We start from the raw sequence: 288,358 nt of genomic DNA on the forward strand, positions 1-288,358 counted from the left end.
TGCAATGCTCAGCATCGCACTTGACCAACTCCTATCTCTAAGTTACTACTTGAGTTCTACTATTCAAACACAGTGAGATTTTTTAAATCTGATATATCCAACAGAAACCAAAGCATAAATATGGCCATAAGTTTGTGTTCAAAATGTTGATGTTTTACTCTTATTTAAGATAACCAGTTTTTGTTTGTTAGTTTGAGTTAATGCAAAGAATGGAAGAAAGATTTGCAACTGTGTAATGCCTTTTACAAACTCAAAGCAGCTCAAATCCAGGGAAGTACATTTGAAGTGTTACTGTTCTAAGGTAGCAAGGTCCCTTGACCATATCATCTGTTCATCATTATTATTTTTGTGATAGTGAGAGATAAATATTGGACCCCAGAATAATTCCTTTGATGGGAAAAGGTATTATTGGAATTTGTGAATCCTCTTGAGAGGTCTGTCTCAGCCTCGTTTTAACAGCTCCTATGTGAAGTGGTGACATCAAAAATGTTGCATTCTCTCAGTACTGTGCTGGAGTGTCAACTTAATTTTTTTTTAGTTCTCCATGGGGTTTGGACATACTATTCTGATCCAGGCAAGCAGCTTCCACCCAATCACTTTTTTCCCCTGGCATTAATTTACAGGTAACAACTTTTTTCACTTTTGGAGAGCAAAAGTCATATAAAGCTGACTAACCTCAGCAAAGAACGATGCTTCACATTGAAGATGCTAATATTGTTTTTCTAATTCACTCATGCCATGGGAATGTCAGCAGTTATTGCTTGTCCTTAGCTGTGCTTGAAGATGGTGGTCAGCAGCCACTTTGATCCACTGCAGTCTGTGTTGCAGGTAGACCCACAATGCTATGGGGATAATATTCCAGGACTCAATCGAAAGATATTGAGAAAATGTTGATGTATTTCCAAGTCAGGATGGTGAGTGGTTTGGAGGGGAGCTTGCAGATGATGTCACAATGTTACGATTGTCCTTCTGGATGGAAGCAGCCATGGTTTGGAAGGTGGTCTCGAAGGAACTTTTGGTGAATTTCTGCCGTTCATCTTGTAGACAGTATACGCTGCTGCTACATTGCATCAATGGTGGAGGGTGTGGATGTGGTGCCAATCAGTTGGGTTGTTTTGCCTTAAATAAGGTCATATTTTTTTAATGTTGTGGGAGCTGCACTTATGGCTACACTTTTATGCACTGCACAAGTAGGGTGTATTCTAACTCGTGCCTTGTGGATGAGGAGTCAGGTAGTGAATTACTCAGCGATATTCGTAGCCTCTGACCTGTTCTTGTAGCTACTGTACTTATGGCTAGTCTAGTTCTGTTTCTGGTCAATGTTAAATCCCTTTGTTGATAATGGGCGGGGATTCAGTGACAGATCATTGAATGCCAAGGGGCAATGGTTCAATTTCTCTCGTTGGAGGTGGTCCATGTTTGCCATTGGTGCAGCACAAATGTTTGCCATTTTTCAGCTCAGGCCTCAATTGCAGTTGAAGATGGACAGCTTCAGTATCTGAAGAATTGAGTGATGCTGGACGTTACATGATCACTGACAAATATCTCCACCTCCTGACCTTTAATGATGGCGAGGAGCTCAATAAAGCACCTGGATGTTTGGACTTAGCCTGAGGAACTCCTCCAGAGATGTTGCTGGAGATGGAGCTGAGATAACTGACCTCCAACAACCAGAACCATCTTCCTTTGTGCCAGGTACAAGCCCTACCCATGGAGAGTCTTTCTCACATTCCTGTTGCCTCCAGTTTTGCTAGGGCTCCTCAATAACACAGTCAGTCAAATGCAACCTTTATGTCATGGGCAGTCACTCTCAGTTCACCTCTGGAGTTCATTAGGCCAGCATTTATTGTCCAGAGGGCAGTTATGACTCAACCACATGTAGGTCAGACCAGTCGGGGATGGCGGTTTCCTTTCCTAAATGGCATTGATGAATCGGATGGGTGAATCATTTGCAAAAATATTCAATAACTTTAGGGCTTGAACTCACCTCCGTGCTAGTCCTGACCCCACCGATCAGGCCTTGTAATCACAGTCTGCTATTACACACTACCCAATGTTGGCCACTAACACACTCCAGTAACAGCTATTCACCCTCTTAGCCAGATCATTATCTGCTCCTTTGTCTCTCCAACTGTTGTCTCTTTTTGTCTGGGCTCTATCCCTACCTATGGTTTATTCCTTATCTCCTCCCACCCCCACCAATCTTCTCCAAAAAACTGGCATTTTCCTAGCTACCATCAGTTTTGAGGAAGGGTCACCAGAACCAAAACATTAACTCTGCACGGATTTTGCCAGAGCCGCTGAGCTTTTCCAACAATTTGTTTCGTTTCCCCCAATGAGTCGTTTAATTGTCTTCCACTGTTCACGACTGCAGAGCTAAGATCTGATCCAGTGAACGATTGTGCACTTGCTTAAGATGTTTAGCACGCAGGTCGAGCTTTTTTTTTGCTTCCTTTTTTAATTTTTCAATCAATCCAGTGCTGCTCCTAGCTTTCCACCGCGCGCTCTTTAGTGATCCAGTGTTGAGTGGAAGATAGGCCATGCCATGAGCCTACACCGATGTGTGGAGTGTAGATTGCGGCAGAACAGCAACGCAGCGTGCGGTCTCCTGCCTGGAGTTCATCTGCTCCGTCCGCATTTACTGTTTTTTTTGCATCTCCTCTTTCATTTTTCTCTTCCTATTCTAATCTACTTGCCTTTTGTGGAGGGCGGGTTTGGGCGGCGCAGTGGAGTCAAGTCATCGCAGTGCAAGTGAACATCTGCAGCGGAGGTGAGAGCAGGCAGCCCCAAGTTTGAAGATAATAAAATATGAGGCTGGATGAACACAGCAGGCCAAGCAGCATCTCAAGAGCACAAAAGCTGACGTTTCGGGCCTAGACCCTTCTTCAGAGAGGGGGATGGGGAGAGGGTTCTGGAATAAATAGGGAGAGAGGGGAGGCGGACCGAAGATGGAGAGTAAAGAAGATAGGTGGAGAGAGTATAGGTGGGGAGGTAGGGAGGGGATAGGTCAGTCCAGGGAAGACGGACAGGTCAAGGAGGTGGGATGAGGTTAGTAGGTAGCTGGGGGTGCGGCTTGGGGTGGGAGGATGGGATGGGTGAGAGGAAGAACCGGTTAGGGAGGTTGGACTGGTTTTGGGATGCAGTGGGTGGGGGGGAAGAGCTGGGCTGGTTGTGTGGTGCAGTGGGGGGAGGGGACGAGCTAGGCTGGTTTAGGGATGCAGTAGGGGAGGGGGAGATTTTGAAACTGGTGAAGTCCACATTGATACCATGTGGCTGCAGGGTTCCCAGGCGGAATATGAGTTGCTGTTCCTGCAACCTTCGGGTGGCATCATTGTGGCAGTGCAGGAGGCCCATGATGGACATGTCATCAAGAGAATGGGAGGGGGAGTGGAAATGGTTTGCGACTGGGAGGTGCAGTTGTTTGTTGCGAACTGAGCGGAGGTGTTCTACAAAGCGGTCCCCAAGCCTCCGCTTGGTATCCCCAATGTAGAGGAAGCTGCACCGGGTACAGTGGATGCAGTCCATCATGGGCCTCCTGCACTGCCACAATGATGCCACCCGAAGGTTGCAGGAACAGCAACTCATATTCCGCCTGGGAACCCTGCAGCCATATGGTATCAATGTGGACTTCACCAGTTTCAAAATCTCCCCTTCCCCCACTGCATCCCTAAACCAGCCTAGCTCGTCCCCTCCCCCCACTGCACCACACAACCAGCCCAGCTCTTCCCCCCCCCCCCCCCCCCACCCACTGCATCCCAAAACCAGTCCAACCTGTCTCTGCCTCCCTAACCGGTTCTTCCTCTCACCCATCCCTTCCTCCCACCCCAAGCCACACCCCCAGCTACCTACTAACCTCATCCCACCTCCTTGACCTGTCCGTCTTCCCTGGACTGACCTATCCCCTCCCTACCTCCCCACCTATACTCTCTCCACCTATCTTCTTTTCTCTCCATCTTCGGTCCGCCTCCCCCTCTCTCCCTATTTATTCCAGTAACCTCTCCCCATCCCCCTCTCTGATGAAGGGTCTAGGCCCGAAACGTCAGCTTTTGTGCTCCTGAGATGCTGCTTGGCCTGTTGTGTTCATCCAGCTTCACACTTTATTGGAATTCTCCAGCATCTGCAGTTCCCATTATCTCTGATACTATTTTAGCCCCAAGTTTGAGTTCGGTCCGCATTGGAGGCAAGCTCCCTGCGTGGTCTGCTTCAACCACTGCAATGTCAGAACGTTTTGTTTTATTTGTTTTTAAATTTATTTTTATTTTGAAAATTTTCAACCTAAGAGGGCATAAGTAGTGACTTTGCAAACTTTTCACTGCACCCGTGTAAGTACGTGTGACGATAAACGTAATTCAAATCTTGAGTTTCTCGATAGCGCCACATAGTAAATAATAAGGTATTCTCGATGTGAGGGCGGGACTTTGTCTCCACAAGATTGGTAAGGTGTCAGCGGAGTAGCACTCCCCAGCCGGAGCTCCTCCACTCTGACTGTTCTTTTCCTTTTTCTTTTCTCCGTATTCCCCTCCCTTCCCTCAGCCTGGGAACATGACCAGCGGCCCAGAGTGGGGACGCCGGTGACCAGTGACCCGAAGGGGAGCTGCCAGCCGGTAGCCCGCTGCAGTGTGTGAATTCCCTCCCTCGCAGCGTTGAAGCTGTATCCATAGTAAATGCACTGCAGCAGTTCAAGAAGGCACCTCACCGTCACTGTCACCTCATGGGGATTCAGGAAAAGACAATAAATAAAAACAAGAAATAGGAGTAGGAATGGTCTGTTTGGCCCCCCCAAGGTTGCCATGCCATCCAATAAATCATGGCTATATCTCAGCCTCAATGTCAGCCATGATTTATTGGATGGTGTGGCAGTCTTGAGGTGCTAAATGGCCTCTTCCACTGCTCTTTCATGCTGACTCCTTGATATTTCAAAACTTCATCTCCTTTTTAAGTACCTTCATGCTGTCCATAACTCTGAAGTTAGGAACTTCGGACGTTCCCTATCCTCAGGAAGGAAAAACTTCACATCTCAGTTTAAAACGAATGTTCTAATTTCCCATACCTGTCCACTAGTTTGAGATTCCTACACTGGTGGAAACATTTTCACATCGACCCTGTGAAGCTCCCTCAGAATCTTACATGCATCAATAAGGTCACCCCTTTATTCTTATAAACCCCCCATGATTAAAGACTTAATCTGCTTAATTTTTCCTAGTGCATTACATCAGGAATCAGCCTGTAGTGTATCTCTTTTGAACAGCCACCAATGGCAGTATTTTTTTTAATACATGATCAAAACTGTGCACAAAATTCCAGGTGCAGCCCCTCAACACAATGTAAAGATGTAACAAGACTTCCTGTAATTTTGAGCTCCAATACCCGAGCAATAAAGGCACAGTTCCATTTGTTGCCCTAATTAGTTGTTGTGCCTGCGTACCCAGATCTGTCTGTGCTGGATGTTTTAGATTATCTTTCTATTTAAAGCATCACTACCCATTGATTCTTTCTGCCTCTGACTTCCCCACATTAAAATCCATTTGCCTGATCCTTTACCCATTCACTCAACTATCTATATCTCTTTGCTGATTCCTTATGTCCTCATCACAATATGCCCTCCCACCTGTTTTTATACCATCAAATTTGGGTACATTACGCTCTGCCCCCTCCTCCAAGTTATGAAAATAGATGGTAAATAATTGAGGCCCTGGGACTGATCTTTGTGACATTCTTTCTAACGTGGAAAATATCCATTAATCTTGGCACTCTTTACTGTGTGTTAACCCATTCTCAGTCCAAGCTAATAAAATACTTTAATACCGTGAGTTCAAATCTTGTGCAATAATTTTGTATGTACACTTTATTGAATGTCTTCTGGAAATCCAAATGTCATCATCTAGTTTGTCTTTTATCAATCCTGCTTGTTATACCCTCAAAGAACTCTAGCAAATTTGTCAACCACAATTTTCCTTACCCAAAACCTGGTTGACCTCAGTTTGTTTGGCCCAAGCTTTTCTAAATGCCTGACTCTTTCCTCCCTAGCATTTTCCCAGAAACAGATGTTAAGTGAAGCAGCCTAGAGTTTTTGCTTTCTGTCTTCCTCTCTTCTTGAAGCGGGGGCGGCGGGGGGGGTCACATTGGATTCTGTGAGTGTTCCAGGGGATCTAAGGAGTTCTGGAATAATTTGATCAATGCCTCCTTATTTCTGCAACCAATAGCTTTAAAACTCTTGCATGTGGCCTATCAGATTCTGGTGACTTGTTCCACATGATAGAGACTGTGATAAGGTATTCCTTCATATTAGTACCTTTTCTTCTCCGTTATCCTTGGGATGTTTGTAGCATGTTACATTATTAAGATACATGCATGAGTTAAATTTCCTGCCGCGTCCCAGTTCCTCCTTATCAATTCTCCGGTTGCAATCTCCAAGGATTCCACACTTTAGCTACTGTATTTCTCTACCCTTAGTAGCTCATTCTGTTTGTATATTTCTTGCCAATTTTCTGTCTCTAAATTAGCTTTTTCATCCTCCAGTGCTGTTTCCTAAGATGTTCCCAAATCTGTGGATTGCCATTGTTTTTTTTCCCCCCCATTATGTATGCTTTTTCTTTGTGTTGCCTTTATCTTTATTACATACTCTCCTTGATCATGATTTGTCAACTATGGGTGGTTCATCCTTTTCACTGGGATAGGTTTTTTTAAGGAAAATAAAATATTTGCTTCAACATTACCTCCACTTATCAGTTGAATTTTTTCCTTCTCACTCCATTTTTCCCAGCCTACTTTCAACAACACTTTTGTCATATCTCTGTAATTGTCCTTATTTAAGTTCAGGAAGTTAGTTCAAGACCTCAGTTCCTCTGATTGCTGGCACAACTCGTTGCCATCTTTCCCCAGCCCAAGGATCCTTAACTGAGATCTGTTATTAATCCTACTAATTATACATTACCAAGATAAGCTACAATCTACGGCTTTAAGAAGCACTTGCTGATGTTGTCTACAAATTTGTCTTCCATGTTATGCTTTGTCTGTGATTTGCACAGTCACAATAATTTTAGTGTCCTCCCTACATAGCTCCATTATTTCCTGATTTATATGTTGTCCTATAGTGAGGCAATTCTTCAGCGACCTTAAAGCAGTAGATTGTAGCTTATCTTGGTAATGTATAATTAGTAGGATTAATAACAGATCTCAGTTAAGGATCCTTGGGCTGGGGAAAGATGGCAACGAGTTGTGCCAGCAATCAGAGGAACTGAGGTCTTGAACTAACTTCCTGAACTTAAATAAGGGCAATTACAGAGATATGGCAAAAGTGTTGTTGAAAGTAGGCTGGGAAAAATGGAGTGAGGAGGAAAAAATTCAACTGATAAGTGGAGGTAATGTTGAAGCATTGTGGAGGCAATTCTTCAGCGACCTAAAGATGACTGCCACAATGATTTCTTTCCTTTATCATTTCTTATTTTTGCCCAACCAAATTCCTCATCATGATCTATTGTATCTATATCGCTACTCACCACTACACCCAGTACTTTATTAACAAAGCTACCTCACCTTTTTCTTTGTCCTTTTCTGTGGGAATGATGAATACCCTTGAATATTGACTCCACTGTCTTTGTAATAGATATCAAATCATATCCATTTATTTCTTGTTAGGGCTATGAACTCATCTATCTTGTGACAAATGCAGCATACAATCAAATAGGGCCTTTTTACCATTATTACTGACATAGTTCCAATTTCTGTTGCATTCTTCTTATATTGTCTGCCCTTTGACACCTTTGATCATTTTTGTTTTAGAAAACATTTCCCTTCAACCGGTTGGGTTAAAGGGGAAGGCTGTTGAGTCCTGATGGCTGAGAGGGCGGCCTGTTAAGGCATGAGGAACAGTCTTGGTACAGTCAGGACCAGTGGAACCATCTGCTTGTTTTAGCTCTGCTCTTGCCCTGCTCAGACCCCAAAACTTTCAGTTCTGTCTGGATGCCTTCACACCCCTCTATGGACCTCTTCCCCAGATCCCTAACCTGAGCTGCCATGCTCTGGGCTGGAGCATTCCCTACCCCAAGTTGGTCCTGAATGTTGCCTCTGTTCCAGAACTGTAATGTTATTAAAGTTCACTCCAGACACCAACTCAAAATCTAATTTGCATATAACACACACTGACAAACGACTGTGTGGTAATGACTGACCAGCTATCTGCTGTTGCAATGTTGGTTAAAGGTGTGAATATTGGCCAGGACGTCAAATATAACTGCTCTACTTTCCTTTAAAATAGTGCCAAAAGATAATGGAAGTTGTCAGGGAATTGGGAGGGTAGTAACATGCCCCATGGGAACAATAAATAGCTGAGAGTATTACTGAGAGTCATAATTCTGCCCCATGAATCATTTGTGTAAGAACTTGTTTGATTGTAGAAGGAAAGCATTTGTCATTTATCTCAGAGGAGCGTAGTTCAAACTGTTAAACGGCCCCCATGGCTTCCTGCCAGTGGTGTAAAAGTGAAAGCTGTGGTTACTTTCTGTGCTGTACTATGTTTTGAGAATCTCGACTGCAGCTCTGGCTGAGTGAGGAACAGTGTTCCTGAGCTTCATGAAACTACCGCAACATCCTGAAGCAGGATTCCTTGGAATAATCTCAACAAGTTCACCTGGGTCTATCTGTCTGCTGGATAGCTCCAGCTGTCACTCAGTAATGGCCCATTCTTTCTGCAGATCCCCTCCAATAATATGATGTAAAATGGAGCAATTTTCTAATGAGAACCCCCATTGTGCAATCTCAATCCTGGCCAGGTTTTTTCTTAAATATATTTATTCATGGGACGTGGGCATTGTTGGCTAGCCCAGCATTTATTGCCTATATAAAAACCAAAAGAACTGCGGATGCTGGAAATCAGGAACAAAAACAAAGTTGCTGAAAAAGCTCAGCAGGTCTAGCAGCATTGGTGGAGGAGAAAACAGAGTTAACATTTCGGGTCTGGTAACCCTTCCTCAGAACGGTGTTGTTTATTGCCTATATACCCGTAACTGTCTAGAAAGCAATTAGGAACCAATCACATTGCTATGGATTTTGAGTCACACATCCACCAGACCATTTAAGAGTAGAACTTCCCTGTGCTGAAAGAGAATAATTTCCAAGAAAATTACAGAAGGGAAGAGCTGCTTGTTTATGTCAGTAAAATCGATTTCAGCAATGCTTGCACCGAGCTCTTAGATTTAACCAAAAGTCTTCTCAAACAATCTTACTCGAGCAGTGTTAGCAAAACATTTTTATTTGATAATAGAATGACAAATAACAGTTTACGTGGTACACTTTCTCAAAAGTTGATAGCAGTAAGGTAGTCAGAGAACTTCCAGTGGGCAACATGATCTTGTCCTGTCTTTGTTTGTGACTGTTACCTGAAGGCTGGTGTTTTTTCAGGATGTCCTACAGTTGGATTTCTCCAGCAAAAACCTAATGTAAGTGAGCCCCATCATCCTAGCCCCAGAAATTTTGGTGTCCAAAGCTTTCCTTCAAACTATGCAAGATGAAAGCAAAGGCCACAAATATATTTTTCAACACTGAATAATGAAAAAACATTCTCATACCGTAATCTCCCAACTTTTCTTACCTATTCCCTTGAAGGGTCTGGCTACTACCTGCATCAATAGGCATCGACATTCCACCATTACTTTCATTCCAATGGGAAAACTTCATCTGTAAGTTCAGAGAATTAGATTTTGAAAGCTCCTCCACATTGAAATACAAAGCATTCCAAATGACCAACTCTAATCTGACCCAAAGCCTCTCATTGCCCACTAGTGAATATCTCATTCTCCCCATTCAACACACAACTGGAGAATGAGACTAATTGCAGACTGAACCTTGATTAAATGGGTTCCTATAGACACACTGTTAAATCATACATAAACTGAGAGGGGAAGTTGATCATTACTGAGGGCAGTACCTGGGAATTGGTTCCAGGAAGTCTGGAAGAGATCCTACATTCGTGCAGGTAGCAGGTGTTGAATGGTATTTGAGGCCAAATGGAAGACGGTCAGTTTATCAGGGTGGGACCAGAGTTGAAATTGTTTTCTTAATCTGTTTTCTGGGAAGAACAGTCTTGCTGCTGATTACACAGCATAAAGGCTTTAAAGATTCCTATCCAACCTCCCTTGGAATGTTTGAAAGCCCAGACAGCTGAAGGCCAGGTTAGATATACTATTGTTTTTACCTGAGTGATCTGGAAAGGTGACCCTGATGAGCATCTCCAGAAAAGCTGCCAAGGAGTCCCCACTTGTGCCTGTGAAACAATGCATTGTGAAAACATTTGAGTAATCTGGCCAGTTTTTATTTTACATCCTTTAACTGTGTTTGTTTATCTGTTTGTCTTTTCTGAATTGGGGGCTGAAAACAACAGTTCTGTTTTAAAGCACTGACATTAATTAAATTACCTTTTATTTTTCTCTGCCAATGTTAAATGATATTCAATAAATTGTTAAGTCTTTTGTTAAAAATATAAAACTGGTGTCTATAATTAATTATTTGCAAAGTCTCAGATTTTATTATTCCTAAATCTAGTTAGGAACCATTAGGGTATCTGTTGATGGTCTGTTAAAGTTTTAATTTACTGTGTTGTGAACACCGAGATAAAGGCTGATTTGGTTCAGCCATCTCCATGTCATAGCAACCTGGATTACTCCCAATGCCATAGGCTAGAGAGGGTGGGATTAGAAGGATAGAGCAGGTGAATGTGTGGCTGAGGAGCTAGTGCAGGGTAGAAAAACAGAAGAACATAAGAACCAGGAGCAGGAGTAGGCCATCTGGCCCCTTGAGCCTGCCCTGCCCTTTAATAAGATCATGGCTGATCTTGTTGAGACTGAGCTCCACTAACCTGCCCACTCACCCTAACCCTTAATTCCTTTACTGTTCAAAAATTTATCTAGCCTTGCCTTAAAAACATTCAGCGAGGCAGTTTCAACCACTTCACCTGGGCAGGAAATTCCACAGATTCACAACCTTTTGGGTGAAGAAGTTCCTCCTGACCTCAGTCCTACATCTGCTTCCTTTTATTTTGAGGTGATGCCCTCTAGTCCTTGTTTCACCTGCTAGCGGAAACAACCTCCCTGCCTCCACCTTATCTATTCCCTTCGTAATCTTATATGTTTCTATAAGATCTCCCCATATTCTTCTGAATTCCAATGAGTATAATCCCAGTCTCTCCTCATAATCCAACCCTCTCAATTTTGGAATCAGCTGAGTGAATCTCCTCTGCACCCGCTTCAGTGCAGGTATATCCCTTCTCAAGTAAGGAGACCAAAACTGCACACACTACTCCAGGTGTGCTCTCACCGGGACCCTGTACAGCTGCAGCATAACCTCCCTGTTTTTAAACTCCATCCCTCTAGCAATGGTAGACAAAATTCCATTTGCCTTTTTAATTACCTGCTGCACCTCCAATCCTACTTTTAGCGATTCATGCACAAGGACACTCAAGGGCCTCTGCACAGCAACATGCTGCAATTTCTTTGCCATTTTAAAGCATAGTCCATTTTCCTGTTCACGTTTTTGAATCATTGGAATCTCTTCTGTGGTAGAAGTGGCCTGTTTAAGAAGGACAGATTACACCTGAATTGGGAGGGGACTAATAGACTAATGGGGAGATTTGCTGTTTGGGAGGATTTACACGTGTGTGTGTGTGTGTGTGTGTGTGTGTGTGTTGTGGCGGTGATGGTTGGAACCACAGGAGATAGTAAGGAATGAGATCAGTCTGAGACTGGGAAAGGGGAAAGTCAAGCGGTTAGAGCAGGCAGGAACAAAGCAGAGAATGAAGTAGGACTGATAAATTCAACTGCTTAAGACCATAAGACATAGGAGTGGAAGTAAGGTCAATTGGCCCATCAAGTCCGCTCCGCCATTTAAATCATGGCTGCTGGGCATTTCAACTCGACTTCCCTGCACTCTCCCCATAGCCCTTGATTCCTTCTGAGATCAAGAATTTGTTGATCTCTGCCTTGAAGGCATCCAACGTCCCGGCCTCCACTGCGCTCTGCGGCAATGAATTCCACAAGCCCACCACTCTCTGGCTGAAGAAATGTCATCTCATTTCAGTTTTAAATTTACCCTCTCTAATTCTAAGGCTGTGCCCATGGGTCCTAGTACAATGCTAGAGGCCTGACAGGCAAGGCAGATGAATTCTGGACATAGTTGGGAACATAGGACTGGGGATATTGTGGCAATTACAATATGATGTGGCTCAGGGATGGACAGGACTGGCAGCTTCATGTTCCAGAGTATAGATGCAATAGGAAGGATAAAAAGGAGGGCAAGAGAAGAGGGTGAGTGGCGTTTTTGATTAGGCATAACATTATGGCTGTACTTAGGGAGGATATTCCTTGGAATACATCCAGGGAAGTTATTTAGGTGAGACCGAGAAATATTAAAGGGATGGTCACCTTATTAGGATTGTACTATAGCGCCACCCCGCAGTAGTCAATGGGAAATTGAGAAACAAATTTGTAAGGAGAACTCAGTTACCTGTAAGAATAATAGGGTGGTTATCATAGGGGATTTTAACTTTACAAACATAGACTGGGACTACCATGATGTTAAGAGCTTAGATGGAGAGGAATTTCTTTTCTGATTCAATATGTGCATGTGCCTACCAGAGAAGGTGAAACACATGACCTGTCCTTGGGGGAAATAAGGCAAGGCAGGGCAGGTGCCTGAGCTATCAGCAAGGGAGCACTTTGGGGATGGTTACCATAATTCAGTTAGTTTTAAAATAGTGATGGAAAAGAATAGACCAGATCTGAAAGTTAAAGTGCTAAACTGGATGAAGGCCAATTTTGGTGGTATGTGACAAGAGGTTTCAAAAGTTAACTTGGGGCAGATGTTTATAGGTAAAGGGATGACTAATATGGGAAGCCTTCAAAAATGAGAAAATGAGAGTCAAGAGACAGTATGTTCCTGTAAGGCTGAAGGGCAAGGATGGTAGGTGTAGGGAATGCAGGATGACTAGCAAGATTGAAGTTTTTGTCAAATAAAACAAGGAAGGATATGTCTGGTATAGACAACAGAAATTTAGTTAGTCCCTAGAAGGCAGTAGGAGTATACTTAAGGAGGAGGTCAGGAGGGCAAAACGGGATATGAGATAGTTGTGGCAAATAGGGTTAAGGAGAATCCAAACAAATTGTACAAATACATGAGGGACAAAAAGGTAACAAGGGAGAGAATAGGGCCCTTGAAAGATCAGCATTGGCTGCCTATGTGTAGAACTGCAGGAGATGAGGGACATACTAAATGAGTATTTTGCATCTGTGTTGACTGTGGAGAAGTATATGGAAGATATAGAATATGGGGAAATAAATAGTGATATCTTGAAAAAAGTCCATATTGCAGAGGAGGAGGTCTGGATTTTAAACACATAAAGGTGGATAAATCCCCAGGACCTGATCAGGTGTACCCTAGAACTCTGTGGGAAGCCAGGGAAGTGTTTGCTGGGCCCTTTGCTGAGATATTCGTGTCATTGACAGCCACAGGTGAAGTGTCACAAGACAGCAGGTTGGCTAATGAGATGCCACTATTTAAGAAATGTGTTAAGGAAAAGTCAGGGAACTACAGACTGATGCATCTGACATTGGTGGTGGGCAAGTTGTTGGAGGGAATCCTGAAGGACACGACTTGTATTTGGAATGGCAAAAACTGATTAGGGATAGTCAACATGGCTTTGATCGTGGGGAATCTTGTCTCACTAACTTGTTCGAGTTTTTGAGAAGTAACGAAAAGGATTGATGAGGGCAGAGTGGTTGACATGATCAATACGGACTTCAGTAAAGCATTCAACAAGGTTTCTCATGGTAGACTGGTTAGCAATGTTAGGTCACGTGAAATACAGGGAGAACTAAGCATTTGGATACAGAACTGGCTCAAAGTTAGAAGCCAAAGGATAGTGTTGGAGGGTTGCTTTTCAGACTGGAGACCTGTGACGAGAGGTGTGCCACGAGAATTGGTACTGGGATCACTGCTCTTCATCATTTACGTAAATGATTTGGATATGAACATAGAAGGTATGGTTAGTAAGTTTGCAGATGACACCAAAATTGGAGGTGTAGTGCACAGTGAAGAAGGTTACCTCAGATTATAATGCGATCTTGGTCAGATGGACCAATGGGCCGAAGAATGGCAGGTGGAGTTTAATTTAGATAGATGAGAGATGCTGCATTTTGGAAACGCAAATCAGGGCAGGATTTATCCACACTTAATGGTAAGGCCCTGGGGAGTGTTGCTGAAGAAAGAAACCTTGGAGTGCAAGTTCATAGTTACTTGAAAGTGGAGTTACAAGTAGATAGCATAGTAAAGAAGACATTTGGTACACTAGCCTTTATGAGTCAGTACATTGAGTATAGGAGTTGGAAGGTCATGTTGTGGCCGTACAAGACATTGATTAGGCGACTTCTGGAATACTGCACGCAATTCTGGTCTCCCTGATATAGGAAAGATATTGTGAAACTTGAAAGGGTTCAAAAAAAGGTTTGCAAGGATGTTGCCAGGGTTTGAAGGATTGAGCTACAGGGAGAGGCTGAATAGGTTGGGGCTATTTTCCCTGAAGAGTTGGAGGCTGAGGGTTGACCTTTTCGAAGCTTATAAAATGATGAGGGACATGGATAGGGTAAATAGACAGGGCCTTTTCCCAGGGGTGGGGGAATTCAAAACTACAGCTTTAAGGTGAGAGGAGAATGATTTACAAGGGACCTAAGGAGTAACTTTTTCAAGCAGAGGGTGGTATGTGTATGGAATGAGGTGCAGGAGGAAGTGGTGGAGGCTGATACAATTACATCATTTAAAAGGCACCTGAATGGGTAAATGAATAGGAAGCGTTTAGGGAGACATGGGTCAAATGCTGGCAAATGGGACTAGAATTATTTAGGATATCAGTTCAGCATGGTCAGGTTGGACCGAAGGATCTATTTCCATGCGGTATATCTCTGCGACTCTAATTGTCTCTACTGATCTCTAAAGGTTTCTTATCCCCTAGCACGTTAACTTAAAAATCCACTTCCTTCTTTTGAGGTCTGACTAGTGCAGCTCTCTTTCTGGCTGCTTCTTGAGCTCTCTAAGTCTGGACTAACATGCAGTTCTTCCCCACTATTGCTTCTCAGCATCCATTCTCATGCATTTGGCTCTTCCTTTTTTAAAACTCTGCAAAACTTTGAAATCAACTTTTGGTCACCTTGTGAAAGTTCTCAGTCGTTAGATGCTTACCCTTCCTCCATATCTTCTGTAAAATACATAATAAATCTTATATAAACGTGAGCTGCTCACTTCAAATTCCTGCTGCTGCACTAATGACCTCTCCTCCCCAAAATAAAAGACTCTCGTTGCAATGACAAATATAGGATCATGTTCTAATGCAAACACCCACAAGTTGCATATAAATAAACATGTGAATGTTTTCCTTCTTGGTGGTGAGAAAAATCATGATTGACGCAGGATGCACAAATTATAGACACACTCCATTTATCCTTATGAGTATTTATTAGAAATGGATTCTCCCTCTCAACTGAAACCACCTTTCTTCTGCTTGAAGCCATTGCATCATTTTTCAATTGTTTATGGTGTGGGTGAAAAATGCTGATTTGCTGCACACTTTCCCTAACATGATGGAAACCATTATTAAATACAATTGAGACAGCAAGCAGAGTAACACTTTACATATCATTCTATGTGCCAGACTAGTCATTTATCGAGGTGTAGAGCGGGATGAACACAGCAAGCCAAGCAGTATCAGAGGAGCAAGAAAGCTGACGTTTCCTGCGTCGACCCTTCTTCAGAAATGGGGGAGGGGAAGGGGGTTCTGAAATAAATTGGGAGAGGGGGGAGGCGGATCGAAGATGGATAGGGGAGAAGATAGGTGGAGAGGAGACAGGTGGGTGTAAGAGGATGGGATGGAGCCAGTAAAGGTGAGTGTAAGGAGGAGATAGGTCACTCCAGGGAGGATGGACAAGTCAAGGGGGCGGGATGAGGTTAGTAGGTAGGACTTGGGGGTGGGGCTTCAGGTGGGAGTAAGGGATAGGTGGGAGGATGGACAGATTAGGGAGGTGGGGACGAGCTGGGCTGGTTTTGGGATGGGGTGGGGGGAGGGGAGATTTTGAAGCTTGTGAAGCCCACATTGATACCCTTAAGCTGCAGGGTTCCCAAGTGAAATATGAGAAGCTGTTCCTGCAGCTTTTGGGTGGCAGCATTGTGGCACTGCAGAAAGCCCAGGACGGACATGTCATCCAAGGAGTGGGAGGGGGAGTTGAAATGATTCACAGCTGGGAGGTGCAGTTGTTTATTGCGGACTGAGCGTAGGTGTTCTGCAAAGCGGTCTCCAAGCCTCCGCTTGGTTTCCCCGATGTAGAGGAGGCCAAAATGGAAACAGCGGATACAGTATACCACATTGGCATTGACATCTGTTTGATGTGGAAGGTCTTCTTATGGCCTGGGATGGGGTGAGTTGAGGTGTGTAGGGGCAGGTGTAGCACTTGCTGCGTTTGCAGGAAAAATTGCTGGGGTGGTGGGGCTGGAGGGGAGTGTGGAGCGCACAAGGGAGTCACGGAGAGAGTGGTCCCTCCAGAAAGCAGATCAGGGTGGGGAGGGAAAACTGTCTTTGGTAGTGGTGTCAGATCACTGAAGATTACTGAATTCCCAGCCTTTATCTCATTATGAATTAATTTAAAAGTAGCTTTGGTCAGTTAAGGCAAGTCTTAAGATTAATTTTACTCGGGAAGTAGTTAGCCAGTAAGTTGTTAATAACAGAAAATAAAAAATCTATTTTCCTTTTGACATTATTTCCAAATCAATTGTTATTTCCAGGTCACCACGTTCTGAGATGGAGAATGAAATAGAAATCAGATGAAAATCAGAAGTACGACATGCAGAGCTGAATCAGTTTCCCAATGGTAGTGCTACCAAAACTGATCTGTGGCCATACCAATTCTGAAAAAAAGTTCCAAGCCAGTGAAGATAATTGGTGTAGAAGAGGGAGAACTTACTATATAGAATGGCAGTGCAAGTTACTAACATATTGAAGGAGGTAGCATCCGGCTTTGTTCAGAGGGAATCACTACTCCTTACTGAATATAATAATTTACTAGTATGACTCTATTTCATGAAATGGATTTATTCCAGTTACTGAGCCTTACATGCCATGCATATTGTTTTTGGAATAATGCCCCATATCTGGAGATCTAAAGTGAGAAAGCACTAATTAAATTGACAGCCAAACACATTTTATATTTGTTCTTGGCTGTGCTTTACATTTTCAGTCTTTTTACCTCCATTTGTTTCACCAATTCTTGTTTTTTTTCTTGTTTTAGGATGCTTTTCAGGATAAGTCTTATTCTCCGATGCTAGGTTAAAGCTGAAAAATGAACATTAACGTAACCCCTAATTTCATTTTTCCCGATATCAGGCTAGCACTTGAAAGTTGAACAATAAATTTTATGTAACATCACAGATATTAAATTCATAATGGCATTTTGGAGGTGTCATCAACTTTCTGCCATCGGCCTCATTGGTTATTGTGTGTGGTTGCTCAGCATTGTGTTTAGCCTGATCAATTGCTTGGTCCAATGCACTGCACACGCTTGTGAATTATTTGGGTTTAATTGCACAGACTTAACAGTCCCACAGTCTGAGGAGTTAAGCAACCACTTTAGGTAGATTTTTTAAAAAAAATCTGTTCTTGGATTGTGGGCATTGCTGACAAGATCAGCCTTCATTGTCTACCCATTATTGTCATTCAGAAGATTGGCATCTCATGTGATGTTAAACTGAATCCATTCAGGTAAATATAAAAGATTCCAGGGTACTATTTAAATAACAATATATAACTTTTGTGCGCAAATCCCTTTATCCCTTTCTGTAAACCTCTCTAACACAACAACACTCCAAGAAATCTATGTTTCTTCCAACTCTGGCACCTTAAGCAATCTTTGCCCAATTCCATCAACTGATTTGGCCCGAAGATTTGGAATTATCTCCCTAAACTCTTACCTTAACTTCCTTTCCCTTCTCCTTTAAGGCCTTCCTTAAAACATACCATTCAAGATAGGAAAGCATGGCAAAAGCCATCCAAATTTCAGGTCGGTCTCATTGTTGATGCCAGTTGAGGAAATATTCCCAAAAAATTAACATTCCCATAGTGATGTAATCTAGGCTCACTGTTCATTTTGTGGATGCTCAGTCCAAGAAAACTCCATTTTATCAATCATTAAATCATCAAAGAACCCACTATACAAGATAAAATGATGTTTTGTCCAGGCATATAAACAAAAATCTATCTCCTTGAGCAAAAATGTGGTCAGTTTTCCCACTATATGCTTTGGCCCACAATCAAAAATTTGCTTTTTTATGCTATTGCAGATTGCCTTGGGATATTTATCTATGTTAAAAGGGCCTTTACTGTGTAAACACAAGTTATTGTTATTTTAGGAGAGAATGTGGCCAATATTCTTTTCCCGACCAATGCCATTGATATTAAACAATACCTTTGTGGCATTTTCTTGCACAATAATAGTAACTACAGTTCACTTTTGGACATCTGAAGGAGACAAATTTCTCAATTCTGTTTGTAGCTGTTAATCAGTGTGCTTAGTATATCTCATTATTTTGGATTTCAAATATTCAATCATTTTAAAACATCCCATACACACAGCACAAATGCCAGTACATAGCATTTATTTATATATAAATATATTCTAAGATGGACTAAGATGGTGCCTCTGGATAGCTGGAATATATTCTTGTAACACTACAATTCTCCATTCCAGGTTTTAGCATTGCAAGGATGGAAAGTAGAAATAAAGAATCAATTTAAATTAAACTAATTTAAATTATTATGCTTAACATCCGAGGCATTGCAAATTATTTTGATACTTAGTGAAAGTATTAGGCTCTGTTTTTGAAACATTGCGGGAAAACTGAAAGGAAAGAAATTGTAAGATCTGATTGATGCTGTGAAGCAACATGTACAGCAAAGCATTGTTTTACATTCATTGGACAATCCTTTACAAAAAGAACCTGTATGATCTTCATTTCAAATACAGAGCCCAGATTTGATCCTCTAGACGGATGAAATTGAAGCTTTGACGAAAGCTCAAAGGAAGCGAGAAGCCAACATTAACATAGACTCCTTGGAGGATGAGGCTAGGGATATAATGGTGGGGATCCAGGAAATGGTAGAGGAGTTGACTAAATATTTTGCATGGTCTTCATGGTAGAAAACACCGGTCACATTCTGAAATCAATAAATAATCAAAAGGGGGAAAGGAAATAGATACAATAACCCTTAAGTGTAAAAGTACTGGGGAGACTGCTGGAGCTAAAGACTGATAAAATCCCTGGACAGGATAGGATGCATACTAAGATTATAAAAGAAGTACCTTTAGAAATAATGAATACACTCGTAGCAATCTTCCAAAAATCCTTAGATTCTGGAAAAGTCTCCGTGGATTGGAGAATTGCCAAAGGAACACTTTTATTTGAAAAGAGAAGGAAACAACTTTTGAGGAAGGGTCACCGGACCCGAAACATTAACTCTGTTCTCTTCTTCACAGATACTACCAGACCTGCTGAGCTTTTTCGGCAACCTCTGTTATGGTTCCAGGAAACAACTAAATACCAGTTTGCTTAACTTCTGTTATTGGAAAAACGTTGGAAGGATGTAATAGCAGTGAATTTAGAAATATGTAATGTAATTAAGGAGAGTAAGCCTGGCTTCTTGAAGGGGATATCATCGCTGACCAATGAATTAAAATTCTTTGAAGAAGTAACAAGCAGGATTGATAAAGGGGAAGCAGTAGTTGTGATCAGAGATAATGGGAACTGCAGATGCTGGAGAATCCAAGATAACAAAGTGTGAAGCTGGATGAACACAGCAGGCCGAGAAGCATCTCAGGAGCACAGAAGCTGACATTTCGGGCTTTTGTGCTCCTAAGATGCTGTTCGGCCTGCTGTGTTCATCCAGCTCCACACTTTGTTAGCAGTAGTTGTAATAACTGAATTTTTAGAAGAATCTGAGAAGTTTTCACACACTACTTAATAATAACCTATGGTGTTGCAGGTATTATACCAGCATGGAAGAGAAGTAGTTAACTATATAGAAGACAGAGAGTTGGGATGGGGGCGTGGTAGCATGTATTTTCAGAATGACAACATGTAACTTGTGGAGGGCCATAGAAGTCAGAGCTGGCATGACTACTATTTGCCAATTATAATAATAGTTTTAATGAGCAAAGTGAACATACAATAGCCAAGTTTGCAGATGATACATAAAAGAAGGAAAGGTTCGTGGTGAGGATGACACAAACAGGGATCCAGATAGGTTAAGGAAATAGGCAAAAATTTGATAGTTGGAATATAATTTAGGAAAGTGCAAACCTTTGCACTTTTGCAGGAATTTAAATAGAGAAAGACTACGGAGAGCTACAGCACACAGAGATTTGGCAGTTCTCCTGCATAAGTTACAGAAAGCTTGGATGCAAGTTCAGTGGGTAATAGTGAAGACAAATTAAATATTGGCTTTTATTTCAGAGGGAATGGAGTATAAACACAAATGGAGGCCTTAATAAAACTATAGAGGGCACTAGACAGACAATGACTGGAATACTGTGAACAAGTTTTGGGTTTCTTATCTGATGAAAGGTATGTTAGCATTAATGTCAGTCCAGAGAAGCTTCTTTAGTTTGACCCTGGGAATGGAGACATTGACTTATGAGAAAAGGTTGAGCAGGTTGCATGTGTCCTCATTGGAGTTTAGAAGAATGAGAGGAGACATTATTGAAACATGTAAGATTCTTTGAGTCCTTGATAGGGTAGTTAAGGTAAGGTTTCCCCTTGTGGGTGAATCAAGGAGGGGCATAATCTCAGAATAAGGAGTGATCCATTTAGACAGTGATGAGGATGATTTTTTTCTCTGACGTAGTGAATTTGTGGAATTCTTTACTGACCTCCATAATCATGAAGTGCTTCGAAAAGCTGGTTATGGGCCATATCAGCTCGAGCCTCCCAGCCTACCTCAATCCCCCTGCAAATTGCCTACAGGTGAAATAGATCCACAATGGATGCCACTTCCCTAGCCCTACACTCATCCCTAGAATTGCAGATAACTAGGACACCTATGTCAGACTCCTACTCATTGTCTGAAGTTCCACCCTCAACACCATAATCCCTTTTGGACTAATCTCAAAACACTGAGACTTAGGACTCGGCTCCATCCTCTGCAGCTATATTCTTAGCTTTCTGACAAACAGACCACAATCAATGAAGATAGACAACAGCACCTCCCCCAAGGTGGCCATCAACACTGGCGTCCTGCAAGGATGTGTTCTCAACCCACTACTGTACTCCCTTTAAACCCGTGACTGTGTAACAAAATTCAGAATGAACACACTGACAACAGAGTTTGCTGACCACACTGCCATGATAGCACAGATAACAAACAAGAATAAGTCAGAATTGAGGAAGATAATAGAGTGCTTGTTGTCAAGGTGCAATGATAACAACCTCTCTCAATGTCAGCAAAACAAAAGAACTGATCATTGACTTCAGGAACGAAGGAGAAGGACACACACTATTTATGTTAACAAAGCTGAGGTGGAGAGGCTCAAGTGTGGCACGTTTCTAGGAGTGACAATAACTGGCAATCTGTTCTGGACCTCCCACGTAGATGCAACAATCAAGAAAGTACAACAAGGCCTCCTCTTCCTCAGTAAAATCCAAAAGAACTGCGGATGCGGTAAATCAGGAACAACATCAAAGTTGCTGGAAAAGCTCGGCAGGTCTGGCAGCATCCGTAAAGGTAAAAAACTGAGTTAACGTTTCAGGTCCGGTGACTTTTCCTCAGGTGGCTTAGGAAATTAGTATGTCCATTAGGAGCCTCACCAACTTTTACAGATTGGCCACAGAAAGCATTCTATCTGGGTGCACTATGGCCTGGTACTGAAACTGCTCTGGCCAGGACTGATAAGAAACTACAGAAAGCTGTGTGCACGAACTAGACCATCATCAAAGCCAACCTCCCACCCACGGACTCCATTTACACTTCTTATTGTTGTGGAAAGGCTGCTGACATCATCAAAGATCCCTCCCATACCAGTAATGCTCTCTTCCAACCTCTTCCATCAGGCAGAAGATACAGAAGCTTGAAAACACTCACCAATTGGTTCATGAGCACCTTCTTCCCTGCCATTATTAGACTGCTGAATGGACTTCTCTAACTTCAAATAATGTTGATCTTGCTAATGTTGATCTTGCTTTATGCACCCCCTGTATAGTTGTAACTTTGTATGGCTCACTGTGTCTAAGCACCCGTTGATCTTCATCTCCTTGTTTGCTATGATCTACTGCTCACAAAACAAACCTTTTCATTGTATTTAGGTTCATGTGACTACAATAAATCAAATCAAATCAAATCAGATTGGTTTGTTAAGTATATTCCTGGCTGAAGTAGATGTTTAATCAGTAAGTGAATGAAAAGTTAGAGGAAAAAGACATTAAAGGTGAGTTGAAGATCTCATTTGAATGGTGAAGGACACTCAATGAGTCTACATCTGTTCTTACTTCTCATGGTCTTATCAGTGAATGATTCTCAGTTCACTGCCTTAACTGTCCAGATTGCTCAAAATAACTTATGCCGTTATTTTAGAGAAGCATAAACTGAGGCAACTTTTTTATTCAAGACTACAAAATAATGATTAATTTGTGTCTTACTAGAAATGATTTAAATTGGACAGATTGCAGAGGAGGCCAAGCAGCATCTTAGGAGCACAAAAGCTGATGTTTCGGCACCGTAAATGTCAGCTTTTGTGCTCCTAAAGATGTTGCTTGGCCTGCTGTGTTCATCCAGCTCTACACTTTGTTATCTCAGATTCTCCAGCATCAGCAGTTCCCAGTATCTCAGATTGCAGAGGATCCAGGTTCACCAATACAATGTGAAGAAACAAATATTTTAGACAACTGGCAATTCTTATTTCTGCGAGATGGGACATAATGCCATTTCTTTTTATGTGTGTTGATTCATCTAAAGAGTAGGAAGAGCAATATGTCTTTGTGAAATCTGTTTCTGTAAACAGCCTGCTTCGTTAGGCTCACCTCCCTAGTTTAATGTGAATTATTAGCTAATGAAGACCCACCTTTTGACTGAGCTGAGCACTCCCTGGTATAACAGAATTAAACTGGCTGGTCCCACAGGGAAATGTTGGTGGATGAGACCTCCATTGCGTGATCTTCTTACTCTTAAAGATCGTCTATACTTGGTTGGGATGAAGGCGACCACATTAAAACAAAAATACGCAAGTTCGCTTTCTGATAGTATTAGAGATAATGGGAACTGCAGATGCTGGAGAATTCCAAGATAATAAAATGTGAGGCTGGATGAACACAGCAGGCCAAGCAGCATCTCAGGAGCACAAAAGCTGACGTTTCGGGCCTAGGTCTGCTTTTGTGCTCCTGAGATTCTGCTTGGCCTGCTGTGTTCATCCAGCCTCACATTTTATTATCTCGCTTTCTGATAGTGTTTAGATTGTGCATTTATAATAAAGTGTAAGATATTTCATTGAGATTGAAGCATTAGGAGTAGAGGAACTCGACTATCCCTGCAATTCTGTGAAAAGGAAATGCATTAAAAAACTGAAAAAAGCGACACACGAGAATTGTACATTCACAAAATACAGGATAGTTCATTAAGATTGGGAGTTAAGGAAATCGACCGTCCCTAAAATTCTACGGAAACAAAATGCAGAAAAAAATACAACTTAAAAAAGCAGACACACAGATGTCATTGTTTTTGAAAAATCCTTGAGATTTGCTAACTCAGTGTAACTTCCGAGGCGGTTAAACAAGGACTAAGGACGTAACCATACAATTCTGTACGACCTTTTCCCGAAGTGAGACCCAGTTCACCGCGGCGGAGGTCCCGCCCCGATCCGCCGCTTATTGGTGGCCGCAGCCCGGCGGGGAGACGCCCTTGTGCCCAGGCAGTGCGGAGCCTCTGGGCCGCTCATATGAGCAGCTGCTCATTTATTAGCCAGTCGAAGAGCGGCTGCATTAGCTGCTGGAAGAGGAGAGGGAGGTAGGTTGAAAGGCAGCGACAAAAACACACTAATGTTCCCGGAAACACGGAGCTGGGCAAGGAAGAGCAATGTGTCTTTGTGAAATCTGTTTCTGTAAACAGCCTGCTTCGTTAGGCTCACCTCCCTAGATTAATGTGAATTATTAGCTAATGTAGATCCACCTTTTGTTTTAAAGGACTACAGGTTTCGTTTTGCAAGCCGCAGGCTGTGAAAGCTGGAGGTTTTCGGTTTTGGTGGTAGGACTGTTTGGGGCTCGGTCAGGTTGTACAGTTTGAGATTATTGACATTCTAGTTAGTGTTTATTTAATACCATGGCAGGTGAAGAGCCTGCCTTGCCTCTCTGTACCCGCTTGTCGTACGCGGTGGGGCACTTTCTCAATGACCTGTGCGCGTCCATGTGGTTCACTTATCTCTTGGTCTATTACCACACGGTCCTGGGCATTAACAACTACAACGCGGGTATCCTGCTGCTGGTTGGGCAGATCGCAGATGGAATCTGCACCCCGCTCATCGGCTACGAGTCTGACCGCACTGCCGGCTGCGGCAAATACGGCAAGAGGAAAACGTGGCACCTTATTGGTGAGTGGCATCCGTTTGAAATGCAGACGGCGAGTAAACTAACACTTCTTATTCGGTGTTTTTCACAGTAATTACACGTGGTGTATGTTTTTATATAACAATTCCCTCTCATGCGGCTAGGGAACCAGAGATTTAACAAGTGTCTGTGGTGACACATCTCCTGTAAACCTGAGTTTACTGTTGGGCTTTAACTAAGTATAAAGTGCCGAGTTGAAAATAGTTCTGTGTCGGAAATTCCCTTCGTACAGTTTTATCCCCCGGGTTATATGGAACCCAAAAATACTGAATTAGAACATAAGTACAAGAGAAGGTGAGCCAGTTAACGATAAGGTAGTAGCTGGCATATAGTAGTGGCCTTGTGGAGAAATTACACAGGCCAGCATTGACAGTCGGTGATGTAGAGCATTCGTTACTAACGGTTTGGGTGAGTAGAGCTCAGCAGGTCTGGCAGCATCTGTGGAGGAGGAAACAGAGTTAACGTTTCGGGTCCGGTGACCCTTCCTCGGACCCGGACCCGAAACGTTAACTCTGTTTTGTCCTCCGCAGATGCTGCTGAGCTTTTCCAGCAACTTTGTTTTTGTTCCTGATTTACAGCATCCGCAGTTCACTTGGTTTTTATTGGGTAAGTAGAAGTTCAGGAGGTGATGGAAGGTGTTTGAGGGAAAGTGTAACCTAAATCTAGAGCCTAGCCATCTAAAGGACCACCCTCTCAACTCGAGGATGGGTGTGTTGGGAATAATGAGCGCCCAAGACCAGGACTGACGATGGGGAGTGCATGTAGGAATTTGAACCCAACAAATACTTTAGTTGAGCTCCACTTTATAAAGGATGGGAGGCTAGGGGTGAGTATTTATGTGGTGGAAGGTGGTAATGCTGTGCAGTTGTAATCCGGTGTCCCTGACGTTCTGGGTGCAGATGTTTGAAATTTGAGTTCTATAAAGATCTGGAATTAAAAAGCTAGTGAAACACAACCATGTGGCTATTGTCAGAAAATCTCATCTAGCTAGCTAATGTTCTTAAATGAAGGAAGTCTACCATCTTTTTATCTTAACTAGCTTGTAAGTGACTCCAGACTCTCAATGTGGTTGTCATTGCTGTCTAAAATGGCCTGTAGAGCCACACAGTTCAGGGGCAGTTAGTATTGGCCATTCTAGTGTATACAATTCAGGAATGAATGGAGACGAAACACGTTCAGTGTCTTAGTCAAACAATAACAAAGATTGATTAATGGTTCAGCAACTTCCTAATGCTTGCCAATTCTCTTCAATAGAGCTTTTCAAAGTTGCAGTTAGGACATCAAGTGTGAACTCAGTCTAAGATTCTGAAGTGGTGAGCTCCTAGATGTTGAATGCTGTGGACTTGTCTCTCCCCATCTTCTCTCCACTTGCCCATCTCCCATTGGTCTCTATGTAAAGACCCTTGCTGTTTGCTTTTTGCTGAAGGGTAATAACAATTTCAAGCCTCCAAAGCAGGGGAGAAAGCATTTGTCTACATGGTGCAAGTCAGGAAACACTTGACACACTGTCCATTTATCTACATGGATGCAGCTCCAACAACTCTCAAAGCTCCACACTATCCAGGACAAAACAACCCATTGACTGTCACACTAACTAATGCTTTTTACATTCACTCCCTTCATCACTGGTGCACAGTGGCAGCTGTGCACCACTGAAAAGATGCTCTACCGTAACTCGACAAGGGCAGCAGGTGCATAGGAGCACCACTTTGAGAGTTCTCATCCAAGATGCACACCATCCTGACTTGGAAATGCATTGCTGTTCCTTCATTTTGTTGGATCAGCATCCTGGGACTCCCTAAACACACAAACCCCCCCTTTTAAAAAAAACTGCAGATGGTGGAAATAAAACAAAAACATATTAGTGAGGATCAAACAAGTCTGGCAGCATTTGGGTGGATCCATGTGGGGCTCAAAGTAATGTCAGGGTAGATGATAATGGAATTAAACTAGTCTATTCTACACAGTGGCGTTGGGAAGACTGAAGTGTTGATGTATGGTGTGGTCTATGGTCTCCTGTTAAATATTGAAGAAGGAATAACAGATTGGGCAGCAACGTTACTAATGGTTTTTTGTCCCTTTTAAGGAAGTTTCAGCATTTTGCTTCAAACAAAATGGAATTCCAATTTATATTTCTAAAGGAAGTTTTACTTCTGTTCTAGCTTCTGTTGCTTGAGCAGCATGAAAGAACTGCATCTTGGATTATCCACTTTTCTCTCTTGCAGTATGATGAGCATCAGACCTCCCTAGTGTTCTACAGTGTTTCTTATCTCTCTTTAATCTTCATGGGACGTAGACATTGCTGATCCCTAATTGCTCTAGAACTGACTGAAAGTGGCAAATCCAGTCAAAGAGCAGTTAAGACTCTACCACTGCACTATGGGTCTGGAGTCAGTTAGGCCAGATCATTGGTGAATTGGGTTTTTAAGACAAATAGTCTGGCTAATGGTGACCATTAATCAACTTTTGAAATGCTGATTTTTACAACAACTCTTATTTGGAATTCCTCCAGCTAAACTGGGTTCCCCAAATACTAGCTATGCCCTGTCTTGCTAGTCCAGAGGCATGGACATTGTGCCTCTAACATGAAATTATCCTCGAGCAGTTGAATATATTATTGCAACTTGTTTCACTACGTATTGTTGTGCTGATATGCCTGGTTGGACCTATTGACCCACGTTATTTTCTCGATTATTTTCAATACACACATAGGTGGCTGACTTTATCTCTGTTATACACTTTCTCTGGGACAGAGATAAGTAGGAAACAAAGTTGTGAAGAGGGCGTGATGCAGACTGCAGAGGAATAAGACAGTTTAAGCAAGTAGGCAAAACAAATGGCAGAAGGAGTATCAAGTACAGAAATGTGAACTTGCCCACTTTAACAGGCCACATAGAAAAGACTAACTGTTTTAAGGGATTACAGGACTCTAGAAGTATAAATGTTTCTGGGTCTTGTAGTAAATGAATTTCCAAATGAGAATGCAAGTATATACTAGGTGATTAGGAAGGCAGTTAGAATGTTTATTGCAAGAGAAATGGGATTTCTGAGTAGAGCTATTGCTGTACGTTTTAGTGCATCAAGAGTTGGTGAGGCCGCGTCTAGAGTTCTGAGCATAGTTTTTGTTCTTTTTCAAAGTTGTTTAAAAATGTTGGAAGCATTTTTTCTTTTTGTAAAATTCTCATGATGTACATGGAATTTGTGTTAGGGTAGTGTCTGACTTTTTCTTGTGGAGAAAGGCTGAACAGGCTGTGCCTGCATCCACTGGAGTTTGGAAGAATGTGACGTGATCTCATTGAGGCTGAGGGAGCTCAACAAGTGAGAAGCTATTTCTTTTGTGAGATCAAGAACTAGGGGTCATTTATTTTTAAAATATGGGGCCTCCAGTTTAAGACAGGAATGAGGAATTTTGCCTTTAAGAGTTGTGTGTCCTTGGAGCACTGAGTGGTGTAAAGACAGGGTTCTTGAATATAATAAGGCAGGGGAATAGATGCTTATTTTGAATACATTGAATAAGTTTTGCATCATCTCTGATCCACTATGAACAGTGGGAAGGATGGCAATGACCTCCAGGAAGAGTCGATGAGTTGGTTAAATTTAACTCTAGGTAAATTCTCCTTTTGGTAGGAAGAGAATGGCCAGATCACACAAACTAAAGGGTTCATTATAAAGCTTTTTTAAACATTAATTTTTTTTATAATTGCATAGTGAATCTATTCTGATATGGAAAGTCCGAGGGTACTTGTTCTTTCATGTAAATCAGATGTGGTATTAGGGTATGGAGACAAGTTAGATCATCAAATTTTAAAAAAAAATTAACACTGACAGAAGGTTTGATGGTGACTGTGGGATTGGAAGCCCCAAGACAGATTTTGGAAATCAGACCACATCCTCAATGCCCAAAATATCGTGTGCTGATTCTGCCAAAATGTTGCTTTTTTAAGTCTGTCAAATATTTACTAAGTCAAAGTGCCACCCTCCAACTTTGGCACAGTCTCCCCTTGGTTAGTTTGGACATGGTTGAGCAGTATATTTTAAGTTGCATTGTATCTTGTTTTCTGTTGTACTTCCTTCAACGGTGCACAAGGCAAGTTCAGTTAACATGAAGAAACTTCGAAAGTGCTTTTTTTCTTTCATCTATCAGTAGATTAGAGCTTCAAGGCCATGTTGCCAAGTAGGATGGCACTTCGTACCATCTTATTAGTTTTGGAAAGTTCAGATGGAAGTATGACAAAGGGAAATTTTGGAATATTGGGACGCCAGTTATTGCTGTCTTCAGAAACACAGGTAGAAAATCTCAGCCAAAGAATAGTTAAGTTGTGAAGAGAAATGGAAGTACAAGATGAGGATTTCCAACTTGATGGCATATTTATTGAGCTGCTCTTTGAGAGAAATAAAGTCACATTTAGTCCTGTCACTCTTTAATGACATCATTCACAAGCAGACCTGAAACAAGTCTGTTGAAAAAGATCTACTACTTGTTTCCTGTTCCACATTTCAGACCTTTCTTGGAATATTCTCTTGGGTATTGCATTTCAAGTTACTTTTTTTAATGTCATGTTTCATGTCAGAATAACTAGTTTTTTTTAAAATGTTCCAGCAGGATCTGATCACCACCTTTTTTTTTCTTGAGCCTCCAGGTTTGTTTAAAGCTCTGTCTGTCTGTCTGTCTGTGTCTCTCTCTCCCCCACCCCCATAAGTAGCTGATAGACTCACTAACAGCTTTCTCAGGGACTTGCCTGTAAGTACAGCTGATTGGTGTCCAGATTGTACAAACTGATGTTAGTTGTGATTTAATTTGCACTTTTTAATGTCCTTGTTAATGGACCATTGGATGTGATTAGACCCTGTTGTGATAATTTGAATTAGAAAATATGTCTAAGCACTCGTTTTGTTTTGTGCTACTTTTGTAAAGTGGGTTGTCTAGCTTGGGTGCAGGCTGTAGAAGCATGCCATGGTATACACTCAAACTGTCTGCTGTAAGGCTAGACAGGAAGCTTTCCTGTCCTTACTGGCTGCTGTTGGAGCATGTTAGAAGCACATGATACTGGGGTCAAACTCCGCCCCTTCGTCACACTTTAATGCGCTTTGCTTGACCATCAAGTTTGTGAGTGGGACTCACTAACCTGAAGCTCCTGGCTTAGATCGGGACAACACCCACTGTACCCTCATACCTCCTTTGCAGCCTCTCTAAACCTTTACAAATTTGCTACACAATCCTATTTTTTTAAAAACCGTTCTTTTCAAGAAAATGTCAAATTAGAAATGTGATATTGAATAATAAACTTTTGCATCTTATACCTATTTTAAAACAACTTCTTTTCAGTTGAAAGTTCTGCATGGTGAGATTACACAGTTGACAGTTCTACCAAAATTCTTGTTTGAAGATTTTAAAAGTTACCTCATGACTGTGTTCTAAGGGTGTGTGCCTGGTGTGTGTTACACTTTTATGGAAAGACATGCTAGAAAGTTGGGCAAAACCTTTTTGACTATTCTTGATCACTTTCTACAAGTTGCTTTTGAGGATAAGGTAGGAAGATAAACATGCCTCTTGAGCAATCCAAGGCATTTATTGAGAAGGGTTCAACAAATTGATGTCAAAAGAGAAGCTTGATGGCTGTTAAATAGTTCATTGATTATTCAGTAAAAGCAGGGAAAAGGCAGTTTCAGTTTAGTGATGGTGTTGTTACCTCTAGACCAGGGGCCTGGGTTCAAACCCAATTGTTCTGGTGATAGTCATGATATGTCCAAATATTTTGATTTTTAAACCAAAGTTATGTATAGTGAGAGATCAGATAGAACTGAGGCAGAGAATTTTTGGATTGCTATATGTGGTGCCATGATAGTACCCACCACTGGACCAGGAGGACTGGATTTAGGTGCTGTGTGTTCTGGAGGTGTGTGATAACATCTCTGAACAGATTGATTAGAAAAATTTTTTTATAGTCAATAAAAGCTGCAAATAGATTATGTCACCTTGAGAGTTTGTTTGACTTGCCTGTTTAGAATCTATATTAACAAAGACCCTCTCCCAGTGATTCAGTGAACAACCATAGATCTTGGTGTGAAAATCAAACATGGAATAGGAGGATCCCAGCTGATAAACAAATTGCTGTCTCTGGCTGGAATGTACAGACCTACCAAGGTCAGCTGTAATTTTCTCCATTCCTTTTCAACATTACTCCCTCCCTGAGCTCGGTTTCTTGCCAGTGTATATTGTCTATTTCTCACCATGAGTAATACCCTTTTGTAGACTGCTTTTGAGGTATGTAATGTACTGAAATTTACTGAGTAACATCAGAAGCAATATGGAGTGTTTCTTTAACTGAAACATGCTCCTTGTCCTAAATTGTGATACTCACCCTCCTCTTTTTAGTTGCCTATTTTTGACATCAGACTTAAACTCTCTGGAAAATTGAGTACTAATTCCAAATAACAAAACTAAATGAACAATCCCAGGAAGTGAATTGTGGAAACAAAGGATTGTTTTAGAACAAAGCAAATAGAGTACTCTCCTGTTTATTCTGTTTTTTAGTTCTTTTCTGTAACATAATGTAATCTATAACTTACAAACCTGACAGTGCGCTTATCAACACAGATGTTTTGCTGTTGTACGCTTTTTTGAAATGTAAAGTCAAATACTATCCGCGATGTTCACTTTGACACAATCTCCACTCAATGACCATGGAAGTGTGCGGTTTTAATTGTGTTTTTAACTGCAATGCCCTTTTGTAAATGAATCGCACAATTCAGTGGCAGCTGCAAAATCTTTACCAGGTCTTCAGACAAATCGCATTAAGTCTAAGGCATATTACTTTGAAAGGAATGTTCACATTTTTGAATAAATGATTGAAAAGGATCTATTCAGTAATGTTTTAAAACCTTCCTATAATCCAATGCTGAAAGGCACCTTTTTTGATACTCTTATTCATGTGACAGTGTACCTACAGGCCTTGTTTTGATTTCTACAGCATTGTGGTTTAGTCCTTAAACGTTCTGCTTTATAATTTTTGCTCTTGATTTCTGTTTCTTTTTGTAAACCCTTCTACTTCACTGTCCTGAATGTTCTGAGTGACTAAAGTCCCAGATGACCACTTATGCTCAAACCTTTTTGTTTTTCCCACTAGGCGCTGACTCCTACTGTTAAGAACTGGAGTCAGTCTGCTCAGCTTTGCCATTCAATAGACTTGTGGCTGATCCGACATTCCTCATGTCTGCCTTCCTGCATTTTCCCTGTAGCCCTTGGAATCTTGATTGGGGGAATTGTCTATCTCAGCATTAAATAAACACTAGAACTCTGTCTCCACTGCTGTCTGTGGCAAGGAGTTCCAAAGGCACTCAACCCCGTGAGACAAATAATTCTCCCTGATCTCAGTCTTGTTTCAACTCCCCTTTGTTCTGAGACTCTGCATTGCCCTCTGGTCCTAGATTTTTCCCATGACGAGAAATATCCTTACAGATAGAATCCCTGCAGTGTGGAAACAGGTGCATGCTGACATTTGGAGCATCCCACCCAGACCCATTCCTCAGACACCACCCCCCCCCCCCCCCCCCCCCCACACACACACACACACACACACACACACACACACACACACAGACACAGACACAGACACAGACACCCCACACACACAGACACAGACACCCCACACACAGACACACACCCCACACACACACACACAGACACACACCCCACACACACACACACACAGACCCCCCCCCCCCCACACACACACACAGACCCCCCCCCCCCCACACACACACACAGACCCCCCCCCCCCCCACACACACACACAGACCCCCCCCCCCACACACACACACATACACAGACACACACACACAGCCATCTGAGGATGGAATCGAACCCGAGTCCCTGGTGCTGTGAGGTAGCAGTGCTCACCACTGAGCCAACATGCTCCTCAAACGTTTATGTCTCTGGCGGGGCATAGAACCCTGGTCCCAAAATAGTGTCCGCTTAGTAAAATAATACAGAGCAAATCACTTGAGGATGAAAAGTGACCAGCCACTCCTCCTCCAATGAGGAGGGTGTGATGTAATTCAGCTCAGCTACCATTTTGCTCCCTGTTTGAAATAATTTCATACAATAATAAACTGTAAACTCTTCTGAAAGTCTTGAAGGTTTAGTTGTAACATCAAGCAGCCTGATTTCTTTTTTAAAAAAAAAGACAAAGCTGATGAACCTGGTGTTCAATATTGTTGCAGATAGTGGCTTTTTTTTGAGATTTGCGCCCTAATATGGGATAATTGAAGAAAGTTAACAATCTGTCCTGTGATTTCAGTATTTCTGGGGTCCAAGTCCCTGCTACTTGGATGGGATGTACTGAGTTTTGATCATGGCCCGATGTAGACCAACCAATCTGAGTGCTTGTCAGCAAGATCCAGTATAAGGTGGGTGTCCAATAATGGGCTGAGCCTCTCAGGTGCCTGCTGTGCTTGGGCTTAAGGCCATTCTGCGTGGGCCTGTGGTTTCTGTCCGTGACGATAAGGCTGGTATTTGTTGCTCATCCTTAATTGCCCTGGTGAAAGTGGCGATGAGCTGACTTGTGGAATTGCTGGGGTGAATGATTTTTTGGAATGAAGTTTCCAATAGTGAAGGAATGGTGATTACACTTCCAAGTCAAGATGGTGTACCTCTTGGAGGGAACTTGCAATTGGTGATAGGCTCGTGCATCTGCTGCCCTTGTACCAGGATTTGGAAGTTGCTGGTGGAGTCTGAAAGACTGCAGTGAGGTTTTATAGGTGGTACACATCACTGCCACTATGCAGCATTTGTGAAGAAAACAACTGATTTTATCTTCTGCCCAAAAAAAGTACACCAGGGTATCTTGTTCTTCTCTTACCCCACCCCGGATACTTTTTGTATTTGCAGATGACCGCCTGAGGTCTGTTTTGCAATTCTACTTCTGTAATTTAACTCTTTTTTTTTTAATATGACTGGAAAGAGGTAATCTCTGGCCATTTTAATATCTGATAATGGTCTGGTGACTGATTTTAAACCTCAGGCTATCTGCTGTATTCTTTTAGCACCTTGAATATAACCTAGGAAACAGTAAGCAGGCAGTCTTAATATTGGCAATGCTTGAGGGTTGGGGATGGACATTGGTAGAGTTTTAAAATTTGGCTGAGGCGTTAGAGAACGTGACCATGTTTTCTCAGTGCGGATAGATTTAAGGTTTCACGCATCCAGCTAGCAATACAAATAGAAACGTTGCTTTTGTAACTTGCTTGCACACTCATTCTCACAACTCTGTTCATACCTATCCTTTTTTGTTTGAAGATGCCTATTTCTTGAAACAGATTAAATTCACACTTTCCATTTATGGTTGCCTGTTGACATCCAAGTTGGTTCTTCAAAGCAATGCCCATTTGTGTTAAGGACCTCACAAAGTGTGCTAACAATAGTAGCTGTTCTGGTAAATGGGAATATTAATAAGCTTTAAGTGGAATTAATAGGCAGCACTATTGAGTGTGGGGGAACTCCAACCTTCTGCCACTCCTTGCATATATTGAAGCTGCCTCAACAGAAGAAAGCATTGCAGAAGTTTAAAGTAAGAATTACATGCTGTCTGTTCTTTAAAATGTGGGTAATGGTGTAGAGTTCTTGAGTGGTTTACTTGAAGCTAGGTGAGCTGTAATGTGACTGGAAATTGTGGAATCACTGAGGGCCTGACCTAACATTATTTCTATTGAGTCTGAAAATTCAACTGTTTGTCTTTCTTTTTTTTTTTCTAAAACCGTTTGTTTTTATTGCCCAGGACTCTAACCACCAACAACAGCCTGTATTAATGTAGCCTTTTTTCTGTTTGAACGTGTATCGTGGCATTTGAAGATCGTGTTTTTTATATTAAATTATGTGACACCAGGCTAGAGAAGGAGATATTACAAAAGGTGTTCAAATGTTTTCTCAAAGCAGGCTTTCAAGGACTGAGCTGGAGGCTGGGGCAGAGAGGGTTTGGGGAGAGAATTTGAGCTGGGAGCCTAGGCAATGGAAGGCATGCCTGCAAATGAGGTTGGGGGATCTGCAATAGGCCAGAGTAGGAGCTGCACAGTAGGAAGGATTGAACTGGAGACTAGAGATGAGTGGTGTGGTGGACTTGAAGACAGATTATGACAGAGGATGAACGTAGGAATAAGAAATTTTAAAATGATATCAAATACTGAAAGAACTCTGCAGATGTGGCAGTAGTTATGGAGAGGGAAACATCATAAGCACTTCAAGCCTGATATGACTCCTCTGAGATTGGCTGCCTTGTACTTGACGCAGACAGAACTGAAGTCATTATTGGACTTCACGTCAGTTATCATTCCTGCTCCTCATGTGCTGTCAGACCTACTGAGTTTATCTGACACTTAATTTCAGTTTTCCAGTATCTGCATTATCTTGCTTTTTTAAAAGATGTTTCTGGGAAACTACAGGCATTTATCTGACATTGTGAGCTGAATGTGGTTTTCCTGGGGCTTTCCAACTGCAAGAGGCGGTATGCTACTTACAAGTTGAACTTACCTTTTTATTCTTTTGAGTTCCTTCAGAATTTCTTGGCTGATTACTTTAAAAAGATGAACTAAAAATTCATGGATTCTGTTCTTGGCAACAACAATATCTTCCACATTGTACCACTTGGTGTAATTTTGCTTATGCAATAGGCATGGCATGGGAGTTTCTACAATGAGGACTTTTTTCCACTGTTTTTGCTTCTGAGATTACTCAGCCCTTCATTGGGGCCCCCTTTACCATTTCCTTGACAATGTTGTTTTCTGCAAAAATTTAGTTGTAAATTTAAATGCCTTTTTGAAATTTGTTTCTGGTGCTGAGTAACAATTCTGCCACAAAACTGGCATCTTTGACCACCGTGTGTGCATCTGCACAGGTCGTGTACAAGATGAGAACAAAATATTCAGAATTGTGAAGTAAGTAGTGACATATTTATCAGAGCATTGAATGCTTTGATTTTTTTAATTGCAGATAGCATTAATAGATTCAAATTAACTGTCTTGTGCCGTCCCAGTACAGAGAGAAATGTTGTGAGACTGGTTGTGGATTGGTTAAATCTAAAGCAGTGAAATGCGTATTTTAAAATGTGTTCAGAGGCAATGGGAACAGCAGATGTTGCAGAATCCAATATAACCAAGTGTGAAGCTGGATGAACACAGGCCAAGCAGCATCTCAGGAGCATGAGGGTCCAGGCCCGAAACGTCAGCTTTTCTGCTCCTGAGATGGCCTGCTGTATTCATCCAGCTTCACACTTTGTTATTTTAAAATATTGTCCCCTGTTTAGTTTTGTCATTGAACTTTATAAATTATTTGCTATCTTTGTAAGAGGAAAGGAGTCAACAAGCTAGTCAAGTACCTGGCAACTAGTCAGAAGCTAGTAAGAGCTGACCCAATTGGGGGTGGGTTTGAAGGTGTTAGAAACTGCAGAATTTTGGTAGATATTTTGTAACTTTCTCAGGAGCCCCTTTTTCTTTTTGGAGTTGGCTGTCTGAGCAATGGCTTTGGATTGAGAGTCTCTGACAAATACTGCAGAAGAAGTTAGTGTTTGTGTATGTTGCTAAGTATGTTTCCTGATTTGAGTTTTAAGTTTTTCTTAATGACAGTTTTAAACCAGAAAAGTAATTTTGTAACTTTTTTTGCCAAATCAAACTGGACAGTGTGAACTGGATTATGGCTTTTGCTTGGACTTGTCTTGTATACAGTAGAAACACTTCTTCAGATTATAGATTTTCAAAAAAAAAAGGGTCCTGACCCTAATGTGAGCAAATGTGAGGTCTTGCACTTTTTGGGGGGTGGGGGGGAGAATAGAAGCGTGGACTATTTTCTAAACAGTGAGAAAATTCATAAAGCAGAAGTACAAAGGGATCTCTGAGTGCTAGTCCAAGATTCTTTAAAGGTTAACTTGCAGATTGAGTCCGTGATTAAGAAAGCGAGTCTAATGTTGTCACTTATCTCAAGAGGGCTGGAATGTAAAAGCAGTGGTGCACTTCTGATACTTTATAAAGCTCTAGTTAGGCCCCATTTAGAATTTTTTCAATTTTTGGGCCCCGTACCTTGAAGGACATACTGGCACTGGAGCGTGTCCAGCGGAGATTCTCACGGATGATCCCTGGAATGGTAGATTTAACATATGATGAACGGCTGAGGATCCTGGGATTGTACTCAATAGCGTTTAGAAGGTTGAGGGGAGACCTAATAGAAACTTTACAAGATAATGCATGGCTTAGAAAGGGTGGATGCTTTGAAGTTGTTTCTGTTAGGCGGGGAGACTAGGACCCATGGGCACAGCCTTAAAATTAGAGGAGGTCAGTTTAGAACAGAAATGAGATGTTTCTTCAGCCAGAGAGTGGTGGGCCTGTGGAATTCATTGCCACGGAGCACAGTGGATGCCAGGACGTTAAATGCCTTCAAGGCAGAGATTGATAATGTCTTGAAAAATCAAGAATTTGAGGGCTATGGGGAGAGTGTGGGTAAATGGAGTTGAAATGCCCATCAGCCATGATTAAATGGCGGTTTGGACTCTGGGCCAAGTGGCCTTACTTCCACTCCTATGTCTTATGGCATTAAGGATCCGAAAACATCATCATTCCAACTCCTCTGCTGTGTTCCTCCAGCTCCACACTTCTATCAAGAAATAAATGTTGGTTTTATATGCTGTTCTTTACATACTGGTAATATCTCCTGAAGGTTCCATATTGTGAGACTTTTCACTTATGATGAGCTATTATTCCTCAGTCAGGAAGAAATTATGTTCCTGGTTATTCTGTCTGGATATCTTAAGCAGATACTTCAGGAAGTACCACACTTTTAATATTGCTGAAGAAGCCCATACAACAGTCAGATCATTGGAACAAACACACATGATACATTTACAGGTGTTTCCTGGAAGTTAGAAGCTAGCTGTTCTTGACTGCAAGCAGAGAATGTATACAGAGGTTAGGGTTTTTCACTGAGCTTGCGATGTTCAGAATATCTAGCTGTTGTTGCTTGTTTTGTTTCTGCTTCCTTTTTATATTGGTACATAACTTCCTGTGTGGTTTTTTTTCTTCAAAGGCCTTGGAAGGTTGCATTTCCCAATTTTTGTATTGTGCACTGTTTTGCAGCACCCTTATCATTGGTCTTCCATTGGCTCCCTGCTAGTAACATGCAAAGTTGAAATTTGCCTGCAGATCCCTTTCCCACCTGATCTTTGTAACCTCCTGCCTTGATGCCTGCCCAAATTCTTTGCTTCTCCTTTTTTTTTCCTGTTTATGTCCAGAAGTTCTGTTATTACTGAACATTCTTCTGTTCCATCTCCAAATCAGCCATGGATTTTTTCATCCAATAACTGTCACCAGCAAATCACGTGTTTGGATGGATTAACTTGCATAGAAAGCCCAATTAAGTGCAGACTGTCAAAGGTGAGGGACACGTAGGGAGACTAGGAAGGAGCTAAACCAAAGCGGCGTTAGAATCATTGAATCCCTACAGGGCATTCAGCCCATCCAGTCTGTGTACCAACCCTCCAAAGAGCATCCCACCCAAACACCCCTTGTGTGGACACAATGTAGCAATTCAGCAAGGCCAATCTGCCTTAGCTGTGGTTGGGCAGGGTGGGGTGGGGACAGGTGGTTGAAGTATCCCTGCAGTCACAGGGAGAATGTGCAAACTCAACACAAGTAGTTATCCAAAGCTGGAATTGAGCCTGGGCCCCTGGCACCTTGAGGCAGCGGTGTGGACCATTGTGCTACCCCTCTGCTGAAAAGGGCGAGAAAGCCTTCTCCCCCCTCTCTTCTCTTCCCCACCCCTCTCCCCCCCCTCTTGTGGACTTCTTGAAAGAGCTCTGTTGTCCCTGCTTTAAAGCCTCCTAGAACAATCCTATTGACTCTTCTTCCTGCACTGGCCTGTGTTAAGACTGTACAATTGCTGTTATCTCAGCAATAACATTGACCTGTGTTGTGCAATCGGGGATTAGTTAACTTAGCACATGCTTTGACCCTGGAGCTTTTCTGATCTGTATAGCTTGGTATTGTGATACCAACACCTCAGTTGGTAAATACTGAGTGATTAAAATAAATTTTAAAGCACTTGCTGTCAGTCAGCCACATAATGCTTTCACTAAAAAGTGTTTTCTGTATGTCTTAACAAGTTGTGTGATAACCACACCTACAACTACTGACATTGGGGAGGATTTAATGGCTTCCATACACTCATCTGTTTTTGCCTGTTATCAGTTGACTTTTGGTTAAAACCAGTTGGAAAACAAATAACACATCTACGGAATAGAAGGTCACAAATGCTTTTGAACTGTGAGCAGCAGGACAAGACCATCCAAGCCCCTTCGGTCTATTCTGCCACTCAACAAAGTTGTGGGTGATCTGATGTGGCCTAAACTCTACGTTCCAGCCTACCTGCAGTAACCTTTGACTTCCTTGTTCATCAAGAATCCATTTTGCCTCTGCCTGAAAAACATTTAACAATTACCTTTGCTGCCCTCTCAAATGGATGACGCTTTTTTAAAGTGACCTCTACTTCTGTCCTGTCCCATAAGCAAATATTTTCCTAAGCATCTCCCCTGTCAAGTCCTCAAATTGCATTTCAGGAAGACCACTCAAGACTTTTCTAAACTCCAGTTGATGTAGGCCCAGCTTGTACAGTTATTCTCTGATAATAGAGGTAATAATCATGGGTCAATAACCCAGAACCCTTGGCTAATGTTGTAGGGCTGTGGGTTCAAATCCCACCATGGTAGATGGTGAAATTTTGAATTCAATCAGTCTGGGACAGCTGGTCTAATAGAAACCACACATTTTTTAAAAAAAAAACTGGTTCACTAACATCCTCGGAGGGAAGTCTGCTCCCTTTTATCTAGTTTGGCCTACCCATAGATTAGGTTGATTCCTAGCAGCCTTCTCAATTAGCCTAACAAATTGCATAGTAATGAGACACTTAATGATGGGCAATAAATGCTGGCCTAAGCAGTGATGGCCAGAGCCTTTGAACACTATTTAATTAAAGCATCCCTACCCCCATTCCAGATATCATCAGCTAAGTAAGCAATCTCTGTTTAGAGAAGGCATTCATATGTGCCTGTCTGTGTACTTTTTCCTTTGCAGACTACTTTGTTCTGTTCACATTTGGCTTTCCACCCTGTCTTGGTTTCATGTGAAAATGTAATACCATGCTTTTGGGTTACTTCATCGAAGCCATTGTTCTTCCTTTAAGAAAGGTATGATTTGAGGCTCAATACTAATCCCCTGTGAAACACTTAGCATCACATCCTGCCAGTTTAAATTTACCCATTTCATGGATGTCCCTCTTCACCCTATTATCCAGCGAATGCTCTGTAATATGTTAATGTGTGTCTCCCTCTTTGCTGTCCACATTTTGCATAGTAATCTTTTGTACTCACTGGTATGTGCTTGCTGGAAAACTGAAGTCATTGGGAATTGTTAATTATGGAAAGCAGTTGTTGCATATTGAATTTGCTACAGATGTTCAGTTCAGAATATCATCTCTCTTCCCTTAAAGTGCCTGAATGCTGTCCAGTTGTCTTGGTAGTCTACTCCTGCCTTGATTGTTGAAACAGATTGTACTCTTCAGGAGAAAAAGATTAGCTGGGGCTTCATGTTGGTTTATTGTCTAAACCACCTCAGACTAACTGAAATAACATTTGCTTTTATATTTTGTGTAGTGCTTTCTAACCTAGTGTGAAGTATCTTTTCTTGCTTTAAAACAAAAAAATAGGATTGAGCCACCAGTCAAAGGTTTAGTTGAACAAGTAAACTTTTGGGGAGCCTTGTAGAAGGACAAGTGAGATGAAGTTTAGGAAGTGACTTTTTGTTTGAGCTGAGCGTATGACCTTTAATGATGAAGGAAAGATTCTCTCCGATCTGCATTTTGAGCACTGGGGAGGTGCAGATATTTTGGAGGGTTATGGAGCTGGTAAAAATATTAAAATGAGAAATGGAGTTGAAAACAAGGATGTGAATTTTGGATCTGGGCTGCTTGGGAGCCGTTGTAAGTTGATAAGCAGAGAGCACGGATAACTGGGGACTCCATGTGGACTGGGACACCACCAGCAGAGCTTTGGGTAGTAACAAGATTGTGGAGAGTAGAATGAGACACTGACCAGGAGTGTGCTTGATGGTCTGATGTAGAGTTGGCTAAAGTGTTGAGGGCTTTGACAATAGATGAGCTGAAGTAGAAGCAGAATCGGGCAATGCTATGGTGCAAATGGGAAACATAGGCTTGCAACTAGGTATTTGCATTATTACTATTTCAGCAATAAACATGGATTTAACAGCAAGCAGACCAAGTTCAAGTGCTGCCAACTTACAGCCGGTAAAGATGCAGATCTGGTAGCACCTGTGGGGGGGAGAGTTAACCAATCCGGTCCAGTGACACTTCAGAATGCTGGACCCACAATGTTAATTCCGCTTTCTCCATAGATGCTGCCAGACTTGCTGCTTGTTTTCTCCCCCACCGCCCCCCCCCCCCGCCCACAACTTCTGTTTGTTTTTTATTTCCAGCATCTGCAGTTTTTCTTCTCAGTGTAATATGTTTAATTCATGCCAGAATTTCAAACTTGGGCAGGAGAATTTTGCACTGAATGAGTTTCTTGTTGAGTAATTCTGTATCTTGCGTGAGTACAATGTGCTTCATCTAATGAGCTTCCTGTTAAAATAACACGTTGTCATACAGCACAGAAACCGACCCTTTGATCCAACCAAACCATGTCGAACACCATCTCAAACTAGTCCCACCTGCCTGCTCCTGGCCCATATTCCTCCAAACCTTTCCTATTCCTGTATCTATCGAAGTGTTTTCAATGTAATTGTGTACCACTTTCTCAGGAAGTTCATTCCACATGTGAACCACTTTTTTAAAAAAGGCAATTTTTTTGAAACATCAGTCTTACCTTTAAAAATGTGCCCCCGTGTCTTCCAATTCCCTCATCCTAGGGAGAAGACAATTACCATTAACTCCATCTATACTCATTATCTTAGAAATTCTCAGGTCACCCACCAGCCTCCGAGGCTCCATTAGGAAAAAGGGTGAAGAGTGGGGTGGGGAAGTCCCAGCCAAACCTTATAACTCAACAACATTTTAGCAAATTTCTTCTGAACCCTCCTTGATAATTTCCTTCCTATAACTGAGTGACTAGAATTCCAGAAGACGCCTCACCGTCCTTCACAACTTCAACATGACCTTCTAACTGCTATGCAAAGGGCTGAGCAGTGAAGGCAAGCCTGCCAAACATTTTTAATCACCCAACTTAAAGAATTATACATCTGCACCCCTAGATCCTTGTGTTCTATAACACCACCCAAGGCCATATTATTAATTGTATAAGCCCTATCTTTGTTTGTTGTACCAAAATGCAATACCTTGCACTTATCCACATTGAACCCCATCTGCCACTTTTCAGCTCATTGAGCCATTTGATCAGGATCCCTTTGTAGTCTTAGAAAACCTTCTTCGCTGTCTAATATCACCCACTTTGTCATCTGCAAGCTTACTAATTTTATTCCTTCTATGTTCTCCTCATCCAAACACTTATATGAAATAACAGACAAAAATGAGGACCCAAACCTGATCCCAGTGGAACACTGGTCACAGGCCTCCGGTCTGAAAAGCGACACCCCCTAACATTGCTCTGCCTCATGCCATTAAGCAAATTGTGTATCCATTTGGCAATCTCACCCTGAATACCATGTGACCCAACTTTACTAAATAGGCTACCACACAGATCCTTGTCAAATAATTTAAAATCCAAATAAACAACATCAACTGCTCTGCCACCATCCTTTTTTTGGTGACTTCCTTGAGTTTTCTTTCAATCAAGTTTGTGAGACATGATTTTCCTTGCACAAAACCATGCTAATTAACCCTAATCAATTTTTGCCCCTCTAAATATCTATAAATCCTATCTTTTGCAATCACCACCTCCAACAATTTCGACAACTGAAGTCGATCTGCCTCCCCTTATTTCAGAACCCTCTCCCCGCCCTCATTTCTGATGGGCCTAGGCCCAAAACGTCAGCTTTTGTGCTCCGAAGATGCAGCTTGGCCTGCTGTGTTCATCCAGCTCCACACTGTTATCCCAGGTCTATATTTCCCTGGTTTCCCTTACAACCTTTCTTAAAGGTACAACATTAGCCACTCTCCAGTAATCGGGCACCTTGCCTGCAGTTATAGATGATTGCAATATTTCTGCAAGGAGTCTCGTAACTTCCTGTTTTGATCCCAGAATGTTTTGGGATACGTTAGATTAGGTTTCCATATTTAGTCACTTTCTTATTCTCTAAGACCTCCTGAACATTCTCTTCTGTAATGTGAACTGTTTATTTTCAAACAGATTATTTCTCTGTATTCTCTAGACTGTCTTTCTACACAAACTGACATGAAATATTCATTTTAATATCTCTTCCATCTCCTCTCTGGGTTTCAACACACAGATGTTGCTCTTTAAGAGGCCATACTCTCTCTTGTTACCCTCCTGTTCTTTATGTATTTGTAGCATGTCTGGATTATTCTCGACCTTATCTGACATCACTATCTCATCGCCCTTTTGCTTTCCTGATTTTTTTTTTTTTGTTTTTTTTCCTCCAGAATATCACTATACTAATTTTAATTTAAGAAATTCAATTGAATCAAGTTTTCTATATCTAAAATAAGATTTTCTCTTCTCTTGACTAGAACATCTGCTGATCAATTCCTTAGTCCTTCCAGTCTCGCCCTTCACTCTAACAGGAACGAAATGCCTCTAATGCAGCCACTGTTTCTGTTGGGCAGTTCAATTGCATATTTTGATGTCTCTTAATCTTCCAGCTCAGTGTTTTTAGAATAGTATGGAATTTTATCCATGTTGCTGCTTTCTCTACTTTTACACCGGCTAGTTTCAAAAATTGGCTGTAAAGAACATTAACATATCTGGAGACTTTGTTTTTCTCCGGTGTTTTTTTAAAGCAAATACAGACACTATTTTTCTTTCAACCCTCCACCCATACATGTCTGTGTGTGCGCACTCTTAAAACAAAGCATCACACCTTGCTGAAGCCATAGTGCATGTCTTTTACTAATGTCCCAGCACATGATATGCAGACGAAATATGCAACTCTTGGCTTGTTTTGCCAACTTGTTCCTTCAAAAGTATGTTACAGATTTTAAAATACTTATCTCTATCAACAATAGTCATCATTTCTTCAAAAGTAGCTCTCAATTCTTACATTCTTGTCTCAGTGCAAATTGGGACATCCAAACTAGTTGACAGCATAAAAATAGTAGCTTTGGCTACCTAGTGAGAAGAGGAATGGGCAAATGGATTTTAGATGTATGTTTATTTTATAAGGTTTTTAGTATACACACTAAAATGTATTAGCTGTACTTTTGTTTCTTAAATTGTGTTCCCATGACTTTGGATCTGACGTTTCTCTCAATTGCTATTCTCTAACTGTGTAAAATTAAATCTACAATTGAAAGCACCAAGGTCGTTTTTATTGTCCAATTGGTTTTGACTTGAACGTGGTAATGGAGTCTTTGAATTGATACAAGTCACATGCTGACTCTACCACAATGGTACATTGTGAACTTCCAGGGTGTCGGTCCAAAAAACCATGAAGACATGGTGACGCATGATCAAATCAGGATGGTGCGTGACTTGTATGTATTTTGTTGACATCCATCTAGAATTGTATTAAATAAATGAACAATGTCACCAGCAATCTTGTCTAATGTAAAAGTTACGCTTGCATTAAACCAAGAAAGTTGCATAAGATCTCTAATTGCTTACATTGTCTTTTGTTTCTCCTGTGTGGACTGTTGAACAGATCTGCTCTGCATTTTTTAGCCAGAAGAAAATAATTGCTCACCAGATTCTCAGTGAGGCTGAGCTGTGCAGAAGCAATAGCTCATCTTTGAGGATTATTGAGCAAGTGCTTTGGAATGAGTCTTGCATTGTCTATCACTCAGTGAGTGCATCTATCCAGGAAATTCTTGTCATTGATCATGGTTTCTCTGGATCCTTGGATGACTTGAGCCCAATTTAAAATTGACGTATCTTGTAATTATTGGAGCACAAGGCACCAAAATGGTAGAACACAACTGGCATTGCATTGTCAACTAGATAACATGAAAAGCACTGAAGAAAATGTTAGTGGTGAGCACCATTATTCTTTAAACCCTGCTTCCTCCCCCAAAAGGAAGCATTTAAAAATATGATTAGCTGCTAGTCTTTCAGATGTTTTCTCCCACCCAGACACATCCCCCTCTTTTGAAGTTGAAACTGGGTATTGGCTCTTGCTGATCTATGTGCACCCTGTTTTTCCCATAATAGAAATAAACCCAAGCACTTTCAGAAGCAGAGTCCAAGCTGTTCACTTCCATCCTCCCAAGCGATTGTAGAAGCCATGCAAAAATTTAGATTTCAGTTCTGTACCCATCTCTGCAGAGAGCTGAACATGGTATAGATTTTCAGTGTGTTCCTACACTTTATTTGTGAAACCTACATTTAATATTCATGTTTTCAGCTAAACTGCCTTTTTTTAAGATGTTGTGTTGTAAAGGACTATCTAACCTCCCTTTTTATTTTAACAGGAAGCATCAGCGTCCTTCTATCCTTCCCCTTTATTTTTAACCCTCCAGTGGGCAGCAGTGAAAACATTCCACAATGGGCTGAGCTCATTTACTTTGTTCCGTTTATTGTTGTACTCCAGTTTGGGTGGGCTGCGACACAGATCTCCCACCTCTCGTTGATACCAGAGCTTGCTTTGAACAACCATGAGAGGGTTGAGCTCACTGCTTTTAGGTAAAACAAACATTTTCTTGTGTCTGTTTTTTAACCACTATCTACATCATTGATAGGTTTCCCACCTGAATAAGTGTTTAAAATTTTGACTTTTGCTATCAGTTTAAGTTGCCGGTCACCACCACTGTTAGTTAAAACCAGGTTAAGCTGTTCTGATTCCCCAGACAGTAGCTGTGGAAGTGAGACCGCATAGGGAGGCTGCTCTCAGTTTTTTTTAAACTGAGGAATTAACAAGAATCTGAGCAGTGAGGCCTGTATGTCATTGGGAAATATTCCATTGTTATCTTGGGAACAAAGAAGGATACTAATCAATCATTAGCTTTGCCATAATGGCTGAGAGGATGCTTGAGAATGATAGTTGTCAGGGGAGTATTCTGACTAAGACTTTGAACAGTTAACCAGTGTACTAGGGGTGTTTTCTAAAATAAGCTATTAATTTAGAAACGTGAAAATGAGTTTCCCTAGACCCTCTGTCACAGAGGTACCACTTTGATGTGACGTATTGGTGGACAGCAGAGAAAAAGACTCTGGATTATTTGTTTATCCCCCGTGTCTTTTTCCCTTAAAAAGAAAATCCTATTTGAGGTTACTTGTATCAAGAAGTCTGAAATAATCTGGCATCCATGATGCATACTTTACAAAAAGGATACTTTTTTAGTTTGACTACCAATGCTAACCAGTTTAGCATGAAACCCAGTTGGAAGCAGGACTGCTTTCTCTGGGCTGCAATAACATCTGCAAGAAACTTGCCCAGCAGCATACACCAGGAGCCAGCCTGCAGTTCAGGTTCACTGATGCAGGGATCAGGAGTATGCTCAGCAAATATATTTGCAGGAGGACAAGTTTTGAATCTTTACTCCTACAGAATTCTAACCTGTAAAAACCAATATTTGTATCCACAGGAATGCTTTTACTGTTGTAGCCAATATAGCAGTTTTTGGGATTGCGTGGTTGCTGTTTCACTTTCAAGCTGCACACTCTGATCCAGATGTTGATAACAGTTTGGGCAAACAGGATATTCCCGTATTCAGGGTAAGCAACAGCTAAACTGTCCTCTTTCTGAATGACTTCTTGACCAACTGCCGTCTCCACCATAGGCACCCTACCTTTCTCTCTTCCCCAGCTTGAGTGGGATCTAGGACCAGACAGGATAATCTCAGAATGAAGGACCAGCCAGTTAAGACTGAGATGAGGCAAGTTTGTTTTTTTTAAAACTGGAGCAGGATGAAATTTTGGAACTTTCCACCCCAGGGGTCTGTGAAAGAAATTGTCAGTATATTCAAGAAATCAAGAGATACTAAACAGATCAAGGTGTGGGGATAACATGGGGCTATGTTGTAAGTAATGATTAGCTGTGATCTAGAGTGGTGAAGGAGGCTGAAGGGCCTATTCCTGTTCCTTCTCCAAACTGCTCCCAGTGAGGCAAAGGTTCACTAGGATGATCCCTGATACGGAAGAATTGTTTTTCTGGGCAAAGACTAAACAGGTTGGGATTTTACTCATCAGAGTTTTAGAATGAAGTAACCCTGTTTGAAACATGGGATTCTTAAGTGGCTTTACAGGATAAATGCTGAGAGAATGCATCCTCCGCATGAAGTGTGTAAGCACAGAGAGCATAATCTCAGTATTAAGGGGTGACGATTTGAGGTTGAGTTGAGGGGGAATTCCATCTGAAGCTTAAGTCTTTGGAGCGCCTTGCTGCAGTTGTTGGGGCAGAGACCTTGTGTAAATTTTAATGCTGTGGTAGGATTTTGATCAATAGGGGAATCGTGTTAGGAGCAAAGGGCAGGGAAGTGCGCTTGAGGAATGTCAGATCAGCCATGGGTCTGTTGAATGGTGGAGCAGGCTTGAGGGTTAAATGGCCCTTGTGATTCTTCTGTAACAGAATGGGAATGGGAAAACATTGACAGATATAGGAGACAGTCACATACTTTCAGCAACTGTTTTTTGACTCTGTAGAAAGCAGTAATATCAGAACTAATGGGCAAACTGTTTGTGTCTGGGTTTCATCTGTGATTAATCTTTTCTAATTTAGCAACTGACACTGGATAAGATGGTCTTTAGTCTGTGCTAAATCACTCAATCACTTGAATTAGGAATTGTCCAAGTGAACATTTTGTTCAAATTGCTTCTGATATTGTTATAATTTGCTTTTGCTTTGCCTTTTTAGTTCTTTAATGGGGGTAAATTTGTTAACTTTTTTTAACTTGCTTATTTGAGCCTCACTGTCAAAATCCAAGCTAGTTCAGTTTAGTTTCTTCATTCCTGTTTGTGTGTTTTTTCTTTTACAACTCACAGCAATTTTTTCTTTTTTCCTTTCTGATTTTTAGTCTGTTTCTCTTCTCCCCCTCCCTCGTACCCCTTTTCCCCATCTCCCGTCACCCTCACCACCACCCCCCCCCCCCCCCCCCCCAAAAAAAAAATTGCTGTTCTCGCCTGCTTTTCAATCCACCACTCCACCCTCCTGGCTCTTCCCTTGCTTCAGTTTTGCTATAGCTCCTTTGATTCTGCACTCTTTGCCCCTTTTGACATGATACATACGCCAGTCACTGTCCACTCTTCTAATGTTCCTCGGGCTGACAAATGAGCTGATTTATTTTAGTGCTATTCTGTCAGAACAAACCTTCATCGGATGAAAAGCAAAAGAACTACGGATTCTTGAAATCCGGAACAAAACCAGAAGTTGCTCAGCAGGTCTGGCAGCATCTGTGACGAAAAGACCCAGTCAACTTCTCGGGTCCCATCCTGAGGAAGGGTCACCAGATCCAAAACGTTGATTTTCTTTTTCCTTCACAGATGCTGCCAGACCTGCTGAGCTTTTCCAATAACTTCTGTTTTTAAACCTCTTATTGGAGATTTTGTTGGTGCTTGTGGTATGAGGCCAACACTGAGTTGAAAACGTACCCTCGTCCTGTCATAAGATCTTTCTAATGGGCCGTTGCAGACTTGCTACCATCTGATAACACACGAGACAGTTGTGTGTGTCTCTCTCTGCATCACCAACATACTTGATTTAAACTTCAGAAGAATTGTTGCATCAGTGTGGTATTTTCTACTCAACAGCTCTTGCCCTGTGGCTTTTCTGTGACTACCAATTAGTTCTGTACTGGGGAGTTTTTGCACGGCCAAACCAACAGGCTAGGAACTACAGAGACTGCCAAACTCCCTTAACACACAAGCCGCAAATAAGAACTTTAATTTCAACTAGGTCTTGTGATGTAGTGGTAGTGTCTGCCCCCACTTCTCTGGTCCAGAAAGTCTGGACTAGAATCCCTCCTGCCTTGGAGTTGAAAATAATTAAAAATTTTTTTGCTCAACAAAGCCAGGCCTTCGCACAGCTGTGGCCTCTACCTTCCTATCTCAACAGGGAAGTGAATTCTTTGGTTGCTGTTAGTTTTCCTATTTAAAAAGGAACTAGTTCGTGATGGTCTGTGATTTCAGAATAGATTAATTCCCCTTAGACTGTAATTGAGGAAGTTTGCCTTTTTGGTTTTCTTAATGTTTTCCACATGATTTAATTGCGATTTCGGAAGCTGTTCTTACGCACATAATTTCTTTTAAAATCCTGTTGAGTTGCAAAATTGATGTCCACCTCTCTCCTCCTACACTGTTGTAGTGAATACTGAGGATCTCTGTAGTGGAAATGGTTAGAGGAATCCAGTGCTGTAAAGGGAGCTTCACTATTTCTCTTTTTAAATGGCGGTGCTCAGTTTGGTCCAAAACTGCACTAAGGAGATGGATATCCATTCGATTTACTTTTGAACTTAAATACTGACTGGATACAACTGTCACAACCACGTTTTCTTTTCATCCTTCTGTCTTTTTTAATGGAATTTGGTTTGTTTCATTGTGAACTTTTGAGGGCAGGAAGGTCACGTTGGTAGAGGGATTTTTTTACTGATGGCTACTCAAACCTCTTATTTGCAGACATTGGCTCTGATTGTTATTGGCATTGGGTTTGTATCATCTCTGATGTTCCATATTGGAACACGTGAGGAGGTGAAAAATGAAGAGGAACGTGTCATCACTGAACAGACACCGCTCATCGATGGTTCCAAGAATAGCCCCAGCCGGCCATTGCTGCAGTGGAAACACTGGTTGAAGGAACTGTCTTTCTATCATGTAAGTGATGTGCTATCCAATGAAGTAAGGGAAAATCAGAAGGTTGGTCAGTAGGCACAAAACTGTGATGACTACATGCTCCCTTCAATGGGAGAATGCTGAAAGTACAGGTTGTAATTGCTAGAATTAAAATAAAACTGTTTTATTTGCTGCCAGAGGATGACATTCTACATACTTCAGTTAAAGGGTCTGCAGGCCAGAAACAGACTGTTCAACCTAACCAATCTGCAGCATTGTTTACGCACTGCACTGTTGTAGAAGGATGTAAGGATCTGAAAGGATTAATGCTTCATGCATTGCCCTTGCATGATTATCACATGGACTTGTGAAAGAACAACTTTAGATCTTGAAGTGATGTGGTTTCAGCAACTTCCTTTTTGCCAGCATAACTCCTCTTATCTAGCTGCTATTAAACATCTGTTTTAGGATAAGTGCTTGTTCTCATTAGACTATAGGAGAGAGTTTCCCTCTACTCCATTAGACCAACTAGGCCCTGCAGGGATCTCACCAGTGAGGGAGGATGTGATAACCAATCTGACCTTAAATTATGTTGAGCTATGGTGAGATTCATCTTAGAACGTGCAGGAGCCTCCCATTTTGGTTACCCTCTCCACTGACCCAACAGCTCCTTCTGTTTTTTTCTTCCCTCACTTATGCATCATGTAAGCTCTTAATGTTGTGGCAGTAATCTTTTCCCATTCTTCCCATTGATTGCAATTTTATTTAGAGGTAATTTGCATCTTGCTCTTCAAATATTTCTTCAAAGAAAAGGGTTGTGATCTTAGTGCTACAAGTGCCATTGGTCCTGTCTTCTGTAAATTGTGCATGATGGTTATGGAGTTCTGCTTCAGTCGCTCCACAGGAACTTTGAGAAAACACAGTTGTAGTATAATGTAAAGCTGTGACCAAAGGATATGATCATTTTGGATATTGGAAATTTCAACACCATCAAAAGCATAAATTGATTTTAGAGGGGATTTTAGAATTTAAATTTCAAAAGCTAATCTTGAAAAAATGATTTTGTAATAGCCATTTAAGTGGACTAGGCAGAATAATTCCCATCCATGTTAAAATGTTGTGAACAATAGGCACTTGAGTTTATAAAGCTGGTTAATCAGCTGTGGAGTATGTTTTAGAAACTGTACAGAGCATGTCAAATTCTCTTTCAATGTCCAACTCCCAACAATGCAGAAAGGGCACATTTCCTCTGATTCATTGAGTTCCTCATCAAAGCATCTCCCTTTCTGCTTTTTCTACTAGAAAGTGTAGAGATCAGGAAGATTAAGTGGTGAGCTGCATTGACTTACTGCATTCTGCAGAAGATCCTGCTTCTCCTCCTGAAAAAGGAGAAAACTAAAGCCCCCCCACCCCGCATCACAAAACCAGCCCAGTTTGTCCCTGCCTCCCTAACTGTTCTTCCTCCCACCTCAAGCTGCACCTCCATTTCCCACCTATCAACCTCATCCACGTCCTTGACCTGTCCATCCTCCCCACCTATACTCTCCTCTCCACCTATCTTCTCCTCTATCCATCTTCAGTCTGCCTCCCCCTCTCTCCCTATTTGTTTCAGATCCCTCTCCCCATCCCCCCCCCTCAGAAGGGTCTAGGCCCGAAATGTCAGCTTTTGTGCTCCTGAGGTGTTGCTTGGCCTGCTGTGTTCATCCATCGACACACACTTTGTTATCTTAAACTAAAGGGATTCAGCTTTTATTTTTCTGATGCTTTCTCTGTAATGGTGTCTCCAAAGTATCACTGTACATGACCTCCCTTCAAGCAGCTTACCATTTTATACAGAACAAGGCAAAGTCTTTAAATTCCATCATAGGACGGTCAATAGGATGTTAGTGGGGATTCAGTGATGGTAACACTATTGAATGTCAAGGGACAACAGTGGTGGTATTCTCTTGGAGATTGTTGCTGCCTGCTACTAGTGCCATCCACCTGTTACTAGCTGCTTATCAGCCCAAGTATGGATACTGTCCCCATTTTGCAATGTTTGATTCTGGTCTGTTTCACTATTTTGAGTCATGAATGGTGATGTTCACTGATAACAGCACAAGATTGTCCCTACTCCTGACCACCTGGATGGAGAGAAGGTCCTTGTAGTTGAAGATGGTTTTTCCTGAAGAACCCTAACTAAAATGCTAACAAATGCCATTAATCCAAACTGAAGCATCTTGTGTAAACGACATTTGAGGCAGCCTTTATGTTCCTCCAAGGCCGTAATGTTCAGCCACTACCCAACAATTGGATCATGTCAGCTCTTTCTGTCCCCCAGTTACTGAATTTTGTCCCATATACTTTATCCTATTGCAGTCTTAGATTTGTATCTTAACAGTGCGCAGACATCTCAATTTTAAGAGTATGAATTGTATTTGTAGTGGCAGGATGAAACTTTGGAGCTGACTCATCATTGAACGCCTGCCATTTTTCAGTCCAGTTTTTTGGATCTGTTGCAAAGGGAAGAATGGCAGTTTAACTTGCCTGTAATTCTACATAGAACATTACAGCACCATACAGGCCCTTCAGCCCTCGCCGTTGTGCCGATCTGAAGCCCATCTAACCTACGCTATCCCATGTACGTCCATCTGCTTGTCCAATGACGACTTAAATGTACTTAAAGTTGGCGAATCTACTACCAATGCAGGCAAAGCGTTCCATTCCCTTACTTCTGAGTAAAGAAACTACCTCTGACATCTGTCCTATATCTTTCACCCCTCAATTTAAAGCTATGCCCCCTTGTGCTCACTGTCACTATCCTAGGAAAAAGGCTCCTCCCTATCCACCCTATCTAACCCTTTGATTATCTTATGTCTCAATTAAGTCACCTCTCAACCACCTTCTCTCTGATGAAAACAGCCTCAAGTCCCTCAGCCTTTCCTCGTAAGACCTTCCCTCCATACCAGGCAACATCCTAGTAAATCTCCTCTGCACCCTTTCCAAAGCTTCCACATCCTCATGTGGTGACCAGAACTGTACACAATACTCCAAGTGCGGACGCACCAGAGTTTTGTACAGCTGCAGCATAACCTCATGGTTCTGGAACTCAATCCCTCTATTAATAAAAGCTAAAACACTGTATGCCTTCCTACACTACATGCCTTCCTAACAGCCCTATCAACCTGGGTAGCAACTTTCAAGGATCTGTGTACATGGACACAGATCTCTCTGCTCATCTGCACTACCAAGAATCTTACCATTAGCCCTGTAGTTTGCATCCTGGTTACTCCTACCAAAGTGCATCACCTCACACTTATCTGCATTAAACTCCCTTTGCCACCTCTCAGCCCAGCTCTGCAGCTGATCTGTCTCTCTGCAACCTACAACATCCTTCGTCACGATCCACAACTCCACCGACCTTAGTGTCGTCTGCAAATTTACTAATCCATCCTTCTATGCCCTCATCCAGGTCATTTATAAAAATGACAAAACAGCAGTGGACCCAACACCGACTTGGATTTGAACATTTTCTCATGTATGCCTTTTAGCATAGTACAGGTCGTTCAATTTGATGCCAGTCCTTGAACCAGTATCTTTGGATACCACTGGAATTGGTCATTGCTTCTTTCAAAACTCCATTGAAACCTAAAACATTAAAATTGAAGGCAGGCATGTCAATTCAGTGAGTGAAAATGGGCCCTTACATGCACTCATCGTGGGTTCAATCATTTTAAATCCTTGCTTATTATTTAGTAACTATTGACTCTATTGTATGAGTGGAACCCTCAGTTGAAATCAAAGATCACCGAGGGCCCTGTTAGCGTTGTCCTAACAAGTTGTGTACTTTGTTAAACAAGAAGAAATTGGCTCTGGCATTACTGATTATACCAGAATTAGTCCAGCCTTTAAGTGAACGCGTGATGTATGCTTAGACTTGTGTAGTTTTTCATTTTTTTTGTAGATTTCCCCTTTAAATGGTGAAAGGACTTGTTGCTCTTGGCTGTACTGTATATATATTACCCCTTTCTATCCCCTCCATCTCTTTTTCCCACTCTTGGAATTGCTGTAAGTTGTTTCTTCTGAAGTGTATTTGGTCTCATGTTCTTCATTGCATCAGAATTGTCATTTTGAAACAAAAAGAAACTGGAAAATCTCAAAGTCCGGCGATACCTGTGCAGAGATACTCAGTTAATGAGTCCAATGATTCTTTCTACCAAGCTGGGTAGGATAATTATGAAGTAAAAAGCAAAATGTGATCCTTTTTTCAGCGATAATGTATTTTTAAGCTTAGAGTTAAATAAGAGGTCTGTGAGCCGGTGGGGAATTGTACAGACAGTTCTAAAATGCAAACATGTAACAATTGGCTTTGTTAATGCATACTTTCAGCTTGTTTTGACAAGTTTTTGGATTGGTCAATTAACTTAAACCAAATACCTAGAAACAGAAAACCAATTGAATTGGTATTGACAACCTGAAAACAGTCGTCATTTGAAGTACATGTCACCATGGTTATATAAAGGTACCATTGTATTTTAGCTCAGTCCTCATTGAATAAATTAGAAAACATTCCTGACAGCAGAATTAGCAAAAGCAAGGCATTTGAAGAGTGGAGGAGACTATATTCCTGAAGACAGTCGGTGTGAAATTGGAGAGATTAAGTTTTACAATTCATTCTCTCTTCTTATCAATTGGGTATGTTAAGTGGGGCATGTTTTATTTGAGCTGTATTCCAGTAGAATTTCCAACAGTTAGGAAGTAGTTGGAAGTAGGGGGAATTGTTGGATTTAGTAATTCTATTAATTTGTTCATTGGAGTTAAATTGTTTGTTACTTGAGGTGGAGATTTAGGGAATCTTCCTTTTTTAAAAACCATTCTTTTAATTGATTACAAGGGGAAAAATAAGCTTCTTTGGGTGTTTCGGGGGTAAATTTTTAGAGGGCATCCCTACTCCCATTAACGGAGGCTGTGTTTTGGTTTAACAATTAGAGGGCATTGGCCATTTCCTCTCAGTATCACTGTTTTAGAATTGAATAGGAGTGCGAGGTGATTTTTAAGCTGTTGACAAAAGGGAAGCAATGGAACAAAGGATGCTTAGAGCAAACAAAACTGAGTGATGATAAAGATGGATGTTTTAATAGTGATGTAAATATTAGAATATCAGTTGGCATTGCTGATGGCAAACCCATCCAAACAGTACAGGGGAAAGAAGGTGTAATCAAAATGCAGTTCTGTTCTGAAGTTGAACTCTGTTCCTGAATTTTCAGGATTCAGTACCTCCTTATTTGCTTTGGGTTTTTGCCGGAGGGCTGTAGCAGACCAAGGACAAAATGTTAGTATGAGAGCGATAATTATTTTGTACTACTTTTTTGTGTTACTTTTTTAAGCAGTTACCTGAGTGTGCTTACAGGTGAGCTAACAACTTTCGTTTTGTCAAATCTTTGTTTGTTTGAAAGGTGGCATTTGTGTATATGTGCACTCGACTGATCATCAACCTCTCTCAGACCTACATTGCCATGTATGTAAGCTACACTCTGAAGCTTCCAAAGGTATGTGCTGGTGAACGTTTGACTGCTACTGGAGATATTTCCTGAACAGATGTCACACTCCGCCGCACCCCCCCCCCCCCCCCCCCCCCCCCCCCCACGACATGTGATGTGAAGTAACGCTTGTTTGGCACCTCAAAGTTGCAGGAATGTGATGTCAGTCAGTCATTAACATTACCTCAATACCTCCTGGAGGACTAGTTATTTCCAGTGCTGCAACAAATCTCTTTTCTGAAGAAGGATCCTGACCTGAAACGTCAACTTTCCTGCTCTGCCTGGCCTGCGGTGCTCCTCCAGCTCCATACTGACTCCAGCATGGGCAGTTCTTATAATCTCCTAAATGTCTGGCTTTTTCCATGCCAAACTACTTGGCTAGTGATTTAGAGATAATGGGAACTTTAGATGCTGGAGAATGAGATAACAAGGTGCAGAGCTGGATGAGCACAGCAGGCCAGGAAAGCTGATGTTTCAGGCCTAGACCCTGCTCCTCTGCTTGGCCTGCTGTGTCCATCCAGCTCTACACCTTGTTATCTTGGCTGGTGATTTACTCTTGATTTGTGGGATTTCTCCTTTTTAAGTGTTAATTCTAGTCTGTGAACCCTCTCTCTATTTGGCTGGTTTACAAACTAGCACTGGTAGTTTGTGAAAACAACTGATATTTGGTGCCATCTATAGTTAGAGAAGGTGCTGTGCTGCTTTGAACCTTACCATTTCTTTCCAGTGGGAATTTCCATTGCCGCCGCCACCCCCCCAGCTCTTTGTCTCCCTGTCAAGGCGCCATCGTGTGGTCGTACTTACTGTAAGTGAGCTTTAGGCGAAAAACAAATGCACACGAAAGCTTGAGGCTTCAGAAACATGCTGAACATCTTAGGGGAGAAAAAGAAATACTGAGTATTGGTTATTGTCAATTCATTAGGGACTTCTTTCAGTGGTAGAGAAATAGAAATAAGAAATCAGATGGATTTTGACACCTACATTGTTTCCAGTAAACATTTTCGTATTTTTGAAGTGGTAGTTGTGCTGAATGCACAATTTTGTTTTTATTTTGAGCTTTTTCTTTTTGCAGAACTATATTGCCATGATCCCTCTTGTGATGTACATCAGTGGGTTCCTGTCCTCCTTTCTCATGAAACCTGTGAATAAATGGTTCGGCAGAAATGTAAGTGCTGTTGGCCTCTGTGAACATCCTGCTTCAAAGGCTGGAGTTATTTGAAGCGCTCCCCTGTATGTTAATTTTTTTTCTTCCGAGAGAAACTGGTACTTGAAATAGACGTGTACAAATAAAATGTCTTGTCTTTTAAATCTGTAGTTATTCAGATGCCATCCTATTTACAATAAGGACACTTATATATCTTTTTAAAAAAGTTTTGGAAGTTACTTGGTTTGCAAACTTTGAAATGACTGAATGTAAACATAATACAATTTATGTAATTAACAATTTGAAGAGCATCAACAGAATTCTTCCAACACATCATTTTGCCAACTGAACCTATGTCCAGCACTAACCACACAATATTGCTGCATTTTGTTTCACCACCTCCCAACCCTGTCTTTATTTCTAATGTAAATATAGTGGCTTCACTGTTTGGTTATTTGATGTCTTAATGAGCCTCTGTAGGAAGTTATAAAAGGCAAATTTCAGGGAAAAAAAACGTTTTCCCTTTTTTAATTAGTGTCCAATCCTAGGGTGTGAAGAATGTAAAACTTTAAAAGCTGTGTTGAAACTTTCAATTTTGATACTTGATTACTGTTGAATTTAACATTGTGTTCGTTAGATGCTCTATTTAACTTACAATAGTGACCAGCAACAGCGAGAGGGTTCAGTACAGACCCTAGTCAGTATTTCATCTTTTGAGGGGTCCAGGAGGCTCAAACTATTATGTATGGGCTCCACTGCATGCTTTTATTTTGCTTGTACATTGATCTGGTTCATATTTCATGCCTGCTGCAGAGAAGTCTTCACTTTTTCTTTAAAGGGCATCCTTTGCCTTGCAGTGGTCAAGAACTGTACAGACAATCACTTGGGGGAGAGCAAAAAACAAGCTGGATTAACTTTTTTTTTTCTGGATGTTTTGTAGAGTCCTAGTCATGCAGTGTGGAAATGGACCCCCTTTGGTCCAACCAGGCCATGCTGGCCATAATCTCAAACTGAAGTGTCCCCACCTGCCCATGCCTGACCTGTACCCCTCCAAACATTTCCTGTTTGTGTACTTATCCAAATGTCTCTCAAATGTAACTGTACCTGCATCTGCCACTTCCTGTAGAAGTACATTCCAAATACAAACTAGTGTTTATAGTTTTCATAAAAATGCCCCTCTGGTCCTTTACAAAACTGTCTTTTCCTCACTTTAAAAATATGCTGTCAGTCTTAAACTCCCCCACCCTCTGGAAAAGACTCCCTATCATTCACCTATAGAACCCCTCATGATTTTATAAACCTCCCCAGTTCACCCTCAACCTGCTACACTCCAGTGATAAAAGTCCCAGCCTTTCCTATAACTTAAACCCCCTCGATCCTGGTAAAGACCTTCTGAACCCTCTCCAGTTTAATAATGGCATTGCTATAACAGGATGACCAGAACTGTGCACAGGCCTCAGAGACCTCATCAACATCCTGTACAACCTCAACATGATGTCCCAACTCCCATACTTGGTAGCCTGAGCAATGAAGGCAAGCATGCTGAGTGCTGCCTGAACTTCTGCAAACTTCACTGAATTATGTAACTGAACCCTGAGGTCTCTGTTTGGTAACACTACCCTAAATTGGATAAGACCTGCCCTTGTTTGTTTTACCAAAATGCACTTCTCCAAATTAAACCCCTTAGCCCTTTGGCCCAATTGATCAAGATCTCTGGTAACCTTCAATAACCACCTTCACTGTCTTCTACCAATTTTGGTGTCATCTGCAAACTTGGTAACTGTGCCTGCTATATTCTCATAAAAATCACTACGTAAATGACAAAAGTGAACCCAGCACCAATCCCTGTGGAACACCTTTGGTAAAAGTCTCCAGTCTTTTTTTCTTTTAAAAAAAACCCTCCATCACTGTCTGTGTGCCGTAAAGCCAATTCTCTATCGGGTTGGCAAACTCACCCTGAATCCCGTGTAATCTAACTTGACTGATTAGTCCAACATGCAGAACCTTCTGAAACACTTTACTTGGACTTTGGTCCTTTTAAAAAAAAAAGTCTACTTTCTCTCCTCATCCATCTCCTTGGTTACTTCCTCTCGGAAAACATGGCTTTGTAGCTTCAATGAGATTTGTCTGGTTTGTTTTAGCAGAAATGAATGATTAAATCTTTGCCACATTTCAGTTATTTGTTGAATTTTTAAAAAGAGGAGACAGGAGCTCAGCCCTGTGTTGCATCTGCTGTGCCGAACCATATAACACAGCAGCGCATCTAAGTTGTACGAGGGACAGCGTCTGTTTTGGACCAGTATCTTCCAGATGAGCTGTTAAATAGGAACAACATTAGAATTAGGAACAGGAGTGGGCACTTCACCCCTTCGAGCCTGCTGTGCTGTTTAATGTGATCGTGGCTAGTCCTATCCTGGTCTCAGCTCCATCTTGCTGTCTGCTCCCGATAGCCCTTTATTGCACATTTCATCAGGAACTCGTATGCTGCTGTTCTGTCACTTTTTTTTTTCCTCCAGCAACTGGTAATGATTTTTTTCTTTTTTATATATAGATGACCTACTTTTTTGGACTTGCATTTATCCTGGCATTCGCTTATTGGGTCTGGTTTTTTCAGTTAGAGAAGGGCATCTTTGGTGCAGCAGTCCTTCTCGGCACAGGCTCTACCACAATCCTAGTTACCTCCCTCGCCATGACTGCCGATCTCATCGGAGAAAACACTGTAAGAAATGAGTGAGATCAGTGTCAGATTTTGTGAACTGTATGGCCATTGTTTATGGCAAGATATCAGCATGTTGTTTTTTCAAAAAAAAATCCAATCTCTTTAGAAAATGGCTTATCTAGATACTTTATCTCCCCTGAAAACAGATTTATTTCTGCACCTCCTCCTCCTCCTCCTCTTCCCTCACCCCCCCCCCCCCCCAAAATTCTGTAGGTACCAGTGGCTTCCTCAGTCTTTCTGTTTGATTGTTCTGAAGACACCGACCAAAACTGGTCTAGGTGGACTGACAAGGTTGTCTGAGTACAACAGGACCTTGCTCTGATGGGCTATGGAGTTTAGTTTAGATAAATGAGGCGTTGCATTTTAGCAAGACACATCAGGGCAGGAGTTATACACTTGATGGTAAGGTCCTGATGAGTGTTTCTGAACAGAGACCCTGGGGTACAGGTTCATAGATCCTTGAAATTAGTTGCAGGTAGCTAGGATAGTGAAGGTGTTGTTTGGTATGCTTGCCTTTATTGGTCAGAGCATTGAGTGTAAGAGTTGGGAGGTCAAGTTGCAGCTGTACAGGACATTGGTTTGCCCACTATTGGAATACTGTGTGCAGTTCTGGTTTGCCTACTATGGAAGGATGTTTTCAAACTTGAAAGGGTTCAGAAAAATTTTAAGGATGTTGCCAAGATTGGAGGGTTTGAGATGTGGAGAGGCTGAATAAGCTGGGGCTATATTCCCCTGAAGCGTTGGTGGCCTAAGAGGTCTTGTAGCTTTTGTGAGGGGCATGGATAGCATAAATAGCCAAGGTTCTCCCCACCCCCAATGTCAGGGAATCTAAAACTAGAGGGCATGGGTTTAAGGGGAGAAGGGAAAAATAAAAGGAACCCAAGGGGGAATATGTTCATGCACGTATGGAGTAAGCTGCCAGAGGTAGCAGAGGCTAGTACAGTTACCCATCCAGAAACCTTTTAAATGGGTGTATGTGAGTAAGAAGGGTTTAGAGGGCTAAAAGCTGGCAGATGAGACTAGATTTATTAAGATATATCTGGTCGGCATGGATAAGTTGGACTGATGGGTCTGTTTCCATGCTGTACATCTCTATGACTAAGCCATAGAAGATGAAACTTATAAACACAAATTATTATTGGATAAATTCAGGTCATGCAGCATCTGTGGAGAGAGAAACAGTTGATACTTCAAATCTAACTTTATTTCCGAACCACTCTGAAGGCTGGCAAGTGAGACGAGGCGAGCTGTTCTTGTTTTCTGCAGTTTCTGGTACTTTATTCCCATCTCATCCACTTCATAATATGATGGCCTGTTTCCAAATGTGAAAGCAAGGAACATGTTCTTGTTGTTTGTATTGGTTCTTGATCACATGCAGATGAGAATGAAAGAGTGCGAGAAGTCTTGGAACTAGAAGATGCCAATATGTCCATCATTCTTGCGTATGTTAGCTACAACTTGGTCAGTCATGCAGCATGGAACTGACCTTGTCTGATTACTAGTCAGACAAGCATCTGAGAGCCATCAACTCTTTTCATCTTTCCATCGTCCCCTTTCATGAATAATATAAAATTTTCAATGTCAACACATCCTGAATTAACCACTTTTAATCTGTTGCCACAGAGATTTCATTTCAGCACTGCAAGAATTTTATTGTGAAATAGTGTCATAGCTGTCCAGTATAAATAACTTTTGTATGTACTTTGAGCCCAATTCCTTGATCCTTGTTTAACCGTCTTGGTAACCAACAGATCAGAAATCCTGGTTTGTAATCTTGCTAATATTGTTCCCATCGAGCTCACTGGAGAGTGAAATTGGCTTTGGTGTAAAACCAGCTGTTAAAGTCACCCTACTTATGAGCAAGTTGCAAAGTATTTGGTAGCTGCCTTTGTTTCCTGTTTATCACTTGATGGGTAATATCATGGGGTTAGTAATCCAGTATTCCATGCTCCTCTTTCTGGGGACGTGGATTTGAATCTTGTTATGGAAGATGGTTAAATTCAAACTCCGCTTGCCTGATGACAACCTGTGTTACCACTGTCAAATCTAGACATTCCTGCTGGGCTTTTTCACTAAGTTTATTACTACACTGTATGATATTGTTTGAGGTTTGTAATTTATTCAGCTCATTTTAGAGATGTAAAAACTTACAATTTGGCTTTTTGTTCTCTTTCTCTTCCACCTCCCCCACCCCCACCCCCAACCTCCAGCAAAGTGGAGCCTTTGTCTATGGTTCCATGAGTTTCACAGATAAAGTAGCCAATGGTCTTGGAGTGATCATTATTCAGGGTCTTCACCCCTGCAAGTAAGTCCATTTGAACTTCAGGTTTTTCCAAGTCTCATAAGTAGTGCAATTGCCTAAATGTTCCACTGTAATTCCTTTGGTATGAAATACTTGGACTAGACATAATTGGGATAACAATGGAATGCTTAATCACAAGTATACAGACTGCATAGAAGTGTGTACCTGAGGTATAAAATAGTGGCAAAATGTTGTACTGCACAATTTTTTAAAAAAATTGTCTAAATACTGCACCTTTTCTTTTTAAAAAGAAAACAAATTTATCCTGAATGCTTTTTTAAAGCAGTGTAAATGCAGAGTGCAGAGAATACGTGGTAGGCGACCAGCAACTGAAGCATTGGAAAATCCAGTGCTCATGCTGGGCAGAGCATTACCATAGGCCCAAACTGGGAAATGTTCAAACATATGCAACACAGAACAGAACAGGTTTTTTGTCCATGCTGGCCAGATGTCCTAAAGTAATATGGTCCCATTTGCCAGCATTTGACCCATATCCTTCTAACCTTTTCTAATCCTAGACATCCAGATACCTTTTATTCAAATGTCATTGTACTAGCCCCCTCCACTGCTGGCAGCTCACTGCACATACATACACAGTCCTACCTTTTTTTTTTGTGTTGTACCATTCCCTTCTCACCTTAAACCTACACCCTCTGGTTTGGAATCACAGCTATTCGGCCTCTCCCTATACCCAAACCCTCCAGCCACGGCAAAACTCTTGTTAATGTTTTTCTGAACCCCTTCAAGTTTCACAACTTGCAGCCGGGAGACCATACTTGTGCACACTATCCCCAAAGTGGCCTAACCGATATCAGGTACAATCACAACATGGAGGGGTATGATTATTTAGAAAATAGTCTATAGTATTTAAAACTGGCAATCTTCCCAGAAAAGCACATTTTTTATCAGTGTACTATGAGTGTGAAAGGCTGGGATGTATAACATTTTGATTCCAGTCTAACTTGCTGACTTTTCTATCTCCATTCATGACATCTCCATCACCTGCTGTCATTTTACTGAAGCAGCTAAAGACTGCGACACTTAAACAAAAACATCAATTTGCTTGCTAAACTTAGCAGATCTGGCAGCATCTGTGGGAAGAAAACAGTTAACATATCGAGTCTGGACTTAAAATGTCAACTTTTTTCCTTCCCACCAATGCTACTAGACCTGTCGAGCTTTGCCACCAATTTGTTTTGTTTGATTGCCAGCATCTGCAGTTCTTTGTTTTACTGAACTGTTACTCTTGACTTCAGTAGAAACAGGGCTAACCAACAGAGACTGCATTCACTGTTTCATGATTTGCTGCAGTGCCCTGGCTGGTGAACCTGATCTCTTGTTTTTCTTAGATAGTAAAATGAGGCTGGATGAACACAGCAGGCCAAGCAGCATCTCAGGAGCACAAAAGCTGACGTTTCGGGGGTCTAGGCCCGAAACGTCAGCTTTTGTGCTCCTGAGATGCTGCTTGGCCTGCTGTGTTCATCCAGCCTCACATTTTATTATCTTGGAATTCTCCAGCATCTGCAGTTCCCATTATCTCTTGTTTTTCTCCTTCCTTTTCTTAAAAAAAAGGACAACTTTTTGTTTTTTTTTTTCCCCCCCACTTTCTGTCTAGGACTGAAAGCTGCTGTGCACAATGTGGTCCATTCTACCACTTGGTGATGGCATTAGTGACTGGTGGCATTGCCTGTGCAGCACTGGTTTCTTTAGCAGCAACCAGAATTTGGCCAATCAAGATTAGGAGATGTAAGTAATAAGTAGATATTCTTTTCTCTGTTTTGTGGTGTTTTTAGCAGCTTGTTGCATTCCTTGAGTCCCTCCATTTGAACTGCTCACTATTTATCTCAAGCAAGAGAAGCCCTTGCATCCCTGTTCTGTGTTCCCACGCCCTGCATTGGTATGTCTAAACCTTCACTGGGGAAAATTGTACAGGTCACTGTAGCATAGGGCTAGGCAACAGGCTAGACCTGAAACAGGAATGGAATGGACCGTTTTCTGGTAAGTAGGAGTATATAACTTGGCTTTGCTAGCAGCAAAGCCTGGGACAGTGGTGTGGGTGCAGCTCCTAATGAGTAATGGCCTCTGACTGAACATAATACAGTTTAGATCAGTTGATCACGTCATGTCTTTTAGACAACTTTACCATGTTGCAACAACTTTATTAATAGTTTGTAGATTGATGTTATCTCATTTCAAAATTCTTACAGTTTAAGCAAAAACAAATTGCTTCTTCAAAGTACTGCTTCAAGGACTGTAGTGTTTAGAACATGAGATCAAAAGCATATGAGAAATGTCAGATGATTCAGTGTCTTGAACCTCCTCTGCAGTCTGATAAGATCATGGCTGATCTGATTATGGTCTTGCTCCATATTCCTGTCTGCCCCTCAACCAGCTTCTTGTGGGTGGGGTGGTGGTGGGCGCAGGGAGCAACCAAACTCTGCCTAACTCAACCTGAATATTCTCAATGAGCCAGCCTTCCTGAGGAAAAGAATTCCAGATGCAAACTGCTTTTGGAGAAATTTCTTCTCACTTGCCTTCAATAGGAGAGCTCTTAGTTTGAATCTCTGCCCCTAACTTTACTCCTTGAGAGGAAACATTGTCTCAGCATCTACCCAGGCAAGCCCCCTCAGTCTTTTTTTCAATCTATCTTGTTTTTCTAAATTGCAATGAATTTGGCTCAGCCTTTTCTCAAGGAGAGCCCCTCACCTCAAGGGGCCCTTTGGTCATGTTGGAGGATTGTGCAAGCAGAAAATTTGAGTTGATCTTTGGGTATTTTTAATCTTTGTTTTCAATTTAACCCTTTTTTTCAAAAAACATTGGAGCAAGTTACGAGTTGCTATTTGTAAGTGATAACCAACAGACATTTGGAGAGAGAAGCCTCCCAGGCGGGCTCTAAATGGTGTATTGATTGGAATGCAGCAAAAGTAGGATCTCCAAACTGGAGGGCAGACCCCTGTGTGCAAAAGCTTCTCTACTGGATAGGTTTAACTTTTTTGGCTTGTGTATTTTAATTATTTGGCCTTTGGAATTTTTTCCTAATGGATGTGAGCAGTTAAGGTGGCCATTAGGCATTAGAATTTAAAATGCCATGCCTTTTGGGATGTTTTGGCTGTTTGTCAGCTGCACTCTGTATTCATCTGGCACGTCTAAAGTTGTCGTTTGTTTTTTCTTGTGCCGTTTTTGCTTAGAAGCAATATTTTTAATAACTAGGAATGGTGATTTCTGCTTGGATTTTTTTTTCATTAAAAGCTGCTGTGGATCCAGCTATTCTGACTAGTGTCACTGTTTGCTGCATTTTGTTGCTATTTTCATAATGCAGTGCTGTGGCTGACAGGAAACTGTGACAGTTGCTTTCCCATGTGATTAGTACTGCATTAAAATTTAAACTGGAGTTCAGAATTTCAGCTTCCATGCAATCATTATGGTACAGAAGGCAGCTATTCAAGTTATCAGTTCCACGTTGGATTTATTTCTTCGTGTATACAACAATTCAATCCCATCCCTCACTTTATTTTGTGCAAGTTTCTTTCTTTCCAACCTACTTTTCCAATGAACTTTTTCAGATGTTATTACACCTCTGAAACAGGTGGGATTTGAACTCCGCCTCTTCGTCCGGGGTTAGAGGCACTGACACTGCTATCAGTGCCCCTAGTCCTCCTTTAACTGTGTTCATCCAATTTTGTTAAAGTCATTTGTTTCCCCCCTCAAACTGTAGCCTAACTATAAATTCCCTCATCCTTGTTCCCTCCTAGCAACATCCCAGTGTGTCTCACATTGTATTCCCTTGTTCTAAAGTGCGGTGACTGAAACTAAATGCAATATGATGTATGTGGCTTGACTGTTTTTATAAAAACTCTGGTTATGTCTAGCATCTAGAAGTGCTAAACCAACATGACCTATTAATTCTGCAATTTTGCACGTTTCTTAACCAGTGAAATTTGGTTTTAAGTGTAGCCTAACGAATGTTACTAATGTAGTGAATTGTCTCTCTGCCCTCCCACCCTTTTCACACATGCAATTGCTTTTAAACCAAAAATTAAGCTACTTTTCAGCATCAGGCAGCAGGAATGCATTGAAATGCTATTTTTAGTGGGTTTTTTGAAATTGAAAATAACTACATGTTTGGCAGTGACTCCTTTGTCAAAACTTTTGTGCATAGTCTGCAATCTGTTGGGTGAAGGTATTGTGTTGGCCTCACTTGTCTGTTCTGTGATAGTGCTTAGAGACGATCACTGGTTAAGTAATGGGGAATATTCTGCACGAGTCATGTCAACACATCTTAAAAAGACAGTCCCCCAAAGTGGCCACTGATTGCAGAGTTGACTGTTTAAGAATGACCTGGCTGAGCATGCTCTGTACTATTTGATTTCATTGTGTACTTAGCAAGCCAAATTTAACCTGTACCAGTCCTTGAATCTGGCTACCCAAAAATGGACGTTTTATATATAATCTTCCTCAATTAAGATTTTTTAAAACAATACCTGAGCAATTAGTTACTGACTATAGACTGGTTACCCACTTCATGCACCCAGACTTCACAACTCTCTGGACACACTTGAGCTGCCAACTACCTAATCCAAGATTCAGAAATATCTGAAACAGTAACAGCTGCTGCTCTAGGGGTGCTGAATTTTGAGGTACTGTACCTGTAATTGGTGTGGACTATTTACAATTTCTGGTCACCAAAATGGTTTCCATTGTCTGTATTTCAGGGCGAGATGAAGATGGTAGTAATGTTGAACACCAGAATCAGATTGACTGCACGTACACTTGTTAACTTACTACCTGAAACAACTCGCAAAATTCACTAAACGGGGGGAAAACAAACTACAAACAGGAGAAGCTCAGCGACTTTAAATTTAACAACCACATTTGCTCTAAAGTTGCAAGTCAGCTTTTTAAAACAAACTAAATTTTAATTCTGTTTTAAGTTGATAAACATTAATGTTTGTATTTAATACAGTCTCAAAATAATTTGTATTTAAGCTCTCAGAATTTTCTGATTTTGTTTGAGCTGGTGTCAATCTTGTAACACCAATCTCTGCACAGCAATAAGATAAATGACCAGACTCTGTCTCTCATATTGGTCACAGGGCAAGTATGGTTATAACAGCTTCCCTAGCTCTTCAGATAAGACATCCGTTATGGGGCTTTTAATGCCTTGGTGAAAACATGTTGATTTTTAATGTACTTCTAGAAGATTTCCCCTCCCATTATGTGCTGAGGCTGATTCCATGACTTTGACTTTGCCACTGAGCCTGGACCAATCCTACCTCTGCATGTAGAGTATGCAACTTAGCTGTCAACTGCATGTAAGTGTCTTGGCTAATTCTTTCGATGAGAATTACTGAAGATTAATTGTTTTCTAGTGATGACCCATGCAATGTAAAATTCTATTGACTTATTCCTATGGAGAGATTTGCTGCTTTTTTTTTTGGCAAGCTGTCCAAATTGTCGCCTGGTTTATAAAGGAGTGGCCACGTGTGCAGTTGAACCTCAAGATGCACAATCACCATTTTCATCTTCTCTGTGAAAGTGCTGTCGAAGGGCTAGAGGACTTCCAATGGTACACCCCTGTTCAAAAGTCAGGAAGGGCAAATACAGGAGCCAGCTTAATGGTGGGGAAATTTTGAAACAGTAATCTGAGGCACAAGTTTAATTCTGAGAATGAGCTGTTAAATGACAACTGTCAGGAATTTATGAAAGCCAAATTATGTTTTAACTTGATCTTTCCAGAACTAATGGTTGATATTTGGTGCATGGGATTTCATTAAGTGGCTCTTTATTAAAATCTATTGAATTTAAAGTGTGAATTCCTTTTGAATTTAAAGATAGCAGAGCTACAAACTTGAAGAGGAAGAAAACAGTTGTGGAGTTTTGTTTTGAAAGGCAGGAAATAAATATTCACTAGTGCTACTGAGGAATCAATATTAACACCACTACTCTTTGACAATTTGTGGTATCAAACTTAAGTATGTTAAACGCAATTTCAAAGTTTGCCATGAGCGGGATAGTAGCAGACTTGAGGGGGAAATTCAGTGGGGAAAATGGTCAGGTTACATGTAGTTTAACACGTGAAAGGATACAGTTTTTTGGGACTTTTGACTCTAGTACCATTTTTGAAGGGGATTTAGCAACACTGTTCCCAAATCTGTCTTTTTTTGTTTTGAAGAAAATTCTGGGCCCTTTTTTAAACTGATTTAGTATTCATATCTTTGTATACCACATCATTGCTTACATAGTAAACTTTTTTTTATTGAGTTAGTGAATAGGTCCCAGCTAAATTTTTGTCCAGTTGCAGAGATTGAGCTTCAGGAAGGATGTTGAGGCCTTCAAAAGGGTGCAGAGAATTTCACATGGTGTTGCATTGTATAAGACACTGGTGAGAACACATCTGAAGAACTGTGTATGGTTCTGGCTCCTTACTAGAGTATAAACTGATTTTGGAGATAGTTGAGAGGAATTTTACTAGATTCTTTCCAGAGAAGAAAGGCTTATCTTAGAGCAGTTTAGGCCTATCATCACTAGAGTTTAGAAGGATGAGAAGAAATCTAATGGTGTCCAAGATGTTAAAGGGGTTGACAGAGCCAGTGTTTCCCCTTGTCTGGAAATCTAGAATGAGAGGCTTCAGTTTTAGGCTGAGATAGCAAAATTGAATTGAGAAATTGCTTCCCTCAGAGGCTCACTAATCCTATGGAATTAGAGTGCAGTGGATGTCAGGACACTGAATAAATTGAGCAGATGGATGCGCTTTTAATTAGGAATGGTGTTAATGGTTCTGAGGAGCAAACAAGGTGGATTTCAGGCTGAGATGAGGTCAGCTATGGATGTAATAAATGGTGGAGCAAGCTTGAGAGTTGGAATTATTTGCTCATGTTCTTAATTTAGAATATTAAAATATAAATAACTATGGCGCCAGAAATGAGAGGTTTCAGTTAAGTGGAGAGATTGTTGAAGCTGGGATTATTCTCCAAGTTAAGTGCAAATGTCATGGCGATGCTTAAAAAGCATTAGGTTAGGATAATTTCTCCTCTTACTGTTTGTGACATGAATGTCATAACCAGAAGGTAGAAATTTAATAAAAAGAAAAAGAACTAGAGGTGGCTAAATTTTTTTAACATAACCAATTTTGAGCCAACAGCCTATGAAGATGGTGGAACAAAATTTCAAGGGGAACTGGATAAATACTTAAATGTTAGTGTAGGAATGGAACTGATTTTTGGATACCACTTCAGGGTGCTGGCATGAGTACAGTGGGCTGAATAGTTCTCTTATCGCACAAAACATGGCTAAATGTTAGGAACACTGAGTCTAGGAGTTTAGCAAATGCTGGCTAACACCAGTGGAAGTTCACAACAGCTGAGCTTAATTTCCTTGCTTGATAGGCATTCATCCCAAAATAACATTTAAATTTAACCTTTTCCAGCAGAAGAATGTGTTGCACTGTCTGAGGTACTCTTTCAGGTGAGATTTTACATCTAGGCCCCTTAGTTCCCCTCGAAGAGCTGGAGATCCTGGTCAATCATCACCCAAGCTGGTGCTTTTGAGATCTTGCTGTGCATAAATTGGCTGCGGAGTTTCTGTACAAAAGTGACTATGCTTCAGAATTAACAGTTTGAGATGCTCTGGCACATATGGAGAAGTGTGTATCTTTCCCTGTCACTTCACTTCTTGTTCCAGGAGAATAAGAATCTTACGTTCAGCAATGTCACTTGTCATTTTTGTTTATCTTTTAAAATGTGCCTGCATTTGGTCAGGGCAGCAAGCCGTTGCACATCTCGTGGTAAGGTGTGAAGGTTAAAAATTTGTTTTTAGTCATTTTAAATGTTTGTTTATAAATGGTATCTACCTACTTTTTTTGTTAAATGGCATCTTCTAGTGTCTTTGGCTCAGTTGGCTGTTGAGCCTGCTTGTACTGCAGAATATTGCCAACAGCATGGATTCCATTCCTCCACTAACTGAGGACGCCAGGAAAGCCCCGCCTTCTCAACCTTGTGCACCCCCTTTTGCGGGAGTTATGGTGACCCTTGAGGTAAACTCACTGCCGGCTGTCTCTCTTTAAATGAGGGCAACGCTCTGGTCCTCTGGGCCTATGCCAACTACCTTTTTTTCAGTCCAAACAACACAACACTCCTTTTTTGACAATAACTGAAGTTTAATTGTAAATTTTTATTCCCATTGCATTGTTCCCAAGTTTTCAGGCTTATGACTATTATCCGTTACAAAACTTGCCAAATATTTAATGTGGAAAATGGTAACTTGTAATAGCGCAGATGTTTCAATGTAGCAAAATGATTGTTTGTGACATTCTTCAATACTGTGGTGAAACAAACTAAAATATCTAGCAATATCCTTTACTGAATTTTAAAGCAATAATTTCTTGCATTATGTTTTGAATGTCAAATTTCAAAATATTATGTATTACAATCTGGTCTCAAATTCCAGATGAGTTCACTTCACTTTATTTCATGACAGTTTGTTCTTGTGTTAAACTCTATACCAATAATGGAAAGTGTTGCAGTAAGAATCTAGAAATGCATTATTAAATCACGTGTTAAAGTTCACTTGAAACTTAAATGCTGCAATAAATTTTTAAATGCAAGTTTACTGCAAGCATGTGCAAATTTTGAATATTTAAGACAGTATAACATTACTGTTCTATTTTAATAAAGGTTGACAGTTGCTATTTAACCAGCAGTTTTACAATATAAAATTGAGTTGTAAAACATCTATGATCATTACAGTAAGTTAAGTCATGACAAACTTGTCACTTTTTGAAAATCATTAAAAGGCTTCAAATGAAGCAACAATAGATGGAGTGAGTGAATTGCTTCTAATCTCGCACCTAATATTAAATCTGCTTGGGAACATGGCCCCTGTACCGAGAGCACAGGTTTTTAAAAATGTTCACTTTTTGAAATATTAGAGTCTCATTAATGGTAGTTGCTAGATGTTGTGAGTAATGTTAATCTGTGGCTTGAAATTTATGTTTAGCCTGTCTGAAGGTTCAGGGAATTACACTTCCAAGAGCTGGTTTTTGATTGTGCACAGAATTTCTGTAATGGATTAGTTAGTGTTTCCAATATCTGAAATGTCTTGTGATAGAAACAAGAAAAAGCACTTAATTTGTGACGCCACTGTACCTGTAGATGTACATTTTAACTTGTTCATAGGTTATGGGCTTTGTTGTCTAGGTGAGAATTTATTAACCGTCCTGAGTTCCCCTTTTGAAGATGCACCTAAATTCTCATGTGGTTTAGAGGCAACTTGTTTGAAACAAGGTCCTCTGAGACTTTGAAAGACTGCATATGGAAAAGTGGGTTTTTCTTGTGGGGAAGCATCTAGAACTAAGGTCACTCCTGGAAAATAAGGAGCACTCACTTAGAGTGAGGCAAATTCTTCAGAGGGTCACCTTTTAAACTTGGCTTCTGCCATATTTTAAGGGAGTGTGTCCTGAAATATTTGTTAACGCAGAGGCTGATAGATTAGTAAGTGTGGGGGTTATGGAGATGTGGAATGTGGAGTTGAGTGTCCTATCTGATCAGCCCTAATTATATTGAATAGTGGAGTAGCTCAAAGAAGTAGATGACCTACTCCTGCTAGTTTGTATGATGCCTCAAAATACATTCCTTTCTTAAAAGCTTCACCTCCCTGGGCCCATCAGTTTTAATGGCAAAAATCATTTAAAATCTTTTTACAACTTTGAGGTTCTAATATTTTCAATAATTTTTGTGCTCCCATTGAGTGAAGGCAAACCTCATTTTAAGGGAATAATTTCAAATGTACTGCTCTAACAGTAATTACAGTTCTTCAGTATTGTACTCAATTAGAAATTCTGTGGCATATGCATTGTTTTGCCCTAGAAAGAAGAATTTAAGTTCTGCCTTATCAAGTCACTTAAGTATACTCCTTAATGGCCACCAGGTGCTGAGGTATTGATCAAAGGAAGTGAACAAATTTTTTCTTAAGTATAGTTAAATGATATTACTGTCTAATGTTTAAATATTTTGAACTTCAACTTTTTTTCAGGTCCATTTTTATGTTTCAGTTGAAAACTGAGAATGGTGGGTGGTATGGTGGCACAATGGTTACTACTGGTGCCTCATAGAACCAGGGACCCAGGTTTGATTCCAGCCTTGTATGACGCTGCAAACTCCACGCGTTCTCCCAGTGTCTGTCAGGTATTCTGGTTTCCTCCCACGGCCCAAAGAGGCTAGGTGGATTGGCCAGGGGGAATATAGGATTTAAGGGGACAGGATAGGATGCTTTTTGGATGGTCTGTGTGGACGCTGGGGTCAAACGGCCTCTTCCTGCACTGGGGATTCTGATTTCTCTGAAATGACTTGATGCAACTGTTGCTTTTTTTTGTGGTTCAAATATTTTAGAGCGGATTCCCACATGAGAAACCTGTTTTGGGGCCGTGTTTACTTTGTTCACTGTTCAAGCTATCTGTGTAGCTGAGGCTTACTGTAATCTACCTCCTCTGTTGGAGAAAGCTACTGCAGAGTAACTGATCACTTCATCTGTGTGCCTTCAATAGTTCATTGGTGTCTCCTTTCATTTTCTCAGTTTAAACTAAAGTCGTTCTTGTATATTAATGCATCATTTTAGTGTGCAGAGCTAACAGCACTTTTTAGATATTTAAAGTTTTTGGGTTTATAGTATGTATTTATGAAGCTTATTATATATTCTGTTTGAAGGAGGGTCAGTTTGTTTACATTGGAATTAATTGTTTGAAATTATTTGTCATAAGTGATGGGTGGTCAGTTGGTTGTGTGGTTTGGGTTGAGGTAGGCATCAAGTTTGTGCTTACTGCCTGATCAGTCATTCCAAAATTTTTAGATTTTTTTTATTCCTTTGTTAAATCTAAGGATTTGTTTTTGGTTTGAATTACTTTTTTGAATTGGTTTGTGGCTTAGACTAAAAGGTTTTTTAACTGTATCATTTCATTTTGAGACCATGGTGTAAAGAGTTGGACATTTCCTAAAATGTTTTCAGTAGATTCTATAAGAAACAGGAGATTGTGTGAAAACCACACATTCTGGAAATCCACATTATCATGTAAAAAATTTTTATTTCAAGAATTAGAAACAAATGTCCTTTTTTGAGGTTACTCAGTCCAAATGATTTGCACACACTACTTTTTGCTGTCTTGGAATGAAGTTTGCTTCTTACATTCATTCTTGTGTAGTTTATGCATTCTCTTCTTTTACGAGGCAAGAGACTCTTGACTGCAGATATTTCATTTTTAAATGAAATTCCAGTTTTTTTTTTCACAGATGGACATTTTCCTACCAGGAACGAGTTGCCAGCTTTAATGGAACATGTTGGCATCTTTGTGCCTGCACTGTACCTTTTTAGCTTTCAGTGTGATGGCAGAGTTACCAGAAGATTTGGTCTCTTAATGGACTTTCTCTTTAATTAGGGGGTGACTTATTTTCCTGTGGCTTTAAGCAAATGATTTGTCCACTTGCTGTCTGAATTCTCACTAATTTCTCAATTAATGTATTGCATCCAGTTCTTGGCACCGTACTTTAGGATGGATGTGAAAACCCTTTAAAAGGGTGCAGTGGAAATTGAGCAGAATTATTCAAGGAATGCAGGATTTTAGCTGCAGTGCTGTTCTGGAAAGTTACCTATGGCTCAGTTGGGAGTGCTTGTCTCCGAGACTGAGCCCAGGGTTGAGTCTCACTCCAGGCTTGGGTGTTTTAAAAAATAAAACAACCAAGGATGTCCTTGGTGAACTACTGAAGGACCTCTGCATTGGGTAAGATATTAAACAGAGTCCTAGTCTGCCTTTTCAAATGAATACAACAGATCACATGGTACTGTAGGAAAGCAGAGACACAGCTACCTCCATTGTCCTGGCCAATATCTCTCCTCCAGCAATTTCTCGATTTAGACTGTCTGGTCATTATAGAAGTAAAGAAAGTTAGCGTATTTAGTCTGAAAGAGCCAAAGCAGAAGTGGCAAAGCCAGGATGGATCTCTTTGGAGTAAAGTAGGTGGAGGGAATTACTTCTCTCTTTTTCCATAGGAAGTGAGTTTTTGCTTTTGGGCATTGTGCAAGTTTACGACCATTTTTATCTAATATAATTGGACTGATGTGTTGCTCTTCAAAAAACTGACAGTGTCTCTGGGTGAAATGGTGGCTTCCTGTGCCTTGTATTATCTCTGTTTGGCTCCTCTTTACAGTTGAGGATAGAAGCTCAAATGGACCTTGGAGCATATTCCAATTTGTAAACTATAGGCTACTAAACTCCAATGAAACTTTCAAACACCTCTTTGTAAACTTAAAGCCACATTGACTGAACTAGTTGTTATGAATTAGATTCAGATTTCTTAACTTTCAATCAAGGGGGAAAATGGGTTGCAGTTTATTTCCTAGTTTGTGATGCATGCTTCAGTTGTACTTGACCCTTGTACAGACATTAAAGTGCTAAATTCATGAGTAAAATCAGCTAAAGTTTCTGGTCCAGTGACCCTTTCCTCAGAGCACCTTAGGATCACTGGACCTGAAATGTTAATTCTGATTTCCTTTCAGAGCTGAGCTTTTCCTCCAACTTCTGCTTTTGTTCTTGATTTACAGCATCTGCAGTTCTTTCAGTTTTTAGTTAAGTTCATGACATCGCTTTGTTTCCACCTTAATGTCACGGCTTGAAGTTTTTTTCCACCTTTGCTAATGGTGTGTTTCTATTTTGTTGAATGTAGGTCATGATCCTGGGCTAATAGAATCTTCTGCAACTGAGAAGAGCATAGATTCCGGTGACTATGGAGCCATTAATTAATGGACTCAATTTGCCAGACAGTGAGATAAACCCTTGTACAACGCACCGTAACTCCTAAACCTGATTGCTTTAGGACAGTCATACTTTGTGCTCTGGGGCTGGTCTGAAATCTGCCCCTTTTCAGCTAGCATTTGTCAGTACAGGGACCATTTAACTGCTCTAATGAATTTGAATGTTTAAAAAAAACTTTGTTCAGGAAGTTGGTCACATTTGTTATTGCTTTGTTTCTTAAATCACCTGATTTATAGAATTGAGGACAGTGACAAAAAGAATGCTGTCAACTTCCTTTCTGGTCACCAATTGTTAATGCCTTTGCACTTTCTAATCAGTGGTTTGCACTTTTTTAAATTGGGAATTTCATTCTTTAGATCACTTTTTGACTTGTGTAAAGCAGCATTTTCAGAAAATCTGCTTTAAGATGGAGTAAACTTGCAAGCGTTAACTGAGCTCACTTTGTGCAACAGAGGCTATACCTCGTAATTGCAGACTGAGCTCTAGCAGCCAATGAAGCAGGATCTGGGATCTTGATTGTTTGAATAACCAAATATTCAAATGAACCTTTCACATCACCATGTAGGTGTACAAGATTATGAATGGAACTGACTGGATACAGCTAGTCTCTAAGTTAAATGTTACACTCTTCACACAATTAAAATACTAACTTTTTTCTATAACTGACTACAAGATGATTTTTTTCTTGAATGTTACACTTTTAAAAAGTATTCTTTCAAATAAATATGCCCTATAAGACAATTGACTATTAATCTTCAATCAAAGTAAGAACCTGAGTAATGTTCTGTTAAGCCTCTTGTGTAAAGATTGATCAATTTTTAATGTTTGTACATGGGCAAGTAATGTCTGTCAGTGAGAATATACTCTATACATCTTGACCTGAACTAACTCTAACTTTTTATACTTGCAATAATTGTTTCCAGTATTTAAAATGTTTGTATTGGATGAATTATAATAAATGAGCAGATTTGTATTAATAAAATTTCTATTAATTAGCTAAAATATAGCTTGACACTTGCATCGTGTTTGATATGATTGAGGACATGATCTGAAAAATAGGAGTTTGTGCTGGTTGCTTCAGCATTGGCAGTGTTGCAGAAGGGACAATAACTGTGGCATCACTCAGCTTTGAGCCTTTGCAGTGGCTGCCTTATGATTTCAGTGCATCACATAGCACTCTCACTTAGTTGAGGGAAAATGCAGTTGTGAAAGACCAAGTGAACCTGTAAGGTCAGCAAGTTTCAAATGAACCAGAGTTTCTTTCATAGAGTTGATGGACAAGCAGCAGCAGCAGCTGGCTGTTCCTTTTTTCCTGTGTCCAGGCATTCTTTTTCAGATGTTTTCCAGAATGAGATGGGTGTTGGTCTGTTACTATAATACCTATATTTCCTCTGAGCAGAGTAGCATAATCTTATGACCATAATCCAAAGAAGTCCTCTTTTGTTCTGGCCACACTGATATCCTATCCTTCAGCTAATATTTTTCACAATTAATATGCTTGATATGTGACTATAAATAAAGTAATTTCTTCAGTAATTTAAAATATATGCAAGTGAGTGGCTGCCAGGATGTAATGGCATGATACCAGCAATAGGTAATTTCTGATTTTTTTTCACAATGAACTTTTTCAAGCATTCACCTTTTATGACCTTGTCAAATAATAACTGTTGCATGTAATCTCTTCAGAAATCTTATGACCCCTGTAATTATGCTCATCAGCGAGTCCCAGGTGTGTGTGGACATTTCATTATTAAACCCTCAAATGCTAAAGAAACTCAGTAGGTCTGGCTGCATCTGTGGACAATGTTAAGGTTTTAATTTCAATATGACTCATCTTCTGAATAAGGTCCAAAGGATAATCTCACTCATTCAGTTGTAATAAATGTTACCATCATCCTTTTTATCTCTCAAATGCAGCCAGACCTGAGCTTCTCCAGAATTTGCTGTTTTGGATTTACCGCATCCTCAGTGGTTTTGCTTTCATTTGTTTGCTCTTTTTTTTTAACTACTTTTCGTGGGCAGGAAACTTCTGACTTCTGATAATGTACCAGACTTTTATGTTTGTCAGGAAAGCCTTGTAAATTTGGTCAAAGTGCAGAGGGATAAGTAAAAACTTTACTCTCTCAGACTGAACACTGGGTGCGGTAGTATTTTCCAGAATGGGCTGTTTTAGTGCTTGGGAGGGTCTTTTTCTAAATCTGGCAATATTGTCTATCTGTGGCTTCGTCGGAGGCTCACTGATGATGTTACCTAGAATGGTGACGAAACGTCTGAAAACGAACCTTCCAGCTCAGCAAGCAAACTCACATCCAGAACCTTAACCTGAGCTACAAATCTTCTCAAAACTTGCTATTCAAAGTCCTGTTGGATGTTTTGCACAAGAGTGCTTTGTAGGTCATTTCTGTTTATTTTTGTTTTTTTGTTCAGCTTTATTTTTTTAATTTGACTCTCACTCACTCATGCTCGCTCATCAATTGTCCAATTTGGATTTCAAACATTTGCAGAATTTTGCTTTTTTGTTGTGCTTTGGTGAATCTGTTAATGTGCTCATTCATAAAGTACTAAATTATAGTGCAGCTGTACTGTTGATGCAAGTTACTCACTTAACGTATTTGGTGGTTTCCCATAGCATTGAACACTGATCTGGACTGCTGCTGTGGCATTGAGTTAGTGCTGTGCACATCCTTGTGCAAATACTCTCTGACCCAAGTGGCGGTGCTTATATACTTTAAAGGCTGTGATCAGAACCAAACTCCATTACATGTTTCGGCATTTTTAAGTGAAAAGTTCACTTTTTTATTGTTTGGTTTTTTTATTAACAATTAATGAAGTCTAATTACTGTAGAAAGCAATGATTGTAACCTTGGCTGTTTGTTTCAATGTGTTGTACGATGGTCACTGTGTTTTCAGGCTCCTGTGTTAAATAAATCTTTCTCCATTGTGCAAGAAACTGGGAGGGGAATTTTAACCCCCAAAGTGGGTGTTGGGTTGATACAGGCAAAAAAAAATTGATTTTTGAATATCAAACAAGCCTTCAACTCACCTACCCTCCAGTTTTAATGTCGCTAACTTTTTTTAGCCACATGGAGGCCAGAATTCCTGGGCCTCTGGTTAAAAGGAACTGGGAAGAGTTGGATCCAGTCGGCACTTGACTTTTTTTTTGTAGCCCACAAACAGTATAAACAAGAGTTCCTTCAGGCTTGACAAACGTGTCTTTAATTAATAAACCAAAAACTTCCACCTTTTTTAGCATGTGATGGCAGATGTGCCATTACTCACCAGCTCCCTGCCTGAAATAATTAGCCTAGGCTGGTGCATGAAAACAACATATATTGGGAGAGGATTTTTAATAATGCGCAGATGTTACCCCCCCCCCCGCCCCTCAACCCCAGCAATGTTTGGTTCAGAGATAGGGGCAGTACCACTCCACCTCAAGCCCCACAGTCTGAAGTTATCCCCTCATACATTAATTGGGTTCAGGACATCACGCCATCCACTCACTAACACATTCAGGGCAGTAGGAATGAGTGTGCCTGCCAGATTAAAGATGCTCTCTGCTGAACAGTTCTGCCATTAACTTTTTTTGTCCTTCTTTCCTCTCAACAGATGCTACCAGACCTGATGAGTAGCTCCAACAATCTTGTTTTTTCAGCATCGGCCGTGCTTGTTTTTTGATTGAATCTTGAGATACCTCTTTGCTTTTACAGGAACCCATTTCAATCTTATCATCAATGACCACTACTCTGACCACTGAGGGTATAGCATGATAGATAATATCAATGACTAACATTGAAATGGCAGTATAGCTGAAAGTATGTATCAGTCATTCAAGCTGTTCTTGAGCACTAATGGCCCACAGTTTGTAAGTGAAGAATTTGAACACTTCAAAAGGAACACTTTTTTTTTCTTTGTACATGTTAATATCTTTGAACTGCTCAGTGTTACAAATGATTATACCCTGAAGTCCTGAGATGCTGCTTGGCCTGCTGTGTTCATCCAGCCTCACATTTTATTATCTTGGAATTCTCCAGCATCTGCAGTTCCCATTATCTCTGATACAGCTACTTGTGGCATTGCTGGCAAGAATATTACCTGCACTATAACTCTGAGGTGCATTTGTAGCGAAATTTGCCTTAATTAAAATAGCTTCTGCTATTACTTTTTGCAAGAAACACCCCTGAGAGACACTGTCTGAAACCTCGATCCATGGAGCTATTGGGCTACTTCTTTACCCAAATTAAACCTTGGAATAATGAGCAGAATCCTCCTACAGCATGTTCAAATTTTGCATTTTTAATATTTGGAGAACATAATGACAATGGAACCACAAGAGGTACTCCACTAGTGTAATGGTAATATCCCTCTGCCTGAGCTAAGGGTCCTGCGTTCAAGTTCCACTGGATTCCAACATCTCTGAACAAGTTGCTTTAGAAAATGTCTTAACGTCATGGAAATCTCACAGCTTATTGAAAATTTTTGCTTTTTGTTTGGAAAGACCTCAACACCTGAAGATTTGAGTTCAGGTATTGGGAGGTCATAGTACAGCTGTTCAGGACATTGGTTTAGCTACTTTTTGGAATATTGTGTGCAATTCTGGTTTTCCTTCCTCCTATGGAAAGGTTGAAATTTTGCCAGGGTTAGAAAAAGACTTAATGTTGCCAGGGTCGGAGTTTATAGGGAGACGCTGCAAAGGTTTGGGATTACTTTCCCTCGAGTGTCAGAAGCTGAGGGCTAACCTTTTGTAGAGGTTTATACAATATTGAGGGGCATGGGTAGGACAAACAAGGTCTTTTCTCTGGGGTTGGGCATTCAAAATTGAGGGATATAGGTTTAAAGTGAGGTGTTTGGGGTAAGATTTAAAATGGACCTTTTAGGGTCAACGTCTTCATGTAGAGGATGATGCCTGTATGGAATGAGTTACTGGAGGCTGGCATGATTACAACATTTAAAGGCATCTCTAGATGGGTATACAAATATGTAGTGTTTACAGGGATCATTCCCAAATGCGGGCAAATGGGAGTAGATTTATTTAGGATAACTAGTTGGCAGAGATGAGTTGGACTAAAGAGTCTTTCTGTTCTGTATATCTATGGCTCTACATAAGAGCAGAATTAGGCCACTTGGCCCATCAAGACTGCTCTGCCCTTTAATCATGATCAGAGGTTTCTCAACTGTTTTCCTGCTTTCTCTCCATAAACTATTTATCTCTGTTAAACATGTTTCATGACCTGGCCTTCTGCAACAGATTAATCACCCTCTGGCTGGAGAAATTTCTCCTCGCTCAGTTCTCAAGGGTTGTCCTTTTGGGGTGTGGCCTTGCATACTAGTCTCTTACTAGTGAGAACATCCATTCCCAAGTCTGTACCTTGCAGGCTTTGTAGTATTTTACAAGTTTCAATCCGGTCTACCTCATTCTTCTAAACTCAATTGCATACAGACCCCACTTCCTCAACTGCTCCGCAGGTGACAAGCCCTTCCTCCTCAGGATCATTTTCCAAGCAACTGAATCAATCCAACTCCCTATCTAGTTTAGAGCCCTATGAACAACCCTAGTTATGCATTTCACCAGGTCTGTGGTCCCAGTAGGATTCAGATGATTTATCCCAAAGCAACAGCTGCCTCTTTCCCCATTTTTGTGCCAATCTCCCATGAATTTGCGCCCAGGTCTCTGACACCAATCTTTGAACCATGTGTTTACCCTGTTGACTCTGTGCCAGTTTTCTCATGGCTAAGGGAATAATTCAGAGGTTCTGCTTTTCACGTATACTCCTTAGCTGCTCATATTCCCCTAGCAGAACTTCTTTCCTCTAGCTACCTATATCGTTGGTACCTATGTGAACCACTGAAACCTGGATCTTTCCCCTTCCCCTGCACATTTCTCTGCTGCCCTGATGAGACACCCCGAACCCTGCACCGGGCAAGTAATGTTGCCTTTTGAGACTTCTGCTTCTGTCGACCAGAACAGTAACTATTCCCCTGACAATGCTATCCTTGATTTTTAAACTACATTTCTCATTTAATTATCCCCTCTCGAATGGCTCCCTGTACCACGGTCAATTTGTTCACCCTCCCTACAGCACTGCGCTCAGTGACACAGGGAGAAAGAATCTCAAACCTGTTAAGCTGAAGGAACCTCGGCCCTCTCTTATGGATGCCTCTGTCTACCTCCCTGGTAGTCATGCCTTCCTCTCCTTGACCATTGGCTGAATGTGTGTGTTAATCTGAGGGGCATGACTGCCTCCTGTAATACAGCATCAAGGTAACTGGACCATCTGTGTTGCTGCATGCAAAGCTCAGACTCCAGCTCATCAACTCACAGCTGGACTTCCTCAAACATCCTACAGGTATGGTCAGTATGAACCACACTGAGGTACACCAGCTCCACCATCATGCAGGTACAATGCACAATGCCTGGCTCAACATCTCTTATTTTAATTACTTAGGTCTTAATTTGCTTCTTTTAAAGTGTAACTGGTCTTTTTAGTTTGTGGTCTATAAATATTTCCTCTGTTTATAGGTTAGTTTCAGATTGAATATACAGGTAGCTACTCATTTGACTATCACCAGTGAATTTGCAGTTTACCTGTAATGTCAATCTTTTGTGCTGTGCACTTAATCCTGGGCTTTAACTTATCCTTTTTTTAAAAAAAAAATAAATTTTACAAGCTGAGCCAAGCAAGCAAAACTACCTCTCCCCCACCCCCCCACCCCGCCCCCCTGCCCTGAGTTTTCACGCTGGCTTGAAGTTCCCTGAACTGTATACACACTCAGTTGTGACTCACTTTGGATGTGATCTCTTCTCCCTGACCATGCACAACATCGAAGACATCCAGTATGGATGTATTAAAGAAAATTGTCAGAATTCACATGACACCAGGTTCTAGTCCAACTGCTTTATTTAAAACCACCAACTATTTGGAGCATGCCTATTTGTCATATCAATTATGTGCCACAAGAGATAAAGTTTCAAATGGTTATTAATGAGGCATGTTATTGATCCTGGGCCAATGGAAAACATTTATTTCTAACAAACTTGAGTATTGATGCTTTATGGGACCAAGTTCAAGAAAGAACAGAGGAAAATCTTTCGGCAGATTGAAAGGCAAATGCATTCTGAGGGCTCATATATAGTATGGTTGAGTGCAAGAGTAAAGAAGCTTCAATAAAATGTTACTAATTCCATAATTTGTGCATTTGTATTCAGTGGTGCAAGTCCTCTTTTAGAATGGGAATAAAATCCATAGGGATAGCCATGTGGAGATTCTTCAGAAAGATGCAAAGGAGGGAATTATGAATTACAGTTAAATTACTTTGCAGCCTTACTTTCCTTCCCAATTCTCAAACCTCATCCAATCTTCTAATCCCACCACTCTTCCATCCGTTGAACTATCTTTTTGTGAAATTTGTCCCCACATTGGCTGCCAATCAAGCAGTTCTCAGCCTTTGGCTATCCCTCCCAACATCTCTTTCAATTTGGCACCCATTGTTTTGAATGCCTCTGAAGCCACCCCCACTGCCCCGCGGGATGTTTTGCTCTGTTTAAAAAGTATTGTATCAGTGCAAGCTATCATTTGTGGGAAAGACTTCAATATTTTCGAATCAACCTGTTCAGAGGTGTTATTACATATCTCTGAAGATGGTGGGACTTGATCTGGGGAGCCTTCTGGCTCAAAGATAAGGACATTACCACTGCACCATAAGAAGCCTATCGGGAAAGATTTAAAGTACAACCCGAAATCATGCTATTGCATGGTGAGTGGGAATTGATTATTCTACCCTTTTAAGGGCAACTTGCATGAATAAGTCGAGTTGATAAGATGCAAGACAGCAATGTGAGGAACAGAACTGTCCGATTTGCTCTTGCAAAGAACTGGTGCAGATGCAATATTATGTCTGGTTGTATTTTCTGTTCTGTCGGAGGGTCACCGGACCCGAAACATTAACTGACTCTCTTTCTTCACAGATGCTGCTAGACCTACTGAGCCTTTCCAGCAACTTCTGTTTTTGTTCCAGATGCAATATTATGTTCGGTTGTATTTTCTTCAGGCCTAAGATGAGAGTGAGCCAGGATTTATCCAGCAATTTCTGTTCTGGTTTCACATCTTTAGCATCCGTAGTTCTTCGTTTTATTTCAAATCCTCAGTATCTGCAACACTATACTTTTGTGTGTGTGTGTGTGTGTGTGTGTGTGCGCGCTCTTGCTCACGCTTTAAAGAAAGTAATCGGATTGCAAATTAGTTGGAGCGCGATGGTGCTTTATTTATTTTTAAAAAAATCAACTTGCCCAGGAATGTTATAGCGCAGTTGGGACAGGAACCCAGAGCTGTCAGCAAGGTGGGTGCAGAGGCTGGGTCATTAACCACTGCCCTTATTCAGCCACAGAGACATTCCCCACTCGGCAAACAGTTGAAGCTGTGCAGAACCAGGTGAGTTCGCGTTGACTGCCTGAAATGAATAGAGTTGGGATTGAGAATCTTGATTCTCTCATTGGTTAAACTGGCTAAAATGTTCCCTCCCACAGATAAGCGTGATACCTACCGGAAACATAAGCGATTAGAGCCAGGCAACTGGGTCAAAGCGAAATGTATGAGATTTTAGAGAACACCAAACACTCAGTTAAAACAGGATTCTGGAAGCGCCACCAAAGCAGAAGGTAAAATAAATTTATACACGGAGGTTAAGATTCGAAAGGCATGGATCGTAATTAGTTTCAATAAGGGCATTTTGGTATTGAGTAACTTTGATTTTTTTAAAGGAAGCTCCTAGTGATGAGCTTGTCAAGAGTAAGATGCGTTAATACATCTTTAACATCCTTACTTGATAAAAACGAGTATACAGTGTCCCCATAAATTGTTGGAAAGGGGGTGTAGAGAAGCTTCGAATTTTAACACGGGATTGCAACTGTGTCTAAATTCACATGTACACTGTGTACTTGTTTTATTTCAATGTCTAAAACGTGCAGCTCCATGTATCCATTTTCATAAGGGAGGGAAGGCGGCATATTTTCAGTACAGTTTTCCCATCCTTTCATTGCTGGTCATTCACCACAATAGACTTAATCACATTTCCTTCCCTTAATGAGCTTACTTTTGTCTGCTAAAATATTCGTTCATTGATGCCTAGCCTCAAAACCCTTCCTCCACTGGAACTCTCTTTTTTTGAAAACTTTCTCTCCCCTTCATGTAAACTGCTGTAGCTAATCTCCTCAAGGCACTTTTCCTGTTTGCAAGCTGTTTCAGGCTTTTCCTTCTTACCTAGTTAGGAAACTAGCATCTCTACGAAAATTATCCTTTGCCTAGTCTTCAGAATCTCGTTTGCTTTTCTCATCATTCATTGTGTTGGCCTTTAACATCTAGGCTTAGTTGTGCATGCCTTTCTGTCTTGATTCTTCTCCTTCTCAGTTCTGTCTTGGCCTTCCATCAGTGTTTTGAAATTTGTTTATTTTTGAAAAACTTATCAACAAAATACTCAGTTTTATACATTTGGACAGGTACACGTGCAGGAAATGTTTAGAGGGATATGGGCTAAACACAGGCAAATGCCAGTTTCGGAAATGTGGTCAGCATGGATGAGTTGGGCTGAAGGGTCTGTTTCTGTGCTGTATGACTCTGGCTCTTCTTAATAATCAATGCCGCTGTGGTTAAGGAGCAGTGACAATGATCTTAGTATTATAGAATTTTGTGTTCCATTTGAAAGTGTGGGTCTAGAGTGAGTGTTTTAAATCTAAAGCAAAATAACTATACAAATGAGGACAAAGCTGGCAAAGTTACTTGGGGAAACCGTTAAATGGTAGGACAGGTAGTGGTGCAGTGACCACCCTTTTAAGGAAGATAATTATTAATTCTCAGTAATTTATTTATGCCAGTGAGAAAGAAAGATCCTTTGAGAAGGCAACATAGCCAGATAAAGAGCTTAGGGATAGTTTCAAATTGAAAGAACACTGTACAATTAAACAAAGACGACTGGATAGTCTGAAGGTTGGGCAGGTTTAAGAACCAGTAAGGAATTACTTGATAAGGGCGAAAGTAGACTGTGATAAAGCTAGGTAGTAATGTACAAATAGGAGTTTCTGCAAGTATTTAAATTGGAAACATGTATCTGAAGCTAGTGTTGGTCCTGTAGAGCTTAAGTCTGGAGAATCGATAATGGTAATGGAAGCGGTGTTGAACAAGTATTTTGTCTGTGTCCTCTCTTTAAAGACTTAGAAAATTTCCTAAAAATACTTAAAATGAGAGGTGAAAGTGAGAGAGAAATCTTAAAGCAATCAATAATACTACTGGGTAAAGTATTAGACCTAAAGGTTCAAAGGTCAGCTAGACCACATGACCTGCATGCTAAGGTCTTAAAAGAAGTGGCCGCATAAATGTGTATCGATTTATAACCTTCCAAAATTCCTTAGATTCTGAATAAGTCCCAGTGGATTAGAAAGTGATGAATGAAAGATGTTTATTCAAGAAAACAGAAAAGTATGCCCTAGCATCTAGCATCTGTCACAGTGACGTTGTTAGAATCCATTTTTAGGAATGTTTTAATAGGATGCTTTAAAAAAAAATGTAATGTGTTGATGCAGAGTTTACATCGCTTGGTAAAAGACATTTCATTCAAGTGATTTATTCACGATTTTTTTTTGCAAGTAACAAGCCAGGTGAGTTAAGAGGCCTTTTTTGGATGTTACTGTATATGAATTTTCAAAAGGCACTTAAGAGAGTGCCACATCAAAACTTAGATTTGGCCTTATTTGAAGAAAAGGATATTCTTGCATTAAAACCAGTTCAGAGGAGATTTGTTTGAGTCCATTCTGATTTATTTTTAAAGAAAGGTTGAAGAGGCTGTGCCTGTACCCACTGAAGTTTAGAAGAGTGAAAGGTGAGCTTATTGAAACATAGTAGATTCTAAGATGCCTTCAGAGTGGATTTCAGTGAAATTTCCTCCCGTGGAGAAAACCTGAAAAGGAAACCTGGTTAAAGAATGAGGTTGCGCAGTGTGGAGCAGGAGGAACACAGCAGGCCAGGCAACATCAGAGGAGTAGGAAAGTTGACGTTTTGGGTCAGGACCCTTCTTCAGAAATGGGGGAGGGGGAAGGGAGCTGGGAAATAAATAGAGAGGAGGGATGGGGCTGGGGAAGGTAGGGTGGGATAGTGATAAGTGAGTGCAGGTAGGCAGTGGGTGGGGATTTTCAGCCAGGTGGGAGAGAACATGGCACGTTGCCTCAAGTCAAGAAGGCGGCGATGAGAGGGAGGGATGGTCATGGGATGAGGCTGGGGGGTGGGGAGGTTTTGAAACTAGTGAAGTCCACATTGAGACCACTGATTGTAGGCTTCCAAGGCAGAATATGACATGCAGCTCCTCCAGTTTCCAGGTGGCGTCGTTGTGACACTGGAGGAGGCCCAGGATGGACATGTCACCCAGGGAGTGGAAGGGGGAGTTGAAGTGGTTTGCGACTGTAAGGTGTTGTCATTTGTCGCGAATAGAGCGTAGGTGCTCCGCAAAACAGTCTCCAAGCCTCCGCTTGGCCACACCAATGTAGAGGATGCCTCATCAGAAGCAGTGGATGCAATAGATCACATGAGCGGATATGCAGGTGAACATCTGTCCGATGTGGAAGGTTTTTTTGGTTACTTGGATGGGGTTGAGGGGTGAGGTGTAGGGGCAGGTGTAGCACCTCCTGCGGTTGCAGGGTAAGGTGCCGGGGGTGGTGTGGCTAGTGGGAAGTGTGGAGCGGATGAGGGAGATGCAGAGAGAGCGGTCCCTCCATAAAGCAGATAGGGGTGGGGAGGGAAATATATCTTTAGTTGTGGGGTCAGATTGCAGGTGGCGGAAGTGGCGGAGAATGATTGAATCCGGAGTTTAGTGGGGTGATAAGTGAGGACAAGAGGAATTCTGTCTTTGTCTTTGTTTTTGTTGCAGGGAGGGGAGGTGAAGGCAGATGTGCAGGAAATGCAAGAGATGCGGTCAAGTGCATTTCTGAGCACTGAAGTTGGGGGCGAGGGTGGAGGTTGTGATCCTGGGATGTTCAGGAGTGGAATGCCCCATCTTGGGAGCAGATGCGGCAGAGGTGGAGAAATTGGGAATAGGGGATCACTTTCTTGCAGGAAGGTGATGTGGGAGTTGGTGGGCTTGAAATAGATATCAGTTTTGAGATGATCACCAGAGATGTGGAGGGAGAGATATCAAAGGTGAGCAGGTCAGGCAGCATCAGAGGAGCAGGAAAGCTAATGTTTCTGGTTGAGACCAGGTCAGGCAGCATCCTTCATCCAGCAGGATACCTCCAGTTCCAAATTGTGTTATCGCTGACTCCAGCATCAGCAGTTCTTACTATCGCTTAAGAATGAGGTTTCCTTTTTCAAGTCAGAGATGAATACTTTTTCCTCCTGAGGGTCATTAGTATCTGGAGTCTTTGCAGAAAGCAGTGGAAGCTGTGTTCTTGAATTTATTGCACCCTGAGTAAGATGGGTTTTTTTAAATACAAGACAGTAGAATTAAAACTAGAGAGATCAACCATGATATCATCAAATGGGGGCTGAATAGCCTCTCCGACCCCTCCGTTCCTAAGATAATCTGATTCTCATTTCTGCTCATTCATGAGATGTGCTTAGGTCAGCATTTATTGTTCATCCCTTGTTGCTCAAACATGCAGTTAAGAATCAACCATACTGTTAATGGTCTGGCATCCCATATAGGCCAGACCAGGTAAGAATTGCAGATTAATTCCTTTAAAAGATATAAGTGAATCAGATTTGTCTCTTACATGAATTGGCAATGATCAAAATTAGTCAAGACTTGCATTCTAGATTTTCATTGAATTCAAATTTTGCCATCTGCCGTGGTGGGATTCAAACCCACATCCCCAGTGATGTTAGCTTGGGATTCTGGATGACTAGCCCAGTGATATTACAGTAAATATTTAATATTCTGGTCTTGCAATAAGATAAAAGAAAACAAGGCATTGAAATAAGTGTATGCTTGGAATAAGAGCAAAATAAAATATGCAGTATGCAAAAGAAGTTGAAATGCTTCATGGGCAGAAGGGGTTGCATTTAGAACATAGAACATAGAACATAGAACAGTACAGCACAGAACAGGCCCTTCAGCCCACAATGTTGTGCCGACCATTGATCCTCATGTATACACCCTCAAATTTCTGTGACCATATGCATGTCCAGCAGTCTCTTAAATGACCCCAATGACCTTGCTTCCACAACTGCTGCTGGCAACGCATTCCATGCTCTCACAACTCTCTGCGTAAAGAACCTGCCTCTGACATCCCCTCTATACTTTCCACCAACCAGCTTAAAACTATGACCCCTCGTGCTAGCCATTTCTGCCCTGGGAAATAGTCTCTGGCTATCAACTCTATCTATGCCTTTCATTATCTGGTATTGTATGTCTACAATGTCTATATATTGTCTATTGAGTATCTAAGGATATATTTTTCATTGCAGCAATAATGTCAAAAAGAAATCATTTCGTTTAGTACTGAAACTAAAGTTTTTTTAAAAAATCCAGAGTGAGGGTCCAAGGGTCTGGACTTGCGCAGTATTGAAATATTCATTTTCCTGAGTGATCGCTATATAGTCAATGCTATTTTTAAAATCCAAAGTTTATGATCTATCTCTTGAAGCCATTTCTCGTAATTATTGCCTTTGTGCAAGGAAACCTGAAGGTGTAGTTACAATTGGTTTCAAGGTTCAAGGTATTTTGATGAATTGTGAAGCAAAGATGAGGTCTTTCACCAAGAGCGACACATATCCGAGCTTCCTGTGGTTTTCGTGCATCACAATGATTGGCTGCTTCCCAGAGGGTGAACTGTAATACACAATAGAAGGTAGTTAAGTGATTTCAGAACATGTACTTTTAAACCGAAAAAAATCTTCTGTTGATAAAACCAGGGTTATTCGTATATTAAGATCCATCAAATATGTTGGAGTTGAATGTTGCAACTGCCGTTGAGTTAGTTGCTTTGATGTAGTCTCAAATTGAGAAGGTAGCTCAGAACTCACCTAGGTTGCAAATAATATTGCACTATTTATTTGTCTTATTTTAATTTACCTACTTTATGTACTTAAGTATGTGCTGTTCTCTGCCTCAGTATTTGCAAATTTGTAGGTTTTAGGAATTAATGTAACAGCAACAGTGATTTTAAATAAGATGAGAACGTGTTTACAGTACAGAGGTCTATGCTTCTGTTTACATCTTATCTGAATGTCTGCTATAAGTAACAAAACCTTTTCTCCCCCAATACTGATGTCCTTAATTATTCAATTGTTAAAACCATATTCTGTACGCCATATGGTTCACTAATATCCTTTTAGAAAAGGAAACCACCATCCTTACCTGGCCTGGCCTACATGTGACTCCAGGCCCACAGCAATGTGGTCGGCCGACTGCAGCTTTTCTTAAAAACTGTCTTTTAAAAACAATGTAGTGGGGAAGGGTATTTTGAGAATCCTTTGTGCTGTACTTGGGTCTGCTCTGCATACACAACAGTGCCTATAGGGCAATTCAAGGGGGTATGTCCCCAGAGAATGGGGGGTGGAATGTGAGACTCACTGCCCCAGCAAGTGGTTGAGGTGAATCGTGTCTTTTCCCTCGGGGGATTTCAAGACTAGGGAGTATACCTCTAGGGTGGGAAGGGAAAGAATTTAATAAAGACATGAAGGGCAACTTGCACAGTGGTTTGTGTGTGGAATGACCTTCCAGAGAAAGTGGTGGATGCACCTACGGTTACAGTGTTTAAAAGACATTTGGATAAGTACATGAATAAAAAATGTTTGGAGGGATATGGGCCAAATGCATGCAGGTGGGAACTGCAGATGCTGGAGAATCCGAGATTACACAGTGTGGGGCTGGATGAACACAGCAGGCCGAGCAGCATCTTAGGAGCACAAAAGCTGATGTTTCGGGCCTAGACCCTTCATCAGAAACAGGGGGATGGGGAGAGGGTTCTGATCCCCTGAGGTTTGCCCGGAGGGAGAAGGGTAACTTCTTCAGGTTAGGCATCCCTGGAAGAGGCTTCGCAGTGAGGTTAAAAATTGTATCAGAGATAATGGGCTCCGGACAAACCTCGGGATCAGAACCCTTTTTTCCACCCCCCTTACCCTTTACTGATGAAGGGTCTAGGCCCGAAACGTCAGCTTTTGTGCTCCTAAGATGCTGCTTAGCCTGCTGTGTTCATCCGGCTCCACACTTTGTTATCGCAGGTGGGACTAGTTTAATTTGGGATCATGGTCAGCATGGATTGGTTGGACTGATTGATTTGTTTCCGTGCTGGATGTCCCTATGATACATTTAAGGGTTGGGGGCACTGAGGACACATGAGGGAGAAGGAAATGGATAAAAACGATCAGAGGGAGCAGATTTTTTTGACGACATTTTTGGGGGGTCTTCGATGAGACGCTCGGTCATCATTTCCATTCTTCTGGGTTTCCCCAGTACTGATTCCTCAGCAATGGAGATACCTCAGTGAGAGAATTTGGGGAGGGAGTGCTGAGGATTGTTTTGTCGCTCTGTCTTGGGAGAATGGCTGTTGAATGTGTCGGAAAGTGTGATTATCACTGCTTGTTGGTTAACTGTCTAAATCTTATCTGCAGTTTGTATCTAAACTACAGCTTTTCTTGAATCAATAGCATAGTGAAGAAGGTGTGTGGTACGCTTGCCTTTGGTCCATGCATTGCGATTAGGAGTTGGAAGGTCATGTTGTGGTTGTACAGGACATTGGTTAGACCACTTTTGGAATACTGTGTGCAATTCTGGTCTCCCTGCTATAGGAAGGATGTTGGGAAGCCTAAAAGGGTTGAGGAAAAAAAATTACAAGGGTATTGCCAGTGTTGGAAGGTTAGAACTATAGGGAGAGGCTGAACAGACTTGGGCTATTTTGCCTGGAGCGCCGTCAGCCGACGGGTAACCCTGTTGAGATTTATAAAACCATGAGGGGCATGGATAGGGTGAATACCCAAAGTCTTTTCCCTGGGGCGAGGCACTCCAAAACTAGCAGGCACAGGTTTAAGGTGGGGGAATGATTTAAAAAGGGCAACTTTTTCACACACAGGGTGGTCCGTGTATGGAATGAGCTGCCAGAAGGAGTGATGGAAGCTGGTACAATTACAACATTTAAAAGGCATCTGGATTGATATGTGAATAGGAAGGGGTTAGAGGGATATAGGCAAAATGCTGGCAATTGGCAGCAGATTTATTTAGGATGTCTGGTTGACATGGATGAATTGGACTGAAGGCTCTGTTTCTGTGCTGTACATCTCTATGACTCTTAAATGTCCTCTGGGCAATTACCGATGACAATAAATGCTGGCCTACCGAGTGATGCCCACGTCGTGTGAATAACTATAAGATATATACATTCCTGTAAAGGCTAGTTTAAGTACAGTAAGAATGATGAACTGATGTACATTTGTTACTTGTGTAGACACCATTTATTTTATGGCTATTCAAGAATAAATGCATGATGACTGAAGCAAGAACAGTTACACAGGCTGAAAAATTTGACTACGTTTCACGAATAACCCATAAATCCTCAGGATTTTTGTTTGCGAGGTATGTTGTGTAGAGAGAGGTTTTAATGAATATGTAGACAAACCTCTGAAGCCGGCTGTGATACGACTGTCACTTCAAAAGTTGCGTGTTTCTACGAAGTTGGATCATGTACGGCTTGGAATGTGTTGGTGTGTAGTCTCACTATCATGGAACAATAAGTGTGTTGCTGAACAGTAACTAGGAAGCCTGGCCTAAACTTTTATCGAGATCTGAAGAGCACACACTAGAACCTGATCCAGCATGTTGATTTTTGGATGCGGTTTCTGATCCATTTAGAAATTGTCTCAAAAGTGATCACCCTCCTATAAATTGCCTCACGCGGCTCCATTTCTACATGTCCAAACACGACCAGTACATCTCCAGCGATGATGACTTGTCGTCTTGCTTTTGGTAAAATTTATCCTTGTCTTCTGTCTTTTCCCAATTGATTCATTACTCTGTATTTTTGGCTATGAAAGCTAGATTGTGCCTTTTGACTTCATTATCATTGTCTGCTGTTGTAAGTATCTCTTGTGCCCCAAAAGTCAGAGAATGCCTTTACCTTACAGAACGTCTTGGGAAATGTAGAAATTGAGCAGTTGGCCCTAACTTGCTGTATTTGTATTAACTGAAATTAGAGTAGATGGGAATTCCTCTGTGGGGTTCAGCGAATGTACGATTGAACGATGTTTGTTTAGCGATAAGTGGGTTAGTAAACAGTATGGCTACAAACAATATGCCATGCTTTTACAAATTGTGGTCATGACCTCCATAGTGGGGTCACCAGCCAAAATCTTGGAGTTGCAGTCTCCAAAACAGGAATGTGTGCAGCGTCTTTAAATCTGTCTTATTTTGTTTAGCAGGCATGGTAGAGCTGGCCAGTCCTTAAGGCCTGAATCCTGTACTGAAAAACCCAGCAGAGAGTTTTTCTTATTACCAAACTGTGCAGATTAAACAGCTCCTGCCCTGCTCTCTCTTGTCCCCTATCCACCCACCAATACCACCACCTCCACACCCACAAAATACCACTGTCATAATTCTTCATCACCCCCTCCAGCATAGTAGTTTCAGCCCTCCCCTCCCAAACACCACAATGGGAAAACTTTAAGTATGTACGCTTCTATTGTCATCTCACAAACTCAAATTAACAAAGCTACATTGCCCAAACTGAATTTTAACAGGTACTTGAGCCTTTGTAGGATTAATTGTCATCTTGATGATGAACACTACTGTACTGTTTCTAAATAACCTTGCAATTGTGCTGACTTTAGACTGACTGAACCAAGAGAAAGTCAGCCTCCACCACATTGTTCACGACTCTGTTAAAGGTGCATCAAAATGTATCTGTATGTAGTCTGTTTTCACAAGTTGTGAATTGTATAAGAATTGAATGGAGGGTTCAACGCACTAATCTGTGCTCCAAGCCTTGGTTTATTAGATGCACTGCCACCCAAATACAACGACAGCAATTGTAACATGCCAGGACCTTCTGAACTTGTTGTTCTCTTCTTGGCTTATGAGTGTCTGATTCTCCATGTCCTACAGGCCAAAAGGGGAGCTCTTGTATGCACTGTGCCCAGCATGGAAAAATCAATAAATTGCTTTTTAATTCTACATGATGGCTTTCATTGACCTTTCAACAAATGCAAGGTGAGTCTGCATATGAATGCTTATGAGGCCCAGATCTACACTTTAATTACTTCCTTTCATCTCATGACTACATCAATTGGATGACCTGCCTACCCCAAGATATGCCCATAGAATGTGGAGAAATGTGAAGTTCGGCACTTTGGCAGGAAGAATAGAGGTGCTGAATATTGTTTAAATGCAGAAAACCATTTGGCTAAGGAAGCATATTCTGGTATCGGAGTCAATCCAGAGAAGGTCCACGGGTTTATTACCAGCTATGGAGAGAATGCCTTATGAGAAAATGTTCAGTAGATTGGGCCTGGACTTTTTGGAATATAGAAGAATGAGAGATGACCTGATTGAAACCTACAGGATTCATAAGGGACTTGACAAGGTGGATGCAGAAATGTTGTTTCCCCTTGTGGGACAGTTTAGAATCAGAGGGCATAAACTCAAAGTAAGAGTCATAAAGTCATATAGCACAGAAACTGACCCTTTGGTCCAACTAGTCTATGCTGAACGTAATCTCAAACTACCTAAATAAAAACTGTGAGATGTAAGAACTGTGGATGCTTTAAATCAGGAACAAAAACAGAAGTTGCTGGAAAAGCTCACCAGATCTGGCAGCATCTGTGAAGAAAACGTCAGAGTTAACTTTTTAGGTTCGGTGACCCTTCTTTAGAACTGATGGTAGCTGGGAAAAAGTTGGTTTATTTGCAAAAGACAAGCAAGGGGACGAGTTGGGAGTAAATGATAGGATAAAAGATAGAGTCCGAAGAGAGAGAAGAGCAGTTGGATAGACAAAGGAGTTGGTAACGATCTGTCTAGAAGGGTGAATAGCGGTTAATGAGACTGGCGCTAACAATAGGTAGTGTGTAACGGTAGGCTGTGTGATAACAAGGCCTGGTGTATGGGGTAGGGGGCTAGCACATGGGAAAGTTTCAAACCTAGTGTGATCTTATTGAATGGTGGAGCAGACTGAACAGGCCTATTTCTGCTCCTATGTCTTACGGTCTTTTTAGAACATAGAACAGTACAGCACAGAACAGGCCCTTCAGCCCATGATGTTGTGCCGACCATTGATCCTCATGTATGCACCCTCAAATTTCTGTGACCATATGCATGTCCAGCAGTCTCTTAAATGACCCCAATGACCTTGCTTCCACAACTGCTGCTGGCAACGCATTCCATGCTCTCACAACTCTCTGTGTAAAGAACCCGCCTCTGACATCCCCTCTATACTTTCCACCAACCAGCTTAAAACTATCAGAGATAATGGGAACTGCAGATGCTGGAGAATTCCAAGATAATAAAATGTGAGGCTGCCAGCCTCACATTTTATCAGCTTAAAACTATGACCCCTTGTATTAGCCTTTACTGCCCTGGGAAATAGTCTCTGGCTATCAACTTTATCTATGCCTCTCATTATCTTGTATATCTCAATTAGGTCCCCTCTCCTCCTCCTTTTCTCCAATGAAAAGAGTCCGAGCTCAGTCAACCTCTCTTCTTAAGATAAGCCCTCCAGTCCAGGCAGCATCCTGGTAAACTTCCTCTGAACCCTCTCCAAAGCAGCCACATCTTTCCTATAATAGGGCGACCAGAACTGGACGCAGTATTCCAAGTGCGGTCTAACCAAAGTTTTATACAGCTGCAACAAGATCTCACTACTCTTAAACTCAATCCCCCTGTTAATGAAAGCCAAAACACCATTTGCTTTCTTAACAACCCTGTCCACTTGGGTGGCCATTTTAAGGGATCTATGTATCTGCACACCAAGATCCCTCTGTTCCTCCACGCTGCCAAGAATCCTATCCTTAATCTTGTTCTCAGCTTTCAAATTCGACCTTCCAAAATGCATCACCTTGCACTTATCCAGGTTGAACTCCATCTGCCACCTCTCAGCCCATCTCTGCATCCTGTCAATGTCCCGCTGCAGCCTACAACAGCCCTCTATACTGTCAACGACACCTCCAACCTTTGTGTCGTCTGCAAACTTGCTGACCCATCCTTCAATCCCCTCATCCAAGTCATTAATAAAAATTACAAACAGTAGAGGGCCAAGGACAGAGCCCTGTGGAACACCACTCACCACTAACTTCCAGGCAGAATATTTTCCTTCTACTACCACTCGCTGTCTTCTGTTGGCCAGCCATTTCTGTATCCAGACAGCTAAGTTCCCCTCAATCCCATTCCTCCTGACCTTCTGAATGAGCCTACCATGGGGTACCTTATCAAATGCCTTACTGAAGTCCATATACACCACATCCACAGCTCGACCCTCCAACTTTTCTAGTCACATCCTCAAAGAACTCGATGGTTAGTGAGGCATGACCTGCCCCCCTCAAAGCGGTGTTGACTGCATATGATCAAGCCATGCTCTTCCAGATGGTCATAAATCCTATCCCTCGGAATCCTTTCTAACACCTTGCAGATGACAGATGTGAGACTTAGTGGTCTGTAATTGCTGGGGATTTCCCTATTTCCTCTCTTGAAGAGAGGAATTACATTTGCCTCTCTCCAGTCCTCAGGTACGACTCCAGTGGAGAGCGAGGATGCAAAGATCTTTGCAAGTGGCGAAGCAATTGCATTTCTCGCTTCCCAAAGCAGTCGAGGACAAATCTGGTCCGGGCCTGGCGATTTGTCAATCTTAATGTTTGACAAAATTTTCAGCACATCAGCTTCCTCTATCTCTATCCACTCCAGCATGCACACCTGCTCTTCAAAGGTTTCATTCACTACAAAGTTTGTTTCTTTCGTAAAGACAGAAGCAAAAAACTCATTTAGGGCTTCCCCTACCTCCTCAGACTCCACACACAAGTTCCCTATGCTATCCCTGATCGGCCCTACTCTTTCTTTGACCATTCTCTTATTCCTCACATAAGTGTAAAATGCCTTTGTGTTCTCCCTAATTCATTCTGCCAAGCCTTTCTCGTGCCCCCTCCTGGCTCTCCTCAGACCATTTTTGAGCTCCTTCCTTGCCTGCGTGTAATCCTCTCTAGCTGAACTTGACCCTAGCTTTCTCCACCTTATGTAAGCTACCTTCTTCCTTTTGACGAGAAGCTCCACCTCTCTCGTCATCCAAGGTTCCTTTATCTTACCCCTTCTTGCCTGTCTCAGAGGGACATATTTACTCATCACTCGCAACTACTGTTCCTTAAACAGTCTCCCCATGTCTATAGTGCCCTTACCATGGAACAATTGCTCCCAGTCCATGCTTCCTAACTCATGTCTAATCGCGTCATAGTTTCCTTTTCCCCAATTAAATATCCTCCCATTTAGCCTAATCTTCTCCTTCTCCATAGCTATGTAGAATGTGAGGCAGTTATGGTCACTATCACCAAAATGCTCTCCCACCACAAGATCTGATACCTGCCCCAGCTCGTTTCCAAGCACCAAGTCTAGAATGGCCTCTCCCCTTGTCGGCCTGTCAACGTACTGAGTTAGGAAACCCTCCTGAACACGCCTTACAAATCAAATCACCTCCATTCAAATCTTCTGCTCGAAGGAGGTTCCAATCAATATTAGGAAAGTTAAAGTCACCCATTACAACAACCCTACTACGTGCACACTTTTCCAAAATCTGTCGACCTATGCTTTCTTCAATCTCCCTGCTGCTATTGGGGGGGCCTGTAGTAAACCCCTAACGAGGTGACTGCTCCCTTGCTGTTCCTAATTTCCACCCTTACTGACTCAGTAGGCAGATCTTCCTCGACAACGGAAGCTTCTGTAGCTGTGATACCCTCTCTGATTAGTAGTGCTACACCCCCTCCTCTTTTTTCCCCCCCTCCCTATTCTTTTTAAATGCTTTAAACCCTGGAACATCCAGCAACCATTCCTGCCCCTGAGAAACCCATGTCTCTGTTATGGTCACAACATCATAGCACCAGGTACTGATCCATGCTCTAAGTTCATCACTTTTATTCCTGATACTCCTTGCATTAAAGCAAACACACTTTAACTGATCCCTTGGTTCCTTCCCAGGAAAATCCTTCCCACTAGCTGGTCTACCTCTTGCTACTGCCTCACCTGCATCAACTTTTCGAAGCAAAATAGACCATTCACTCCCTTTTGCCAGCTCCAGAAATGAAATGAGGTAGAATTTCAGAGCTTTGGTCTTTCCACTCTCTATTATTTTTGTTCCTCCCATTTCACCTATCAATGGTAGCAAAGCTTTTGATTCTGTTCTGAGGAAGGGTCACCGGACCCGAAGCATTAACTCTGTTTTTTTTCCTTCACAGGTGCTAAGCTTTCCAGCAACTTCATTTTTGTTGCTTTTGATTCTAATTTACAGTACTCTGTGGAAAAAAAATATTCCTTGATATTTCAATTGCCTCCACATAATGATTCACCACTAAAATAGCAACTTATAGGCTAATTATTGTTTCAATTAGTTAGTCAGTAATTTAAATTTTGGATTTTTTTTCAAACATTAGTTGCTACACTGTTTACTGCCACATGACTCTAGTTCAGTGTATTATGGGTGATATTCCGCTGTTCCTGCAGCCAATCTGTATGAAATGAGTTTGGCTACTTTGTTACCTTCCACTGGCTCCCAGAAGTACAGAAATCCATTGTTGTTTTTGTATCAGGCTAGTAAGAATGAATTTGAATCCCTGGAGTGTGGAAACAGGCAGGCTCTTCGGCCCAACAAACCCACATCGAACCTGAGAACATCCCACCCAGAGTCATCCCCCTGTAACCCACCTAATCTACATCTCCCTGAACACGGTGGGCAATTTAGCGTGGCCAATCTGCCTAGCCTGCACATCTTTTGGACTGTGGGAGGAAACCGGAGCACCCCAAGTAAACCCACACGGACACAGGGAGAACGGTCAAACTCCACACAGACAGTTGCCTGAGGCTGGGATTGAACCTGGGTCCCTGTTGCTGTGAGGCTGCAGTGTTAACCACTGCCGCCCCAAACCTCTGGGTTTATATTAATTTGCAAACATGCAAAGACTCTGGAACTGAAGGAGAACCACCTCCCCACTCTTCTGGGACAATGTTTTTGATTCTCCAACAACTGTCCCTCACCAGCCTGGTCATTTTTTTATTTAAGAAAAGGATTTCTTTTTGTACCTCTTAGGCTGATAGTCTGGAACAGAGGGAGACTAATACAGCGTTAAGAAAAGTTAATCCATTCAGTTGGCAAGTAAAACAAAATCCCAAAAAAACTTCAGCTTTATGGTAACACAATACCATATTATTGAAAAATGAGTATTTTTAAGATTTGTTTTTAATTGCAAGTATCAATTTGAAAGGACAACCCTAAAGCATCTCATTCATAGTTACTTTACTTTTTAGTATTTGACACTGGCAGACATGTTTAAATTCAAGTTACTTTTTGCCGTTTTATATTTATATCGCAAATGAATAAATGTGAGAAATGAAAGTTCAATCTGCAGTTCTACTTAGTTTTTGCCAGTGTGTTTCAACATGCCTGAGGAATTTGAAGCTGACAATTCTGTACTACCTATTTTATTACGTGAGTAAAGTATAGTATCAAAGAGTGACAACTTTTTATTTATTACCCTTGAGCTTATTGGTTGGCAGAGACAAAGGTCTGAGAACTGTCCTTGGAAATGTTGCAATACACCGGTATATCATGAGAGGAGATAAGACAATTCCAGTATGTGCCATAAATTGCGAGTTACACAACCCCGTGCTATTTGGCAGAAGTGCAGGATGTATCCTAGTTTACAATACTGACCTCCCTTTGATAACATAATCTGATCCTGTTCCAAAAGTTTTAAACTCAATCTTATCTGATTTCACTTTATTTCCAGTTTGTACCTGAGATTAGTGCTTAAAAGTGGGGATGAATCTATATTTGTGATTAATGATGGAGTGATGGTGGCGTGGCGTTTAAGGCAGACTTCATAATCCAGAGGCTCAGGCTAACGGTCCAGGATAAAACATTAAATTCAGGTTAATAGATTTGAAATATACAGCTGGAATGCCATAATGGAGACTGTGACAGCTGTCATTGTTGTAAAAACCCATGCGGTCACTAAAGAAATCTGCCATTCTAACCTGATCTAGACTATAATTTAGTCCAAACCTGCAACAAACCACTGAGTTCAAAAGCAGTCAGGCATTGGCTATAAACGCTGCCATTGTCAATGCTCAGAGTCAATAAAAGAATAAAGAAATAAGTGATTGGTTTGGGGGAGGAAGCTGCTAATTTTAAAACTGCTACTTTTTAACTACGATCTGAAACATTTGTGATTGATCTTGCTATTTATAAGGCATTATTGAACAGCATGTGATAGGGCCAGGATATTTGCAATTTTGTTGTGCTGGATTCAAATTGCTGATCTACAATCTTCAAAAAATATCAACAGTGATTTTGTTTTGTCGTACGATTGCAAAATGGCCAAGGGAGTTGGTTGGATGGCTGGTTTATAGAGCAGAATAATACCAACCGTGTGGGTTCAATTCTGCACCGGCTGAGGTTGCCATGAAGATTCTCCTCATCTGTGGCATGGTGACCACCAATTCTAATGGGAGAGCAGCCCTGTGGTTTGGTAAGACTATGGCAATTTTACCTTTGCTTAACGTGTCCAGTAGTATGGTACGTCAGTGTGTAAGAAAAGCACAAGGTTCCGAGGAAGATGGAAGATTGCAATTGGAAGATTTTCCGTGATGGGAGGCCTGAGCATGAGCTGGTTAACTATGATTCCATTCTGTAGGATTGTCATGTTCTTCCAGTAAAATAGATATGAAAATACAAGGCTAGCCACCTGAAGGCTCTCAAACTCAGAGTCTGAACCCATTAACTTCAACGATTTGTTTTCAGGTCGCAGCAAGCGATCTGTGTTAAGTGATTACTTTGCAATGAAAATGTATTTGTTTAGGAATAATTTGAAGCAGTGTGACGCATACTGGGCAGCAATCTGTATCCTCTTCATTGTATGGAAAATAAGTTCACAGACACTAAAAGATTCTTGCTATCCATGCACTAACCAATTTTTCAATCAGAACTGCAATATTTTACAAATGAGGCATTTTTAGTATTGATAAAATACCTACTATATTTGAATTGTTTAATTTTATGAACATAGTTTACATTAATTGATCTGCTTGCATCTACATTATTTGTGCTATTATTTTGAAATAGTCCAGGTTTTTAAAATGTGACTTTTTAAAATCTCTTTTTCGAAGAATTTAATTTATTTTCATTCATCTTCTTGTTTTGAGAGTTACATTCCAGATTAACTCTTACTGCTGTTCTGGCAGAGTTCTTATCGATCCATCAATTTCCATCTGAAATCAAGAGAATCAAACTGCACCCAATATTCCAAATAGAATGTTTCTGTTTCTGTTTCTGTTTCTGTTGAATTGTGAAGACAATTTTTTTAGAACGCACACCAAATTATTTTGAGTTATCGATGATCTTTCTTTCCTTTTCTTTCTTTCTTTCTTTCCTTCCTTTCTTTCCTTCCTTTCTTTCCTTCCTTTCTTTCCTTTCTTTCCTTTCTTTCCTTTCTTTCCTTTCTTTCCTTTCTTTCTTGCTTTCTTGCTTTCTTGCTTTCTTTCTTGCTTTCTTTCTTGCTTTCTTTCTTGCTTTCTTTCTTTCTTTCTTTCTCTGTATTGTTGTGTAAGATTAGATTCCCTAATGCCCTATAGTGTGGAAACAGGCCCTTCAGCCCAACAAGTCCACACTGCCCATTGGAGCATCCCACTCAGACCCATCCCCCTATAACCCACACACACCTGAACACTACGGGCAATTCAGCATGGCCGATCCACCTAGTCTGCACATCTTTGGACTGTGGGAGGAAACCGGAGCAGCTGGAGGAAGCCCACACAGACATGGGGAGAACATGCAAACTCCGCACAGACCGTTCCGAGGCTGGAATTGAACCCGGGTCTCTGGTGCCGTGAGGCTGCAGTGCTAATCACTGAGCCACTGCGCTGCCCCTTATTGAACATAAGGTACATTGCTTCTAATTTGTTTTCAGGCTCTGGGACATTGTTTGTCTTTGCAAGCATTTCTTGCCTTAAGAATTGACAAATTGGAGGAAACTGAGTAACCTTGGCTTATCCTTTTGATGTCCAAAGTTCGTGTCTAAGTAATAGGATCTCATATTTCTTTATTCTTTACTCATTCATGGGATGAGGGTGTCGTTGGCTTGGCAGCATTTATTGCCCATTGCCAATTGTCCAGAGGGCAGTTCAGAGCCAACCACATTGCTGTGGTCCGGAGTCACATGTAGACTAGACCAGACCAGGTACAGAAGACAGCTTCCTTCCCTAAAGGACATGGGTGAACGAGATGGGTTTTTCCGACAATCGATTCGCGGTCAACATTAGATTCTTAATTCTACGTATCTGCTGGATTCAAATTCCACCATCTGCCTTGGCGGGATTTGAACCAGGCCCCCAGAATGTTGTCTGGCCTCTGTATTAACAGTTCAGTAATAATATCAGTAGGCCATTGCCTCCCCTAATAAAATAGTCAAGGACAAATGGTAGAGTTTGCTAGGTATGCTCCTGCCAGATGTCCAAGACATCGAGTAGCCTAACAGGCAGCTTTCAAAGAAAGGGAGGCCGTTATAATCTTTTTATTTTGGGGAGAAAAACTTTTTTTTTCAACCCAGTAGGTGCAGCTTTCTTGAAGGGATTCATTTTAATGGTAAATGTTCATATCATTAAATTTTTAAAGATTTTTGCTCCCTGACTGGAAGACATTTCTAGCCCAATGAGATTTTTGCTTGGCCTTGGGATCTCTCTCTCAATTTCCTGTTGCATTTCAGCTGCCAAGATTCTTACGCATGGGTAGAGATCTCTCCAAAAGTTGCACAGCTATGGTTACAGCAGAGCCTCAATTTAAATTTTATTATTCAAGCTTGTACGTGAGCACCCAGAAATTTCTACAATACATTCTATTGAAGCCTTGCAGTCTCTTTTGTTTGTTGATCCTTAAGTAATCAATGCTGGGCCTTTAATGTGAAGACAAATGTAGGAAACACAAGAGTACGTCAAATTACTATTTGCCTACCCATCTGCACTTCGTGGGCCTGCTGCTGAGAGGTAATGGAGAAGCTGATCCATCAGCAGCACAGCGGTGAATAGTTTTTAACACCTTCAGTCCTCCAAACCTGCCGAACAAATCAGTAAATTGCTGTCTGTTGGCGACAAGTCAATAGGTTAATGTTTGGAAAAATTGTGAAGTCTAAGTTGCTTATATATCCCAAGAACCTTTCAAGTTTCCTTGCTCTTGTTTTGATGCCATTTTATTTATAGAATTCCTGCTGGCCTCACCAGTAGAGATATTGGAACTAAGTTGTCACCACACCACTTCCTGATCAACCTGTTCCGAGATGTTGTCATATGCCTCTGGAGCAGGTGAGTCTTGAACCTGGGCCTCCCAGTCCAGGGGAAGGGATCTTACCACTGCATCACAAGGACCTATTTGCTGATCTCTACTCAAAGCAGATTCCAAGATAACAGAGTGTGAAGCTGGATGAACACAGCAGGCCAAGCAGCATCTCAGGAGCACAAAAGCTGACGTTTCGGGCCTAGACCCTTCATCAGAGAGGCCCGAAACGTCAGCTTTTGTGCTCCTGAGATGCTGCTTGGCCTGCTGTGTTCATCCAGCTTCACACTTTGTTATCTTGGATTCTCCAGCATCTGCAGTTCCCATTATCTCATAGCAGATTCCAACACATTGTTACTGTCAATTTGAGATGGCGTGTAGGGAACAGTTAGATGAAGTCCAATCAGTTACCTTTGTAATTAGTACACTTGGGCAAAGCACTGCCTGGAAATCATCATAACGATGCACCTTAAGCAATTGCAGGCTGAACTCGGCAATTAACTCTGTAAAACAATACTTTTGTACCGTCTGAAATATTTATGATATGAAAGGAGATTATTTGGTTTATGAAGGCCATGTTGATAATCCAGTTGGTCCCATTTGTTTGATCTCTTGCTCTGCAAATTTATATCCTTCAAGTAACTGCCCAATTTCCTTTTTGAAATATCGTTCACTGTAATTGTATCAAGTAAAGTTCATTTTGTCTCCCCCTGTATCACTTGCACAAGGCATTAAATCTGAATCGCCTATACTTGTGCCATTAACAAATGGGAACTACGGCTATTTGTCTACCTTATCTAAAAAGCACACGATCTAAATGGTGAGAGTTTGCAGGGCTCTTGGATGCAGTGGCATCTGGGTGTACCAGTGCATGAATCATAAAGAGTTAGTATGCAGGCATGGCAAATAATTGAGAAAGCTAATAGAGTGTTGATGTTTGTGACAGGGAGTGAACACAAAAGGAGGGAGGTTATGCTTCAGTTGGTGATTTTGGTGAGACCATTGTCTTGAATAGTGTGTGCAGCATTGCTTCTTTATTTAAGTGAGGATGTAAACTTTTTGGAAGCAGTTCAGAGAAAGTTTACTGGACTAATACCTTGGTTCATGAGGAAATATTTGACACACTGGGCTTGTAGCTGTTGGAATTTAGAAAACGAGGTGACTTTGAAACAAGCTAAATCCTTAAACACCTTGACACGGTGTGTGTGGCATTGTTTGCTTTTGCAGGGAAAATTAGAGGTCAGTGTTAAAAATAAGGGGCCACCAATTCAAGACGGTTGAGGAGAACCTTTCTGGTTGGGAGTTATCCTTAAATGATAACGGCAGCTGTGTCTTTGAACACTTTTTAAGCCAAAGGTAGGTTTGATTCCTAACCTTGTACCACCTGAGTAAGGCCAGAATGCACCAAGCAGACCATAGCACCCCTACATTGTAGACAGAGGCCATTCAGCCCATCGAGTCTGCATCGATTCTCCGAAAGACCACCCCACTTCCCCAACCTGTCTCAGTATTTCCCATGTCTAACTTACCTAACCTGCACATCTTTGGATTGTGGGGTTTACAAGAGCCCCCAGAGGAAAACCATGCAGACACGGGAAGAATGTGCAAACTCCACACAGTTACCCAAGGCTGGAATTGAACATGGGCCCCTGGCACTGTGAGACACCATGCTCCACTCAGCCATGAATTCTTTTTGAATGATAGAGTAGTGTCAAAGGGTTGAGAGACTTAATTCTCTTTGATATATTCCATTTTTTTTTTTGTTTTATTCATTTTTTTTTTAAATGAGGAAAATACTTGCACAAATTGACCAAGTGGATACCTCTACACCCATTCTCCTTTTTGTTAGAGAAACACTTTGGGGCAACGTGGGGGGAGGGGGTAGTGGTGGTGAAATACAATTTGCCAATAACATTCTTGCAAAAATGTGTTGCCATACATTTATTCTGGGATTCGTAGTGGAGTAAGTACTTCCCATTTACTATAAATGTTTTTCAGCAAAAAGAATTGTGTTAGGTAGGGGAGGTCAAACCCCTCTGATAATTAAAATTGAAACACAAGCCCCCAATTCGTTACAGCAGGAATAGAGGTCTGCTTCTAATAATTACACGTGAAAGACCAATAGAAGCGCAACTCACCTTACCTCATCTGTTAAACTGTTATGGAGAAGCGGAGGTTAAATGAACGAAGATTCCTGACAGTCACTTTGTAAGTACAAGCAACCAGTTATTTATTTAACCCTAACAATGAACAACTTAACAGAATTGCTAACCAGCAGAAAGATTCCCCCCAACTACTAGTTATTTCCTGACTGAACTAAATTCTACTGGAATGCTGTTCAAATAAACACAGGGCTCATTTATAAACTCAGTTAATAAGACAACAATAAATTCAAACTTAATCTCTCCAAGTTTGCACAGGCTGTCTCTTGTGGAAGCCTCCGATTTCTCCAGCCTTTCTTCTGTTGATCCTGAGTCTCAAACATCTTTCTTCCACTGACCTTGCTGTCATGGATGTTTTGTCTATAATTTTCTCTGAGGACTCTGAGCTTTTTAAAAAAAAAAATGCTCTGGTTTCTTTGCTTTTTTTAAACGAGCTTAATGATTTGTTTTGTTTGTGAGAGCCAAATTTACCTCAGATGGCAATTTTGCTTTTGTTTCAGCTGGCTGTTGGCTCTCTGCCAATTTTCCAAATGCTTTTTTTTAATATGCCCTTGATGACCCGTCCATTTTCTTACAATTTGATTGGTTTCTAGGTTTTTGACGCTATCAGATTTAAATCTGACAGCGTTTTTAGTTTCTAAGGGCTTGGTTTGAATCGATTGACTAAATTTGAAAAGACTTGTTGTCTTCGTAAAAATGCTGCTTGGCAGTTTGACACAAAATGTGTCCATTTGGGGTACTCTCTAAGCACCTGCACTTTTAAGCTGCTGTTCAGACATCCAATTTCACTATAAGCACCGAAAAAAAACATCTTTTAAAGGGAAGATGCATTTTACAATTTTTACCATTTTACACACACCAGCTTGCAGCAAATGCTTTTCCGTTTTGCTTTGTTTTCACTTCCTTTTGGTCTCTATGCTTCATTATTCTGATTTAGATTTGAAGTTAAATTTGTGCTGTAGCACTCTCTTTGGCAAGGCATGTTTCGTTACTGTGCTATACTTAAGTGATGTCTCTCGACCAGATATTGATTCCTGATTTTTTTTTTCCACTCTCTCTCACCAATCTTCAATGCCATCAGGGTCGCTATCTATTTCCCATCAAGGATTATTGCATCTGCTTGCTCACCTTTTTAACCAGGTTGCTAGGTAACTGGATAGAGAGATTAGCATTTGTATAATGCCTTTTACAACCTCAGGATATTGTTATGCCTCACTGCCAATATAGCATTTTGATTTTTGATAATTGCTTACTGCTACACAGCAGGAACCCACACACAACAAGGTCATAACAATTAGATGATTTGTGTTTTGTGAGATTGGTTGAAGGACAAATATTGACCATTACATCGGGCCAGTCCCGTACTATTCTTTAAAATTATTGTACGGCCTCTTTCACGTTCACTTGAAGGAACTGATTCAGTGTCGATTTAACATCTCATCTGAAAACTGAGTCAAGAACACAAGTTTACCAGTATCTCAGTAATTCTATTGCATTAGGTGAATATCGGCTATGATGTTTGTCTGCCTTTGTTTTCAAAAGGAGTAGCAATAGATACAGCATATTTGATATCTTTTTGATTATCAAAGGTATTTCCTCTGCTCCTTCATCTACAAACCTGCCTCATTATTTACGTTTGCATACCTGGCTTCAACTCTCTACTATTAACTGTGAAGTAGTGCCATACTTTTTTTTTATAAGGTTTTATATTTGGTTAGATCCCTGGCATGCAACTTGTACACCTATTATGTTATTCCAGCTATTTGGTTTGTCTCCAGCAGCATCTTATTTTTAATTTTTTTTTGTAATTATCACTGCCTCATTTAATTGGAATAAAGGTCAACACTTCGCTTATCATTTAGCTGTTGCCGCTTTTACTCACACTGTCCGACACTTCTGATCACCTGCCAAGACTTATTATTTGGCCTGTTGACACTCCGCTCACACCATTTGTATTATCTCTTGATCGCTCTGCCCATTGTGTCTCTTAGCTGTGAATTTTGTGCCTGTGTGCTGCTACTCTCTCTTCACCTGGTGAAGGGACAATGCTTCAATAGCTTGTGATTTTCAAATAAACCTGTTGGACTATAACTTGGTGTCATGTGACTTTGGACTTTGTGACATTGTTAGCAAAATAGTAAAAACCCACATCTCTTACTTGTAACATGGGAAAAACTGAAACTATCTTTTTCAGTTTTTGATGGGAACCCTTGAAATTTCCTCTGGCAAATGCTGCACCCCAGCTTATGTATCAGGAATGAACTGAAATGTGACCAATGTGTTGGTAAAGGGTCAGATGTAACAATGAAGATTATAAAGCGCAGGAAAGGTCATGAGCTGAGATGCAAGATGGTCAACAAACCTTGAAGCTTTATTTTTACAAACATAAAACTGTTCTTGCCATGCTGACAGCGTAAAATGTAAACTGTGTTCATCGGATTGGGTGGGTGTGGGGTTGGGTGTCAGTTAGCTCAGTTGGCTGGATAGCTGATTTTTCATGCCAACAGCACAGGTACAGTTCCCGCGTCGGCTGACCACTCCATGAAGGACTATCCTTCTCAACTTCATTCCCCCTTACCTGAGCTAACTAATGCGTATAGACTTGGGTTAAGTGGAAAGGTGGCAGTCTATAATTAGTGGAGTGCTGTAGAGATCAGTGCTGGGGTCATAGGTATGTACGATGAATATTGACAAATTGGATGATGGAAGTTATTGCCAAGATTGTCGATGAAACAAAAATGGGTGGGACAGCAAATATTCAGGCCGACAGAGTCAGCACAGGGAAATAGACAAGAGTGAGTGGACAAAATGTGTCACATGTAATGTGGGAAAATTGTTGTGATGTATTTTGAGAATAGAGAAGTTGAATATTATTTAAAATGCAGAGATCTGCCACACAGGGATGCTGGAGTCCTCTAGCAGAAATCGCAGTAAGTTAATACTTGGTCAGCAACTAATAGAAAAGGCAAACAAAATTTTGGCTCTTATTTCAAAGGGAATGAAGTATAAAAATAGGAATAAAACAAAGATCTGTGGATGCTGAACATCTGAAACAAAAACAAAAATTTCAGGAGAAACTCTAGATCTGGCAGCATCAGTGGAGAGAAAGCAGAGTTTCAGTTCCAGTGATTCAGAATTGGAAGAAGTATCACTAGACCCAAAACATTGACTTTGCTTTCTCTCCATTGATGTTGCCAGACCTGTTGAGTTTCTCCAGCAATTTCTGATTTTAATAAAGTAGCAAGACTTTGCGAAAACTTTACAAGGCACTAATTAGACCATCCCTAGACTATTGTGAATAGATTTGGGCCCCGTTATCTAAGGGAAGATATGCCAGCACAGAGTCCAGAGAAGGTTCACCAGAATGATCTTGGGTATGTCTTAAAAGGAGCAGATAAATAGGTTGGGCCTGGTACTCATTGAAGTTTAGAAGAGAAAGTGGTGATCTGATTGAAACACATGAGATTCCTTTGGGACTTAGCAGGGTAGATGCTGAAAGGTTGTTTCACCTTGTATGAGACCCTAGCGCGTGAGAACATAATCTCAGAGAAAGGGATAGGGATAAGGATGTTCTCTCCTAGAGTCTGAATCTGTGGAATTCTTTTACTATGGGATCGTTAAGGCATGTTTGGTCTGTTTAAGGCTAAGAGGCAAATTCCTAATCGTTTTATTGACACTATTTGCATGCACGTTTTGTGCCAACTTCAAAAACTGAGCATACGTTTATCCTTGGAAGAGATAATTTAAGTCACTTCACAGGGAGTTACTTAATAAGGTGGACTTGGTGAGGACACTTGTCAACTTACAGAGCTTTGGTGATTGTATTGCTTGCTAGGTGAGATGTTGACTTCAGTTATGTATTTTTTTTCCAACAAAATTACTCATCTGCTCACACATTGACCCGTGATTAATGGATTCTGTAGCAAAACAATTGGTGAAAGTTTGATGTTCGCATTTTGTACATTCATTAAACCTACTCTCATTTGCCATTCACAGATGCTGCCAGACCTGCTGAGCTTTTTCAGCAACTTTGTTTTTGTTCCTTATTTTTCGATAGGTGAGTTGGACGTTTGAAGCTGCAGAGATTGCCATAAATGTTTCCAAAACCGTATTGTAGAACTGAGAAGTATTTTTCTTGCCCAATTTCCAAAGGGGGTCTGAATAACCTGCATCATTTGGTGCCTCCTTTTATTGTAAATAATCAAGCTTGTGTAAAAACTAAGACTTCACCAAGACATTTACTTTGGCTTGCATTATATTCACATATCAATTAATGACAAAACTAATTTTGATTTCTGGTTATACGCATTTTTGTGAAGTGCATTTTTAAAACTGTCCTTTAATATTTTTGTAGTACAGTAAGTATTGTGGTGTTAAGTTTCCTCCATCGAATGTTATGATTTATAAAAATTCAGATCCAAAAAACAATTTTATGTCCTTATTTAAGCCACTTCAGGGAGGAGTTAGCTATAAATCCAGGATGGACAAGGATTGGATTACTGGGCTCTGACCCCATCCCCAAACCATAGTTGGACAAAAATCTTTGACACAAATTGCAGAGAAAATCAGTTGCTTACAACGGAGTTAAGAAATGGCATGATTTAATTGATCCTTCCTGAATATCCGATGTTTTACGTAAAACAATCTTGATAAGTTTGAACCCGTGATAGATTATATTGCATTTTGCAACTGATAAGCTTTTGCCAGGCACTACATATTGATGTTTCTTATTGCTGAGATGATGTGTACAGGAGGTGTGATTGTTGAACTGTTTCAAGCCTTTTGTTAATACTGGTCTGCTGTTCACTACCTACTGTGTAGTGTTAGGCGAAAACACACAAGTCTTGATTTGTACTGTTTGAGAAGAATAAATTAGACTACAGCGCAGAGGTAAGACTCTTGAATAGAGAAGTAGGGGTGTAAGCAACAATGTAAATGGGCTATGGCAGAAATACCTTTATCCAGCTACTTTGTTTTGAAAAATCGTGGACATTTTCTTCCATGTGGGATGTTATTTTCTTGGAATCAAAAAGTTCACACTTAATTGAGGTGCTTAAGAAAATTTAAGGATTTGACCTGGGTGACCATTTTCTGAGATAGTTCCACAACAAAATGGAAGGATGTTTACCAATGCCCTTTCATGCGAAGGATTGTGGAAGCCTGGAGTACCTCACTTTGCATCAGAAGTAGCAGAAATAGCAGGCACGTCAACTGCTTAACATTGCCGTTCAATGAAAGAACTGTTTAACAGTGTAGCAACTTAGTTCTCCACTAGGGCGTAAAGTGGATTTGGCTGAAACCTTGAAGTGGGGCATTGCTGTCTCCTGTCATTTTATAATATTATCACCACAAAACAATCATTTACACATGTAAAATTTAAATGTAAAGCAGCATTCTGAAATGTAAACATAGCCCCAGGAGCCTGATACTTTGCAATGCACCATCCTGCCTCTCAAATACTGATAATAAGCAAATGTCTTTGATTCAACTTTTGTATTTAAACCGCCGTTTCAATTGCCTGTGTAAAAGGGATCATAAGAAAGGAGATTAAAGCTTTACGTTAATAATAGTGAATAGCAATAGTTGTAAATTTACTTGCCAAAATGTATATATAAATAGTGCTTTTTATTTCATTGCTTTGAGCAGATGGTAGTTTGAATGCAACTGTGTGATTCAATAATATTCCTGAATTTTGATATTTGTTCTAAGAACCGGTGCAAGACTCTTCCCTTATCAACAACGTGCACGTCTAACATCTTTGTCCTCTTGAGCAATTGTGCTTTTGGAATTTGTTCCATGTTCGTCTGTGCCCTAAAATCGCTCTTAGTTCCTGGTCTTTGCTTTAAAAAAATAACTATTTGTTAGTCATGAATCTACCAGGAATCAAAGTTCAGATTTATTTATCACTTGATTTCACAGTACACCTGTGATTGGTGCTTTTGTGGTTTAATTGGTGTTGTGCTTTGAAAACTTATTAGGGATTTTGAAGTGAATGTAATTGTCTACATAAGATTTAAATATTCAGTCTGGACACTTTGTATTACACAGTACAAGGGAAAAAAAACTGGCATTAGCAAACTGCCATACTTAGGTTGATTCTTGCTGTTAATAAAGTTTCACTTTAATTGCCAATAGTCCTTGAAATACAGCCTTGCTTTGCCTGTTTGCAGGAAGTTTCAACTGTTAGTGGTTACCACCTTGAGTTTAGTCATGTTAAGCACTTTAAGCAGCCTGAACAGCTTACTCTTATATGATCTGGCACTTGCCCATTTGAATCTACTTGTATGCAACTCGAGCTTATTCATAGTTTCCTTTTTATGAATTGATGTAGATATATTTATACTTATCACATGAACTTGTCCATTTTTCTTTTTAGATGTATCGAACAAGCATGTGGAGAAATTTAGTTGATTGATCATCGTCAATCACTTTTCTTGTATCAAACAGCAGGACTTGTACAAGAGACCATTTTAAATCTCTGCTTGATAAGCAGCTTTAGTTCACAAATTGAGCAGGTGGAACTGCAGCTATGGCTGCTCTCACTTAATACACTCATAACATGAAAGGAAGTTGTACTAATACAAAATAACATACCAACTTTGACTTTAAAATAATTTCTGGCGATTCTTTGGGGCATTATCGTTTGTAAGGTGCATGACTGACAGAATATTCTGCCTATGTTTTACCTTCACATTTCACGAATAATGAAGAGTTTATTATGCAAATATGTTGCAAGTTTTTCTTCTAAATGGTGTAACAGTCTAAAAAGGAAGTGGCTAAAATAATAGTTTTTTTTTCCTTTCTGACTGGCGTGTCTCATGAACAGAGTTATTTTAGCCTTGCAGCGAATCATCCCTTATTCCAAAAGGGTCATTTGCACCTTGACTGAAGAAATCCTGACCTGGGGCATTGCATTTGCTTTAGAATGTGCACAGAGCAGCTTGTTAGGAGCTGCTGATGCTATTTCTAAAGTTCTCCTAGTTTCTGTTGTTTTTTTTAATAAAATGGGTGAGCTGGTAGGTTTTGAGAAATACTAAGGTTCTTATCCACTTCACACATAAAGATCTCGGAGATAGCAAGGACTGCAGATGCTGAAGTCAGAGATAATACAGTGTGGAGCTGGAGGAACACAGCAGGCCAGGCGGCATCAGAAAATTAGGAAAGTTGACGTTTCAGGTCCCCTGAAAAAGGGTCCCGACCTGAAACATCAACTTTCTTGCTCCTCTCGTGCTGTCTTCCTCCAGCTCCATAATGTGCCATCTCACATGTAAAGATAATTGTCTTTCAATGACTTGGATTCAATTGTTGCTGGAGTTCAATAAGAAAAAAGGCTCTTAATAGTTAATGCAGATCAGCAGTTTTTAAAAAGTAGCCATGAACTTGTTGGGAATAACCATAATTTGTCAGCAATTGTAGCCTGCATTCTTTTTTGAACGATGCGTATATATTTTGTCGGGGTTGGGTAGCTATGGTAAGAATTAACATTGACACTTTATATTGCTTTTAAAATGTTGCTCAACCTGAATGTTCAGGTGGAAAGGAATTATTAATTTTGCTTCCCTTTTGAAAATATTATCCAAATGGTGTGCTATCTTTGGTACTGCACAGACTGTGTGTTTTTGTAAATAGTCCACAATGTATTCTGACTGCTACAGTTGAGGGTACTTTACAGGATTTTGATTCCTCTTTTGATTTACTGTTTTGAAAAACTGTACTTCTAACAGTATTATTTATTTTGGGTCAGCAGTATCATAAAATAGAAACTAAAATCCAATGACAATTATGGCCACAACTTCACAACTTGCAATTAATTTGATAGCTTTCATTTGTGCTAAGAGAATTATAGGTTATGGTTGAAAAAGGCAGTCTAATGAAGTTGAGGATGAGCCATGATCTTAATGAATGGTGGAGCAAATGCATTGGGTTGAATGGCCGCCTTCTTATGGTCTTATGAAAAAGTGCCTTGCATATCCTCTCAATGTATACTACTTTTTTTAAAAAAAGCAGTTCTTTAATGTACATAGACGATGGAGGAGAAATGTACGCTCTCAATGATTAAGCACAAACAGATGCTGCTTTTTTTTGTCCTTATCATTTTGCCAAGCCTTGTCAAAGTTCACAATCCTAAATTGACTCAGCATAGAAGGAAACTAGTTGCCAATTACAAATTGGCATTTGGTTTCTGTCAGCTTTTAGCCAATTAGTGCCTTTATTTTTTCTTTTATGTTTCTCTGTTTGTTGAATCTGTTTGTAATATATTTTCTCAGGCAGTGTATTTTCGATCAAAACTGACTGTTTTCCTCTTTTAGCCACTCTCTCTTTAAATATGTCACGTGGACTTACTGAAACATCTGCTACCAGAAGCAATTTCTCCTGATTTCATTTAAAATTTCAAATCGTCAATATTCTTTAATGATTCAGTTGTTAATTTGCCTAATCTCTTCCGTCTAAGGAGACAACTTCAGATTCTATAAGGCTTCCAAATCAGTGTCATTTTAGTTGGTGTCTTCTGTACCTTTTCTCAGGCATTGACACTTAAATTTTAGTACTTTCGAATAGAGGACAGTAATCCATTTGAAGCTGAAAGTGTTTTTAAATGGTTTAGCATACTTTCCTTGATTAAAAGACTAGGACCTCCTCTCTTTTTCTTTTAATATAAATCTTCTTTCTCAATGTGACCTGCCACCTTGAAAGATTGTGAACATCCGTAATCAGGTGATGCCCATGTCGTGCGAGTAAGTGTCACAAACACATGGCTGATGATTGTATCTATTGCTCAATTAACCACATCTGCATTCCCTAATACGGTTAGTGGCTAATGTATTGAGCAATATTAGACAAGCAAGTTAGAGAGATTTCCTTCGCTCAAAATTTCCATTAAATGTGAAATGGGAATTATTAATCAGGTTGAAATAAGTGGGCTGCATGCATTTTTGACGTGATTAACTAGATATGTTAACAATTATCCTTTACGCAGAAAATTCTTCAATGCTGATAGTTTTGTCACAAGTGAATTCCGTAAACTCAAAACTACACAAAAATGTATCTGTTGCTCTCTTCTATGTCTCTTTCATTTCAACCTTGGACCAACTACCTAGGTTCCACAATGTTAAATGTAGTTTGGTTTCATCAATCCTACCTACATTTTCACTGTTTTTTAAATACTTTTGATTGTGTTATTTCCCATAATCTACTTGAAGATAACAAGAACTGCAGATGCTGGAGTCAGAATCCACACCGTGTGGAGCTGGAGGAACACAGCAGGCCAGGCAGCATCAGAGGAGCAGGAACGTCCACGTTTAGGGCCTAAGCCAGGGACTGTGGGTTTGTGTCCCATCTGGGGTGCCAGTTCTAAAGAAGGGTCCCAGCCCAAAACATCAACTTTTCTCTGCTCTGATGCTGCCTGGCCTGCTGCGTTCCTCCAGCTCCACACTGTGTGTGGATTCCCAGAATCTGTGTAGTTCTTGTGAAACCAAGCATTTGAAGTCTTTTTGTAAATCCTCATGCCAGACAGCATTTTGCTTCATCGTGCTCTGTGTGGAGCCTGATTGTCCTAGTTTTACATTGCTTCATTGTGCCTGTTTCTATTTTATACATCCTTAAGGCTAAAAGCCTGGGATGTGAAAGTTTTTTTTTATTGCCTTGACCTACAATGTAGCCCTTTTAATATCTGAGAGTTTTAATGACCCTCATTCCACAAAGTGCTCTTCAAAGTACAATAATAGTAGGGACTGCCGATGCTGGAGAATCTGAGATAACAAAATGTAGAGCTGGATGAACACAGCAGGCCAAGCAGGATCAGAGGGGCAGGAAGGCTGATGCTTCAATGTAGATTTCTGAAGAAGGGGCCAGATCCAAAACATCAGCTTTCCTGTTCGGAGATAATGGGAACTGCCCCTCTGCATCCTAAAACCAGCCCAGCTCGTCCCCGCCTCCCTAACCTGTTCTTCCTCTCACCTATCCCCTCCCACCTCAAGCCGCACCTCCATTTCCTACCTACTAACCTCATCCAACCTCCTTGACCTGTCCGTCCTCCCCAGACTGACCTATACTCTCCTCTCCACCTATCTTCTCCGCTATCCATCTTCGGTCTGCCTCCCCGTCTCTCCCTATTTATTCCAGAACCCTCATCCCATCCCCCTCTCTGTTGAAGGGTCTAGGCCCAAAACGTCAGCTTTTGTGCTCCTGAGATTCTGCTTGGCCTGCTGTGTTCATCCAGCTCCACACTTTTTGTTATTTTCAAAGTATAATTATTGATTTTGTTTTTAAATGACATTGAATCTAAACTGCCATCTCAATAGCCTGTTATTTGCTTTTACAGAGTTTCACTGTCGCTTCCGTTGAATATTTTTTAAAAAAGCATGTCTTGCCCCCTTTTTACTCGTAAGCATATTTTGAAGATACCTCTTCCCCCGCCCCCCCCCCCCCCCAGGCCTTCATCCTTGAGATTCATGTAAACAGTTGTCAGCTATTGTTGTAATAGAGTTGCCTCTGAGTTGTAAGGTTGAAGGTTCAAAGCCCACTCCAGGGCTTGAGCACTTGAAGCTGCTGCTCCAGTCAAGTATCGAGGGATTGATACGTTGTTGGATGTGCTGTCTTTTATCTGAGACATTGAAGTGTGGCTGTATTTTTCTGCATGAGTGAAAGTAGACTATCCCTTGACACAATTTAGAAGGAGTGAAGAGGAGTCATTCTGGATGTCCTGGCTGATGATAACCCTGAATCCACGTCATTATCACACTGCTGCTTGTGGAAATTTTGTGTGCAAATTGGTTGCTGCATAACAAGAGCCATAATTTACAGGTACCTAAAGGTGCTTTGAGTTGTCTGGGAGTCATGAAAACCCCTACATAAATTGCAGTGAAAACCAAAAGAATTACAGATGCAGGAAATTGGAAAAACAGAAATTGCTAGAAAGGCTCAGCGGGTCTGGCGACATCTGTGGAGAGAAAACAGAGTTAACGGTTCAAGTCCAGTCACCCCTCCTCAAAACATAATTGCAATACTCCAACAACAAACCCTTTAGCACACCACTATTTGTATTAACTAAGCTACGATTAACCATGCCAGTTCTGTTTTCCTTTTGCCAATCTTGAGTTTATTCAGTATAAAGTTTAATTGAAAATAAATCGAACAAGAAATTAAGCCATGAAGTGAAAGAACCTTTACAGTCTAACAATTCTAAAATACTTTGTGTCTGCCTGGTATCATTCAGTGCAGGTGATGGTCACTATTTTGAAAAATTTTCTAATACCAATGGGATCAACAGTCAATTTTTTTTATGGTTCTGGTTGACATGAATGTGGTTAATCTTGCTAGGAAAGTCTCTTCTCATTTTCAAAATGGCGTTGAAGAGTCTAAACATGTACCTGACCTGGTAGCTAGTCTTTTCATGTACCATCCCATCTGAAGGGGTCCGCTTACCAGAGAGCAGCCATTCTGGAGGTAAGGTCGTACATCGTGGAAACAGACCATTTGGCCCAACAAGTCCACACTGTTCCCAAACTAAACTAGTCCCACCTGTCTGCACTTGGCCCGCATCCCTCTAAATCTTTAATATTCATGATCATAACCAAATGTGTCTCAAACATTATAACTGTATCTGCATCAACACCTCTAGCAGTTCATTCCACACAAGAAAAATTCCAAAAAAATTTCCCCTTGTGTCCTTTTTAAATCTTTCTCCTCTCATCTTAAAGAACGTGCCCCCTAGTTTTGAATACCTCCTACTATAGGGAAAAGACTTTTGTGATTCACCTTATCTATGCCCTTCATGGATGTGCTTGTTACTCCTTCAACCAGTCACCTGTTAGTAAGCCCTCATTGGAATTGTTGAGTGATAAACATTTGATTAAATTTGAGCTGAACATTTGGAACAGGCCTAAAAGATCAGAGTTGACGTTGCTGGGCTAGTACGAACTGCAGATGCTAGAGAATCTGAGATAACAAGATAACAAGATAACATTTCTGAAGAAGGGTCTAGGCCCGAAACGTCAGCGTTCCTGCTCCTCCGATGCTGCTTGGCCTGTTGTGTTTCTCCAGCTCCACACCTTGTATTCCCGGAGTTGATGTTACTGCTTGCTTTTAAGGTGAGCCTTTATGGACATTGACAATCAAAAATACAATTCAAACTTGTAAACTAAGGTTTCAAATGCTTAACGCACTGGGACCAGTGCAGTATCCTTTTCTGCATGGCTGTATGTTAATTGATAGACTGCTTCACCAGCGGTTTCCATCACTTGGAACTAGACATGATAACCTTCTGCTATGAGGATGGATTGAAGAAATTGGGAATGTTTTTCTTGGAGAAATGAAGTCTAAGAGGAAGCCTGATTCAGGTTTTTACAATTGTGAAGGGCTGGAGAGAGTAGATAGGGTGATGCTTGTTCCACTTGTAAAAGAAAGAAGAATAAGAGGGCATAGATTAAATGTAATGAACAAAAGAAGGCAGGGTGATGTGAGAAAATGTTTATTCACCTGGGTAATCGGGGTATGAAATATAATGCCTGGAAAGGTGCGGAGCCAAGTTCAATTGAGGCATTTAGGAGAGCATTGGATGATGTTTTTGGCTGGTAGTTATGTGCAGTAAATAGGGAAAAGGTGAGAACTTGGCATTAAACAAATAAAGCTGCTCTAAGTGATAGAACCATTGCAGATACAATGGGCTGAATGGCAAATTTCTGACAGTAATCAGTCAGTGATTTATGTCACCACCTCTGCCTACTTATTGTTTCTTGCATATCATCTCCTTTAGTTTGCTGTTCATCATCACCCCTTCTCCCCTTTTGATCTCCAGCCCTCTGTCTTCGGTCTGTGACAGGAATCATAAAGCAAGGAACCTCATCCTTCAGTTCAACTCTCTATGATGCTCAAGTTTCCCCAAACTAAACTAATCCCACTTTTGTTTGGCTCATGTTCATGTACCCATCCAAATGTATTTTAAATGTTTCGAATGGAGAAGTAAGACAAAACAGTATTATTTAAATGGAGAAAAACCATAGAAAGCTGCGACACAGAGGGACTTGAGGGTACTTCTGCATGAAACATTGAAAGCGAGCACAGAGGTGTTCCAGGTAATTTAACACAATGAATCCTTACTTTAAGTGGTTGAAATGTTAGACTAGGGAGATCTTATTGCCCCTGTACAAGCTGCTGATGAGACCACATTTTGGAGTACTCTGAGCAATTTTGGGCCCATTATTCAAGGAGAGATACTTCATCATCGGCAATTTAGAGAAGGTCCCTGGTATGGAGGGATTGTCTTGTCAGCAAAGCCCTAAACTGGTTGGGACTGTGTTCACTGGAGTTTAGAAGAATGAGAGGTACTCTCGTTGAAACATAGAGGATTCATAATGGTCTTGACAGCATAAATGCTGAGATGATATTTTCCCTCTGTGATAGTCTAGAACCAGAGGGCTCAGTCCCAGACCAAGGAGGTGCCAAGTTAAAATTGAGGTGAGAAGAAATTTCTTCTCACAGGATTGAGAGCATTTGGAACACCTTGCCACAGAGAGCTGCGGGCCAGAGTTCTTGTGGATGTTTAAGGCTGAGAGATTTTTTTTAATCAGTAGGGGAACCAAGGTTTACAGGGAAAATGCAGGAAATTGGGTGTGAGCAATGTCCGATTAACCATGCTCCTATTGAATGGCAGAGCACATTCAAGGGAGCTAAAAGGTTGTCTACTGTTCCAATTTCTTAATGTTGTAGGGTCCAATGTGACACCACATTGCATGGAACCCTAACAAATTTAAATATATCACTTAAGTACTGTCCATGTGGATGTTATTTTTACATGTTGTAAATGTTGAAATCCCGTTGATGTCCTTATTTGTGACACAGTACTGATGAAACTGGCTGCCAATATTTTCATTGTTTGTGAACTTGATAGATGTTGATAGGTGCCCTTGTTTTCGAGAGCCTAAACAAATAGGGTGCATACAGTATTTCAAATACAGCTGGCATTTTCACTGGTGTTACATCAATGTAACCATCACCCAGAATATTCTGCATTGTGCTGAAGAACTGTTGGTATGGGATACTTCCTATGAAGCCTAAATAAAGCAGCATTCAGTCTTGCATATTAACAAAGGTTTTTGACTGTAAGAGGAAATGTTAAGAACGGTTTTTATATTCAGTAGTTCAGTACTACAAGTCAGTCATAGAACATAGAACATAGAACAGTACAGCGCAGAACAGGCCCTTCGGCCCTTGATGTTGCATTGACCTGCGCACTAATCTAAGCCCCTCCCCCTACACTATCCACATATGTAGCAACTGGATTATTCCCAGCTGAATGATGAACCGCAAACAGGTTGGACTCCACTCACTGGAGTTTAGAAGGATGTGTTCTGAGAAAATGTCGCTGGACCTGAAACATTGACTCTGCTTTCTCTCCACAGATGCTGCAGATATAGAACATAGAACATAGAAAAGTACAGCACAGTACAGGCCCTTTGGCCCACGATGTTGTGCAGTGGATTAATCCTAATCCAGAAACAAAATAACCTAACCTACATTCCTCTCAATTCACTGCTGTCCATGTGCATGTCCAGCAGTCGCTTAAATGTCACTAATGACTCCGCTTCCACGACTACCACTGGTAAACTATTCCATGCACTCTCGACTCTCTGGGTGAAGAACCTCCCTCTGACGTCTCCTCTATACCTTCCTGCTAACACCTTAAAACTATGACCCCTCGTGGCAGTCAATCCTGCCCTGGGGAAATGTCTCTGGCTATCGACTCTATCCATGCCTCTCATTTCCTTGTACACCTAAAGGGTACAAGGTAAGGAGTTTCTCCAGCGATTTCTGTCTTCATTTTAGAAGAATGAGAGGTGATTGCATTGAAACATATAGGATTGACAGGGTAAATCTTGAGAGGATGTTGCCCCTCATGGCAGAGTCTAGGACCAGAGGGTATAATCTCAGAATAAGTAGGCTGGAGGTGGTAAATACCATTTCAGGGTTTGGGCAGCAGTTTTACTAAAGTAAGTAATAGGATTGGGGTGTGTGTGTGTGTGTGTGTGTGTGTACACAAGTATTTGATATGTGGCAATCAGATGCAATGATGTAAAGTACAGTATGAAATGTACTGCGTGTGGGGGTCACCTGACCTTGGAGTGGCAGGTCCGATCGTGCAGAAAGTTAACAGATGAAGTAGGGTGACATCTGCAGTTAAATTTGTGACTTTGATTCTTGATGTGGCAATAGTAATGATAAGTTTCTATTACAGCACTCCATGTCATCACAGCAGAGAATAAGATGCTGAGATTATAATCAGTTTGATTCAGCCCATGATTATTGGAAGAATAAAACATAGGATTGCAATAAGGGAGTAAGCGGTGCAAGGAGAGAATCTCCAAAATACCCACAAATAGAGAAATAGTATCGGGTGATATAACAGATCAACAGGAGGGGAATGTGATGAAGCAAAGGCCCAGAGCAGTGTCTAAAATGTGGAAGTGGACGAATAGAGTGGGTTTCAGATACCAAACCATGGCAAAGGTTAGAAGAGACAAGTAACTAAGATCGTTTTTTGCTCACTCGAGCCATCTCGTAGTGAATAGATGGAAAGCATTTTAGAATAGGGCCCTCTTTAATGTTGCAGTAAAATGTTACAATATCTGATTGTCAGGTTACAGCTGCAAAATGTCACTAGATTGACCTCCCCACACTTTTTTTTTGTTGCATTTCATGAAGCAGTACTGACAAATTCAACTGCTGGACAGGTACATGAATAGAAAAGATTTAGAAGGATTTGGAGGACTTGTTTAGTTTGGGAAACCTGGTCAGAATGGATGAGTTGGACTGAAGGATCTGTTTCCACACAATATGACTCCATCATTCTGACTGTCCTTTATATTAGCTTCTGTGTTTCCATTGAGGTAATAGTGCCTCGGTATTTGATGTGGTGGGTTTATAATGTGTGTCCTTAGAGTTTGTTGCTCCCTCCCTTCCTATTAATTTCGATAAATGTGAGGTGCTGCGTTTTGGAAAGGCAAATTTGGGGCAGGACTAGTACACTAAATGGTAAGATCCTGGGGAGTTTGCTGAACAAAGAGACCTCGGAGTGAAGGTTCATAGATCTTGAAAGTGAACCACAGGTAGATAGGATAGAGATGATGATGTTTGGTATGCTTGCCTTAATAGGTCAGTACATTCATTATAGGAGTTGGGAGGTCGTCTTACAGCTGTACAGGACGTTGTTTAGACGACTATTGAAATACTGTGTGTAATTCTGGTCTCCCTGCTATAGGAAGGATGTTGTGAAACTTGAAAGGGTTCAGAAAAGATCTACAAGGACGCTGCCAGGATTGGAGGGTTTGAGCTATTGGGAGAGGCTAAACAGGTTGGAGCAGTTTTCCCTGGAGGCAAAGGGGTGACTCTTCCAGAGGTTGGTAAAATCGTGGATAGGGTGAACAGGCAAGGTCTTTTCCTGGGATAGTGGATTCCAAAACTAAGGGACATAGGTTTAAGGTGATAGGGGAAAGATTTAAAAGGCACCTAAGGGGCAGCTTTTTCACGCAGAACGTGGTGTGTATGGAATGAGTTGCCAAAGGAAGTGGTGAAGGCTGGTACAATTATAACATTTCAAAGGCACCTCGATGGGTATGTGAATAGAAAGGGCTTAGACTGATATGGGCCAAATGTGGGCAAATGGGACTAGATATATTCAGGATATCTGGTCGGCATGGACAAGTTGGACTGAAGGGACTGTTTCCATGCTGTACATCTCTACTACTGTATGGTGTACAGCAGTTGGTGTCGTGCTCATTGCACATCTCTGGGGAGCCCATCTAGGGGAGAACTGTGTTCTGTTAACTTCCAGATCCATTTGGGAGAGAATCATGTAATAAACTGAAAGTGTAGAATATTTCCCACATCTTCGCTTGTAATTAATGTTGTCTAGTGGAAACTGTCTATCAGTACTACTTTCGCTATCCTTGATTGATCTGCACTTGCATCATAAAGTGACAAGTCAGTGTCTTTTGGCCTAGTGGTTATCTCCAAGCAAATTATTTTTGCTCATTATCCTAAATTTGAAGCGCGGATTCGTTTATGTGAACATTTAGCTGGTGACCAAAACTGGTGAAGTGGAAGCTAAAAGGCTTAAATTATTAAGGGAAGATTTGCATAGTCTAGGCTTTCAGTACCTTGAATCTATAGAAGATTAAGGGTTGGTCTGATTGAGATATTTAAGATAATTAAAAGATTTGAATGGGTAAATGGAAAGAAGACTTGAGATTAAGAGGGCACGACCATAAAGTTTAAAACTAGAGAAGACAGGATGTGCTTCACTTTTTATCCAAAACTTGACACACCCCTGATAATAAAGTGTGAAGCTGGATGAACACAGCAGCACAGCAGGCCAAGCAGCATCTCAGGAACCTCTCTGATGAAGGGTCTAGGCCCAAAACGTCAGCTTTTGTGCTCCTGAGATGCTGCTGGGCCTGCTGTGTTCATCCAGATTCACACTTTATTATCTTGGATTCTCCAGCCTCTGCAGTTGCCATTATCCTTGACACACCCCTGCTGTTTTAGACAGACTGTGTGTTGCCTGTTGCACTCGTTCATCGTTCTTGGATAGGCAAGAATAAGTTTATGAATCGTACCGTCATAGCAATTATTTTAAACTGTCTGTGCCTCCAGTTTAGCAACTTTATTTGTGGATTGAAAACATGTTTACGATTCATTTAAATTGGATGTGCAGTTTGACTCCACTCATCTGTGATTATTTCTAGCTTAATTATTTCGGCAGCATTAGAAGCCTTGTTTCTTGTGGGGATTTATTTGCTGCCAAAGTAACAAAAAATATCACTAAGTAATTCTCTCTCAGCAGCTAAACATTGCAAACATATCCCAGAACCCTGTAAAAGCGATACCGAAAATGGACTAATGTTTAAAACAGAGATAGCACAAGAAGGGTTCACCTACACATCTGTCAATTTGTTCTATTGTGTCTATTGTATCCGGTGCTTCTGATGTGACTCCTGTACATTGGTGAGACAATGTACAGACTCGGAGACTGTTTTGTAGAGCGTCTGTGCGCTGTATGTGATAAACAGCACCACCTTCCAGTCCCCAACCATTTTAACTCCCCCTCCCACTCTGTGGGTGACATTTCCATCCTGGGCCACCTCCGGTGCCACAATGACGCCACCTGCAAACAGGAGGAGCAACGCCTCATATTCCGCCTCAGGAGCCTCGAGCACAATGACCGAAACATGGAATTCACCAGTTTTAGAATCCCCCCCCCCCCCCCCAACTCTCGGCCTCTTCCCATGTCCAACCCCTCCACTCATCCCCACCTCCTTGACCTGACACAACCTGTCCACCACCTCTCTCACCTAACCACTCCATCCATCCTACTGACCAATCCCCACCACTCCCTAACTGCACTCACCTACCACCATCCAACCTGCCTTCTCCAGCTCCATCCCTCCTCTCTCTTTGTCTCAGCTCCCTTCTTTCCCCCCCGCCTCCATTTCTGAAGAAGCGTTTGATCCAAAACATCAACTTTGGTACTCCCTTGATGCTACCTAACCTGTTAATTAACAAACATTCCATCGAAGAATGGGAAAGAAGGTACCTGACAACAACATCTCAGGCTTTTCTTCCAAATCCATCTGACCTAGGTCATTTATCATTCTTCCATTGTTTAACATCTAATCAGAATTGTGCAATTTCCCACATTACAGTATTGTGAGAGCAGTTCAGTACATCCACTGGAATGGTTCAAGAATAGGTTCCCTGTAGCTTGCTTGACTGCAACTATTAGGGATGGGCACAATACGTTAGTCTAGCTGTCAGCCCCAGCATCCAAAACAACTTTTAAAAGTTATGGTTTGGTTTTGTGATCCAAAAGACGAATGTGATATTGTCAATATATTTCAGCTAATCATTTAACAATGAAGAGGACCTTGACTCTAAATCAAGCTAAAAATAAAAAAAAACAATGTTGTATTTATAGTGTGCCCTTCACTATTCCCCTACTCTTCTGCGTTGATGGAACTGTTTGTTACTTGTGCTTTACAACAAGCCACACAAGTCTATACAGCCCCAGGTGGCATGCAGCAAGGAATTACTGTTATTTTGTGGAGAGAATGCTGTCTGGCCAGTTTTCAGGTAGGGAGGAGTGTAAACTATCGTTGATTTATTCTGGCTGTATCCTGATTGGGCCAGCGTAAGACAGGTTGATGCTTCATGCCCTGTGTCAGGATATTATCGCAAGTCCTTCTCTGGCGGGCAGACACTTCATTCTACTCTGGTCACAGGCATTTTCAACGGTTTCTGCAGCTATGTTAAAAGACAGCTTCCCTTCAGCAGGCAGGTATATGAAGTTAATTGGGAAGAAGGTCCATTTACCAGAGCTTCTCAGGTAAACCCCACCATTTTATGAAGTTATTGAGACGCATAATGGTTCACAAAGTGAGGTTGTGATTTCCAAAGGTATCAATGTTTGTTGTTGTAGATGTAATTCGTGGGTTTGTAATACTCTACTGTAATGTAAACAGGATTGTTTTCCCCATGTTGCTAATATCAACAGGTAATTGCAGTGTGGGTTGCATGTTCAATTTAGATTTGGTTATGTTTAATAGATGAAATAATTTTAGAAGTACTTTTAAATGGGAAGCAACATTATCCACTTGCATTCCTGTGGTGGCTCAGCAACTTTAACTGGTGGACTAGGAATGGTACAGACTGTACTGCCCTTGGTCTGCGATGAGTTAGTTCCACAGCCAGCTCAGTGTGCTCCTGTGATCCAGATTAGCAAGGGAGAGAAAAGTCGGGATTCTTGTTCTTGCTTGATGACCTGTGACACTTGTTTGAAGTATATGTACAAAATGAACACAGAAATGTTCACAACGAATTCTTTCTCCTTGGTCAAGTTTTATTTGTGAGCGGTTATGTGGAGAAAATCATTATGCAGCTTTGTTTCCGAACTGACAATATGGGAAAGAAATTAATTGAAAGATAATGTCACAGTGTTTTGCAATGCTTTAAGTTCATGAGAGGGTCATTCTGAATTTTTAGGGCTTCCAAGTGAGATGCCCATTTTAAGGACTCCAGTTAGTTGATAAATATGTAAATTTGCAAAGTTGCTTTTGAAAAGGTAAACCAAATATCTCAATTGGGCAATTGAAGCCAAAAAATTTGTGTTTTGTGATTCTCTCTCATTTCTTTCTCTGTTATTTTAATGTTAGGTCCCCCAAAAACATTTGGAAGATATCCATCCATGGATGAAGAGCATTGCACTAGCATTATATTCCTTGTCTTAGTTCTAAGCCCAGACGGTTCTAGCAAATCAAGCAATGTTGTGTAAGCTTTATAATTTGCAAGTCGTATTTTTGGAATGGGGAAGTGCTGAAACCCCTGGAGTGATCCCTGCAGCTACTTTGCTGAATTCATGAATCCATAATATTGTTGCATCAGCTAATGTTAGGCTGTTTATATTTACCAGTTGACTTCATTCTAGATGGAGCATCTTAAAACAGCTACAAATGTGCAATTGACGTGTAAAATGTAGATTGCATTGACAATGTTACCTAGCAGGGTGACAAAGCGTTTGCAACCAAACCCACTGGCTCAGCAAACATGTCTACAACCTGAGCTACAAATCTTCTTAAACTTTTAACAAAGTAACCTTTATCACTAGGGAATCATGGTTGCCCTGTACAATGAAAATTGAGAGTCCACTAGCAAAATCATATCCTGTCTGTTGGCAAAGTGGCTGATGTGAGATGAATCCTCATGATAGCTTGTGATGGTGTAAGATCCATCCCCTTTCCTGATGGGGATCTGAGGCTCCTAAGCCCATATGATAAAGGGAAACCATCTGTGACCCTACTGAGAAGAGGCTCTTACCTGGGAATCATAGGCCAAACGGCACCTCTCTGCACTTGGGACTCTATTGAGTCTGCACTGACCCACCGAAGAGCATTCCACCTTGCCCCTGTAATCCCATGTGGGGTTTTAACCATGACTAACCCACAACCTGCACATCCCTAGACAATATGGGATGATTCTTAGTGTGTCCAACATACCTAACCTGTACGTATTTGGACTGAGGGGTAAACTGAAGCATCCAGAGGAAACACACGCAGACGGCGGGGAGGGGAGAATGTGCAAATTCCACTCAGTCAGTCAGGTGGAATTGAATCCGGGTCTCTGGCATATTAAATGTTATCCAGCTTATTGCAGTTTACTAAATAGGTACGAGTCACGGATATGTGACTGACATTGTAACTAAGACTAAGGGAAACCTCTGTTAGGTTTTACTCCCTTGATCTCATACTATTGGGCTCTGATTAATGTACTCGGCATGAACTCTATCAGATGCTTGTACGGCAATTGAGTCACTCAATATTGCCCTTCAAATCCTTATTTGAGAGATTGGTTATTGAGGGATGGTTAACATTTTTTACTTGATGTCTAAAGTTTGACTTTTTCACACGTCCTTAAATGTTTTTCAACATTCAGTTAGAAATGGCTACAAAGGGTTAAAATTTACATGAAAACATCAGGTTATTCAGGGAAGTAAAACATCCACCTCAGTATAATATAAACCTCAGTAAATAGAGGAAGGCAGCAGCTTCCATTGTGTACAATGGGGTAGTTTCATTGCTGGTATAAACAATGAGATGAGTATTGTACAGTTGCTGTAATAGCAGCTGGTTCAAAGTTCAGTCCAGCTTGAATGATTATTTATTGATGTGATATTACAGGCTGTCTGAATCTTTTTTGTTGCAATACTAAGTTTGTATAGCAATCGAAAAGAACTGAACCAGTAGTCTTTACTAACTTTTCGCTTTCCTTTAGCAGTTTAGTAAAGTTCAAGTATGTTTGAGTTCTAAGGAAGGGTCGCTGGACCCGAAACATTAACTCTGATCGCTCTTTTAGATGCTTCCAGACCTGACTTTTACCAGCAATTCAGAGTTTTTTTTTCTCCCAGGTATGCTTGGCTAGATGACTGCCTTCCTTGATTTCACAGTAAAGATTAATGTTTTATGGTGTTTCCTGATTTAACTTGATGGTAGGTAGTGGGATAGTGGAATGAAATAGGCAGCAGCGACCACTTAGTGGTTGGCACTGCTTCCTCACTGCGCCGGGGTTTGATTCCAGCCTCAGGCAACTGTCTGTGTGGAGTTTGCACATTCTCCATGTGTCTGCGTGGGTTTCCTCCGGGTGGTCCAGTTTCCTCCCACAATCCAAAGATGCGTAGTTTAGGTGGATTGGCCATGCTAACTTTGCCCTTTGTGTCCAGGGATGTGCAGGCTGGCTGAGTCAGCCATAGGAAATGCAGGGTTACATGGATAGATGAGGGGAATTGGTCTGGGAGGGATGCTCTTTTGGAGGGTTGTTGTGAGCTTGATGGGCCGAATGGTCTGTTTCCACACTCTGGGGATTCTGTGATTCTGTTCATCTAAATGAAATGCAGTCCTGGGTACTATCTTTTTATTTTAGGAATGCACAGCAGTGTTTTATCTGTGACACTACCTTATGCCCATCCTCTACTGAGTACAAAATTAAGAAAATTATGATGAAATTGTATAAAATGCTGTTTCAAGCTCAACCAGTGTGTTGAGGCTAGCTCTAGGCGCATCACTTCAGGAAGGATGTGCAGGCGAGGATGTGAATAAAGCACGCGAAGCATCGTTCTAGGGTTGATGAACTGCGGTCAGACACTGAGTGGCTGGAGACGCCAGGGCTATTCTTGTACAAAAAAGATCTGATTGAAATGTGTGACAGAATAGAAAAGGGGAAATTGCTGGCGATCGTATCAAGAGCCTGAGAACACAGATACAAAATGATTTTTGCAAAAGAATGATGGTGTGAAAAATGCTTTTTATGCAATGAGTAGTTAGGAACCGGAACATACATTCCAGTAGTGTGAGAGGCAGATTCAATCACATCTTTCAAACAGTTATCCTGGTATTTTTCAGGAGAGAAAAATTTCCAAGGGTATGGGAAAAGGTTAGGGGAATGGAATCACGTGAGGTGATATATATCAAACAGGCTAAATGTACTTTGTGTTGTTCCATTCTGTGATGCTGTGAATGTTTCCAACCGTTGATGCTGACCTGTCTTCCCATTAATATGGTTAGAGATTGTTATTTGACTTGAGCTGCTGGATGCTAGTAATAGGAGCACAGAGTTAAGATTTTATAGATTAAATCTGAAAAATACGGCACTCTTTAAAACATGAGTGCCTTTCTCCAGCCAAACATCTTGAAAAGCACTTTGTTACATTGGACTGCTTATACCTTGCACTTGACCAAAGAACATCAAAAATCAATCTCTTCTCATAGTGCCCAGAGCAGCTTGTCAAAGCCTGGTTCTCCCTCTTCCCTGCAGTCTTTGGATCTCTTCAGTCAAGAACCACTTCTCTGGCTCTCTTACCTGTTCCCTGTCCCATGACGGAGGGATGCTTGATGAGTGAGGGGTGATACCTCAGTGCCTCAGGCTCATCAAGGCAGTATTTCACTCTGGCCAAGACGGAGGCTCCTAAATTTGTCATCTCCACAACCGCCTTCCTCCATATTCACCAGGTTTCCATAATAATTGCTGTATCAAGTCAGGTGGTAGTGCAGATCCGATGGCATGCTCTTTTCCCACTACCTGTTCCCAGAAATCTGTGTCAGCATAGATATAAGCGACAGACTGACCGGGCTGGAAGTGAAGACTACAGTAAAATCAGGACGACCAGCATAGCCATTTTGTATTGTGTGCCAGTACTGGGGCTATGGTCTCAGTGACGTGCCTCAAGTCAATGCTCTGAGTGTTGACTGTGATGTCCCCTGAATTCGTTTTGTGCAATAAAAAGCAATAAATGGACCAATCTGCACCTTTTAAAAGGATTTTTTTTTGGTTTTGGAAATGGGAAATTTTGAGCCTGTGAAATATATACTTGGAATCTTGCAGATTAAATGCTAGTGCCTGAGGAGTTGCAATCCTGTCCAGCAACCAGTTTGGGCAAAAACTAATTGGTATTCAACCCTGTGCCATAAATGTCAGCCTGACTCTGTTCTGATAATGTTTCATTGATATTTAGCATAGTGCCATAAAATAAGCAGAGCAGTTGTAGTAACACTAATGTAGAACTCTGATAGCTCACAGTGGTCTCCTCACTAATCAGTCTGCAGTTCACAGCTTAACTGTTCCCAGTAAACCTTGACTGGTCACAGCCAAAATTGGGTTGTTCTGGTTATACCTGGTGTATTTACCAGTTGATCTGGTTAGTGGTTGGTTGTAAAGTACAGTTCACATCCAGTTTCAACTGTTCCAATTGCTCTTCCAGAAAGGCATTTGAGCAACACCTTTTTGATGTGAACATTATTTTGTTCCAGTTCAATCCGGATTAATTGGGTGTGTGCACTCTGAACCACTTAAAAATAAGATAGTCTCTTGTTTGTGTTCTACCAGAAGCATATGCATTTGAGAAGTTGGATCAATAAACTGTGGGCTTTTGTTGCATCTTGGATTTAAGTTTCTTTCAGTAGTTTTGTATGTTTTTGAGTTTGAGTTTGCAATAAAATGAGCAATCATGGCTGTATATGGTTTATCATGTTAGCCGTTGCAACATGAAAGCTTGAAATAAGGTTCTTATTGAAAACGGAAGATTTTATTCACAAATCAACAAGTCCAGTCTGAAACAAAACAGATATTGCCGGAGAAACTCACTAGGTCAGGCAGCATCTGTGGAGAGAAGATCACAAAGTGTGAAGCTAGATGAACACAGGCCAAGCAGCATCTCAGGAGCACAAAAGCCGACGTTTCGGGCCTAGACCCTTCATCAGAGAGGGGGATGGGGTGAGGGTTCTGGAATAAATAGGGAGAGAGGGGGAGGCGGACCGAAGATGGAGAGAAAAGAAGATAGGTGGAGAGGAGAGTATAGGTGGGGAGGTATGGAGTGGATAGGTCAGTCCAGGGAAGATGGCCAGGTCAAGGAGGTGGGATGAGGTTAGTAGGAAGGAAATGGAGGTGCGGCTTGGGGTGGGAGGAAGGGATGGGTGAGAGGAAGAACAGGTTAGGGAGGCAGAGACAAGCTGGGCTGGCTTTGGGATGCAGTGAGTGGAGGGGAAGAGCTGGGCTGGTTGTGTGGTGCAGTGGGGGGAGGGAACGAACTGGGCTGGTTTTTCGGATGCGGTGGGAGAAGGGGAGATTTTGAAGCTGGTGAAGTCCACATTGATACCATCGGGCTGCAGGGTCCCCAAGCGGAATATGAGTTGCTGTTCCTGCAACCTTCGGGTGGCATCATTGTGGCACTGCAGGAGGCCCATGATGGACATGTCGTCTGAGGAATGGGAGGGGGAGTTGAAATGGTTCGCGACTGGGAGGTGCAGTTGTTTATTGCAAACCGAGCGGAGGTGTTCTGCAAAGCGGTCCCCAAGCCTCCGCTTGGTTTCCCCAATGTAGAGGAAGCCACACCGGGTACAGTGGATGCAGTATACCACATTGGCAGATGTGCAGGTGAACCTCTGCTTAATATGGAAAGTCATCTTGGGGCCTGGGATAGGGGTGAGGGAGGAGGTGTGGGGGCAAGTGTAGCACTTCCTGCGGTTGCAGGGGAAAGTGCCGGGTGTGGTGGGGTTGGAGGGCAGTGGGGAGCGAACAAGGGAGTCGTGGAGAAAGTGGTCTCTCCGGAAAGCAGACAAGGGTGGGGATGGAAAAATGTCTTGGGTGGTGGGGTTGGATTGTAGATGGCAGAAGTGTCGGAGGATGATGTGTTGTATCCGGAGGTTGGTGGGGTGGTGTGTGAGAACGAGGGGGATCCTCTTTGGGTGGTTGTGGCGGGGGCGGGGTGTGAGGGATGTGTTGCGGGAAATGCGGGAGACGCAGTCAAGGGTGTTCTCGACCACTGTGGGGGGGAAAGTTGCGGTCCTTGAAGAACTTGGACATCTGGGATGTGCGGGAGTGGAATGTCTTATCGTGGGAGCAGATGCGGCGGAGGAATTGGGAATAGGGGATGGAATTTTTGCAGGAGGGTCGGTGGGAGGTGGTGTATTCTGGTCCGGCCTGGGATTCCAATGGCCCACAATCCATCAGTTTTGATGCTGGATTTCTGTAGCGGTGGAGAATGTGGTTCTGTCTTTTCCTCAACTTGGGAATCCATGAGCCGTGAATTGAACAAAAGTGGATTTTACCTTAATTTGCTTTATACATGATTTCTGTTATTAATATTGGTGCTGTAGTACAGCAAACAATTTTTGCTGCTTTTTTTGTAAAAATACAAGTGACAATAAATTACCATCATGTTCTACATGAAAGAGCTAAATGATCATGTGTGACATCATGCCATGTGATATTCTCCATTAAAAAAGGTACAAAGATCACCCTGAATAACACCTGTATTTTGCGATCCATCAGAAAGTCATTCAGTTGAGTGATATAATCCAAATCTGTTCTGAAGAGTCAAGTGTTAACCATTTTCTCTCCACAGATGATAATGGGAACTGCAGATGCTGGAGAATCCAAGATAATAAAAAGTGTGAAGCTGGATGAACACAGCAGGCCAAGCAGCATCTCAGGAGCACAAAAGCTGACGTTTCGGGCCTAGACCCTTCATTGAGGGGTCCATACCAGATTTAGGCCATTCAGCTTATTGTGCCTGCTCCACCATTCAATCATGGCTGATATGCTTCTGAAATCCACTCTCCTGCCTTTTCCCTGTAACCCTTGATCCCCTAATTAATCAAAACCTATCTCTCTCTGCCTTAAGAGATAGTAGGAACTGCCAATGCTGGAGAATCGGAGATAACACGGTGTGAAGCAGGAACCTTACCGCAAGAGTCCTATTCATTTCCCTGCCTGTATTGCATCTAGGATTTGTAATAGCTGCTTGCAATTCATGTTGTCTGTTTCTCTACACAATATAAAATCTCAATCTTGGTGAATGCTTCAGCTCTTCTAATGTTATCAAGGTATGTTGAATGGACTACATGTATAATTTGGTTTGGATCTGGAAGCTGCTTTTACAGATGTTTCCAGAACTACCTTAACATGTTTGTGCTTCATAGATGTAACCTTGGTAACGTCTTTTGTGTTGGACTTTGAATCCTTTCTACATTTTATGCTTGACTTTTGTGCTAGATCTTGAACTTTCCCTGAAGATTAGACTTTCTCCGCATCCTTGCCTAGTGACTCTGTGCTGCAGAACTTGCATGTATTGTAGAATGCTCAGAACTGTTTAGGTAATTGGGGTTAACCTGACTGGGACGCTTCATACAGTTTGCTTGCTGTTGCTATTGTTATTGTTATGAAATCATGAGATTGGCAGCATTGTTATCCTGCAATTATGGCCTTGAATCTTCATCTATTTTTTTCAATCGTGAGCCCTTTAGCCTTACTTGGGTGTTTTCTAGCATGACTTTGTGTTGAAACTATTAACTGGCTGATTCTTTCAGACATATCTTCTTCACTAAAGTCACACTCTGTACTGAAATCCACCCACATACTGGGCAGTTGTTTAGCTTCATCCCTTCATGTAGGATATGAACATGAGTCTGTAAATCTTGAAGTTTACCCTAACATTGATTTAATCCTTTAATAGATTTAAAGATCTTGTTCAGGGTTTGTTGCTGTTAGTGTAGAAACCTGAGAAATTAACCCTTCTCACTGCTTCATTGTCTAGAGCATTAAAGCATCAGAATTGCTTTCTTTTCTTCATCAAACATGTGTCAATTAAGTGGAATTTCATTGTTTGGTCAGTAATTGGAACTCTGTTAGGCGGTCAGTAGCTTGCCATTCTATGTTGAGAATGTCGTTCTTCATTGTGGTTTTTATGTTGCGTGTTTGCTGTGTCCTTACTATATATACTTGGACAGAACTGTTGCTAAGCTGACAGTCGGTGAAAAGCACTTTACTGCTTTCTTTTGCGAGGGTGGCTACTGTTTGTTCTCATTGTTCTGGGAGTGGATGCAGTACCGCAATCATCAGCTGTTCCTATTTGAAATGTTGCATGTCAGTGGCAGTACGAGCTGTGATTGCAGTCTTATTGATTTCAGTAGAATTTGGGATGACCAATATTTATGCCAAAAATAAAAAACATACAATATAGAGGAGAGCATTAAAAAATGTCGCAATTAACAGTGCAGTTTGTCTCCTGACTGGGAACCACTACAGCAGTAATTAATTTGCATCATTAATAAAATGTTCCTAGCCTTCTGTTAATGGGGTCTGAATCAATTTTCAGTTACCTTTTTTTGTTTTTTCTTTGTAAACTAGTCCATCTGTTCCACCAAAGCGCATTGAGTTTGTATTCCACACTTGGTGAGACATTGTGTACTCTCAGATCATTCTTCTCCTAAGAACATGGCTACACTACACAATAAATTCAAGCTTTTTTTAATTCTCATGCTTATTGCTTGTGGATTTTTGTCCTTGAATCGGTAATGTAGCTGCCATAATGCCGACTTGTGAATGGTCACCTTTTTTCCAATGCCTGTATATCACATGACATGATGTCTCACAGATATCAGCACTTAGGTCTCTGAAAGTACACGCTTGCATGATCATAGATACTTGCAACATTACAATACACAGAACATCAGGAGAGCATTGAATGAGATTCACAACAAACCCAACAGTGACATTGACTAATTCAGAATTAGATGAACTCCTTTGAACTCTGCATTTTCTTTCTTTTGATTTTGCATGCAAGTGAATTTGCTGACTAGCAGCAAACCATTTTTCTGCAGAATCCAGAAATAGCCTTGAGTAGTAAAGTTAATGGATGGATTTCTGTGACCCAGCAGTGAAGTGACGACTCTGCTGGTGTTGATCTCATCCAGTGAGGGGTCTAGCGTTTTCTCTGGAGCATATTTTCCTATCATTGCCGTGTAATAGTCCTGTAGCTGATTTGATTGCAATGTTCTTTACTATACCTCCATGCTAAAAATGTGTCAGAGCAGCCAATCACATTAAGGAATTTTTCACAGGCGCCGCCTCTCCAAGAAAAACCCTAATCCCTCAATGCCCACTCCCAACAAGAAATGAAATGCGTTGCAATCAAATCGAAGGGAGAAAATAATGTGTTGCGAACTTGTGTTTAAAAAAAATCTTAAATGGTTTATTGATTTTAAACTAAGCAGCCCAATTTTTTAGGGCGAGATCTGATTCTGCAAATTTTATAAATTGCTATTTTTATAAACCCAATTAAACATGGTGTAATTTTTTGACGGGGGTAGGGAATTCTACCAATACCAACATGTGGAATACCAGATTCATTTATAGGTAATAAGCCTATCATGTTTGGATTTCACCACCCTCTGCCATTCTCCTGCCTGTATTGCCTTTAGGATATATATAATGTGATAATGTTGGAGCAAGGAATATGACAGCTGAGAGCTGCTAGAGTGCAGCCTGATTGCAATTTCAGGATTCCTGCACAAGCCCCATGTTGTAAAGTACAGACGGTCTTGAAGGATAATGCTGACAAATACTGTGTATCCCCAGCCCCATTCCCTATAACCTAGTGATTTTTTTTCCCCTATTCTAGTGAAGATCAGGGTATGTGGGTGGCAAAACCTAATAGTTACTCTCAGAGAGTGCCCATGAAGTAGCAGAATGAAAGATCCAAGATATGATATTGCATCATTGTGTTTCCAAACTAAATGCTTGTTTTGCAAAGTTGTCACAGAATGAGGGTGATGCAGGTAATTCTCTCATGCATATTTATAAATTAAGTTTTCTCATGTTACAGCAGCTGTCCTAATGAGATTGGACTGATGGCTGACAAACCGAAGAAAAACAAAAAAAAGCTGCAAGCACAACCGAGGGTATCAAGCTTGGAAACAGATTCCACATTGCCTGAGATTCAGCAGAAGGAGAAAACTCTGCAACTCACCAGGTGATTTCAATTTCCTCAGTATGCGAGTTCAATAATATTTAAATAGCTGAACAAAAACAAAAGTTGCTGGAAAAGCTCAGCAGGTCTGGCAGCATCTGTGGAGGAGAAAACAGAGTTAATGTTTCGGGTCCGGTGACGCGTCGTCGAATCAGACCCAAAACATTAACTCTGTTTTTTCCTTCACAGATGCTGCCAGACCTGCTCAGCTTTTCCAGCAAATTTGTTTTTGTTCCTGATTTACAGCATCTGCAGTTCTTTTGATTTTTAAATAGCTGAATGTTGTTTGAGTGTGCATTTTATGAATTTTGTATAATGCTAATCATTTATTTTCAGAAAAATATTTTTAATTCTTTGAATTTCTAGTGACTCGAACTCTGGTTAAGTCTCCAATAGAAGTTGAGTAGATGCTAGTGAATAACTTCCAAGGTCTCAGATCTGGTTGATCTGATAAAGGGACCAGGTCAGAAGATTAGGGTTAGAATCTGTCCATTAAAGACATAAGGGTCTGAAATACTGAAGAGTGCCTTCAGCACCATCAACAATAGTGTGCATGGACTTTTTGAGGAGAACAGTTTAGGATTCTGAAAGCGTAAAATGTAAAATCCAGCCCTTCCATCTAAGAGGTCGCCCTCTAAACTATCTATTGCATCATTGTAACCAATAATTAGTTTCTAACTTGCAATAAATTACTACTTAAGATCCCCATAGTCGAAAAGCAGGCCATTCAGCCCATTAAGTCCACGCCAACCTGCGAAAGAACATTCCCCACTGCTACCTTATCCCTGCTAATCCACCTAGCCTGCACATCCCTGAACACTGGGCAACTTAGCATGGCCAATCCACCTAGCCCGCACGTCTTCGGACTGTGGGAGGAAACTGGACCACCTGGAGGAAAAACACACCGACACAGGGAGAATGTGTAAACTCCTCAAAGACAGTCGCCCGAGGGTGGAATCGAACCTGAGCCCCTGGCACTGCAAGGCAGCAGTGCTAACCACTGAGCCACCGCGCCACCCTCTTCTCTAATACAAGAGCCTCTTCTGGTTAGTTCAGTAAGTGATTTTCCTCTACTCCATTAGATCAAGCAGCTCTTGTAGAGCCCCTCCAGGAAAGAGGATGTGGTGAGGCCACCTTGGTTTGAGTGTCCAAAAGCAAAGTCTTAACCTTATCTTGAATTCATGTTTCCTTCAAATAAACTCAGTAGCAGCAGGGGGTGGGTTGTTGTTGGATTTAGCTGCAATGACAGTGGAAATGACAATGGTTTGTGTGCTGATTTTTGTTTTGTTTTATTCAGGTCAGTAGCCTTTGATCTGTCTAGTACAAAAAACGAAGATGAGCCATTTACTGGGCGAAGACGATCCTCCTGTGCTTCTGTAAGTAGCTCATTCATGTGAAACCATCTTTTGTACAGTTTTGTAGCACGTCCAAAAATAATGGAACCAAATGGATGTGACAGAAGTTTAGTCACAACTGCAGAGTTAGAGGGGAAATGCACAAAGATTGACTGTGACATGTGATAAATAATAAAATTGACTTGCTCCAATAACTCGGGTATCCTTTCTTAATTAATAAGTCAGATGTCATTGGGGATAATGATCTGTTCATAAATGTCAATGTCTCATCAGAACTGGAATATGACTATATAAAAATATTTAGTTGTTTCTGCAACTTTGACATTGTGGCTCTTTTTGTAAATTATTTTCATTTACATGACATAAAATCATATAGCACAATTGGAGGCTTTTGTGTCTGTCACTAATAGTGTGGTGTCTGAGGTGTTAAAATGCTTATTTTAATCTTGGTCTGTGCACACCAATGCTAAACATAACTTTTCAAGACTGCTTCTCAATACATCGTTTTGAATTCAGGAGTAGAATTTGAAGGCCGTGTGGGGCTTGAACAGCTGCCTGCTCAAATTGATTTGATTTGCTGTGGCTGACACCCATTTTTACCGGCTGAAATCCATTTGAGATGAATGTCAGGCTTGGTGGATTAGCCATTGGAAATGAAGCGTTATGGCGATAGGGCAGGGTGCTCTTTGGAGGGCCCATGTGGACTGAATGGACCAAGTGGCCTGCTTCTACACTGTAGGAATTCTGTGATTCTATGAATAGTTATGCATTGTAGTTTTAAATAATATTGAGTTCTGGTGTGAATGTTTCTAATCTAACTAAGTTTTGTGTTTCTACAAAATTTGTTTTTTGCCCCTTCTAGGTTGTCAAGTTAAATGCCACGTTTTACAAACAATTTAAAGACATAAATGAGAATGTGATTGACAGTAAGTTTTTACAACCAGAGTGAATAGGGCTGAGGAATGGATCTTCCCAGAGATTCTGTAATATGTATCCTAGTTTTGCTTAAATCAATAATAATGTGGAATGGAACGATTTTCCAGATCGATTTATATCGAAGACTGTAAGACATAGGAGCAGAAATTAGGCCATTTGGCCCAGCAAGTCAGCTCTGCCAGTCAGTCATGGCTGATAGGTTCCTCGACCCCATTCTCCTGCTTTCTCCTCACAACCCTTGATAATCAAGAACCTATCTGTCTCAGTCTTAAATGTACTCAATGACCTGGCCTCCACAGCCTTCTGTAGCAGTGAATTCCATAGATTCACCACTCTCTGGCTGAAGAAGTTTCTGCTTGTCTCCATTCTAATAGATCTTCCCTTTACTCTAAGGCTATGCCCTCGGGTCCTAGACTCTCCTTCCAATGGAAGTATCTTCCCAACATCCACTCTGTCCAAGTCATTCAGTATTTTGAAGGTTTCAATTAGATCCACCCTCATCCTTCTAAACTCCAATGCATATAGTCCCAGAGTCCTCGAACGTTCTCATATGTCAGGCTTTTCAGTCCTGGGACCATTCTCGTGAACCTGCTCCAGAGCCAGTACATCCTTCCTGAGCTATGGGGCCCAAAACTGCACACGATGTTCCAAATGTGGCCTGACCAGAGCCTTATAAAGCCTCAGTAGCACATCCCTGCTTTTATATTCAAGTCCTCTCAAAATAAATGCCAACATTGCATTTGCATTCCTGACTACTGACTCAATCTGCAAGTTTACCTTGAGAGAATCCTGGACTAGAACTCCCAAGTCTCTTTACACTTCACACTTCTGAATTTTCTCCCCATTTAGAAAATAGCCCATGCTTTTTATTCTTCTTACCAAAGTGCATGAGCTCACGCTTTTCCACATTGTACTCCATCTGCCACTTTTTGCCCAGTCTTCTAACCTGTCCAAATCCTTCTGCAGCCTCAGATTACTATCTGTCCTTCCACTTATCATTGTATTAAAGTATTGACTAATTTCATCATAATTTAATCATGTTCCTAGATATGGTAGAACCTGTAATCTTTGCAATCTAAGCTCTGAAGGGTTTTGTATGATCAGTTATTTAACTAGTTCCTATTTTCCAATAGGTTTCAAATGTGCCTTGCATAAGGAAGTCCCATACCATGGCAAGATGTATGTGTCTGACAACTATATCTGTTTCTACAGCAACATATTGAAAGAAATAAAGGTACTTTTTTTTTTAAAATCTTAAATTAGGTGTAATAAAAACAATGCTGGAGAAACTCAGTAAGTCTAGCAGCACCTGTGGAGAGAGAAAGCAAATTAATATTTTGAGTCCAATGCGAGTCTCCTTCAGAACTGAAATGAACTAGCAAATTATGTTGTTTATGCTAGTTACAAAGGAAGAGGAGGACCAAGTGGAACAGATGATGAACATGCTTAGTGCAAAAGGGAAAAACAGGTGATTATAATGGTGATAAAAGAGTGATAGGTGTCTAAAATAGGTGCAAATGTTAGCTTTCTGAAGGGAAAAAATCGGTCTGGTCTGCTAAGGGTAAAGCCAACAAGTCGCGCAGTATGTGGCCCTGGGTGGGGATGGGGTGTGGGTAAAAAATGGAGTACATACAATGGAGCTCATTGTCTTGTAGAGCTCAATATCGAGTCCTGGAGGCTGTAAAGAGCATAAGCAGAAATCAGGGTGCTGTTCCTGCAACTTGTTTTGAGGCTTAGTTGGAATACCGCAGCAGGCCAAGAATGGAAAAGTCAGTGTGAGAGCAAGCCGGTTTATTGAAATGGAAGCAATGAGCAGGTTAGGATCTTTTCCTATAGACCGAGAGGAGATATCCTCCAAAGCGGTAACCCAGTCTGTTTGGTCTTAGCAAGGCCACATTGTGAATACAGTAGATTGTGTTGAAAGAAGTTCAATTTTTTTTTTAATTAGTTGCCTTGAAATAAATACATGATTGCGATCAAACATCTTGGTCATGATTGCAGAACTGGTTTTAGTTGGATCTAATATTGATTTTGAGTAATCCAATCCTCTATTTTCAGTTAGTGAGATGCTCCATGGGGCAAATGCATTTAAACTCTTGGGAACAAGGAGAAGTTTCTAATTCATTAACTTTTTAAATTGGATAATCTGATCCGTATTCATTAGTTCATTTTCAAGAAATTATATCTGCAAGTGGAACATGGTAAGAGAGTTACAATCTGTTGGAGAATATCATAAAGTAGCAGAGTACAGATATTAGACTTCTTATTTTCTGTCTGTTTGTACATTTAGCTCATTGTTCCTGTCACAATAGTGATTGCATTGAAGAAGCAGAATACCGCTCTCCTTGTCCCCAATGCCTTGTGTATCAAGACGAAAGAAGGAGAGAAGGCAAGTTTTTAATTTCTGATTCCATTCATTCATTCCTTTTATGTGTAAGAAGTTTCCTGCATCTCCAGTGAATCCTCTTTTGACATTTTAAATGTCAAACTTCATCATTTTCAAACTTGCTGGAGCTGTCTGTGTCTTTATCATTTCTCCTACTAGGAAGCCTGCTCATTAAGAAATTTTAAAAAGGAAAATCTACAAATGCTGCAATTCTAAATTTAAAAAGCATCTCCATCTGAAATGAGAAAAGTAGCCAAATAATACTGGTTCTGTGAAGCAAACTGTCTGAAGCACTAACCAGTCTTTCGGTTTTGGATATACTTGAATTAATTATGTATTTCTAGCATTTGAACTTCCATTAAGGGTAGAATATAAATGTTGAAGTAAGTGGTTATGTTGACAAAGTCCCAGAGAACCGGAGGACCGTTCTCTGTTTAGAGGGAGATGACTGGTATTGGTTTAACCTGAGGGTGACCACACCTCTGGCGGGGGACAGGTTTGATAAAGCGTGACATTCATGATGACATCAGCCAGTACGGAACTTGAACTCGCACTGTTGGCATCACTGCAGCTGCCCAATCAACTGAGCTAACGAATCCCCAAACATTTATCCGACAGCAGTGGCATTATTTAGAACTAGCGCGCTTCAAACCAGTGTGGGAGTATGAATCTAAAGTCGGGGTCTGACCTGATATCAGACTGCAACAGGAATTCATTCTGGGAGTGTGGGTATTGCTGGCAAGGCTGGGACTTATTCACCTGAGAAGTTGGTGGTAGATCATCTTGGACAACTTAGCATTTGAGAGGAAAACAATGCAGGATGAGCGGGACAGTAGCTACATTAGGCCAGATCCAAACATGTTTCCTTCTGTAATGGTCATTGATGGGCTAGGTTTGTACAGCGTTTATTTCCAGGAAACTGATCTAGCTTTGATTTTTTTTTTAACTTGCAGCATCTGTTCGGATCATTACGGTCAAGGGATGTGACATTTAAAGTTCTGAAGAGCATTTGTACCCATCTTGAGGTATTATCTCAATCATCATTGACTTATTTCATCAAAAATTAAACTCGGTTCTCATTTTGGAAACCTGCTGTATGTGATTCTAATTAGTGCATTTGTTTAACCTGTGAAATTTCTATTACTATAAGATTACTACAGGTTAATCATTGAATCGCATTTGTTCTGTAAGTTTAAATTAACAATGAATTGTACTTTCCAGAATGGAAGTCCCACTAATAGCCCTCGGATTTCAATAAACGAAAGCAGTTTTAGTACAGACTCCAAAAATTCTCAGGTCAGATATTTAATTGGATGATTGATTGAAATGATTTTAGTAACACTGGTTTAAACTTTTAGCTGTAAAGTACGTGATAAAATACTTTAATGTAGTATTTGCCTTTGTTTTGCTATTTTGCAATCTTGTACTGCTGATATTTAAGACAGTACAGGATTCCAGCATAATTTATAGATGACAACCAGATTCCATAATAAATTCAGAAAGTAACGTCACAACGCTGATTATTCGAGATTTTCTCTGCTATGTATGGTAACAACAGGTTTTGCTTCTCCCATAGGAGTATCGGTCCAGCTTTGAACAAAAATGCTCAGATCTGAACTCTATTGATTGTGTCGATGCTGCCCCAGAGCCAATACCAAATACAAGTAAGCAACCTTAAAATGGATTTATAACGTAAGAGTCTCTTTTAACATATAACTTATAACGTGTAAGTCTCTCCGTATTTAAAAAGGATAAAGCATCTGCAAAGTATCGCATGATCTGGAGGGCCCACTGAAGTTTCCTTGAGTGGTGTAATGCTATTAAACAATTACAATTCACATATTTATTTTATATCACCAACATCATCATCAGTCAGAACTTTTTGGAATGCTTCTGTCCCTCATGTTAGAACAGTAGTAAATGTCTATGTCAAAAACATCTTCTTCCTGACACTCCCTTCTGAATGTTATTCATCTGTCCAATATCTGTCACGTAATCTAGATAATGAAACAACTTGGAAAAGTTTGCATAAGAGCTGGAATTTTTGGCCATTTACCAGAAGCCTAATCTTCTGTGATGTAGCTGGCTTCCGGCTCAACATGTTGAACTTCATATTTCATTTCTTTTCAAAGTATGAGAACAGGAAAGTTAACTTGGGCGTCTTTCAAGTCAAAAATGTCAAAATATGTAGCTGCTAAACATTGAATTCTCTTGAAGAGCATATGCTCCAATAAGAATTGCGCTGTGTGTGTACACACAGTATGTGTGTTATAAATAGTTCCGGTGGGCGAGACTATAATAGGAGTGTACACTTGTAACTACCAGTTATTGTCCTAATTGTTTCATAAACTACTTCTCAGTGGTGCAATAAATTGTTTTCTACCTTTTATAATGTTGAAAGATTGGAAATATTAATTTTCTGTAAATCACCTGTATGTTGTTCAGTCTTAATGTTCAGCTGCTAAGGGCCTAAGCTTGAATTCTTCTCAAAAAATCTTACGCTTCACAGCCTCTGTCCTCATGTGAGATTCTTCTTTAGTTTCTAAAGGTGAGAAGTCAGGCTTGTTTATGCCTGTTTTTGGATGCTATAAGTGCCCTTAGGATCTGCAAGATGGTGTCTGTGGATTGATCACAGACTTGGATTGAATTGTCAACTGCCATGTTGCTAAGGGTGTCAGCATGCACGTGCAGGGAAACTGCATTTAGAAACACACTATATCAAGCAGATCTTGATATTAGTCAATGTACAATACTGGCTTACTGCTTGAGGTGCCATTTATGGAGCTCAATATGCCAGTTAAAACATCTTGTGTTGGTCGGTATCTCCTTAAATTTACACAGGTGAACACTTGCCCAGGTGCAGAAAGGAGTCCCTCCAGCATATGAAACGGCCATCAACACTCTCACTGGCTGCTGCAATTTTGCAAGTGCTTTGTGCTCTATATATTTGGTTCAAATTGGTAAAGCTAACAGCAAGTTGTGCAATAGATTGTTGAAGCACCTTTTGAATAGACAGCATACAGCATGGAAATGAGCCCAAGTCATCTATGCTGAACAGTTTTCCTGAACTAGTCCCGTTCGCCTACGTTTGGCCCATATCTCTCTCAAGCTGTTCTCATCCATGTCCAAATATGTTTTAAATACCATAATTCTACCTGCCTCTACCCACATTTCCTCTGGCAATTTGTTCTATATACTTTGCTTTTAATCAAGAGGACCCATTCTGTCCCCTTCACACCTTAATTTTTCTTTTTTTTTGTCTTTCGTCACTTACTGCCCTTTTGTCTTTTACACTGCAGGCCTCTACACCACTTGCTGTCTTGTTCCTCTTCTGCCTTTGTCAAAAACATATTTTATAAAGAAAACATTTTCCAACACCTTTTTAGTTTTGATGAGGAGTCATGTTGGACTCAACTTTAACTCTTTCTCTTGCCACAGGCACTACCAGACCTGCTGAGTTTCCTCTCATATTTTCTGTATTTCTTTCAGATTTTCAGCATCTGCAGAAATTTATTTTTTATTTAAGTCTGTGAATGTTGTGCAATCTGTTTGCTAATGGTGACTGTCATGGTTGAACAGAGTAAGGTGTGTGTGAGAAGCTTATGGCAGTAGTAGGTATATGAAGATAAGTCAAAAGATGAGAGTCCTGATTGGTGATTGTGGATGTGGTGATGCAAGCAATATCTGAAGGTATTAGTGATGTTGGTATGGCATTTGAAGATGTATTCGCTGACCTTGGCCACTCATGATGTCATTTAATTTCTTGTGGCACTGCTTTTTTTAGTTTTGATTTGACCACCTCAGCAATGGCAGCCTCATCTTTCCAAATGTGTGTCTTGATGGAAGCTTTTATGGAAGTTTGAGAATCCTTTAAGCCCACAGTCTCCAGTATTATATCACTTGCCAATATTTCTCAGGTTAGAATGCACTTGCTGTACAACCTGCTCCAGCCACAATGCATTTCCTGTATGAGAGGCATGGACCAAATTACATCATGTTGACCACTCGCTATGTTGACCTCTCAATATATCCAACCAATCAACAGGATAATTAGTGTCTGCTGCATGTGAATCCAAATTAGTAGGCAACACACATTTGGTGGTGTACTGACTGTATCGCAATAATTTGGAGGTTACCTAACCTTGAACTTGTCCATATGGCTCTGTGCCAAATGCTGTTTGAGAGCCACTTCTGTAAAATGCCTTGGGATGCTTTATCGGGGAAAGTTACTGTTTAAATGCAAGTGTTTAATGCGTAATGGCTGCCATGAGCCTTTGTGCCAATTGAGATTCTTTTCAGCAGCCTTGTTGTGTCTTTCAATGAGTTTTCTCATTAGGCTCCCTTGATATCTAGAACATAGAACATAGAACATAGAACATAGAACAGTACAGCACAGAACAGGCCCTTCAGCCCACGTTGTTGTGCTGACCATTGATCCTCATGTATGCACCCTCAAATTTCTGTGACCACATGCATGTCCAGCAATCTCTTAAATGTCCCCAATGACCTTGCTTCCACAACTGCTGCAACGTGGAACACCGCTCACCACTGACTTCCAGGCAGAATATTTTCCTTCTACTACCACTCGCTGTCTTCTGTTGGCCAGCCAATTCTGTATCCAGACAGCTAAGTTCCCCTGTATCCCATTCCTCCTGACCTTCTGAATGAGCCTACCATGGGGAACCTTATCAAATGCCTTGCTGAAGTCCATATACACCACATTCACAGCTCGACCCTCATCAACTTTTCTAGTCACATCCTCAAAGAACTCGATAAGGTTTGTGAGGCATGACCTGCCCCTCTCAAAGCCGTGTTGACTGCATTTAATCAAGCCATGCTGTTCCAGATGGTCATAAATCCTATCCCTCAGAATCCTTTCTAACACCTTGCAGACGACAGACTTACTGGTCTGTAATTGCCGGGGATTTCCCTATTTCCTTTCTTGAAGAGAGGAATTACATTTGCCTCTCTCCAGTCTTCAGGTATGACTCCAGTGGAGAGCGAGGATGCAAAGATCTTCGCAAGTGGCGAAACAATTGCATTTCTCATTTCCCAAAGCAGCCGAGGACAAATCTGGCCCGGGCCTGGCGACTTGTCAATCTTAATGTTTGACAAAATTTTCAGCACATCAGCTTCCTCTATCTCTATCCATTCCAGCATGCACACCTGCTCTTCAAAGGTTTCATTCACTACAAAGTTTGTTTCTTTTGTAAAGACAGAAGCAAAAAACTCATTTAGGGCTTCCCCTACCTCCTCAGACTCCACACACAAGTTCCCTATGCTATCTCCGATCGGCCCCACTCTTTCTTTGACCATTCTCTTATTCCTCACGTAGTGTAAAATACCTTTGTGTTCTCCCTAATCCGTTCTGCCAAGCCTTTCTCGTGCCCCCTCCTGGCTCTCCTCAGACCATTTTTGAGCTTCTTCCTCGCCTGCCTGTAATCCTCTAGAGCTGAGCTTGACCCTAGCTTCGTCCAACTTATGTAAGCTACCTTCTTCCTTTTGACGAGAAGCTCCACCGCTCTCGTCATCCAAGGTTCCTTTACCTTACCCCTTCTTGCCTGTCTCAGAGGGACATATTTATTCATCACTCTCGCAACAACTGTTCCTTAAACAGTCTCCACATGTCCAAAGTGCCCTTACCATGGAACAACTGCTCCCAGTCCATGCTTCCTAACTCATGTCTAATCGCATCATAGTTTCCTTTTCCCCAATTAAATATCCTCCCATTTGGCCTAATCCTCTCCTTCTCCATAGCTATGTAGAATGTGAGGCAGTTATGGTCACTATCACCAAAATGCTCTCCCACCACAAGATCTGATACCTGCCCCGGCTCGTTTCCGAGCACCAAGTCTAGAATGGCCTCTCCCCTCGTCGGCCTGTCAACGTGCTGCGTTAGGAAACCCTCCTGAACACACCTTACAAAAACAGCTCCATTCAAATCTTCTGCTCGAAGGAGGTTCCAATCAATATTAGGAAAGTTAAAGTCACCCATTACAACAACCCTACTACGTCCACACTTTTCCAAAATCTGCCGACCTATGCTTTCTTCAATCTCCCTGCTGCTATTGGGGGGGCCTGTAGTAAACCCCTAACGAGGTGACTACTCCCTTGCTGTTCCCAATTTCCACCCATACTGACTCAGTAGGCAGATCTTCCTCGACAAAGGAAGCTTCTGTAGCTGTGATACCCTCTCTGATTAGTAGTGCTACACCCCCTCCTCTTTTCCCCCCCTCCCTATTCTTTTTAAATGCTCTAAACCCTGGAACATCCAGCAAACATTCCTGCCCCTGACAAACCCATGTCTCTGTTATGGCCACAACATCATAGCATCAGGTACTGATCCATGCTCTAAGTTCATCACTTTTATTCCTGATACTCCTTGCATTAAAGCAAACACACTTTAACTGATCCCTTGGTTCCTTCCCAGGAAAATCCTTCCCACTAGCTGGTCTACCTCTTGCTATTGCCTCACCTGCATCAACTCTCACCTCCGGTATACAGCTCAGGTTCCCACCCCCCTGCCATACTAGTTTAAACCCTCTCGAACTACTCGAGCAAACTTTCCACCCAGGACATTGGTCCCCTTCCAGTTCAGATGCAACCCGTCCTCCTTGTACAGGTCCCACCTTCCCCAAAGGCATCCCAATTATCTACATATCTGAAGCCCTCCCTCCTACACCAGCTGCGCAGCCACGTGTTAAGCTGCGCCCGCTCCCTGTTCCTCGCCTCGCTATCTTGTGGCACCGGTAGTAAACTAGAGAACACTACTCTTGTTCGTCCTGCTTTGCAGCTTCCATCCTAACTCCCTGAAATCACTTTTTATATCCTCAATCCTATTTCTGGCTATGTCATTAGTACCAATATGTGACACGATTTCTGGCTGTTCTCCCTCCCCTTAGCTGAAAAGCTAAGTAGAAGAGGAGGACCATCACAAGGCACCAGAGCATTTTAAAGGTCAAGAGATTTTCTCTGTGTTCTGATACTAGACTATCTGAACCTCCAAAATGCATTACACTTCTCTTGCTAGACAATAAGTACATTCCTAAGATGCTGCTCGGCCTGCTGTGTTCATCCAGCTCCACGCTTTGCTCTCTCGGATTCTCCAGCATCTGCAGTTCCCATCATCTCAAGACATTCCAGAGGTTGGTTTTGGCAGCTGGCAAAGTTATGCAAATGAGAATACCTGACCAACTGGTTTATTGGAACACGTTGAAATGAGCATACTATTATTCTTTATTTGGAAGTGTGTCTGAGTGATCATCAATCAGCAAAACATGATTATTTGTACCCACCCAGATTCCGACCATATTTGTTTGCATTGTTACTGTTGCCTGGTCACATTACCAGAGAATTTTCTTTGGAGTGACAGGAGCAGCAGTCACGTGAAGCTGTGTTATCCCCAGTAAGAAATCCCACCCTTAGTATGGATATGTTCCCTTGCCCCTGTCTAGGGTTCACACAGACAGTGCTGTTAGATGTGCCTTCATCAATGCTCTTAGAGATTTTTCCGAGTGCTTCAAGTATTTTTTTCCATCTCCTTTATCCCTACTTCCCTTTGTCTTTGTCTAAGTTTCATTTTATTAGAATTTTGTCTGCCCTGCTAATGTTCTCTTGACACTTGATCTGCTCTGCACCTGGATTTGTAAATAGTGACGCAGATTAGATTACTTGGGAAATCTTAAGACTTATTTTCACATTCCATGTCTTACAGTTTTAAATCACAAACCAACTATTATAGCAGTGCGTTTTGATGCATTTTACACACTTGTCTTGTAAGATCCTGTTGACCACAATTCTAATTTGGTCACCTTGCCATTTATGCATGGGGCTTTATTGAATTTATTTTCATTCCAAGACTATTAGAACATATTGCAGATACTCTGGGATAACTACTTCTTCAGTCTTGTGGATTCAAACTGTGATGGGTTTTATATTGCTCCTCATTCTGCTCTGCCACACTTCCCAAGCTGGCAAAACATAAAGGTTGTATCGGAGATAATAGGAACTGCAGATGCCGGAGAATCCGAGATAACAAGGTGTAGAGTTGGATGAACACAGCAGGCCAAGCGGCATCAGAGCAGGAAAGCTGACGTTTTGGGCCTAGACCCTTCACCTGATGAAGGGTCCAGGCCCGAAACGTCAGCCTTTCTGCTCCTATATGCTGCTTGACCTGCTGTGTTCGTCCAGCTCTACACCTTGTTATCTAAAATATAAAGGTGCCCATATTTCATATTATTTTCTTGCTTAAGTTCAAGGATTAGTGTAAGAGACTTGGAAATGCAGGGAGAAAACTACAAATGAGGGCATAAGACTCTTTGCATCATCTTTATAGGTGCGTGTGAGCATGTCTTTTCATTTTTTTTATATAAGGTCTTTAAAATCAACCAGTGATAAATAATCATCGACATCTTTCAATGACTAAGCTCTGGAAGATTCTGAAGTTAACCGTTTTTAAATATGTTTAGGATAGAGATTGGTAGCTTTATGATTATTAATGGCATATAGCGTTTTGGGGATAGGGTGGGTAAAAGGCATTGAATAGTAAGGTCGGTTTGATGGGGTGAATAGCCTGTTCCTGTTCTGAAGAGTCTGTCACTCTGCTTTTCCACATTTTGACTTAAGTTACAGACAGCATTGTTATTATTCATGAAACTAATTTCACACACCCTGAGAGAGTACAGGGAGATGGAGGTGGCGCACTTGAATCAGTTAACCTTGCAGTACACCAGATCACTGTACAGCTCATTCCTTCTCGTGCAAATGTATTTTTTTTTTCCCCCCTTCCTTCACTCTCTTCCTTGCAAACATGCTGTCTGTAGCATCTTCTAATTCTGATGAAGGGCTGCTTTTGAAATGTGGGAGAAACTTAAGACTAGTAAAACATCTTCCGTTTAAGACCAACATGAGAGTCCTTTTCTGAGTGGATTGTAAGTCTGTGGAATTTGCTTCCGTACACGGCGCTGGAGGCAGAGCCGTTATGATTTTTATGGCATAGATAAATGGACTTTTGATAAACATGGGAGCCGAAGGTTAATGGTCTGGGGGTGGCTGGTGGGTACAGTTAGGAGTGGGAATGGAATTGGAAGCCAAAGTTGGATCAGTACTGAACGTTGGAGCCAGCTTGTGGAGCCAAATGGCCTGCTCCTGCTCCCTGTTTGTACCTTCATGTTTTTCTTTACAGATTGTGTTTGAATTGTTGAATTTTTTCAGCACTTTTGTCATTTTCAGCATGTGGTTTTAGGTGAAATTCCTTTCATACAACAGGATCCCTAACCATGTAATTTTCCTTTTGTGTACCCACTCTCCCCTCCCCACCTCTTCCTGCAGATTTTGCTGACACAGATGAGAATGGGACCCTCCTTTGTAAGGAGAGCAAAGAACAAGATGATCAGCCTGAAGAAAGAACTTCATGCTACATTGGTAAGGATCATATTACACACACCTAGAATAGTGGAAACAAAGTGACATTTCTGCTCTACATTGAACATGAAGTGATTATGTCTCTGTTTTGTTTGGGCATAGGTAAATGCTTAGCAGCAAGTCGCTGACCCACTCTTGAAACAATTATGAGGCATGTGTAGTGCAAAAACCAGAAGGAGAAAGTAATCTAGTATTGTAACTGACTGATTCAAATGACTTTCACAGATAATAGGGAAGTAAAGCTGTGCAATATGAATGTTCTTCTGTTAAAATGAATTTTAAAAAAACTTCTTTATTCAATTAATTTTTACCTGTAGTGGATCACAAAGTGGCTGAAATAACCAGCTCCCTGACATAATTCCAGATGAATCATGAGTCCAATATTTATGAATTTATTAATAATACTACTCAACGTCAGATCGGTACTGTTGTATGAAGCAGTGTTGCTTAGAGTGAATGAAAGCACAAGGAATACTGTGATGTTGGCAGTCTATGGATAAATCGTATCTATCTCTGAGACACCATTTTTCTCATTCGGTGACAACAGGTTCTCTGATTTTGTTACGTTTTCCAACAAGACGGTCTATTTAACTCAAATCTAAACATTTTCTTACCAAAGATCGTGATTTAAAGAAACATAGTGTAAAATTTAATTCTCAAATCATCCAGGCACCTCTGTACTTTTTTTAAAAAATGATTTGGGATAAACTGAATTACCCCATTCATTGACGACCTACTAGGATTTCCAAATTAGTAAGGTGCAATCATGTAGTAGCTTCCCCGTTAGGCAGACAAGATAGGTTATCTTCACATTTTTTGATAATAAGGAAAAACCAGGAGAGCAAACTCAGCTGAGCACTTAGACTCCTTCCTGTGGTTGACTGCACAGCATTGGGAACACATTGTTCCTTCTCTCTCTGAGGGAAATATTTGAATGTAAGAAAAAGAGTAATGAGGGGTTGAACAATGTGTATCTTGACTTGCAAAACAAAACATGTGGAAAACTTCAGTGACTTTTTGGTTGAATAGTGGCTCTGATGAAAGATCACCCAGATGTACCCAACAAGGCAGTCTTTCACCATTCAAAAGTAGGAAACCAAAGTTGGTTAATTCCCATTTTCATGCTTTGTTTGGATACTTCTGAAAGCTCATGTTTGCATGAGAGATGAGCAAACTAGTAAAGTTTGAACTGTGATAGGGCACCAAAGCAAAGAGAAATCCTTCTTTACACAAACCATGTGTTACAGGACTGTGACTGTCACATTACAGAGGAAGGAAACTCAATAAATTACAAAAAAGATCTTGATTGTAAAACAGTGAAGATGCTCAGCATTTTCAAATGATTTCAAGTCACTTTTTTGTCTTTTCAGCACCGTGATAATTATCATTTCCCCATACGAGTCGTGTATTTTTAGGGAAAATGCTATTTTTGGATTAAAATCATAGTTTCTGTGAGGTATTGTGCTGTGATTCTCTATACTAACTCACTCTCAAGCATTTTATGTTTACTATACTGTGTCGCCATTCATTCATAAAACTGCATTTTTGTCGTACATTTTACTCTTACAAGATAAACTAAATTAAACATACCCTCCCAGGCTGCCAACCCATTACTGTTTCTTTACATCTTTCAATTCTTATTGGCTCCATGCTGCAAGCAGCATTTAGACCTTTTTCTGTATCAAAGGCTACCCCTGAATAAGTGTTAATACTGTAAGCTATTCAGAACAGTGCCATCCCTGCCATCGTGTCTCCATAACTCACTTGAAACTATAGAAAGATTATAGTATTAGTTAGCCCTTACCAATCATCTCTTGGGACTTAAATAGGCTGCAGGACATCAGAATTTCCTCCACCTGCATGTCATTACAGTCTGCTGCTTTTTATCTCTTCGAAATTTCTTTATACACTACCTATTTCTAACTTTTATTTAGGACTACCATCTTGCACTAACATCCAGATTTATACTTTTTAAATACATATTAAGTAGGACTCCTATCCCCTTTTAGAAACTTACTATCAAAACCACTTATAAACCTGCATGAATGAATGTGTAAGAACTGTCAAAAACTGGCAGTAGTAGATGAAATCTCACAATCCAGCTGTGGGAGATCAGATTAATATCCTCTGTACTTTTATTTAGTACATGTATAATTTATCACTTATTTAGATGATATAGGTCTAGTATTTATACTAATATTACTAACTTTAATGACAAAAGTACTAGCACCTCTTAAAGAATGCAAACTCAGACCAGACAGAGATCTGATCACCTCAGGAGTAACAGCCAGCATTTAACAAGGGCTTAAACAATCTCCTGCTTCCCCAGGACAGATGTCATGCAAACTGGTGTATAATAGATACAAGTATGTGACTCCATAGTGCTAAAATTTTGAGAAAACTGTATAAAATAGGCTACAGTAAAACTTTACTTTGGATTCCATCATCGCCACTAACTGTGCCATTGCACATGCTCAATAAAGAGGATATTTTCACCACTCCCTGATCGGGGAAATTATTGAACACAAACTCACATTACAAACAATTGTTGACAAGATTTTTCCTTCTACTTTCTGAAAATTAATCTTTTATGTGCCTTTGCTCATAGTAATCTGAAAAGTTTGCATTTTCTCATCCTGCAGGTAATTCCTGGTTCCAGAAAGTGATGAAAAGGATGAAATCATTTGTTGCATTTCATGAATCGACCACTTTTAACACACTCATTATCATCTATGTGCTGCTGTATGTATTATAAATCTTAACAAATAGAACCATTTATTAGGCTTTGCAAAATTTAAGAGAACATCCAACTTTTTTTCTTTGCAAAGAGAATTGTCGTCTGGTAACTTTTTTTCATAAAAGATTTGAAAACTAGCAAAACCTATGATGCAGATTTTAACCTGGGCTTCTCACAAAACAGTCCAAAATTGCTGGTGCTGTATATTCTCCAAAACAGATGATGATTGAGTGACCAAAGTGCTTGCCAGTTTCAAATGCACTTCTGTATCTTCAGACATATGTGGGACCTTAGTTATTTTGGAATAGAACTAGCAGTTCAGTCACCAAAGAGAACGTAGCTGTGTTTCATTTATTTTGTAGATTAAAAAGGAGCAGAAGTATTCCTCCAATTTGTACAAAACTTGCCTCATGTCCTGGTGCATTGGGTCTCCGTTGACCCCCAAACCAGATAGGCAGTTTTCAGGCCAGGCTGCTCAACATTGAGCTGTCTTTCAGCTGGTGGATATATTTTCTCATTTTTCTGTCTATGGTCCATTCGAATGAATTGTCATGAACTGGGCCTTGTGTTAACACTCGGGTGGTCAGTTGACAACGTGATAGTTGGAAACTAGCCTTTTATTTCTAAATTGACACAGCATTTATTTCAGGGGGTAATGCCTTTTATACAGAATGTGCAGAAGTAACTTACTGGAGCATTTTGTAATGGAGCATTGACCAACATATTTTAATTGTAACCAAATGCTAAGATTAAACCGTATACAAGAAATAATTGTGGTATTCCTTAATAATGCTTTAGAATACATTGTGCAAAAGCAATGTGTTCTGTTTTCTGATGTGGGATAATGCTTGCAAACAAGGATTGATGATCCGTGACGTTGTCACTGCAAACTATTTCAAAAGAGATTACCAGCAAATTATTGGGAAAAGTTCTGTGCAGGTTCAACCTTGATCCTTGTTAATCTATTTTAATTTTTCAATTGCAGAGTACTACTATTGCTGATCTCTTCTGGTTACATTGGCTTCAGAATTGTGGCCCTAGAGGAGCAGCTGATGTCTATGGGGGCCTGGCCAGAGCTCCATACGCACAATCAGTAAGTACATTAACTGGTCAGATCAAATTGATTGCCTCTTTGAAAGTGTTGTGCCATGCTTGTAAGCTATATGGAGCATTCACATCTTCAGGTTGCTCCTTATGGTACCTGTACGTCCCCCCCACACATCTAATTGGTAACCACCTCTTCATAGAAGTGTAGAGTGGTGACAGTACCAGGCCCATTACTTAAAAAAAGACACATTTAAAGTGCTTTATATATGCTCTGAAATGTATATCTTGCTGAAAAATGAGACATTTTACTGGAATGATTTGTCTTGCCCTTGTCAAGAATAATGCAAGAATGGCAAGTTTTAAACCCTAATCACTTATATTTAAAAGTAGAATAGTGATGATTAGCTCATGGAGGGTCTGCTGAAGGCGTTGCCATGAAGAAAGTATTGGTGAACTCTTATGGGCTCCGTAGCTTTCTGACAATTTAATGGTTCCAGGCTTTATCATATTTCTTTTGTTTGCGGTGTGATTGAACGTAATCATAGATCATAGAATTCTTACAGTGTGGAAACAGGCCCTCAGCCCAACAAGTCCACACAGACCCTTGGAGCATCCCCCTATAACCTACCTGAGCTACATATCCCTGAACAACACGGGCAATTTAGCACGGCCAGTCCACCTAGTCTGCACATCTTTGGACTGTGGGTGGAAACTAGAGCACCCGGAGGTAACCCACACAGACATGGAGAGAATGTGCAACGTCCGCACAGACAGTTGCCCGAGGGTGGAACTGAACCCTGGCGCTGTGAGGCAGCAGCGCTAACCACTGAGCCCCCGTGCCACCCAAATGTAACATATGTCAAGCAATTGCACATGAGCCACTTTGCAAGTTTGGTTGTTAGCGTAGCTGTCATCACACTCCAGATTAGTACAACTATTAGAAATGTCTTCATTTAGGATTTTTATCACACATTTGTTCTTCACAGAAAGAGTGAATGTGCAATAGATTAGCAGACACAGGTGAGAGCAATGTAATCATTTGGAAACTTGTTGTATGCCAGCAGAGCTTCAGAGACTTTCAGGATGAATGAATTGAAATGGGCTGAATGAGATTTCACACCCAAGATTATGTTGTGATGTCTGGAATGGTGGCTTGTATACAAGACCATTTCTGTCCTCCAGCTGAAAAAGATCAGCCTGTGGACAAGGTTGATTTAAAATTCAAGATATGTTTATAAACTGTGCTGCATAAAGTAACGAAAATGTCTCTAGTGAAAGCCAAAGTAGTAATGCTTGAGCCTTTTGATTTCATCATATCGCTTTACACAGAGGTAAAGCAGACTCTTATTACCGGTTCTGTTGTCATTTTCCTGTAATTGATGTAGTTTATGCCTTCAGAAATAAAGCCATTCAGTTGAATAGTTCTATGGTTGCATTCCAAAAGAGCATGTTAGAGCTTGCAAAACTGAAGATTTTATTACTAAAGCCACTCCTACTTACCATACTTTCCGAGAGTTACACCCTAATTATTGTAACTTCTGTACCATATGGAAGTGTTTACTTTGACCCGGAAAAAGCCTCGGTTTAACCCCTCATCAAAAGGCAGAGCCTGTAACAGTGTGACACTCCCTTAGTTCTACACTGAAATGTGTGCTGAGGCTTTGTGACCAAGTCTGTGTTGTTGGACATGAACCACCTGACTGTCAGGGGCTCTTCCCACTGCCCACTCTGCCTTTGTATGTGTAATTTAAATGGTTCATACATTAAAGAGCATGACAACTCCCTAACTAGTAGTTGCCCTGCATCGAATTGATTAAGACAGAACATGAGTATCTCAGTCATGGTTGATTAAAGTCAAATGACTTTGTCATGTTACTGGTCAAATCCAGTCACAGTAAATCTACTCAAATAAATCCATTCTTAATTCAAAGATTTAGCTTATGTCTTTTTTATCACTGGAATTGCCTAGTAATCTTAAACAGATGGTTATTGGAAATTAGGAAGTCATTTCTAAAAGAAAGCATTAAATTATTAATAACATGCATTTAAACACAAACTTGCATTTTATATGGGACATTTCATAACCTAATAGACTCTTCCAATGTAAATTTCCTGATGGACTCCATTATTATTCTTCAGGATGAAGCCAACACAACAATAAATACCTGCTAGCTTTGTGCCACATGTTCTCTAATGGATGTGAGTTTCCTCGCTGAGCTGGAAGGTTAGTTTTCAGACGTTTCATCACCATTCTAGGTAACATCATCAGTGAGCCTCCGACGAAGCGCTGGTGTTATGTCCCGCTTTCTATTTATCTGGTTAGGTTTCCTTGGGTTCGTAATGTCATTTCCTGTTCTTTTTCTCAGAGGGTGGTAGATTGATTTGGAGCCAATGTGTTTGTTGATGCAGTTCCGGTTGGAATGCCGTGCTTCTAGGAATTCTTGTGCATGTCTCTGTTTGGCTGGTCCCAGGATGGATGTGTTGTCCCAATCAAAGTGGTGTCCTTCCTCATCTGTATGTAAGGATACGAGTGATAGTGGGTCATATCGTTTTGTGGCTAGTTGATGTTCATGTATCCTGGTGGCTAGCTTTCTGCCAGTTTGTCCAATGTAGTGTTTGTCACAGTTCTTGCAAGGTATTTTGTAGATGACGTTCGTTTTATTTGTTGTCTGTATAGGGTCTTTTAAGTTCATTAGCTGCTGTTTTAGTGTGTTGGTGGGTTTGTGGGCTACCCTGATGCCAAGAGGTCCGAGTAGTCTGGCAGTCATTTTGAAAATGTCTTTGATGTAGGGGAGAGTGGTTATGGTTTCTGAGCCCGTTTTGTCTGTTTGTTTGGGTTTGTTGCTGAGGAATCGGCGGACTGTGTTCATAGGGTACCCATTCTTTTGGAATACGCTGTATAGGTGATTTTCCTCTGCTCTGCGTAGTTCCTCTGTGCTGCAGTGTGTGGTGGCTCGTTGGAATAATGCTCTAATGCAGCTTTGTTTGTGGGTGCAAAATGACATCACCAGTGCAGGAAATGACATTACCAACCCAAGGAAACCTAACCAGATAAATAGAAAGCAGGATATAACACCAGCGCTTCATTGGACGCTCACTGATGTTACCTAGAATGGTGACGAAACGTCTGAAAACTAACCTTCCAGCTCAGCAAGCAAACTCAAAACCAGAACCTCAACCTGAGCTACAAATCTTCTCAAAACTCGCTATGTTCTCTAATGTAAAGAAAATACTTGGTTGCCCATTGTTAACTATTCAACCATTGGATGCCTTCACCCTAATAGTTTAATGAGTTTTCGGTTTGGTTTTGAACTTGCCACAGTCATGCGTACACAAGCCTCACGAACTGAAGGGGATTCTGGATGTTTCCACTAACTCTCATTCCTTCTTCTAAAGTACTCCTGAGTGATTTTATTAAAAATATAGTCCTCTTTATTTCTTGCTTTCCTTCATCCATAACATGACGCATGCTGCAGTGTTCTGTCTTCTTCCTCCTGCCCCACCCTCTCTAAGTTACCAATACTATCTTAGGATGGAAAAATAAAGACTCCAATCTGTTCACATTTAAACTAAAATAATTTGGACATAATCTATCACTTTGTATTGAAAACACACTAATGCCCGCGCAGACAACAGCTTATCACAAATGAATGACTTTTTTTTTTACTATTTCTGACCAGCAGAATGGAATTTAAAAATGCATGCTTTTGCAAAACAACAATGCAAATCAAATTATTGAAGACAAACTTGTGCTTTTTAAGTCCTAATGCAGGAGATGCATTTGAAGCTTTTATTTAAAATTCAAGCTTACTGTGCTTTCTTTAAAAATTGATTTTTGTTTTAAATTTTTAAGTGCTAGGCACTTTCATCTGCAGTCAATTCAGCTTTGGAAAATATGAAACTGTTGACTGTTAAGTGAAATCAGTTTCCAGTAATGGCTTTGTCTTCCATTACAAAATGATCATTCTTTGGAAGTATGATGTGTGCAGCTGAAAATAGATTGAAGTATTCCACTGTTGACTGGAAGCAAACATTTGGCCAAGATGATAAACATTTATTATTTTTCTACAGAATTCCCATATGAGTGGATTTATATGTGTATATGTACCATCTTTGAGTTGTACAGTCACGCAGCATGGAAACAGGTCCTTCGGTCCAACTCGTCCATGCCACCCAAACTAAACTAGTCCCACTCACCAGCCCATCTCCCTCTAAACTTTTCCTATTCATGTACCTGTCCAAGGGTCTTTTAAATGTTATAACTATACCTGCATCCGCCACTTCCTTGGCAGTTCATTGCACGTACAAACCAGCCTCTGTGTGAAAAGGTTGCCCCTCAGGTCCCTTTTTAAATCTTCCTTTTCACCTTAAAACAATGTCCCCTAGTTTTGAACTCACCCACTCCAGGGAAGAGATCTTTACTATTCACCTTCTTAATGCCCCTCATGATTTTATAAATCCCCATTGGGTCACCCCTCAACCTGCCAGCCTATCCTTATAACTCAAACCCTCCATTCCTGAACCCTCTTCAAATTAATGAAAATATGCTATTCCATGTTGTCACATGAGCTCTGAATTAATAAAGCTTGTTTAGCCCTTTTAGATTTGAGTTAAAGCCGACCAGCAGTCAAGATTTATTGAAACAGGTTAAATGTTAGTTTATTGCAAGCTATGTAATAATAGAGTTAAATCCAATTAACAAATTACAGGAAGCAAGATGAAAACAAATACAAATAAGTCAAAAGAATGTTTCCTGAGGAGAATATCTTTGGTATACCGCTGGGACCCGTTGCTCAGGTTTCTTGTTGAAATGATGAGGTTACTCCTTGAAAGATAGGTCCAGCAACAGCAAAGTCTTCGTACTTCTGGATAGATGGAGCATGCTTGCACAGGGAGACACAACAGATAGAGAGACTAAAACAGAGAAAGGTTTCTTGTATATTTGCAAGTTGCCTCGACATTTTTGGCTGAATTTGGTTGATCCCTGAGCAGATATGTTCTACTGAGCTGAGATATCTCCCGTTTTGAAGTTGCTGCTTCAGACTTTGCTGAGGAGTTCTGATTTTAAAATGGAAGTTCACAACTATATACAGATCAAGAGGCTGCTATGATAACTTTTGCTGATACATTTTTGCATAGAACAAGCCGTTATGCTGGAAATCCCCCTGGGGGTTTCTTCTAGTTTCCTGCTTGTTGTCTGAAAAGTATTGATTTCTCACGTCAGTAAAAGAAAAGCCATTTTATTGTCCAGAGGGGTGATTGAATTCCAGTGGTTCTGTTTTGTAATCACTGTACCAGCCAGTCTTTTAGCCAGCTGGCATGAATGAACAGGGACAATCATGTGGCTCGTGGCAGCCATTTTTCTATGGCATGTCAATTATTTAAACAGCCAGAGGAGATGCTACAGTGGTCATGACACTGGATTAGTGCCTAGAATAGTACTGTAGGAGGTAGGTTTAAATCTACTCATGGCAGCTGGTGGAATTTCAGTTCAACTCACGAAGGTTTGGAATATGAACTTAGTCTCCATAATGTTGCTGTAAAATTACCTTCACGTATGGCAGGAAAGAACACATCTGATTCAATAATGCTGTGGGGAAGGATATCTGCTATCTTGGTCCAACCTACATGTGACTCCAGATTTACGGCAATGTAGTATAACCATGAAATGCCTTAGAAAGTCACTCAGTTCAAGGAAGTAAGGGATGGGCAACAAATCGTTGTCAATCATGCCCACGTTCCACTAAAGAAGAAAGGAAAAATTGTCAAACCAGTCTATAGACAAAATATGATGATGTTCACTTAGTTGTAACTCAAATATTTTGGGAGATGGATTTCAAATGGCTAATTGCTCTAGCTATGAAGAGAGGTTGAATAGATTAATATTATTTACATTAGAAAGACAGGTTGAGTGGGGACCTGATTGAGGTCTACAAAATCATGAGAGGCATAGACAGGGTGGATAGCAAGAAGCTTTTTCCCCAGACTGGGGGTCTCAATTACTCCGGATCACGATTTCAAGGTGAGAGGAGAAAAGTTTAAGGGAGATATGCGTGGAAAGTTCTTTACGCAGAGGACGGTGGGTGCCTGGAATGCATTGCCGGCAGAGGCGGGCACAATGATGTCATTTAAGATGTATCTAGACAGATACGTGAATGGACAGGGAGCAGAGGGATACAGATCCTTGGAAAATAGGCAACAGGTTTAGATAGAGGATCTGGATCGGCGCAGGCTTGGAGGGCCAAAGGGCCTGTTTATGTGCTGTAATTTTCCTTGTTCTGTGACATTTGCCAACCAGCATTTTCACATTTTGTTTGAAGTACCAGGCCATAGTAAGATTGCTATGTTAAAGGATTAAAGAGTTCCCTGTATCTGACTTGGTGGTCACTGATGTATCTTTAACAACAACAATAAAAACAAGGAGAAATGGCTGGGAAAGCTCAGCAGGTCTTCGGCATCTGTGGAGAGAAATCAGAGTTAAGAAAAGTTAACTAAGATTTCTCTCCACAGGTACTGCCAGACCTGAGCTTTTCCGGTAATTTCTGTTTTTGTTTCTGATTTACAGCACCAGTCGTTCTTTTGAATTTTATTTACCCGTGTATCTTTCCTTTGTAGATATAGAAAAACATGAAGGTAGAAGAATAACTGTGAGCAGCACCATCTGTGTGTCCAAGGACTCCGATCTGCTCAGATGACTCTACAACAGGATTATGTGAATTTCACTGTTTCACACAAAGCTTTCGGGCACCAGGGGATAATGTGTCTGTTGACTGTCAAAAAGAGCGATAGTCTAAACTTTGTTTTTAGTCTGTAACAAACTAAATGTTTTAGTGGTGCCCTCTTTGTACAGAGGGGGCACTTGTCAGAAATTTGATTATTTTGTGGCAAGTACCACCTATCAATTCTAGAAAAGTGGAAACATTTGGAAATAGTGCAATGATTTTAAGTTGTTCCAGCCAGTAAACTCAGGATTTATCACTGATTTGCCTCTCAGGTGACTAGCTGCTACTATAAGATGATCTTGTGAACTAGCTAGCATTGAAAGTAACCTTGAACCTTTTTGATTTGAAAATTTCATGCTGTAAACAATGTTTACACACACTGTTGTATGAAAAAACAGTCCATGACTTGCATGATTGGTTTGATGTAGTACAAGGCAGAAGACACAATCCAAGCTACTTTTCAAGCTTAAGCATTAGGCACTCTGTAAGTTGGTCTCTAAGGTAAATGACTGCAGAATGGTATAACTGGAATTTGTGTGAGATTAATGAGAGCTGACTCAGTTTATTCTGATTTAATGTCATTGTGTTTTGACAGTGTAATTTGTGCAGTACTCTATCCCTGCAGTGTATAAAATTTAACAAAGGACAACTGTTATAGCTGGTAGCAAAAGGCTGTGTAGGTGTAAACAAGAATCTGTTACAGTTTTTCCAACACATGAAAGAGTTCATATGCAGTACTGTCTTCATTCAGAAATATCACAAAAATAAATAACTTTTATGAGCTGAGCTTCAGTGGTTTGTTTCTTTGAAACAGGCCATACAATATTTTGATTATCTTAACATTGCAATATTGTACACTTTAGAGCTACCCTGTATTAAATTTGCAATTGATGTTGCATACTGATTTGGACAACAACATTGTACAGCAGACGGTCAGGTCTCACCAGATGGTGAGTTATAATCCCAATCACATGCTTTACTACTTTATTACAGTCCCTCCTGCTCCTCTCTTTTTTGTTTTGTTCTGTTATCGTTTGATTTCTTCTTTCCCCTCCTCTTACTCTTGCCCTACCCCAGGCCTTCCCTTTTCCCTCCCCACCACCATCTTTCCATATCATCGCATTTCTACCTTTTATTCAATTCTAAAGTCAAATTCACCTTGAAGCATTTACTCTCTCTCCCTCTGTGGATACATCTGGAACTGCTGGATTCTTCCAGAATTTAGTTTTTTTCTGGTTTTCAGCATCCACAGTATTTTGCTTTTAATTTTTTACTTGTTTTGTTCCTTGAATGTATCCACAATATAATCTCGTCTTTATGGGTGATAATACAATATGCATAGGAGATAAACCTTTAACTTTGACTGTTGTGTAACAACATAGACATTGAGCTGCTAGTTGTCGAAGTTAAACATTCTAACATTGACACACTCCCTGTCAGTGAAGACACATGGTTCTCCATAATTATCAAAATCAAAACATTTTGACAACAGGAAATCTAAATCTACAGTCAAACCCAAACCGCAAGCAGCAATGAATCCAAACCGAACGGATAAAAGCAACAATTAATGGAATTATACTGTATGTTCATCTTTATCCTAGAAGATTTGTTCTTAGTGAGTCATTTTCTAATTAATTAATTTAACCTAACTGTTGTGAAGTGGCGTCTGATTTACTGTGTACTTTCAATTTTATCATAATTTATTTTCTATTTATAGCTCATGGCATGTAAATAATTGAGAGTTTAATGAACTCAATCTGACAGCATATTATCTATTGAATTTATTACATTGTCAGGTGTTGTGGATCTTTCATTTTAATTCTGTAATCTAGAGAGACTGGTAATTTGCAGCATATTGCAATTATTTGTATACTGAAATGTTCAGAATTGTACAATCTTTATTATTTTGTACTTATTTTAACGAGTGTTGGTGACCATGTTGAGAGTTATGATTGTTCGTTTTATTTGTATTTTCATCACAATTTGGCATATATTGCCATCACGATTTTTCAGTATGTATTTATCATTTATTACAGATTTCCTAGTCCTTCATTTTATCAAGACAAAGCAATCTAGCATGATGTTTAAGGGACAGTGTCAAAGGGTGTGGTAGACTTGCTTTTGATCCATTAAAAGCTGGTTAGTGTTATCTGAACCTTGTGTATAGTAACCACATATCTTACTCCCACATGTCATTATTGGTTTCAGTTTCTCACATGGACTATTGAAGCAGGGAAAATAAGTAGAAACAGAAGGCTTTTGGAAGTGCCTCCACATTAGTTCCAGTAAGAAGAATAGTCACGAGCTGACGTGACATATATTTTCATTAATAATTTTCTATAATGACAGTTATGTGGGTGCGTTCACAGCATGCTCTCTCAAATAGAGCTGTGACGTTTTTTCCTCCTTTTGCGTTTGTAGAAAGACCACATTGTTCCTTGCATTTATGAATCGCCCTCAGTCCTAAAGGCACATGACAGCCAATAAGCCTCTGCAGGTTGATTTTTACAACTATTAATTTATATGCCAAAGACTCAAAAGGAGGAAACATCTAAACAGCAGAAGTGTTCGGGAATAATTTCCCACTACAGATTAGATTCCCTACAGTGTGGAAACAGACCCTTCGGCCCAACATGTCCACACAGCCCCTTGCAGCATCCCTCCCAGACCCATCCCCCTATAACCCACACATCCCTGAACACTACGGGCAATTTAGCATGGCCGATTCACCTAGCCTGCACATCTTTGGACCGGGGGAGGAAACCGGAGCACCCGGAGGAAACTCCCACAGACATGGGGAGAATGTGCAAACTCCGCACAGACAGTTACCCGAGGCTGGAATCGAACCCGGGTCCCTGGCGCTGTGAGGCTGCAGTGCTAACCACTGAGCTACCGTGCCGCTGTGCATTAGTAGTAATGAACTGATGTAAGGGACACAGTTTGTGTGGAGGATGATAAATATAAATCTGACCTTATCTGAGAAATTACCCAGATTCTTCTTCAAACAATAAAGCAATTCTCTCTCGCTCTCTCCGGACCATTTTCACCAATTTTCATTGCCAGAATGGTGCAAGAAAGATATAAATGACGCAGGAAACCTGTCTCTTTACTTGGTTTCAAATCATTAATGTTACACCAATTCTGTGCTCTCAACATCTCACAGGAGAGTTATTGGAATGATTAGGAAAATGTGAATATTTTAAAAACTGTTGGTTCTCCAGAAATATAACTTGTCCATTATATTTGTGTTTATGCTAGTAAGAATACACTATCCGTATTTTAATGTATTTGAGTAATGAGATTCTTTGGATTTAAAAAGGTGCTCTTGTTTTGCTTGAAGAGGAATGTTGGAATGATTGTATCAAATCTGCACTAATTCGCATGCCATTTCTGTGAAATGGTTTTTGTAAACTAAAATATAAATAAAACTATAAATTATTAGCTTATTGTTTTCTCTTTTTTTGTGTCAGCATTTCTACCTTGGTATGACCAAGATGGCAGGAATGCACGGCCTTTCTCTAGTCTCAATACTCTATGGGTCACAATGTACAATATTGTAATTGTTTTATCCAGTTCCCTATACAGTCAATTCTATGCTTTCTCAATCTTCGACTTAACTCGGAAAAAACCATCAACTAATTAATTTTTATTAGATTATTCTTTTTATAATAAATGAACGTGCAGAACTTGTTAACACAGTTTGTGAATTAAATATTATAAATATTTACCCCCTTTAATTAATCTAAGCCAAAACACTGCAAGTTATGGAGGTGGAGGTGAGGGGTCACAGCAAACAGATTTTACGTTTCAGAGATTCGTGTCAAAGAAAAACCAACTTTAGGCAAATAATTGCAAGTTCTTGAGGGAGAAGAGATTATATGGTATGTTCAGATGGCTGTCGATCTGGTGCCCTGCAACATAGACAGTAACTAAACATGTATAGTTGTCTGGGGTCTTGGCAGGTGCAGCTTGCTCAGCAAGTACTGTACTGCGAAATCTTCTAATTGTCCTTTTGATGATATCTGGATTTCATACTGGCCTTAAATAGTATTTCAGAAGCAGGAGAGAAATGAGCTGAACAGCCCTTTCCTTAGCAAGCAGAATTTCAAACAACGTTAAGAGTGGCACCTGATGCAGTCGGTATAGTAATTACATAGACATCTTGGTACTGATATTTAAAGAGGGTGCTAAACCTAGGAATACTCGGAAGATTGCCAGTCACATCTGTGCTATTCCGAGTGTATGATCCAAGGGTGAACTGATTTGATCATGACTTGTGTGGGCTGGAGAGGTGAATATTCCCCAACTTCTGTCTACAAAAAAAGCACCCTGAGCTTACAGTCCACCAGCCACTTCAACACACACACCTGTTCCTTGACCAACATCTGTCTCCGTGCAAGCAGGAAGAACAGTACTTCATTTTCTGCTTGGAGTTTTGGAGTCTTCTAGACTCTATCAGAGTTCATTAACTTGAGCTCTCCCATGTCCTTACTCCAATCCCCACACACCAGGTCTTATCATCACTTAGTCTGCTATTATACCCAACCCATTGTTGGTCACTAACAGACCCCACTAATAGCTATTCACCCTCCGAGCCAGATTGCTATCCACTCCTTTGTCTGTCCAACTGTTATCTTTCTTTGGGTTCTATCCCCACTTATCATTTACTCCTTAACACCCCTCCCTCAACCCCACCTTCTGCATATAAACCAACATTTTCCTGGCTACCATCAGTTCTGAGGAAGGATCACTCGACCCAAAACATTAACTCTGATCTCTCTCCACAGATGCTGCTGGACCTGCTGAGCTTTTTCAGTAATTTCTGTTTTGGATTCTCCAGCTCTTCCTGGTTCATAGGCAGTCTCAGAAAAATGCTCACTTGCTGGAACTTGCAGCTCCTGCCCTGCTTTAGCTGGTGGATTTCCTGCACTCTAGGAAATTCAATGTGGAAGCATTACATTTAAATGGCTGCCAAAATTTGAGGAACCCATGGTCATTGAAATATTTACATTCTTGAGATGTCTTTATCAAACAGGTTAATTCATCTTCAAAGCGTCTGATTTTTAGATTTATGGAGGGAGGAAAGATGATGCCTCTTGTAGGTAGTGTGACTACTATCGGCAATTAAAAATCGGAGTTGATCTTTGAAACTAAAACAAATGGATAGGCTTGTGCTCAGGATGGGTTATGACCCTGGGTGATGATTCTACTGGACAAGTTCTCAATGAAATTTGGCTTGATAGATGTTTAAAATTTTGGTTGATAGGGTTGCGGTCACGGGAGTATAACCATGTGAATCTGTGTAATTTCTTTAACACCGCAATATAATATTAGAATAATAGATTAGAACATGAAAGCAAAAATCAATATTTAGATATAGAAAATGGTTTAGTCGTAGTTTGAACGCTTATCTAAAGTTTTCAACTTAGTTCTTAATGGTATCAATTCATGGAGATTTAAGTTGTACTTCATTGATTCTCCCCAGTATTTTAGATTCACATGCGGAATGTGAGTTGCCCGTCCTTGGTTAGTGTCATTGAGTCATTACAGCACGGATACAGACCCTTCAGTCCAACTCATCTGTGCTGACCAGACATCCCAATCTGACCTAGTCCCGTTTGCCAGCATTTGGCTCATACCCCTCTAACCCCTTCCTATTCATATACCCATCCAGATGCTTTTTGCATGTTGTCATTGTAGCCACCTCCACCACTTCCCCTGGCAGCTCAATCCACACATGCACCGTGCTCTGCCTGAAAATGTTACCCCTCAGGTCCTTTTTAAATCTTTCCCCTCTTCACTCCCCAAAATCTTTTCAGCATGTACAAGGTACGAGTCAGAAGTGTGATAGATACTCCCCACTTGTCTGGATGCATGCAACTCCAACAGCACTCAAAGATTGGCACCAGCTATGACAAAGCCTGCACAACAGAAGGAAAAAGTAACTGGAGCAATCTAGTTCTATTAATTGTTAGAACTTAGGCAACTTTCACATCCTGGTTTTAATCCATTGCATTGCCCTCAAGTATATTCACTCTTTTCACCCGATTGGATTACAAAGGAAACAGGAGCTATTTTTTAAAATTGTGCTTTTAAATACATTACTCTATCTGTTTTATATGTAAATTTGATATTAATTGATTGGAGAAGATCTTACAGCAACACCTCCTCATCTATAAAGGTAAATGGCAAGGTCCTTGAAAGATTGACCTCTATATTTTGGGTGCCTCCTCTTGACAAAGGCAGACATAAGCAAAAATATTAATAATGACCTTCAATGTGCCAGTTCCTAGGAAAAGAAGATTTGAAGACAAGGATCACAAATGGGAATCTAAGTTTTACTGGTCAGTAGTGATTCCCCTTCCTCCTATATGCATCTCAAAAATGAGGAGAACTACCAGCTGTGGTGTCTTTGGAAGATTCTCTAAGTCCCTGGCAAGAAAGGCTCTGCCCTCAGCTCTATAACTCTACGCTCTCCCAAAGCTACTTGCCCTGTATGAAGATTCTAATCAGTCAAAACCAGTTTTGCTCAACACAGAATATTGTTTAAATGCCTGACACCAGACTTCTAAAGCATTTACACAATTCAGAAGTCAGTTATGGCAAGAGGCTCCCAGGTGGACAGAGCAAATGTTTTAGGGGTGTCCTCAAAACATCCTTGAAGAGGTCAAACATAAGTGGCATGGGAGACTCTGGCTCAGGACAGACATAAATGAAGTAGGTTCATTCAAGAAGAAGCAATGTTAGCTGTCATTATTATCCAATAATAAATAATCTCTACTGATTTAATTGTGTAGGCTGAATTAATTTAAGTATTGCCCAGTGCTGGTGAAAGGGCTTTATTACAGCTGCTGGATTCCAACAAAGTGCTTATGCAAAGTTTAATTGTCAGAGGGAAGATCAAGGTTCCTAAACTTGGTGCATGACTCCATTAAGCTGCTCAAGTGAGAGACTAAGAGGAACAATTACTTCCCACAGCTGTACCTGTAATTGTAAAGATGCAACAGTAGCAGAGAGTAGCATTGATAAGTTATTTCTTTAACATACCAGTTATACTCTACAAATTCTGTCCAGTCCCACTCTGTTTCATGCTGGGAGTCCTTGTGGTGCTGGCACTGAAAAAGAGAAACAGAGTTAGCATTTCAAGTCCAATGACTATTCTTTGGAAAACTCAAACCTTCTGAATTACACTCGAACTTTTTGTTTGTATTTCAGATCTTCAACATCCACAGTTTTATTTGTGTTATTCACTCATGGTACGTGGGCATCATTAATTGGGCCAGCATTTATTGCCTGCCCTTAGTTGCCCTTGAGAAGTTGGTGGAGACCTGCAATGATCCAATGTAGTCAATCTGGTGTAGGTAGACCCACAATATCATTAGAGCAGGAGTTCTGGGCTTTTGACCCAGCAACACTGAAGGAACAGTGATATAGTTCCAAATCAGAACGGTTAGTGGCTTGACGGGGGACTTGCAGGTGGTGTTACTTCCTATGTATTTGCTGCCCTGTCCTTCTCGATTGTAGTGGTTGTGGGTTTGGAAGGAGCCTTGGTGAAATTCTGCAGAGCACACTGCTACAACTGACCACCAGTGGTGGAGAGTCTGAATGTTTTTGGATGTGGTGCCAATCAAGCAGACTGCTTTGTCCCAATTTGTACCTTGTAGACATTGGAGAGACTTTGGGGAGTCAGAAAGTGAGTTACTTGCTGCAGTATTCCCTGCCTCTGACCTCCTCTTGTAACCATTTGCTTTTAAATATTTATGAATAAAGTGTGGTTCTATTATCAAAAACACGAGAGGTTGTGTTACATTATGAACAGAGTGAAGTTATGGGGCAAAATTCTGCTCTAATTAACAAATAGATGAATGCACATTTTCACCATTGTTAATTAATTTGCAATTTAGAAATGACAGATTTCAAACCCACATCAATACTGGAATCAGGTCATTACCTTCGTTGTTTCTAAGTGGAAAGAGGATGGCAGTGTAGGAAGGTACTGGCCCTACTGTTTCCAAAGATCACATTTCAATTAGCAGCTTATTAATTATGGATAGAAACAGGAAGTCACCCATTAATTTGTCAGAGGGATTTTATCCCTTTGGTGTCTGTTATCCATACAATAAATGCAAAAGGTAAAATGGAGATGGATATATACATGTTAATAATGTGCATTCAACAATAAGTGTAAAGTTCTGCTAATGTGGAGAATTGCAGGATTTCAGTACCAGCCTTCGAGCAATTTTAAAGGGATGATAACATGTCTGATAAAATTACTTGGAGTCAGAAATAGATTACAACATTTTACTTCAGTGATCCTGAAACACACCGGAATCACAGTTGGGGGGAATTCCACATCTCAGTTTCTGAACACTTGAATTAATGGTGGAAAAGCAATAGCGATGTATATAATTCCTACAGTGTGGGAGCTGGCCATTCAGCCCATTGAATTCTAACTTCCCCTCTGAAGGGCATTCCACTCTGACCCACCCCATCTCTGTAACCCTGCATTCCCCACCTAGCCTGCACATCTTTAGACTGTGGGAGAAAAACCTATAGAGGGACAGGGAGAACATGCAAACTCCACGCAGACAGGAACCTGAAGCTGGAATTGAACCTGGCCCTGGCGCTGTGAGGCAGCAGTGCTAATTACTGAATCACTGAATCACTGTGCTGTCCCTGGGAGTGATGCAGAAAATCCTAACTGTAATGTTTAAACCAACAGCTAGCTGGCAGCGGGTACAACTATTGGTCTGGATAGCATAGGTCTGAGGGGATAACATTTTTCTCATAAATTCAAGATAATTCCTTGTTCCTTTTGGTCTGTCTGAGAGTTGCTTTTGGCAATTAAGCACATCCTGCACTCCTGACAGTGAGGCTCACCTGAAGGGAAGAGGTGGTGGAAGGAATGGCTAGTGACAGTGACATTTCACCACCCCGCCTCACTACCCTCCATCAGAATATTGAACTTGTGAATGTGTGTAGAAGAACAAGGAAAATTAGATTTACTTCAAAGGAATGTAGGCTAAATAAGTTAAAAAACTAAGGAGCAGAAAATTATGAAAGATGTACTATTTTAAAATCAGTATTAAATTGTATGAAATTGGTCATAATCAGTTTCAGTCATCATAAGCACTTCAATTACATTTTATCAGATGTTACTATTTCAGAACAATTCAGCAGGATTTCTGAAACACACACCAGGTGCTATTTACTTATCATTGTGTTCGGCAAGAAAATTCAGGTTGGTAAAATATTAGAATGTGAGTCTTCCAGTAACCATCTAAATGCAATAATAAGTCAGCAGCAGCGTAGCCTACATTTCCTGCTTGCCATTACCTGAGTCTCAGGTTGCATTTACACAATTGACAACAGGAGCTAAGCGGAGTTTGCATCCTGCCTGCTGTATAATAATAAACACTGTTCGTTGATATATTTTCCCAATATCATTTCCCAGCCTCAGGTAAGGACTTGGTGCCAACTGTATATTATTTATTTTTGCCTCCAGCACAGTTACCAAAACCAATGGGTTTCATGTTGGAACTCCCACTTTCTGGAATGCTTGAATAAGTGGATGAGTCAGATTGTTAGTATTCAAACATTTAAAACAGTAACTGAGATGACAGCACACTATTCTCAAATGAACGGCATGGTGGCTCAGTGATTAGCACTACAGCCTCACAGCACCAGGGACCTGGGTTCAATTCCAGCCTCAGGCAACTGTCTGTGTGGAGTTTGCACATTCATCCTGTGTCTGTGCGGGTTTCCTCCCATGGTCCAAAGATATGCAGGCTAGGGGGATCGGCCATGCTAAATTGCCTGTAGTGTTCAGGGGTGAGTGGGTTACAGGGGGATGGGTCTGGGTGGGATGCTTCAAGGGGTGGTGAGGACTTGTTGGGCCAAAGGGCCTGTTTCCACACTGTAGGGAATCTAAAAAAAAATCCCAAGACAGTAGTCTCAATGGCTCCCCTAATATGAGTGAATGCCTGAGTGACTAGATTTGGATTCTTTTCCAGATCATACTTTCAATGGTACCAAGTGAAAGAATTTATCTGAAAAGTGGACAAGAACAAACCCTCCCAAACAATTGTTAGGCACCAGTTGTTTCAAAATCAATTTTCTATTAATTACTCTGGATTGCAGAGATTTATAACTTACAAAGATTGCAAAGTGAGCTATTCTCAGTAATGTTGACTGGTATAATGATTGTTGTAAAAACTCTGTTTCACTGACATCCCTGTGGGAAGAAAATCTGCCATTCCTACCCTGTTTTGATCTACATGTGACTCCAGACTCATAGTAAGCTGCCTTCTCAAGTGCTGTACTAAGCCATTTAATCAAAGTCAATTAAGGATTGTAAACAAGTACTGGCCTTGACAGTGATGCCACTTTGCATGAAAGAATAAAAGAAAAGTTCCCTTGACTCTTTATTGTCCTATTTTATCTTTTTTAGTCAAGGTATTCAGCATGTTATCACTGAACTTGGGACTCAGAATGATTGGGTCAATGATCTCTGTAGTATAACAACTGATATCTTCAGTCTACTAAGGTACACACAAAAACAGAAATTTCTTCTGAAGAAGGGTCACTGGACTCAAAATACTCACTCTGTTTTCTCTCCACAGATGCTGCCAGACATGCTGAGTTTCTCCATCACTTTCTGTTTTTATGTATCTGCAACATCTGCAATTCTTTGTGTTTTCATTCTGTCTAAGGTAGTTGTATGAAACAGCCAGAAATTCCTCTAGGACGTGGACACACAGCAGCCTGCCCTTAAACAGGTTTCCAATGGGAATTATTTGGGAATAGTGCCTAAGGTCCTCCAAACGAAGGTCATGGACTGCTGAGCAGTTGTGCTTGGCACAGGAAGTGGATATTTCAGGGTCCATAACATTATCGACAAGAAGAGCCATTTAAAAAAAAGCCAAAGTCACAATATCTTAAATACCACATTGCAATTAGTCAAACAACAATAAGAATGAAAAGCACGTCAGTGACACATTTATGGATTTCTATGCAGCACCATGTTATTGCAACATTCGTAAACATACTTAGCTGTCAACAAAAGAGGATATTTGATTATCAAAAATATATGAAGTTTTTGATAATAAGTTATTAAATTAATCATACTTTCCTATGTCAAAAATGTTCAAAATAATAAAACAAGCCATTTATTTAAAATCAATTTCTTCCATAAATAAAAATGAATACTTCTTACAATCTCTGAAGATGAGCTTCTTTGGAGAGTTGTTCGAAACCTGGACACTGCACTGTCATTTTCATTTCCAAGCATGAAAATTAACTTTTATCAGAAAGTGCTGGAGGTACTCAGCAAGTCTGGCAGCATCTGTGGAAAGAACACATACTTGGAACACTGCTTGGGCTCTGAATTCTGTAACTCTCTTCACAGATGCTGACAGACATGCAGAGTTTCTTCTGCACTTTCTAATTTTATTTCAGAAATCAAGTATCTGTAATATTTTGCTTTACGTTAACGTTCATCATTCACTTGGCTTTTTAGCTTGCCTTTTATGAAATGCATACTTGGAAAGCTCTTGCTCACACAAGTAAATAGATCCAAAGATGGACAATATTGGGCATCTAACTGGGCCAGAAAAGTATATCCAAGGGTATAATTTTAAAAACTTCAGTATTGACATTCTCTGTAATACAGTAATGCTGTTCTACAATTGTTTTCTGATCCAGATATTTCAAATTAACTGCAAATGAACCTTAGCTTACTGCTTAAAATGCACACATTTTAAATGCATATAGAACATAGAACATTACAGCACAGTACAGGCCCTTCGGCCCTCGATGTTGTGCCGACCTGTCATACCGATCTAACCTACACTATTCCATGTACGTCCATGTGCTTGTCCAATGACGGCTTAAATGTACCTAAAGTTGGCGAATCTACAACCGTTGCAGGCAAAGCGTTCCACTCCCTTACTACTCTCTGAGTAAAGAAACTACCTCTGACATCTGTCCTATATCTTTCACCCCTCAATTTAAAGCTATGACCCCTCGTGCTCGCCGTCACCGTCCTAGGAAAAAGGCTCTCTCTATCCACCCTATCTAACCCTCTGATTATTTTATATGTTTCAATTAAGTCACCTCTCAACCTTCTTCTCGCTAATGTAAACAGCCTCAAGTCCCTCAGCCTTTCCTCGTAAGACCTTCCCTCCGTACCAGGCAACAGCCCAGTAAATCTCCTCTGCACCCTTTCCAAAGCTTCCACATCCTTATGTAGATAACATTAACAATTTGAATTTTAGACACATCTTTGAAGCAACTCATTTTGCCTATTGTCAGTGATAATGGGAACTGCAGATGCTGGAGATTCCAAGATAATAAAATGTGAGGCTGGATGAACACAGCAGGCCAAGCAGCATCTCAGGAGCACAAAAGCTGACGTTTCGGGCCTAGACCCTTCATCAGAGAGGGGGATGGGGGGAGGGAACTGGAATAAATAGGGAGAGAGGGGGAGGCGGACCGAAGATGGAGAGTAAAGAAGATAGGTGGAGAGAGTGTAGGTGGGGAGGTAGGGAGGGGATAGGTCAGTCCAGGGAAGACGGACAGGTCAAGGAGGTGGGATGAGGTTAGTAGGTAGCGGGGGGTGCGGCTTGGGGTGGGAGGAAGGGATGGGTGAGAGGAAGAACAGGTTAGGGAGGCAGAGACAGGTTGGACTGGTTTTGGGATGTAGTGGGTGGGGGGGAAGAGCTGGGCTGGTTGTGTGGTGCAGTGGGGGGAGGGGATGAACTGGGCTGGTTTAGGGATGCAGTAGGGGAAGGGGAGATTTTGAAACTGGTGAAGTCCACATTGATGCCATATGGCTGCAGGGTTCCCCCACACTTCCGCCATTTACAATCCGACCCCACCACCTAAGACATTTTTCCATCCCCTCCCCTGTCTGCTTTCCGGAGAGACCACTCTCTCCGTGACTCCCTTGTTCGCTCCACACTGCCCTCCAACCCCACCACACCCGGCACCTTCCCCTGCAACCGCAGGAAATGCTACACTTGTCCCCACACCTCCTCCCTCACCCCCATCCCAGGCCCCAAGATGACATTCCACATCAAGCAGAGGTTCACCTGCACATCTGCCAATGTGGTATACTGCATCCACTGTACCCGGTGCGGCTTCCTCTACATTGGTGAAACCAAGCGGAGGCTTGGGGACCGCTTTGCAGAACACCTCCGCTCAGTTCGCAACAAACAACTGCACCTCCCAGTCGCAAACCATGTCCACTCCCCCTCCCATTCTCTTGATGACATGTCCATCATGGGCCTCCTGCACTGCCACAATGATGCCACCCGAAGGTTGCAGGAACAGCAACTCATATTCCGCCTGGGAACCCTGCAGCCATATGGCATCAATGTGGACTTCACCAGTTTCAAAATCTCCCCTTCCCCTACTGCATCCCTAAACCAGCCCAGTTCATCCCCTCCCCCCACTGCACCACACAACCAGCCCAGCTCTTCCCCCCAACCCACTACATCCCAAAACCAGTCCAACCTGTCTCTGCCTCCCTAACCGGTTCTTCCTCTCACCCATCCCTTCCTCCCACCCCAAGCCGCACCCCCCGCTATCTACTAACCTCATCCCACCTCCTTGACCTGTCCGTCTTCCCTGGACTGACCTATCCCCTCCCTACCTCCCCACCTATACTCTCCTCTCCACCTATCTTCTTTACTCTCCATCTTCGGTCCGCCTCCCCCTCTCTCCCTATTTATTCCAGTTCCCTCCCCCCCATCCCCCTCTCTGATGAAGGGTCTAGGCCCGAAACGTCAGCTTTTGTGCTCCTGAGATGCTGCTTGGCCTGCTGTGTTCATCCAGCCTCACATTTTATTATCTTGCCTATTGTCAGTGTTTGGTTGAGTTTGTTCATTGATGCCAGGTTCCAGGACAGCAGATTTACACATGTAGTTATTTTATCTATTTGCAAAGATTGGGAATATTATTTTGACTGCTTTTAAAGGGAATATGAAAACAAACCTCAGGAAGGACTTGTGATCTATCATATACACCTCAGTATGGGGCGGTGGTGGTGGCGGTGGTGGGGGGGGGCAGTGGTGGTGGCGGCGGTGGTGGGGGGGGCAGTGGTGGTGGTGGTGGACTTTATTGTTCCATTTTGAATAGCACTAACAGTACAGGATACAATCCTCGCTCTGGTTGTGATAGACTTGAGGCCTGTTTGCTACACTGTACTGTATCAAAGTCTCGGCATAAGTCACAGTTTGGCAACCCTCAAATGCTCAAGGATATTATCTGCAGAAGAAGATATTATACGAATTGATCCCAACAGGAAAGTCCTTTTAGTGCACAGCTCCTTTAGTGAGTGTGTATAGTTCAGAATGCATCCTCTCTGTTGCCTCAAAGATATATTCTCTGACCAAATAATTGATGTAACCAAACACAGTCATGAGCGACATGACTTGGCACCCTCCTTTCTGTTTTCATTAGGGCATACAGCCAGAATGACAAGGTTCATGACAAGAGATTCAGGGTTGAATGTGAGTTCCCATATTTGGCAATGCTCCTAAACAGAACACAATTTTCAAACTGTGTCAAAGAAAAGATAAATCTTCACTGGTATTTCAGGAACAAGTTGCCCTATAAGGTCATCTGGAACTTTTTCAGAGGGAGCCAACCCAGCAGTCTTGTCCAGCTGTTTGTTCGTTATTTTCAGAATCTCTCTGTCGTCATTTAAGCCTTCATTACAAAGTTGAATATAGAGTAAGGCCATCTACATTATGATAATCAAGGTCTGCCAAGTGAAGCATCAACGAAAGGAGTCAGAGTTTCTAACTTACAGAATAGCAGTACATTTTTAATCTTGAAGTCTTCATGATAAAATTTCAGCAATTTAAACAAGTCTCCAGGCTTTGTGATCATTTTTGTCCATCATCTCTTTTTTACGTCATTCACTCTTGAGTATAACCTAAAGGGATGGATTTTGAAGAATCATTTGGATTGGATGTCAAGGCAGATCAGTCATAATTTTTGTGAAAGATTGCTCCTTTCTTTTCATGTCTACATTTATATGTTTATTGTCCTTTTCGGTTTGGAAAGGTACCAAATTGAAGGTACATTTAAGTATTGAATCCATTTAGAGATATTGCTCTCATTTGTTTGGTTTAATGCCTAGACTCATGGCAGCTAATCAAATAAAATTCCGCAGCAAAAGTAAATTACTGTAGATGTTGGAAATCTGAAATAAAAACAGAAAATGTTGAAAGTAGTCAGCAGTTAAGGCAGTTTGTGAGTGCTCTAGCAGCCTTATTCAAGTTAGTGGACATGTAACTTCCCCTCTTAGCTCCCACGTGAGCTGCTTTTGTTAATGATTGTCTCCCCTCAGGACCTGTCACCTCTTTGTCAAATTTGGTACCATCATCCCTCTTCATAAAAACACAACCTTTGGCCCTCCCATCCTTGAAAATTAATGGACTACCTCCAATATTCACTCCTCCAGAGCTCTTAAATGTGCTGTTGCCTCCCAACTGTGTCCACCTTTCCTGAAACTCCATATTTTAACCTCCTCAATCACTTTTCATCAGAGCCACCACCTATATCAGCTCGGCAGTCATGTAAAGTCCTTTATCCTTTGCCATTTATGCTGAATTAATGAAAAAATTAGAGCATCTGTGATCAGACAGAAGTGATCCTTCAATGCATGTAATATCATGCACCTTGATATAGAATTTGGATTTTCCTAATTTTAATCCATAATAATACCTGTAGTGCATTTTCTACAAGGTGTTTGAGTTGGCAAAATCTTACAGATGACAGGATGCCAAGTAACTAATTGGAGTTGAGATACAATTCAGCCATTAACTAATGGATTGTCTTAACAGTCTCAAGAAGCGAAATGACCTACTGCCATTCCTATTATCCTAACCATTAATAAACTGGCTCTGGGTTAGAAATGATGCTGATAGACAAACCCTGCATGTCGAGGCTTTTATCACAACAGCATTTGCTGAAGCACTTTTAATATGTTTTCCTATAGGTTTGCTGTAGGGCTGTTTCAAGATATACATGTAGAAGCCACTTATATTCTGGGTAATCTAGATGATTATACCATGACTGAGAGTGCACCTCCATTTCCTACTGTGAGATGCCTTCAGCATCTGGATCAGAGCAGGAACAATTTCTCCTCCTATTCCTATTAGGTTAGAATTTTCTTTGATTAAATTAACTACTTTAACTAGAGCTTCTCTTCATGCAGGCTACAGACTGCTGTGCAGTGCATTTATAATCTCAGTGCAGGAGCTTGTTAGTGTTCTCCATGTGACCAATACATGGAATCTAGAATGTTTACGTATGTGTGTAATTAATCAAATAGCTTTCATCTCTATTGCTTTATTTATTGCTTCCAAGATAGGCCAATATTATTATGGAGAGTTTTGAGTTCCAATTCATGATCACAGAACACAAGTGAAAATATCCAGATAACATCTACAGTGTGACTGTAAAATTAGGTGTTACTTCATAATAGTGAGAATAGCAATTGTGTTGTGAGTTGCGAGCTGGATTGTGGGAGTGCCTGCATCAATGGCTAAACAAACTCAAATATCACCAAATTTCTGCTTCTAAAGTTTGGGTTATATCAAAAATATGTCACATTTTTTGAGCTTGGATTTGTGTGGTATTTCCCACAACCTCTTGCATTCTTTATGTACTAGGAAGGATCAGGATATGAATATTGGGTGCATTTCCTCTTTCTAATCTGGGTGCTGTAGCAGTTAAATTAACACTTAAAGAAACTAATCCATTTTCGCCTGAACTTAGAATTATCAACTTCATTCATTGCAGTTATTAAAAATGCCATTTGGAGGCACTGTGACACAATTATTCATAGTCAGACTCCATTGAGTAGAATTCTGACACAATAAATGTAATATTAAATTAGAATTAACAGATATCTGTATGGAGCTCTGATAATTCAACAAATGTACTTATCTAGTACGAATATCTTCAAAGCAATAGCGGATGCTCTCAAAACATTAAATTCCTGCAGCAGCAATATACATTAGTGGACTGACAACTGGAGATGTAAAGCTCAGTTTATTATTTAGTAATAGCATTAGTTGTCTAACTAATTCAAAATTAATGATATATAATTTGTGCTGTGAAATATCGATATCAATGGAGATTTTTCACAAAATAGTTTTGGTCCAGTAATTACTGGTCATAATTATGCAACACACTGTGGAGAGGAGGTGTCATAATCTCCTTGGGAAAGGTAAATAAAGTGAAATCTAGATAGTTTTGTGGAGAAAGAAAGACAAAGTGAAAAATAGGAATTTTTTTTACAGAATATGCTGAGAGTGAAAACATTGACTTTAAATAAGAAACTTCACACGATTGCTTCATCCTGGTATAAGACTCCAAGAAAGTTGAAAAATCGTATGATGTTGTATCGCTTTAATAATGTAGCTTTCTCAGAGTATCATAGTCTGTTTTGATCTCTTGCACTACAGGCTTATTAAGGTAGAAAGGGAAGGTGCAAAGCTGGAGAATTATTCCATTTGCTGAGTTTAAAAACTGAGTTATAATTTTGTGCAGAAGCATTGGTATCACAGAGGTTAGGATTAAGCTAACTTCTACATTGCCGATACTGCATTGACTTATATTTTGAACTGTTCATTGTCTCAGGTTGAGACTTCCATCTCACATGGGGGAAGTTGTGCCTCCAAGACCTTCCTGCCAATCAGATGTCCAACAACTCTCCAGGCACAACTGTGCCATTGGGAATGGTGGCCATTGATGGAACTGCAGCCTATCCCCCATGAATATAATGACGAGAGACGAGATGTTGCGATAACTGGACCAGTTGAATGGGAATAGGAAAGCAAGGTCAGGCAGGCGTGATGAAAGGTGCCACAACGGGGTGGTTGGAGGTTGTGGATACATGGGGTAAAACAAGGAAGGGATGGGGTTGTCCATTGGGAGGGACCTCCATTGGCCACAATGACATAAACTTGAATAAACGCTATGAGCCCACTGCCAGAGTTTACCCAACTGCCTTCCTTATGTATCCACTAACCTTTCACTTCAGTGCTTAAATTGGCCTACAGCTGTGTGGGCTCTCTGTCACCAATGCTGCTGTTGGCAAAATTCTAGCAGAGGTGGGTAAATGGCATAGGCACAGACCCTTAGCCATTCAATCCAATCTTAGGACTCATCTTGCATGCCAGCTCACTTGCAGTGCTACTGGGGAGGCATAGAGTGCCAGATGATTTTCTCTTCAATACAGGAACAGAACAGAACAATCCCATGAATTATGTTTCACACAAGCCTTCTTTTTCTATTCTATTGACATGTTCTACTATCTTATTCACTGGTGTAACTTCTAATTAAATTTCATAGATCATAGAATCCCTACTGTGTGGGGACAGGCCCTTTGGCCCAACAAGTTGACACCAAGCCTCAAAGCATCCCACTCAGACCCATCTCCCCATAACCCATGCATCTCTGAACACTATGGGCAATTTAGCATGGCTAAACTACCTAGCCTGCATAACTCTGGGCCATGGGAGGAAACCAGAGCGGGCAGATGGTACCCACACAGACACAGGGAGAATGTGCAAACTCCACAAAGTCACCCAAGCGTGGAATCAAACCCAGGTTCCTGGTGCTGTGAAGCAGCTGTGCTAACCACTGAGCTACCATGCCACCTTAATTTTATACCATTGCAAATGCAGTCACATATTGTTGTGACGTAATGAGGAGGTGGGGGGGAGTTGACTCCTTTTTAATTTTCTCTCAGTTGGTCGCAACAAATATTTATATTTCTTTTTAGCATGCAGCAATCATATACTTCAAATAAAACACAGTTAAGGCATCAATTTACTATGATTTTCTTAAGTGAAGGAGAAAAAAGAATCATTACCTACTAACCCTGAGGAAATGTAACAAAATGCATCATCAAACACATATTCACACATAGGTAATAAGTTTAAGAGGGAGAGTGTTTTATGTTAATGGGGGGAGGTTACAAACTTAAAATGTCATTGAGATCACAGTTATTCAATGGGTGATGTATCCTCAGTAGTAACAGAATCTGTGGATATTTTTAAGTTCTCAGCAATGGCTGTTTTCTCAATTTGTTGTGTTCTGAGATAACAAGAGAATTAAGCAGGGAAAGAGTATGTTCCAGCTTTTGTTGCCACCAAATCATTTCTCCTTCTCTCTCTTCTGCTGCTCAAAAGCAGCTGTTGAAGTATAATTCAGTGTGTGTTCCTGAGTCTAACTTCATTATTTTTCCAAGTTGGTGCATGTCAACTGCTTTTGAGCAGCAGAAGAGAGAGAAGAAAAAATGATTTTGTGGCAACAAGAGCTGCAACATACTCTTTCCTGGTCTATTTCTCTTGTTATGTGAAATAATCATTCAAACGTAAGTGAAAGAGGAGGAGAAAATTTCTTGACGCTGGTTTGGCTGCCTAGTTCTGCTGTCTTTAGGTAAAATGCTAATCTTAGTGCAAGGGGTGAGGGGGTCAATGGCCTACTGGTATTATCGCTGGACTGTTAATCCTAAAACCCAGATAATGTTCTGGGAACCTGAGTTTGAATCCTGCCATGACAGACAGTGGAATGTAAATTCAATTTTTAAAAATCTGGAATTAAGGTTCTAATAGTGAATCCATAGTTGATAGTTGGAAAAACCCATCTAGTTGTTTAATGCCCTCTACGGAAGGAAACTGCCATCATCACGGCCTGGTCTGGCCTACGTGTGACTCCATATCCACAGCAATGTGGTTGACTCTTAATCTGCCCTCTGGGTAATTAGGGATGGGCAATAAAAGTGCCTCACCATTGAAACTGCCATCATCACCTGGTGTGGCCTACGTGTGACTCCATATCCACAGCAATGTGGTTGACTCTTAATCTGCCCTCTGCGTAATTAGGGATGGGCAATAAATAGTGCCTAGCCATTGATACCCTCAGCCTGTGAATGAAGAACAAAAACAGTTTAGTTTTAACCACATGGATCTCATGATGCTAGCACAATTGGTGGTCAGGCGACCACTGTAGTCATTGTAGCTCCATGTTTCTTCCTTTTAAAGAAATAATTTTGTCCTTTAAAGGTCACAGCTATAACAATCACATAATGAAAATTAAAATTCAATAGTCCACATTTACTAATATTATAATAATATGAGCCAGGCTATTTATAGGCTGTACTTAAAGATTAGTAGTTAACACCTCCTCACACTGTACATTTGGACAGCCAAGTTACCAAAGTTGCAAATATACTATCTCTGTGTGGATGCCCTAAGCTTATAGTGAAGTGATATAAACATTGGAGGCAGTAGTAATGTCACTGGACTAGTAGAGTAATCCAAAAACCAGTTTAATACTCTGATGTTCAAATCTTGCTGCGGCTGATGATGAAATTTGAATAGAATAAAAAGCTTGCCTAAAGGCATTGTTTAAAAACCCAAACACATCACTGAGCAATTTTAGGGAAGGAAATCTTCCACTTCTACCTGGTCTGGCCTGTATTTGAATCTAAAGCCAAAGCAATGTAGTAGTGATTCTGGATGAGCACTAGGTACCTGTCCAGATTTTTAAAAAATTGTAAGGCAATATTTTGAAAGGAAGCAAGTTATAAGCATGTGTGCCTTGACAAGAGTCCTGAAACCAACAAATTTCTTCCTTACTGGCAAATTCAACAAATCTGTTTTCTTCTCAGGGTGACATGGCTATGTTCTTTGTTGTGTCTTTTACCCATATCACAGCATCGTATACACAGCTAATGGTTACAGAATACTGGTTCTTCATGTTTTGTTGTGATTTCAATATAATCGAATCAATATCATTTATGTTTCAAGCCTTGAAAGCCAGGTCTGAAAATTATACCGCCGGTGACACTTTTTGCACACAAACTTGCCTAGGTCATGTGAAATGATCATAACTCTTCAGATATAATTCAGTCAAACATTTTGAAAATATTCAAACATTCTGAATATGTTCTACTGAACATCTACTGAAGCAAGAAACAGAGGAACACCAACACAGATTCTAGCCTGTTTCCTTTCTAAAGATTCCAGTTGAGATCATACTTTAAGGCATTAAACACATCTGTTGCATTCATTATTTTCTCAGTAACTTTTCATGAGACATTGCTTTGGAAATTAAGCCCCTAAGCTATGTTGTTATGGGTTCTGTTGCAAAGGAGAATAGTCCTTATGGGATTCAGAACCTTCATAAAGGTGTTTCTTATTAGATGCAGAGCTACCTGTTCAAACTGCTCTCATATAATTAAAGACTTACCAGGGGACTTTCATCCCTTGAGTGACGGCATAATTTGAAGATCTTTATTACTTAGGAAAAAAAGAATTTTGGATGGATTCAACAGCTGAGTATGAAAATACTTAATTAGGATCTTCAATGCTGAACCAAATTAGTTGACTAATGTTTCTCCATTATCCCATTAGACATGACAACAGGCAGTATGATTATAAGAGATTAAAATAATTAATTGGCAGCAGAAATTCATTATTATAAGAAGACACTACCGTCTTGTGAAGAAATCAAAGATCAAATAGATTTTATTTGCCACTGAAAAGTTTTAGAAAAACCAAGGTTCTCTGGATGTGGACATCACTACCAAGGCTGCTATTGATATTCATCAATTTGAGATGTAGCTGCCTTGTTGTATGATTGTTATATTTGAGAAGTTTATGGTGAGCATTCTCCTTGAACTGCTGAAGTCTGTGTGGTGAATCTATAATTCTATAATTCTGTTGGATTATGTATCCCAGAATTTTGATTCTGTGGTACTGAAGTAACAGCAATGATATTGCTTTTTTTTAAACAGACCTCAATTTTTAATAAAAACCAAAACAACTGTGGATGTTATACATCAGGAACAAAAACAGGACTTGCTGAAAAAACTCAGCTGGTCTGGCAGCATCTGTGAAGAGAAAATCACAGTTAAAGTCTCAGGTTCTGTGACCCGTTCTGAGGAAGGGTCACCAGGCCCGAAACATTAATTCTGATTTTCTCTTCACAGATGCTGCCAAACCTGCTGGGCTTTCCCAGCAACTTCTGTTTTTGTTCAATCTTTAATAAGATGCCTCACACGTCCATAACTGTCAGTTGCACCTGATGGTCAACATCTGCAATGCTTGAGTCCCTTTCTATAGTGACCCACTAGGGTAGCACATCATAAATTGAACCCCACTAATCCCAGCATCATGCCCTAATTTACCTGACTCCCTGACTGTAGTTGATAGAAAGCGTGGAACAGATTTTTGTACTGAACAAGAATTATTTATTACAGGCAGTCTCCAGTATGTAAAAGGTTCCAGTTTTGAATCTGCAAATTGATTTGTATGCAAGTCAGAACATAATGCAGTATGTAAGTTTGTAAGTACAAGGAAACATTCATATGTCAGGTCTTTAAATTACACCACTGTATGGGATCACGTTTGTAAGTAGGGCTTTTTGCAAGTTAGATACTTGTAAATCAGGGACTCCTGCATAAGTAATTAGACTAATTGTCCCATTGACTTTAATTGAGTCTGACCCCAAGGACTGACTGTGGCGCACTCCCTTCATCAACTCAGATGGATTGCTCCAAATAATATGTGAATGGCCTTGACTAATCCTTGTGCTGCTCTCTAACTGATGTATTGCAACTCTTCAGATTAATTTCATTGGGCATGCAGGTGATGGTTGCCTATTTCCCATACTATTGTGATACACAGACCTGACCCTGAAAATTCCAAGTGGCTGAAGGACTGCCCATGGACTGGGAGGGATGTTGCTGTTGGCTTACTGTGTCAGTACCCTTTGCTGAACGGTGTCTCCTTTAACTTGACTAGAGACTACTTCCCTTAGATTTGAGACATGGCCATTTGGATGATGCACATGCAGTGTGTTTGCCACATTAAGCTGCTGTTACATGGTCCAGGAGTGAGATTGATGTAATATGGTTCTGTCCAAAACATGACCACCCCATTGACTGATGACTGCTTAAAATCATAACAAGCAGCCTCATTTTGCATCTGCACTTAACAGCAAAGCAACACAAAAGTATTGTGAGCCTTTAAGGCCTACCTGTGTGGGCAAAAATGAAAGGCAAGGCAAAGCAGAGATGTTTTGAATGAGCATCAAAGTAAATACAAAGTGAGAGATTGCTAAGAGAGCAACCATAGAGCCCTGAAATGAACCCTGGGCCACTCTATGCTTGGCTGCCTATCCCTGCACACAAAGCATCCTGCAGCAGCATTCCAAGAAAAGGTGCCAGTGCAATTCAACAATGCAGAGTCATGTTGTAGGTAGGTTGGAATGTGCATGAAAGTGTGGTGAGGTCAGTACATGTCAGATCCATAGACAGGGAGTGCAGGCAATCACTGCCCATGGTGTGTGCCCTGAAATGTTGACGCCTAAGATGGGGAACCAGGGGAGCAAGAAGAAGCAGTACAATTCACAGCAATCTTCAGCCAGACTTGCTGAGTGGATGATCCATCTTGCTCTCCTTTCATGGTTCTAAGCATTACAAATGCCAGGCTTCAGCCAGTTCAATTCACTCCATGTGTTATCAAGAAAGAGTTTCAGGCACTGGATAGATCAAAGGCTATGGGCCTGACAACATTCTGGCAATAGTACATAGGAAGTTTGCTCCAGAATTTGCTGTTCAAGTTCCAGTACAGTTGCAACACTGGCATCTACCCAACAATATGGAAAATTGCCCAGGTATGTCCTGTACACAAAATGCAGGACAAATCTAACCTGGCCAATCAGTCTATTCTCGATCATCAGTACCGTGATAGAAGGTGTCATCAGTAGGGCTATGAGGCAGCACCTGCTCAGCAATAACCTGGTCAATGATACCCAGTTTAGGTTTCATCAGGGCCACTCAGTTCCTGACCTCATTATAGCCTCAGTTCAAACATGGACAAAAGCGCAGAATTTCAGAGACAAGGTGAGAGTGACAACCCTTGACATCAAGGCTACAGTTGACCAAGTGTGGCATTAAGAAGTCCAAGCAAATTGGAATTGGAGCAGAAAACTTTCTTCTCATTGAAACCATAATGGGCACATAGGAAGATGATAAAATGTGAGGCTGGATGAACACAGCAGGCCAAGCAGCATCTCAGGAGCACAAAAGCTAAGATAACATAGGAAGATGGTTGTAGTTGTTGGAGGTTAGTTATTTCAGCTCCAGGGCATCTCGGCAGGGGTTCTTCAGGTAACATACAAGGCCCAAACATCTTCAGCTGCTTCATCAATCACCTTCCCTCTGTCATAATATCAGAAATGGGGATGTTTGCTGATGGTTGCACCACGATCTACACCATTCACAACTTCTCCAATGCTAAAGCAGTTCATGTTCAAATGCAACAAAATCTGGACAATATTCAGGCTTGGGCTGACAAGTGGCAAGTAATACTTGTGCCACAAAAATGAGGCAATAACCATCTCTAATACAAGACAATACAACTACTGCCGCCTGACATTCAACGGCATTACCATCACTGAATCCCTACTATCAGCATTCAGGAGGTTACTGTTGACCTGAAACTTAAGTGGACTCGCCATATAAGTACAGTGGTTACAAGAACAGGTCAGAGGTTAGGAATACTGCAGCAAGAAACTCACCTCCTGACTCCCTAAACCATGTACACCATCAACAAGCACAAGACACGAATGGGATGGAATATTGCCCATTTACTGGATTAGTGCAGGTCCAACAACATTCAAGGAGCTTGACACCATCCAGGACACACCAGACTGCATTACTGGCACTACATCCACAAGCAGCCAATCTCTTCACCATGGTTGCTCAGTAACAGCAGTGTGTATTATCTACAAGATGTACTGCAGAAATTCTTTAAAGTCCTTTGATAGCACCTTCCAAACAATGACTACTTCCACCTGGAAGGTCAAGAACAGCAGAAACATGAGAACACCACTACCCTCAAGTTCCCCTCCAAGTCACTCACAATCCTGACTTGGAAATATTGTAGTTCCTTTCCCGTCACTGGGTCAGAATCCTGGAATTCCCTCTATAAAACTTACAGTACTTAAGGGTATTATGGGTCAACCCATAGCATATGGACTGAAGCAGTTCAAGAAGGCACCACGTTCTCAGCATCTCACATGCAAATTCCCTTCCCCACTATTTATTTTAAAGCCCTATCTGCAGCCGTAGATATGCGATTTGCCAGCAAGTTTCCGGTGGAGGCTATACCATTGGAATCACACTTTCCTTCCCCAGTACTGGTGCCAATGTCCTAAGAATTGGAACCCATTTCTCCCCACCAATCTTTGAGACATACACTTACCTCTTTAATCTTGTTAACTGTCACAATTTGATTGTGGCTCAAGTAGTAATCCAAAGATGACTACCTTTTCTCATTTAGCCCCGAACTGCACTTATTCCCTCAACAGAACATCTTTGGTCTTTCTGCCAAAATCATTGGTACCTGTGTGGACAATGACAAATCTCCACTCCCACTCCAAGTTCTCATCCAGCCCAGATGTGATATCCTGAACACGGGCACCAGGCAGGCAACACAGCTTTTGGGACTCTCAATCCTGGCCACAGACAACAGTATCTATTTCTGTGACTATACTATCCCCAATTATAACTAAATTTCTCTTTTCTTCCCTCTCTTAATGGCTCCCTGTACCACAGTACTATGGTAAATTTGCTCATCCTCCCTATAGCCCTGGTCTCTTCGACACAAGGTGGAAGAATCTCCAACCTGTTGGACAAGCTCAAGGGCTGAGGGTCTTTCAGCATTACCTCCGGGATCCCGCTGCCTATGTTGCTGGTTGTCACATCCTCTTGTCCCTGACCACTGGCTGAACTTGAGGTAGTTAATCTAAGGGGTGTGATAGTTTCCTGAAACTCAACATCTGGGTAACACTCCCCCTCCCTGATATGTCGCAACGTTCGAAGCAGACACCAGTTCATTAACTCTGAGCTGGAGTTCCTCAAGTAACCAGAATTTCGACCAAATTCTACCAAACTTTTGTCACTATGAACCATAATGGGCTCCACCAGCTCCCGCATCATGCAGATACAACACATTGCCTGGCCCTGCACCTCTATTGTATTTACTTAGTTCTTAATTTTATCTTTAAAAATGTTGCTAGCTGTCTTTTATTTTGTAACCTGTAACTATTTCACCTATTTACCCACAATCTGAAAGTAATCTATAATAGTGAAATTAGTAGCTATCGCTAACCAGTGAACTTACTGTTATCTTGTGATGTCACTCTTTCTTTTGTGCTGGGTCCCTGGTCTTGGGCTTCAACTTATCCTGTGAAAAGACCTTAAAATCTATGAACCAAAACAGCAAGCAAAAAGAACCTCTTCCCTCTGCACCAAATTCCCACATTGCCTCCAAACTCCCCGAACTATATCTTTATTCAGGCTTTGGCTCATGACGGGTGTAATCTCTCCTTCTCTCCTGTCATTTTTTTGTGTTTTGAATTTACATCTGTATACTCTCCTGCTTCGAGTATACAGATGTAGATTCAAAACATCACAAAAGGTTTTGTATTTTTGTCATTAGGAACTGATAATAATATTGAGGAACATATGAGAATTTTGATTCTAGAGAGAGATTCTGACAAAGTTTGAAAAAGTTATATTGAACTACATTTAAAAGAAAAGTTTCCAGAAGTTATTCCACTTTGTGGTAGCTTTGGCCTTGTTGTTAACATGTAACTGGTTGATATTTCCTAATCAACATGCTCAGTGATATGATACAATCTGGAGTGGATGGAACTTGAACCAGGACCTCCTAACTCAAAGGTGGGTAGACTATTACTTCACTACAAGAGCCCTAACATTTCAGAGGTCACATAGCTGGTGTAATAGCCAACAGCTGAACAGATTTCATGGTAAGCTGAGTTGTTCTCAACAAACTGTGGAATTATTCTAAACTCAAAGTTTAATTACTTAGAACAATTAGAAGCAGACAATTATATTTATTCACTACTAATTCAGAAAGACAAGGCATACAACCTGTCCATGATAACAAAGTGTGGAACTGGATGAACACAGCAGGCCAAGCAGCATCTCAGGAGCACAAAAGCCTAGACCCTTCATCAGAGAGGTTGTCCAATCTTGCTTAGCATAATATAAAACATTGAAGACAGTTTGCGATCTGAAATGTTTTGAAAGATGTTTGTATATTTGCAAAACACATCTTTACTATTTTTAAGAACAAAAAATCCATAAAATTAAACTCTGTTGAAATATCTGTTAAATACTGCACGCTTATTTGTAGTTATGTTTTGCAATTCATCATTTTGTGTTCTTGCTGTTCTATTTTGGGTTCAGTGCACCTTGTTTCAAGATATTCTTTGCAACTGCAAATCTTGCACAATCCTTGAACAGACCACAAAACGACAGTACAATGTTCTTGTTTTTCAGCATACACCCTTAACGTCAGAACCCTGGCGGATGTAAACTTACAAGGTTGTAAATGGAAGCACCAGTCCTCAATGTGGGAAAAGAAAGAAACTTATTTTAGCAAAGAGAATCTGGACAATTTTTGATTCAAGTATACCAAAATTATGAAGAAAGGCACAAAGTTCCAGAAACCAACCTAACATTGAAAAGATGGGTAAAGATTGTCCATCACAAAACTGCCTTCTCTTATATCATAAAGGAAAGAAAGGAACAAATAATATGCTCAAGGAATCTGAAATACCATGAGGAATAGAATGCTTCAGATTGACAGAGTCAACCTCTGAGGAGGGATAGCTGATTTTGATTCAATGGAGACGAATGAGTTTGTGTAAGCACACAGTTATGTTGGATGCCTGCTTCCACTTTACAGCTCAGATTTTGATACTTTTCCATGTATCTGTTCTGCCCATTGTAGATAGTTAAATACATATAATTTAAGCCAAAATTTATGTCAACAAAATGTCTAAGTCATAGTTTCACAGCGCATTACTGAAATAGAGATGGTTCAATGATGGAGATATTCCTAAAATAATTTGAACTCAATGAGTGAAATTCAATGGATATGTCACTTGCTGGTTGGAAATCTAGTCCGGGCCCTCTACCTCTTTTACGCCATTGGATATGTTCCGCTATTCAGTTAGATCGTGGCTGATCCGATAATCTTCAAGTCCAATTTCCTGCTTCTACCCCTTGATTCTCTTAATGATTAGAAATCTAACTATTTCAGGCTTGAATATACTGAAACAAAGCAGCCTTGACAGACTTCCACAGTAAGGAATTCTACAGATTCACTATCCTATGAGGGAAAAAATCCTCATCTTTGTCTTAAATGAGGAAACCTTGCTTTGAGGTCATGCTCTGTCATCCTAGACTTTCCCATAACGGGAAATAACCTCTAAGCATCTACCTTGTCAAGGCACCAAATGAACCTCAGCTGTACTGCCTGTAAGGCCTACATATCTTGCCTTACAGAAGGGGACCTAAACTATTCACAATATTCCAGGTATGATTGGAACAGTTTTAGCAAGTACAGTAAGGCCTCCCCATTCTTATACTCCATTCCCTTGGAAATAAAGGAAATCCCATTTGTCTTCCATATTCCCTGATGAACTTGTATGCGAACTTTTTGTAATTCATGCAGGGTGATGAAGGGTCCCAGAGAGAAACTTTGATTTCTCTCCACAGATGCTGCCAGACCTCATGAGCTTTTCCAGCTTTTTGGTTTCTGGTTTTGGTTGTGGTCTTTCTGAATCAGTTTTCCTACAACTCATACTTTCAATGAATTATTATACTTGCTTACCATCGTTATCTGTATTCCTCCATACTTTCTGGGATCTTTACATTGAAATTGTGTATCCATTCCGTGCAAGTAAATGAACTGCAAATTCTTGGCATCAAATTTCATATGTCACCTGTCTGCCCATTTCACATCTTAACAAACTTGAACTTTTGTGTCATCAGTAAGTTCTGGTATTGTGTCCCAGATGCCCAAAACTAAACATCCATGATATCAAGGACAATCGTGTATCTAGTGCTGAGTTTGCCACTTTCAATTTGTCTTCAACGTGAAACAACATTATTTAGTTCTGAGGAAGGGTTACTGGACCCAAAATGTTAACTCTGTTTTTTTCGTTCGCAGATGCTGCCAGACCTGCAGAGCTTTTCCAGCAACTTTGTTTTTGTTTCTGATTTACAACATCTGCGGTTCCTTTGGTTTTTATTCAGTTTAATCATTTGTTTCATACCAAATATTCAACTGTTACATTTCCTCCTGGACCATTGCATGCATTTTTATAACCGCATCCTTTTTGAGTCTCTTCTGAGAAATCACATATGCTATTTTGTGTACTTCTTTTATTTATATAAACATTAATTTCATCAGTAATATTTTCAAAGATGTCTTGATTTTAACAAATATATTCAGGTTGCTTCTGGGTATTCCCTGTTAGTGCTGACTAATTTGATTTTAAAATATGCATTATATGTTTCTCAACAGCTGACGGAGAAACAAACGGTCTGCATTTATTGGGTTTATTCTTTTCTTCTCAAGTAGACGTTTTATGATGGATGCCCTTCAGTTTCTCTGCATAACTTGTGAATTTAAAAGGAGGAATTAACAGTCATCAGTAACCTCCAGCAGAGAAGAAAGGGAAGCATCACAGTTGCTCTTAATCAAATACAATTTTGCATTGTCTGAACTTTGACAATTTGTGTTGGTAATAAATTTGATTGAAGGAGAAGTAGTTTAATTTAATGCCATCCTCATCCAACATGAGCATTCTACTGGAGGTTTTCTAGCTGGCAATCAGGAGCTGGAACACTAACTCATCTTCCTTGACCAAACCTATTTTTTGCTGACACATCCAACTGAAATCAGCTAATGTCAGCTCAGATGAGAAGTTGACCTGGGGGGGCTTGCTGATCTGTATGCACAAGCTATTTGCCAAATAAATTTAGCTTCTGGGGAATAGTTTTATCCTGCTTTATGTTGCTACTACACACACTGGCCGACATACCTGTCTAGTTTATGCAGTTAACTATTTCCTCTCTTAGTTTGTGCTTCATTCTAATATAAATAACCTTTCCTGCATAAAAAGCCTCAAACCATAGGTATGCTTGCACACTAATGTGGCATATGGTTCATTAGTCATTTTATTGTTTTGAATTCTCAAAACTCAGTGCAGCCAGTCCATTAATGTTATTTTATGTTAAACAGGAACCAGATGTACTTCAGTACATTTGTGAAACCAGTACTCTTTGTGTAATAACCTAACAAAATCATGACATATCAAAGCGACATATTCTAAGCTATTAGTTTAATTAATCTAAGTGAAAATGTTGATTGTTTATTTTTATAGTGTAAGATAATTTTATCCCTGATGCATGGTATATTGTGACAAATTAGATACTAGTAATTGCATGCTCGAAATGGAGGACAATTTATTTGTTTGCTGTGGCCAGTGTGTGAGCCAGATAACATAAAATTCAAAGAACAGACTGAATACACGCAGCTCCCCAACCAAGATCAAGCAGGTGTTGTGTAGTCAGACACGTTCATCTCAGGTTTTGGAAGTTTAGTCAGCTACGTGATTGGCAGCATGCATTCAGGCAAAGCCAGAACAAATGACTGAAGAATGTACAATTCTAAATGACATCATTGTGCAATAATGAAAGTAGTTTTTCTCTCACGTACATGCACATATACTAACATAAGCTATTCTTTTACCAAAACTTCATCCAAACATATCTTAAAGCAACAGGCCACATGTGGAATATTACCTAAAGAAACTTCAAATCTCATAGTGTTCAATATTTTGTTATGCTATTGTTATTTACCATTGCAAGGAAAGAATAATTGGCTAATAAATGTAAACAAGATCAGTAAAATATTTGACAAATATTTCCTACAGCTACTCAATTTAATTCTGAATAATAAAGCTCTCTTCAAGTAATCCTACTGAACATTGAGAAACCTGGTGCTAGAGAAATGCTATCAGTAATTGTAAAATCATATGTCATTTAGAGTATGTAAACATTGTCAATAAAGAGTATTATAAAAAAGACAAATTTGTCTGTAGATGTCCCTTTTTTAAAGTAAGTACCAGAAGGATCTATTATTTGGTTCTTTCCCCTCTGCCTTTCAAAAAAAAAGGATAAAAGTTAACTTGTAGAGATAGTAAGAACTGCAGATGCTGCAGTCAGAGACGAGACAGTGTGGAGCTGGAGGAATACAGCAGGCCAGTCAGCATCAGAGGAGCAGGAAAGTTGACGTTTCAAGTCAGGACACTTCTTCAGAAATGGAGAGGGGGAAGACAGCTGGGAAATAAATAGAGAGAGGAGGGATGGGGCTGGAGACGGTAGGTGGGATGGCAATAGGTGAGTACAGGTAGGGAGTGTTGGAGGTTGGTCAGTGGGATGGGAGGGGTGCATGGATGGCAGAGAAGATGAAAATGTTGGGTCAGGTCAAGGAGGTGGGGATGAAGGGGAGGGTTGGACATGGGATGAGGCCAGGGATGGGGAGATTTAAAACCTGATGAATTCCATGTTTAGGCCATCAGGCTGTAGGCACCCAAAAAGGTAAATGAGGTATTGCTCCTCCAGTTTGTGGGTGGTATCATTGTGACACTGGAGGAGGCCCGGGAAGGACATGTCACCCAGGGAATGAGGGGGATTTAAAATGGTTGGCGACCGGAAGGTGGTGTCGTTTATTGTGTACAAAGCGCAGATGCTCTACAAAATGGTCTCCAAGTCTACACTTGGTCTCACTGATGCAGAGGAGGCCACATCCGGAGCAGCGGATATAGTAGACCAAGTTGATGGATGTGCAGGGGAATCCCTGTCTGACAATGGAAGGTTTGTTTTGTGCCTTGAATGGAGGTGAGGGAGAGATGGAGGGGCTGGCGTAGCAGTTCCTGCAGTTACAGGGAAAGATGCCGGGGGTGATGGGATTAGTGGGAAGTGTGGAGCGGACGAGGGAGTCACGGAGAGAATTGTCCCCATAAAGGATAGATAGGGATAGGGAGGGAAATATCTCTTTGGTCGTGGGGTCGGATTGCAGGTTGCAGAAGTGGCGGACAATGATACATTGGATGTGGTGGTTGGTGCGGTAAAAAGTGAGGACAAGGGGGATTCTGTCTTTGTTTTTGTTGGGGAGAGGGCACGCGAGGGCAGAAGTGCGGGAAATGCAAGAGATGTGGTTGAGGGCTTTATTGATCACTGGAGGGGGGGAATTACGGTTCTTGAAATACGAAGGCATCTGGGATGTGCATGAATGGAACACCGCATCTTGGCAGCAGACCTGGTAGAGGCAGAAGATTTGGGAGTAAGAGATTGCATTCTTGCAGGAGGGTGGGTGAGAGGAGGTGTAGTCCATGTAGCTGCAGAATTGGTGGACTTGAAATAGATTTTAGTTTTGAGGCAGTCACCAGAAATGGAGACAGAGAGATCCAGGAAGGAAAGGCAGGTATTGGAGATGGTCAAGATGAATTTGAGGTTGGGATGAATGGTATTAGTAAAGTTGATGAACTGTTCAAGCTTATTGGCAGTGTCAATACAGTCATTGATGTAGCGGAGGAAGAGGTGGGGAATAATGCCAGCGTAACGGTGGAAAAGGGATTTTCCACTTCCGACTTCCTAGAGGCTAAGGGGGTGGCCATGGGCACCTGCATGGGTCCAAGCTATGCCTGCCTCTTCGTAGGATACGTGGAACAGTCCCTGTTGCCAAATGCAACTCTTCACACAAAAAAAGTGGAAAACCCAACCTTTCTTCCCCAAAGACTGCTGAGACAAGGTCAATTGAAAATGTAAAATCTGACATTGACAAATATTTGTTAGGCAAGGGCATTTGGGGAGAGAAATCAATGTGAGTACATGCAGTTAAACTACCAATCAGCATGATGGAACAGACTCAATGATCTATTCTGGTATATTTCTATGATTTATGAGTCTGGCAATAATTCTGTTTTAATAAAGTATTATCAGAATTGCTCATTTTCCAATTTTTCAAATCCATATTTATGTTGTATTTTTATATTCTAAACTTACAAATAATGATTACATTTGTAACGAATTCCAATACACAAAAACTTTTTTTTAAAAAGGAGTATGTTAGCTTTAGACTTGCTGCAGGTCAAACAGAAAGAGCCACTTCCAGTACAGTACTTCCTTACAGACCAGAATGTTCCAGTTCTGAATTTTTTGTTGTTTCGTTGAGGGTAAAAGCAAAGCTTGTTGCCTTAAGATGAGAATGAGTTTTGTGCTTCAGCTTTTCTTAACAAATTCATGTGATGTGAATGGCATTGGCCAGGTCAGTATTTACTGCCCATTCCTAGTTGCCCTGGAGGAGATGGTGCTGAGCTAGCTTTTTGAATCATTGCAGTCCTTGGTAGTTTAGGGACACCCACAGTGCTATTCCAAAGGGAGTTCCAGGATTTTAACCCAATGACATTATTTCCCCCCCACCCCGCCACTACACTTCCCTCTGATTGGCTGCAGTACACTCCCAAACTGACGGCAGCACACCTTTGCCTTCCTTATCCCTAGCCCCCTTTCACCACGATTGTGGTTCCATGTTGTGCAGATACTGTGACTTCATGTTTATTGCTTTTGAAGCTCCATGCCCTTCAGCCATTGTTGTCTGTGCTAAAATCAGCCCTTCAACCAGAAGTAGCCCCCTGACTTCAGTATGCTAGGTGGGCTTGAAAAAGGCCCAGGGAGACAAGCTGTCTTTCTCTACTGAGAGGCAGAGATTATACTTGGAACATAGATAAAATATAACAAAGAACTGCAGGATTTGAAACACAAACATAAATTGCTGGAGAAACTCAGTAGGTCTGGCAGCATTTGTGGGAAGGAAGCAGAGTTAACATTTCAAGTCTGGTGACTCTTCATCAGAATGGCTTTCTGTCTCTTGGCTCTGAATGGCTCTTCAGTCCCTGACCTGTTCAGTTTCTACAGCAATTTCTGTTTTTGTTGTCTTGGAAAACTGGGATGTTTACCCTCCATTTAAATCTGTATCACTAGAATGACAAAGCAGCAAACACTTACCCTGTAGTCAAGGAAGAAGTACAACTCTCTGGAACACAATTCCTCAGTTGTGTTATTTGGGGATGCAAAGTTAATTCAAGCAAGTTATTATCAATAAGGTGCTAAAACATGCGGATATGTCGCTAGCTATCTGCTAGCAACATGCTGGAAGCTTCATCAACAGATTGCTTCTACCAATGAAATGCTGAAGATCTGAAATGTTAAGGGCGGATGGGAGTCCTTGATGGCTCTGGTCTTCCAGGGGTCAGCCTTGGCATCAAATATATAACCAATATAGCCTAAAAGGATGATACCAGGATTAGAGAACTTGCGTTTATGATTATGTGTAAGGTTTATGGCCTGCAAGCACTGCAACACTGCTCTGACCCTGACACTGTGGTCCAAAGTGTTAGACCCACGAATACGGTTATTGTCCACACAATCTGTGACCCTTTGGGCCCTTACAAGATGAAGGTACAACGAAAAATCTCAGGCAACATGGCAAGTCTGAATGGTAGCTGGCTCAAACAATAATGCTCAAGGAGCTGTCACTAATCTGGATTGCTCTTCTAATGGTAACTGCCAGAAGCTGCAGTTGGCACCAGCTGAGTAAAAGCTGAGCACTTTGTTGGCTTGGCAACGTCGTTGTCCACAGATGCCATTGCGTAATCTTCTTTTCCAGTGTTGTTCAGCTGTATGATATTCACACTGATACATAAACAGCCTTAGAATTGGGTACAGGAACCATGCCTAAGTGTCAATGGGTAGGTTGTGTTACCAACAATATTATCCCTGATGTAGCATGGTTTCAATTTCTTGTCTAATCTCTTTCAAGAGGGATTGTGGGATATTTCTTAGCGGAAGTAAACATATTGGTTTGACATTTGGCCCTAATGCACGATAAGCCTTTTACAGTTTCTCAAGACCACTACCAAACCGCCTCATCATTCCACTCTGTGAATTGGTAACTCTAAATTGGATTTCTCTGATTTGCCCTTGTAGCTCCAACACCATGCAGATATGTTGCATATCCAAGAAAGTTGTCCAGCTCAATAATGATCACACCTGATTTTGAATTAAAGTATTTCTGTTATATATCTTCCAGCTGAATACCCCTGTATTGTGAAGTTGATTTCTGGAGGAACTGAGGCTTTAGCTATTATACCGAGTTAGAAAATATTGACATGCTTGCTCCAGTATCTAATTTGAAATTTATCCAGTAGCCATTGATCATAATGTCCAAACTCCAAAAGTCTCCTTTGGATTTTGTGACTTCATCCAGAAAGGGCAAATCATGTACATCTTTGACACTGTTTGACCTGACTATTCTTCATTTAAATTTTTGAATTGGGAGTTTTAAGTTCTCTGTTGCGGCATGATGCTTTAAAATACCCTTCTCATCTTTCTGGAGCTAAAGTCTGCACTTGTTTAAAGCCTTCTGTTTTGTCTAAGAATTTGGGAAAAGGATTTTTTCCTTGTTTTGTGCAATTCCTATCAGCTGCTGGTGCACTTTTCTGACTGCTGCTATAGGTGCTGTTTTCAAGTGTGTTCTAGCGATAAAGGCTTTTAATTTTCCCACCCTTTGTCACTGTTAGCTGCGGTCCCTTCTTTAAGGGCTTGCAGACAGGCACCATAAATATTACATGCAGGTTCTGGGAGGCTTAGATAAATGTGGACTGGACAGCATGCTTGTGAAAACTGACAAAAGTTTATTAACTGTATATATTATATACATTGGCATCATTGGGCTGGGTTGAACTGCACTGCACCTGAATCTTCTTCTAAGAGGCCACATCCCATGTGATCGGACATCACTGATGATGCAGTCTCGTTGCATGTATACTGTTATTTAACTGCGAACCTCTACAGCACATCACCCCTAAAACCTCCTTCATGTTTTTGCAGAAGTATTGCTGATACCAGAAATCTGAAATATAAACATGTGTGTAAAAATGCTGGAAGTACGTAGCAGGTCAGGTAATATCCATGGAAACAGAAACAGAATTAGGCTTTCAAGAAAATACTTCCTTGATATTAACAATCATATCAAACGCGGAGTACAAACAGAACAAATCATTTTATTAAAGAAACATTGAAGATGGTACATGAATAGGATAGCTTTGTGGAGAAATGGACTAAAGGATCAGTTTCTGCACTATTTGACTCTCTGAATCTATGGTACACAACAAGATGTTGTCTTTCTTTGTGCCTGAAATGGTTCAACTGGTGGCACACTTGCTTGGAATCAGAAGAGGTTGTGTGTTCAATTCCCACTTCAGGACCTGAGCACAAAAGTCCAGGTCGACACGCCACTGTAATTGTAAGGGTGTGCTATCCTGTTGACAGCCATTGTTTCAATGGGTTGTTACATTTCAAAGCCTATCTTAATTAGACATTTAAAGATCCACAGTATGATTTTGAAGATGACCTGTGAGTTATCCCTGATATAAGTATCAGGCAATGACCATTTCCAATAAAGACCAATCTGAACACCACTTCTTGACATTTAATGGCATTACCATTTCTGAATCCCTGGCTTTGAACCTGGGGGTGACCATTGATCAGAAACTTAAACTGGACTTGCGATATAAACACAGTGGCTACAAGAACAAGTCAGAGGCTAGTGCAGTGACTGACTCATTTCTTGACTCCCCAAAGCCCGTTCACCATCCATAAGGCACAAATCAAGAGTCCAAACCTGGACGGCACAGGTTTAAGGTGAGAAGAGGAAGATTTAAAAAGGACCTGAGAGATTAAGTTGTTCATGCAGAGGGTGGTGCGTGTATGAAATGAGCTACCAGAGACAGGTACAATTACATTTACATTTATAAGGCATCTGGATGGGTACATGAACAGGAGGGTTTAGAGGGATATGCTTCAAATGCTGGCAAAGGAGACTAAGTCGGATTGGGATGTTGGTTGACATGGACGAATTGGACTGAAGGGTCTGGTTCTGTGCTGTATTACTCTATGACCATGCAGGTCAAAGCAGCCTGCTTGATTGCACAACATCCACTCTCACATTTCTCAGACATCTACTACTGACATTTAGGAACAGCAGTGTGTACTGTCCATAAAATGCACAGCAGGAATTCAGCAAAGATCCTTAGACAACACCTTCTGAACCCACAACTATTTCCATCTAGAAGGGCAAGGGCCGTACCATGATCTGCGAATTCCCTTCCTAGTCACTCACCATCCTGACTTGGAGATATATCAGCGTTCCTTCACTTTGAAAATCCTGTAATTTCCTCCCCAACAGCATTGTGAGTCTATCTTCAGCATAAGGACTGCATCTCCAACTCCTCAAGAGTAACTAGGTTCGGGCAACAGGTGCCAGCATATCCAGTGATGCCCATGTGGCACGAATGTGTGAAAAGAAGTCTATGCATGTCCTCCAACTACCTCTGCTGGGAAGGAACCCAAAGGGTTAAGTCCGTTTCTCTCTCCACGGGTGCTGTCAGTCCAACTGAGTTTCTCCAGCACTTTCTGTTCTGGCAGCTGGTCATGAAGCTTGCGGGAGCTTGCTGTGCGCGAACTGGCTGCCGTGCTTCCAAGCAGGGACTTTAAAACTATTTCACTGTCGTAGAGGGCCCCGAGGAACCCCTCCAGAGTGGTGAGATGTGCTATATAAATATGATTTTTGTTCCTATGTTTCTTCCCCTTCGACAGCTCCGAAATGCCCTTGTTGTTGGGTAGGCCTCACTGACGTCAGAGGCTGGCTGGAACCAAGATGGCGGCGGGTGGTGCTGAGTGGGTGAGAGGAGAGGATCTCCCGGAGCTTGAAGGCCGCTCCAGCTTCTGATTCCAATTTCGCCTGCCTTCCCCGCTTCCATTAAACCACTACTCTCTGCGGGGACGGGGATTATGCCTTGTCCCCGAGGCCGGGACCCGAGTGCACAATGCTGCGTTCCACCGAGTTTTTCCGCAGCATCGAGTGCCCGTTTTACGGCGGCGGTAGCGGCGATGGCGGCTCCTGCAACCGGCCTTATTGTCACTTTCGGCACCGCAGCCTGAAGCCCAGGGAGAAGTCGGAGGGAGATGGGCAGTGTCTAGCAGCCGACCGAGGTGAGTCGGCAGCAACTGGTTTCCTACTCTGTCTTGTCGTGGAGCCTTGATCTCCTTCATGAACCCTCCTTGGTTATACCTGCTACTAGGGTCATTTAATTTTATTCTGTGTCTGTGAAGTGGTCTTCATGTGGGTGCTGTGCCCAAACTGGATTATTCAACAGACTTTCCCTTTGGGGAAGTGGGAGGGCCTTCCTCCTTGTACACGCTTCAATGTTTGGGTTGTGTTATTCGGTAATAGCTTTTAAAGTGTTTCTTTACGCAGTCACCATTAATTCCAACGACAAAACAGAGCAACCTGTATTATGAGGTGAATTTGTGTGTTTATCTGAAATATGTTTTTCTTTTTGTGTAACTATTTTGCAGTAACTGACTGTTGTCAATGAAAAGGGTGTGACACATTCTCTTGAAGAAAAATAATTTAAACGTCCATGTAACTTGACCTCAAAATACACATTTAAAATTAAGATTTTGTTGTGGTCATGTTTTCTTGTCTTATCAGCTAGTCCAGATCCAACAATTGTCAATGTGATCAACATTACGCTCCATAATAGGAATACTGGCTCTTTGATTCTGACACGAGCAATGACCTCCACCTCTGCAACAACTCTTAACTATAATGTCTTGATCAATGATCTATCATTATTAGGCTAATTGTATATTTAGACAAAGTTCAAAGTAATTATTATCTTTATACCACACATCATTTTTTTTCTGTTTGAAGTACACTTTTTTGGTGCATCGTTACAAAAAGATCAAAATGAACAATGTGTATTCTGAAGAAGCATTCATTCCTGGATTGGAAACACAAACTCTGCTGGCTCTCCACAGATGCTGCCAGAGTTGCTGAGTTTCTCCAGCAATTTCTGTTTTTGTTTCAGATTTCTAGCATCTGCAGTTCTTTATTTTAGTCCTTACTGTACTTCTGATTTAAGTAGGTATTTTTCACCTCAAAAATGGAATGATCTCTACCTGCTTCCTGTGACAAAGTATTTCATACTTCCAACAAATCCGTATAAAGAAGTACCTCCAAACTTCAGTTCATTTGCTTGTAACTTTTGAATTGATAGGTTTCTTCTCTAATTTTTCTCAACCATAGGTTATAGGTTAATCTTTTCATGCTTCAGAATCATAAAACCTTTACATTGTGAAGGAGGGGCCATTTGTTCCATCGAGCCTCTGAAGAAGTCCCACCCAGACTCACCCTCTACCATATTTCACATTTATCATGGCTAATTCACCTAACCTACACATCCCTGAACACAATGGACACGTGGCCAGATTACCTAATCTGCACGTCTTTGTTCTGTGGGAGGAAAATGGGGCACCTGGTGGAAACCCTTGCAGACACGGGCAGAAGTGGCAAACTCCACACAGTCGTCCACCCAAAGCTGGAACTGAACCCTGGCGCTGTGAGGCAGCAGTCCTGTCCATGAGCTACCACCACCTTAGAACGACTCTTGCTACCTTATGGAGGAGGTGGGAATTGAACCTGGGTCACAAGGTCCAGAGGTAGAAGTTAAAGTCACTAGTGTCCCACTCTTGCATTACAGAGAGATGATTGGTGGTAGCTTAACTGGAGGATCGTCACATCTCAATGAAGATGAAATGGAATGTTCATGGTTTTCTCAGCCAATGCAGGAATTGAGCCTACATTGTTGGTGTCACTGTACATTGCAAACCAGCCATCTAGCCAACTGACCTAACCAGGCCTGTAAGTCATTTGTGACTTGGCCAACTTCTGGGGCACCTGTTGGAAACCCTTGCAGACACGGGCAGAAGTGGCAAACTCCACACAGTCATGCACTCAAAGCTGGACCTGAACACCACCACCCCCCTGCCCCGGGTTTGAAAACATTTTAGTTAGTGAATTCTGAGGTATTAACTCAAATTATGGTATTTAACAATTAATAATCCTTGTATTGAAGAAAACAAAATATAATTATAATAATTATTGCACACAGTTCTCTGAATTAAATTTTATCATTAGTCTTTGTTTGTTGCACCCTTGAAATATTTTATAATCTACTTTATTGTTTACCTTTCTGTAACATGTTATCATTAAAAGTTGAAATTCTTATCCCAATATTCCAGTCTAAACAATTTTTGTATGAAGAAAAATAGTTGCAATGTTGATCTCTGAAATCTGGGACTTCCAATCTGAGCAGCCTCTGTTAATCTAATTTTTTTTCACTTCAACAAACCTCTTGTTCTTTTGACATTCCCTGATATACCATATATACACCTGAACGTTTTGTAACAACTCTTCTGAAATGCTTTCTGGGATCCCCTTGAAATTCCACATACACTGTGTTTACTTGTCTCCCCTAAACCACTTGGTCACTTCAAACAATTCAGTTTGATTTGTCAAGCATATTACATGTGTAATTTCTTTGGTCACTTTCTGAGCACTTTTCCCCTTGAGGTTGATTGTGACTCAGCCAACAACTTGCAGATAATGATTTTTTTGCAGCTTGATTAAAAAGTGAGGATTTTGATGTATGGTGTGTGATTTATATTTATTTTAATATCATTTAGAGTTTATATTTTAGCCGGTGGTTGATTTTAGCCTGTGCCTCCTGGGGATTATTGATTAACTTGTAAATATCTGCGTAGCCGTGGTGATTTCTTTTAAAATACGTTGCTAGAGAGAGGCTTTTCTGAGAATAAGGGGGTTTTGATTACATTGGGAAAGCTTACATATAAACAGTCCAGTGCATTGGTCTCTCATTTAGAAGATTCTGGATTTTTTGGGCTTGGAGTAAATACCCATAACTTTGGAAAAAAGATGTTTTGATTCATTTTAGTGCAGTATTACAGCATCTTGGATGAAGCTGCACGTGTAAAACAGTTGCTGCTGATAAATTGAGATAGTTTAGGACTAAGATTTTGTTACCTTGACGTAATGACTTTAGTTTAAAAAGTCTCTAGACCAGAAGTGTTTGAAGCTACTTGAAGCTGAGAAAGTCTAAACTTAGTTGTGTGAAGGTGCCATGAATATATCATGGTATTCTCCAGGTGGGGCATTGAAGTCACAGTAAAATTAGGCCCTGAAAAATGAGAGACCAGGGAATCCTCTCTGGTGTGAGTATTGTAAAAACTACTTTTAAGATTAATGTGGTTGTAATTTATTGTGTTTTGAAATATTTAAACTTGTGTTATCTCTAAGTAGTTTGATTTCTTCTATGTTATCTTCATTCCTTTTGAATAATAAAGTTATATTCAATGTTAAACTTCAATCTGCAGCATTGTCTGTTTGTTTTGGTGAAAGACCTTTTAAAAAATGTAATTAATCAGTATGATTTATCAAGCCATTTATCAGACTGAGATCTGATTTCATCCAGTAATAACATTAGCTGCAATTGTAACTGGCTATGTGAGAGTATTAGTATTTGTATTAGAATCCCTACAGTGTGGTAACAGGCCCTTAATTTATTTCCAAGTGTCTGTGTGAAGCTGAAGGGACTGTAGAAATAATAAGCCTAAGAAAAAATTCAAAGTTTCTAGAGAACCAAAAAGCTATGTTTTAGTGTTATTCAAGGCTAAATGGTGACAGTTTTATTTCTGTGGAGTCAGCCCACTTCAAAGGTTTGAACATAGTGTAGGCTGACTCTTAGTGTTGTGTTAGGGGTTTGCTATGCCCTAAGGGCTGCTTGCCACATTGGGAGTAGAATGAGGTTTTTATTTTGTCACATGTACTCCAATAAGTGTAGTGAAAAGTTTACTAAGTCCCCACTTGGCAACATCTTGGGTACAAAGGTACCTAGATACAGGATTGTAGGAATAAATTATAAAAATAAAGAAATGGAAAGTTCAGCATCACAGTCCTTTTTGGACAGACTGTGTCGGGCCTCGCATCTAGACCAGGCAATACTCAACCTGCTCCTGCCACATGCTGCCTGCTCTTCGCCGTTGCTACAGATGCTGGGGGCCCTCACTCTTGGCAATGTTGGCCTCGCTTGCCCCATGATGACTGTACTCTACTGCGCTGAGCTCACTCTCCTCTCGGCTGATCTCGTTTGCATTGCACAAACTCACTCTCCACAGAAGGTAAAAAGTTTAATGTGAGGAAAAAAGAAATGGTGAAAGAAAAAAAAATTAAAAGCAAATGGAGCAGATGAATTCCAGTAGGAATCTGTATGCTGCCCTGCAGCTGTGCTACCATCTTCAATATTAAACCAAAACCCTGTCTACCTTTTTAGTTCGCTGTGAAAATTCCCGTGTTCTTTTGGTGTCTTGTTGAATATATACATGCATATGTACGAAATATGAGTATAAGTGGGCCATAGAGCATATACAAGGGGTTGAATCATTCAATAAGACCATGCCTGGTGTGTGTGTGTGTGTGTGTGTGTGTGTGTTTTGGATTCTGCATTCCCACCTATTACTGAACCTTTGATGCCCTTATGTAACAAAAAGATCTTCTCCCCTCCCACTTAAAAGGACCCTGCCTCCGTTGCTTTCTGTGGTAAAGTTCTAGTCTGAACCTGCTGAGAGAGAGAAATTTCTCTCCATCTCTGTCCTAGAAGGGAGACCTCCTATTAGTTCACAGGTTGGTGCAACATCAAGGGCCGAAGGGCCTGTTCTGCGCTGTATTCTATGTTCTATGTTCTATTTATTTCTGAGCCATCTTGAAACTGTGGAAGGTAGTACACAAACAAAATCTACTTCTTTAGCTATGGTCTCCTGAAAGCAGTGTTTTCTAATATCTGTTACAGTAGCTGTTTGATAGAACTGCTACATGTCAAGTTGACCTGTATTTATTTGGTAATATAAATAGTAACTGTTTGATCATAAATCGTCAGGATCTTAAACGCATGCTGTGTCTAATGCTCTAGAAAGCTGCAGAACTTATTTTCGTGTTTCGATCATTTCATTTATCGTCTCCACAGAATCATGCAGCACAGAAGTAGGCTATTCAACTTATCACACCTGTTTCAACACTTGGAAAACCTGTCCAATTTGCCCCAATCCTGGTAGCCCTGCAGTTTCTATTTCTTTTTCAAGAATCTATCCAACTTCTCTTTGAAATTTGCAGTTGAATCTGCCTCCATCACTCTGTCAACTTGTTCTTTACAAACATAACTTGCCATGAGCACAATTCTGAGGTTTAACCAGTGAATTTTCAAGTATCTACCATGGCTTCCTTGTTTTTTGTTGCCTGTGCCTGTACTTATGAAGCCCAAATCCTCAATGCTTTTTCAGAATTTGTCATAGAGTTATAAAGTGTAGAAATGTGCCCTTCAGCCCACCATATTTGTGCTGACCAATAACACCAAACTACACTAATCCCATTTACCTACATTTAGTTATCAGCCTACTGGCATTTAAAGTACTCCTATGTTCTTAAATGTTGAGAGTATCAACTTTTTCCACTTTAGGATATTCCTCATTCCTACCATTCTGTGGGTGGGGTAAAAGTATTTCTTAGATCTCCTCTAAACCACTTCCTCCACAATTTTACATACCTTGATCAGATCACTCCCTCAGCGTTCTTAGCTCCAAGGAGAACAAATCCAGCCTATCTAGTCTGTCCTCACAACTTAGACTGTTCATCTTAGGCAGCACACTGATGTATCTCCTGTGCACCCTCCCCAGTACGATCACATCCTTCTGCATAAGGCCAGAGCTGCATAAAGTATTCCACCTGTGGCATGATCAATATTTAATGAAGTTGTAATGAGATTTCCTTGCTCCTATATTCTACACCCTGGCTAATGAAGGCAAGCATTTGTCTGCCTTGTTCACTACCCAATCTACCTGAGTTGACACCTTCAGGGGCCTATGGACTTGAACACCAAGGCTCCTTCATTCCATTGTACACCATAGGGACCTAATACATTACCTTGCACTTATCAGCATTAAATTCCACCTGCCATTATTCTGCTCAATTTATCCGTTGATCAAAGTCAGACTGTAGCCTGATCCCATCCTCCTCCATATCACAAACAACACCAATTTTTGTGTCATCTGTAAACTTGCTGACTAAACCTTCTACATCCACATCCAAGTCAGTTAATATAAATAACAAATACGAAGGGTCCCAACACGACTGATCAGAGGCTTACAATTACAAAAACAACCCTCCACCATCTCTTTTTGCCTCCTACTTCTAAGCCAATTTTGGATTCAGTTGCCAACTTAACAAGGATCCCGTGGGACCTTATCTTTTGCGCCAGCCTTCCACGTCGGACCTTGTCAAAGGCTTTACTGACATCTGTGTAAGCCACATAAACTCCACTACCCTCATCAATACATTTAGTAACCTGTTCAGAAAAACTCAATTAAATTAGTCAGGCAGGATCTTCCTCTAACAATCTGCACTGACTGTCCCTGATCAATCCCTCCCTTTCCAAGTATTGATTACTGTTGCCGTTCAGAATTATTTCCAAAGACTTCCCAACCATTAACATCAAACTGACAGGCCTGTAATTATCTGGTCTATCCTTTCTGCTGTCCTTGAGCAAAGAAACCACGTTAGCTATCATCCAGTCATTTGGCACTTCACCTGTGACCAATGGAGTATCAAGTATCTCCTCCAGGGCCCCAGCAATCTCCTCTCTTGCCTTCCATAGCAGCCTGGGATACATCTGATCAGGTCGTGGGGATTTGTGCACTTGTATAGTTGTTAAAATGCCTAATGTCTCCCCTTTATTAATCTTATCATGTTCTATAACCTCACCATCCAAACTGAAATTCACTTTCAAAGATTGATGTACGCAAACCTCCAGGCCTTTCTCTGTGCACCCGTATTACATTTGTACCGTTTAGCTTAAATTGCTTGTCATTTTCTTTTTGTTCCAAAATGTGTCACTTCACACTTCTCTGCATTAAAGTTCATCTGTCATCTTACCGCTCTATTCACCAGTTCCATCCATCCTCTTGTAGTATTGTGCTAAACTCATATCTATTTGCCACATTTTCACATTTGTGGCTTGGTGCAAACTTCGAAACGATGTTCCTATTCCCATGTCCAAGTCATCACTATATATCATGAAGAGCAATGCATCTACTGCCAATCTTGGTATGGTATCAATCTGTAATCATCTATCGATTGTAAATACCAATCACCACCACTTTCTGCTTTCTGTCTTGGTCAGTTGTCAGTATCTCTTAAATCCCACTGACTTTGGTTTCTATTAGTAGCATCTTTTGCGAGTCCATGTAAATATGAACTGCATTACCTTCTTCAAACCTCTCTGCCATGTCATTGAAAGCAAATTTGTCAGACAGTTTTTCTTTAACAGACCTGTTGGTTGACACTTCTAAATGTATATTCTTCCAAGTGAAAATTAACTTTGACCCGGATTATGTTCACTAATTTTGATTTCTTGGCCTATTAACATCTGGTTCACTATTTCTCCTTTTATTGAACGTTTATGATGTTTTCAGTTCTCCCAGTTCTCTGGTGCAACTCCCATGTCTGCATTGAAAAATTGTGATGAAAGCAGCCTGTATTTCCGACCTTGCTTCCTTCACCCTCATTGGATTTGGGAGATTTCTACTTCAGTGCTGTGAATTGTTAACATTCTGCCTCTTTCACTGTTTCTATCTCATTCATTTTCAAGATCCCTTCCTCAATTACTACTTAGATAGAGGGGTTGAAGGTATGGTTGTTAAATTTGCTGAGAGCACGGAGGTAGGGGAGTAAGCTTTTGAGAGGGTATTAGAAGGCTACAATGGAACAAATTATAAGTGTGGACAAAGATGTTATAGGTTATAATGTTGGAAAATATAAAACTCTCTTCTGACGGGAAGAATTAAAATAAAATGTTCTAAGTGGTGAGAGATTTGTTATGTGCTGGACAACCCCCTCAAAACGTTTTAAGGAGGTAGTCTCGACACTTTTTCTTATTTTTAAAGGCACATATAAAATGCTGTGTTCCAGATGCAATTCGACTGGTCAAACTACTTGATGTTGAGCAAAACACAATTTATTCAAACACTATAATTAAAATACAGAAAAATCTTACATTTTCCAGCAGAGTTGTTATTCTGACAAAATAATTGATACAATAACTTTTGCTAATTAATTGTGCCACTATAGTAACATCCCATAAACATACCCCTTGGCAAAACGGCAAGTTTGGAAATCAGATTTTCTCACATGCAGCACCCACAGTAGGAAGAGAAACTCAAGTTTCCAGCTGTAACCAAGCGAGGGAGTGGGGGGGGGGAGTGGGAAGCTTCTACTTCTTCAAAACTCCAGCTACTTCCAACCATTTTGAGACTCCAACAGCAACTGTGTAAATCTTAAAAAAAAACTAGGAATTCTGTCTCTGTGAATTGGCCACACCCATTCGGGCTGCTTAGAACATGGAAACACAAAAAATAGGTGCAGAGGTAGGCCATTCAGCCCTCTGAGCCTGCACCACGATTAAATATGATCATGGCTGATCATTAAATTTCAGTATCCTACCCCTGCTTGCTCCATTTAGTTGCCAGGGCCAACGTCCAGCTCCCTCTTGAATATATCTAATGAACTGGGCCCAAAAGCTTTCTGTGGTGGAGAATTCCACAGGTTCACAGCTCTGCATGAAGAAATTCTTCTTCATCTCAGTCCTGAATGGCTTACTCCTTATTCCTGGCCTGTGACGTTCTGGACTTGCCCAACATCAGGAACATTTAGTCTGGTGAACCTTCGCTGGATTCCCGCAACAGCAAAAATGTCCTTCCTTGGATGAAGAGATCAAATTGGCCTCACCAAGGATCTGTATAACAGCAGCAAGACATCCTTAATCCTATACTCAAATTCACGCACTATGAAGGCCAGCATGCCATTAGCTTTCCTCACCACCTGTATGCCAACTTTCAGCGACTGTTCCACCATAATACCCAGACCTCAATGCACCTCACCTTTTCCTAAATTGCCACCATTCACATAATGTGTTCTTGTTTCTCTGACCAAAGTGAACAACCTCTTATTTATCCACATAAAATTGCATTTGCCAAGTATTTGCCCACTCAGCCAGCCTGTCTAAATCACCCAGCAACCTCTTAGCATCTTCCTCACTGCACATAGCTTAGTGTCATCAGCAAATTTGGAGGTATTGCGTTCAGTTCCTTAGTGCAAATCGTTAATGTGTATTGTGAACAGTTGAGGTACCAGCACTGAGGCCTGTGGTACCAGACTTGTCACTACGAGTCACTCTGAAAAGGACCCGTTTATTCCAACTGTGTGCTTCCTGTCTGCCAAGCAGTTCTCTATCCACATCAGTACATTACCTCCTGTGCCATGAGCTTTTTCCTTTTCCTCTTTCATATATGCCTAGACTACATCTCAACTGTTTCGTCTTTTGAGGACTTTCACTTAAGTTATACTTGCAAGGACAAAAAAATCTTAAACAGGATCAAGTGGACCTCTGAGCAGAACACAGAAAATTGCACCCTAAGTGCAAAGGCTGTTCTGCAAACAGCCCAAACTGTAATATAAAGCTGGAAATAAAACACCAAAAGCTTTCATTGTCATAATTCTATTTCTTCAAAGACACTTTTCAGCCTTGCAAAATCTGGGTAGTTAATTTCCCAGGACGAGTGCAATTTGGAATTCCTTTTAAGGAACAGCTAATCACTTCTGAGGTCTTTACGAAGCACAATTACATAAGGAGGGAATGCAAACATTTTTTTGCTAATGAAAACCTTTATCAATTTCGATGTTTTTGCATGTAAATTGAAAGTTACAATTTGTACACATTGCCTCATTACTTCATTCTCACCTCAATCACTTTCATTATTTATCATGGGTAAAGAAAGGAAAAACATCCACATTTTTTATAACAACTTTCACAGTTTTAGGATGTCCCAAATACTTGGCAGCTACAGAAGTCCCTTTGAAGTGTTGGAGACCGTAAGGACTGCAAATGGTGGAAGCTAGAGTCAATAAATGTGGAGCTGGAAAAGCACAGCCAGTCAGACAGCATCTGAGAATCAGGAAAGTGAACGTTTTGGGCCAAAACCTTTCGTCAGGATTGGGGAGAGGTAGGGGAGACAGAAATAGAGGGGCTGTGAGGTGTGGCTAGCGATAGGGTAGGTGAGATGGAGATAAGTGGATGCAGATAGCGTATTATTGTGGTTGGTCAGTGGGAAGATAGACAGGTGGGGGAGGAGAGATTTTGAAAATGGTCATGTCAATATTCAGGCCATTGGGCCAGAAGTTCCCATGGCAAAATGAGATGTTGTCCCTGCAGTTTACATTTGGCCTCATTCTGATAATGGAGGAGGCTAAGGAGCGATGTGTCACCTGGGAGATAGAAGAGGGAGTTAAAGTGGATGGAACTGGAAGGCCATGTTGCTTGGTATGTTCAGAGCGTGGATGCGCCGCAAAATGTTTCCTGAGTCTGTGTTTGGTCTCCCCAGAATAGAGGAGACCACATCAGGAGCAACAGATACAGCTGATGAGGTTAGGTGAAGTGCATGTGAATCTTTGGATTTGGAAGTATTGCTTGGGGCCTCGGACAGAGATGACAGGAGGTGCCGTGGCAGGTGTACAACCACAAGAGGTTCTAGGGAAAGGTACCAGGTGTGATGGGGGATTGGTGGGAAGTGTGGAACTGATGAGGGAGTCATGGAGTGAACGGTCCCTGAGGAATGACTACAGAGATGGGGAGGGAAATATCTTTTTGGTGGGGTACGATTATAGGTGGCGGAAATGTCAGAGGATGACGTGTTGTTATCGGAGGTTGGTGGGGTGGTATGTGAGGACCAAGGGGACTTGATCCTTACTGTTGTTGGGGAGTTGTAGGATGTGGGGGGGTGAAGAGGTTTCAAGAGGAGAAGCGTGGGAAAAGGAGATGCATCTGAGGCTATCCTGTATAACAGGAGGGCAAAATTACAGTTTCTAAAGTGGGAGGATATCTGAAGTCCGAGAGTAGAATGTCTCATCCTGGGGGTAGAGGCGGGGGAATTGAGAGAATTTTTGCAGGAGAGTGGGTGAGCGGAGGTGTAGTTGAGGTAATTGTGGGACTCATTGAGTTTGAAATAGATGCCAATGGTGTGTCGGTTACTGGTGATGAAGACAGATTTCCAGGGAGAAGAGGAGGGTGTTGGAAATGGGCCAGGTGAATTTAAAGGCAATGTGGAAGTTGATGAATTGTTCGAGCTCCTCGCAGGAGCCCAAGGCAGCACTGATACAGTCATCAATGTAGCGGAGAAAGAGGTGGGGGATGGTGCTGGTGTAATTGTTGAAGAGGGACTGTTCCACGAATCCTACAAAGAGGCAGGCATCGCTCAAGCTCATGTGGGTCCCCATAGCCACCCCTTAGGCTTGTAGGATGTGGGAGGAATCAAAGGGAAAATTGTTTGGTGAGGACAGGTTCTACCGTGTGAATGAGTGTCAGTGGAGGGGGGCTGGGTGGGCCTACAGGAGAGGAAGAAGCAGAGGGCTCTTAGGCTATCCTCCTAGGGCAAGCAGGTATACAAGGACTGAATGTCCATGGTGAGGATGAGCTGTTTTTAGGGCCTGGGGAATTGAAAGTTTTGCAAAAGGTGGAGGGTATGGGTTGTGTTCTTAATGTAGTTGGGGAGTTCCTGGACCAAAAGGGAAAGAATGAAGATGAAGTAGGCGGAGATGAGCTTGGTGGGACAGGAGCAGGCAGAGACAGTGGGTCAACCAGGGCAGTTGGGCTTACAGTTGTTGGGTCAGAGTGAGTTCCCCAACCCCACACTGCCCATTTCTATCAGCTTGGAGGCTGTAAACAGGAGATTTCTCAAGGTGATGAGGTTGTTGATGGCCTGGACCACCTTGGCATCTTGCTTCAGCGATGTAAAGATCATTTCACCGCACTACCACTGCCTCCCCTTTTTTGATGGGTTTAATGGTGAGGTTGAGGTTGAAGCCAAGAGCTGCGTGTTCCGATGGAGAGGGGTTGGAGTAGGTGAGGGGCAGAGACACTGAGGCGCTTGATGTGGTAACAGTTGGATATGTAGAGTTTGAGGGAGGGTAGGCGTCTGGGAGGGGTGTCAAGGAAGACGGAATCTGCTGGAGTGGGAGAAGTGGTTATCAGAGGGTGCGTTGGATTCAAGTTCAAGGAAATAGATGCAGTGGTGGCAGAAAAAGAGCCTGACATCAAGGTGTGTATGGAATTAATTCACTTGTAGGCGCAGGGGAATGAGGGTGAGTCCTTTGCTGAGAACTGACAATTCAGCCTTGGTGAGGGGGAGGTCTGTGCTGATGGTGAATACCCAGTGGGGTTTGGGCTGAGGCTGAGTGTTGAGCATTCACTCTCAGTGAGACCTCCATCCCTCTTCAACAATTACGCTAGCATCATCCCCCAACTCTTCCTCCGCTATATTGATGACTGTTTCGATGCTGCCTTGTGCTTGCGTGAAGAGATCCAACACTTCATCAACTTTTCGGACACTTTCCAGCCTGCCCTTTAATTCACCTGGGTCATTTCTGACACCTTCCTCTCCTTCCTGGAAATCTGTCTCCATCGCTGGTAACCGACTCACCACTGACATCTATTTCAAACCCAGTGACTCCCACAATTACCTCAACTACTCTTCCCCTCACCCACTCTCCTACAAAAATTCCATATCATAATCTCAATTCCCCTGCCTCTGCTGCATCCCAGGATGAGGCATTCTACTGTAGGACTTTACAGATATCCTCCTACTTTAGAGATAGCAGTTTCCCCTCCAGTTACTAAGGATGCTTTCAACTGCATCTCCCTCGTTTCCTGCGCTTCTGCCCTCAAACCCTCTTCACCCCGCCCTCCCCAACAAGAAGGATGGAGTCCCCTAGGTCCTCACGTACCACCCCACCAACCTCCGAACACAGTTATCCTCTGACATTTCTGCCACCTACAATCGGACCCTACCACCAAAAAGATGTTTGTCTCTCCATCCTTGTAGCCCTTTCACAGGGACCATTCACTCCGTGATTCCCTCGTCAGCTCTACACTTCCCACCAACCCCTCCATCACACCTGGTACCTTTCCTTGCTACACCTGCCTCAGCACCACCTCTGAGACCAATGTCTGAGGCTCCAAACAATTCTTCAAATCCAGCAGAGATTCACCTGCACTTCATCTGCTTGATTTGTTGCTCCCAATGTGGCCTCCGCTATATTGTGGAGACCAAACCCAGACTGTTTTGCAGAGTATCTGTGCTTTGAACGCACCAACCGACCTGACCTTCCGTTTCCATCCACTTTAGCTCTCCCTCCCACTTGCTGGGTGCCATGTCTATCCTTGGCTGCCTCTGCTGTCAGAGTGAGGCCAAATGTAAACTGGAGGAACAACACCTCATATTTCACCTCTAGCTTCTGGCCCAACGGCTCGAATATTGACTTCACCAGCTTCAAAATCTCTTCTTCTCCAACCTATCCATCATCTTACTCCCCTATCTGCTCCACCCTTTCCACTGACAAACCAAACTAACCCCCTACCTGCATCCACCTATCTCCATCTCATTTACTGTACTCCAGCCCCACTCCCTCTCCTCTATTTATTTCTGGGCTTCCCTCCCCCTCCCCAATCCTGACCAAGCATTTTGGTCGAAACATTGATTTTCCTGCTCCTCGTGGAGAGTGTTCACAATTGTAATGTAGAGTAAACTGTAGATAAATTTTAAATTTAATGCCAGCTATATGTTTTGGGGCATGCATCAGTTGCCATGCAAGTATTAGTTTTGATGAAGACATGAAGTGAAACAGCAGCTGACTGAAATGGTGTTCGCGTTTTTCTGGAGTTAATCTGGTGACTGTCGTGGTAAATAGATATTGAGTTGCATTTTTCTAGTCTCCAGTCTAAAACAAGTTGGCTTATTTTAGCTCAAGACAAAGATAGACAGACGACTAGCCTCCACATTTGGAACAAAGTATTGAAGAACAGGTAATCGGACAGTAGGAGCAAATTACTGCAAATGCTGGAATCTGCACTGAAAACAAAAACGCTGCAGATCACAGCAGGCTAGGCAGCATCTATAGATAGAAAGCAAGTTAAAGTTTCGAAACTAGATGACTATTCTCCAGAGTTGAAATGAAGTGCAGAGGTGGCACTATTTATGCAGTCATTTGAGGGCGTTCGAGGTTCGAGTGCAGGGGGATAAAAAGGATGTTGATAGCTCGGGTTAAGTAAGAATGGCAGAACAGTGATATGTCTAACTGCCAGACTGGCAAGAACAGACAGTCCTACTGGAGTGTTTCACTTGTAGGGGGGACTAAAACTGGAGACCGTAAGTGGAACATAGTTAGTAATTAATTAAATTCAGGAGAAACTTCTTTACTGGGACAGTAATTAGAATGTGAATGCTGCTGCCACAGATAGCTGAGGTAAATAATGCAGATGCAGTTAAAAGGAAGCTTGAAAATCAAGGTGAGAAAGAGGAATAGAAAGTGATGGAAATAAGAGTAGGAGATGGTCTGTTGAGCATAAACCCAAACATAAGCCAATTATGCTAAATGACCTGTCTCTATGGTCTGCATTCTTTGTAATACAGTTGAAGCTGTAGAGCATATTTTAGAAAGCTGCATCTTTCAACAAAATATTTTGATTCTCAATTTTTCTTTTCAAACATGCATGGGTGTATGCTTTCACATTTTGCAGTGCAAATTTAAAATTTTACAAGACCACAAATTCGAGGAATTGCTACAGTGCAAAAAAAGACCATTTAGTTCAGTCTGAAGGAGCATTATGGCTTTATGCCTTTCTCTTGTTCTTTCCCCATAGACCTGTGTATTGCTTTTATTTGAGTAATCACCCTGCGTCCTTGAGTATTTGATTGAACCCTGGCTCCACCACATTTCATGATAGTGTGTTCCTGATCTAAACCGTTTTCCATGTGGAAACGTTTTCTCTTTCATTGCATTTACTGCTTTTGCAAACCACCTGCAATCTGTGCCTTATCATTCGTGATCCTTTTACAAGTGTGAATACTCTCTACAGCCTCCTCATGATTTTGACACCTTCTGTAAGATTTCCTCTTGGCTTTCTTCTCTCCGAGGAGAACAACCTCTCCTATCTATCGTAACAACTGAAGTTTCTTGTCTCTGGAGCCGTTCTTGTAAATTTTTTCTGAACTCTCTGCAGTGTGTCCAAATTCTTCCTGTACTGTGGTATCCAGAACTGTACATAATGCTTCAAGAGAAATCTTAACTAGTGGCTTACAGTTTCAGCTGGACCTCTTTGCACTTGTACCCAGTGCCCCTTATTAAATGTCTAGTCTACTCTGTGCTCTATTAACCAACATTTGTGCCTGTCAAACCACTTCCTTAATAACTGAAAGTACATTGATGCCCAGATTTCCCCACTCCTGCTTATCCTTCAGAGTAATACTTTGTTTTATGAACTTTATACCAGAGGTGCTGTTAGGTCAACTTAGTACAACCTCTGATCGTGACCATTAATAAGCGTAGGTTTTGAACATGAAGTCCCTGTACATTGTTTATATAAAGCCTAGATATATATTTGAACTTTAAGAACTTTGAGATTGCAAACTATAAATAGCATATGAAAGCATCTATAGAATATTTTTGGTGATGAAACAGTTCAGTTCTGCTAGTATAACTTGCATTTCACTTTTTTCTATAGTCACCATTTCTAATCGTCTTCAGAATCTGGAATAAAATCAAAAGACAAGGTTACAACATAAACATTGAAAGCACCTTTTAAAATTATACTTCCATATGCTATTTACAGTTTCCTTCCATTGTGCACCTTTTTAAAGTTGTATAAAAACTTTGAGGATTCAAAATTAGCATCTATTTGGTTTGTTAGGGGAGCAGAATATATCTTACAGAGCATTAACTGACTGAATTCGCTGTCTTGAGGCCTTTGGCACTGGAGTGTTCTGACCCATCAGCAGACAAAGCAGAGGTGGTGGTGCAGTGGCATTCAGTTGGGAAGGAGTTGCTCCGGGAGTCCTCAACATTGGCCGTGTGAAATCACGTGGGTTTAGGTTAAACACTGGGAAAGAAGCTTCCTGCTGGTCAAGGGGGCAAAATGTGCTCTGGCTGGGGTATTTCAATGTCCATCAAGAGTGACTCGGTGGCAGTATCACTGAGTTGGTCAGGCCCTGAAAGATGCAGCTACTATTCTGGTTCTGCAGCAGGTGGTGAGGGAACCAACAAGAAGGTAAGACATACTTGACCTCATCTTTACTGATCTGCTGACTGCGGATGCATCTGTCCATGACAGTATTGGTAAGAGTGACCACCACACTCTACTGTGGAGATGAAGTCCTGTCTTCACATTAAGAATACCCTCCATGATGTGTGGCACAATCACTATGTTAAATGGGACAGACTTTGAACAGATGTAGCAACTTGACTGGGTATCTGTGAGGTACTATGGGCCATCAACAGCAGAATTGTACTCTAGCGCAATCTACAATCTCATGGCCCAACATATCCTTCACTTGACTATTACCACCAAGCCAGGAATTCAACCCTGGTTCAGCAGTGTGCAGAACAGCATGCCAGGAGCAGCACCAGGCATAGCTAAAAATGAGGTGTTAAACTGGTGAGAGATAATGGGAACTGCAGATGCTGGAGATTCCAAGATAATAAAATGTGAGGCTGGATGAACACAGCAGGCCAAGCAGCATCTCAGGAGCACAAAAGCTGACGTTTCGGGCCTAGACTCTTCATCAGAGAGGGGGATGGGGGGAGGGAACTGGAATAAATAGGGAGAGAGGGGGAGGCGGACCGAAGATGGAGAGTAAAGAAGATAGGTGGAGAGAGTGTAGGTGGGGAGGTAGGGAGGGGATAGGTCAGTCCAGGGAAGACGGACAGGTCAAGGAGGTGGGATGAGGTTAGTAGGTAGTGGGGGGTGCGGCTTGGGGTGGGAGGAAGGGATGGGTGAGAGGAAGAACCGATTAGGGAGGCAGAGACAGGTTGGACTGGTTTTGGGATGCAGTGGGTGGGGGGGGAGGAGCGGGGCTGGTTGTGTGGTGCAGTGGGGGGAGGGGACGAACTGGGCTGGTTGAGGGATGCAGTAGGGGAAGGGGAGATTTTGAAACTGGTGAAGTCCACATTGATACCATATGGCTGCAGGGTTCCCAGGCGGAATATGAGTTGCTGTTCCTGCAACCTTCGGGTGGCATCATTGTGGCACTGCAGGAGGCCCATGATGGACATGTCATCAAGAGAATGGGAGGGGGAGTGGAAATGGTTTGCGACTGGGAGGTGCAGTTGTTTTTTGCGAACTGAGCGGAGGTGTTCTGCAAAGCGGTCCCCAAGCCTCCGCTTGGTTTCCCCAATGTAGAGGAAGCCGCACCGGGTACAGTGGATGCAGTATACCACATTGGCAGATGTGCAGGTGAACCTCTGCTTGATGTGGAATGTCATCTTGGGGCCTGGGATGGGGGTGAGGGAGGAGGTGTGGGGACAAGTGTAGCATTTCCTGCGGTTGCAGGGGAAGGTGCCGGGTGTGGTGGGGTTGGAGGGCAGTGTGGAGCGAACAAGGGAGTCACGGAGAGAGTGGTCTCTCCGGAAAGCAGACAGGGGAGGGGATGGAAAAATGTCTTGGGTGGTGGGGTCGGATTGTAAATGGCGGAAGTGTCGGAGGATAATGCGTTGTATCCGGAGGTTGGTAGGGTGGTGTGTGAGAACGAGGGGGATCCTCTTGGGGCGGTTGTGGCGGGGGCGGGGTGTGAGGGATGTGTCGCGGGAAATGCGGGAGACGCGGTCAAGGGCGTTCTCGATCACCGTGGGGGGAAAGTTGCGGTCCTTAAAGAACTTGGACATCTGGGATGTGCGGGAGTGGAATGTCTTGTCGTGGGAGCGGAGGCGGAGGAATTGGGAATAGGGGATGGAATTTTTGCAGGAGGGTGGGTGGGAGGAGGTGTATTCTAGGTAGCTGTGGGAGTCGGTGGGCTTGAAATGGACATCAGTTACAAGCTGGTTGCCTGAGATGGAGACTGAGAGGTCCAGGAAGGTGAGGGATGTGCTGGAGATGGCCCAGGTGAACTGAAGGTTGGGGTGGAAGGTGTTGGTGAAGTGGATGAACTGTTCGAGCTCCTCTGGGGAGCAAGAGGCGGCGCCGATACAGTCATCAATGTACCGGAGGAAGAGGTGGGGTTTGGGGCCTGTGTAGGTGCGGAAGAGGGACTGTTCCACGTAACCTACAAAGAGGCAGGCATAGCTGGGGCCCATGCGGGTGCCCATGGCCACCCCCTTAGTCTGTAGGAAGTGGGAGGAGTCAAAAGAGAAGTTGTTGAGTGTGAGGACGAGTTCAGCTAGCGGATGAGAGTGTCGGTGGAGGGGGACTGGTCGGGCCTGCGGGACAGGAAGAAGCGGAGGGCCTTGAGGCCATCTCCATGCGGAATGCAGGTGTACAGGGACTGGACGTCCATGGTGAATATGAGGTGTTGGGGGCCAGGGAATTGGTCCATGGTGAATATGAGGTGTTGGGGGCCAGGGAATTGGTTCCATGGTGAATATGAGGTGTTGGGGGCCAGTTCCATGGTGAATATGAGGTGTTGGGGGCCAGTTCCATGGTGAATATGAGGTGTTGGGGGCCAGTTCCATGGTGAATATGAGGTGTTGGGGGCCAGTTCCATGGTGAATATGAGGTGTTGGGGGCCAGTTCCATGGTGAATATGAGGAGGTCTGCCTATGAGCTATGCCTGCCTCTTTGTAGGTTACGTGGAACAGTCCCTCTTCCGCACCTACACAGGCCCCAAACCCCACCTCTTCCTCCGGTACATTGATGACTGTATCGGCGCCGCCTCTTGCTCCCCAGAGGAGCTCAAACAGTTCATCCACTTCACCAACACCTTCCACCCCAACCTTCAGTTCACCTGGGCCATCTCCAGCACATCCCTCACCTTCCTGGACCTCTCAGTCTCCATCTCAGGCAACCAGCTTGTAACTGATGTCCATTTCAAGCCCACCGACTCCCACAGCTACCTAGAATACACCTCCTCCCACCCACCCTCCTGCAAAAATTCCATCCCCTATTCCCAATTCCTCCGCCTCCGCCGCATCTGCTCCCACGACAAGACATTCCACTCCCGCACATCCCAGATGTCCAAGTTCTTTAAGGACCGCAACTTTCCCCCCACGGTGATCGAGAACGCCCTTGACCGCGTCTCCCGCATTTCCCGCGACACATCCCTCACACCCCGCCCCCGCCACAACCGCCCCAAGAGGATCCCCCTCGTTCTCACACACCACCCTACCAACCTCCGGATACAACGCATTATCCTCCGACACTTCCGCCATTTACAATCCGACCCCACCACCCAAGACATTTTTCCATCCCCTCCCCTGTCTGCTTTCCGGAGAGACCACTCTCTCCGTGACTCCCTTGTTCGCTCCACACTGCCCTCCAACCCCACCACACCCGGCACCTTCCCCTGCAACCGCAGGAAATGCTACACTTGTCCCCACACCTCCTCCCTCACCCCCATCCCAGGCCCCAAGATGACATTCCACATCAAGCAGAGGTTCACCTGCACATCTGCCAATGTGGTATACTGCATCCACTGTACCCGGTGCGGCTTCCTCTACATTGGGGAAACCAAGCGGAGGCTTGGGGACCGCTTTGCAGAACACCTCCGCTCAGTTCGCAAAAAACAACTGCACCTCCCAGTCGCAAACCATTTCCACTCCCCCTCCCATTCTCTTGATGACATGTCCATCATGGGCCTCCTGCAGTGCCACAATGATGCCACCCGAAGGTTGCAGGAACAGCAACTCATATTCCGCCTGGGAACCCTGCAGCCATATGGTATCAATGTGGACTTCACCAGTTTCAAAATCTCCCCTTCCCCTACTGCATCCCTCAACCAGCCCAGTTCGTCCCCTCCCCCCACTGCACCACACAACCAGCCCCGCTCCTCCCCCCCCACCCACTGCATCCCAAAACCAGTCCAACCTGTCTCTGCCTCCCTAATCGGTTCTTCCTCTCACCCATCCCTTCCTCCCACCCCTAGCCGCACCCCCAGCTACCTACTAACCTCATCCCACCTCCTTGACCTGTCCGTCTTCCCTGGACTGACCTATCCCCTCCCTACCTCCCCACCTACACTCTCTCCACCTATCTTCTTTACTCTCCATCTTCGGTCCGCCTCCCCCTCTCTCCCTATTTATTCCAGTTCCCTCCCCCCATCCCCCTCTCTGATGAAGGGTCTAGGCCCGAAACGTCAGCTTTTGTGCTCCTGAGATGCTGCTTGGCCTGCTGTGTTCATCCAGCCTCACATTTTATTATCCTGTTAAACTGGTGAGGCTACCAAACAAGGTTACTTGTATGACAAACAGCATAAACAGTAAGTGATGGTCAAAGCTAAGCAAGCCCGTAACGAAAGGATCAGGTCCAAGGTTTGTAGTACTGCCATATTCAGTTGTGCCTGATGTTGGACAATTCAGCCAGTTACTAGAGGAGGAGGCTCCTCCAATAACCCCGTTCTCAATGATGGAAGAGCCCAGCACAACAGTGCAGAAGATGAGACTGAAGCATTTGCAGCAATCTTCAGCCAGAAGTGCCACGTAGATGATCCTTTTCTGTCTTTTCCAGCCATCCCCAGAATTATAGGTACCAGTTATAACTACCAATTCCATTCACTCCATGTGATATCAAGAAACAGTTGAAGACACTGGATACTGTAAAGGCTATGGGTCCAGGCAACATTTCAACAATGGTACTGAAGACGTATGCTTTTGAACTTGCCACTCCTATAGTCAAACTCTTCCAGTATAGTTACAACATTGGCATCTATGCAACAATGTAGAAAATTGTCTTGATGTGGCCAGTAGATAAAAAGCAAGACAGATCTAACTCAGCCAATTACCACCCATCAGTCTACTCTTACTCATTAGTAAAGTGATAGAAGGTGTCCTCAACCGAGCTATTAAGCAGCGTCTGCTCAGCAATAATCTGTTTAGTGAAACAGAGTTTAGGTTCTGCCAAGGCCACGCAGCTCCTGAACTTAGTACAACTTTGGTTCAAACATGGACAAAAGATCAGAATTCCAGAGGTGAAGAGAGAAGAGTGCCAGCCATGACATTAAGGCTTTATTTGACCAGATGTGGCATCAAGGAGCCTAGCAAAACTGGAATCAATAGATATCGGGGGTTGGAGTCATAACTGGCACATAGGAGGATGGTTGTGGTTGTCCGAGCCCAGTCATCTCGTGAGTTGCTCAGAGTAGTGTTCTAGGCCCAGTTATTTTCAGCTGCTTCATAAATTAGCTTCCTTCCATCATAAGGTTAGAAGTAGGGATGTTTGCTGATTGCGCAGTGTTCAGTAACATTCGCAACTTCCTTGATACTGAAGCATTCAAATGCACCAAGTTCTGGACAGCATCTAAGCTTGCACTGATAAGTGGCATGTAACATTCGCACCACACAAGTGAAAGCTATGACCATCACCAATAAGAGACAGTCTACCAATGCTTTTGATGTTCATTGGTGTTACCATCACTGAATTCCCCACTATCAACATACTGGGGGTTACCATTGACCAGTGACTCAACTGGACTTACTATATAAACATAGTGGTTGTCATAGCAGTCAGAAGCTAGGGATACTACAGTGTGTAACTCACCTCCTGACTGCCCAAAGCCTGTCTGTCTACAAGGCACAAGTCGGGATTGTGACGGAATACTGCCCACTTGCCTGGATGGATGCAGCTCTTACCCAAAGCAGCCCATTTGATTGGCACAACATCAACTCCCTCCACTACTGGCACTCATTAGCAGCAGTGCATACTATCTATGAGATGCACTGCAGAAGTTTACTAAAAAGCAGTTGGCAACACCTTCCAAACCCACAACAATTTCCATCTAGAAGGAAAAGAGCGGCAGATACATGGGAATACCACTAAGTGCAAATTCTCCTCCAAGCCACTCCCCATCCTGACCTGGAAATGTATCACCATTCCTTCACTGGTTGATCAAAATCCTGGCATTCCTTCCTTTATGGCATGAACTGCAACAGTTCAAGAAGGCAACTTGCCACTATCTTCTCAAGGGCAACTAGGGACGGACCACCTTTTCTAGGGTTAAATCTATCAGGATGTTGCTTAACTGGAACAGCACTTCCTATATCTACATCATGTGTAGTTAGACTAATACTTTGCACTTTATTTCCACATATCTCGCCATGTGAGTAAAATAACTTTTTCAGGTCTTTTGGATTTTCGTCTAGCAGGTAACTCAGTAATTCATTCCAATTTTTGAGAGCTTCCTCATTGTCCAATTTATCTTGAGGACTGTCCAATTCAGAATCATCTGAACTGAGTTCTTCACTGTTGCAAGTAACACGTTCACTTTGTGCTTTCGTCCTTCTCAAAGTACCTTTTTGAGCAAATTAACATGATATTCTGTGTGAGATTTCTTTCTATCTGGCACTCTTATCAAATAATTTACCTCATTAAATCTCCTTTTGCTTTTTGATAAGGCCCATTAAACCTTGCTTTTTAAAGTTTCACCTACCATTGAAAGTAACACTAACAATTTATTTCCAACAGCAAAATTGAGATTTTTTGATTTCTTGTCTGCTTCCTGTTTCATCACATGCTGTGCTACGATTAGAAGCTGTCTAGTCAACTCACCTGCTCTATTTAACCTTTCCTTAAAATTTGACACTTTGTCTAAATGTGTGGTCGCTGAACTCTGACTCACCAGTTTTTCCTTGATTTCAATGGTTCTCTCTTCTCATGCCAAAAAACTAATTGGAATGGAATGAAATTGGTAGATTCAGTTGGTGCATCCCTAATTGCAAAAAGCATAAATAGAACTCCTTTATTCCAATCCTCTTGAAAGTCTTCGCTATGAGCCTTCAGCATGGTCTTTAAAGTTTGATGCCACCATTCTAATGCTCCCTATGATTCTGGATGGTACAAAATGGATTTGAATGTTTTATTCCTAAGCTATCCACAACTTTCTTGAATAGTTTCAATGTAAAATTTGACCCTTGAACTGATTTGTAGTCCATGGACAGTCCGTGTCTTGTTTCTAAAAAAAAATGAATAACTCTTCTACAATCCTGACTACCACAATACTGCGCATTAGAATGGCTTCTGGAAGTCTAGTAGACACATCCATTATGGTTGACGTATACTGATTTCCACTTCTTTTCGTTTTAGCTAGGGGTCCTACACAATAAATCAAGACCCTTGTAAAATGTTCCTCAAATGTAGGATTGGGTATTAAAGGTGCTGGTTTTTATTGCTGCCTGAGGTTTTCCAATTACCTGATACGTACAACTTGTCTGGCAAAATTCAACCACATCTTTATGCCATTCAGGCACAATAAAAATGTTTTTGTATTATGGCTTGAGTTTTCCTTCCTCCCAAATGAGACCTACTGGTAATTCATGTGCTACCTGCAATACTTCCTTTCTGTAACCCACTGGTAGTGCAACATGATGAACCTCTGCCCATTTTTCATCTGACTATGTGATGGTGTCCATTTCTTCAGCAAGGTGTTATTTTTAAGGTAGTCACATTCTGGGATACACTCAGATTCTTTGTATGCTTTTTGATACAACTGCTTCAGTTTTTCATCTTTCGGCAGTAATTCAGTTAATTTCTCTTAACTAAAAATATCCACTTTGTCTTCCACTTGTTCTTATTTTTTTTCCAACTGTTTGATCAAGCAAGGACTCTGACAAATGAACTTCAACTTCCTCATCTTTATTATTTGATTTCTCCTCCTGTTTCCACTTGTGGCTTTGTGACCTTGCTACTACACAGTCAAGAAAAAATCTCAGGATATGCTTTCTGTAACACCTCAGTTGCCTAATTTTTTCCACTGGCTTTTCACTCCCATCTGTGGTCCAGTTATATCATTACCAAGAATAAAATGTATTCCTGGAAGCAAGAATTTCTCTCTCACTCCGACTGCTTTTCACTGGATTCTCCAACTTTATGTAATGGAATATCGCCCTTCTCACCATGAATTCCACATCACTACCTTTTTCTGGCAGTACTCCTTCTGGGTTACATATAGTTCACCATCAAAAATTGACCTGTTGCTGTATCTCTTTAAATCTTGATTTTCTTTACCTGCTCCTCCTGGCATATACAAGTAAACCTTTCTCTTACAAGTCAATTCTTCAAAGAGATCTGGCAGTTTCTTCTCAGCCAACCCCTGAACAGGTTAAACATTCTCTAGTGGAGCCTTTGAGCTTCCACTGTGCTTTCCTTTACCACTTCAACAGAACTCACTGGCTTATCACGTTTTCCCACATCTGTCTTCCCTGTGGATTTTCTAAACCACTGACTTCATATGGCCTACTTTATTGCAGTAAAAGTACCTGAGCTTTTTTACTTCACTTTATCCCGTCCATGGATTTCCTTTTTTACCCTATGGTAAACTATCTTTACTGTCTTCAGTATGATCTCCTAAACCCTTACCCACCTGAAGATTTCTCTGTACCCCAGTTTCTATCCCTCACGCAATGAAATTGGTGTCCAAACTCAAACTCCAATTTATGAACCAGCTCATAATCATCAGCCATTCATTCAGCAACTAATTTTGTAGTTTTAACTTTCTGCTCTTCCACATAAGTTCTCACTACTTCAGGAAGTGAATGTTTGAACTCTTGCAAAATAATAATCTCTCCAAGAGTGTCATATGTTTGATCTATTGTCAATGCCTTTATCTACCTATCAAAATTATTTTGCTTGATCCTTTCAAATTCAATGTATGCTTGATCAGGGTCCCTCCATAGATTGCTGAAGCACTTTCTGTAGGCCCTGGTACTAATTAATATGCTGTTAAGATGGCATTTTTCACCACCTCATACTGCCCAGAAACTTCCTCTGATAGTGATGCAAATCCCTCAGTAGTTCTACCTACCAACTTTGTTTCGATCAACAATAGCCATATGCTCATTGGACATTTCATTTTGTTTATCTGCTTTCTCAAATGAAATGAGCTTCTACATCCTTGTCGAACTTGGGCAACACTTGAACATATTTAAACAGATCCCACCAGACCTTTGGCTACATCACTAAGCCTACCTTCCACCTTCGCCTCCACCCTTTTAAGAATAAATCACCTTTTCAATCCACAGTATTGTCACATGGTGGATGTAGTGTCACTTATCCCTGATCATTAATTGATATTTTACTAATCATGAATTTGGTGATGATACAAAGTGAAGAGAATTCAAGTTATGAAAAGGACACAGGAAGCTGTGTAATGATTGCAGGCATGTTAATGAATGGATAACGTGGTTGTAGATACTGTGTAATGTGGGGAAGTTAGAGGTTTTCATTTTGCTTATAAAAATAGAGAAGCAGAACTTATTTTGAAAGGTGTGAAACTTGATGCTCTAGAGGTTTGGATGTACTGTCACAAGGAACACGAAACAGACCATGGTTCAACATGTAGTTAAGTAGAAAATAGCATATTGGCCTTTATTGTGAGGGCACTGGAGCATAAGAATCAGTGTCTTGCTGCATTCTAAGGGATTTTGATGAGATTAACTGAAATACCACATGCAATTTTAGACTCTGTATTTAATGAAGGATGTACTTGCATTGGAAACAGGACGTGAGGTTGACTTAGATTGGGGAAAGGGGGTTGCCCTGTAATAAGGGGCTGACTAATTTGGATCCATGTTCTTTAAAGTTTAGAGGAATGAGATACTGAAATACTGTGTTTCCTGGCTGGAAAATCTAGAATAAGGGGCACATTTTCGGGTGAAAGGTCTGATCATTTAGGACTGAGATGATGTATTTCAAGCTGTGTGAATACTAGAATTCTCTGCCCAAGAGATTTGTGAATGTGCCATCAGTGAAGACATTTAAGGCTGATCTAGGCAATCCTTGCTTCTCAGCAAATAAAAGGATATGGCAAACAGGCAGGAAAGTTCAATTGAAGCTCCAGGTCAACCATGATCATCTTGAATGGCAGAACAGGCTTGATGAGCTTTATGGCATTCAGCTCGCTTTCTTTTCTTAAGTTTTTTTTTATGTGGTTATTAAGCTTTGACACTGCACCCATGAAACTTGGCTCCAGTGCCCCTCATCTGGCTAGGGGGACTGTCTGATTTTTGCTTTGCCCTATCACTTCACCTGCAGAGAATCACCAACAATGGTTTCTCTCTCCTGGCTGTGCTCCACTTTTAGCTTTTTGTGTCCAAATGACCTACTCTTGGCTCTTTCCTACTTTTCAACTACTTGCTGCCCTTGTTAATGACATCCAAGATGAGAGCAACAGTTTTCACATGAATGCTGATCGACTCAGTTCTGCCTCTCCTCCTTTGTCTTTAAACTGTTCCACTGCCTGTCAGACCTTAATCTCTAGATGAGGAGAAACTTCCCGGAACTAAATTTATGAAGGGAAGAAACCACCATAATACAGCATGGGCCTGTGCTGACACATTTTTGCCCTTCCATACTGAAATTGTCCTCACTTATAGGATCTCTATCCCTCTCTTCCCTTCCTATTCATGTATTTGTCCAGGTGCTTCTTGAATACAGTTATTGAGTCTGTGTCTACCACCTCCTCTGGCAGTGCATTCACCACCCTTTGTATGAAAAACCTTTGCACATGTTTTTTAAATTACCCTGCATCTTGAACCTGCGTTGCCCAGTAACTGACCCCTCCACCCTGGGAAGAAGCCTCATACTTGCCACTCGCAATTTTATAAATTTAATTTCAGGTCTCTCCTCTAGTGAAAACAAACCCAGTCTATCTAACCTTTCTTCATTGCTTAAAATCCTCCATACCAGGCAACATCTTGGTAAAGCTTTTCTGTATCCTCTTCAAAGCAACCACATCTTTCACTGGTGTAGTGACCAGACCAGAAATGAATCTTTGGTCCCCATCCCTTTTTCATCCCCTCTCTGCAGCAACTATTTCAGACAGTACTCCATTATCTGTTTAACTCCATGAGTCCTTTATCAGCACCTATTATTAAGACTGGGTATTTCCTTCTCCATACTATTACTTAACTCTGCCTCAGCCTATTTGCTGAAATTCTCATCTGTGTCTTTGGTATTTCTAGACTTGTCTGTTTCCAAGCACCCTTGTCCAACGTCCATGGTTCATCCCTCTACAGACTTGAAGGCAAATATCTGTCTATCTCTTAAATTGTACATAAAAGAACTAGGCTATTGCTTAAAATATTGTTTTATAACACGACTGTTACGACAGTGTCTGCCTGATCATCATTTTGGATCTTGTGCTAATTACATCGTCTATGGCATAAAAAGTATATATTCTGACTAATTGTGCTGCAGAATGTGCAGCCTTGCACAGTGACTTGGGTGAAATAGTGCAGTGAAGATCATGCAAGTATGAATGATATGCATACTCTGTGCACCATGCAAATACTTTTAATCAGCCTATGCAAGCATATTATGACAGCTCTGGAATAAGTAAGATTTGAACCTGAGCCTATAGTCGAATGACATTAGTTTCCATTTGTAGATATCTTAAATCAGTGTGTTCAAATATGTTATGTCACACCTCTAGAGTGATTGTGACTTGCACTGCAAGAGCTTTTAAAATTCTATTAGTACAGTGTTTTGCTGTTTTATTTTCGTATCAAGAATTTGAGCGGATTTTGATTGGGTTACGTTGCTGAACTTAGCGAGGCATTTCCCACAGATGATTTTAGCTATTGTCTTCAAGAACCATCTGTTTTGATGTCTGTCTGCATTTAGTTTTATGCTATTGAAGAATAAGGCAGATGATGAGAAAACAGCGTAGTGATGTCACAACCTTGTCATGGTTAAAGGCCCTATTTATTTCCAGTATTATGCTTGTAGGATCCTGTAGATGTTTCTTCTTGATGGTTGCATGGAGTTCAGGGATAGCCTTGCTATGGACATGAAAGGACAGGAATTGGTTAGTAATTCCCCTGGAGGTATTCAACATTTTATCATAGCTTGCTGCACTCCCAGAGATGGGTCTCCTATTTGTGATCTAAAATGGCTTCGATGTTATGGAAGAAAACAACAGGGATTAATTGTTTGAATTGATTTCCCAAACACCATCCCCTTGCATTCATTGTTCTAAATAAGGGACCAGCTATATTTAGCAGAATTGTATATTAGGGGACAGTTTTAAAACTTGATACTATCAGAATGATATTGGCTATGCAGTGTTATTACAGTTACATATGTCTTACACAGATTTTGTTTTGGCAAGCATTTGTTAGTTATGTTATGTGGGACCTTAATATTTTGCTGAAGCAGAGCATTTTGCAGTGTGCCTGATATATTTTTATGGCTCAAAAACCTGAGTTTATCTTGCTGGAAATGTGAAGATTTGGAGAGGGCTTCAGGGCATCTGAGTCTTGAGTGAGTGGCAGAATCAACGTTTTACCTTGTACATTGAGGTTTTAAAATTTAAGAAATGGAATGCCTGAGATTGAGAGAGAGTTAGAATCAAATTAATTACGGAAAAATAAAGAGAAGGAAAGATTCGATTGAGAGAGAACAGAGAGACTGGAAAGTAATGTAAGAAGCACATTTTGAAATTGTCAAATATTAAAATTATAAATACCCCACTAATAATTTTACACCTAAATGAGGGGCCAGAGATTGATGGGTCAGAGGCCAGCTTACAATAATCATATTTAAAAAAGAACACCTGTGCTGCTAATTGCTAGACTTTGAGTTTAATGGGCAATTAATTAGCAAATCTTTCTAGTTCTTGTGGGCGGGGGGTGGGGGAGAGAAGAAAGGGGTGAATTACAACAAGATTCCATTTGTGTGAAGCAGATGATGGAACTGTATAATGGTGGTGTCACAACCTTTTCATATTTTAGGAGCACATTCTGGAGATTCATAACTCTCACTGCATTTCTGAATGCTTGAACTTCTGGCTTATTTGTGCAAGGGTGACTATATGACATTAACACCGTTATATTTCCAATAAGATCCATTGCCTTTATTTTATGTTATGCGTAGCTGAGCTAAATTTCAAGGAAAACCCAAATTTAACCCCATGTCCATAGGATAAGTTTTTCATAATTGTGGCTGTCAAAATTCTGTAAGTACATTAATTGCCTTTTAGTTTAGTGGGGAAAACGTGCAGGAGTCTTCCATTTTCTGTAACAAGTGACGCCTGGTAGTGCAGTTAGATGGTTCTTGAGTGGACAGTTGTTGAATACAAGTGCTTCAGTGAAAAAATGGAAAAAAAGCTTTGCTATTTAATGCAATTAACTTGGGCTGCTTGTAATAGGTGCCCTGCCCATAATAGTACTCTTATCAAGAAATTAGTGCATTTGGAAAGTCAGAAGTATAATTGAAACAAAATTTTGCTAAATAGAACAATTAAATAATAGTGTAGTAAATGATTTGATTTCATCTTTGAACATGATAACTTGTTTCAGTGGGTATGATGCTCTGGAGTTGTTGTTTTGTTTTTAATATGCAGCACATTTTTTGAAGTGTCACAGCAACAGGAACCATGACAGCAGTGGGCATTTGGCAATGACCATCTTCTGCTGTAGCAGCCAAATTGCTCCTTTGTTTCCTCATATCTTTGAGGTGTGTTTTGGCTAACTTTTGAGGCCTGCTGAAACTTGGAGTTTGAAAAATGACGTTTCAAAACAGTTAATTGAGTAGGAGCCATTTACTGTAGTGAATGCAGTTAGTATTAACAATTCAACCTAACACAACAATTTGAAACATCATCTTTTGTGATACAGGCATTATACGAAGCGGTAAATTTTAGAACAGTTCAATGAAACACATCTTACATATGCAATAACACAATTGCAGTGTACCATCTCACCAATCATAAATAAAATAATTATTGAAAGTATGGAATGCGTTGCCAGCAGCAGTTGTGGAAGCAAGGTCATTGGGGTCATTTAAGAGACTGCTGGACATGCATATGGTCACAGAAATTTGAGGGTGCATCCATGAGGATCAATGGTCGGCACAACATTGTGGGCTGAAGGGCCTGTTCTGTGCTGTACTGTTCTATGTTCTATGTTCTAAAGTAACAAATAAGTGGATTTTAAAATGTTTTGTTAAACCATTTCATAAACAAATGTTAAAGCAATCACATCTGATCTTGACCCGAGACTCATTTTGAGTCATGTTAGAGACCCATCAGAAACAAAAACTCAGGCTTAATTTATCTCCTGTGTCCTTACAGCTTGGAATGTGAAGACAAAGATATTCCCTTAAAACATACCATACGCCTCTGGACCACATGGAACTTGATTCTGGGCCTCCTGGCTCAGAGGTAAGGACACTACTACTGTGTCATAAGAGCCCTTAAAATATTGCCAACAGACAATTATGAATTGACTCTTTTACCGCATTGTGGATGTTTCTCCTTGGCCTGTTCAGAGAAATTACATAGCTGTGGAGCAAATAGGACCTGAAAGAGAGAACCTGTAATGCTGTCCAGTTGACTGGTCTATTTTTTGGCTCAGCACTGCATCGTGCAGACCATCAAAACCATTTAACAGTTTGGCTTTTGACCCTTTCTTCAATAAGTTTAAAATTAAGTCAGTCAGATTACAAACTTAATGGTAAATTGATATTAACCCTAGGTGTTCGCTGCAACATTAGACAAATGGCATATTCAGTTCTCTTCCTCCGTCTTAGCTGTCAGCTTCCCTCATTCTGTCCCCTCCTGAATATATTGCCTCCTTGCTTTGTACAGGTGTCAGCTGCTGCTGATCATGGACTTACAATTCTGTCCACCAGAGCATTGAAACTTTGATGGTCACCTATATAATTTGAGTTTTACAGTCTAGTGCAATTTGGTTATTACTTGACACATACATTAATGTTAGCAGAGGTAACTGGGTAATATTCAGAATAAGTGCATCTTATCTGTATGAATCCATTGAAGTGTGCCAACAGCTACCTGACTGAAGTAAAAATACGAAATTCTGACAGTATCTGGCAAGGAAGGCAAGGTAGGCTTAAATATTTCCTGTCTTCTGACTGCAGTCTAGTCCCAACTGCTTCCTCGGGTGAACAAATGGCCAGAACACTGGGAACATTGAACATAATCTTCCTCTTTCCATGATGTTTCCTGCTGTTTTTATTTCCAGTAGATTTTCTGTTTTCTGTCTCTGATTTCCACGTTTGTAGCCTTCCTCTGTTTAATTTAAATAATTTCATTCGTCATAAATTAATGATCAAACCTATGACTGATTTGTCTGCATGAGTGAGTATATTCTGCTCAGTGCTGCTTCTACGTACTTTGCCTTTTTCTTTAAATATCTGGCCTACGGTAGCATCTGTATCAGAAAGCTTGATGCAGGCAATATTGCATTGTTGGATCTGCCAGTTTTCAGGTTTGAACTGGGTGCTACCTTAGTCTCTATTACCATCATGACTATATCTTCAAAATCAGTTTCTTCATTGTAAAAGTATTTTTCAGAAATATTCTGAGTGTTATTTCACTTGTACTGCAATGAATGTTTTCTGATGTTGAGTACAGAACAGCATTAGATTGAGTCTGAAATGCTGACTTGTTGGAAGAACTGTTAAGTTCAGAGGTGACAGCATAAATTAAGGGGTAAATTTAGAAACCTATACCAATTTGGAAGTGGTTGGTAAGGCGCTGACTCAACAGTTGGTATCCGATATCATCTGGATGGGAAGATCTTTAACCTCGCTTCTGGGCTAAAACAAAGCTCAGCACCGTGGACATCCATGATCAGTTTGCTGATGACAATTACATGATGGCTCACGTCACATAAGGTGTGCAAAGGATGCTGAAACTTTCTAGTGCCACCTGCACTGCAGCAAAACCTGGATGTCACAAATTCTTGAACTTCCGCCTCTGGTGTCAACATTGAATCCTGGGCATCCTCCCATGAAGCTGTATCTCCAAAGTGCTACTCCTGAAGAACCAATTCTGATGGACTGGCCATTCATCCATGTGTCTGAAAGCCCCAGCCTCAGCAAGTTCTCTTCTCCAAGCTGTCCTGTGGCTAAAAGGAGTAGGGATGCACTTGAGTTCACTGTAAAGCATGGCATTAACACTGATTGGGTATAGAAAGCTGCTGACTGCTTGTCATAGCACCACCTAATCTAGCAAGGCACTATTCACTTTGAGGCTCAGTGAGTCACCCTTGAGGTGAACGGCAACGGAAGCTGATCCAGGTTGCAAATTCCACTCCTTCATAAGACAGCTTGCCTTCACTGGATCCAAAATTAGGCGTCAGTCTTCAGAGAATCTGTCTAGCATTTAAAGAACAAAGAACTAAAGCAACCTCTATTCTAAGGAACTGATGACAACAATCTCGTGATAATGAATTGATTTTTAAGAAGAAAGTTGTCCAAATTTTGTTAATGTTGAACTGGCATGCCAGTGTTCTCACGTGGTTTATATCTGCTCTTACAATGTGGCGGTTTTGCATGAATAAGTTGGTATGATCAGCAGCCTGCTTACTTGTAGGTGGCATTGTATCTGAGCCTTTCAGCTGATGCCCAGTAATAATCATTGCAAATTCAGGTGAAGTCTGGGCTGACTTTTCATCCCACTCTGTGCTCGGGCTGACCCTAGTGCCATCCCATTGGACTTACTTAATTTGACACACAATATAGAACTTCAATCATGTGAGTCATTTGCAAAGCTGCCTCTGCTTTTACCTTTGCGTGAGTTGCACCTAGATATTTTTGACTTGAGCTGAGTTTAATTCCCCAAGGTCTCCCGATTGGGACCAAAGAAAAAAAATTGGGCGTTGACACATGTTTAGAATTTGAAGTGTGGTGTATGCTGTAAATATATTGTTTTCAGGTCTGATTTTTGAACGTAAGTTCATATAATTTTGCGGGAGGACAAATGAACATCTGTTAGGATCTGTCAGAGTATACGTACTGTCCAGCCTGAGCTGAACTAGTCTAGAAAGCTGTACAAGTTGAAGGTTCAGTCCTTTTTTAGCATTGGCAGTAATGTTTTTGAATTAGAAACCAGTACTGTTTGAATCTCAGAATTTTTCTACAGGTCAGTGGAGTTGTGAAAGTAATATTTATCTTGAGCAAGCCTCAAAATTATGAAGTGTAAGTTGAACATGAAATCATTGCTGCGAAATGAGTACTTTCCTCATAGAGATGTTTTTTTTAGGGGATGGCCTAATGAGATATTAACAGCTGCGTAACCCTGGGATCTCTGATACTAAAAGCATATTGTCTTCAGAAACCAAGTGGTCCCTCGTCAGCAGTGCGTGTAGCAAATATGAGTGATGCAGAGAGTGGTATAGTGCAAGTTTGAATTCTAGGAGGACATGAACAAGTATATTTCGTACCTGTTGAGCAACCAAAATTATGGTATCCGTCTGCCTATAAATCTAATTTTATACTTTGGAAAGGAATAGCGCATGGCATTTTTCTGTGGGTAAATTGTTCTCTAGGTAGATAACACTTAAAATATTGTGGGGTGTAAATGTTTGGATATATCAGAATGTGTTGTAATTTTTGTACAAATTTGTGCTTTTCTAGTGTAAATACTTACTTCATATGGATAATACTGTATTTGTTTCTATCTTAATGTAGCCCTGCAAGGAATTTTACTGTTTAGCTTGGAAATTGGTGCATTTAAGATAAAATGCTTGATTCATTGTGCTAAAAAATACATTGAACTGTTGATGCATTCAAATAAGTCCTAGTAGTTATCTTTTAAGGCATAGTTTGTTCTGTACAGGCTTATGTATTGCACAGTATAGGTATAACTGCTTCTGATTATTGCTTCATTATGTGTTTATTTAGGGCACATAGTTCATTTTATTCTTTCATGTTCAATGTAACTAATAATTTGTCACTAGGTTATTTAGAAAAAATTATTTAAAAAATTGATATGTCCAACTTTGCTCAATATACGGATTATAAATGTGCAGACTTGGATTTTGAATGTCTGACATTCAGTGTTGCAGAAATAGGATTCACATGAAACATTTTCTGTTCTATAATGCACTTTATGATGATTTTAATCTGACCCCTTTTCTTTGCTTTTTGGAAGTATGCAAATGTTAGGTGGGAACAGCTTTCGACTTTGCTGTGATGCTGGTTGTCCCCTTGCCCCTGCTGAGATAGGTACCAGAAATCTGACATTACTGGCAAAGCCGCACCTCAGTGCTTATAAATAACTTAAAAACAATTAAGAATTCGAGTTTGATTTTTCTGTCCAAACTCCGAAAATAGAATCGTATTACTGTGTCATTATAGTAATGCTGTTGAGATCTTACAACTCTCTGCAGATTTGTGGTTGGAAATTTGAACATCTTGTAAGTTATAGTTTATACAAAGAACTTTGTGTCTCCAGAAATTCTGCATTGCTTTTTTTCTGAAATAAATTAATTCTTCGGTTGAATTAAAGAACCTGAGGATGCATCGATATTGTTGACTCTACATCATCTTAAAATTCTCCATAAAATGTGGTGTGAGGGTTACAGAGCAGTTTTTCCTGGAATCTTCACACAATGCCTTTTTTGCTAATCCATGAAAAGTTGATTATCATAGCTTTTCTCTCCCATGCAACTCAACAATCATGAATTTCCTTGATTTAAGATAGTTTATTCACAGCAGCCACATAGATTGAAAAATAATGGTGTGGGTAGACCCTTGGTCACAGAGTATTCATCCTTTCTCTGGGCTAACCTGTTGGTTATAATGTTCTTTTTTTTAAGTTGTCATGAGAATTTAGGAGAATTTGTCAGTATTTTAGCAAAGTTAAGATTCTAAGAGTTGCATTAAAGCAGCATGACATTTTTCAATCATATGTATACCATTATAGTTCTTTGTGATATGCCTCTCTTGAGTGATCTGCTTTCTAGAAAGCAATGTCTGTGACTTTACAAATTTGAAGTTTTTTATATTTTAGAAGGCAACTTCTCAAAGATATAAACATGATAATTACATAGCTAGTATTGTTGTAGAGCCAAAAACTCAACTGCAGAAATGTGGTGATTATGTTGATGACATTTGAGAAAAATTGTTAGTGGTTTAATTGGTTTCTTAGAAACTCTTAGCTTCCAGGTACTAGACGTACAGGAAGAATGAAATAAAATCATAGCTTGTCTTGGCTTTTGATCTCTGAAGAGGAATATGTCCCTTCAGCGCCATCCACGCAGAAGGCACTTGGCAAGAACAAGAATTGCACAGAGCTTTTACCTATTGAGGATGAGCTGACAAACTCTTTAGAATATAATCCAGACAGTTATGGTCTAAATAGCAGCGTAGAGTACACCCCTACTCCACTTGCACTTACTGCTTGTTTCAGTAAGTATACTTTGGACACAGACGATGAAACTGATGTAAAAGGTAATTCATTAAAATATGTTCCAACGCTCATGATGGTGTTGAAGCAGAAACTGTCTAGCATGCTTTCTAAATATCATTGTCTGCAATCTGTTTCTGTTTGATTTAACTGATTTGTCTATATGTAAAACAGCTCAGCGACAAAAAGATTGACTGATAGGTGTAGTAATATAGGAGTTTTTTTTTGAAAGGGGTCTGTTTATTTCTAGTCTGCTTAGTAAGTCACTCAAGATTGGCATTTAGCAGTGCTATATGGCCTATTTCGGATCAATAACCAAAAAGAAAACATTCTTTATGAAAATGCTTTTTTTAAAAAAATTGAAAATTAATTGTTTTCTAGGAACCTGAATAGATCTCCCTCTTAGTACAGGATCTTTAACTTCAAATAATGGATGTTGGAAATCTGAAACAAAATACTGTAGGTACTTGGATCATACAGGATTTGCGGGAACATGAACAGCGATCATATGACAAGGTTGATGACCTTTGTAATTATCTCTAAATTTGTTTTACTAAATTATTATCAAATCATCGACAATTGAAGGAACAAAAAACAGAAGTTGCTAGAAAAGTTCAGCAGGTCTGACAGCATCTGTGAAGGAAAAAAATAGTTAACATTTCTGGTCTGGTGACCCCTCTTCAGAAGGGTTCCTGATTGACAGCATCTGCAGTTCTTTCAGTTTTTTTATTGACAATTGCAGTCTGCCTTTTGTGTTGCGTTTCATTTATACTTAGAGTTCATATGGAATGCGTAGCAGTTTAATTGATACTAGTACCTGATGTAAAGAAAATTGTTGGGGAACTAAAAGCTTTTCGGAAAGTCCCTATAATAAAATATGTAGACAGTTTCAAAAATTGATATATTTTGAGTTTCAGTTTAAGTTTCCATCAGACTGAAGATTATTGAGCTTGAAATAAAACTTGGTTTCAGGTCAAGATTCACTAGTATATTCCTAACTTGTAACTGCAGCAACCTGCTCACCTCTTGTCGATATCTGGATCAGGATGTTAGATTAGCTAACAAAGAAGAGAATTTTTAATGGCTATCCTGTCTTCGAACAGAGGTGAAATGTACAAACTAAGAGTTATTTTGTCTTCACTTCCAGAACAGAGGAACGTAGGAACAAGAGTAGATCTTCCAGTGCCTTGAACCTTCTCTGCCGTATTAAATTGTGGCTGATCATCTGTCCCCAACCCCACTATGTTACCCAAAACACCTGATGTCGTTAGTAACTAGAAATCCATCAATCTTCATCTTTCTGTGATGACAGTGGGGGTGTCACAAAGCTCCTAAGCTTTTATCAATGGTACTTTGGAAGCACTGATGATATCTCTGTGTGCCTCCCATTAAATTAAGATTTTGGTTCTGTTTTGCTTCTCAGTAGAGAATTATCTAGCTGTTGGGGTCAGTTAGCTCAGTTGGCTGGATGGCTGGTTGGAACTGGCTGAGTGATGCTAATTCCTATATCAGCTGAAGTTACTATGAAAGACTTTCTTTCTTAACCACCCTCCTGTGAGGCATGGTGGCCCTCACGTTAAGCCATTCCCAATCGCGTGTCTCTGGTGAGAGGTTCACCCTATGGTATGGTAGGACTATGGTGACTTTGGTAGCTAAACAAAGACAATGTGTACCCCTGAGGCAGTCACTCCCAGACTTTGGCAATTTATTGCATAGAATTAGGATTGTTTGAGGAAAGAAAAAGTTTAAGGGAAGAAATCATACCATATTTTACATCTTACTACACTGAACCAGAATCTCAATTAGCTGATGAATGCTGTGAACTGAAGAGGAAACTTTTTGAAGCTACTGCTTGTGATTTTCACCCACTACATTTTCACTCTGTAACTATCCTACCTAGTTCAGTTTTCAACAGGCTCGTTTTGTGATTGGATTCCTAAACCAAACACAAACATTTTGGCTCTAACTTTTCACCGAATGTACTTGTACTTTTTTCCATTTTCTTAATGCCATTCTCGTTCATTTGTCTATTCTAACTTGCATCATTTTTTTTTGCTTTGGAGAAAAGGAAAGTGAAAGAAATAGTAAGTACTTCATGATAAAATGTACTTTTGTCAAATGATCTTTGCATTCAGTTTATTCTCATTGATTTATTCTGGTGCTACTTTGGTAGGATTAAATTGTATTTATAGGAGACTAATTTCAGTTTTGTAGATATATTTGAAATCTTAATATTTACGGTACTTTAATGTTGTCTTTCTTTAGAACATGGATATGATCCTTATAATCCTGAGCTTCCTAAGGGTTCATCAAGAAATGGAGATGGGATATCAAGTGAATTTACAGAATCCAGCTCCAGTACGCTCGAATTGGAACTGGTCAACAAAGCCATCGAAGTTGTCAAGAATGAAGTTGAACAAGAGCAGAAAAGGCTGTTGCATTATGAGGATCTTTTAGATACTGAAGAGGAATATGTCCCTTCAGTGCCATCCACGCAGAAGGCACTTGGCAAGAACAAGAATTGCACAGAGCTTTTACCTATTGAGGATGAGCTGACAAACTCTTTAGAATATAATCCAGACAGTTATGGTCTAAATAGCAGCGTAGAGTACACCCCTACTCCACTTGCACTTACTGCTTGTTTCAGTAAGTATACTTTGGACACAGACGATGAAGCTGATGTAAAAGGTAATTCATTAAAATATGTTCCAACGCTCATGAATAAGCCAGTCAAATGTTCTACCTCCATACCCAGTAATAAATATGTAATTGACAACACCAAGCCATGCACTGATCTAGAGTATGATCCTTTGTTAAATTATTCAGCACGGCTAATGAACAAAAAAAGGACAAAAGAACCTGGAACCAAGAGGCCCAGAGAGAACCGCTCAGAAGATTGCTATACACCTGCAGGAAAGAAGCGTTGCCATCGCTTGAACTCCAAGATCTGTGATGAGGAAATGGAGTTTTCAGACTCAAGAAGCAAACTTAATGATAACTATCCGCAAAGTCTTGGGGACACTTCAAAGTTTCAAAATGCTGTGCTTTGTGACACCAAACCTGATGGAGGATTTCCTTCAAAGGCTAAAGATTTGAATAAACGGTCAGTGAAAGAGATTGCGGTTCAGTATGATGTAGGTGATGTTTGCTGTTTTGAAAACAAACGACACAAGAATAGAGAAAAACAAAAATTGAAGTCTAATAGACATTCATCTAAGGTTTCAAGAGTTAATAAAGACAAACCCAAAGGACAAGAGCATAAGGATAAAAAGAATAAAAGTGGTGATCTGAATGGCTCAAAGCTGAAGGCATGCAATGACAAAGTGGGCAGCACGAAAATCAAATCTTTCCACCACACAGAGAAAAATAACAAAAAGGAGAAAATAACTTGTGAAAAAGAAATTAAACAAGAAAAACAAGAGGAGACATTTAGACACAAAGAAAGGAATGGGGGTAATTCAGTTGTTGAAAAGAAGCAGAAAGGAGATGACAAAAGCAAGACCAAAGAAGAAAAGCAGAAGTTTAAAAATGGAAATTCTGATAGAAAGGTGGATAAATCAAAAATGTGCAAATTAGATGAGGTAAGGGGTGAAAACAAATCAAAATCTAGGTCGAATAGTTCATTAGATAGTGCAGGAAAGATCAAATGTCATGAAGTTAAGATCGCAAGTATCCAGAAGTCTGACAAAAATAATGGCAACTCCAAATCTAAAGCATTGACGCATAAAAATGGGATTCATATTGGTAGCAAAAGAAAAGAGGAGCTGAAGGAGTCAAAATCTATGAAAGTTAAGACAAAGCATCCAGAAAAAAAAGAGAAAGCTTGCTTAACAAAACGAACACTCAGTCATACTGACTTGTTTGGTGATGACAGTAGTGATGAAGAAAGTACTGATAAACCTGCCGCTGCCATGTCTTGTGAATTAGATTCAGACTCTGACCACGATCTGTCTGCTAGCACCAATTCCACTGATAATGAAAAGGGAGAAAGTTGTGTGCAACACTCCATACCTTCAGAAGATGAAGATGAAATTGATTTGCCTGGCCTTGAAAAGGAGTTTGAATTTGAATCTGATCCTATGGAGGAATGTCTAAGGATTTTCAATGAGTCTAAGGAAGTAAAGAATGAAGATAAAGGCCGAGTTTCTAAGCAGGTAAAAATCGAATTGTTCTTAATTTTGAAATATTTCACTTTACTTGGAGCCAAGTGTTTGACTTGTGTTTTGATTTTGTTTTTAAATATCTGCAACTTTCTCTTTTCCTTGATGTTGAACTTGATGCCCACTGTAACTGACAGCATAGGTTTGCCCTCATTTTGTGCAGTTTTTTTAACACTGTGCATAATTTTAGGATTGCAATGCTTGCATGGCATCTCCGTTGTGTTTGGTCTGTTGGTCCCCTCTGTGGAGCATTGCTGCATTAGATACCTATCCAGTTTAAAGGAGATTTTGCTCAGACAGAGATATAAGTATTACCTCCTATGAGCAGTGTAATTAAGTATGCATGAATGTAACCAGGTCCAGATTTTATTGGACTGGCTGACTTTTTTGAATCTCATTTTTTCAGTGCTATGCATGTGATGTGGTGAGGTCCTAGCACTGCTGCTATACCAGCGTAACGTACCAATCTATTTTCTTTCCTTCCATATTAAAAGTAGGTAGGTCTATTTGTCGCACTCCTGTCTTTTAGTTCCACGCTCACCTGAGTAGTAAGGGATGAAATGGATGTCTGAATTTTCTTGCTTAGTTTCTAGGGGGTGAACACTTGGCCTTTTAAATGCAGTGTGTCCTCAGATTCACCATGAGTACCATTGCAAACAATTCCAAAGTAATAGTAAATATCACAGAAACATTTATGTGTGCCTTTTCTGTCAGATTTTCACATGACCAAATGTATCGCCATTCATTCCCATGCAACTTTTCTCTTTTGCATTCAGAAAGTAAACTGGTCAAATCAATTTTTTTTTTAACTGCATTTTTCTCTTGACCAGTCAGTTCTATTTTACATAAGGTGTCTTTAAACGTTTGCTAAAATAAAGCTTAAATTTTTTTTTGAGGGAGTGGGTTAGTGGTTAGCACTGCTGCCTCTCCGTGCCAGAGCCCTAGGCTCAGTTCCACCCTGGGTGACTGTCTATGTGGAATTTGCACATTCTCCATGTGTCTGTGTGCGTTTCCTCAGCCTGCTCCAGTTTCCTCCCACAGTCCAAACGTGTGCAGGCTAGGTGGATTAGCCATGGGGAATGCAGGTTTACAGGTATAGGGGCCTGGGTCAGATGCTCTTCAGAGGATCGGTGTGGACTTAATGGGCCAAATGGCCTGTTTTCTATTAATTCAAAGATTCTAGTCTATGATTCTTTCTCATTTCTCAATTTTATTTGCTTGTGAGCCTGTTCAGATCGCTTTATTCCGAGACTTATTCTGTAACAGAAAAAATGGAGATTGGGCTGCTCTTTTTCTTAGAGTCAAGGGTTTTTGTTTCTCCAGAGGATGGTGAATCTGTGGAATACCTTACAACAGAAGGCTGTTGAGGCTGGGTTGTTAAGTGTATAGAAGGCTGAGATGGATTTCTAATCATTAAGGAATCAAAAGTTGCGGTGATAAGGCAGGAAAATTGATTGAGGTTTACTAGATCAACTGTGATCACATTTATCAACGGAGTGGTCTTGATGGATCATATGACCTACCCTATACCCATGTTTTATGGTCTGATAATATGTACAGTTTCTGAGGCAGAATTTGATGTAGACTCAATTCATCAGTGGCAGTCATGCTTAACAAAGGTAACCTAAACTGGGTCATGATTTGCAGCCTGATCACCAGTTAAACTTTGACTTTTACGTGAATGCAATTAGAGCCTGACCCTGGCATATTGTCACCTTGTATCATGTAATGCAGAATACATTATTCTGCTGCCAAGGCACTGATAACTGATTTATTGTATTTGATATCACCTGACGATGTAGGACCAATTATCACATACATCCAGTCACCTACTTCTGGTCTCTCAGATCGGTTGCTGATATTAATTTCTAAATATTTGTATGAAAAAACAAGTAAAAACAGTTGTTCAAAAGGATGTTTCCATGCAGGTCAAATCTGCAATGGCTAGTCATGGATTTGCTTCAGTTAGTGGTTGAGTAAAGCTTAGTCTGTAAAGATCAGTGGATAGTCCACACTGATCTCTTCCATTCTGTTGCAAGTCTTCTCTTCGTTAATGTGTAGCACCATGACAATTTCCAGTCAGTTGCTCTTAATTTTTAAATTCTGGTTTTTCGTTTTCTCTCGTAACACATTTTGATTAACAAGCTATTTAATGGATGGTTTTTATTCCGTCACAAGGTCCCACTTCTGTTTATGAAAATGGTGAAGGAAAGCATTATACCTTCTCAATCAGCATTTAAAATTTAGAATGCAATGTATTAATGTTATGTTTGCAATAGAAAGCTTTTTAAAAATCTAAACCTTTTAGTAGGTTTTATAAAAAGTAATTTAATACAAAGCTATTTGATCACATTTCAAAATGCAACCTTTTCAAGCTTACACTTATCAATGCTTAGTGATTTTGTTCCCCTTTAATATGGTAGTTGAAAGCTCATTTATCGTACTTTACAGCATGAGTATTAAGATAAGCTGATATTAATTTGAGCTACATCCATTTTCATCAATTGCTTGTATCTATGACTACAAAGTTTTTAAGTGAGTCTCATTATGTAAAATTAGACAAAATACATAATTTTGTTAGTAAATTTTGAATTTTGCAAGCAACTTTTAGTCAAAACCTAGTTTTCCTATCTGGTTTAGCCTTTTTTTTTCCTCAAGTAGATATAACTAGTAAGATTAACATTTACAGGCACTCATCAGGTTGTTTAGTGGATTCCATTCTTCAGTCCATTCACATGCCGATTTGCACACAAGTCCGAACACGATTCAGGACACTGTAAAGCAAGTGTTATTAAGTACAGGAAATACTTGTATGTCAGGTCTTTAAAATTGCATCCCTAAATGGGATCATGTTTGTAAGTACAAATGTTCACAAGATGAACTTTTATAGTTGGGGGAGCTCTTTTATTGCTTATTATTTTCCTGAGAAAGCTGGTTCACCACCATCTAGAAACACTGCAGTTCATATGCTGAAGGTGCTTCTGCAATCCTTTTGGGGTTTGCTGTTACAGAATCTTACACCATCCTGACTTTGTCATTGAGTTATGACTTGGAATAGGATTTGGAGATGACGTGCTCACATGCATCACTGTAGCATTTTTCCTTCTAAATGTTTCATGCCATGGGTTTACGAGGTGTTACCAGAGAAACTTGGATATGCTGCAGCATGTGTTGTAACCATCATACTCCAATAGTTAAGACAGTTCATGGGGTTCTGATCAAGCAAACTGGTTTGTCCTGAATTATATTTAATTCCTTGTGTTGTTATAAGTACATTCAACCAGGAAAATGGAAAATTTTCCATTAAACAATTGACTTGCACCTTGGGAAAAGAGAGGCTTTAGGTAGCTGGGAGGTGAATTAGTCACCAACAGAATATAAAATCTCTGACCCGCTCTTGTGACCGGATCACGTAACTGACTGACCAGAGACTAAAATAGACCAATGATGCTATCCAGAATGTTGGTGGTGGGGAGCTGAGATGGTTAGGCCATCGAATGTCATGGGGTGGTTGTCATACACTTGGTGTGTACAGTCCATCTGATTTTTGTGTGGTGAGAATGTTACTTGCCATTTGCTAAGTGTAGGCTGCAATATTGTCAAAATTATCCTGATGTTTTTCGGAGGTGTTCAGTAATCATTGTTGCTCTGATTGTCGTGAGCTCCTCACAAGTTGAAGTTGGGTCTTTGAGGAGATGCAGTAAAATTATAGCAAGTTATTTTTGTTTTTATTCCCACCCCCTCCCCCAAGGAGTTTTTGCTGTATGCTTCTGACTCTATTGTTCTATAATTGGTAATTAAGCTGAAGCAAGAAGCTGTGTGTAACAGGCCATCTTCAGTGTTTCCATAGATGTTGTAGTGTAATGGATTTTCTTAAAATAAAACTTTATAATATGCAAGTTCTGTTAGCATTCAGTTGATGCTTAATTTTTTGACAAATGTGCATTTTAAAAATAACATTATGTTTAATGTATAATCTGGTTTGCCTTTTTCTACTCCAAATAATTTTGACTGGAGATTTATGGGCTTTTTTAAAATATCTTGCTGTGGTTCAGCAAAATGTTGCTTCTGCAGCATAAGTGAGAAATAACAGAAGTTAGTAGTATACCAGATAAATTAAAGCAAAATAAAACGTTATTACTTCATTTTATTGCTCCATATTTTCATTTTGCACTTGTCGCTGAAACTGTGACTTTGCTAAAAGGAAACAAAAAGTTAAACTTTTCTTCTTGCACTCTCTTCGGGACTTAGGTTCAAGCAATAGACTTCAGGTTGGGAGGGGAGCCAATTTATGTAGCCTGTTAAAATCATGCTGATTGTTTATGCTGCCATTGCTATGGAGATGCAGCAGGAGCATTTAACTTTGTTCTCAGACCAGTCACTCTCTCAGTTCTTTCCTTCTGTCTCTCTGTCGCTCGCTCTTCTCCCTTCTCCACCCACCCACCCACCAGCAGGGACAAAAGTAGATGTATGGATGCCTTTTGCCTATATGAAACAATTAACCGTCTCTGGCAAATTTCCTTCTCTAAAGGATGTCAATGAACGAAATGGATTTTCACACCAGTGATGGTTTTATGGTGACCATTACTAGATATTGTTGAAGTGTTAAAGAGCAATATTTCTGTGACTTTCAAATTTGTACTAATCATTTTTTTGTTTAATTTTTGAAGGTGTCTTTGGAAAGTAATGAAGGAAAAGAATCTAGTCTAACCACACTTTTCCCAGGGCAGAAAAGGAGAATTTCTCACATTTCAAAGCCTGAAAACGTAAGTGGAGCATAAAAGTGTGCCATCATGTTTCTCAATTCAGCTGACTTTGTTGTTTTTCACATTGTACTAGACTTGCTGTTTCAAATAACATTAAAGAATACATTGTGAAAATCTACAAGAGCAATTGCATTTGCTTCTCACATATCTATATATGCATTACATAATGTTTTGTTTGAAGCATTAATTCTTTAGTAAAAGTATTTATTATATTATGCAGTAGTTATGAATGTTCCCTGTTTCTAAATTAGTTGACCGTAAAAATGCAGAGTACTGCATGCTAGAAATAGGTGGAAGCTACTGGAGAAACTCAGCAGGAATGGAAGCATCTGTGGAGAGAGAAACAGGAAGCTGATCATTACATTATTTGTGAACAATGCAATTTTGAACTGCCCTCAATAGCTTAAAGAAAAGATAGACTAGATTAGTACTGATCAACTTAGAGATAACATTTCATTCAGCTGTTACTTTATGCATAGTTTTGTGATCTTTCATTAGTATTGACTAAATCATTACAATTGCCTCTGATCCCTGGTCCCGTGAAGGAAAGTTGACCACTGATTGGAAGTGTGTGAATGAGGTTATTAAGTAAGAAAGTGTTGAACTGAGCACTGATAGCCTTCAATTATGATATATCAAAGTTTCCACTTCCTTTGGAAGCTTGTCCCACTACAAGTACTATCTTCAGGAAATGGACATGGAAAGTATGTTGAAGATGGAAAGAAAAATGCACTGCCTTTCGTATTCAGCCATAAGTGAACGTAGCAAAATTTGTGCATGCATTAAATCTTAACTTGCTGCTTCAGAATCAAATTTGAGCATTCAGCGTACTTGGTTTATTGTGCCAACAAAGCCATATTTAAAATTAAATGTTTGAAATTGTCAATTTCTGTGCCACTACAAACAGAGCATGTGTCATATATTGAGAGAGCTGTGGGTTTTCTCTTTAGAACGACGACGGATGAGAGATGACTTGATAGAGGTGTACAAAATGATCAGAGATATAGATACAGCAGACAGCCAGAGACTTTTTCCTAGGGTGGAGGTAGCTTTTACGAGGGGACGTAGTTTTAAAGTGAAAGGAGGTAGATATTGGGGAGATGGCGGAGGTAGGCTTTTTAGTCAGAGTTGTACGGACGTGGAATGCATTGCTGGAGAGGGTATTGGAGTCTGCCTCGTTAGGGGAATTTAAGCGGCTATTAGATAGGCATATGGATGATAGTATAAGGTCGCGCAAAAGGTTAGGTAGACCTTTTAGGTTTCAGGTAAAAGTTCGACGCGACATCGTGGGCCAAAGGGCCTGTACTGTGCTGTACTGTTCTATGTTCTATATAAATGTTATTCAACACGACTGGTATATGGAGCAGCCATATTAGAATGAAGCTATTGGAACATTTGGAAATATTATCCAGCTTTAAACTTTGTTAAAGTTTAGATTGTAAAAGCGCAAGTTAACCTCTGAATGTTTTTAACGTGTTTACTACTTGAGCATTGTACATGGTACACTTTTTATTCTTGGCATCTCGTATTCTTAGTGAAAAATATCAAAGGAACTTGCTTAAACTTCAACTTCAGAAGATTCATCTAGCTTAATCTGCCTGAGTGATATTGGTTGGTCCATGTCAGCTGGAATTGGTTTAATTTTAATTATCAGGCTCAACCTTTCACCAATTGGATGCAAATTGTATTAGTCCTGGCTAGATTTGGAGCTTGGATGTTTGCATTTATTGTACATTCATCATTACGCCACTCGCTATTTCCTCAGTATAGCTAAGCAACTTGAGAAAAACATTAAGATTCAAGAAGGATTTTGGACATCTGCAAGCTGGATCAGGTAATGAGCAATATTTCTACTGTGGAAGTTAGTGATTACTACTTTGAATTCAATTTCACAATTTTGGAGAAAGATAGAGCAGAATATGTAAATAGAGTTACTTTTAGTGCATTTTAGGAAGCTTGTGTTGAGCGTAGACACTGCATTTGAAATACTAGACTGATCAGTCTGTTGGAAATACAATGTGTATTTCCATAGTGAATTAGAATTTAGTTGAAAAGTTATTGTATTAGCACAACGGGTTTTGACGGTATTGAATCAAGTTTTGCTCTCTAACTTCAATTTCGGCTTCAATATTTTGTACAAAATGTGATTGCAATTTTTTATTTTAGCAGGGAAAAGAACATTGTCATATGCATTGTATTATCACTATGACATTCATTTTTCTTTAGGTAGAGCCAGCCAAGCCGATCATCCGTCCTTTTCGTAGACTTACTGCCCAAGAGGTTTGTTACCAGCGGAGTTTGATGGCACAGCAGCAAGCGGCACAGCTGGCAGAAGTGGAAAAAGTAGTTAATACACCTTTCAGCAATCGAGGGGAGAAGAGACGAATTGCACATAAACCAAAAGCAGATGTTATGCCCTTGGCAAAACAATGTAGGCATTCCTTTCTATTTTTGTATAGCACCACATGCAACTGCTTTTATTCAATTGTATTTATAACTCCCTGGAGTAATTTTGTGACCAAGCTCCCTTTACTTCCAATCTGTGACCAACTTGCTGTCCTGTGTCTCTGATCCTGCATTAATGTCCTTTCGTTGTTGACCAAATTGGTATTCTATGTTTTCTCTCCTTTACTTGCAATCCTGTCAAGAATGGCAACAAATGCAAACATGTTAGTAGGGTTATGCCAAACAGTAGGTGAAAGGTTCGATTAGATTTCTTGTCTTGACAATTTTTTGGAGTCAGAAATGCATTATGTGAAGAATAGAAAATGAACTTTTTGGAAACTCTGTGGTACAATATTTTGCAGCATTCCTGAAACTTATCTTCGAATTTAGATGATGCATTAACGACACATGCTAATTGAAAAACTATTATCTGATCTTCATTCATCCGGTCATTTAGTTCTGAAAGTGATGTTTTTTTTCCCTCTTTACGTGGTTCAATCTCTGCCTGAAGTAACTAATTTAAGGAAATACTTCCAAATGGTAGTAAAAAACAGGAATTGTTTTCCCTTACTGCAAACTCAATTATGTGACAATTTCATAGAACATTGAACATAGAAAAGTACAGCACAGTACAGGCCCTTCGGCCCACGATGTTGTGCAGTGGAATAATCCTAATCCAAAAATAAAATAACCTAACCTACATTCCCCTCAATTCACTGCTGTCCATGTGCATGTCCAGCAGTCGCTTAAATGTCACTAATGACTCCCCTTCCACGACTACCAGTGGTAAACTATTCCATGCGCTCACAACTCTCTGGGTGGAGAACCTCCCTCCTACGTCTCCTCTGTACCTTCCTCCTAACACCTTAAAACTATGACCCCTTGTGGCAGTCAATCCTGCCCTGGGGAAAAGTCTCTGGCTATCGACTCTATCCATGCCTCTCATTACCTTGTACACCTCGATCAGGTCCCCCCGCTTCCTCCTCTCCAGAGAGAAAAGTCCGAGCTCAGTCAACCTCTCCTCGTAAGACCAGCCGTCCAGTCCAGGCAGCATCCTGGTAAACCTCCTTTGCACCCTCTCCAAAGCCTCCACATCTTTCCTATAATAGGGCGACCAGAACTGGACACAATATTCCAAGTGTGGTCTCAACAGGGTTTTGTAGAGCTGCAGCATAACCTCGCAACTCTTAAACTCGATCCCCCTGTTAATGAAAGCCTAAACACCATATGCTTTCTTAACAACCTTATCCACCTGGGTGGCAACTTTGAGGGAGCTATGCACTTGAACACCAAGATCCCACTGTTCCTCCACACTGCTGAGAATCCTGCCTTTAATCCTGTATTCAGCATTTAAGTTCGACCTTCCAAAATGCATCACCTCGCATTTATCCAGGTTGAACTCCATCTGCAACTTCTCAGCCCAGCTCTGCATACTGTCAATGTCTCGCTGAAGCCTGCAATAGCCCTCAATACTATCAACGGCACCTCCAACCTTTGTGTCATCAGCAAACATACTAACCCACCCCTCAACCTCCTCATCCAAGTCATTTATAAGAACTACAAAGAGCAGAGGCCCAAGAATAGAGCCCTGCGGGACACCACTCAGCACTGACTCAAATCGATAGATTCTTGTGAGGGAAAGGTACAGGAACAGTGCACACTCTGTGACCCTCAATATATTTGTCAAACAAAAAAGATAGTTATAATGCAGACGAACGATGAGATAATTGAACAACAGGACAGTCGTGAGAAATCAAATAGCACACTGAACTTCAGATTTTATTTTCCTTGCTGTGGTTGTCATCAGTGTCTAGGTATTTTGACAAAGCAACCATTCTTTACTGAAGAGCCTGGACTGTTTTACCAAGGGGAATTTTGTATTTGATGCCCTTGCTACACAATGCACGCTTATTGTAATTAGTAGTGCAAATTTATTGAGGGCCGGAGATCTAGTGCTTAACTTTATCACGATCTTGTGGTGCCTAAATCAATTTAGGATCATTGTCTGCATCTTTTTTGGCATCAAATAATTCAATACAATTGAAGAACAAGCTTTTGACTTTCATAAGCTTCACTGTAATGCATTTTATTGCCATACAAGTGCTTATGCTGTTAAGTATTATGTACTTGTAAAGGTACAATTGCAAGCTTTAATTTATTATCCTATGCAGTAATATATGGATACATATTACATTGTTAAATTGTCAAACATTTAGCAATTTGTTCTTTGTATTTCAGCTCCAATCAAATTGAAGATGGAATCTTTAAGTAGAACAGTACCATCTCCGAATTGTCCAAGGAACAGCAGCCTCAATTTAAAATGTCAAACTACTGCTGGTATGGCATCAAAGACTGTGTCCACCACATCACAGAAGAGGATAGCTCATGCTCCCACTTTGAAGGTAAGCTTCCACGTGCCTTAATACGAATGGAAGTTGGAGGGTCTAGAATAGTCATGTAAGTTTTTTTTCCTCATTGTTATTCCTGATTCAGGCTCTGTTGCAGAAATTCTCTGCAGCAGGATACTGCCTTAGATGCTAAGTGGTTGTTTCTCCTTTATAGGGAGAATCTAGAACCAGAGAGCATAATCTCTGAGTAAGGGGCCACCCAGTTAAGAGACAGATGAGGATGAATTTCTTCTTCACACATTCTTTTCCACAGAGGATGGCTCAATAAGTGTATATAAGGTTGAGTCAGGCGTTTTTTTTTTGTTTTTACTCCTTTTGGAATGGAGGGTTGTGATAAAAAGGCATGAATGTCGAATTAAGGATTATCAGGTCAGCTCTGATCACAGTGAATAATGGAGAATGCTTGGTGGGCTGGATGGCTTACATCTGATGTTGCAAGTTACTGCAGTCAGTTTGATTAGCTTTCTGGTTTCTTTTCAAGTTCTGCTTTAGGGTCTCATTCCATTGCCAGCAGTGCTGTTGTTTTCTGCCCTGCCTTTCCTGTGTGTCATGCAGCAAGCTCCATTTGCCACAAGCTGCCTTGCTTTGTTTTCATTCCTCATAACGCATAACATTACCTTTTCACGGTGCAGTGGAAGTTTTTTGTGTGCCATCTGATTTAAACTTTTCTGCCATTGTACTGAGTTGTACCATAGAAAGATAGGAGCGTTAAAATCCATTATCTCGAGTGAACCAGAACAGTTGTCTGATCTCAAACAAAAACAGAAATTGCTGGAAAAGCTCAGCAGGTCTGGCAGCATCTATGAAGAGAAATCAGAGTTAGTGATCCTTCCTCAGAACAGGTCTGATCTCCTGTATCCAAATATTCAAGGAAGAATCTGCATATACTTTAGAAAACAAAACTAAAATAAATGATTCCCAGCTAACAGCCCCTGAGAATTTACATGCTTTGGGAAGATTTTTTCAAAAGAAAGATCCTAATGCAAATGCTGCTAGAAATGCTATTTTTTTTAGTTTACATTTCAGATTCACAAAATGTGCAATATTTTGTTTTTGTTCTGTTATTAATATCTTTCCTGTATCCTGCAGCTGCCTGCTGCTGCTTCTGAAACTGAACCCCTGAATCTTGCCCATTCTCGGTGCCTGTTGGCTGTGGGTGGTATTCTTCAATTTTGTGAACTAAAGATGATACGTCAGGAAAAATACTGTTTTGATTATTTCAACAATGTGGTTATGATAAATCAGAAATTTGATTTTTAGAAATAACATTTTTCTACTTTCAAGACAACTAATCATGCATTGTAATTTTGATTTACATTAAGTATTTACTTTCATATAATGTTACTGCATTCCATTCAAAATTAGAACTAAACACCTGCAAAAATATTGTAAATTGTTGCTGGCAATGCGTGGAGTTTATGCAGCCATCAGTACTCTGAACATTGCATAGCAGCCTCGGTAAACACGCACAGTTGTTTTGTATGCTGTAGTTGTTTTGTGTGTTTATAGGGTGCATCCATCTGTGATAAGATGGTGTGCGCTTTCTTCCGCTAGCACGAGTATTCAGTTTTTCCATTTAAATTTGTACCTTGCACTGCCTTATTCAGTGATATTGTTACTGTCATTTGAATAAAGAGAACAAAACTTGAAATTTTAAACTTTATTAAAACATGAAAAAGGAGAGTAAAAATAGCTAAATGTTTAGACCCATTTTACTTTGAACTGTAGCCTTGAATTGTTGGACAGCTGATGTAGTCAAATATTTTCTGTAAGTAAGGAGATGCTGTTGAGAATGTGTATACTTGTGGGATTAACTGTCATATCTTTTCTTTTGAGTCAAATTTAGTTTGCACTTGGAGAGTTAAGAGATGTGTGTAAGTTTTATAGTGCAGTGTTTACATCAAAATAATAATCTGTCCGATAAGTTTATAAGTTTAAATTTGTTGTACAGATGAAGAGAAGCACAGGAATGGAATAAATCATTTTTTTCCTGTTATTTTTACTGTTTCCCCCCCCCGCCCCCCACCAAACAAGTCAAGCTTGAAGAGACCCACAATTCCAACAGAATATGGCTCCAAAGTTCCAACAAATGTGAGACAGCGGTATTTGAATGTCTTCATTGATGAATGTCTGAAATTCTGCAGATCCGAAGAAATAGCCTATGAAAAGGTGTGAGACTATGTATCTATTGTTGAAAACATTATCAAGCAAATGCATGCCAATCATTATAATGAAGTCTCCTAAGAATGAAATGAAATTGTTAAAAACAACGCATTTTAAAAGAGCACATCCAGATAAGGTTACATAAATGTGCAAGTTTAATCTGGAACTGCTGTTTGATTTCTGCTAAATTGTAATGCTGTTATTTAATTTCTGTTTGGTTTCATAAAACATAAACTGCAAATGTTGAAAGTGAGCCTTGTTCAAACAATGACTGAAATGAGAAAAATGGTAAAATGTGTAAAAATCCATTACAATTTGCATTTATCTAGCAACTTTTAAAGTAGTAATATGGCCCCAGGTGCTTTACAAAGGAGAAGGAGCACTGACCCATAAAAAGAGAATCAGGAAAAATGACTCAACAAGATGATCAGAGAAGGATTAGATAGGGTGGACAGTGAGATTCTTTTTCCTAGAATGATGACATCGGCTTGTACGAGGGGGCATAGCTACAAATTGAGGGGTGATGGATTTAAGACAGATGTCAGAGGCAGGTTCTTTATTCAGAGAGTGGTAAGGGTGTGGAATGCCCTGCCTGCCAATGTACTTAAGTCAGCCACATTCGGGGCATTTAAACAGCCCTTGGATAAGCATATGGATGCTGATGGGATAGTGTAGGGGAATGGGCTTAGATTAGTTCACAGGTTGGCACAACGTTGAGGGCCAAAGGGCATGTTCTGCGCTGCATTGTTCTATGTTCTTATTTGGCTTGTAAGAAGGTTTTAACAATGTAAAAGGGAGAAAGCAGAGAATTTAGTAAAGTCTCAATGAATAAGTTCGAAGTGATTAAGACTTTGTCACCAGTTGGAAAATAGAAAGCTACACTCTGGGGGGTCAAGTAATTAAGGAGGCTAGAGAAGTTGCAAAATTTTAAGATAACGGAAGAATTTTAAATTTTGTTTCTTTGGGAACCATTTTTAATACTCGCAAAGTGTTCTGTTGTACTACTTATTGTTAAAGTAAAATTGCTGCTTAATATGAGAAATTTGTTAATTTTGGTTTTGAAAATAACCTGCTACATTTGTACTGTACCTCTCAGACTTACTGGAATTAATGTCAACTGAATAAATGCAGACTAATCTTGCTGTGGTACAGTGTGGGATCCCTGCTAGCATTCGAACATGGATATATTTGTATAGTTGTGTAGTTAATAAGATATGTCTGACAGCTGTGATATTTCCATTTCAATGTTGCAGGCTTTAAGTGAAGAGAAGATTGTATATAACCGAAGTACCAGTAGAACAGTATATTTGAATGTTGCTGTAAATACGTTGAAGAAGTTGAGGAGTCAAAGTGATGTCATTCCGTCACCTGCAAAGAGTATGTTTTTAAATGATACTTATCAATTTGTTTACCTTTTTAAGGCTATACTTTTTCCTTACTAGTGCTCTCCCTTGACTTCTTGAAGACATTGACTGTTTAGTAAGGCATGGCATCCCTGACTCTATCTGGTAACTTGCCCAAGTATTTGATTACATCAGAGTGTCTACAATAAGAACCTTAGTCTTTCTTAAATATCAGAGGAGTTTATAAAAGAATCCTATTCAAAAGTTTATATAATTTGTATTTCAACTCAGTTGAAGTTTTAGAAGTGTGAAGTGCACAGGGTTAAGAAACCGTACATCAACTGAAACAAGAACAGAAATTGTTGGAGAAACTCAGCAGATCTGGCAGCATCTGTGGAGAGAAAGCAGAGTTAACATATCAGGTCTAGTAATCCTTCTTCAGTACAAGTTTCTGCACGTAGGTAGAGTTGAAAATGTAACAAAATAAATGCTCAGAATGAGGTGCCTATTGTTGATACAGATGTTGTTTCATGCTGCAGTTACAATAAAGAAAATGTGTGAAAAGAAAACCAGAAAAACATTTCATAATTGTGTATTAAGCGTCCTAGGTGCAGTTTGTTTTCATTATTGACTGTATATTCATTCAGAGACTGTCTCTGTAAGCACAAGCAAGAAAGTCCAGTCGCATGAAACGTTGCTTGGGGGAAAGTTGGCCATGAAAACAAGTTTCACGCTCAACAGGTCTGGGAAGCAACAAGATGTTGAACTGACAGGTAGGCAAAGCTTTTTTTAAAAATATTTGGTGTCTACCATGATATATGTGATCATTCATTTAAGTTGGAGCTTGCAAGTGATGTGATAAAACAGTGGATTGGAACTTACATAATGTTGTACTCTGGATCTCAGCAGAATGTATTACTGAATTTTGCCATGGCTGTTATTGAGAGACAAGAGAAGAAATTGATAAGCAAGCTAAATCTGGCCAGTATCAAAGCAGCACAGGCAGAAGACAACAGCAGGCACCTATCTGCCCCATGGACATGTTGCATTTTACTCTAAAATTTAACAATTGATAAGGACATTTAGGATGAAGCATAACGGCTGTCATCTAGATTGTGTTCAGTCATACTGTAATTTAATGCTACTGCAAGCTAATCCTAAACATTGGATTTTGATTGCAGTCTTGCTAACTGACTTCATTATCATGTTTCAGTTTCTCATGGAATCTGAACTTGCGAGTTGAGTCTGCATTTTCATTGTCATTAAAATAAATTTTTAAAAATCCATTTATCTAATGGTTGTATTGCAGCCTGGCTACTAAGTAGTAAAAGGAAAATAAAACCTCCTGAGGTAAGGAAATGAACTGAGATGATGAGATCATTTCTGATGTACGAGTTGTAATCACAAAATACGCTTGTATGCAACAATTAAATACTTGAAAATGTTTGTTGAATTTCACTTCTGGTTTCCCATTTTAAAATTTTTACATGGAAACAACTATCACGTTTTTCCTGAATACTTCTGTTATCCTTGCTTCAGTTACATCCTCCTCTCTGAACAGTCTGATTATTGGGGTTTTATTGAATAAATGCCAGCCCGCATCCGTGCTGTGTCTTGTTTAAGTGTGATCCTAACTCTGACTCTTGCTAGGCTCATTTTTTCCGAGAGAATCTTGCATTTTGGACCGATTCTGTCACATGTGATGTTTGCGGAATCGATTATTGGATAGTTCTCAAGGGTAAACCAAAATACTTCTGTCTATATTGGAAAAAGGAGTAGAACAAGGTTATCCACAATGCAGGTAGAGGCATATGTTCCAGTTACTACTTTGATAGGTGGCAACATTCTAAATCCAACTTCTTGGGTGTGCACTAGAGAAGGGATAAAAGATGATGGTGATTCTCAGTGATGGCAAAGATGCAATGAACTGCAAGTAGTGCCATGTTTCTCCAGCTCCTATTAGCTCTCCTTCATTGTTCAAAACCAAGGGGAAGCTTTTCTTTAGGCACTTTAGTGCATCAACATGTGCCATCTATTTTATGGGCAAAATATGCAAGTAGAGAGGTGTTTAGTTTGCAGTGACCAGACCCTTGCCAATATGGAATTAACCAGTCAGCAGGGCATGTTCTTCTCCAAAGTTTCTTAAATCTGAACCTGAATTAAAGTTAGTGAATGAGGAATTTAGCTTTTATTATCACATTACAAAATCCAAGAGTAAGGAATTTATTCTTAGTTATGCAGAATGTTGACCAGACCCCAACCTGACAAGCGGGTCTGAGGTTAGGAATCCTGCACCAAGTAGCTCAGCTACTGACTCCGCGAAGCTAGCTACAAGAGGTTTGTCAGGTTTTAATGGAATACTTACATTTGCCTGGATGTCTGTGGCTCCCAACATTACTCTAGGACGAAGCAACTCAGTTTATTGATGCCACATTCACCTGCGTTTGCTCCTTCCGCAACTGACACTCCGTAGCAGCAGTGTGTACTATCCATAAAATACACTGCAGAAATTCACCAAGGCTTCTCATGCAGCATCTTCCAAATCTGTAATTATTACCATTCAGCAGGACAAGGATAGCAAATGCATGGAAACACTTCCACTTCAAGGCTCTCACCGTCCTGCCTTGAACATATTTTGCTCTTCCTTCACAGTTGCTCCCTAATGGCATTGTGGGGTCTACCTATACCAAATGAATTCAATGGTTCAAGAAGGTAGCTCACTGAAGGCTGCTAGGGATGGGCAGTAAAATGCCAGTGATTGTCTCACATTGTCAGTGAAATAAAAAGGCAAACTTCAGTATTGGGCACTAAAGGATTGGCTTTAGAAGAGGGACCAATGTAGATTTCTCATGATTATCCAAGTTTGAATTCTGACAGTTTGTTGTGGCCGTGATACTGTTGGTAGTGTTTCCAGGTGATCTTCAGCACGGAATATTGATTTGTCAGAAATGTGCTCTGGTTAAGAGATTTTTATGGTCATCATCAAGAGTGGAGGTATGGTCGCACTGTTGTTCACTGATCTGGCTGAGTTCCAAAGGAAATGTATAAACAGGCTTTGTAAATGATGAAAAATCTAAGAACAGTAGAATCTGTAAGAGAAAAGAGGCTACAGTTTGGGTTTTCCGATAATATTGAGGTGCAATCCTCTATTGCTAGTGAAGAAGGCAACAGCATATTTCAGCTATCATTGCACCTGCTTTTGGGTCTTTTGAACTTTTGATCAACATGATGATGGATGTTTGAAACCCTCAGAAGAATGCTTATCTTGACCATGTTGTCTGATCAAATTTAAATATCACCAACAAGAATAATAAAGGAAAGTATGAAGAAGAACTCAAAATATTTTATGGTGGACTGTAATGCTAAATATAATTGAAAACAAAAACTGAAATTATCTCCCTTCCTACTAGAGGCTGTTTCAGCTGGTAAAGTTTTGAAGGCTTGCCATGTGCTCATTTCGTACCGGCAAGCTGTATGTAAACCCTTAGCCAAAATTGTGAAATTCTGAGAGATTTCATTGTAATTTCCCAAGATAAATTGGGCTTGCTTCTCCGAGTAAAAATGGGCATAGAACAAATTTTGTTCTCCAGCAGAATCTTGTAAAGGTTATTGGCTGGTGTTAAACAGAAATGCATTGGATTTGCTTTTGAAGTAAAATTTTTCTGTGGTAGGGGAAAAGATCAGTTTCATTGTTTTTCTATTTATGCACTTTAGCATCAAGGCATTCTAATCTCAACCTTTGCATTTGACTAATTCAGAAGAAAACAACTACTATATTTGCTCCGTTATTATGCTTGAATCAGACCCTTCATTACATAAATGTCGCATTCATATTTCAGCTTGGAATGAAACATTAAATTTTCTTGCAAATTATAATCAGTAATGTGCCATGCATTTCCATGCACTGAGGAGATTCTAGAAATTTAACATCATTACAAGTGTAGGCTGTATTCAAACTTCAATCCTAAAACCAGCTCCAAATGTGATGCAAGTTTATTTAATTACAGGTGCTACGCTGTACAAGAGGCTGAGCGAATATGTTTTAACTGAAGAGCAATTACAAGAAAATTGCTACCCAAGACCCCATCCAGAGAAGCCTGGTGTTGCGGTGCTTTATAATCAGGATGTGAGAAAGAATAATACTGACTGTAAGTAAAAGTACTTTCAGATACTGTGAAAGGCTCCAGTACATTTATTTCTTCTGCTACCTTTTAATTTTTCTAGGAAAATTAGTATTCTCCATAACTAAACCACTAGTTCGGAATTCTAAAATTAACAAAACTTGTGTCAATGGCCAAATGGAACTGTACGCTGGAATTTTGAATTCATAATGCACTCTTGCACATATTGTAACTCAGATTTTTGCAAGCCTTTACTGTAGAACAGCTAGCAGGTGTGTTAGTTTCCTTCTAATTACTGAAATAATAACTGTTTACTGTTTCATGTGACAGACTTGTGTGTATTTCTGCAAATTTCCTGCTCTGTTCTCCTTGATGCCAGATTTGCTTTTAAGAATCGAGCATTCCAAACTTGTCATATTGGCTGAATGCCATTGTTTAAAACAAAACTGTTACTTAATGTCAGTCAAGGTTAAGCTCAAGTGACATTTCTTAGATCTTAAATCTGATCTTAGAATCCCTACATTGTGGAAACAGGTCCTTTGGCCCAACAAGTCCATATTGACTCTGAGAGCATCCCACCCGGATCCATCCCCCTGTAACCCACCTAATCTACACATACCGGCAATTTAGCATGGCCAATCCACCTAACCTAAACATCTTTGGACTGTGGGAGGAAACCGGAGCACCCAGAGGAAACCCACGCATACACAGGGGGAATGCACAGGCTCCACACAGCCAGTTACCTGAGGGTGGAATCGAGGCCAGGTCCCTGGTGCTCTGAGGCAGCAGTGATGACTACTGAGCCAACGTACCGCCTAGTTCTTTGCATGTGAGCAGGAACGTAGCTTTTCTCTTTCACTAACCGCTTGAAGACTCCTAAGCTGAATGCAAAATTTACGTTGTTTTCAATTTATAAAAGTCTTAATCTGCTGATATAAGCAGATCTTTGAGCCTTGATAAAATGCAGTTACTTATGAAACATTATGCTGAGACAGCCTTTTACAAAATTCCAAACTCAAAATGTCCAAAGGAGTAAACCAAAAATTGAGTGTTTAAGTAAAACTGAGTTGTTAAAGCTTTGAGCTGGATGGACAGAGCTATTGGATAATGAGCCCGTTGTTTGGACATGCCTTGCCTTGCAGGGAGACCTGAAGTTTCTAGGGGGCCACAGTCCAGGAAATTTACCGGGCAAACCACCTAGTTCTGCCAAGGTGAAACTGTGCACATTTTCTATACAAAATTGTTTGCATAAATCCAAGCACATAATCTCCCATGAGTTTGCAATGCAGCAGCAGTGTAAAACATTTTTTAATTAACCTGCTTGAATATGTATGGCACACCTCCATGGTGGAACCCGAATGCAAATCTTCTGCATACATTATCACTTCCCCCACAAGACACTTTCTGAAGCCTATTGCACCAGATGGTTCCAGGTGTCCTTCCATTCAAGTACTAAACAGCCTAAATCTTGCGTGCCTCAGAGATTGAGAGATTTCTGATTAGTATAACCAAAGCATGCAGGCCACAATGGATTAATGACCCATTTCCTTAGACTGCTGGCCACCTCCAGGGGTCTGTTGCTCCTGGTATTCCCAGGCAGTCTACCATTCAAGCACAAACCCAATTGAGTCAGCTTAGCTTCTGAGCTCAAATAAGATCAGTTGCTGATTAGGATGTCTATAGACCACATTGTATTCAGATAAGTTTGATTACTTATTGGAACATGGAGAAAAAGGCCTCAAGATTACTTAAACCTGCTGGATCATACTTCTCAGTTTTGAAAAAATCGCTGCAGCTGAAGAACTGGAGCGGTGGTTTTAAGGTCTTGTGTACTAAAGGACGAGAAATTGACTGCATTGAGACACACACATTTCATTTCAATTTAAGGTAATTCTCATTCCTGTGTTCACATTCCTCTTTGGCCTCACCTGCCCCCATCTCTGTAATCGCCTCCAGCTCGGCAGTCCTCTGAGATATTTGCACTCTTCTAATTCCTATCTCTTGAGCACCCCTAAGTTTAATCGCTCTACTATTGACTGTGCCTTCAGCTACGTAGGCCCTGAGTTCCATCTGTATACCCCTTGGATTCTCTATCTCACTTAGGTGGAGTTAGCTGAAAGTGAACTGGGAAACTAAACTAAAAGGTATGATAGTAGTGATGGAATGACAGACTTTTAAGAGATACTAAATAACTCTTAGCTTATCTTGCTGAGAAAGAAAGATTCTTTGAAAAGGATGTATCACCCATGCCCGAATAAGGATGTTGAGGATAGTTTCAAATGAAAGGAAACACTGTACAAATTTGCAAAGATTAGTGATGGGCGAGAAGATCGTTTTGATTAAAGGTTAGCTAACAGAAAGTAGGGATGCTTGGATTTCTTTTTCCAAGTTGGAAAGTTTTAACTAGTAGGTCGGTGTTGGTACCTCAAGTTATTTACAGTCAGTCAGTGTCTTTGAGAGGACTGAATGTACAGTTACTAAGTTTGCCAATGACACTAAGATGAGTAAGAAAGTAAGTTGTCAAGAGAGACAGTCTGTAAAAGTATATGGACTGATTAAACGAGTGGGCAAAAAGCTGCAGGTGGAGTACAATGTTGGAAAATGTGAAATTGCCCACTTTGGCAGGAAGAATAAAAGAAAATCAGTGCATTATTTAAATTGAGAGAAATGGAAGAACTTGGTGGTGTATTGGGATTTGGGTGTGTTAGTACATGAATTACAAAGTTAGTATGCAGGTACAGCAAGTGATTGGAAGACATTGGGAATGTTGGTGTTCATTGCAAGGAGAATAAAATAGAAAAGTAGGGAAATTTTAGTGCAGTTGTATGGGGTCTTAGTGAGACCACTTTTGGAATGGTGTACAGTTTTTGTCCCCTTAATTGAAAAAGATATGGTTGTGTTGGAAGCATTTCAGATAACTTTCGCTTGATTCCTTCCTTGGACGAAAGGCTTTTATGAAAATTTGTTAAACAATATGGACCTATTTTCATTCTCATTTAGAAGAATGAGAGGTAGTCTTATTGAAATATAACGCAGACTTCAGGTAACTACCTTTGTGTTGTGAGGGAGACTAAAACTATGGGACACAGTTTAAGATAGAAATTTTAAGTTGGGGATGAGGATTTCCTTTTCTGATTTGTTAATGTATGGAACTTTGTTCACCAAGGAGCAGTAGAGGCTGTGTTGTTTAATTTATTCAAGGCTGAGTTAAACAGACCTTCCAGAAAAAAGGGCATCTAGAGTTCCTGTGGGCAAGAAAGTGAAGCTGAGACCACATCCAGATCAGCTGTGATTTTATTGAATGTTGGAGGAAGCTTGATGGGCTTAATCATCAATTCGTGCCCCTATGTTCCTCCTTTCTTCACCAAGCTTTTGGTAATCTGACCTAATGTGATTTAGTGGCACATTTTTATTTATAATGCTCTCATGAAGTTCATTGGAATTTTTTTATAACTTTACAATTGCATATCCATTCAAACTGTTATTAAAATTTGCCTGTTCTGCAAATTCATAAATACATTCCTTTTTGTGCATGAGTTGTAGGATATTGATCTGAAGATACAAAACCATCAGGGGAATTCTATGTGGAAGGAAAATTTGTAACTGTTGTACTGCTGGCATGGCTGAGAATGGCAAATTCAATTGTCTGAGTTAGCTGAGCTGTTTGACTTGAATGAACATGCATGACAGGAGGGCATGCTTCCTGATCCTAGATATACTCAATAAACCTTTTGGAGCTTAACTTCACGGTATAAAAGAAAATTAGCCTAGGAAAATCTACAAATGATTGTCAGTTTGAAGTTTCTGGATTATACCTGTCACTTGTCTAAACGAATATTTGCTCAGGTAAAGTTTATAACTGGGCTTGTCACTTAATGCAATGGAGCATTTATGTAATTGATCACTGTTTCAGCCATAAAGTCAGTCTTCTGTGAAGCCAATGTATTAGGTAGAAATATTGTTAAATCACAATGTATGGCAGTTTGAAAAAAGGTGAGAGACTGTTGGAAATGTTCTGCATTTCTGGTGTGGTGCTGCAGTGCCACCAATAGTAGGACAATGGGATTACAACCTGGAAATTTTTGCAACTGTTTTTGTGGATGTGGGATTTTTATGAAAGGGGAAAAAATGGCAAGTGTGGTCATGGGGTTCTGTAAATAGAACTTTTACACTTTTTTAAACATTATACGTTCAGTTGATCTTAGGCCAAACAGCTGAGAATTCCTTCTGAGGCTAGGAGTTGGGAAGTCATGTTGAACTTGTACAAGACGTCGGTGAGGCTTCTTCTGGAGTACTGTGTCCATCTCTGGTTGCCCAGTTATATCAATTTTGAGCAGGTTCAGAAGAGATTTACTAGGATGTTGCTGGTTATGGAAGGTTTGAGCAATAAAGATAGGCTGGGACATTTTACTCTAGAGCATAGGAAGTTGGGAAGTGACCTAATATACATTTATAAAATAATGAGGGGAATGGATGGCATTAATGGTAACTGTCTTTTTCCTAGAATGGGAGATTTAAAGACTAGGGGCCCCATTTTTCAGGTGATAGGAGAGACATTTAAAAAAGACATGAGGCAAATTTTTTCAGTGGAAATTGATTCATGTATGGAATGCACTTCCTGAGGAAGTGGTGGATGTGGACACAATTAGAACATTTATGAGACATTTGGATAGAGACACAAATAGGAAACGTTTGGAGGGATATGGGCAGGAGCAGACAGGGCAGACTAATTTAGTTTGAGATCCCAGTCAGCATGGACAGATTGGACCAAAGGGTCTGTTTCTGTGCTGCATGACTTTTTATTAAATTTAAAAATCTTGCATATAATTACATTGTCAACAAGTGCTTCAATCTTTTTATACATAATTCTTTACTTTTAGACTAGAAATCTAATCCAAATCTCCATATTGGTCTTTGCTTCTGTCTTGGAAATGGATCTTATTCAGTTATTTGAGAAATATAAATTCCAAGCTCCTTTGTTACACTTTTGAATTATTTCTGACACTTCACACTTGCAGAATGCCATTTATAACCAGCAGACATTGATATCATCTATATCCCTTAAAAATAAGGGGCCATCATCTTTAATTTTTTGTTGGTAGGGTAAATTATTGACCATACTATGAAACACTTGGGAAAACATGTTTATTCCTGCTTCACACATAATGCACCCAAGGAGCAGGGCATAGTGTTTTTAACCGCAACATAATTTTTGGTCGTATGAAAGCTCCATTCAATTAAATTAATTGTTTTTTCCAGATTACTTGTCCTGTGACGACATTAGTTGGATGGCTGCATTTTATAGCTAATTAGTAAATAAAGATGTTGTCAACTGGACATTTTAAAATGAATGTCCCAGGCTGTACCGTCAGAGTCGGCACAGAAACAGACCCTTGGTCCAATTCATCCATGCCGACCAGATTTCCCAAACTAAACTAGTCCTGTGTGGCACATATCCTTCTAAACCTTTCCTATTCATATACCTGTCCAAATGTCTTTTAAATATTATAAGTGTGCCTGCATCCACCACTTGCGCTGGCCGTTCATTTCATATGCACATCAACCACTTTGTGGAAAACATTGCCCCGAGGTCGTCCTTAAATCTTTTCCCCCTCACCTTTAAAGCTAAGCTTTTGAACTCCCCTACCCTAGAAGGAAGGCTTTTGATATTTAAATTATCTATCCCCTCATGATTTTGAGTGTCTGTAAGGTCATCCCTCAACCTCTGACATTCCAGTGAAAAAAGTCTCAGCCTGTCCAGCCTCTCCTTTGAAAACTCAAACCTTCCAGTCCTGGTAAAATCCTTGTAAATCTTTTCTGCACCCTTTTCAGTTTAATAATATCCTTCCTACAGCAGGTGTATCCAGGATTGCTTCTTATAGCATTCTGTTGCAGAATTGACCAGGAAACAGGCTAGTTTAGGTAAAGCAATGTGAATGAAGTAGGATTGATAAGGGATCACATAGTTGAGGGCCCTGTAGGGGATACTGATCACAACATAGTAAAATTTCGAATACTGTTTGAGGGAGAGCCACTCTGGACTCCAAACAGAATCTTTAGGTGCAATTTCAGAGATATGAAAGAGTTTTCCAAACTGGGCTTGGAAAATAGACTAAAGGAAGGCTCAGTAGTCGAGCAGTAGCAAACATAAAGCAGACATTTCATATTGCTCAGCAAAAATTATTTCCCATCAAAAAAAGGACTGTATGCGAGGATGAATCACCCATGGTTAATATCCCTGCTCAAGGAGAGTATCCAATCAAAAACTAAGGCGCACAGTGATGAAAATTAATGATAAGCAAGAGGATTGGGATTTTTTTTAAATTGAAAAGCTAATAAAGAGGGAGTAAGTTGGTAACCAATCCAAAAAGCAAGAGCTTCTGCATGTATATAGGATAGGAAGGTAAGTATGCAACCTTTTGAAGAATACAAAGAAGGAATTACATAGGAAAAAGGAAATGGCAGCTAATTTAAACCAGTGGAACCAGGCGTTGATGAGGCCGCACTTGGAATATTGTGTATGATTTTGATCCCCCTATTTAAAAAGGATATACTGGCAATTCACATGTGATTAACTAGGCGGCACAGTGGCTCAGTGGTTAGCACTGCAGCCTCCCAGCACCAGGGACCTGAGTTCAATTCCAGCCTCGGACGACTGTCTGTGCGGAGTTTGCACATTCTCCCCGTGTCTGCATGGGTTTCCTCCAGGTGCTTCGGTTTCCTCCCACAGTCCAAAGATGTGCAGGCTAGGTGGATCGGCCATGCTAAATTGCCTGTAATGTTCGGGGTGTGAGGGTTATGGGGGAATGGGTCTGGGTGGGATGCATCGAGGGGCGGTGTGGACTTGTTGGGCTGAAGGGCCTGTTTCCACACTGTAGGGAATATAATCTAACTAAACTGATTCCTGGGATGAAGGGATTAACATCTTGATTGGATGAACAGTTTTTCTTCATTCTTTTAAACCCTACTGAATAAGGGTTGAACTCATTTGAAATGTGCAAGATTCTGAAGTGGCTTGACAGGGTAGATGTTTCTAAGTTGGATAACCCAAAGACCAAGTGATATGGCATTGACTTTAAACATCGCAAAATGCATTATGCAAAGTGTTGACAAATCAGTTAGTGATTGATAGTTTGCAATAAAACTTAAGAAATATGAAAACCTGTATAGCCTCTTGGTACAGATACTTTATCTTCAATGCACCAGAGGAGTTAACTTTCTTTTCCAGGAAAGAATGATTGGTAGAAGAATTTTGTCTCCTGAAATGGCCGTTGTATGTCAGGAGGGTTTTTGTTTTTTTTTGTTCCTACTGAGACGTGGGCACTGCTGACTGGCCAGCATTTATTGTCCATCCCTAGTTGCCCTTGAGAAGATAGTGGTGAGATGCCTTCTTGAACTGCTGCAGTTTTAGCTTTAGTTCCACCATAATATTGTCAGGCAATTCCAGAATTTTGACAGTGAAGGAGCAGCAATGTGTTTCCAGTTCAAGAGTGAGTTGGAGGGGAACATTCAATGTCATGTTCCTGTGTATCTGTTGCCGTTACCCTTCTAGATGGAAGTGGCTGTGGGTTTGGAAGATGCTATCTAAGGATCTTTGCTGAATTTCTGCTGTGCATCATGTAAATAGTATACACTGCTGCTACTGAGCCTTGCCTGTGAATGGAATGGCTGCATGTGAATGCAATGCCTCAAGTGCTGCTTTGACCTGGATGGTATCAAGCTTCTTTGGTGTTGTTGGAATTGCGCTCATCCAGGCAAGTGGGGAGTATTCCATCACATTCCTGACTTGTGGCTTGTAAATGGTAGACAAGATTTAGACAGTCAAGAGGTGAGTTGCTTGCTGCAAAATGTGGATTACTTAATCATAAGGATATTCTGGCATTAGTGTTCCCTCTTTGTTCAATGTGCTGCTAACTCTCATTTCATCAACTTTCAAGAATTATCATTTGTTGTGTGCAGTTCAAAAATGAATAATACTGTAGCTCCCGGAGATGAACTTTAAAAAGCTTGTTTGGATTGGGTCTTGTGCGCGAAGAAATATCGGATACTCTGCCCAGATCACAACAGACCCACTAACAGTCCTGTGTATAATCCAGAGACAAATTGATAATTTTGTTTCAGATACGTGTAGACAGTCTACACCTTTCCTCTCATACCCAGACTTGACAAACAATAATTGGATTGTATTGTAATAAGCAATTCCTGATGAAGTTCGGTAATGATGTGTATCCATACTGTGCTCAGGAGAATGGTGATTATGATATTTCGTGGTGAAAAGTATTATTTTGGAAGACCTGTGTTTTCTAGCTATGTTATTCAAAAATTTAGCTGACATACGTAAAACTTGCCGACTCCTTTTTAAAAGTATCAAACAAAAAATGGTCCAAATAGGGAAATGAGATTTATTCCAATAGTCCAATGGTAGGAATGTGTAACTTGAGTAACCTAAATGTTTCAAAACTTAGAATAGGCAAGGGTTTCATTCTCTTTGTACTCCTTCAGCGTAATAAACAACTCTTATGACTTTTGAGTAGGAAATTCTGATTTAGTAGATTTTTTTTCCCCTCTGAATTAAAACTTGTGTAATTTTGAATAACATTATATGGTACAATAACTCTTTTGACCGTGTTATTGCACAACTTAGGCCTGTGTGAGAACCCAATTACTAGAGAAGCAGGGAGGTCCAGCCTCTCTCAAACTGATTAAGTATATTAAAATGTAATAGTAACATGCAGTAATATGTTGAAATAAAAACACATAAAATAATATTTTGTCCAACATTTAGGTCTAAACCGTAATAGCTTAAATATATCCCTCACGGCATATTTCCAACACATTGCAATGACCTATAAAATATGTAGAAGACACCAATGTTTGCACACAATCTGGTGGAATCCTTATATGAGGATGAGTTCATATTCCTACCTTGCCAAATGGAGACAACTTCAATAACTTCTTTTTCAAAGTCTCAATTTCTTAGAAGAGGCAGCTAAAATATTAAATTTTTAAATCAAATTAAAAGTTAATATTGATGCGTTACCCTGGCCCCTCTCACCTAACTAGTGCTGGGGCAATTTTTGCTCTAAAAGCCCCAAAATGGAACTCTTGCATTCTGCTACTCTTCAGGTCAGAGTTAACAGCGTGAAGCTGGATGAACACAGCAGGCCAAGCAGCATCTCAGGAGCACAAAAGCTGACGTTTCGAGCCGAGACCCTCCTTCAGAGAGGGGGATGGGGAGAAGGTTCTGGAATAGATAGGGAGAGAGGGGGAGGCGGACCAAAGGTGGAGAGAAAAAAAGATAGGTGGAGAGGAGAGTATAGGTTGGGAGGTAGGGAGGGGATAGGTCAGTCCAGGGAAGATGGACAGGTCAAGGAGGCGGGATGAGGTTAGTAGGTAGGAGATGGACGTGCGGCTTGGGGTGGGAGGAAGGGATGGGTGAGAGGAAGAACAGGTTAGGGAAGTGGAGTCAGGCTGGGCTGGTTTTGGGATGCTGTGGGGGGAGGGGAGATTTTGAAGTTTGTGAAGTCCACATTGATACCATTGGGCTGCAGGGTTCCCAAGCGGAATATGAGTTGCTGTTCTTGCAACCTTCGGGTGGCATCATTGTGGCACTACAGGAGGCCCATGATGGACATGTTGTCTGAGGAATGGGAGGGGGAGTTAAAATGGTTTGCGACTGGGAGGTGCAGTTGTTTGTTGCAAACTGAGCGGAGGTGTTCTGCAAAGCAGTCCCCAAGCCTCCGCTTTGTTTCCCCAATGTAGAGGATGCCACACCGGGTACAATGGATACAGTATACCACGTGGGCAGATGTGCAGGTGAACCTCTGCTTAATATGGAAAGTCATCTTGGGGCCTGGGATAGGGGTGAGGGAGGAGGTGTGGGGGCAAGTGTAGCACTTCCTGCGGTTGCAGGGGAAGGTGCCGGGTGTGGTGGGGTTGGAGGGGAGTGTGGAGCGGACAAGGGAGTCACGGAGAGAGTGGTCTCTCCGCAAGGCAGACAAGGGTGAGGATGGAAAAATGGCTTGGGTGGTGGGGTCGGATTGTAGATGGAAGTGTCGGAGGATGATGCGTTGTATCCGGAGGTTGGTGGGGTGGTATGTGAGAACAAGGGGGATCCTCTTGGAGCGGTTGTGGCGGGGGCGGGGTGGGAGGGATGTGTTGCGGGAGACGCGGTCAAGGGCGTTCTCGACCACTGCGGGGGCGGGGGGGGTGATGTTGCGGTCCTTGAAGAATGTGGACATCTGGGATGTGCAGGAGTGGAATGCCTCATCCTGGGAGCAGATGCGGTGGAGGCGGAGGATTTGGGAATAGGGGATGGAATTTTTGCAGGAGGGTGGGTGGGAGGAGGTGTATCCTAGGTAGCTGTGGGAGTCAGTGGGCTTGAAATGGACATCAGTTTTTAGCTGGTTACCTGAGATGGAGACTGAGAGGCCCAGGAAGGTGAGGGATGTGCTGGAGATGGCCCAGGTGAACTGAAGGTCAGGGTGGAAGGTGTTGGTGAAGTGGATGAACTGTTCGAGCTCCTCTGGGGAGCAAGAGGCGGCGCCGATACAGTCATCAATGTAACGGAGGAAGAGGTTGGGTTTGGGGCCTGTGTAGGTGCGGAAGATGGACTGTTCCACGTAACCTACAAAGAGGCAGGCATAGCTTGGGCCTCAAGGCCCTCCGCTTCTCCCTGTCCCGCAGGCCCGACCAATTCTCCTCCACCGACACCCTCTTCTTTTCTCTCCACGTTCGGTCCACCTCCCCCTCTCTCCCTATTTATTCCAGAACCCTCTCCCCATCCCCCTCTCTGAAGGGTCTAGGCCCGAAACGTCAGCTTTTGTGCTCCTGAGATGCTGCTTGGCCTGCTGTGTTCATCCGGCTTCACACTTTGTTATCTTGGATTCTCCAGCATCTGCAGTTCCCATTATCACTTCAGGTCATTGTGTTTGTTTAGTCTGTCTTTGATTTCTTTGACATTTTAGCATTGGGCTTCCAGTTTCTTGCCGGCAGCTAATGATAAGTGTTGCTCAATTCTGGCTCATTGTAAAGTCACATGCATTATTGGCAAATAGAACATGTTTGTCTTTGGACAAGATAAATTAGAGAACTTGGTGATCCTTCATAGTAGCAGAGTTATAACGAAATGAGAGAGGGAAAGTATGATGCTTTATCGTCATGTATATTGTAGTGGTGCAACCTGTTTATGGTTTAAGACTCTAGCTTAAGCTCTGCCAAGTTGTGCTGTCTTCCATAATTTGACTTTGCTAAGTTAGCTGCTTCCAGTCTGGGGTAGCAGTTAGAGTGCTGCAAATATCTTCAGTTACCTCAGATTATGAAAGACAAGTTTTCCAATTCCCTGCTCGTAATTTCTGTTCACTGGCCTCTGTTGGAAGGTGGAGTATTTGGATATAGGGTGATTGGATTACTTGGTGTGATGCCTCACGTAATTGAAGATCCAGCTGATTTTCATTTATCTGCTTGCAGAATGTTAGAATTTGTGGAAGCGTGCTTTCAAAAAGTGAGGAAATCTGAGCTAATAAATATTTAAAGGATCTATGATGGTAATTGTGGGAAATTCCGTGTAGCAGTCTACATGTATTGCCACTTGATTGTCAAGCAATGTGCAGATATTTCAAGTTTGTTTTTTACATTTAGCTTTAATAAGGGTTTGCTGTCGGTGCGGAGCTGAATACAGTGTTTCTGTTAGCGGGGATTGTATCCGCAAAGAAGAGTGCAACTACCACTGGGGACGATTACGCCGACAAAAAAGTGAGTTTGATATTGTAATTCAAGAAATAATAACTATTTAAAAAAGTTTTTTTTTAACATGGCCAGATTTTATGTTGTACCAGTGAATATTTGGGCATATTTTGCTGTGACTGGTTTAGCAATCTTCCTTCGTATGAGCACATTGTAATGAACATGTTGCAAAGATTAATAATGGTGGGGCTGACAAAGTAGGAGTCAAGACCACAAACGGATCAGTCATGTTCTTATTGAATGGCAAGGCAAGCTTAAAGGATTTAGGAGCAGAAGTTGATAATTTGATCCTATGTTCCTAATCACTTAGGATATAGAGCACAACAGACCATTTGTAACAATTGGACTTGTGATTATGTGCTATATGAACTTCCTCCAACCTATTTCATCTAACCCCATCGATATCATGTTCATTGTATTACGGTGAAGAGACCACATTCCTACCTCTGGATCAAAGGACTGGGTGCGAAGTTCCAGCTGCTCCAAATATATGTCATATGTCTGTACATGTTGATTTAAAAATATCTATCAGCTACTTCTGCTAGAAAATACCACCAACTGACCATTTTAAATGGAAAAAGTTTCACTCGAGTTCACTTGGATTTACTAGTGAATACAAGTGAAAATAATTTCTTTACATCTACCCTACTAACCAATTTCTTTAGTTTGCTTGCTGCACTGAAATGGACTCTGCTTCAAATGATCAGTAATACTCACTGCCATTTTTGCTGATTTATTGCTCAAAATTTCAATTTTAAGGTTCTAATCCTTTTTGTTTTCAAATGTTGGTAGTATACTATTATAATCTGTAATTCTTGAAGACTGAGAAAAGACTCGTGTCTCATTGAATAATTGTTAACTGGAATAGTTTTTAACTATTAAGCCCTTGGTTAATGCAATATTACTTTTTAAACTACTTATTAAAACAGTAGGTGAATGAATCTGTTGTAAAAGAGAGACCTTGAAACTGTTTTTGGATTTAATGATGGGAATTAAGTAATTGCCTGCACAGTGAAATAAGAGCCTTTATTCTCCTTTTTACCCATTCACTCCACTTCACCATTAGATCCCTACCCAGCTGCTTTAAATACAGTCCCAGTGCCCATTTTAGTAAACCCCTCCTCAGACTCTCCCTTTGCCAGTAGAAAGTTCTCAGTGCCACATTTCCAGACAAACTTCCAATTATGCCCCAAGAGCTTCAGGCTTTTTAAATTACTTTAGACAAAATAACTTTTGTTGTTTCCTGGGCTTGGGAGTATGTGTTCTCTCATGTAGCAATTTCCCGTGTCTGTGCACTCCTACTGTACACAAGTTCTAATCACATCACATCAAATTCTAGAGAACCCGTGTACCTTCTTCACACTCCTGATGGACTACTCTCATATCCTGGGAATTCCTTTCCAGTATGTGTCCTTTCAAAACACCTGACCTTTTATCCAACTGCAATCTGGAAAAATCACTTGTGCTCTCCAGTGCATACTGGAATTTTAGGGTGGTTGAAAAGTAAGCTATTCAATTTGTAATATAATTGAACAAATTATAATAAATACCATTAGTTTACAATTTCCATAAAAAGTGCATGCAATCATAACCTGAAATTATTACTAACATTCTTAATGTCCTTGGTAATTTTACAGTGTTACATAACTACTCCAGTGTCACTGTAATTGAGATCAGGATTGATCAGATTTAATTGTCTTGAATGAAGGAAGGGCTGTGATGTGACTCAAACCTAAATGTTTTGTAATAACCTGCTAGGACCATCTCAACAACATAGGTCAAAGAATCGAGGGCAGAAATAGTCACCGGAGTACATTTTGAGGTTTATCATGGATGCACCAACATGGTGCAAGTCTCTGCCAGTCAGATGAGAAACTTGCATTCCTGATTACTTGAACTGCTCCCACACACAACTAACAATTAGAGGAAGATAATGTTGAAAACATCAAACACCAAATGGCTTAACATCTGATTCCCTAACACTGTATTACAGCAAAGACCTTGCCTGCCAAAATCCAGGAGATGCCATTATTTTTTAAGAGAAATGCTTCAACTCTTCAGTAAATCATTCATGTTCGTGGCAGTTGCTGCATCATTATGGTGAACTGAATGAGCATGCATTCAAAAAATGTCTTCCTTATCACTAAACATGATGAGAAGCTGTTTTAGCTTTGAGTTGCAATATGGAAATGCAGATAGAATTATAGAACGTGTTCCATTTGTAATCTGATGAGAATGTTTTCTAATTTTGACGTTTATGTTGCAGTACCCGGTGGCTGGGAAACACAGTATAGTTGCTGTGGAGGAGCAGTAGGATCTGCAGGATGTCAGACAGCAAAGGTACCAAGAGCTGATTAAGGACTACAGATCGTGTGTTCCTCTATTATGGGGATTACTGAACATGTTTGAGATATCTGTGGCAACTTGATATAAGTTAATTGCCAATCAGAATGTTCATTCCACTCAACTTGTAGCACTGGCCTTGGGATTGAGAGTAGTTTTCATATCAGTTCACCATCTCTGCTGCTGTTTTATAAAAATGTGTTTAATTGTTTAGATGGAGAGCTGCCAGGACATTATAAGAATAAATGTTGTGCCTAAGAAGAATGAAGGTTGTCGCATTGCAATTAACCTTTTCACTTGAGCACATTGCAGTGTTGCAGCCTTTATATTTTGGGGCTACAGTGTTTATTCTTGTCTGTAGTTCTGCTCTCTCTCATTGTATGGCATACAACAAACTGGGTAATTACAAAAATGTTTCTTTAGAATCCATTTGGTTGCATTATATTTTTTACTTTGTGTTTTATGCCATGGTCCAAGAATCCACCCTTGTTGACCAGGCAGTAATAAAAATGTATAATAATAGCTGAGTGGAGAATGCATGAACTGATGTACTCAGTACAAGGAATATAACAGATTGTAAAAGCCTGAAATCAGTACATATTAGACTTTGTTACAGAGATGGTAGGAACTGCCGATGCTGGAGAATCCCAGCTCATCTCTGCCTCCCTAACTGTTCCTCCCACCTCAAGCCCCACCCCCATCTCCTACCCACTAACCTCAGCCGCCTCCTTGACCTGTCCATCCTCCCTGCATCAACCTATCCCCTCCCTAACTCCCCACCTACACTCATCTTCACAGGCTCTAACCCAACCTCTTTGACCTGTCTGTCTCCTCTCACCCTCTCTTCTCCTTTATCCATCTTCTGTCCACCTTCACCCCCCACTCTTTATTTTATTTCAGAATCCCCTTCCCCTCCCCCATTTCTGAAGAAGGATCTCGACCCGAAACGTCAACTTTCCTGCTCCTCTGATGCTGCTTGGCCTGCTGTGTTCATCCAGCTTCACACCATATTAGACTTTGTTTGTTTTTGGCAAGTGGTTATGCTATTTATTTAAACTTATCTATCACACCTTAGATTTTAGATTGCATTTTAATAGTTTAGTGTTCAGTGCTATAAGGATGTGTTTGCCTCCACTTGCCACTGTCAAAAAAACCTTCTCAACTGTTTTGCTATTTGGCCATTTGTTTTATTGGACTAGCACTAACATGAACATCATAGTTACAAGGAAGCTGATGAGTTTCTCCAGCACTTTGTTTTTGTTTCTGAGGTCCAGTGTCTGTAGTATTTTGCTTGTCATTAGCAAGTACTGTTTTATGCTTTCCTTCACGATGCCATGTTTGAATGCGACAATATAGTAATTGAATGGAAAGGGCACGCATTTATGTAGTACAGTTCACAGCTACCGTATTCCAAACACTTCACATGCAGTCAAGTACTTTTGAATTGCAGCCACTATTGTGATGTAGTGACAGCATTACTCCCCTGACTGTTTAACATCTGAATTTACTATGTGTCACAGAAATTATCAGAACAGTAGTGGGCATTAATAATTGACACCAATCAGGCAGGCTTTTCACCCATGATGGTTGATTTACATAGTTATTATTTATTCACAGTAAGTGGACATTTCTGTCATTACTTGCATGTATTGCCCATCCATGTTGTACTTGAACAGAGTGGTATGCTAGGCCATGTCAGAGGACAAATAAAAGTCAAACAAGTTGCTGGATCTGGAGTTGCATGTCGGCCGAGGATGGCAGATTTCCTTTCCTAAAGACCATTAGCCAACCAGATAGGATTTTACAACAATCCACAGTAGTTATATGGTCGCCTTCATACCAGCTTTTAATTTCAGGTTTATTCATAGAATTCAGATTCCTCCATCTTCTATTGTGAGATTCCTAGAACATTAACCTGCATTACCAGTCCAGTGGCATTACAGCTCTGCGCTTCTTCTCTCTGCCCAAATTTACATAAGCAAATTATGATAGGAACTTACAACTATCATTTCAATCTCTATTGTAATTTTAAACTAAGGATAATTTATTTACATTGCTGCAGTTAATGCTATTAGCAAAGAAGACAGTTGCCAGAGTGGCACTTTACTGAGAAATGAGTGAAGATTGTATAATTGTATGCCAAAGCCATTTTGGTCCTTCCCTGTAACTATTTATTAAATATTTATATTATCATTGATTATAATCCTGCTGTAGCAACATGTTCAGGATGGTCGCAAAGAAAATTTAGCTGGTTTCATGAAGACGTTTGATAAAGAAATGCCACCGGATGAAAACCCAGGTATCTTTGCATTGGATTGTGAGATGGTAAGGAATGTCAATATCCTGCTTTATTCTTACTCTTTGTGTGAGAGAGTGTGTGTGTGTGTGTGTGTGTGTGTATATATTATGTATAAATAAAAATACGTGTTTTTGCTGGTTATCTTTTATGCAGCTGAATTCCTGCAATTAGCTCTGGCTTAAGCTTTGTGGAGGCAGGAAGAATAAAGCCTGGCCTATGATACATACCCGCATTGGTTGGCAAAGGCATGGGAGCAAGTCAGTTTTTCTTGCATGATTAATGAAACCCAGAGAATGAAAGGCAACACTAGAAAGGTTCCTTCGTGTACTGCTGTGCATTATTATTCAGTACCCAAGAACAATTTAAATAACTGCACAGTAATCAACATCCTGGATTTTGGTTGAGAGCCATGAATGGAACAAGATAGATGCACTGGCATGGTCAGCTGATCATAACGTTAGAAAAGATTTTTTGAGTATGAGTGCCCAATCAACAATAGCATTTGTGACAATAGTATGGCTCTAAGAGGTGTATTTTGTCCTTTTTTTAAATGAAGAAAGGTTGAGACGGAGGTGGGAAGAGCAGTCTCCCTGAAGCTAATAGAGTAAACAGCTTGTGACGCCTTGGGCTTTTTTAAAAAAGTTGAAACAATAGAAACAGCCTGAGGGGTGGGATCAAACTGGCACAGAACCATAATTTTTTTAGTTTTAGCTATCAGCAGTTGGGGTCTTGAAGCTGGATATGGAAGCTCTTATTCCTCTGTTATAGCTAAAAGCTGGGGTTCTGTTCCTGCTGCTAGAATTGCATGTGAGACCATCTGTTTTACTAAATTTGCCTTTACCAAGGGTGTGTTTATTGAATGTTACTACATTGGAGTAGGTAATTAGCAGCAGTTTTATCTATATGTAAGATAAGATTTTAAGTGTTTTGATAGTTACAGTTCAGCCAATTTTTAAATTTTTATTTTGTCTGTATTTTAAACTGTAGTGTAAAAATAAAATATGTTTTGCTCAAAGTTTAACCAATCAGATTGTATTTGGAATGCAATACATTGCACTTACCTTTGAAACATGAAAAAGTTAGGGTCTAAGCTATCTTCTTAATATGTTTTGAGGGGGCTCTTGACGGGATCAGCATCTCTAATTTCAGGTTGAGTTTAGGGTTGTTGGACTTAAAGGTACTCAGTAGTGAGTGTTGGTGTTTGTCTTTTTATTTTGGATTTTGCATTTGCTTGGTTTAAACAGGGTGTGCCCCATTAATAATGGCTCTCTCAGTAGCGAAGAGTTACCTGGGGGTGGAAAAAGTCACTCCAGATGTTTTACAGAAAGTGAGCATGGCAGAGCTTTCAAAATTGGCAAACAAGTTGAGGTTAAAGTTGCCTGTACCTGTGAGGAAAAGGGAAATTGCTGCAGCAATAGCTTTACGTTTACAATTGGCAGGCATGCAGTCAGAATCATTGGACACTGCCAAAATTCAATTGCAAATGAAACAGCTTGAATTAGAGGCAATGGCAAGGAAAAAAGAAAAAGAATAGTCCTGGCAGAGAAAAAGAATTGGCGTAACTGTAACTCTATTGAAATCCTTAACAAAATAATCCATGTATATATGTTTATACACACTACTAATTAACTGTTCCAATATAGGAACATCCCATAAACACACCCTTGGCAAAGGCAAAGTCAATAAAAAAAGTATTCTCTCATGCAATTCTAGCAGCAGAAAGACAACCCCAGCTTTTAGCTATATCAGAGAGTGGACTAAGCTTCCACATCCACACATCCAGCTTCAGGAACCATCAACTACTGAGTATACAACTAAAAATCCTGGTTCTGTGGGAGCTTGACCCCACCCATCAGGCTGCTTCGATAATTTCAACTTTTTGTTTTTAAAAGTCCCAACAACCCTCAAGCTGATTATTTACCTTCTGGGTTCAAGTGGACTGCTGTCCACCTCTGTCTCAACCTTTTTCCCCATTTAAAAAAAAGACAAAATACACCTCTTAAAGCTGTGGTATCATCACAGATTAGCACAATTTATAATGTAAAAAAAAATAGGATTAGTAACCTGCGTATTGATTATTGACTTCTGATGTACTCATCCATTGGCTTGGGTGGTAATTTTGGGTTATTTGTCAAACCAATTGCTAGAACAAGATTCCAAGGAAGATGCATATTCCTGCTGTTAGCAGTATGGTGTGGATGTCCTGAATTATATTGCTTGAGTGCCTTGTTCAATGTCATTTGCAAGTATTACAGTCTATTCAAATTTAGCATTCTAAAAGGTTATCCATTCTGCATTTCTGTCATTATTCTAACTGTCAGAAATATAATTGTCATTTTGTGTAATTTAATATCTGATATAGTTATGTACCAGTTTACAGTAATGTTACATTTTGCATTGTTGTGGTTTCCCTTCTCTCTTTAGTTAATAATCAATAACTTTATTCCAGTGCTACACAAAACAAGGTTTGGAGTTGACCAGATTGACTGTTATCAACCCGGATCTAAAGGTGGTGTATGATACGTTTGTCAAACCAGACAACAAGGTTATCGATTATAACACTAGGTATGTTCAATGATTAAAATATGGGACTCTTAGTACCTTGGCGCACATTTTTTGTCATTAGAAACTTTCTTTTGTTACTGCCATTTGTAGTTAATTATGGACTTTGATAAGGTGGATCACTGCCAAGAACCAGTTGCATTTTAGGTTCCAGCACTGATTTCTATGGCACATCATTCATTTCACCTTGTCAACCTCCTGTGTGGCACTTTATCAAATGCCTTCTGGAAATTGTTCATATCATAAAGGAAAAATACAAATATTTATCCTTTTTTAAATAACCCAGGGCCAGGTAATGAGAAACTCAAAATTTTCTTTTGGGAAAAGTACTTTGGGTAAAAGTGGGTAATTCTTGAAGGAAAACAGAAGATATGAAATGTGAAATAACAGGGTGTAGAGCTTGATGAACACAGCGGGCCAGACAGCATCAAAGGAGCAGGAAAGCTGATGTTTAGGGCCTGGACCCTTCAGAAAGGGTCCAAACCTGAAATGTCAGCTTTCTTGCTCCTCTGGTGCTGCCTGGCCTGCTGTGTTCATCCAGCTCTACACCTTGTTATGTCAGACTCTAGTATCGGCAGTTCCTACTATCTCTGATATGAAATGTGAACGTGCCTTTCAGTCAGCCACATTTAAAATGTTTAATTATGCTGATTTACTGTCAGAATTCAAACTATGCGCTGAATACACATTTATTCCTTTAAGAGTAAAAATTCTAGCATCCATTCTGTTAAACTTACTTTACCTGACTGGTTATTTGTCACCAATTTACTTGTCCTTCCTATCCAGTATTCAAGGCTGAACTTGTCTGTTCTTGATCTTGATGTGCTATTTGACCCTGAGTCAACATCTTTGTTCTCTCACCCTTATAAAAGCCCACCTACTTCTGCCTCAATCATATCACCGGTCATTTCCCCTCCCTCAGCTTAACTCGCTGTACTTTTGTTACCTTCACTGTTGGCTACTCAATGCTTTCCTGGACATCATCCCATCTTACACCCTTAATAAACATGAATTCTTCCAAAACTCTGCTGGCCATATCTTAACTATCTCAAATCCTGTTGACCCACTGCCCTTGTTCCATGCAGCTCTGGATCCAGCAATGCTGTTACTTCAGGTCTTCTTTTATCATTTTGTTGAATCCACCACTAGTTTTACCTTCACCCAACATTATTACTGCTTCAGCCTGACAACCTTCAGGAGCTTTGTGTTCCTCCAACTCTGTTCTGATAGATAATGTGAAGGGTGGGTATAACAGATCAAAGAGATAACATATTGTAATTAGATGAACAACTTCTTTCTGCTGCAAAGTCAGTGGTTCTTCCAAACCATATGGCAGTCTGAGCCTAAGAAAGTGTTTCTATTTTGACCTGGCGTTTCTTTGACATTGACGCTGTGTTTATTAGTGAGACAGCACATTCTTTTTCTTTTGTTTATGTAGATTTTCTGGTGTAACAGAGGAGGATATGGAGAGTACGACAATCACTATTCGTGATGTACAGGCAGTATTACTGAACATGTTCAGTGCTGCAACCATATTAATTGGGCACAGCTTGGAAAGTGATTTATTTGCACTAAAGGTATACATTTTTAAAAAATGTGACGTCCAATGTGCATGTGACCATGGTAAATAGTTCTTCTTTGTCAGAATCTATTCTGTAGGTTTTCAACAGTTGGCTCTCCCAATGTATGCCCATGTCTTCCCGTTTGAAGGGACTATTTCTCTTGCATATGTCTTACCTATCCAGTTGTATGTAAAGTAGTATCTACAATGGGCTGTCTTCTGATTTCTGTACTGAAATCCCCCAAGGATCTAATGTTTCACCCTTATTTTTAATGTACCTGCCATCTCAGCAGCATCACCTGTAGTGTAGGGCTTAAAAATAATCTTTTTCTGAAGAAGGGCCTCGACCCAAAACATCAGCTTCCCTGCTCCTCTGATGCTGCTTGGCCTGCTGTGTTCATCTAGTTCTACACCTTGTTATCTTAAAATCAGACCTTTAAGGGTTAATTGGTCAGACATAATTGGACAATGATCAGTTGAAGAGTGGAAAAGTACATGAAAACAGGCCGAATGCCAGAAGAGCCTGTTTGGACTGGGTGGTGAAACTGCCTGACCTGAATGTTGTTGGGAACCATCTGCATGTGTGGTCTACATGAGGCTACCTCGACTTGTTTTCCACCTACTATTGAAGGAAAAATACTGAAGTTATTACAAAATGGGGATTCAGTAAGTAACCTTAGATTCAAAACAGTTTTAATATCAGGGAGCTTTCCCCATTCATCGACCATCACACCGTCGGGCTGGGGTTCACATGATTTGTGCTGTGGGATCTGAGATAAAGGTGTAAGTGCCATCATTGCCAAAGTCCCTGACAGATAGAAAGACAGTATGAGATTCACTTGTTTAACCTAATCTTAGTTGCTTAACCTAATTTTAGATTATACTACTGATACGTAGATATTATAACAATTGTTAATTCATATGTGTATTAAGTATTTTAACCCAATAAATTAGCTACACATTGAAGTGCATGTGTCTTCTTGCAATGATTTTGATCAGACCTTAAAGGACCCATTAATTTTCAGCCTAGCGGTGCATTGACCAAAAATACATCGGATTCATCTTGCATTCTGTCACCACCCAACTGTAACTCATGTCACTACCTCCTCTTTCTAGCCCGTCCATTATAGCTGATCCTTTCACACTGTAATAGTGAAAATTGAGCCAATTTCTTTGATCCCTGCCAAGAACCCCTTCAACTTACTACTCTCTCCAACCCCTGGTCAGGACTATGAAGCTGAACCAGACAGTCCACAACCTTGGAGTTCTGTTTAACAGGGATGAGCTTCTACCCTCAACTATTTGATTCCACCACTATAATTACGAGGCTCCTTCAGTGTCCAGAATTTATCAGCTGGTGAAAACATTTATTTGTCACCTCAGGTCTTAGCCATTCCCATCATCTCCTAGCTGTCTTCTCATCTTCCAGCTCTCATAAACTTGAGATCATCCTAAATTCTACCTGTAGCCTCATACCAAATCATTTTCATCCATCAGCCCAGAGCTCGCTGAGTGGTTCCCTGTCAGGCAATGCAAATGTATCAGTTATAAAATTTGTAACCATATTTTCAAATCCCTGTTTGGTTTGCCCACCTTCTATCTATGTAATTTCCTCAAATAATGGTGGACTGTGCTTTCCCCAATCCTCATGTACTTCCTCCATTTTAATCACTACATCCTTCAGCTGGCCGAGCGTACAGCTCTGGAGTTCACTTGCTAAACATCCATACATGTCCCCCTTCTTTTTTTAAAGATGCTTCTTAAAATTGGCTTCTTTTATTAAGCTATTGGTTACTTAAATATAGTAATGTCTCATGAGATTTGGTGTCAAATTATGCTCGCTAAGACTCAAGTGAAACACACTTTTTAGGAAATTTTTATTGCATTTAGAAAGCATCTCTAATGCAAGGTGTTTATTTAGTTAATACAGTTAAGAATAATTTGTTGGAAGATTTCAAATAAACATGGTTGGAAAGTTTAAAATAAAATGATTCCCATTATATCGGAATAAATGGAATTTGCAGTATAGACAGTAAAACAATCACCTTTTTTGCCTTCAGCTTATTCATAGCACAGTGATTGACACAGCAGTTGTATTTCCACATCGACTGGGATTGCCGTATAAGAGAGCACTGAAAAATCTGATGGCAGACTACCTCAAACGCATCATTCAAGATAATGGTATGTCATAGTTGGTGAAGCAATGGCGATGAATCAATGATTATCTCACAATCATAAAATTGTACAGCATGGAAACAGACCCTTTGGTCTCACTCATCCACGCTGACACATGACCTAAAATAACCTAGTCCCATGTGCCAGCATTTGTCCCATATCCCTCTAAACCATCCTATTCATATGTCCATCCAGGTGCTGTTTAAATCTTATTGTACCAGCTTCCACTACTTACACTGGCAGCTCACTCCATATATGCACCACTCTCTCTGCATGAAAAACTTGCCCCTTTAGGTCATTTTTAAATCATTTTCCTCTCACCTTAAGCCCATTTCCTCTAGTTTTGGACTCCCCTATCTTGGGGAAAAGACCTTGGCTATTCACTCTATGCATGCCCCTCATGATTTTATAAACCTCTATTAGGCCACCCCTCAGCCTGTGACACACCAGGGAAAATAGCCCAGGCCTATTCAGCCTCTCCCTACAGCTCAAACCCTCCAACCCTGGCAACACCCTTGTAAATCTTTTCTGAACCCTTTTAAGTTTCACAACATGCTTCCTATAGCGCAGAGATCAGGATTGCACGCAGTATTCCAAAAGTGACCTAACCAGTAAAGGCAAGCAGACCAAACATTGCTTTCACAGTCCTATCTACCTGTGTCTCCACTTTCAAGGAACTATGAATTTGTACTCCAAGGTCTCTTTGTTCAGCAACAGTCCCCATGACCTTACCATTAAGTGTATAAGTCCTGTTCTGATTTGCCTTTCCAAAATGCAGAACCTCACATTTATCTAAATTAAGCTCCATTTGCCACTGCTCGGCCCATTGGCCCATCTGATCTAGATCCACTTGTACTCTGAGGTAATTTTTGCTGTCCGCTACACCTCCAATTTTGGTGTCATCCGCAAACCTATTAATCAGACTTCCCATGTTCACATTCAAATCATTTACATAGATGATTAAAAATAGTGGACCCAGCACCAATCCTTGTGGTACCCTGCTTGTGACAGGTCACCCATCTGAAAAGCAAACCTCCACTACCACCCTCTGTCTTCTACCTTCAAACGGGTTCTGCATCCAAATGGTTAGTTCTCCCTCTCTTCTGTGTGTTCTAACCTTGCTAGCCAGTCTACCATGAGGAGCCTTGTCAAACGCCTCACTGAAGCCCAACTAGATCACGTCCACAGCTCTGCCCTCATCAGTCCTCTTTGTTACTTCTTCAAAAAACTTGATCAAATTAGTGAGACATGGTTTCCCATGCACAAAGCCATGTTGACCACCCCTAATCAGTCCTTGCCTTTCCAAATACATGTAAACCCTGTCTCTCAGGATTCCCTCCAACAACTTGCCCACCACCGATGTCAGGCTCACTGGTCTGTAGTTCCCTGGCTTTTCCTTACCACCTTCCTTGAATAGTGGTACCATGTTAGCCAACCTCCAGTCTTCAGGCACCTCCATGTGGCTATCGATGATACACATGTTGGCAAGGGGCCCAGCAATCCCTTTTCAAGCATAGAGATCTAAGGTATATATGATAGGGTCCCAGAGATTTATCCACCTTTGTGTTTTAAGGTGGCCGGCACCACCACCTCTGAATTAGGGACGTTTTTCAAGATGTCGCTATTTATTGCCTCATATTCTATATCTTCCATATCCTTCTCCACAGTAAAAACTGGTGCAAAACACTCATTACCCCCACCTCTGCGGTTCCTCCCGTAGTTGATCTTTAAGGGGCCCTACTCTCTCTCCCTAGTCTCTTTTGTCCTTAATGTATTTATAAAATCCCTCTGGATTCTCCTCAACCCTATTTGCCAAAGCTATCTCCTTTCTTGTTTTTGCCTTCCTGATTTTCCTCTTAATTATGTTCCTACTGCCTTTGCATTAGTCTATTCAATTTCTGCTGTCTATATCTGACATTTGCGTCCCTCTTATTCTTGGCCTAAACTTCAATTTCTCTAGACATCCAGCATTCCCTACACCCACCAGCCTTGCCCTTCACCCTAACAAGAGTCCAGAGACAGCATGCTCCTGTTCTCTCATTTTTGAAGGCTTCCCACTTTCCAGCCGTGCCTTTTACCTGCGAACATCGGTCCCCGGTCAACTTTTGAAAGCTTTTTCCTCGTACTGTCAAAATTGACCTTCCTCCAGTTTAGAACTTTAACTTTTAGATCCAGTCTATCCTTTTCCATCACTATTTTAAAACTAATAGAATTATGGTCACTGGCCCCAAAGTACTCCCTCACTAATAGCTTAGGCACCTCACCTGCCTTGTTTCCTGAGAATAGGTCATATTTTGCACCTTCTCTCATGGGCACATCCACATTACTGAATCAGAAACTTTTCTTGTACACACTTAACGAATTCCTCTCCGTCCAAGTCCTTAACACCATGGCAATCCCAGTCTGTTTGAAAAGTTAAAATCCCCTACTGTAAACACCCTATTATTCTTACAGATAACTGAGCTTTCCTGACAAATTTGATGCTCAATTTCCCACTGACTATTATGAGGTCTATAATACAACCCTAATAAGGTGATCATCCCCTTCGTATTTCTCAGTTCCACCTTAATAACTTCTCTGGATGTATTCCTGGAAATATCCTCCCTAAGTACAGCCATAATATTATCCCTAATTATCTCCCTCACTCCCTCACCTTCTCTTTTCTCCCCCCCCCCCCCGACTCCAATTTCATCTATACACTGGTATATTAAGCTATCAGCCTTGTCTATACCTGAGCCTAACCCAGTCCCATGTTCGCAACCATGTCCTAAGTTCATCTGCCTTGCTTGTTAGGCCTCGTGCATTGAAATAAATGAACTCTGTGAATGAAAGCAATCAGAATGGGATTTCAAGGTCTAATTATGTGTAAATTTTGTTATACCTGCACTTAGTGTAACCCTTGGATTTGTTGAATGGAAAATGCCTGCCATAACTCCTCCCAGATTAAGTACGCATGCAGTTGTTTTTATTAGAATATCTGAAAAATGTACTGCACTTAGATTCCTCTTATGTTTTTAGAAGTTGAATAGGTTTGAACGAAAACATTCATTTGAAGAAATTAAGCGTTAAGCTGTTGCCTTTCTGCTTGTGTGGAGTCTAGTTATGAAGCTATCGTTCAAGTTTTAGTGAAAGCTCCTTTGAGTATAAAAGTTGATTTAAAGATTTTGTTTTATTATTGATGGTGTACAATGTAATAGAATATATATCTGTTGGATTCACAACTGTATATCACATCAATAATTTTGGACAACAGAGAAAACCTGAGTCACAAGTGCACAATCTCCTAATGGATGGGTTTTGAAGTAGAGGCCTGATCAAGAAGGACGCATTTTCATGGTTCAGTCTGGTTAAGGATGTTGTGATAAATTATATTTTCAGAGGGTAGCAGTAAGATTAATCCCATTACATAAGGAGACTGATGCATATTATATATTACTGTCGCAAGCATGAATTGCACATGTGGCATGATCTAAATTTCTTAAATTTACAGAAGACAAAAAAATTAAAGGTAGTTTTTGCTGAGGAATCCTATTATACCTTGGATACAGCAAACTTCTGCATTGTCGTACAGATATCCGTTCTTCACTCCTTTTTTCATTGCACTGCTTTGACACAGCAACATTAAGTAGCCTTTAGTAACCTTTCAAAGCCATCAAAAAGAAGTGATTTTCCTCCTAGCTGCTTGTGCTGGATTAAGAATTCTTCCTGGAGTGCTAAGACTGACTGACTATATCATCCTGTCCTGTGCCCTGGCCAGTCTTGCTGCCTTCAGCATGTCGTCATCTTTTACAAAACAACAATTCTTTTCACTCTGTTCAGTTCATATCAAATCTCATATAGATGGGGTGATTGAGTCATTTTACTCAATCATCCATTATTACTTCACCTCATTCTCCAACTAGTCATTAAGTTTCAACTTGAAAAGTGAATAAACCCTTCTAAACTAGTGCGCTGTATTACTGTGGGCTTTGCAAATTACAATATGCAACCACAATAATTTATTTTGTTTCTGTTACTAGTTGAAGGACACGATTCCAGTGAAGATGCAAGTGCCTGCATGGAATTAATGATGTGGCGTTTGAAAGAAGATGCAAAACTGAGAAGATGACATCTCCTGTCTTTTGTCGCATGTAGAGGACTGAATGTTGCCAACAAAAGTCATAAATAACATTATGTAATACAGATGTTGCGATGTGTAATTATTTTGCAGAACAAAAGGCAGAGTTTAGGTTGTTAAAAGATGATCCAGAACTGCCTTTTTTGTTTACAGTATTTATTTGTTTTTATATGTATAAAGATCTTGTCACAAAATTACTCCACATTAGTAAATGTTCAATGACCACATCTGACATTTCTTTAAAGTGGCATTCCAAGAAATGCAGTCATTCTTGCTGATGAGTAACAAGTATGTATGGGTAAGTATAACTCAACAATACAGAGCCAGTGGATTTTTTTCAAAAAATCTAATTGAAGAAAAATATTTTGACTGTTGACCCAAAGATAAAGTATGCTTTTCTTAACTTTTCTGTTTCATTTCTTCAGTGTTGTGTGTAATGTGATTTTCATTGCTGAATGGATTAAAAATCGGATTCTTTTATATGTAATGCCTGCTGGATAGCTTTTTCACTTTTGTTCCCCGTGACTTTTCAGAAGTGATTTTGTAAGACTGACTCAATATGTTATCCTTCATGTCTGTAGTTAGATTATACTTTGGATATAGCAAACATTTACATTGTACAGATATTAGTTCCTCACTCCTTTCTCATTCCACTCCAGAACTTTGGACAGACTGGCTGATTTTGTCTGCTGTTTTCCTGAAGCCTAAACTCTCCTCGTGCCTCTCCTGCCGTTTCATTGACCATGTGGGCCCATATTGAGACAACTGTAGACCATCCAAGACATTTTGACTCTTGATTTCATATCTAATTGCACTACTTAATATGTTGCTCCTAATTATATGTGGAGAGATTTATTATTGCTCATATGCTATTTCTGTTACTGTATTTTGCTTTCTACATTCACACCATTACTGTGTCAGAAATTGATGGAAGCAATTCAGTGAACATATTGTAAAAAGTGCCACGTAGTTTACGTCAAATAACATATATAACATGCTCCCCTACAGTTTTGTATTCTAAACTTTTGATGCATTTCAGAAAGAAAATTGGATTGAACTATTAGATGAAATACAGGTATTTTCACAGTAAATGTTTGGCTGTTCATAGTTGCTTAAAATTGATAATACAGTAAGTATGTACTTTATTTGCTGAATATTATTTTGAACTTGCATTGAAAGCTTCTGTGATAGCTCTAAACACTTGCTGTAGTGAGAAATCAGATGGCTAATAATCATTTCCTTACAATTTATGCAAAAAAATCAATTGTAGAAATATATCTTTTTATATGTGTGTGTGTGTGTGTACAGTGTCTTGTATGTGTGTCTGTGAGTACGTTCAAGGGTGAAATAGAGATTACAGGTATTCTAAAGTTCCCTAAATTATTTGACAACAGTTTGAATTTCATTGAAACCCTAAAGGTATGTTCTACCTGGTAACTGCTTTACATATTCATAAACTAATTTTAATATTGTACTTAAGGTGGCTTGGTACACTGGAATCTGCCATGAGCTGCTTTTTTTGAAAGCAGTAGGTTTCAATCTAAACTTGACAAGGTAGCATGACAGTGATGAAATAATTTTGGATAACACTGCATTATGTGACAAAGGGCTAATGTTATGGGGGAAAGTCTGCAACAGTGTAGAACGAAGAAAGTTTGATTAAAATTACTGCAAGTTCCTTTGAAAGCGCTTATTATTCAGTGTGGAAAAGCACTGTATAGAACTAAATTATTCAGGTTTAGTCCCTAATCTATGCTGCATTGTTTAATTTCACTTAGTTACAATAAGGTACTGAATCTAACCTCTAACGAAGGAAGAGAAATTACCTAGGGCCCCCGAGTCCCCATTATTAGCCATGTGTACATACCATGCTAACTGTTGTAGGTCAGAATGGGATTTTGTGGGCTGCCAGCGTTTGTTGAAATAAATCTTGCATGTGTTAATACTTTCCTGTTGAGAGGGGAAAGTGGTGCTATCATGTAATTTTTACAATTTTGAACAGTAAGCAAAGAGATATCAGCACTGGATATTTTTGGTGAGGAGAAGTTACCATTTTACTTTGTAATTTTCATGGACCTTCCTTAATGATTAAGTTGGCAAACAGATCATGTGCTATGAGCAAAGCATATACGAAGGAAGGTCCTAGATTCTGGAGTCCTGATTCGAACAGTTATGTGATCTTAGTTTAAGAATTATTGGGGTGCCAACATTCACCTTTTGATCTTTTGCTTAACACAAAAACACAATTATCTAGGGATCCTTTGCTGTATCTTGTCCAGGAGCTACCATTAGAAATGACGTGTTTATGGTTGTTTGCTGTGGACCAAAACTGTTCAGGGCTGCAAGTAGCAATTGCTTTCTAAGACTTTCCGTGACCACTTAAGTACTGTATAGGGTGTTGTCACATATGGAATTGACCCCAAACAGAAATTTAAAAATGAATGCATGGAAGGATTGTATTTCGGTTTAAATTTTTGGTTGAATGCATATTGTTACATTATTGTTTAGAGGTGCAGATAAACAAACATTCAGTACCTTATACTTTCTCACTTAGCTTATTTCAGAAAAGGTGATGGTGTTTAAAGGAATAAAGGTGAATTAAACTCTTAAATGTATGCATTGTCTACCCTGTGTTGGCAATAATTTGGCAGCCTTTTCCCACATTATCCAAAGTGCTGATAAATGAAGATAGGCCCAACCATCGAAGGAACTTTCTTCAGACAGTTTTATTCTTTGTTTCCAATGGCACACCTTTTCAGGAAAGCATCTTCTGGACTATTTAATAAATCGTATGCTTCATGATGTTTTAAACAGGACAAAGCAAGTCTTGTAGAGTTGCATCTCTTGCTCGCCATTGAACATTATTGGTGTGAGGGGAAATCACCTTTATAGACTGGATAGTCCTGTTAACCTAGTTTGAAGTGATTAATGGCATATTTTTGGAAGAACTGACGAAATAAGCACATTTGTAAAATGGTGTTAAAACTCGTAATGAAGTTTAAAAGTTTGGAGAATGATTATTGAAAATCTTTAGATTACAGTATCATGAAGTAATGAACAGCAACAGTAAAACTTGAACGTTCATTTGTAATATATGAAAGCTGGAGAATATCTTTGAAACGTAATTACCTTTTTTGTTTAAAGACCCATCAAGTCAGTACTAAAACATGATATCCCTTTTTAATATTTGACTGTTTAATGTATTACATGTGTAAAGTTTGTATTTTTTACATGTTTAATTTTGTGTAAAGTACTAAGATTTTACAAGAAGAATCTAGTAAGGGATAACTTATCTCCGAATCAGTAAGAGCCTAGATGTACAGTAAGCATGAAAATGTGGCAAATTATGTAAAAATTTATAGAATTCAAAAATATGTTCTATTCTTAGACCTTTATGACTGGTCTCTGAACAGAAAGTGACTGTGCTAATTGGAAAGACTTTTGATATATTTAAATACAGTATACAGTTTTAAACCGTACCTTACACACTGGATAGACAACTGAACATCTGTAGCATCCACTAAGTGTAATGAATAGGTGGAACTGAGTATATACACACACACTATATATATGTATATAGTATATACTGTAGTGCTTTACATTCCTGTTTGGAATAAACGTTTTTTAGAAAATACAAAAGAGTTGAACATTTGCTTTACTTCTAGTGTTTAAAATGGTTCTTTAATGTGCATCTCATTACACTGAAAATGAAAATTGCTACAATGAGCCTGGTGGCACAAATAACTGAACTCTTCCAAACTGAGAAGATTTGTATATCAGTGCTTTTTCAGGAATGAGCCACATGGAATACTGTGATCAACCATTCAATTTGACATTTTTAAGAGGGAATTGAGGCTGCTGGGGCACAGCACTTTCAACCTTTGCTTAAAAAGTTATGGAACAAATCAATCAAAAGACCCATGGTCCAGAACTGCCTAAGGAAGTTGAATGGCAGCCTCTATGTACGATGAACAGAGGTGCAACAAACATTTTACACTTTCAAGTGAATATTAAGTATTAATAAATATTGCCTTGCTTTTAGAACTTGATGAATGGAAAGCATTTGGTAATTTGAAGATTGCTTGTAAACAACAGTACACCTTGACTAAGAGGGATAAAATGGCGCAACAATAATTGTTTTTCACATTGAAGTTGGAAAAGCATTCAGTTCTGACATTTTTAAGCTTTTTATGCAATTAACTGACCTGTGCAATAATTTATTTAATTGAAGAATTTCATTATGTTGCAGCCCTTTTAAACAGTTGCTAACATTTTATCTTAAACTGTCATTTCTTTAAATATTGTTTGGTAGAAAAGCTTAGGCTCTGAGTAAATGTCTGATCTCTTCCAGAGGATAGCCTCATCTGTTGACCTCAATACAATGTCCATGACCTCTGGGGTTATAGGTGACCAAGGAGATCGATTTTGGTAATCAGGAAGTCTTTTAACTTTTTCTTTATTGTGCTTTTGGAAACACATGGTATGTTGTCATCTGTTTCTTAAAGTTGAAAGGCTACATTGTGGTGGTATTGATCACCAATTGAGTTTTGCAGAGCCAGTAAAGAGCTTTTAAGTGCTTAACTGACCAGTGAATACCAATGTTAATTTCTATATTGATTAGTGATTATCAAATTAACCTTGGACAGATTGACTGAGCATCTGTTATAGAAAGATAAAGCTGATGCAAATTTTAGAAACCAAGTTTTCACCTGCCTCATAAAAATTTTGCCTCCCTTAATTTTACAGAGAAACAAATCTAAACAATATTGGCATGCAAGCCCAGTGCAAAGTATGATCTTAATTTTTTTCAGTACACTTAATTTCTCAAATTACAATTACACATTGAATTCCTGCTTTAACCTATTTGCTAATATTAATCAATAACATACACTAAATTGTAATTTTGCAATTTCATAAAAAGCACTAAGTTTGTGCTTAAACTATTACTTAGCTTTGCTAAGAGTGTGTCAGTTAAAAAATGATAAAACAGTATAAAATTGGTTTCCAGTGAGCCAGTGAATTTTTCGTTAAATCAACTTTTTGCCCCAAGCTGCTTTTGGCTAATACTTGGACATGTCAGACCATGTACAGCTTTATAGATTGCGGTGCCACTACTTTGTCAGCCTAATGGGAGGTGCAGTTAATTTTTGTAGGCTATTTTCCTGTATCAATCATTAACTTACATGCACTTGAATAAAAATGTAATAGCCAGGTCTCTGGAAGATCTCATCCATTCTTGTGTAAAATAACGTATTAAGTTTCAGGCAAAAACTCTTTTAAGATTTTTATACAGTTATAATGTAGAGATCAACACTGATGTAAATTGTGATATCTGAGAATAGGACATTAAGTTAGACCTCAGCATATTACAGAACTTATGCATGGATTAAAGGTTGGGAGTTACACCCGAAACTGACATCAAACATTGATTTTTTTTTTAAAAAAATGAAATAGTAGAAAATACAGAATTTACTAGAAGAGACTTTTTCCAGAGGAGGAACAAATTAAATGAGATGCCCGATCAAAGTTAACACTGTTACTAGTTTACATCAGTGACTTGGACTTGAATGCAAAGCAAATATTTCTGGTTTACAGATCACAAACTCAAATGTTCAATAAACTTGGAGAAGGCAGCCCAAAGCATTGTCTGAACTGGACGAAAATGCAGATTAGATGAAACAATGGCCTGTGAAATTTAATAAAAACGAGTATAGTGTTGTATGCTGTCAGACAGTTGGGTTGCACCTACTTCTAAAGAATGAAGGGAAAGAAAACTATCAATTGTTACTAGATTTGATGTTTTATATATTCAACCAGTGAAAACAACAATCAAACAAAAACAAGTAGTGTTAACATGATATACCCAAACCATAACAATACAAGCATACTGCTGAGGTCAGACTATATACATATGAAGAGCTGAATTAAAAGGTCATTTGATCTCTTGAGCTGGTCATGGCTGATCTGTTTGTGTTATCACCTCTACTTTTCTTATCTACCCTGATAGTCTATACATATTATGAACTGCATCCAGTATTGGTCATGGAGTAATGGGTGGGTTAAAATAGCATAATGGGAAGAAGGTTTTTCGTGTATTCCAAGTAGTGTTGGGAAAGAGGTGTAATGTTTGTTTATGGAGCTCTGACTTATTAAAGGGGACTGAAGAAATGTGGATTTTTTTACCTTAATGCATGAGAGGTGAACTTGAAAGATACAAAACACCATGGAAAAGCTATTAAAATTAAAATTACTTTTTTAATCATTGCTCATTCTACAATCCTTTTAGCTGAGGGATGTACACAACTAATATAATGTTTCTTGACAATCCATGGATAGGACTCCTGTAAAAGATTATGAAATGAAACTCCTGGAATCTTTTTGAGAACACATTACATAGATGAACTATTGTCATTTTTATTTGACCCTATCCCTGATCCTATTTTGTTGCTGATGCCTTTGTTACATTTATGCTCAGCTATTCCAGCAGTCCTGATTAGCCTTCCACATTTAACTCTATCAGATGACCTCCAAGCTTATACACTGCCCACTATGTCCCTACTCCTACCATGTCATATACACCTCCAATCCTTGGGTTTGCTCATCTGTATTTGCTCTTGTTTAAGCAATGCTTTATAAAACCTTATTTTCAAATTCCTCTATAACCTCGCCCCTTTCTATCTTTGTATCCTCGTCCACCCCCTCGAGCCTTCAAGATATCAGTATTCTTTTAATTCTAGCCTGTTGGGCATATTTTTATTTTAATTGCTTCAATATTGATGGCTATGCCTTATGTGCAGAAGTTCTATCTCAGCACTGGAATTCCCAATCCTACACGTGTGTGTCTCTACCATTCGTTTCCTCTTTTTAAGATGCTCTTAAGGACCTTCCTCTGACAAAAAATTTTAGTCATTTTCCCCCAAGTTCCTTGTGTAACTGGTCAAATCTTCCCTGTAACTCTGCGAATCAGCTTGGAATGTTTCACTATATTAAAGGTGGTGTATAAATAAGTCTTTGTATCAACTATGTTGTCCCAAGTAGTTTTTTTCATTTGTGGTAGCTGTTCATCACAGTGACAAAGTTATTTTTCAATAGGGTAACCCAGAGCTTTCAATAATCAAAACAAGGTTCCCTACAACACCTTTTGTGTGCCCTATCCTACATAATAGGCTACAATATATTGATGGCACTCTTTAAGGTAACTCAAACCTTAAGTAATAAACTTGCTTTCTTGGTAAATATTCGTTGCCTTTTTTCAGGAAAATATTCTGGGATCAATAAGTGTATTAGATCCCCAATGTGCATTTCTAATTTAAATATTATTGATGAAGATTCATTTGTTAAGTTAATGGCCATTATTGGTTAGGTCAAATTAAAATTTAGCCATCAAAGGTTAGACCAGTGTTTATTTTCCTACCCCTGATCATCCACCTTGAACCACTGCAGTCTATTTGGCGTAGGGACGCCTACTTTGCTGCCATAGGCTACAATATATTGATGGCACTCTTTTTAAGTTTTGAGTTACCTTAAGTAATAAATGGTGCTACATTTATGAAGTAATAGAAGCTAACTCAGACTAAAGTACAACACCATTCATTCACCATTCATCCAATGTTTGTGTGGTGATGTTGAACGACACCAACAGCAACCAGACAACTATTTGTCAAACAAATGCAATAAAGACCAATATGTACCTCTCCAGACAAGTGGAGGTAGACCCCGAGATGCAGATGGGTTCCACTCTTGAGTCAGTTCATAAGTTGATTTGTACAGAAGTTGGAAGACAATGCAGGAAAATGTAAAACCGCTGTTAGTAAGTGCAGGAGATGTTCACATATCAAATCTTTAAAATTACACCCCTGTATGAGATCCCGTTTGTATATTGAACATTTATAAATCGTGGGCTCCCTGTATACAATAAGGGAGACACCAGCCTAGTGGCATTATCGCTGGACTGTTAATTCAAAGACCGGGATAACGTTCTGGGGACCTGGGTTCAAATTCTGCCATGGCAGATGGTGAAATTTAAATTCAATAAAATGTCTGGAATTAAGAATCTTATGATGACCATGAATCCATTGTCTATTGTCAGAAAAACCCATCTGGTTCACTAATGTCCTTTTAGGGAAGGAAACTGCCATCCTTACCTGGTCTGACCTACATGTAACTCCAACAAGGTTGACTCTGAACTGATGAGGATGGACAATAAATGCTAGCCAGTGACATCCTCATCCTTTTAACAAATAAAGGGGGGGGAAATCACCAGATCAAGGCAAACTGACAAAACTCCAACATCTGAAATGTTTAGTCATTTAGCAATATTTTGAAACAACAGGGGGTCGGTGATCTAGGTTTGCTGGAAGACTTATTTGTAATGCAGAGTAATATCACAGTGTGGGTTCACTTTCCACATTAGCTGAGGTTACCGTGAAGACTCTCAGGTTAAGCTCACCAGCAGTCATCTCTCTAATAAAAGAACAGCCCTATGGTCCAGTAGGACTATGACAACTTCATTTTAAAATGCACAGGGGGAAGAAAGATAGGGGCAAATAATTAAGCGACAGAATTGCTCTGTGCAAATGTGAAGTTCAGCAAGAGGTGGTGAGTTGGATGGAGACGCAACGTATCAGAAGTAAGTCACAGTCTGATTATAGTGACGTTGGCCTCCCATTAAAATAGGACAGCATCGTTTGTGAAAAGGCTGAAGACTACCAGTTCCCCTGCGTGAAGGATTTTCTAAATCCGCTCGGCCTAAGGAAAGTCTGTGCATAAAAGTCCAGCTATGTTATATAATAATGTCACGATTCTCTGGTAGAAAATGATTTCCAACCCTATCGTACGTTAATAGTGATGCTAATTTTCATTACAGTTGACAAGAACATTGCATCCAT

The 288,358-nt window shown here is 40.6% G+C and overlaps 3 protein-coding genes across 16 annotated transcripts; all 3 read left to right on the top strand.

Moving 5' to 3' along the window:
- Positions 1 to 23,966: 23,966 nt before the first annotated feature.
- mfsd12a (major facilitator superfamily domain containing 12a) lies at positions 23,967 to 74,993 on the top strand. Of its 6 annotated transcripts, none has more exons than XR_009442797.1 (11): positions 23,967 to 24,653; positions 45,260 to 45,470; positions 46,373 to 46,502; positions 49,398 to 49,592; positions 54,986 to 55,078; positions 56,142 to 56,234; positions 58,765 to 58,932; positions 61,143 to 61,237; positions 62,850 to 62,980; positions 65,947 to 66,546; positions 73,945 to 74,038. XR_009442797.1 is itself a non-coding variant. In XM_048559891.2 (11 exons), exons 2-11 carry the CDS (start codon positions 24,386 to 24,388, stop codon positions 74,019 to 74,021), a joined length of 1,461 nt encoding a protein of 486 aa, XP_048415848.1. In that variant the 5' UTR covers positions 23,974 to 24,073; positions 24,250 to 24,385; the 3' UTR covers positions 74,022 to 74,993. The 6 variants fall into 6 exon arrangements, 5 of the variants coding, with proteins under 5 accessions (XP_048415847.1, XP_048415849.1, XP_059494463.1 ...); XM_048559891.2 differs by lacking the exon at positions 65,947 to 66,546 and having other exon boundaries at positions 23,974 to 24,073; positions 24,250 to 24,653; positions 73,945 to 74,993; XM_048559890.2 differs by lacking the exon at positions 65,947 to 66,546 and having other exon boundaries at positions 73,945 to 74,993.
- Positions 74,994 to 82,473: 7,480 nt separating this feature from the next.
- Positions 82,474 to 161,501, top strand: si:zfos-943e10.1 (GRAM domain-containing protein 2B). Of its 7 annotated transcripts, XM_059638571.1 has the most exons (14): positions 108,436 to 108,563; positions 130,114 to 130,594; positions 133,375 to 133,521; positions 134,816 to 134,894; positions 135,736 to 135,799; positions 136,943 to 137,043; positions 138,100 to 138,198; positions 139,149 to 139,220; positions 139,417 to 139,491; positions 139,772 to 139,859; positions 147,526 to 147,618; positions 150,261 to 150,360; positions 151,341 to 151,448; positions 158,018 to 161,501. In XM_059638571.1, exons 2-14 carry the CDS (start codon positions 130,584 to 130,586, stop codon positions 158,031 to 158,033), a joined length of 1,053 nt encoding a protein of 350 aa, XP_059494554.1. In that variant the 5' UTR covers positions 108,436 to 108,563; positions 130,114 to 130,583; the 3' UTR covers positions 158,034 to 161,501. The 7 variants fall into 7 exon arrangements, with proteins under 7 accessions (XP_048416133.1, XP_048416131.1, XP_059494554.1 ...); XM_048560176.2 differs by lacking the exons at positions 108,436 to 108,563; positions 130,114 to 130,594 and adding an exon at positions 82,474 to 82,686 and having other exon boundaries at positions 133,378 to 133,521; XM_048560174.2 differs by lacking the exons at positions 108,436 to 108,563; positions 130,114 to 130,594 and adding an exon at positions 82,475 to 82,686.
- A 34,048-nt stretch (positions 161,502 to 195,549) lies between these two features.
- On the top strand, positions 195,550 to 283,100 carry rexo1 (REX1, RNA exonuclease 1 homolog). Of its 3 annotated transcripts, XR_007250371.2 has the most exons (17): positions 195,550 to 196,162; positions 233,528 to 235,416; positions 240,093 to 240,188; positions 242,415 to 242,619; positions 244,872 to 245,035; positions 247,076 to 247,210; positions 248,458 to 248,581; positions 249,195 to 249,320; positions 252,555 to 252,695; positions 264,309 to 264,422; positions 266,680 to 266,753; positions 268,971 to 269,081; positions 271,505 to 271,620; positions 273,056 to 273,194; positions 275,239 to 275,359; positions 279,373 to 279,768; positions 280,130 to 283,100. XR_007250371.2 is itself a non-coding variant. In XM_048560170.2 (16 exons), the coding sequence occupies exons 1-16, from the start codon at positions 195,997 to 195,999 to the stop codon at positions 279,459 to 279,461; spliced, it is 3,810 nt and encodes a 1,269-aa protein (XP_048416127.1). In that variant the 5' UTR covers positions 195,550 to 195,996; the 3' UTR covers positions 279,462 to 283,100. The 3 variants fall into 3 exon arrangements, 2 of the variants coding, with proteins under 2 accessions (XP_048416127.1, XP_048416128.1); XM_048560170.2 differs by having other exon boundaries at positions 279,373 to 283,100; XM_048560171.2 differs by lacking the exon at positions 195,550 to 196,162 and adding an exon at positions 229,186 to 229,317 and having other exon boundaries at positions 279,373 to 283,100.
- The last annotated feature ends 5,258 nt before the right edge of the window (positions 283,101 to 288,358 follow it).

This window comes from Stegostoma tigrinum, chromosome 30 (assembly GCF_030684315.1).
Source record: "Stegostoma tigrinum isolate sSteTig4 chromosome 30, sSteTig4.hap1, whole genome shotgun sequence".
NCBI lineage: Eukaryota > Metazoa > Chordata > Chondrichthyes > Orectolobiformes > Stegostomatidae > Stegostoma > Stegostoma tigrinum.

What these genes read in the sequence shown, in the direction of transcription:
- mfsd12a (XM_048559890.2), top strand. Translation starts at nt 24,386, where the DNA reads ATGGCAGGTGAAGAGCCTGCCTTGCCTCTCTGTACCCGCTTGTCGTAC. An exon ending in GTTGAGCTCACTGCTTTTAG is followed by an intron (nt 45,471 to 46,372) that starts GTAAAACAAACA and finishes TTGTATCCACAG; the next exon opens with GAATGCTTTTACTGTTGTAG. An exon ending in CAGGGTCTTCACCCCTGCAA is followed by an intron (nt 61,238 to 62,849) that starts GTAAGTCCATTT and finishes CTTTCTGTCTAG; the next exon opens with GACTGAAAGCTGCTGTGCAC.
- si:zfos-943e10.1 (XM_048560173.2), top strand. Translation starts at nt 122,972, where the DNA reads ATGTTAAAAGACAGCTTCCCTTCAGCAGGCAGGTATATGAAGTTAATT. An exon ending in AAAACTCTGCAACTCACCAG is followed by an intron (nt 133,522 to 134,815) that starts GTGATTTCAATT and finishes TGTTTTATTCAG; the next exon opens with GTCAGTAGCCTTTGATCTGT. An exon ending in AGACGAAAGAAGGAGAGAAG is followed by an intron (nt 138,199 to 139,148) that starts GCAAGTTTTTAA and finishes TTTAACTTGCAG; the next exon opens with CATCTGTTCGGATCATTACG.
- rexo1 (XM_048560170.2), top strand. Translation starts at nt 195,997, where the DNA reads ATGCTGCGTTCCACCGAGTTTTTCCGCAGCATCGAGTGCCCGTTTTAC. An exon ending in TATGCCCTTGGCAAAACAAT is followed by an intron (nt 242,620 to 244,871) that starts GTAGGCATTCCT and finishes TTTGTATTTCAG; the next exon opens with CTCCAATCAAATTGAAGATG. An exon ending in TTGCATTGGATTGTGAGATG is followed by an intron (nt 269,082 to 271,504) that starts GTAAGGAATGTC and finishes ACTTTATTCCAG; the next exon opens with TGCTACACAAAACAAGGTTT.